General features: G+C 35.3%; 1 protein-coding gene, 3 long non-coding RNA genes and 1 pseudogene across 4 annotated transcripts; 1 reads left to right on the plus strand and 4 right to left on the minus strand.

Moving 5' to 3' along the window:
• Nucleotides 1-3,475: 3,475 nt before the first annotated feature.
• LOC138858963 (uncharacterized) lies at nucleotides 3,476-5,841 on the minus strand. Its single transcript, XR_011398001.1, has 3 exons — nucleotides 5,720-5,841; nucleotides 5,642-5,665; nucleotides 3,476-5,583 (listed from the first exon to the last, which is right to left on the minus strand). It is a non-coding gene; the product is annotated as an uncharacterized lncRNA (long non-coding RNA).
• A 46,310-nt stretch (nucleotides 5,842-52,151) lies between these two features.
• Nucleotides 52,152-214,442, minus strand: LOC138858972 (uncharacterized). The gene is made up of 4 exons (XR_011398010.1): nucleotides 214,308-214,442; nucleotides 213,903-214,156; nucleotides 213,673-213,832; nucleotides 52,152-52,339 (listed from the first exon to the last, which is right to left on the minus strand). It is a non-coding gene; the product is annotated as an uncharacterized lncRNA (long non-coding RNA).
• On the minus strand, nucleotides 58,306-59,654 carry LOC138855843 (uncharacterized; annotated as a pseudogene).
• LOC118680451 (uncharacterized) lies at nucleotides 138,035-141,468 on the plus strand. Its single transcript, XR_011398002.1, has 2 exons — nucleotides 138,035-138,566; nucleotides 138,632-141,468. It is a non-coding gene; the product is annotated as an uncharacterized lncRNA (long non-coding RNA).
• LOC138858878 (uncharacterized) lies at nucleotides 179,264-180,096 on the minus strand. The gene has a single exon (XM_070112907.1). The coding sequence runs from the start codon at nucleotides 180,094-180,096 to the stop codon at nucleotides 179,485-179,487; it is 612 nt and encodes a 203-aa protein (XP_069969008.1). The 3' UTR covers nucleotides 179,264-179,484.
• Nucleotides 214,443-223,913: the final 9,471 nt, after the last annotated feature.

The raw sequence follows: 223,913 nt of genomic DNA on the forward strand, positions 1-223,913 counted from the left end.
AAAAAATTATTAAATTTAATATTAAATATTATGTATTATTATGTTAGTGAATATCTAAGTAATATATAGGTATACAAAAGCACGTAAGCTGTGTGTACAAAAATAAAATAAAATAATATATTGTGGCGAACACGAATACCAGAACAAATCATTCCTGGGCCTCCCGTTAGATGACCTCGACGACAATGAATCTGGAATTTATCACCCAAACGGGGACTAGGTAACCGTTACAACAACAACAACAACCAGAACAAATCAGAATCGACGATAAACTACCAGAAGTAACTCGACAGCGAATTCGTAGTTGCCAGAATGTTCTAGTAGCGAACTTTTGTTAATAATTTACTATGTAAGGGCTGCCGGATTGTGCAGCAGACAGAGTTCTAATTAGAGTGTTGCCGTGTAAAAAGCAATTAATTTATAAGCAATAAGTTGTAAGTTCGAATATCGAGCAATAAGTGTTAAGTTGTTGGAAATAAAAGTAAAGATAAGTGTATAGCCCTTAAATTGGGGCTGTAATTTAACAATCCAGTGATCGAACTCAAGAGGTAGTTACAGGTAGTTGATTTATCGAGAAATCCGTTACAATTGGTGTCAGAAGTGGGATTATCACATAAATTCCCAAGGAGATAATTATTTGAAAATGGCCAAGTTTAACGATCTGAAGATTCCACAACTGAAAAAAGAGCTGGAGCAACGTGGTTTGGCGACAAATAGATTAAAAACTGAATTACAATCACGGTTGAGAGAAGCCATGGAGGCGGAAAACATTATTGTTGAGGAATACGTCTTTAACATGGAATTAGAGGAAGAGACAACAAAGATAGAAGAAAAGGAACAGGCTCAATGCTCGTCAAAGATAGTGGACATTGGGGTTGCAAGTTGAAAGAACATGATTTTTGCAGCAATATCGCAGACGGGGAAAGGGCAGAATGCACTTATGTCTCAGATGTCAACGCAAATATCGACACATATATCGCAGTTAGAATCGCGGTTGTCAACGCAGTTCGCAACGCAAGATGCACGTACACAGTTGAAAGAGCAGGATACACGGATATCGCAGGTGACCTCACAAATAGTAGAAGTGTCGTCACAGATTTCGGAAGAGCGGGATAGAATTAAAACTGAAGTGGATGAATTGAAAGATCGTCTCTGCGAGCTACAATTAAATCGGCCAATTATGCTCCCAGATTTTGCCAAGGAAAAACCTCCATCCTTTGATGTCACTATTCCGTTCCATATTTTTAAGCTTCAATTCAAAAAGACGGCATCTTCAAATAATTGGAACGCTGAAGATAAAGTTACTACATTGTTCGTTGCATTAAAAGGATCAGCTGCGGAGATATTACAGACCACTCCTAACTGCGAGGCAAGTAGTTATGAAACGTTGATGAATACATCTGCTACTGTTCCTGCCTCATGGTTAGGAATTGCGTATACCTCTGGCCATTTGTCAAACATATCTGTTTTCTAATTTACTGATAGGAAATGGACCAGCTACATCCATGGCTACTCGCTCAAACGGCGCACCTGAATTGTACTGCTTCATCTGGCCATGACTCCTGGACCGCGGCCCTTTAGCAGCAATGCACTCGACACAATTGGCGATCCACTCCGTAACTGACTGACGACAACCAACCCAATAAAATCTTTGTTTTAATTTCTCCAAGCAGCCAGACACTAACTTCAAACTATTCCATTGTGCCCAATAAGCCTCGTTGGACGTTTATTCATCTCCAATCCGTGTATTACATATTTCAAATCTGGATTCTCTTGCTGACATTTCCGTAGTTTCTCCGGATCCCAGTTCTGACACTAATTGTAAAGGATTTCTCGATAAATCGGCTACCTGTAACTCACTCTTGAGTTCGATCACTGGACAGTTCTAATTAGAGTGTTGCCGTGTTAAAAGCAATTAAGCTATAAGCAATATGTTGTAATAAGTGTTAAGTTGTTGGCATTAGAAATAAAGATAAGTGTATAGCCATTAAATTGGGACCTTAATTTAACAATCTAGTGATCGAACTCAAAAGTGAGTTACAGGTAGACGATTTATCGAGAAATCCGTTACAATATAAAGAGTATATAAGATAAGATAATAAATAAGGAGTATAATAAATATCAGTACAGTGTGTTTGTAGTTTCAGTTACACTAGATTTCTTGACCACTTTGTTTCTTTAAACTAATTTCACTGTATTAGTTATATAGTGTTTTAACTATGATTATATACAGTGGCGAGCAAACAAATATACATATGTGCACCAGTATACCATAGTACCTATACACCGAACAGGAAAGGAGTCATAGCAAGGACTCAATTACAGTGAAAGAGAACAGTAGGATCCAACTTTTCACACCCGGACGGACAGAATTATACAAGTATTATATATAAGTATTTTATTTATTAAGCTATTTATTAATTATGCCTAGATTAAGTAGAAAATCCATATTACTAAGTCGTCTTCAGAATAGAAGACGTATGAGAGTTCTTCGTGCAAACTCTTTATATAGAGATAGTGAGCAGTCACAAGATACTGTAAGTCACGCTAATCGTAGATTAGATTCCGATATCTTCAGTTATTTTATGTTTTGTAGAAACTTGGAGTTATCCTGGCGAAAGTTTTGATATACCAGGATTTACTCCAATTAACGAGTTGAGGATAGAGAGCATGGAAACAAGCAACAGAAATAAACGGGGTATTATATAATAATATGTATATGCAAAGCATAGTATTGCTAGGTTTATAGAACCAAAGGCTGTAAAGAAAATTTATTCAGACCGCGAAGTTTTAGAAGCGGTTTTCTTTAAATGTTTCAATATTAATATTCTGTTTCTATATAGAAATTCAGCTTTCTCTATCAGACATTTAATTAGAGAACTTCAGAGAGTCTCTACTTCTGAGTTATGCAATCAAAATGTGCTAATTGTTGGAGATTTTAACATTTGTTTAATGTCTACAGGTACTACAAAAAGAAATCTGCTCTAAGAAAAAAACTTTAGTTTCCTGCTTGGTGTAGAATATTCAACTGCCGGTACCTGCCGGTACATAAATTGATTGGGCATTTTCAAACATGGCTATCATGGCAGTATTTGTGTCTCTATTTCGAATTAAATTTTTCAGACTTAGTGCAATAGTTCTTACTTTTTTCTTCAAATATAATCAAAATGGAATGGTATTGACAGTAGTTTTTAATACAATTTTAAGAAAAATATGTAAATAACTAATTAAGAAAATTTAAATTATATGTATAATTTGTTATTATATAAGGCATTATTGTATAAATATATGATAGAAATTAATAATTTATTAAATATATATATAAAAATAGGAAAGATATATAATTTGGATATATGTATAAGAATTTCTATAAAAATTTATGTTTAATATTGTAAATATTATATACAAATTGATATAATAATATCGATATAATAAATAAAAAATTTTATTCATTGTCCAAAAACGATTTCATTTCATACTCCTCAATGCAGTTGTAATGCATTCTATATAAAGTCATTTATAAGCGTGTACAAAAAACACAAGAACGATTTCGCATAATTTAATAAATTTAGTTTACAAATTGCCCTAATTAATTTCACTGTGAATGTAAATAACTGAGGCAACAGTTCCCAGTTCTAATTATTAAAATATATAAAGAAATCTGAGACGAGTATGCCATTTAACTTTGCGTGAGTATAAAATATTCGGTTACATCCAAACTTATCCCTTCCTTACTTGTTTTAATTTGTTTTGATTATATGTTTGTCAAACGTCAACTACAAGTACAAACTGTATTAATCTATATTATTTTAGTTGTGTGAAACGTCGAATAGAAGCCAGTGTTGCCATACTATTCTAAATTTTATAATCTTTTAGTGATTGATTTTGCTTTTAATTTTAAATGTTACTTCAATACCTATTTTGGTCAAACGTAGGGAACTCATGGAAATATTATTTTCTTGTAAAAAAATCTCTATTGATGATAAATTAATTTTTTTTTAAAACGAATTGGAAAGACGAAAAAATGTTCAGGAAGTGCTGAAGAAGAAGAAAAAATTGAACAGCCTGAAATCTGAATTTAAACTTCGTTGGAACATATCACACCGAAAAAAAGATGTTTTTAATTAAATAAGTAAAACGTGGTTGGATTGCTCAATTTTTTTTATAAAAAATTCAAGCCGAAAAGGTGGTCGGCCTGAGAGATCTTTTGCAGAAAACTCACAGCGAACTAAATGAAATGCTACTTAAATGAAATTAAGGAAATCGGGTAAAGTGAAGGCATCAAAACTTTTGATGGAAGCCTCATCTCAGGATTATGTGCTCAAAAATTTCATCAGGTCATTATGATAGTGGTAGATGTCAAGTTGACAAGGAATCAGTACAACATAATAAGATTGGCGGCTCGGGACAAAATTTCTTCCTATAAAGTAATACAGGAAGAAGAAAAGAAAATGTTATCCTTTGAAAGAACACATTAAGGCAACTAATACGGTTGTCTGTACAACTCTATAATCCTTACTGGACCACACAATATGTCGTCTGATTATTGATGAGAGGACTGTGATAGATTCTTTTTATAGTTTAACTTTTATGATTGTATTAAAAGAAACGAAAAATTAAAAAAGTCGCCACCAATCAGTATATGAACGGTTCAGGAAAATCTGACAAAGTCTAATAACTTCGGGTATAAGCACAATATTTTTCTTTTCTCTATTCTGAGTACACGTACCTATTTTAGTAAGAGAAATCGGTATAAAAATTCTAATAAATAAGGTATATATATATACATATTTAACATAGAAATATACAATATTGGCCAGTTATGATTACAGTCAAACCTGATTAAGAGAGGGTTCAAGGGACCATGATTTTTTTTAGCAAATGAGTTAATACAGTTAAATATTATTTCTCTGAATTACAAGAAAACAACATAGTTTCCTGATGAAATTGAAATGAGTCATACATACGAAAATTGTCGCTTATGGAGGTAAATAAAAAAGAGGCTCTCAGTTATAGAGGTCAGAGTGGGAAAACGACTGTCACTTATTAAGGTTTTTGTTTCTCACTCATAGAGGTTTTTGAGAGGTCAAAGTTCTGGACCTGAGAATAATTTTCACATAGAGAGTTTTCTCGTTTACCCAGTTTTCATTTACTCAGGTTTAACTGTATATTTTTTATAATTATATATTATTATAATGCCGATATATAGCCTCAATTATATATAACATCCAGAAGAGTTATTTAATTTACTTATTTGTATTCAGTAAGCTGTCACTACGTCAGACAACAAGGCCAAATGACGATAGTTCACTCACAAGCCATAGAAATGCAGCACTGCATTCATTTCCTTCTCAACCGATTTACGCACAACCTCTAACATTTGGAAAATTTCATAAATATTGTTAGACGATGTACGCACCGGATTCATATCACGATCTTTCAGTACTTTCATTACATTTACGAATTCTTGATCCTCCGAGATGAAACTACTCTGTGTATAAAACTCCTGCTTCATGTTCGCGAAACAATTGATTCTACTCGATTTTCAACTCGCGCAGCGCATTGAGTGTTTTCCTCCGTCCTCTGAAATTATATTTAATAAATTAAAAATTTAGAAACCCCACAAAATTCAAGAACTTACCTTCTTCATAAAGGTCTTTTGAATCTATAAAAAAAACAATAATATTAAATTTAACAAGCACATCAAAAAAGCGCTTACCTCAAATTTTTTTTCAAATAATGACATGTTTATGGAAAGTGGTATATATGTATACATATATGTGCGTCTCATTCTTACTTATGATGCATATTGATACTATTACAACCGAATTTTCCATTTATCTAAAAACAAAAAGTTATATTTGAAGTTTTAGTGGTATAAGAGGTGAAATTTTACAAATGTAGCAATGAATTGGTTACCTCTGTCTTGTAGGGCATATTTTCATAATTTTATTTTTGAATAACCAACTTGAACGTACCATATGTGATATGTAGATGTTTAATATTCATTACTATGCTTTCAATAATATATAATTTCAAATAAGTTCTATCTATTACTCTGTTTGTGTTTTTAAATGTACATTACAAATTAAATTTGCGCTATTACAATTAAATAGATTAAATATTAATACTTAATATTCGCACATTAATATGCATACGTATGTATGCTAATTAAAAAATAATATTTTGAATTTATAAATTGAGTAGTAAATACTAACTGGTAAGTTACAAGTAATTTGAATTTAATTTGAAATTTTAAAGGAAAAAATTCTGACTCCTGTCTGTTAATTTAACTAAATTAACGGGTTGTTAATAAAAAAAACCCATTTGTTTCAACGAACTGACTTGTTAAAATTGTCTGTTCATTTAGTGAATTAAATAATTCAAATTGTAGGTAAATAATTTCAAATAATTTATTTCGTTAAACTATTCGCAAAGAGAAATAAATTATTTACAAACTCAGTGTTAAATTGTAGTTAATTGATAATTTGATTAGAGATACGATTGTTCAAAGTATTTTAATGTAAAAGCAAGGAATCGTTGGAGGACAAAAAGCTTTTAGGTTTGCTTGCGGAGTGAAAGTTTGACAAAATTTACCTAATGTAAATATATTCATTACAATAAAGTAATCGTAAGTTAGAAGAAAGGTTCATTTAAAATCCGAATATCAATATATAACTTTGTGCGTGCAATATGCAGCACATTTAGTAAGTAGGCATCTCAAATCTTTATTCATAATTTTTCTCGAGGTTGTGATAATTTTAATAATTGAAAATTATGAGGAGTACAGCCTCCCTATGTTCAATTAGTGATAGATGAGCCATTTTGATGCACTATCATCTTTATGTTCTTGCTATCTTGTTTCATCGTTGCGTTCAAACCATTTGATGCTGTCAATGAAACTACTTATATCCGTTATGCTTTTTGTCGACAGCAGTTCAAAATTTGATACCCGATGGATTCCATGATTCTATAACTGGTTTGTGATAGAGCTGGGCATTCATAGAGAAAGTGGAAAACTGTTTTTCTATTTCCCTCTTGTATGCAGCTGCGACAAAAATTAAATCTTAAATTCTTCCCGCATTTGGGTATCAACCACTGCCACCACGATACTCCCCGAAGGGCCAATCCGCATGAGGGCGACCCGAGACCATCGGACATCACTTAATGAGCCCTGCACAGTCTGCTCTCTGTACTCCATTTAATTTTATGATACTGTATTGTTTCTCTAAGGCTGGCCACCAAACCAGTGTTCCATATGTGAGGATTAGTCGGGTAGATCCAGATAACTAAATTCAGATTAAGGCCCCAGTTCCTGCTAAGTATTCCCTCCAAGTATGATACGCTATGTAAGCATTTTTTATTCGTTTTTCAATGTTCATTTTCCAGTTCAGTTTGCCAACGATCTCAACCTCTAGATTACCTGTGGGTTACAGAAAAGTGGTTGCACCGCTGACAGAAGGTAGTTGAAATTGATTTATTTTTGTCTTTATCGTGAGTAGCATCAGTTGCTTTTTACGAGTGTTAACACCTAGTCCGTTTTCCAGCCTATAAGTGTAACCTTCGTAGGGCTCTTTTTATAATATCACTGATTGTGGAAGAAAATAGCCTTGATGCCATCAATGATGTCGTCTGCATATGCTACTGCTTTCACTCCTCCTACGTTGAGTTGAAATAGTATTTCGCTCAGGGGCACCCCCGATAAATGCAGGAAAAGGGCACCTCCTTGAGAAGTCCCTCTGCTTGCGTAACTTCTTCACGTCACTGAGTCGTTTATTGCTATAATGATTCTGTTCCGCTGCTCGGCTAGGGAGGAACACCGCTTTGACTCTTTTCTAGTTTCTTGGGATGTAAGATAGTTAGATACTGGGTTTATAGACGTTTTCAAGCCTTAGAACCATATGCTCCTTTAGCTTCTATAGCATTATGGTAATAGACTCATCCCGACCTGATGCTTTAAATGGTAAAAAGTTACTAATAGCGTAGGTAATTTTCTTTTTTCTTCCTATGAGACTGGATTGGTCTGCTATATTTGCAAGTATTTCTGGTTGAACCTCCATTACCGCAGTTTGCTTACTAGTGAGAAGTATGTTTTTATAAGTACTTAAAGCGACTCTCTAGCAGAGGAGGTCTAAGTGCCTACTTCCATCTTTAAATAAGCAATATTGGTACATTCTTTGGACAGTATCTTACTCAACTTGCCGGATTTTTTGCAACAGAAAGACTACCATGAGGCTGCTTTTACTTTCATGACAGTTTTTTGTTTTGCTTCAGATATTCAGATAAGGCTACCAATTTTTGTCCTATAACATTCAGTGAAAGCTTTGATTAGTTGAGTTCTTAGGTTCTTAAGATCACTATTCCACCAAAGAGGATATTTTCTTTTCTTTTTCAGAACAGTTAACGGTGTGGATTGATTGAAAGTGGTGGTTAAAATATTTTCAATAATTTCCACCTCTGCAAATAGCTCTTGCAAATTTCTAATCTGTTTTCGCTTATTATTAGAGAATCAAAACCTCGAAACCGGCCTCTCGCTCTTATATCACGTTCCGACCGACACTTAATCACAAGATTTAGGCTGTTGAGTAGATTATCTCACCAATCTACTTGATTTAGCAAGATTTCGGCATACAAAAATGACACTTGTTAATATCGTCCCCGAGGGGATTTGAATTGAATCTACACGAAATCTCCCTGTGTGACTCTGATTCAGCGCCATCTGTTTGTCAGTAGGGAAATTTAGGCATAACAAAGTGAAAAAAATGTAAACAAACAAATTAATTGAAAGCAATGGATCTGAATTCACTTCCCAAAACATTTGGCACTTAGGATGAAAAAATGCGACATTACAATACATTTTTTCAATAAATATTAACCGATATAAATTGTTTAATGTTAAAAACAGCTTTTGTACAAATCTTCAATGGCAGTGAGGACAGTATAGATTTCTAGATTAGTGAATAGATTTGTACTCCAATCAGAGAACGTATATCATAGAGAAGGTTCAATTGCGGACCAGCGTGTGAATTGTCAAATCCTAACAAGATTTTATTAGTGAGTTTCACCACATCTGGCTCAGAAGGAGAAATTTTAACAGTAGCGAGTGAACAGAGCTGAGCATTTAATGAAAATTATGTTCAGAGACTTGCTTTGATATTACAGCTGCATGTTAGCGGAGAATGTAAATGAATAGAGAATGAGCAAATGTTAGCTGTTCTAAAATGTTAATTACGACGAAGGAACATCGAAAACGCGCAAGTTCGAAAATAAAATTTCACCACAACTATCAGGGTACGAAATGAACTACACCACTCTATAAGAAAAATGTATATACATATATGTATGTATATGCACAGATGTTCTTTGGTATGCGCATAAACAAAAATTTAAATAATAAAAACGAAAGAAATTGACTTCTGACAAGAAAATATAAATAATGAGGGAAATAATATGAAAATAGAATTAAAATATCATTTAATAAAAAAGAGTTATAAAAATAAAAAAAGAGTATATAAAAATATGTGATAGGATATGAACTTAGGCAAAATATTTTACATTGCCATAAAGAAGTGTGCTACACAAGCAGCACCACAGACGATATTCGAGCAATTTTGTCTAAACTGTGAACTCAAACAGCTATTGCTGTTTACTTGCTTCAAATGTTCATATGTCTATATGTGAATATTCTTGAAATTGCCTTCCTTCATTCGCATGTCCAAATATATTTGCATATATGTACACATATGTACATATGTATGTAAGAAATTGAAGAATTTGTCTGGTGTTCCCTTCAGAAAGGAGAATTGGCAACATGACCTCGTAGCGATTTGAAATATTATTTTAATTTTTTTCATACTATGCACTATTTATGGCATTAAATTATAAAATTTATATAAAATTGCCATTCATATGAAATCATTAACTACTTCTATATATTCTAAGCACAGTCCATATAGTACTTTTATATGTTTACTTATTATCATTGTTTCATAGTTTTTCGATTTAGCCCATTTTATCTAAATACGACGTTATGAAAATGCATCTCAATCGGTAATCGCAATATTTCAAAAGAGCATAAGTCAACTTTCAATAGCAAACCACTGCAAAAAGGACAAACGAGACAACATAGCCGACCGTCATTGTCGTAAAATTGTCCCTTGAAACAAATTTTGTCAACTCCGCCACGATGCGCAAAATTCGGCGTCAATATGTATGCCAGCTCATATGTATATATGTATGTATGTTTGTCGACAAAATCGTCATTTGGTTTTTTTCAACAACACAATGTCCGCGCGAACTCGCCGTTATTTCGTTGGCTTGCCACCATGCACATAGGCGTGTCAAGTGAGGGCTCATAATATATTAATATGTTGCTTAATTTGTATTGAAAAATACTGATGCATTTATGAATTATTTTCGTATTATAATATATATTATATATGTATATATATATATATAAATACACATAAATTCATACCTGTAATCGTTTTTAAACTAAATTCGATAAATAAAATATATATCTGAAATAATTATGTGGAGTGCGCCCATGACCCCTTCTTGCTTGTGATCGTTCAACTTGCTTCTCGCAAAAAGCAAAAAGCGTAGACAAAAGTCATTGCTAGTGCGGGGCAAGAAAATGCAAGCATCAGGTACGTGTATTTAAGAATGTATGTGTGATTATCACATTTGTTTAAATACGCATGATAAGGAAATATTCAATCAACCTAAACATATGAACATATTTTCCTGATATATTTTAATTATATATACATATATATATATATATACATATTGACAAAGATTTTTGCGAGCCACGGAAAAGTATTTTAGAATTGTGAAATATTTTAAATCGAAAAAAGCCTTGTTGCCACTTTTGTCATTGATTTCTGTGTTTGCAGGGTTGTTACTTTTCCCTTCTAGAGGGAACATCAGAAAGATGTTCTATTTATGATTTCTAGCTGTTGCCATCGTCTCGAAAAGACGCTTGTGGGCAAACGCATGCTCGGGGAGATGTGTAAGTCGTTTGCTTTTATGAATGAAACGATATATTGATTGTGCGCCAGCGTTCATGAATGAAAATGTTGTTGGTGTGTGATTTACTACAAATTTAGGATTTGTCAATTTGGCTGCCATATTGATTTCTGGTGCTGATGCTATTTGAGACAATTGTTGCTTTTGTACAACAATGTTCGTATTTTGCCTATTGGCTGACGTACTTACATTTGTACGCTTAAATGTAGGTAGATTTGTGTATGCATTACTTTGAGATCAAGGAGTTCACCATTTTCTGTAGCATTTGCTATTATTTAACAGAAATGAGAATTTATAACAACGTTCTCTGGCAAAATACATATCTCCCAACATAAAGAGAAAAATTAAATGAAATGAATAAAAAAACAAATGCTACTTCACATAAGTATGCATGATTATTTTTTGTCATATATACGATTCTTATGATAAAAACTGATAAAATATGATTTTTTTTGCACAAATGAGGCATAGTAAAATGCGAAAGATTATGCAAAAAAAAATATATTTTATTTTTTTAATAATTTTCTAATTTCAATGGTTACAGAATTAATAATATATGTATGTACATATGTACATCAATATGTTATATAATATATCATGTTCACATGTAAAGAAATATGAAAGAAAAATATTTGTAAATTTGTCTACAAACAACATATGTATTGAGACAAGTACACTCATTACTTCATGTGAAATCTCCGTTGACACGGTCAACCAATGATCGAAGCTCACGTTTTTTGCTTTTATGTCAAAAGCGGCCTTTACACGGTCATTCATGTTTGCAAGCATGTGCGGCGTGATGAGAAGAATGAGCGTGTAAACATAATAAATTCGTGTTCGTCATACATGTGCGATGGTTTTTAAAATTTTTTAAAAACATTATGATGTTGTTATGAACATGTTTTATGGTGTGAACGCTTGCATCATGCACGCAGTATATTTTTTCAGTCGTAAGCAAACATTGAAGCGTAATGACGTCACGGATAAACGAAGAACTGTGGAAGGACTTCTTTGAAATTTATCGAAGCGTTCTGGATGGCTGGATTATAAATTTTTAAAAAAATCATATAACATAAAAAAAAACATATAAATAAAAAAAATTATAACAAAGAAACAATTCAAGTCATAATAAAATATCATGGTTTTATGATGAACGTTTTAAATTAAATTAGCAAATAAAATTTAGTTGCACGTTATTCAAAAGAATTTGTGCCGTTCCCTGAAATTTCATTTCGCACTGCTTTTGTTAGCTATTTTCAGCGGGTTTATTTCTGGCATCCCGCCTTTTTTGACATCAGCTGTTCGAAATTCCCTGATTTTAATAATAATTAGAAAAGAGAATATCAGAAAAATCAGCGAAAATGAGAGAGTCTCGCTTCATGTCATCCTTGTCATTTCATCCTTGATGTTGCTTCGTTCACAAATAACAGAGAAATAAAGTATGATTGCATGTTCGACCGTTTAAACGAAAACCAGTTTTTTTGCATCATACCATGTTTGCATACAAAAATGACCGTGTAAAGACCGCTAAAGAGTCAAACATTGTGTGGTTGGCAGAAAATCCGAGATGTGCCGAAAAATAAACGAACGCTCGCCGATTGTCACCGCTCCCAGAGAACGTATATCATAGAGAAGGTTCATGGTTTGCCGATTGGCAAAATGTTCCTCTTGACGCAGGGCAGAGAAAAAATATCATAGAGAAGGTTCAATTGCGGACCAGCGTGTGAATTGTCAAAACATAACAAGATTTTATTAGTGAATTTCACCACATCTGGCTCGGAGAAATTTTAACAGTGGAGAGTGAACAGAATTGAGAATTCAATGAAAATTTGCTCAGAGACTTGCTTTGATATTACAGCTGCATGTTAGCCTTTTGGCTTATATTCTTATACGCTTATATGCAAACATATTTATTAATATGAATATCATTTTGCGAATTTTTATGAATGCATGCAAAACTAATAAAATCTATTAAATTATGGAGTTTCGAAATAATATTTATAGTCAATTTGGGCATTTAATAATTTTATTTAGTTTTAACCTAATATACATTCCCAATAAATATTTTGTATTATAATAATAGAGATTAAATTTATTACAATATAAGTATGTACCTATGTCTGTACATCTTTTATCATATTAATCTTATATAGTCATATGTAGGTACGTATGTATTTGAATGTACGCATTCAGAAATTAAAATCATGATTTTATCAATACACTATATGTGCGCGCATTGATTTATATGTACACGCATATATCTATGTATACATAAAGTTGTCGAACAAATAATGCATAGACAAACCAACATACATACATATGTATATGCGTACACATGTAAATATGTCACCCGCAAAATCTACATACATTGTTCTACAAAAAAACAATCGTCACAAGTCAATATGTCAGCCAAATAGGCGAAGCCCAAATTTATAGTAAATTACACAACAACAACATTTTCATACATGAAAGCAGGCGTACTTTCGACAAGCAACCTCGCTTCATTCATAAAAACAGATACCCTCACATCTCCCCGAGCATGCTTTTGAATACAAGCGTCTTTTCACGACGATGGCAAAAGGTAAAAATCATAAATTGAACAAATTTCTGATATTCCCTCTAGAAGGGAAAAGTGACAACCCCGCAAATTAGAGTATTAAAATATTTTAGAATAAAAGTGACAACATAGTATATTTGTCGATTTACAATTCAAGAAACTTTTTAAAGAAAATATTCAATATTCCTCTGATTTATGTATACAGTAAACCCCGGTTAAGTATCACTCCTCCAATCCCTCTTATCTGCCTATGTCTTGCTGCATCCCACGTTATTTTTTCTTAATTTTTTAAGGAAAAGGGTAATTTTTTTTTTAAATACATAGAAATTATTTTTTTTTGGGACCACTCGCTTAAGTACCACAATCGCTTATGTATTACAAAGGACAAAAAATCTGCATCCTTGGTTTTGGCACTTAACCGGGATTAACTGTATTTGTCAAAAAATGTACGTAAGTACGTATGTAAATATTCGAATTTTTTGTAAACATATCTGACCGTATATATGCACATGACTTGTTGACTTTGATTCCATTTACGCATGCCACGTTGTAGATGAATAGGGGTTGATTTTGCACTTGCCATGTTCGATGTATGTTTGTAAGAATGTGTATGGTTCTGATTTCCCATGAAACAATAATTGTACATATTAACATACATAGTTGCATGTAGCCAAATTAACAATTATAATGGGTACTTTCATATATATATGTTTAAGAACATTTGCGACCGCTTGGTCTTTTCTTATCGGGTTATGTCAAGCAAGAGATGAACAAAATCAAACCCAGAAATCTGACTGAACTGAAGCAGTCCATTAAATACGTATTTGAGGCAATCCCGACTTCAACCCTTTAGCCCGCATTAATTTTCTAATTAGGTGTCGCATATGCGTGGCTGAGCATGGAGGAATAATTAATTGTATAAAATAAAATAAAATTTTCTATACAATACAAAAAATATTAATGTAATGCATTGATTTAAAAGAAACTTATTACGGGTTATTCTTGTAGCTCGATTCGTGAACCGCCCTATATGCAGAATATCTTAAAATTATATATAAATTCGTTTGCGCATTGTAAATATACGAATCTGTTGGCGTGAATTTCTTAACATTGAATTTAGCATTATTTTTCTCATTTAACATTCAAAATACTCAATTCAATCAGCTTATAGTTTGTTTGTGGTGAAATGCTCTAATGTTGGCGAGTAACCCTCCGCCAAGAAGAACATTTTGACAATCGGCACACCATGAACCAGAGAACTTAAAACCAGATAACGTAAAAGAACGAGAAGGTGCAAATTAAATTTTGTATGATGCTCGATTGGTTGGCTGAAAATTTGAGATCAAGGAGTTCACCATTTTCTGTAATATTTTCTGTTATTTAACAGAAATGAGAATTTATAACAGCGTTCTCTGACAAATTACGTAACTCCCAACATAAAGAGAAAAATGAAATGAAATGAATGAGAAAACAAAAAATACAAATGCCACTTTACATATGCATGATTATTTTTTGCCATATAAACGATTTTTATGATGAAAAATTGATAAAATATGTTTTTTTTGCACAAATGCTACATTGATAAAATGTGAAAGATTATGCGAGAAATTAAAATATCATTTCTCTTTTCATAATTTTTTAATTCCATTAAATTATATAATATACTTGTAATCATATATTATCAATTATCAATAAAAACATGTGAGCGCACTGCTCTATATGTAAGTATGTATGTACAAATATGCGCATGACCGCGCAAAATAAGTAATGCATACACAAACCTACCTACATTTAAGCGTACAAATGTAAGTACGTCAGCCAATAGGCAAAATACAAACATTGTTGTACAAAAAAAACAATTTTCTCAAATAGCATTAGCACCAGAAATCAATATGGCAGCCAAATTGACAAATCCTAAATTTGTAGTAAATCACACACCAACAACATTTTCATTTATGAACGCTGGCGCACAATCAATAAGCTGCTTTTATGAATGAAACGACTTACACATCTCCCCGAGCATGCGTTTGCCCACAAGCGTCTTTTCGCGACGATGGCAAAAGCTAGAAATCATAAATTGAACATCTTTCTGATGTTTCCTCTAGAAGGCAAAAGTGACAGCCCTGCAAACACAGAAAACACAGAAATCAATGCCAAAGTGGCAACAAAGCTTTTGTCAATTTCAAATATTTCACAATTCTAAAATATTTTTCCGTGGCTCGCAAAAATCTTTGTCAATATGTATGCATGTTCATATAAAAACACACATACCTACAATGATTTGTGGGCAAAGCTGTTAGACCGGCAAGGGAAGCGATGCCAATCGGCGAGCGTTCGGTTATTTTTCGGCACATCTCGGATTTTCTACCAACAACACAATGTTGTGACACTTTGTCGTCGCGTCAGTCCTTCGACAGATTGACTCTTTGACATAAAAGCGAAGAACGTGAGCTTCGATCATTGGTTGACCGTGTCAACGGAGATTTCACATGAAGTAATGAGTGTTCATAAATACATACATATGTTGTTTGTAGACAAATTTACAAATATTTTTACACATGATATGAAAATGCCGACGGCAAAACACAATTCTGTACTTTTATGACTCCATAATGGTGTCAAGCACTTGAATTATTTTAAGAAATATATCAAAATATGTTTAAATTATTATTAATAACTCACAAGAAAGTAAAAATGAATTAACAAAAAATAATTTCAAAATAATAATAAATAATAGTTCAATAAAAGGGAATATGTTACAAATAGCATATCAATATTCCCAGTTTGGCATACATATACATACATAGGCAATTTCAAGAATATTCACATATAGGCATATGAATATTTGAAGCAAGTAAATAACAATAGCTGTTTGAGTTCACAGATTAGACAAAATTGCTTGAATATCGTCTGTGTTGCTGCTTGTATAGTATACTTATACCTATCAGATATTTTTATATACTATTTTATTATTTTTATAACCATTTTTTATTGAATGATATTTTAATTCTATTTTCATATTATTTCCCTCATTATTAATATTTTCTTGTCCGAAGTCAATTACTTTCGTTTTTATTATTTCAATTTTTGTTTATGCGCATACCAAAGAACATCTGTGCATATGTATGTATATACATTTTGTTTATAGAGTGGTGTACTTCGTTGCGTAAATTGATAGGTGTGGTGACATTTTATTTTCGAACTTGCGCGTTTTCGATGTTCCCTCATCGTAATTAACATTTTAGTACAGCTAACATTTGCTCCTTCTCTATTCATTGACGTTCTCTGCTAGTAGAGCCCTCTCTTATATATGTATATATATACGTCTTTTTTTTGGTATATATGTATAATTAACAGCGCAGTGACAAAAAGAAGCAGTAGTTATGCAAATGCGCGGAAACAAAAAAAAAAACAATAAATGCAATCAAATGAAAACGGGCACGAACTAAAGGCTATATACATATATGTATATAAGTATATACATATTAAAGCATAAAACGGGCGCGAAGTTAAAATAACCAAAAACAACAACACCCACTAGGAACCCTCCGAAACAGTCCAGGAAAGGATTTCGAAGCACCCACAGGACGCCTACATACACACACAAACTGTAGTCCGATTATTTTTTGTATTTTATTTCTTTATATACTTGTGTATATATATCGTATATGCACATTTATTACGGTCAACATTTAATGTTAAGTCCCTTTGAATAACAAAAACCAAAAAAAAAAAACGGTAGCCAAACTTTTATAATTTTAACTTTCAGTAAAAACCGATATACCGCAAATACAATAGTTTGCCATAATATACATATAATATACATATACAATATATAAGTATATATTATATATGTATATGTATATCTTAATATATACATATTTTTGATTGCCTATGAATGTTTACCTTCGTGTATTTTAACACAAAATATCCCGAATTATAAAAAAAGTATATATCATAACATATGTATATATAAAATTCAAGTAATTTACTTGCACAAATATTGATCAAGTAAAGATCAAAGGCACCATATACTTATGTACATATATAGTTAGAAACTCATTATTTGAGCGCATCGAAATACATATGTAAGAATGTATATTTCAACATCTAAACTTATACATTTCACATATATACTGATCATATTGGTACAACAATATACGTACATTACCAATATTTTTTACTCTCATATATACGTACATATTTACTTGATATACCGAGAGTGCACATTTACGAATCGAAGTGCACATACAATTAGTTTGTTTCTAATTACATTTACGCGCTCTTTCTTTACCGAGAAATAACGTCCGCTTACGTACATACTTATATACCAGAACGTACGGGACATATCATTATACCCTACTAGGGTACCACTTAAAGTTAAATAATTTCCAAAAGCGCTTTCGAAAAAATAAAGTTTAAGCGGTTTGGTAAAAAAATTATTAAAATATATACATATATACTTATAAATAAAGAAATAACGATAACAAAAAAAAATTGTGAACAATATTTTACATATTGGTTTCTATACAATTTAATCATATACCTATATTCGAAGTCCAAATTGGCACATATGCGGCAATACCCCTCGTTTCTTGGCAACAAAAAAACAAGTAGGATTGCTTACATACAAGTATGTACAAAGTGCATTGATCTTTTATAATCTCATTTGCACATTCTAATTCGCTTACAGGTATAACCTATAAGGCTTACGAACACAAAAACCCCCGAAAATCAGTATTGTGAAGACTTTTACAAAGCCAAAACTACTACATCAGATAATCGTCGGTACGTCGTACAACTGCCTCTAAAACAACAATTTCCCGACACTATCCCCTTAGGACATGTAAAAAAATACTTTAAACAAGTAAGGAAGGGCTAAGTTCGGATGTAACCGAACATTTTATACTCTCGCAAACTCAAATGGTATATTCGTTTGAGATTTATTTGTGGATTGGCTGATATTTTCGGTAGAAGGTCAACTATAGGCACTGGGGTCCACATATTTAGTACTTAGGGGCTTGAACAGTTTTAGTTCGATTTAGACAATTTTTGGTCACAAAGTGGCATACTTTAAACGTATTATTCACGCAAAGTTTTACCGCGATATAATCACTGTTGCTTGATATACATAGTGGAAAGTGAAAGAATCAGATGGAATTGAAAATGGTGTTATATGGGAAATAAGCGTGGTTGTAGTCCGATTCCGCCCATTTTCGCACTATAACATAGAAATATGAAAATAACGCTATGTACCGTATTTTGTTGAAATTGGTTAAGCAGATCTCAAGATATGGGTTTTCACCTAAAAATGGGCTGTGCCACGCCCACTGTCTAATTTCGAACGCGGTTCCTATAAAGTCATCTCATACCATCCCAGACATAAAATTTAATGTCTCTGGCGTGTTTTATTGCTTGATTTATCGCGCTTTTAGTTTAACAGTACCGTTATATGGTGAGTTGCCACCCAATTTCAACTATTTTCACACCGTCAATAGAAGTGCTAAAAACAATTGCTTCCAGTGAATTTTGTTATTATAGCATTAGCGGTTTAGGAGATATGCACATTAAACCTATTAGAGGCGGGACCACGCCCACTTTAAAATTTTTTTTACTGCAGATGTCCCTCCCTAATGTGCTCCTGTGTACCAAATAACAGTCTTGTATCTTATTGCGGAGCTTAGTTATGGCAATTTATTTGTTTTTGATAAATGGCGTTTTGTGCGCATGGCAGTGGTCCGATTACGCTCATCTGCAATACCAACCGTCTCACGGTACCAAGAAACATGTCTACCAAGTTTCATAAAGATATTTCTATTTTACTCAAGTTACAGCTTGCACGGACGGACGGACAGACAGTCACCCGGATTTCAACTCGTCTCTTCATCCTGATCATTTATATATACATAACCCTATATCTAACTCGATTAGTTTTAGGTGATACAAACAACCGTTAGGTGAACAAAACTATTATACTCTGTAGCAACAGGTTGCGAGAGTATAAAAAAGTGAGCTCAAACCAAAATATGATGGTGTGTTGGAGAAATATCTCCATTTTGACCACATGGAAGAAGTAAGCCCATGCAAAAAAATCATCAACTCTACTATTTCATACTACTCATTTTACTTGTCGCATCATGCAGTAATAAAGCCAGACAATTTTAATAATTAGAAGTAGGAACTGTTCCTGCCTCAGTTATTTACATTCACAGTGAAATTAATTAGAACAATTTGTAAATTGTTCTTGTGTTTTGTTGTATACGCTTATAATTGGTTTTATATAAAATGCAATGCAACTGTATTGAGGAGTATGAAAAGAAATCGTTTTTTGACAATATTTAATTCTTTTCAAACTAATAATTATTTTCAAACTTTTCAAAGAAAAACTTACACACTCACCACCTTTCGCTTTTAGTACAATTATAATTTTATTTATAAATGAAATTACGGGTTTTAATCACTCCCTTAATACCACAATCACTTGCGACGCAGCGCAGAGAAAAAAAAATGTATATAAATGCGTATAGAAATTTAACTTGATTGGATCAGATCCGATGATGTGACACGATTGCAGGTTTTCGACCGAGGACGGGAATCCACGGATGACGGTGTGTTCGCTGCGAGTTCAATACGAAGAAGGGATCAGCCGATTCTAGTGTCCGTGGTTTTGTTGATGGTTGGTGGGGTGATCGTCCGGTGTGTTGTGTATCCTGGGTGGTAGTGTCGAGGTAAGGTGGTGAATGTTGCGAGAGGTGATGTGGTGAATGTTGCGTGTCAGTGATGTGTGAGGTGTGTTGGTGTAAGTTTTCGTGACAACGTAGGCTCATTTAGCCATCCCGGCCCCCCTAGGCGAATATTAGCCTAGCAGACGCTGAAGTTGTTGCAGCGTGTAGACGAAGGTGCTCAGCCCAGTGCCACGGCGGGGACCGAAGCTGACTACGGCGCGTAATTGCGTCGTTGCGTGGGCATCAGGAACGCGGCTCCGAAAGGGATGCCGATCGGCGAGGTCGTGCTGATGCCTGCCTTGGGAGTCGCCTGACTACGCCGTGGCGGTGGGAGGCAGTTAGTCGACCATTGTCGCGCCTCGCGGTACGGTGAAGGAGTCTGTGATGTTGCTCACCGCACATCTGACAAAGCCCCCTTGACTCACATGCGGTTGTTGCATGGGTGTGCGCCAGACAATTCAGGCAGTGTTCATGTGCCTGGGCGATTTGCTGTCATTAGACTGGTGGCATACCGGTGACGGGGATAGTGGCCGCGTGCCACTACGAGGAGCGATTGGAGGGGCTGTGGTAGCCGTAGTTCGGGGTGCAAGATTTGCCCCAGGGCGTGGGACATTAACGGCCGAACGTATTGCTGGCGTTGGTGTTGGTGCATTTCCGTCCATAATAATCTATATGGGAAAAAAGTTATTTAGTTTATAAGTTTGTCGCATGATTGAGTTGGAAATTTGGTTCACGTTAAGAGGCATAAATGGGTCGTTTGTTCGATCGACCTTTTACCGGATGTAGAGCAGTCTAGTTAATGTTCCGCTTTGCGTACGGAGATCGACTACTCTTCTATCGGGTACTAGCACGCAATCTACAAGCTTCGGCGCTTTTTCTGGAGCTTTCCAGCGGTACCTCTTGTGGAGGTCCTTTAGATAATCTTCTTTCCATCGGTGGCTAAAGTTGTGATGGAGAATTTTGATTCTTTCCCATCGGTTTAATAAGGATAGCGACTCCACGAGTGGATTGTGATTGGCCGTGAATTGAGTACGGTTTCAATTCGAATTAATAAGGTCGATAATTGTTCATAATTAAACTTGTAGTTTCCAGCTACTTTTTTGAAGTGGGATTTGAAGCTTTTTACAGCTGATTCCCATAAATGAGGAGCGCTTGGGGGGATAAACTGCCAATTAATGCCTTGGAGTGCGTACTTCTGTACAATCTCAGGTGAGACTTGTTTGATAAAGTCCACAAACTTTTTCTCAGTGGCTCTTTTGGCTCCAATAAACGTTTTGCCGTTGTCACTCATTATTTTTGAGGGAAAACCACGCCGTCCGACGAAGCGAGCGAATGCCGCGAGAAAAGCCTCTGTTGTCAGATTTGTACATAGCTCAAGGTGAACAGCTTTTGTCGTAAAACAAACAAAAACTGCCACATAGCCTTTCATTCAAGTGGGAGACCTTAACATTGAAGCCTTTATCTGGAAAGGCCCAGCAAAATCGACACCTGTTGTTGTGAAGGGCAGAGCAAAGTTGCAGCGTTCAGGTGGCTGCCATTATCTGCGTTCGCATTTTTTGCTTGTACGTTGTGCAAACTTTGCACATGTAAATGCACTTCTTTATTTGAGGCTTAAGACGGGGAATATAAAACTCTTGGCGGACTATTTGTTGCATGAGGCGGTGCTCGGCGTGTAGCATCAGTATGTGGACATAATGAAGATATAATGTGGCAAGCCGTGGTTTTTCTGGTATGATTATGGGGTGTCGTTCGTTGTATGTCAGGCTGGAGTTGACAAGCCGACCATTCGCACGAAGCAAACCCTTTGTGTCCAGAAATGGATTTAATACTAAAAGTGAGCTCTTTTTATCGATTGGCTTCGAATCTTTTAGCAATGATATTTCTCGGCTGAAGTATCGCGCTTGAGTGGATGCGATAAGAGCGCCTTTTGCTTTTTGTAAGTGTAGGTGCGTTAATGTATCGCATTGGGGGTAATATACCCCCAGGTATTCCGTTAACTTTAGTTTTGAGCTGCTCTATAAATTTGATCATGAAAGCAACTACTCTGAGGGCTCGGGGGAACGATGAGAATTGCTCAAGGATGTCAGTATCATCCGATGTTGCATGAAAATAGTCGATTTTTCGACTTTCTGGGGCAATTATATTGGGCATGGGCGCTTGTGGCCAAGAATCGGGAGATTCTGTTAACCAGCGGGGGCCATTCCATCAGAGTGTGTTGGTGGCAAGATGCAGGGGTTTGCACCCTCTTGTACCTAGATCAACAGGATTATCAGCACTGGCCACATGTCGCCAAGTGGCTGATCCTACTAGGTCAAGGATTTGAGACGTTCGATTGGAAATATACGTCTTCCATGCATGTGGTGGTTTTTCTAACCATGCTAATACGATTTCGGAATCGGACCATAGATATAATTTGTATTTTGCCATATTTAAATGCATTCGCACCATGGATACTAGTTTGGCTAGTAGTAGCGCTCCACACAGTTCAAGTCGTGGCAGACTTAGTATTTTTAACGGAGCTACCTTTGCTTTTGCTGCTAGCAAGTGGCTTTGTATCTGTGAGAGATCGTTTAGATTGTTTGTAAACTGGGACCACTTTTCTAAACGAAGTGGTTTTACTTGTTCGTCCCAGTCGGTTCCATCTAGCCATAGTTCTTGTATTACGATTTTGGCTTGTATCATACCCCATCCGGGGTCGAAAAGTTTTGCAACAGAGGATAAAAATTAGCGTTTTGTTATGGCGGATAATGCAGATATCGATTCTGTAGTGTATGAAAATTGGTCAGATATCGCATTCCATTGGATCCCCAGAGTTTTTGTTTTGTTTTCGAATTTAAGGAAATTAGTATCAAACAAATTTTCATTTGGTATATTTTTTAAAATATTAGGGTTGTTTGCCGTTATCTTTTCCAACGAAACCCCTGTGGTTATGAGGGCTTGTACCACTTGTGATAGTGACTCGTATGCTTGTGAAAGAGTGAGACTTCCAGACAAGATATCGTCTACATACGTTTGTGTTTTTAACACCTGGGTTGCCAGAGGAAATTCTGACTTGGTGTTTTCTGCCAATTCGTGCAGTGTTCGAATGGCTAAATATGGAGCACAGTTGACGCCAAAGGTAACTGTTTTCAATTTATAGTCGCGGAGTGGACTATTGGGAGATTTTCGGAAAATAATTCGCTGAAAATCTTGATCGTCTTTATGTACGACTATTTGTCTATACATTTTTTCGACGTCTCCGTTAAATACGTATTTGAATATACGCCAATTTAAAATGAGTAGCATTAAATCTGGTTGGAGCGTGGGTCCCGTAAATAGAATATCATTTAGGGAATTCCCCGAGCTGGTAGATCTTGATGCATTAAAGACGACTCTTACTTTAGTTGTTTTTTTTGTCTGGCTTTACTACTGCGTGATGAGGCAAGTAAAATGAGTAATATTTGCCCTTTACGATTTTTTCGCATGGGCTTACTTCCTCCATGTGGTCTAAATGGAGGTATTCTTCCAACACGCCATCGTATTCTGGCTTAGGCTCACCTTTTTTAAGTAAGTTTTTTTCCATACTTAAAAACTGCTGTATTGCAGAGGTGCGAGAGTGACCTAGGGCGAGTGTGTTAGGAAATTGTGGTTTTAGTGGTAGTCGTACGACGTACCGATCATTATCTGATCTAGTAGTTGTGGCTTTGTAAAAGGCTTCACAATACTGATCTTCAGGGGTTGTGATTGATATGGGCGGGAGTTCTTCTAACTCCCAAAATTTTTTCAATTGTGAATTGAGGTATTCGTTTGAGATTTCCTCAACCTGAGTGGTCATGGTGGTAACTGGTTCCGAGACTAGTCCACTTAGGATCCACCCAAAAATAATATTTTGTTCCAGAAGTGTACTTGAAATTTTCTCAATACCTTCGAGTATTATCTGTGGTATGAGATCGCTGCGTAATAGAAGGTCTATTTGAGCGGGAGTGTTGCAGTTGGAATCTGCTAGCTTTAGGTGTGAAACCTTTTGCCAATGCTTGCTATTTATGTAATAGCTTGGAAGCATATTTGTAAGTTGCGGTAAGACTATAGCTTCTGCTTTTATGTGCTTATACGCTTGGGGGGAAATTAGGGTAATGGGGCAGATTTTATTTGAGTTTTGGACTACTCTTCCGCCAATTCCCGTGATTTCAAAATTGGCTAGTTTTGTTGGCAGTTGTAGCCTATTTTGAGCCCTAGACGCTATGAAAGATCGTTGTGATCCTTGGTCTATTAAGGCCCTAAGTTTAAACAGTTTTCCTCGGTGTTCGATAGAGACGACTGCTGTAGGTAGTAGTACTCTACTTTGATTGTCGCTGTGTAGCGTTTGGGTTTTTAATGCCTTTGAGCAGCATGGTGCTTCTTGGCAATTTTCGGGATTTCGCACTTCGGGATTTGCTGTTGCAACTAAACTCGTGGCTCTTTTCATATTTGCGCTGTTTGGGGATGAGCTGGAAAATGTGCTGTAATGCAGCATTGAGTGATGTCGTTTATGACAATAAACGCAATTAAATTTGATTCGCACTCTTTAAGTGTATGTACATGTGATAGGCAATTTGCACAAAGTCTTTTTGTGCTTAAATAATTGTTTCGATCGGTAATATTAATTTTTTTGAATTTCTCGCAAGATTTAAACTTATGCCCCCCTGTACACAGTTCGCATGACGTTCGTTTGTACTGTTCGGATGTGAACGTTTGATTTCTGAAGAAGCTTCTAATTAAATTGTTGTTGCTACTGGCTTGGGGTCTGTGGAAGCTTCTATTTTGGTCCTGTTGAACGGTTTTCGTTTTGCCCATTTTTTTATCTACCCTTTCTGCGATTTCGTACTGGGTAGTTAGGAAATCTTTCATTTGTTGCCACGTGGGGCATTTTCTTCGTGATGAGAGCGATTGCTCCCATAGAAGTAATGATTTTTCTGGTAATGCGGCAGTGCATATGTTTTCCAGTATAGGGTCCCAGCTGTCTGTGGGAATATTTTGTGTCGATAAAACCGACAAACAATTTGAAACAGTGGATTGAAGTTTGATAAATTCTTCACTTGTTTCCTTTTGAATTTTTGCAAGTTCATTATTATCGATATTTGTTTATCGACCAATATTCTTTTGTTTTCGAATCTTGATTTAAGAGCTTCCCAAGCCAAATTGAAATTATCGTCATTTAGTGCGAACTGTTTTACTATTACGCCTGCTTGACCTTTTGTTTTGTGCGTTTTATAATTTGGGTGGTTCATGTAAACGGCTGTAAACATGTCCCGGAAGGACGGCCATTGTTCATAACCACCATGAAATATTTCTGTGTCACATGCGGGCACCTTGAGATGGATGCCTGAACTTGCCTCTTGACTTTGTACTTGTGGCAGCCCTACTCGCTGATGTGGAGTAGATGCAATTGCTTTTATTAGCAGAATTGTCCTGAATCGGCAAAGATGAGAATCTAGGGCAGTATCTTATTAAACTGTCACTTTCCGAAATGAATTTTGTGTAAGAAATGTCTCTACCCCTTTTTTGTTTTGTCACACCTTGCTTGGAGCGTGTAGCTTCTGCTGGTGTGCATGGACTTTTTTCGTCCGAAATCATTTTTGGTATTTTTAGAGACTGTGTTGTTTTTGAATCTATTGTTAGTGAATAGAGTTTTTCACTTCGAACCAAATTAATATTAATTTCCGTATATACTTGTATGTATAACCGCAAACAAATTTTTTATTTTATTTTTTTTTGATTAGCGTTCTTAATTTCAAATAAATAACTGAAATACCCGGATTTAGTTGTTATAGATACCGGTTCGTATTTATTTTTAATTTTATTTTATTTAACAATTTATTGAAAATTTTTTTATTTATTTTATATATATATAAATATATATATATATAAATATATATATATATTTTTTTTATATCCTTATTTAGGGGTATGTAGGTACACCCTAATGCGTGGACTTGTAGTTATGTATATATGTACTTGTGCAATTGAGAGCTCGTTGAAGAGATCAATGCACTTTGTACCTATGTACGAGTAAGCACGAATTATTTGTGCTGAAAAGTTTTGTACGCAATCCTGCTTGCTTGCTGCAAGGGGTATTGCGGGATATATGCCAAAGTGGAATATAAAATATAAATTTAGTTTGAACCAATATGTATGTATATTGTTCAAAAGTTTTTATTTTTTATATAATATAGTATGATTTTTATTAAATAATCCGCGTTTTATTTACCGAACCGAATTTATGCGAAATGATTGGTTTTCTTATAGTTGTACCCTATGTACATACATAGGGTATATAAGTAAGCGGTTTGTATACTGTATGTAATGCAAATAAGCGAATTATGTATAATCGTAAAAGAGCGCGAAAGAGAAATTGGCAATAGCAGGTAATGACGCAATTTTCCGTAAGCACTGTATGTACGTATGTATGTAAGATTTTAATTGCATGTATAAATGACGCATAGGATATATACATATGTATGTAAAATACGATATGTAATATACGATATTAATATTTAATATTTAATGTTTAAAAAACATATGTATGTATACGTAATTATGCACGCTGTATATAATTTTATATATGTAATTGTTATATATACGAAGAAGTAAATGTAAGTACTCCCTTTTGTACGTATATATCTTTTTTTTCCTTTTCTTTCATTTAACTTCGTTTATTGTATATATGTATGTATATTTATTTTGCCTTTTATGCTTTAAGTTTGACTTTTCCTTTGCTCACATATATTTCGCAATCCTGCTTACTGCTTAATTAATCGTAAGGGGTATTGCCGCAAAAATTTGTAGGTATTGAAATACTTAAATTTGGGTTTTTTTTTGTATATTGTGTTTGAATACACGAAGGTAAGCAGGTAGTCAATTATTTTATATTATATACATATATATCTGTCGTATATATGTATGTGTATGAATGTACTTATATATTACGATAAACGGTTTTTCGTGATTTGAACCCGCAATTTAAACCGGTAAGTTATACCAAATTGCCAACCGTTACCAAGTTATTGAACGGTTTTTTTGGTATTTTATTACAGTTTTTTGTACAAATGTAAACTGCAATTCGCAATAAATATATATGTATGTATGTACATAAATATAAGAAAAAGGAATCGAATGGACTCACTTTGGTTTCCTCCGAAGGCTTTTGGGGAATATATGTATTGCGTGTACTTATATACAATAGTTACGTGTATGTACGTCTATGTGTGCTTCTTTCCAATTCCTTTGTCCTTTCCTTTGGATTTTGTGTGTGCTAGGTGTTGCTTTTTTGTGGTGTTTTTTCTTACTTCGCGCCCGAATGTATATTTGTATGATATTAAATTTGTTGTTAGGATCGCGCCCGGTTTGATTTTGGGATTATTTTCGCGCCCGTTTTGTTTATTGTTGTTATTTGTATGTAAATTAATATGTAGTTTAAGTTTTTATCTAATATTTTCTGTTTTTTGTCACACCACTTTTAAGTCGATATTATTATATATATTTTTTTTTTGTTCACCAAGGGAAACACCTTGTATATATGTATATGTATATAACTTTCTGTAGATATTCTTTTATATGTTTAGTACACTACACAGCACTTTGCATGCTTCTTTTGTTTTAACACTGCACTGCACTGACACTTTAGGTAGGTTTTTTTTTGTTTTTTTTTTGGTTTTTCACTGTTTCGCTGCACTTTGGCTTTTTGCATATACATAGATACACATAATATATAACTTTGGTTTTTTTTTTGTTTTTTGTAAATCGATAGTGCCTTCCTTTTAGACTCGAATGACCATATTTAATTCTTTTCAAAGTAATAATTATTTTCAAACTTTTCAAAGAAAAACTTACACACTCACCACCTTTCGCTTTTGGTACAATTATAATTTTATTTATAAATGAAATTACGGGTTTTAATCACTCCCTTAATACCACAATCACTTGCGACGCAGCGCAGAGAAAAAAAATGTATATAAATGCGTATAGAAATTTAACTTGATTGGATCAGATCCGATGATGTGACACGATTGCAGGTTTTCGACCGAGGACGGGAATCCACGGATGACGGTGTGTTCGCTGCGAGTTCAATACGAAGAAGGGATCAGCCGATTCTAGTGTCCGTGGTTTTGCTGATGGTTGGTGGGGTGATCGTCCGGTGTGTTGTGTATCCTGGGTGGTAGTGTCGTTGTGTGAGGTGTATGTTGCGTGAGGTGAGGTGGTGAATGTTGCGAGAGGTGATGTGGTGAATGTTGCGTGTCAGTGATGTGTGAGGTGTGTTGGTGTAAGTTTTCGGGACAACGTAGGCTCATTTAGCCAGACAATGAATACCATTTTTTATTTATTTTATTGATATTATTATACATGTTTAGCTTAAAAATAATAAATATTAACAACTTTAAAAATTTTATTATTATATTAATTATTATACTAATTGTATATGTATGTATATAAAATAAATATTTAATTTCTATCATATATTTATACAATAATATCTTATATAATAATATATTATACATATAATTTAAATTTTCCCCTTTTTTGTTTTGTCACAACTTGCTTGGAGCGTGTAGCTTCTGCTGGTGTGCATGGACTTTTTTCGTCCGAAATCATTTTTGATATTTTTAGAGACTGTGTTGTTTTTGAATCTTTTGAGTCTGAGCTCATTTAGAAATTGTATGAAATAAATTAAATATTCCTCAGTGTCGACTGATGGATAATTCAGAAAATATCTTCGTATATAGTATAAATGTGTGAACGAAAGCTATTGTTAGTGAATAGAGTTTTTCACTTCGAACCAAATTAATATTAATTTCCGTTCCGATTAGCGTTCTTAATTTCAAATAAATAACTGAAATACCCGGATTTAGTTGTTATAGATACCGGTTCGTATTTATTTTTAATTTTATTTTATTTAACAATTTATTGAAATTTTTTTTATTTATTTTATATATATATAAATATATATATATATTTTTTTTATGTCCTTATTTAGGGGTATGTAGGTACACCCTAATGCGTGGACTTGTAGTTATGTATATATGTACTTGTGCAATTGAGAGCTCGTTGAAGAGATCAATGCACTTTGTACCTATGTACGAGTAAGCACGAATTATTTGTGCTGAAAAGTTTTGTACGCAATCCTGCTTGCTTGCTGCAAGGGGTATTGCGGGATATATGCCAAAGTGGAATATAAAATATAAATTTAGTTTGAACCAATATGTATGTATATTGTTCAAAATTTTTTATTTTTTATATAATATAGTATGATTTTTATTAAATAATCCGCGTTTTATTTACCGAACCGAATTTATGCGAAATGATTGGTTTTCTTATAGTTGTACCCTATGTACATACATAGGGTATATAAGTAAGTGGTTTGTATACTGTATGTAATGCACATAAGCGAATTATGTATAATCGTAAAAGAGCGCGAAAGAGAAATTGGCAATAGCAGGTAATGGCGCAATTTTCCGTAAGCACTGTATGTACGTATGTATGTAAGATTTTAATTGCATGTATAAATGACGCATAGGATATATACATATGTATGTAAAATACGATATGTAATATACGATATTAATATTTAATATTTAATGTTTAAAAAACATATGTATGTATACGTAATTATGCACGCTGTATATAATTTTATATATGTAATTGTTATATATACGTAGAAGTAAATGTAAGTACTCCCTTTTGTACGTATATATTTTTTTTTTCCTTTTTTTTCATTTAACTTCGTTTATTGTATATATGTATGTATATTTATTTTGCCTTTTATGCTTTAAGTTTTACTTTTCCTTTGCTCACATATATTTCGCAATCCTGCTTACTGCTTAATTAATCGTAAGGGGTATTGCCGCAAAAATTTGTAGGTATTGAAATACTTAAATTTGGTTTTTTTTTTTTGTATATTGTGTTTGAATACACGAAGGTAAGCAGGTAGTCAATTATTTTATATTATATACATATATATCTGTCGTATATATGTATGTGTATGAATGTACTAATATATTACAATAAACGGTTTTTCGTTATTTGAACCCGCAATTTAAACCGGTAAGTTATACCAAATTGCCAACCGTTACCAAGTTATTGAACGGTTTTTTTGGTATTTTATTACAGTTTTTTGTACAAATGTAAACTGCAATTCGCAATAAATATATATGTATGTATGTACATAAATATAAGAAAAAGGAATCGAATGGACTCACTTTGGTTTCCTCCGAAGGCTTTTGGGGAATATATGTATTGCGTGTACTTATATACAATAGTTACGTGTATGTACGTCTATGTGTGCTTCTTTCCAATTCCTTTGTCCTTTCCTTTGGATTTTGTGTGTGCTAGGTGTTGCTTTTTTGTGGTGTTTTTTCTTACTTCGCGCCCGAATGTATATTTGTATGATATTAAATTTGTTGTTAGGATCGCGCCCGGTTTGATTTTGGGATTATTTTCGCGCCCGTTTTGTTTATTGTTGTTATTTGTATGTAAATTAATATGTAGTTTAAGTTTTTATCTAATATTTTCTGTTTTTTGTCACACCACTTTTAAGTCGATATTATTATATATATTTTTTTTTTGTTCACCAAGGGAAACACCTTGTATATATGTATATGTATATAACTTTCTGTAGATATTCTTTTATATGTTTAGTACACTACACAGCACTTTGCATGCTTCTTTTGTTTTAACACTGCACTGCACTGACACTTTAGGTAGGTTTGTTTTTGTTTTTTTTTTTGGTTTTTCACTGTTTCGCTGCACTTTGGCTTTTTGCATATACATAGATACACATTATATATAACTTTGGTTTTTTTTTTTTTTTTTGTAAATCGATAGTGCCTTCCTTTTAGGCTCGAATGACCATATTTAATTCTTTTCAAAGTAATAATTATTTTCAAACTTTTCAAAGAAAAACTTACACACTCACCACCTTTCGCTTTTGGTACAATTATAATTTTATTTATAAATGAAATTACGGGTTTTAATCACTCCCTTAATACCACAATCACTTGCGACGCAGCGCAGAGAAAAAAAAATGTATATAAATGCGTATAGAAATTTAACTTGATTGGATCAGATCCGATGATGTGACACGATTGCAGGTTTTCGACCGAGGACGGGAATCCACGGATGACGGTGTGTTCGCTGCGAGTTCAATACGAAGAAGGGATCAGCCGATTCTAGTGTCCAAGGTTTTGCTGATGGTTGGTGGGGTGATCGTCCGGTGTGTTGTGTATCCTGGGTGGTAGTGTCGTTGTGTGAGGTGTATGTTGCGTGAGGTGAGGTGGTGAATGTTGCGAGAGGTGATGTGGTGAATGTTGCGTGTCAGTGATGTGTGAGGTGTGTTGGTGTAAGTTTTCGGGACAACGTAGGCTCATTTAGCCAGACAATGAATACCATTTTTTATTTATTTTATTGATATTATTATACATGTTTAGCTTAAAAATAATAAATATTAACAACTTTAAAAATTGTATTATTATATTAATTATTATACTAATTGTATATGTATGTATATAAAATAAATATTTAATTTCTATCATATATTTATACAATAATATCTTATATAATAAAATATTATACATATAATTTAAATTTTCTTAATTAGATTATTTAAATATTTTTCTTAAAATTTTCTTAAAAACTACTGCCAAATTTCCTATACCATTCTATTTCGTTTGTATTTGATGTGTTCGATTGTAATTCCTTTTGTAGTCCCTGTAGACATTAAACAACTGTTAAAATCTCCAAAAATTATCACATTTTGATTGCATAACTCAGAAGTAAGGACTTCCTGAAGTTCTACAATTAAATGTCTGACAGAGTAAGCTGAATTTCTACCAGAATATTAATATTGAAACATTTAAACATTTGCGGCCTTAATAAATTTTCTTTACAGCCTTTGATTCTACAGAGCTAGCAATAATATGCTTTGCATATATTACAATGCCCCTTTTATTTCTGTTGCTTGTTTCCGTGCTATCTTTCCTCAGTTCGTTAATTGGATTAAATCGTGGTATATGAAAACGTAAACAAGGATAACTTCAAGTTTCTACAAAACATAAAATATCTGAAGATAGCATCCAAAAGTCGCTTTTTATATCACTAATGTGAGCGTGCAAACTCTATACATTATGAAACAAAATTTGATGTCCTGATGTTCGAGAAACCATAAAATTGAAAGTTGTTGTCAGAGCCTTACTTGTGTTTTAAAAACTTTAACTCTTTCCAAAATATTCTCATTTTCACTTATACCAATTCCTTTAACTGAGTCTTTTGCAGTTGAAAGGATAGGTTCAGTTGGTATTCGACTCATCTGAAATTATTTGTCTCTTCATCGGACCAAAATAAATGTATGGCATCATTGGGAACTTCCTCGAAATTAACTACTCGAGTTTCAATGAGTGATATGTCCCCATTTGTCATAGTACCAGATGTCATATGGCTTAATGCAATTACAAAGGCCTGATCCACCCGTTGTCTCATTATTTCTGTTAATTCAAAGTATTTAAATAAATTAAAAATGCATCATTGGGATTAGGAGAGAATATCCACCTATCTCCAACTAGTGAGAGTTGCTTCAAATCACAAAACACTATGATCGGTATACCACCAAAGGGGCTGTCGGTTTTGAAAATTTGTTTTAATCTCGCATCAACAGAGCTAAACATATGACCACTGACCATCGATATTTTATCAATTATGATTAATTCTAAGTCGATAAGTCTGGAATACAATGAATTAACTATGTCTTTGCTAAGTGGTATAAACTCTCTATTCAACTGATTAACAGGTGTAGAGAATATTGAATGAAGGGTCATTCCCCCTATTCCGAATGCTGCTTTACCCGTAGGTGCGCAAAGAAGAACCCTTAAGGAACTTGCCTTGGATCCAGATGTAGAGTTGTAACGATGGTTAAGAGCTTGATATATTGCAGATATCAAACGACTCTTTCCTACACCTGCACCGCCGCTAATGAGTTTCTAAGAGTTCTACCTGATCGGATCTTTGAACATAACGGTCTAAACTACCGGCTACGAATATTTCAGTCGAACCTTAAGTAAGGTTCTGAAGTTCCGCTCTAGGTTTCACTATTCGAACACTCAGGGCGAGAGGTATTAATAAATATTACTGCAATTCTTGCTTCCGAAAGATGGAGCCCAATGCAGCAATATACTGCTTTCAAATATTTTAGTGCCAGATATAAATTTATGACCTATATATTTTAGTTTTTGCTTAACAGTATAATTTCTAGCATTTACCTTTGCTATAGCTTCATTTAAGAGCCTAGACAGGAAATGTTCAAAATCATCATCATTGGAAATATCTTCTGTAGTCATATTTGAATTTAAAACGTTTTGAATTTTGAAAAAGTTTTCCTTGTGTCTTTCTGAATTTTGACTTGTTTCTGTAAGAGGTAACAGTATTTGCGTTGAAGGCATTGGTGGATATGTTGTACCAAAACGACAAAACTGTTGTCCTCTTATTTCTCTAGTACAATACCGACTGTGGTTATGCTTTTGATAAGCCAAATAATTTTCTAAGTGCCTGACCGAACCATATGTAGAAAGGTAATTGTCATTAAAACTAATGACATCAGGGAATGTCTAAAGGTCTTGAAGGTTGATCCTAAGAGCATCTTTAAGCCAATAGATGCCGTGTACACGCGGGGAATCTCGCGGTTGAAACTCCACTCTACAGTAGAAATTTGTAACAAAATGCTCTCCAAAAATGCCGGCATTATCTTTAAAAAACTTAAGAATTTGTCAATAGCTGTAGTCAAAATATCTTAAACAAGTAACCCCGTCTGACCGAGTTAAGAAATATCTTTAAAATCAACAGTTTTAGAGAGGATGACCAAAAGCTCAACCCATTGAGATTTTGAAGACGATAAGGTGATAAAGAAGGTTGAAAGCCCAAATTGGCGAGTCATAGCGATTGCCTTTTTCTTCTCAGCTTCCCAGTGCGCAGGAGAGGATCTAGCTCCTTTCAAAGTCTTGTAACCATCATCGTTGAATAATGTTGAATCAAGTTTTGAACAAAGTTTTCGTTTAATAGATTTTGGGCCGTAACTCGGTTGCGAGCTGAAAACTTTCTAAAGCAAATGGATGTACTATTCTCAATTTGTAGTAGCTCTAATTTTTTGTAATCATAGAACAACTTTGGAATGGTACACGCTCTTCTGTCAAAACGGTAAATTTCAGAACGTATTATTTTGCTATATGTTTTAGAGCATGTACGTTTCTGCGCAGCGTATATTGTTCCAAATGACAACTCTTCTGAATTATTGTCTTGAATTATGTCAATTGGTCTTTGTCCTTCAGCTGGTTCTATGACTAAACGGTTATAGTCCAAGTTTTCTACAGGAATATTGTCCAAAAGAGTTTCTTGACCGCCTGGATTTAGCTCGGACGGTAAAAGACTCATGGGAATATTATTACCTGAGGGACTATCATGAGAAATTTGGGCCGCACGAAAAGAACCAATGGGGAATCCTCTGCAGATGCAACAAACGGAACTTCTTCTTGGTCAATAAATTCTGAAATCCAGTTCTCATTAATATGTATATTGTGCTCACGATACAAAGGGGTATTCACTAAGAATTGCAAAGCTTCCATAATCTTTGCGGGGCGTATGGTATCGCTCATGTAATCACGATTGTATTCCAAAAGCCTTCTAAGCTGTCGCCATTGTGTTTACTATTAATTATGATTTGATTACGAATGCGCTCTAAATTCCTATACTCAGGATTTTTTGCGCGAAGTTCTCTATAATCCCTAGAGTTTCTTCTTTTCTCATCATAACGTACCTCGGGATTTTTTCGAAGAGATCTATGATCTCGAGTATTACTTATTTGCTCTTTAGAGCAAATTTGGGAATCTTGCCGCCTTGTTCTTTGTTGAACAGTACTTACAACTTGCTCAACATATCGTACCTCGGGATCTTCGCGCCGAGATCTATGACCTCGAGTGTTTCTTATTTGCTTTTTAGAACGAATTTGGGGATCTTGCTGCCTTGTTCTATGTTGAATCAGAGAACTTAAAACAACGAGAAGGTGCAGGTTCGACAGCGAACCTTTTGTAAGATTTGATCAAGTAGTTCACCTCACATGCACGAGAAACAAATAACATTTCTCGCTTTTATAACAGCGGTGAATCTGTAAACATACACTCTCTTAACATAACCAAACGGCGAATATTGAAGAGAATATGTGTATGTATATGTATATGTAACTGGGAATATTGATATGCTATTTGTAACATATTCCCTTTTATTGAGTTATTATTTATTATTATTTTTAAATTATTTTTTGTTAATTCATTTTTACTTTCTTGTGAGTTATTAATAATAATTTAAACATATTTTGATATATTTCTTAAAATAATTCAAGTGCTTGACACCATTATGGAGTCATAAAAGTACAGAATTGTGTTTTGCCGTCGGCATTTTCATATCATGTGTAAAAATATTTGTAAATTTGTCTACAAACAACATATGTATGTAGATATGAACACTCATTACTTCATGTGAAATCTCCGTTGACACGGTCAACCAATGATCGAAGCTCACGTTCTTTGCTTTTATGTCAAAGAGTCAATCTGTCGAAGGACTGACGCGACGACAAAGCTCTAACAGCTTTGTCCACAAATCATTGTAGGTATGTATGTTTTTATATGAACATGCATACATATTGACGAAGATTTTTGCGAGCCACTTGCCACTTTTGTCATTGATTTCTGTGTTTTCTGTGTTTGCAGGGTTGTCACTTTTCCCTTCTAGAGGGAACATCAGAAAGATGTTCAATTTATGATTTCTAGCTGTTGCCATCGTCTCGAAAAGACGCTTGTGGGCAAACGCATGCTCGGGGAGATGTGTAAGTCGTTTGCTTTTATGAATGAAACGACTTAAGTAGCTTATTGATTGTGCGCCAGCGTTCATAAATGAAAATGTTGTTGGTGTGTGATTTACTACAAATTTAGGATTTGTCAATTTGGCTGCCATATTGATTTCTGGTGCTGATGCTATTTGAGACAATTGTTGCTTTTGTACAACAATGTTTGTATTTTGCCTATTGGCTGACGTACTTACATTTGTACGCTTAAATGTATGTAGATTTGTGTATGCATTACTTATTTTGCGCGGTCGTACGCATATTTGTACATACATACTTACATATAGAGCAGTGCGCTCACATGTTTTCATTGATAACTGATAATATATTATTACAAGTATATTATATAATATAACATATTGATAAACATATGAACATACATAAATTATTAATTTTGTAACAACTGGAATTAGAAAATTATGAAAATAGTAAAATATCATTTCTTGCATAATCTTTCACATTTTATCAATGTAGCATTTGTGCAAAAAAATCATATTTTATCAATTTTTCATCATAAAAATCGTTTATATGGCAAAAAATAATCATGCATATGTGTAGTGGCATTTGTATTTTTTGTTTTCTCATTCATTTCGCTTCAATTTTCTCTTTATATTGGGAGATACGTAATTTGTCAGAGAACGTTGTTAATAAATCTCATTTCAGTTAAATAACGGCAAATATTACAGAAAATGGTGAACTCCTTGATCTCAATTTTTCAGCCAACCAATCGAGCATCATACAAAATTCAATTTGCACCTTCTCGTTGTTTTAAGTTCTCTGGTTGAACAGTATTTACAACTTGCTCAACATATCGTACCTCGGGATCTTCGCGCCGAGACCTATGACCTCGAGTATTTCTTATTTGCTGTTCATTCGAATTTGGGGATTTAGCGGCCTTGTTCTATGTTGAACAGTATTTAAATTTTGTTCAAAAGACCGTATCTCGAGATTTTCCCACCTGGTTCTAAGTTGATTTGTATTGATACTTTGTTCGGACATACATCAGAATCTAACCTACAATTTGCGTTACTTACAGTATATTGTGACTGGTCACTATCTCTATATAAAGAGTTTGCACGAAGAACTCTCATACGTCTTCTATTCTGAAGACGACTTAGTAATACAGTTTTTCTTTTTAATCTAGCCATAAATAATTATTAATAAATGGCTTAATATATAAAATACTTATAGATAATACTTCTACGCAGTCCGTCCGGTGTGAAAAATTGGATCCTAGGTGCTGCTCTCTTTCACTGTAATTGAGTCCTTACTATGACTCCTTTACTGTTCGGTGTATAGGTACTATGGTATACTGGTGCACATACAAGGTGCGTTCCTAAGTAGACAGGAGTTTTAAAAGAAAGACAGAACAAATGGTTTTATCGGCAAAATCAATTAATTTTATTCAAAATAGTCTCCTTCTGCTTTCATACAGCTTTTTGCACGGTCCAAAAGCATGTCGAACGAGTGTGTTAGCTCGTTGCCCGGTATGGCCGATAGAATGCCGGTGCAAGCCGGGGAATGGATGATTGTTAAAATGTGATTTTTGGTCAAATAATCGGCCACAAGCGTCGATCGATGAGATGGCGCATTATCGTGCAACAAACGCCAACTTCCATCTTCGCGATATTCAGGCCGAATACGGCGCACCAAACACTTCGAAACTCCAAGGTAGAATACCGCATTAACGTTTTGGCCGGGTGGAACAAATTCTTTGTGGACAATACCCTTGGAATCATAAACAAAAAACCAGCATTGTCTTCACTTTATATGAACATGCATACATATTGACGAAGATTTTTGCGATCCACGGAAAAATATTTTAGGATTGTGAAATATTTTAAATCGACAAAAGCTTTGTTGCCACTTTTGTCATTGATTTCTGTGTTTTCTGTGTTTGCAGGGCTGTCACTTTTGCCTTCTAGAGGAAACATCAGAAAGATGTTCAATTTATGATTTCTAGCTTTTGCCATCGTCGCGAAAAGACGCTTGTAGACAAACGCATGCTCGGGGAGATGTGTAAGGCGTATGCTTTTATGAATGAAACGACTTAGCTTATTGCTTGTGCGCCAGCGTTCATGAATGAAAATGTTGTTGGTGTGTGATTTGCTACAACTTTAGGATTTGTCAATTTGGCTGCCATATTGATTTCTGGTGCTGATGCTATTTGAGACAATTGCTGTTTTTGTACAACATTGTTTGTATTTTGCCTATTGGCTGACGTACTTACATTTGTACGCTTAAATGTATGTAGATTTGTGTATGCATTTTTTATTTTGCGCGGTCATACGCATATTTGTACATACATATGTACTTACATATAGAGCAGTGCGCTCACATGTTTTTATTGATAATTGATAATATATTATTACAAGTATATTATATAATATAACATATTGATGTACATATGTACATACATAAATTATTAATTCTGTAACAACTGAAATTAGAAAATTATGAAAATAATAAAATATCATTTCTTGCATAATCTTTCACATTTTATCAATGTAGCATTTGTGCAAAAAAATCATGTATTTATTGTTTTCTCATTCATTTCATTTCATTTCATTTTTCTCTTTATGTTGGGAGATACGTAATTTGTCAGAGAACGCTGTTATAAATTCTCATTTCTGTTAAATAACAGCAAATATTAAAGAAAATTGTCAACTCCTTGATCTCAAATTTTCAGCCAACCTATCGAGCATCATACAAAATTCACTTTGCACCTTCTCGTTCATTTAAGTTCTCTGATTGAACCTTCTCTATAATATACGTTCTCTGGTTGAACCTACATGCATAAACATTTTTTCACCATGTGTTAAATAATATATTTGGATAGATTAATGTTGAATCTCTTATAAATCGAACGTTTGTTTCGTAACCTCTTATAATTCATAATGTAATTTGAAATGCCTTGTCGTTAAATCAACGTTAGGCTTTGTAGACTGCCATGGCGACATTATGTCGCTGTGCATGTTGAGTTTTGTGTTTCTCACACTGTTTTCGCGTAGTTTGCGGTGTTTTTTTTTTTAAGTGTAACATCATTCCGTGAAAATTAGACAAAAACGCATAAGACGTTATCAATCGCGCAAAAGCAAATCATTCTTTCAGTCATTAATAACAAAAAAATTGAAGTGGCAAAACAATTCAATATCCCTCCATCAATCATAGGAAGGGTTTATTCTGCATGCATCCTAAACTAAAACGACAGAAACGTTATGAATCTCCGGATTTAGAAAAGCCTCTACTCTTGTGGTTTACACGAAAGTTCGTCTGTTACTGAACTCGTATGTTTCGAATGGAAGGAAAAACTGAGTGATCTGATAAGGGATTACGAATGTTTTCAATGCAGACGAAACTGGGTTATTCTACAAGTGTTTACCAGAATGCCTCAATAATGAAAAATGCGACAAAACAGTAAGGACAAGTAAGTAAGATAGACAATTGTACGACGCATGATAGTTACCCTCATCTTAGCTCATGAAAATTTAGTTTTTGCCACCCAACATCATGTATATATGTATCTCCTAAACCATTCAAACTAAAATAACCAAATTATCTCAGAACAGTTTAAAAATTGATGAAATCTGATGATAGCCCGCCTACTCCCCATGTAACGGTACTGTTAAAAACTACTTAAATCAATAAGACATTAAATTTTACCCTCGGGATGGCATGAGAGGACTTTATTGGAGCCGGTGGCGGAATTGGACGATATGTGTTGAACCGCCCACTTTTAGATGAAATCACACACCTCGGGACCTGTTCGACCGATTTCAACCAAATTCTATACATAACATTCTTCTGATACCTATGTTACAGTGCGAAAATGGGTGAAATCGGACTACAACCACGCTAACTTCCCATATTACACAATTTTAAATTCCATCTGATTTTTTCACGTTCCAGTATTCAAATCAAACTTCAATAAATGTATCGGAATAAAACTTTGCACGAAAAATTGTCCAAATCGAACCAAAACTGTTTGAGCCCCTAGTTACCGAATATGTGGACCGCAGTACCTATAAATGACTTCTACAGAAGGTATCGGTCAATGTGTGAAATATATAATTGAACTTCGGAGAGGATTCTTTCCTTGTAATAAATGAGAGAACGTGTTTTACTCATAACAGTGTATCTTGTGCCTAAAATGCTAGCTGACTTTACACCACATACCTTAATGAAACCCTGGGAACATTTTATAAGTCTGCGGCATGTTAGCAGTATGTAGTATTGGAAAAAATTGATAAAATCGGGTTAATACTAAACCCAACTACCATATAATACTTATAATGATTTTCGTTATTCTAACCAATTTTATGTCGGTCAGTGAGTATTAATAAAGTATACCTGAGGACAATCAAAATTATTGCAATCAGCTCGCCCCTTTCTCTATCCCCAATATACCCTATAAAATGATTACTGTCTTCCCACCTGTCTTTTAACCGTTTAGGTTAGGCAAAATATGGGACAAGATTTCTTAAAAATTATATGGCTTAGCGCTGAATTAGAATGAGATTGATCTAAACCTCATATTCCTAATATCTTGAATGCCGATCCTCTGGTCGATGAGTTCCACATTAACTCAATATATATTTTTATCGGAATACATTACTTTGATACAATCACAATTTTCTAAATTTGAGATTTTAAATTAGAGAAAATTTTTGTGACTTGAGACGATTTTGAAATTCAGTACGAGTCAGTCACAAAAATCTCTCAATTGAAAACAAACAGATCTAATCAGCTGTTACATTTCGTTATTTTGATGTGTATGTATAAAATTAGAATGAAATTAAAATGTCCATTAATATATTAAATTTTTTATAACGCAGTCAAAAAGCATAATTACCAATAAAAACAAAAATAAAGTGTTGACTTTCAATCACAATAGTTATGACATCGATTTTGTTTTTTAATTTTTACATGCTTGAGTTGCTTACAATATATAAAAACCGACAATCGATCAATATCTATGATGATCTCCATAAGTGAAGTATCAGTATATTCCAAATGGAAAACAAGAATTATTATTAATTTTGTGACCTGCTTACTATCAGGTGACAAATTTGAGGCAGTATTTTGTGACAAAATACTGGAGACTGTATCGTGAATAGTAACTTGTTTCAAATTGAGACTTTTATCATATACCTATGTACATATTTCTCATTTAAAGATGTTTTTAATATAATTTTAGCTGATACGAACTAAAGTATAGCAATAAAATTAAGTCTAAGTTAATCGCCTTCAATATAATTCAAGAAGATACCAAACTTGATTTTAAGTTATTCACAATTTCATTGAATAATGGATGTTTAATCTTTCATTTGTTAATTAGGTGGCAACACTTCAAGCTCTTAAGCTGAATTTTTTGGCTGTGAACTTTTGTGTTTTTATTTTATAAATTCTTCAAGTTTAATTGATTTTTTTTTTACTGATTTAATACAATTTTTAGTGATTTAACTCTGAGTTGCAAGATAAGTATTAAATGTTCCTAAGTTTTGTGCAGTGTTAAAAAGTTTAAACTTTCGAATTTTTGGTGCCGATTCAGCTTTTTGTTTCATTTTGTTTTATTTTATTCTATTTTCTCTCATTATTTATCTCATGTACTTCTTTATTCACAGCTGTGTTGCGCTTTTTTTTATTTGCTTTTTAAAACTGTCTTGGTTTTAAACTTTGATAAAAAAATTGCTATTATTTTTGCGTTGGTTCTTAATTGAATTTATTATTATTAATATTTTATTAACACACTAATTTATTATATACCTATTAAATTTTGTTCTACTTACTCTTTTATTTGATCTTCATTCTTGTTGTTTATTATGTCTTGTAACTTCCCCAATTGTAACATTAAAGGCGAGTCAGATCGCTACGTTTCATGCTGGCTTTGTGATGGGCTTGCCCATATTAAATGTGCTGGACTGACAGGTAGAATCTTAGATTCTATTCTCGACTGTATGCACGCAATGGTTTTACGAAATCGGTCGAGATCTTGTAACCCTCACTGAAAAATTTAGGCACTATGAAAAATTGTTTAAATCTTTTAAGTGCCTGAATGATTCTCACGAATCCTCTAAACCTGCTCCTAAGCGTAAACGTCCTTCCGATGAAGTAACACTTAGTTCTTCTGTACAGAAAAGAACGTCTCCTCCCAATGACCTAATAAATTTCTCTTCTCCTTACCCTCAATGTGATAAGCCGTCAACTTCCAAAGAGCTCAATTCCCCAAAAGCTCTATCTAATAGTAATAAGTGTCTCACAATTCCAATAGGCTCCTCCTATTAACTTAGTAGCATCAGTTAATAATTTGATAGTTATTCCACCTAATAAGTCTATATTTATTTCGAGACTTGCCAAAGATACCTTGGTGATGGACATTAAATCTTACATTTCGTCACGTTTAAAAATTGATGATATCAATATCCGTAAATTTAACATCAATTATGATAGAATTATATCATCGTTTAAAATAGACGTATCTCTTGAAACGTTCAAAAAGATCTTAGATAGTTCATTCTGGCCACCTGGGGCTTTTGTACGCGAATTTAAACCTAAACTTAGAAGTGAAACTGAGGAAAACATTGCTAAATTACCAAAAGCAACCACCGATATAAAAAACTGATTGGTAGAAATTCGCTAAGCATTTATTATCAAAATGTTAGAGGTCTTAATACAAAATTAACCGACTTGTATTTGAACAGTTCCAATTTTAATTTCTATATTATTGGATTTACAGAAACTTGGTTAAAACCTCACATTTTTGATAATGAGATTTTAAACAGCGAATTTCAAATTTTTAGATGTGATCGACTGAACAGAATCGGTGGAGGTGTTCTATTTGCCGTGCATTCCTCTATCCCATCTGAAAATGTTCTTGTTTCAGGGACCGACTCATTTGAATTTAAATGTATTAGAGTCTACGTTAATAGTTGCTTTATTTATTTAACCCTATCTTATATACCACCCCATTCGGACTTATCTGTATACATGCAGCATGCTTCTTTAATAAATAGTGCTACCTCGATGGCAAATAATGCAGATTCAATAATTGTTTGTTATTAAGTTTTTTGGAAAACATGTCCGAGTTGGGTCTGAACCAAATTAATTTGATTCCGAATAAATTTGGTAAATGCTTAGATTTAGTACACGTTGATACCTCTTCAAAGTGTTCCGTTATTCAGAGTAATCCTCTTGTTCTACCAGAGGACTCATATCATCCTGCTTTGGAAATATCTGTCGAAATCTCAGGCAATTTCCGGGATAATAATAATCAAACTTCGTGCTTCTGTACTCGGTTTAACTTTGCAAAAGCTAATTTTAAAAAGTTAAATACAGCACTTTCTACAATAACATGGCCTAATTATAATGGTGAAATTGAATTGAGTGTCTCTCATTTTAATAACATTATTAATAAGTCCGTGGTTTTCGAAAGAGTTATATAAAAACTCGAGCCTTTAAACATTTAAAAAAACTGGTTCACTTGTCGACTATTCTAAATATTCTCTATTGCGTCGACAATATTTTGACCTAAACAAAAAATGTTATAATATTTACTTAAATAAAGTAAAAAAGAATATTGTAAGTAATTAAAAATCGTTTTATGATTTCGTCAACTCCAAACACAGGATTTCCAAATTTCCGTCCGCGATGAAATAAAAATCTATCATTCCAAGTGACAATGATATTATATCCAATATGTTTGCAGAATTTTTCAAGTCAAACTACTGTAATAATTCTTCGAAAACTTTTTCTTATCAGCACGTGCTGTGTTCGAATACTTTAATTAACGCTCCAATTAGTTCTGAAGAAGACGTCCTATTTAATTTAAATAAGTTAAAACCATCTTTTCGTCTCTTAAACACGGTATATTTCCTTCAATATGGAAACAGTCATTCATAATTCCTTTGCATAAAAGTGGATTTAGATCCAACATTGAAAACTATAGAGGTATCGCAAAACTATCAGTTATACCTAAACTTTTTGAAGTTATCATCACTGACCATATAACCTTTTCGATTTCTCCGTTAATTTCCTCATCTCAGCATGGATTTCGTAAAGGGAATTCGACTATAACAAACTTACTTGAATTTGAAAACCATGTATCATTAGGTTTTAGGGAACATAAGCATACGGATGTTATACATAAACTTGATCTGCTGGGCTTTCAGCCAAGATTCCTTCAATGGGTATCTTCCTATATTTATAATAGAACACAACGAGTGATATTTGAGGATACACCTTCAGATACAATTAGTGTTTCTTCAGGTGTTCCGCAAGGTGTTGTTTATTAACGATATCTCTTCAGTAATAGAATTCTCAAAAATTTTATTATACGCTGACGACGTAAAGCTTTTTAAATCATACACTTCAACTGAAGAAAGGTGTCTGTTGCAAACAGACTAAAACAATTTGGTTGCATGGTGTGATAGAAATGATTTGCCATTGAATCTCAATAAATGTAAGATGATGTGCTTTTCCCGTAGATCTGTGCACCACTCTTCTTATGTAATAAAACACCATATTCTAGAGCAAGTTTTTAACTATCTTGATTTGGGAGTTTATATGGACCCTAAGCTTAATTTTAGTCTTCAAATTGATACCATGGTCTTGAAAGCAAAAACTGTCCTCAGTTTTGTTAAACGTTGGTCTAAAGAATTTAGAGATCCGTATATTACTAAAACACTTTATACAACTTTGGTTAGACCTATATTGGAATATTTCTCTGTTGTATGGAACCCTAACTACCAAATCCATTCTGACAAGTTAGAGTCTGTTCAAAAACAATTTTTACTTTTCGCCTTAGAGCATTTCCGATGGGATTCTAGGGTAAGTCTACCTCCATACACTAGTCGTTTAAAACTTATTAATCTAAAATATTCTTAGTGAAAATTTTGAATGGAACAGTTTGCAGTTATTTTCTCCTGTCTGAAATTAAATTTAATATACCGGTTCGCCTTTCGAGGCAGTTTAGACCTTTACTGCTAAAATCCTGAAGATCAAATTTTGAACTAAACAAGCCATTCCGCCGTATATGTCATGATTTTAATTCTCATTCCAGCACATTTGACTTATCTGACTTTTCAAAATTAAAAAGACGTTATTGTTTTCTCTTATTAAATGAAAATGTAACAATTTATTATATTGTAACTTTAAATCTTGGCTGTTGAAATTTTTGTATCTATAGCTGGGCAGTTTTAGATCTCAACACTTAAAAAACTCTCTTGCCTTTTCTGACTCGGCTAATTCCGCACGTATGCGAATTGCGCCCCTCGCGTCGGTTGGGCGGGAGGAGGGTAATCGTTGGGTTATTGCTAATATAAAGTTTTGGCAGCACCTAAAAGAATATTCCGGGCTTTGATTCTTACAAGTTGCATAAGTTAAATATGAATAAAATAAAATATTCATTTACACCCGAACTTAGTCCTTCCTTACTTGTTTTACGTATATAAATACTTGTAGGTAGACGTGATAACTCGGATGCATGAACGACTTTATATTTAAGTTGTGCCGGTGTATATTGTTGTGATAAATTGCCTGTAAAACTTTGCTCTTTATTTATTGAGTTAATTGTTTGAGAAATTATATGTAAATATTTTATCCATCAGCAATTGCTGCCTGTTTTGCACGTATTCAAAGAGAAATATAAACAATTCCACTTGCCTTTCCATTCAGAAGACATTAAAGTCCTGATTTTCATTTAAGCTGATTAAAACAGGGCTCCATATTAATGTTTTCAGCTAATTAAAATTCGATGTGATGAAAGTGAATCAAAGAAGTACGAGGTACTTTCATTGGTTTCTTCATTTTTGCGTATAGGAAATAATCACAGGGAGCCAAATCTGGTGAGTACGATGGTTAAGGCATTATAACGGTTCTGTTTTTGGACAAAATATCACGAATAAGCATTGATGTGTGAGCTGGTGCATTATCGTAATGATGACAAACTTCCCTAGCACACGTTTCATGCCCAAAACATTTGAGAAGATTGAATGGCATGAGCCGATTAATATACCAACATCCTCTGCAACTTCCCTAATAGCGATTCGACGATTTTCAAGAACAATTTATTTCGATGTTTTCTTCGCTTGTTGACGTGGTGGCACCTCCAGGATGTTCATTTTCAACAACATTTCTCCGCCTTTTGTAAAGTGTTTGTACCTCTTATTAACACTTTTTTGAGACAAAGTGGACTCACCGAATACCAAAGTCAACATTTCAAGTGCCTTGGAGCACTTTATTCCATATGTAATATACGTACACATTCTTTGATTCATTTCTTTCAAAAGTCAAAAATCGAAGAGCACACAAGAACGTAACTAACCTTTTCTGTTGTTAAAAACAAACTAACTAATAATGCAAACACATGATAAACATATGTGTCCGATTATAACAAAAACAAAATATCGATAATCGAATGCACAGAGACCGCGAAAAATCAAAATTTTACAAAATTTAAACACTCCTCGTATAAAATACCATAAGTGTACTATAATATGTAACAACTGTTTGTTGATATTAAAACCTTTTCGAAATGAAAACAGTTTTGCGTGGTAGCCCTCAGATTAATTCCATTCAGGACCTTGACTAGAATATTTTACGCTTTACCCATGTAGAATATAACCGACTAAAAAGGAAGCACAAAATGGTAACAGTAAGAATACACTTTTCCAGCTGTTTCTTAATACATGTACAGTCACTGTCAATAAAAGCAAATATTTTTCTTGCTAAAAACAATAATGTTTAAATAAGTTAAGCCTCAGTAAATAAACACACCACTCTACTCCGCAAAAACTGGCGAACCCTATACTGCCAACTACATAATCACTATAGTTGATGGCACCACACTCGCACACAACACACCATTCTCGTACACTATTTCACTCAACAAAAAGGATGGATGACAGGACAACCTTACTCTTTCCGTGCGCTACGGTTATATGATTAAATTCGATCAACACCCTCCACTCATTCGTTTCGTCAACAGGAGCGCCACGTCAATACTCGATACGACGGCGATCCTGCGCGACAAGTTTTTTGTACACTTAATTCGTTTTGATATCAGATATACTTAATACTTATAATCGGATATACTTAATTAAAATTAATTACATTTATATTATAAATACACTCCATATGCGGGCATTTTTATTTTAATTACTTTGGTGAGTTTGAGTGTTGGGAGAAAGGTGTGTTTAACTCAATACAATTGATCTTACATTTTACCTGCGCTGCTGGGGATTGAAAAGATGTGTAGTTGAATGAGAAATCTTCTATCTATATACTCCTCATGTTTTTTATTTTTTTATATGGTTTCGCCTTCCTTGAAGGTAATGTCTTCAACGCGTAACTCGCCTCTCTTGAATGAATTTTTCTTCTCAAAGGTAATGTATTCAACGCGTAACTCGCCTCTCTTGAATGAATTTTCTTCTCAAAGGTAATGTCTTCTACGCGCAGCTCGACTCCTTTCCGTTCAAGTTTGTGCTGATCTTTTTTTAATTTGTTCTTTTGCTTTCTTAGTTTTTGTGTGATATCGATGACCTTAGCACACAAATCTTTTATTTATTTATTAATCACTTTCTTTTGCGTACGTTTTATATTGTATTTACAGTTAACGAGTTTCCACAAAAGCTTTATGCTTCGTATTATTCAAATTCATGTTCATTGGCCGTATTAATTCTGCTTCTGTTTCGTAACATAAACAAAAGAAATATAACAGTTTGGTAACAAAAGTCTATCCTTGCTTCGATTGCCTCCACTGTGCTATTCGGTAGTTCTGTGATCATATTTTCGGACTTTGTATGATTATCATAGATTTTATTCCATATCACGTAAAAGTCGTTGTTAGACACTTCGTTTTTATATTTTGATACTCTCGCAACTTGTTGCTACAGAGTATAATAGTTTTGTTCACCTAACGGTTGTTTGTATCACCTAAAACTAATCGAGTTAGATATAGGGTTATATATAATGATCAGGATGTATATATAAATGATCAGGATGTAGAGACGAGATAAAATCCGGGTGACTGTCTGTCCGACCGTCCGTCCGTGCAAGCTCTAACTTGAGTAAAAATTGAGATATCTTCATGAAACTTGGTACACTTGTTTCTTGGTACCGTAAGTCGGTTGGTATTGCAGATGGGCGTAATCGGACCACTGCCACGCCCACAAAACGCCATTAATCAAAAACAAAGAAATTGCCATAACTAAGCTCCGCAATAAGATACAAGACTGCTATTTGGTACACAGGATCACATTAGGGAGGGCATCTGCAGTTAAAATTTTTTTTAAAGTGGGCGTGGTCCCGCCCCTAATAAGTTTAATATGCATATCTCCTAAACCGCTAAAGCTATAATAACAAAATTCACTGGGAGCAAATGTTTTTAGCACCTCTACCTACGGTGTGAAAATAGTTGAAATCGAGTGACAAGCCCGCCCACTCCCCATATAACGGTACTGTTAAAAAATACTAAAAGCGCGATAAACCAAGCACTAAACACGCCAGAGACATTAAATTTTACCTCTGGTATGGTATGAGATGACTTTGTAGGAACCGCGTTCAAAATTAGTTAGTGGGCGTGTCACCGCCCACTTTTAGGTGAAAACCCATATCTTGGGATCTGCTTAACCGTTTTCAACCAAGAAGAATTCCTGAAGTTCTTAAGGAGCTGCATAACAGTCCAGTGGAGGGCACTTGAGAATCACGACGACCTTGGAAAAGTTAAAGGAGCACAGATTTTATTGGGTTGGTTGTTATCAATCAGTTACGGCCAATTATGCTGAGTGCACTGAAGCTAAAGGATTGGGATTCAAGGATCATGGCCAGATTAAGCAGTACAATCGACGATAAATTGCTAGAATCAACTAGACAGTGAATTCGTAGTTACCAAAATATAATACGCATATTTATACATACATACGGCATACAAGCTGCCTATGCTTATATACCATAACATATTCCTACTAGGTCAATTCGATTGTGATATTTTACAAAATTATTGAAGAAATTTTATATTGTTTCGAGAATAAATAAATGTTGCGGTTTAGTAATATAAAATGTTCTTAATTTTATTTTATAATAAAAAACAAATATAAATAAATCGCGATAAGGCAAAAACAATTTATTTGAGCGGCATACGTACACACATACATATTAAAACATATACAATAGGACTATATACATATTTAAAAGACCGAAAAAGCAAATATCTGGTAATGCCCCTTGTTCTTTGGCAAACAAAAATAAGCAATCTTGCATACAAAAAACGCATTTATCTCTTTAATGAGCTCTCAATTGCACAAGCACATAAATATATACATTCAAGTCCATATATTAGGAAGTACCTATACATATACCAAACATTTGGACAGAATAATAGAAATATAATTGAATTAAAAGTGCAGCTTTTAATAATTGAATTAGGGAAATAAAAATTAAAACCGGGAAATATAATAAAAAAAATATATATAACGCAAGTAAATTATTATTAACAATAAATACACGTTTTTAAAAAATATAATTCGAAATATCAAACTCTTATTTATCGCTGCATTTAAATCTTACCCTGAAAAAGTTTTAATTGATTTGACACATATTTATTTCAAAATTTAACACAAATGATGAATGACGCAAAAAATTAAAATACACCTGCAGAAACTTAATGCGCATGACAAGTTGCTACAAAGCAAATAAAATGTAACGATTTTTCTGCCAGCAAATTCAGTGCTGAGAGTGACAGATATGAAAACTGCTTACACCATTACGAAGAAACAAAAGCCATGATTTCTGATCAATTAAAGCTAATAAAAGCAATTGCACCTACTACACATCCGAGAGTAGAGCCCCACAAATACACAGTCAAGGGGCCAGTTCAGGCAACCATCTCCAGGTGCCCGCATGTGACACAGAATCATTTTATGGAGGTTATGAAGAATGGCCGTCTTTCCGGGACATCTTTACAGCTATATCAACCATCCAAAATTATCAAATGCATAAAAATTTTATCAACGAAAGTATATTGGTTGAGAAACAAATGATGATATTAATAAACTTGTCAAAAATGTATTGCGTTGGCAACTAAGTAAACCTAAAAATTAAACTGAAGCCATCTATGAGTGAAATCCGCAATTACTTAGTTGCCAACCCAATAAAAGGTCACAAGTGGAGAATTTGTCAAACTTCAATCCACTGTTTCCAACTGTATGTCGGTTTTATTGACACAGAATATTCCCACAGACATCTGGGAACGTATACTGTCAATCAACAAATTTTATTTACAGCAGATCGGAAAAAATGAAAGAAGGTTGCTGCGACGGACGTGTGTTGCCGGTTCGAAAATCCAAACTAAAAGAGAGCCTCTGGTGGTAGCATTGTGGTGAGTAGCACCCTGCGTGTATATTTAAGTGTGTGGTGTCTGCGTGGGTGGTGTTTGTTTGTGTGTATTAGTATGTGGTATCTTCATGAGTGGATTGTGTTGGTGTAGTGCATTTGCGTTCAGTGCACTGGGTTGATGGGGGGGCATAGCTCATAAAGCAGAGTTAGAGAGATGCCCAACTCGTCTCTCACTGGAAATTAGAACGCAATTGATAAACGTCAAAACCTACTGAACTCAAGCAACTGTCAAAGTTCAGTAGGTCTGACGTTTAGCAATTGGAAAAAGAGGGACGGCCAGATTAAAATCATACAGAAAAATATGTAAACAGAGTGATTTGTGCTGCTGTTGAAGATCACTAACAAAAATTGGAAAACAATGAAAATGAAAGAAAACGCGAAATTGAAATTTATGTGATAATATCTTTTGTGATGTCATGCTAAGTGGTATTGATTTTCAATTGGAAATTTTTAAAAACATTTATTAATTGAGAGCTAATACATTTATTCTTTTAATTACGTATTGAAAGTTCAAAAATCAATTGTGAATAATTATGCTATGATGTTAGCACTCAACATTGACATTATTACTTCCCGTTTCTTTCGCAAACGCATTTTTAAGGTTTAAATTGAAATATTCTTTATTTTTTTTTATTGAATGTTTCACAAGTTTTTTATTGGTTTAACACTTTTTTGATAAAAATTAATACTACGATTTTAAACTCAGAAAGTTTTGACGGTTGGTAGCGGAGATAGCGATTTCATACATTTACGTTGCGCAAAGAGATCGGAATTATTTCGAATGTGGTGAATTGAAGATCCAATCCCTCTTTTTGTTGATTGTGTGGGGTGTCATCGTGTATGGTGGTAACTTCTGTGCTGACATCGTGTGCAGTGTGGTCGTTTATGTTGTGAGTGCGTGTTGTGTTCCAAGGTGTGGTGTGTTGTGTTAGGGTGTGACATTATTTACCCTGAAGAAGCGATGTAGTTGGAAGGGGAGTTTATAGTCATTTAAACAAATTGTTTAATAAATCACAAAATCACAAAAAAAAAGAGTATAAAAAGTTTCTGCATATGTTTAACGGATACATGTATAATAATATTTAATCTTAACAAATGATGGGTATTTTAATTTAAATTCCCAAAAATTATTATTTGGTCCCATCTGGCTACAATGGAAAATGTTATAAAAAACGCTAATTTTGAGGCGCTCTCACACTGGAAAGAGTTGGGCATCCCATTATCCCTGTCATAAAGCCTTTGACATATAAACATGTTAGCGTATTTGTTAGCTGTAACAAGCACATCTGTTACCTCGATTTTCCTTGATATGTTATTTAATTCGTTGCCCATTTATTACTTCTATTAAATTCATAGGCTATAGTATCGGTAACCGATTTGTTACCATAACCAGTTCCAAATCAATTTTACATAAAACAAAAATTCAACAATTATTTTATTAATTTTTAATTTTTAGGTTACCGATTTTTTATCATAACCAGTTCCTAAAAATCCATTTAAGATAAATATCAAGAATTATTTTGTTAATTTTTTATTTTATTATATAAACCGTTTTTATACAAATACTATTTATCTTTATATGTATCTAAATATTGGACAATTATAATTATAATTATGTGTATAATCTGTAAAAAGCCTAACTTTACATTAGTAAAATATATGTACATTCAGATATAATAATTATGGGCTGCTCACGCTGTATCTTTTGCAGTTTGCTTGTACAATTTGTTCGCCAAAATTTTCCTGCAAAAATAAAAAATTGTTTTAGATTAAAGGCTGCACTTGCTCAGCTTGTGATATACAATATTATTAATCGAAAATTAGGCTTAATGATTACCTTGACTATATGGTTTACTTATTTGGATACGTCAGAACTAGTGATGACAAGCTGTACAATAATAGCATACCTCTTGTGAGGGACTACAACACCGTCATCTAATGAGAACTATTTCATTCTAATTTTATTTCAGTATATTCATTGTTTATATACTATTTTTAAGATCTACCTAAATGTGAGTGTGTGTGTATATAGTATTGTCAAGCATGTGATAATACCCATGTTTGTTTACTGCAAGTTCTTAATCTAAAATATGTTTTGTATTAAATGCATGTGTATTGTATGATGATATGTTCATTTCGTGCTTGTTTATGTTTATATGTTTCGTGTTCAATGATATTTTAACATATTGCCGAGGACAAAGTAATTACTTAAAATTAGGGGACTGTGTGATCATTGTATAAATCTACAACATTGTATAAATCTATTGTAGGCTTATACAATGTGTGTGATAGTTAGGATTACATGTTTTTACTAACACTGAAACTAGAGTAAAAACACGTCAAGTGGACCCCCCATTTTCCACTTGATCATCGAATTTGAATGTGAGTATTTTTCATAAAGTAGTCATCATGAGCAAGTAATCCCCCCGTCAGTTTTTTTAAATTTTAATTTTAACAACATTTTTTTTTTAATTGAAAATTTTTACTACCTTTAGTTAAAAAATAATAACTAGAAAACTATTGGTGACTTTTTAATGAAATTTTCAGGAGTTATAGTTCAAAACTTTTACTTTGAAAAACTATGTATGAATTTAAATAATTTTTTTTTTCAAATTGGTAATTAACTTTTAAGTTAAGAAATGAAAATTTTAATGACTGATCGCGATTAGATTTAGCAAAAAAAAATTTTTATGATGGGCGGTCAGCGCTGCCGGTAGAGCGCTGCAGGTATAGCGGTTCGGCAACGCAATAATTAGAGTGTGTTGCATATTTCATTTGTATGTTGGGATGATGGTCTCACATTTTGCTTGCAGTGAATTAGCATGAATGTGGTAGAACAATATGCATAATACCTACCCGCTTAATAGTTTCAAAGAAATACTTAAGACGGGAATTCCCTAATCCACCAGAATGTATTGAATACCCGCTATTAATATTTCAAGGCCAAATTTTTAACTGGAATGTCCTATTCTTTAAGTATTTAAAATCCATAATTTTTTTACCCCATATTTTTTTCTATTCATTATAAAACATCCAATTAACATTACAATACTTGTTTTAAATAAAATGATATTCGAACTAAATCCTTTGCGGCTAAAAGAAATAAATATGAAAGCATCTTAATATTTTATGTCCCAGTATCTACAAGTATGTGAACAACAAAGGAATATCTCGAGCCATTCATAATTTCGTTGATAATTAATCATGAGCCTTGTTAAGAAATGCTGCAATCCATTTAATTGGATATTAAAATGGATAATTAAAAAATCTGTTGAGGATGGAGAATTTATCGTTTGCCTTGATTTTTCTGAAAATTATACTTTTACTGTTCAAAATGCCATCCAATCTCATCATTGGAATACCAGTCAGGCTACAATTCACCCTTACGTTGTGTACTATAGAGAAAACGAAGAAATGAAACATATAAACTACGTGGTAACTTCGGAAAAAGTTAGTCACGACGCGAGCTCAGTTCACCTTTTTAATTTTAAATTGATAAAATTTCTAAAAAATAAGTTTGGAGCGGATAAAATAAAAAATATTTCCTATTTTTCAGACGGAGCTGCTTCTCAGTACAAAAATAAGTATAATTTTGTGAATTTAATAAATCATAAAAAAGATTTCAACGTGGACGCGGAATGGAATTTTTTTGCTACTTCTCATGGGAAAGGAGCATGTGATGGTTTGGCAGGAAGTTTTAAGAGGCAAGCTTTTCGTGCAAGTCTTCAACGGGAAAGCGATAAGCACATAACCAATGCAACTTCATTATTTGAATGGGGTAAGAATGCAACTAAAAAAATTAACTTTGGTTTTTGCTCTCAAGAAGATCATGACTCCCATGAGAAGATGTTTAAATTACGTTATGACCGATGTGTGACCATAAAAAATTCCCGCCAATATCATCATTACAGAGCTGAATATATGAGAATATCATCATTACACTCGAGTGCAAAGTTTTCGCCAAAGACATTAAAATCATTACCAATAAAGTTAAAAAAAAGAAATAAAGCAATACGTATAAGTTATAAGAATTAATTTAAGAATTATTTAACTTCTTTTTTTTTATTTATGAAAAATTTTTTAATTTATTATCTTTCATTTGTTGAAATAAAAGTAATCATAAAATAACGATATTTTTAATTAAAAAATGAAGTATTATTCCTTATTTATAATTACTAAGTAACTCTAAAGATAAGTCAATGACTAAGATACTCAAAAATATTCAATTTAAAGAAATTATGAATTTTTAATACTTAAAGAATAATGCTAATTCACTGCAAGCAAAATGTGGGACCATCATCCCAACATACAAATGAAATATGCAACACACTCTAAGTGTTGCGTTGCCGAACCGCTATACTTGCAGCGCTATACCGGCAGCGCTATACCGGCAGCGCTGACCGCCCGTCATAAAAATTTTTTTTTGCTTAATCTAATCGCGATCAGTCAAATTTTTTTGCGGATTTCGTTACTTTAATGTTTATTGCAAAATACTAAAAAAAATTTTTTAATTTTTTGAGGGAGAAGTCATTAAAATTTTCATTTCTTAACTTAAAAGTTATTTAACAATTTGAAAAAAAAATTATTTAAATTCATACATATTTTTTCAAAGTAAAAGTTTTGAACTATAACTCCTGAAAATTTCATTAAAAAATCACCAATAGTTTTCTAGTTATTAATTTTTTAACTAAAAGTAGTAAAAATTTTCAATTAAAAAAAAATTGTTGTTAAAATTAAAATTTAAAAAAACTTGCTCATGATGACTACTTTATGAAAAAATACTCACATTCAAATTCGATGATCAAGTGGAAAATGGGGGGTCCACTTGACGTGTTTTTACTCACTAATAAATATTACCTATGCCAAGGATGACATGATATGAAACTCTTTGATTCGAGAGAGAGCTGTCAAAACGCACATTTTTTATAACATTTGTCAATCATGCCAGGGTCAAAAGAAAATGGATTGGGTATTTTAAAAATGTTATATAAGGTCTCAATTTAATGCTATACACTTATCTTTATTTACTATTCCAACCTTAATACTTATTGCTCGCTTTTCGAGTTTACAACTTATTGCTTAATTACTCTTTACACGGCAACACTCTAATTAGAACTGTGTCTGCTGAACAATCCGGCAGCCCTTATATAGTAAATCTTTTACAAAAAAAAAACAATAACACTATAGTTTGGGAGATAATCCTTTCTCCGTTGTGGGCCAACGCCTTGTATAAAACCCTCAGAGTTCATTGCCTTGTCATATTTGGCATTCAATTTATCGCTCATAATTTTGGTTCGCTGTCTCACCATAGCATGTATAGCCCTCATCTCATCTTCTAGGATGCTGTTGAATTCCTTCCTCCGTTGGCGTTAATTCCAAATTTCAAATCAATCGGTAGTCGAAGATCATTACCAAAAATTACCCCTACTGAAGTCTGCCCCGTTGTTTCATGTACAGCAGACCGATAAGCCATCAGGAACAAGGATATATGGGTATCCCAATCTTTTTGATACTTGTCCACAACTTTTCTAACATATTCTTCCAAATCGTTCCACCATGCCATCGGACCGCGGATGTAGCGCAGTTGTACGAGTTTTCCGGATACCCAGTTTCTGGTATATCTCTTGTATTAGAACTGATTTCTCCCTTGGTAGGAATGTAATCATATTGGAACATCATATCTCGATACCCAATTGTTGATGAATACATCCGCTATTGTTCCTGAGTGTTGCTTAGGAATTGCGTACACCTCTGGCCATTTGCTGAAATAGTCCATGATTACCAAAACATATTTGTTTCCTAATTTACTGATAGGAAATAAACTAGCTACATCCATAGCAACGCGTTCAAACGGCGCACCTGAATTGTACTGCTTCATCTGACCATGACTCCTGGACCTCCGCCCTTTAGCAGCAATACACTCGACACACTTGGCGATCCACTCCGTAACTGATTGACGACAACTAACCCAATAAAATATTTGTTTTAATTTCTCCTAGGTTTTTTGATACCCATTGTCCTCCACTTGGACCGTTATGCAGCTCATTGCGAACTTCGGAAATTCTTACTTTCGGAACAATTATCACAGCCCATCTTCGCTTTCCCATATGCGATGCAAAAAGCCAGAAACTAACTTTAAACTATTCTATTGTGCCCAATAAGCCTTTGCGACTAGGATTTACGCATCTATTTCTTCTCGTGAACATTTTTACACATTTAAAATCTGATTCTTCTTTCTGACATTTTCGAATTTCCTTCGGATTCCAGTTGGATGTTATAGTCATTAATCAAACATCTATAATGTCTTCTTTAGTCTTAACATTTAAGCATTGTCTGCATTCCAAATTGCAAGGACGGCGGCACATCGCATCAGCATTTCCATGACTGTTACCCTTGCGATGTTCTATAGAGAAGTCGTAACTTTGGAGTCCCACAATCCACCGTGCCAACTCTCCTTCTGGGTTCCTGAATTGTAGAAGCCATTTTAATGGTGCACTTCACCGAAGCCACTAATTTCCTCCGAGTAACAAAATAATTTCTCTCTGGTTTGCTTATGGTCTGGCTTTAATACGCCACCACTTTCTCATGCCCATCAATGACTTGTGATAGAACGTGAACTGCAAATTCACTAGCATCCGTATTCAAAATAAAACCTGATCATAGGACCGGGTATGCTAACATTGCGGCAGTACTTAACCGTTTCTTCCTGTTCTTAATTCCATTTAAAAACTCTGTTATTTTTCGTGGGTTCATGGAGGCTACTGCTAGGCTGGCAAAATTTGGAACGAATCGTCTGTAATAAGTACACAGTCCAAGGAAACTCCGCAATTCATGTACATTTTTAGGAGTGAGTCTTTTACTGCCTCTTTATTTTCATTAGCTGTGGCCTCTGTAATCACTTTGTGTCCTATGTAGCTTACTTCCTTTTTAAAAAGGGAACATTTTTTTGGACTCAGCTTTAGATCAGCGCTCTTCCAAGTTCTTAAGGTCTCATCGAAGCTTTTACCCAACGTGATGATATCGTCGAGGTATACCAAATAGGGCTTCCAGTGTAATCCTTTTAATACCTGGTCCATTAGTCTCAAGGTAGCAGGTGCGATACATAATCCGAAGGGCATTACGGTAAATTGCCATAGACCATCTCCAACGCAGAAAGCCGTCTTTTCTTTGCCTTCTTCATTTACCTCCACTTGCCAGTAACCACTTTTCAAATCAAGTTTTGAGAACCATTTTGTGCCTATATATATATCTCTGTTACATCATTCAACCTTTTATAGTCCACACAGAATCCCACGTCGCCATCTTTCTTCTTTACAAGTACTACAGGTGAGCTCCATGGACTCTTTGATGGTTCGATTACGCCGCTTTTGCTCATATCACGTCTGGTCTGGCTTGTAACTTTACGTTTTGCTAAAGGATCGCTTCGAGGAGCCTGCCGGATTGGTCTTGCAGCACCTGTGTTAATAAAATGTTTCACAACTTTGGTTCTTCCTGGTTTGGCATCGTCTTTATCAAATATGAATATCTGAGAAGTTGTTTAGCCTTATTTTGATGGTTTGTTCGATACATCGTTTTCGTCCATGGAATCTTTCTCAAGACCTATTTCGCAATTTATCACGGCCTCAATCTCTTGACACTGCCCTAATATAGCTCTTTTGGAGAGTTTGATTGGTAACTTGCACTCATTAAGTACTCTTATTGGAATACGTTTATATTGTCTTGTTATTGCCTATAAGTAAGTTGGGTGTAGATTCTTTTGTGGCTTCAACAATCCACCACTTGTTTGGTCCATAGTCTTCATCTATTTCTGCCCAAATAACTGCTTCTGATTTTGGTGGAATTTGCTGAATCTTTGTTGTTATCATTCGTCTAACGTTTTACTTATTATCGTAACCGAACATACGTGGCACTTCCATATTAGTAAAGGTCAAAATCCTGTCCTTCATGTCAATTGTGATTTCTTGATTCGCTAGAAAGTCTACTCCAATTATGACTTCAGCGACGATGTCTGCCACTATAAAATTGTGTAATACGGCTGCCTTTCCAATTTCGATCAACCAGATCAGATCGAATTATGGTATGTGATATGCCCGTATCCACAGTTAGTATGCGCTTTTTGCCGTCTACACATCCACTAACGGTAACGTTGGAGATTAGAGGGCATTTTTTTGCGGGAGCCAGCCCGTGCCTTTTTGGGCTGGCCCGCTTTTGTTTAAGGATTGGTTGGATTTGACATTTGATAGATCTTCCTCAGCTTTTACGTCCCCCTGAATTATTGGACTGGTTACAGTTGAGTGCAATATGGCCCCTTTTTGCGCAGTTAAAAAATTTAACCACACCATAATTTTTCTTACGTGCTTCCGTAGATTTTTAAATGTTTTATTGCTAAGCAGAGATGCAGTTTCCTGTGTAAGAGCATACGAAACGGTTTCCGCAAAAGTCAATTTTGGACAAGCTAACGCAGCGAAGCGTGAAGTATTATCTCATATTCCATTGACGAATGTCTGAATTTTCATGTCCTCGATGTATTCCACGGATTTATGTGCATAATATAAGTGAGCTAAGCTCTCAATCTCTGTAGAAAACTCCTGCAGGGACTCATTGGCTTTTTTGCGGCGATTTCGCAACTCCATTTGGAAGATCTGCTTTCTGTGCTCACTACCATGCCGTCTTTCTAATGCACCACTCAACGTTTCATAACTACTAGCCTCGCAGTTTGGAATGGTTTGTAATATCTCCGCTGCCGATCCTTTTAATGCAACGAACAATGCAGCTATTTTATCTTCAGCGTTCCAATTATTTGAAGATGCCGTCTTTTCGAATTGAAGCTTAAAAACATGGAATGGAATAGTGCCATCAAAGGATGGAGGTTTTACCTTAGCAGAATCGGCATACTTTGCCGATTTAGTTGTAGCTCGCGGAGACGATCTTTCAATTCATCAACTTCAATTTTAATTTTATCCCGCTCTTCTAAAATCTGTGATGACACTTCTGCTATTTGTGAGGTCACCTGCGATATTTGTGTATCCTGCTCTTTCAACTGTGAGGACACCTGTGCTGATATACATACGTGCATCTTGCGCTGCGAACTGTTTTTCCAACTGTGAGGACATCTGTGCTGATATACGTGCATCGTAAACGATATAACATCTATATTCAATAAGGCAAAACAATTGCAACTCTGATAAAACGGTACATTCCATAATGTCTCTATAGACGTACCGATCCATGGTACCACTAAAATGATGAAGCGACCCCAGACCATAACATAGCTCTCTACTCCACTATGTTTGACTGTTTTTAGACAATAGGAGTTTTTAAGACGTTTGTTTCGTGATCGTCGAACGTTACACACGCCATCACTTCCTACAAAATTAAATTTGGACTCATCACTGAAAAAAACCGCTTTCCACTTACTTATCGGCCATTCTATATGATCTTTAGCGAACTGTAATTGCCTTAGTTGGTTACGTTCGCTAATAAGCGGTTTCTTCGCGGATCGGTAATAGCGTAAATCAGCGTCTTTCAGGCGACGGGCGACCGTTCTTGAGCAGATTGGTAACCCTAACTCCTTTACCAATTGCGGAGCGCTTTTAAATGAAAACTTTTTTACCTCTCTTACAATTGCGCTGTCAGTTTTTTCATCGGTTTTTTTGGTCGGCCTCCACGATGCAATACTGCGACAGTATTGTTGCTAATATATTGTAGCTCAAAATTATTCGTGAGATTGAAGACTTATGAATTTTGTATTGTATAGAAATCTCTTTTTGAGAAGTTCTGTTATTATAATTATCAATAACACGACCGTTGCACCGAATGGCTCCATTTTGTTTGTTACAAAACTCAAGACTTAAAAATTATGCGCAGTAAATGTTTCAAACAAAACAAACTCAATATAGTTAGAAAAAGAAACTAAGTTTGATTTATATATAAATATAATCCTCATAATCTGGGGAAGAGAATGAGAGAGAATTTGGGAAAATGAGAGAGTCTCGTATAATGTCGTCCTTGCCGATGCTGCGGCGAACTGACTGAGTGTCACCCCTCGGCACCAACGCACATGTTCATAATTGAACATACTGCAGGCACTGTTGCCAAAAAATTTTCATGAAAAATCTGTCATGTGAAGTCATATGAAATCTTCATAAATCGAACAAATTTGAGAAAAAAGTCTTATTCTAAAATAAATATCGTTTTAAATTGTTTTGATAAGAAAAATCTTCAAATTTATTTATAAAGTAAAAACTTGTATAACGCTAAGTATAACAAACAAACAGATAACAAATTTAATTTCCAAAAAAACAAGTACAGGCTATATTAAATTTTTTTTCTAAATTGTAGCTTTTAAATGTTTTAATTTTCGTTTTCACTTGAGTCAATATTATGACATTTCGATTTCTTTGAAATAATCTTTCGTGTAAATAATGCCACTTAAAATTTTGGTTTCCAGCCTGTTAAGGATTTTACTTTTATTAACATTTATTTGAGAAAACTCTTTCCACATTCGCTGTTGAAACCAACGTCAATATTTTAAAAAAAGTTTTAAGTGAGGGAAAAATAAAAATTGATATAAATATTTTAAGTTCAAAATAATAGCCCAAAACTTCTCAAGATCAATTTTTTTAAGTAAAATTTACGTCATTCCCTCTTATCAGAATCTATCACTTGAATATTTAAGACTATCACTTGAATACATGTTTGTTTCGCATTCAAACAAATCAAGGGCTCACCGAAATTTAGGGTTGTGCAAAATCAAATAGCTGGCAAAGTGGTGAATTTTTGTAGCAACTACACAGAAAATCTTCAAGTATTGCCAGATATCGCGATAGTGAAGAATTTTTTTGTATGGAATTTTGATTTCATTTTAATATCTTCACTTTTTTTTATAAAAAAATCTTAATTTTGAAGATAAATCTTCACTTCTGGCAACACTGACTTCAGGGCGACAAAGTGACTGTTGAAAAGATGACCACAGCTTGTATTCGTGTCATATTCCATTGTATAAATCTGCAGGTAACCAATCCTAAGATGTTCACTAATACACACGTAAAAATGGCTCCCTTGGTACGGGTTGCCTCAAAAATTATACTACTAGGGTCACACTTTGTACGGGTTGCCTACTTATATTCTACTACAAAAGCTGCCAACTATCATTCTACTACTAAAACGTCCAATTGACTCAAATCTTCTACAGTGTATTCCCGTGTTATGTTTTAAAATTTATAAATTTAGAATGTTTTTATTACATATTCAAATAGTTTTTGATTATGAAAATTCTTAAAGATTAAATTTACATTTAATAAGTATATCGCTGGGGGTGATTTAGAATATTTTGTAAATATTATTTATTAATTGGTACATTGTTTTGCTTATCATTATTCTTGTTCCTGAATTGTACCTCATTTTGTATTCTGTTATTTTTGTTTATGTTAAAATTAATACAAGTAGATTGTTTTCTGTTATATTTGTTCATTAATACAATTGAATTATACCTGATTTTTACATAATTATTTTCGTTTTTGTTTAAATCAAGTTGAAAATTTCAACTCATATTGTTGATGTTATATGGTTACTGTAATTAATATTCCTGAGCCTGTATTAGAATCGGCCTCCTGGGGAACTGAACACCCAACAAAGATCGGTTACGCGCCTATATTGCAATCTCAGAGGTGGTGAGGAAAAGCAATATATATATATAATAACCTTTTTGTTTAAATGAGATAAGCCTCCCCTACACATACACGCCACTCTACTCGGTAAGAACTGGCGCACCCTAGTATAACCCACTACAATACACCACACTCAAACATCACCACACGGCACAACTCAACACACCACAGCATCGCGCCCTTCAGCAAACAAATAGGACGGTCTCCGCAGCAAATACACCTCATTCGAAGTAATAGCGATCCTGCGCGCACCTCTTTCGCTTATCGTCTACGGGCCTGAGCGCCACATCAACTTTCCGTTTTTTAGCATTTCGACTCGCTAGCGATCAGATCTTCGAGCACCCGCCTACATCGACTCCCTTTTTTTTAATAATTTTGCCAACGGTGAGTGAAGTTAAAATTAACTTATTAATTAATTATTGATGGTCCTTCGAGCCATAGTGAACGGCACTATGAATTCAAAAAAAAAAAAATTAACAAACAGTGAAAAAAAGTGCATTTATTGACAAAAACAAAAAAAAAAGTGCAGTGACAAAGTGAACAAAAAAAAATATATATATATATACACATGCTTTTGGTGCAGTGCCCACAACAACAAAAAATAAAAAAAAAATATATATATATACATATGCTTTTGGTGCATAATTAACAGTGCAGTGACCCAAAACACAAAAAAAAAAAACACGGGCGCGAAACCAAAAGACAAAAGCAATAAACGGGCGCGAAACTTAAAAACACAGTATACACAATAACATAAATAAAATCAAAACAAACGGGCGCGAATTTTTAAACAGAAAGCGCGGATAAACAAACAGCACAAGGAGGTAGCCAGCTGGAGCACAGGAATAGGAACAAAACGCAAAAGGCACAAAGGCAACATACACACATACACCCTCCAAAAAATACCCTACAGAATTAAAGTGAGCGTATTTATTTCACTTTTATTTATTTGAGCACATACATATGTTTGTTCGGAAAATACAGTTTATCTTTAAATAAACTTTAAATTATATATGTATCTACATACATATATTGTATATAACATTTTTTGCTTATATACGCTTACCATCGTATATTTAAATATACAAAATTCAACAAAAAAATTAATATATGCATACCTTAGTGCAAAAATATATATGCTTTCATACATATACATTCATATTACGTACATATATTCGTATATACATATTCTTTATACATATAATTGCTAAGAGCTATATATACCATATATTGTATATTTATTTCATATATATTAAAAATTGAAATTTAGAAACTGCAAACTATATGGTACATACGTGACAAATACAAATTTGCACATTAAAATATTTACCTATAGCCAAATGCAGACGGTAAACTACCTGCTCATTATCAATTCTCTGTTCTCGCTTTATTCGTACCGCGAAAATAATACGCATATTCACCATATACATATATACGGCACACAATCTGCCTATGCTTATACATATACCCTATATACATTGGATCAATTCGATATGGAAATTTTATAAAATTATTGAAAAAATTACATATTATTTCAGAAATAAATAGAAAAGAAATAAATTATTAAAAACACAATACAAAAAAAAAAAAATATATTACCAACAAAATACTTACCTACATACATATGTATACATATATTGGTATATACAATTTTATAATATTTTCGAAATCCCCATAGGCAATTATCCGGCAATACCCCTTGTAACAAACAAGCAGGATTGCGTAGAAAAAAAAATACTAAAAGCATATTGATCTCTTCAACGAGGTCTCAATTTCACGAGCACATAAATATATACTAAGAAGTCCGTGTATTAGGGTGTACCTAAATACATCAACATAAGGACATAAAAAATATTATTGAATTAAAAGTGCGATTTTTATCAATTAAATTAAATAAAGCAATATATTCAAAAAGTAAATTCAGTTTACACTGAAAAAATAAATAAAAGGTTATATATTAATAATTCATTGAAACATTATATAAATAACATAACAAAAATGGTTAATGGTTACAAAAGTCAAACTACACCTGTAGGAGCTACACGCCCAAAACAGGTTGCCAAATTCAATTCTGAGAGTGACAGATTAACACGATACTGCACTCGATTTTCATCTTCACCGATTCAAGACATCTCTGAATCGTCATTGGAAATAAAAAAACAAAATATTGACAATTTTTGGACTCGTCTCCAAACGGCTCATGACGCCATAGTAGATTATGACAATTCAGATCTACCACACGATTTTAAATCATCCGCTTACGCACTATACGAAAACTGCTTAGACCAGTACGACGAAACAAAAGCTATGATTTCTGATCAATTAAAGCTAATAAAAGCGATTGCACCTACTCCACATCCGAGAGTAGAGCTGCCACAAATTCTAAGTCAAGAGGCAAGTTCAGGCATCCATCTCGAGGTGCCCGATTATCAAAAGCGCAAAAATTGTATCACCTCCGATACAAAACTAAAGGTCAAGCAGGCGCAATAGTAACACAGTTCGCACTAAATGACGACAATTTTAATTTGGCTTGGGAAGCTCTAACATCTAGATTTGAAAATGAAAGAATATTGGTCGATAAACAAGTAACGACACTAATAAACTTGCCTAAAATTAAAAAAGAAACAAGTGAAGAATTTGTTAAACTACTATCCACTGTTTCAAATTGTTTGTCGGTTCTATCGACACAAAATATTCCCACAGACAGCTGGGACCCAATACTGGTAAATATATGCACCGCCACTTTACCAGAAAAATCGTTACTTTTGTGGGAGGAATCGCTCTCATCTCGAAAGAAATGCCCAACGTGGCAACAAATGAAAGATTTTCTAACTATCCAGTATAAATCGCTGAAAGGGTAGACACAAAAATTATTAAAACCCAAAACTATCAAAACGACCTTAATAGAAGCTTCAATAGACCCCAAGCTAGTAGCAAAAACAAATTAAACAGAAGCTTATACAAAACGCAATCGTTCACATCCGAACAGAACAATCATACGTCATGCGAACTATGCACAAGAGGGCATAAACTACAATCATGCGAGAAGTTTAAAAACTTAAAAGTTGGCGTACGAAATAATTTTGTCAGATCAAAAAGACTTTGTACAAATTGCTTGTCACATGCGCATAAGTATAAAAATTGCAAAAGCAAATTCGATTGCTTATATTGTCACAAAAGACACCACTCAATGCTTCATTACAGCAAATTTCCCATATCACCCCAAAGAAGCGCTTATACAAAAAGAACCACAGGTTTAGTTGTAACAACAACTCCTAAAAACCAAAATCCCGAAAATTGCCAAAAGACACCATGTTGCTCAAAGGCACAAAAAACTCAAACGGTACACAGCGAAATACAAAATAGGGTATTACTACCCACAGCAGTCGTCTCCATCGAACCCCGAGGAGAACTGTTTAAACTTTGGGTCTTAATAGACCAAGGATTCCAACGATCATTCATAGCGTCTAGGGCTCAAAATAGGCTACAACTGCCAACAAAACAAGCCAACTTTGAAATTACAGGAATGGGCGGATAAGAGATTTAAAGCAGAAGCTATAGTCTTACCGCAACTAACAAATATGCTTCCAAGCTATCATATAAATAGCAAGCATTGGCCAAAGGTTTCACATCTAAAGCTAGCAGATCCCAACTGCAATAACCCCGCTCAAATAGATATTCTATTAGGCAGCGATCTCATACCTCAGGTAATACTCGAGGGTGTTGAGAAAATTTCAAGCACACTATAGGCACAAAATACTATTTTCGGTTGGATCCTAAGTGGTCTAGTTACGGAACCAGTTACAACAATGACAACTCAAGTTGAGGAAATCTCAAACGAATACCTCAATTCACAATTGAAAAAATTTTGGGAGTTAGAAGAACTCCCCCTCATATCAATTACCACCCAAAAAGATCAGTATTGTGAAGACTTCCACAAAGCCACAACTACTCGATCAAATAATGGCCGGTACGTCATACGACTCCCACTAAATTCCCAATGTTCCAACACTCCACGAATTGACAGAAAACACCAAGTCAGAGTCCCTTCTGACAAGATCAGGTTTAAAAATACAAATATGTAACTTTTCGACCCCGCAGGATGGCTCTTGCCAATAATGATACAAAAATCCTGCTTCAAAAATCTTGAGTTATGTGGCGCGCTACTACTTGCCAAAATCGCACTTAACATAACATATAACAAAATTGTCCTAAGAAAGACGAAAAATCGACACCTCTCTTACTAGAGTGCCTGATAGTATATATATTTTATAATGTATAAAACTTCCAAAATAAAGTTAAGTTATCACCATATTTACAATGTGATACAGTGACGCACCCGTTTTAGCACCCGGGTAGTTTATGGGAAACACCTTTAAATGTTGCAAATCTCACTTCAAAAAAGTGGGTAAAAATCATAAATCTTACTCTCGCAAGATCCCTCTTAAAATGTTTTCAAAGGAGCACCCATTCTGGCCATATCTGAGCCAGGCGTGGAGTCGCTATCCTTACTAAGTCATAATAAATAAACGGTAAATAACCGCCAATAAAAATAATAAATAAAATTTACTTACATTAAGCGCCCTCGGCTACTCTACCAGCGGCACGCCGAAATACTTCCAACATTTACAGCCAATATGGGTAATACTAGGCAATATATTCGCCTAGGGGGCCCAGGATGTTTAAATGAGATAAGCCTCCCCTACACATACACGCCACTCTACTCGGTAAGAACTGGCGCACCCTAGTATAACCCACTACAATACACCACACTCATACATCACCACACGGGACAACTCAACACACCACAGTATCGCGCCCTTCAGCAAACAAATAGGATGGTCTCCGCAGCAGATACACCTCATTCGAAGTAATAGCGATCCTGCGCGCACTTCTTTCGCTTATCGTCTACGGGCCTGAGCGCCACATCAACTTTCTGTTTTTTAGCATTTCGACTCGCTAGCGATCAGATCTTCAAGCACCCGCCTAAATCGACTCCCTTTTTTTTTAAAAACTTCTCAAGATCAATTTTTTTAAGTAAAATTTACGTCATTCCCTCTTATCAGAATCTATCACTTGATTATTTAAGACTATCACTTGAATACATGTTTGTTTCGCATTCAAACAAATCAAGGGTTCACCGAAATCTAGGGTTGTGCAAAATCAAATAGCTGGCAAAGTGGTGAATTTTTGTAGCAACTACACAGAAAATCTTCAAGTATTGCCAGATATCGCGATAGTGAAGAATTTTTTTGTATGGAATTTTGATTTCATTTTAATATCTTCACTTTTTTTTATAAAAAAATCTTAATTTTGAAGATAAATCTTCACTTCTGGCAACACTGACTTCAGGGCGACAAAGTGACTGTTGAAAAGGTGACCACAGCTTGTATTCGTGTCATATTCCATTGTATAAATCTGCAGGTAACCAATCCAAAGATGTTCACTAATACACACGTAAAAATGGCTCCCTTGGTACGGGTTGCCTCAAAAATTATACTACTAGGGTCACACTTTGTACGGGTTGCCTACTTATATTCTACTACAAAAGCTGCCAACTATCATTCTACTACTAAAACGTCTAATTGACTCAAATCTTCTACAGTGTATTCCCGTGTTATGTTTTAAAATTTATAAATTTAGAATGTTTTTATTACATATTCAAATAGTTTTTGATTATGAAAATTCTTAAAGATTAAATTTACATTTAATAAGTATATCGCTGGGGGTGATTTAGAATATTTTGTAAATATTATTTATTAATTGGTACATTGTTTTGCTTATCATTATTCTTGTTCCTGAATTGTACCTCATTTTGTATTCTGTTATTTTTGTTTATGTTAAAATTAATACAAGTAGATTGTTTTCTGTTATATTTGTTCATTAATACAATTGAATTATACCTGATTTTTACATAATTATTTTCGTTTTTGTTTAAATCAAGTTGAAAATTTCAACTCATATTGTTGATGTTATATGGTTACTGTAATTAATATTCCTGAGCCTGTATTAGAATCGGCCTCCTGGGGAACTGAACACCCAACAAAGATCGGTTACGCGCCTATATTGCAATCTCAGAGGTGGTGAGGAAAAGCAATATATATATATAATAACCTTTTTGTTTAAATGAGATAAGCCTCCCCTACACATACACGCCACTCTACTCGGTAAGAACTGGCGCACCCTAGTATAACCCACTACAATACACCACACTCAAACATCACCACACGGCACAACTCAACACACCACAGCATCGCGCCCTTCAGCAAACAAATAGGACGGTCTCCGCAGCAAATACACCTCATTCGAAGTAATAGCGATCCTGCGCGCACCTCTTTCGCTTATCGTCTACGGGCCTGAGCGCCACATCAACTTTCCGTTTTTTAGCATTTCGACTCGCTAGCGATCAGATCTTCGAGCACCCGCCTACATCGACTCCCTTTTTTTTAATAATTTTGCCAACGGTGAGTGAAGTTAAAATTAACTTATTAATTAATTATTGATGGTCCTTCGAGCCATAGTGAACGGCACTATGAATTCAAAAAAAAAAAAATTAACAAACAGTGAAAAAAAGTGCATTTATTGACAAAAACAAAAAAAAAAGTGCAGTGACAAAGTGAACAAAAAAAAAAATATATATATATACACATGCTTTTGGTGCAGTGCCCACAACAACAAAAAATAAAAAAAAAATATATATATATACATATGCTTTTGGTGCATAATTAACAGTGCAGTGACCCAAAACACAAAAAAAAAAAACACGGGCGCGAAACCAAAAGACAAAAGCAATAAACGGGCGCGAAACTTAAAAACACAGTATACACAATAACATAAATAAAATCAAAACAAACGGGCGCGAATTTTTAAACAGAAAGCGCGGATAAACAAACAGCACAAGGAGGTAGCCAGCTGGAGCACAGGAATAGGAACAAAACGCAAAAGGCACAAAGGCAAAAGCTATGATTTCTGATCAATTAAAGCTAATAAAAGCGATTGCACCTACTCCACATCCGAGAGTAGAGCTGCCACAAATTCTAAGTCAAGAGGCAAGTTCAGGCATCCATCTCGAGGTGCCCGATTATCAAAAGCGCAAAAATTGTATCACCTCCGATACAAAACTAAAGGTCAAGCAGGCGCAATAGTAACACAGTTCGCACTAAATGACGACAATTTTAATTTGGCTTGGGAAGCTCTAACATCTAGATTTGAAAATGAAAGAATATTGGTCGATAAACAAGTAACGACACTAATAAACTTGCCTAAAATTAAAAAAGAAACAAGTGAAGAATTTGTTAAACTACTATCCACTGTTTCAAATTGTTTGTCGGTTCTATCGACACAAAATATTCCCACAGACAGCTGGGACCCAATACTGGTAAATATATGCACCGCCACTTTACCAGAAAAATCGTTACTTTTGTGGGAGGAATCGCTCTCATCTCGAAAGAAATGCCCAACGTGGCAACAAATGAAAGATTTTCTAACTATCCAGTATGAAATCGCTGAAAGGGTAGACACAAAAATTATTAAAACCCAAAACTATCAAAACGACCTTAATAGAAGCTTCAATAGACCCCAAGCTAGTAGCAAAAACAAATTAAACAGAAGCTTATACAAAACGCAATCGTTCACATCCGAACAGAACAATCATACGTCATGCGAACTATGCACAAGAGGGCATAAACTACAATCATGCGAGAAGTTTAAAAACTTAAAAGTTGGCGTACGAAATAATTTTGTCAGATCAAAAAGACTTTGTACAAATTGCTTGTCACATGCGCATAAGTATAAAAATTGCAAAAGCAAATTCGATTGCTTATATTGTCACAAAAGACACCACTCAATGCTTCATTACAGCAAATTTCCCATATCACCCCAAAGAAGCGCTTATACAAAAAGAACCACAGGTTTAGTTGTAACAACAACTCCTAAAAACCAAAATCCCGAAAATTGCCAAAAGACACCATGTTGCTCAAAGGCACAAAAAACTCAAACGCTACACAGCGAAATACAAAATAGGGTATTACTACCCACAGCAGTCATCTCCATCGAACACCGAGGAGAACTGTTTAAACTTTGGGCCTTAATAGACCAAGGATTCCAACGATCATTCATAGCGTCTAGGGCTCAAAATAGGCTACAACTGCCAACAAAACAAGCCAACTTTGAAATTACAGGAATGGGCGGATAAGAGATTTAAAGCAGAAGCTATAGTCTTACCGCAACTAACAAATATGCTTCCAAGCTATCATATAAATAGCAAGCATTGGCCAAAGGTTTCACATCTAAAGCTAGCAGATCCCAACTGCAATAACCCCGCTCAAATAGATATTCTATTAGGCAGCGATCTCATACCTCAGGTAATACTCGAGGGTGTTGAGAAAATTTCAAGCACACTATAGGCACAAAATACTATTTTCGGTTGGATCCTAAGTGGTCTAGTTACGGAACCAGTTACAACAATGACAACTCAAGTTGAGGAAATCTCAAACGAATACCTCAATTCACAATTGAAAAAATTTTGGGGAGTTAGAAGAACTCCCCCTCATATCAATTACCACCCAAAAAGATCAGTATTGTGAAGACTTCCACAAAGCCACAACTACTCGATCAAATAATGGCCGGTACGTCATACGACTCCCACTAAATTCCCAATGTTCCAACACTCCACGAATTGACAGAAAACACCAAGTCAGAGTCCCTTCTGACAAGATCAGGTTTAAAAATACAAATATGTAACTTTTCGACCCCGCAGGATGGCTCTTGCCAATAATGATACAAAAATCCTGCTTCAAAAATCTTGAGTTATGTGGCGCGCTACTACTTGCCAAAATCGCACTTAACATAACATATAACAAAATTGTCCTAAGAAAGACGAAAAATCGACACCTCTCTTACTAGAGTGCCTGATAGTATATATATTTTATAATGTATAAAACTTCCAAAATAAAGTTAAGTTATCACCATATTTACAATGTGATACAGTGACGCACCCGTTTTAGCAGCCGGGTAGTTTATGGGAAACACCTTTAAATGTTGCAAATCTCACTTCAAAAAAGTGGGTAAAAATCATAAATCTTACTCTCGCAAGATCCCTCTTAAAATGTTTTCAAAGGAGCACCCATTCTGGCCATATCTGAGCCAGGCGTGGAGTCGCTATCCTTACTAAGTCATAATAAATAAACGGTAAATAACCGCCAATAAAAATAATAAATACAATTTACTTACATTAAGCGCCCTCGGCTACTCTACCAGCGGCACGCCGAAATACTTCCAACATTTACAGCCAATATGGGTAATACTAGGCAATATATTCGCCTAGGGGGCCCAGGATGTTTAAATGAGATAAGCCTCCCCTACACATACACGCCACTCTACTCGGTAAGAACTGGCGCACCCTAGTATAACCCACTACAATACACCACACTCATACATCACCACACGGGACAACTCAACACACCACAGTATCGCGCCCTTCAGCAAACAAATAGGATGGTCTCCGCAGCAGATACACCTCATTCGAAGTAATAGCGATCCTGCGCGCACTTCTTTCGCTTATCGTCTACGGGCCTGAGCGCCACATCAACTTTCTGTTTTTTAGCATTTCGACTCGCTAGGGATCAGATCTTCAAGCACCCGCCTAAATCGACTCCCTTTTTTTTTAAAAACTTCTCAAGATCAATTTTTTTAAGTAAAATTTACGTCATTCCCTCTTATCAGAATCTATCACTTGATTATTTAAGACTATCACTTGAATACATGTTTGTTTCGCATTCAAACAAATCAAGGGTTCACCGAAATCTAGGGTTGTGCAAAATCAAATAGCTGGCAAAGTGGTGAATTTTTGTAGCAACTACACAGAAAATCTTCAAGTATTGCCAGATATCGCGATAGTGAAGAATTTTTTTGTATGGAATTTTGATTTCATTTTAATATCTTCACTTTTTTTTATAAAAAATCTTAATTTTGAAGATAAATCTTCACTTCTATATATACCATATATTGTATATTTATTTCATATATATTAAAAATTGAAATTTAGAAACTGCAAACTATATGGTACATACGTGACAAATACAAATTTTGCACATTAAAATATTTACCTATAGCCAAGTGCAGACGGTAAACTACCTGCTCATTATCAATTCTCTGTGCTCGCTTTATTCGTACCGCGAAAATAATACGCATATTTACCATATACATATATACGGCACACAATCTGCCTATGCTTATACATATACCCTATATACATTGGGTCAATTCGATATGGAAATTTTATAAAATTATTGAAAAAATTACATATTATTTCAGAAATAAATAGAAAAGAAATAAATTATTAAAAACACAATACAAAAAAAAAAACATATATTACCAACAAAATACTTACCTACATACATATGTATACATATATTGGTATATACAATTTTATAATATTTTCGAAATCCCCATAGGCAATTATCCGGCAATACCCCTTGTAACAAACAAGCAGGATTGCGTAGAAAAAAAAATACTACAAGCATATTGATCTCTTCAACGAGCTCTCAATTTCACGAGCACATAAATATATACTAAGAAGTCCGTGTATTAGGGTGTACCTAAATACATCAACATAAGGACATAAAAAATATTATTGAATTAAAAGTGCGATTTTTATCAATTAAATTAAATAAAGCAATATATTCAAAAAGTAAATTCAGTTTACACTGAAAAAATAAATAAAAGGTTATATATTAATAATTCATTGAAACATTATATAAATAACATAACAAAAATGGTTAATGGTTACAAAAGTCAAACTACACCTGTAGGAGCTACACGTCCAAAACAGGTTGCCAAATTCAATTCTGAGAGTGACAGATTAACACGATACTGCACTTCGACCAAGGATTCCAACGATCATTCATAGCGTCTAGGGCTCAAAATAGGCTACAACTGCCAACAAAACAAGCCAACTTTGAAATTACAGGAATGGGCGGATAAGAGATTTAAAGCAGAAGCTATAGTCTTACCGCAACTAACAAATATGCTTCCAAGCTATCATATAAATAGCAAGCATTGGCCAAAGGTTTCACATCTAAAGCTAGCAGATCCCAACTGCAATAACCCCGCTCAAATAGATATTCTATTAGGCAGCGATCTCATACCTCAGGTAATACTCGAGGGTGTTGAGAAAATTTCAAGCACACTATAGGCACAAAATACTATTTTCGGTTGGATCCTAAGTGGTCTAGTTACGGAACCAGTTACAACAATGACAACTCAAGTTGAGGAAATCTCAAACGAATACCTCAATTCACAATTGAAAAAATTTTGGGGAGTTAGAAGAACTCCCCCTCATATCAATTACCACCCAAAAAGATCAGTATTGTGAAGACTTCCACAAAGCCACAACTACTCGATCAAATAATGGCCGGTACGTCATACGACTCCCACTAAATTCCCAATGTTCCAACACTCCACGAATTGACAGAAAACACCAAGTCAGAGTCCCTTCTGACAAGATCAGGTTTAAAAATACAAATATGTAACTTTTCGACCCCGCAGGATGGCTCTTGCCAATAATGATACAAAAATCCTGCTTCAAAAATCTTGAGTTATGTGGCGCGCTACTACTTGCCAAAATCGCACTTAACATAACATATAACAAAATTGTCCTAAGAAAGACGAAAAATCGACACCTCTCTTACTAGAGTGCCTGATAGTATATATATTTTATAATGTATAAAACTTCCAAAATAAAGTTAAGTTATCACCATATTTACAATGTGATACAGTGACGCACCCGTTTTAGCAGCCGGGTAGTTTATGGGAAACACCTTTAAATGTTGCAAATCTCACTTCAAAAAAGTGGATAAAAATCATAAATCTTACTCTCGCAAGATCCCTCTTAAAATGTTTTCAAAGGAGCACCCATTCTGGCCATATCTGAGCCAGGCGTGGAGTCGCTATCCTTACTAAGTCATAATAAATAAACGGTAAATAACCGCCAATAAAAATAATAAATACAATTTACTTACATTAAGCGCCCTCGGCTACTCTACCAGCGGCACGCCCAAATACTTCCAACATTTACAGCCAATATGGGTAATACTAGGCAATATATTCGCCTAGGGGGCCCAGGATGTTTAAATGAGATAAGCCTCCCCTACACATACACGCCACTCTACTCGGTAAGAACTGGCGCACCCTAGTATAACCCACTACAATACACCACACTCATACATCACCACACGGGACAACTCAACACACCACAGTATCGCGCCCTTCAGCAAACAAATAGGATGGTCTCCGCAGCAGATACACCTCATTCGAAGTAATAGCGATCCTGCGCGCACTTCTTTCGCTTATCGTCTACGGGCCTGAGCGCCACATCAACTTTCTGTTTTTTAGCATTTCGACTCGCTAGGGATCAGATCTTCAAGCACCCGCCTAAATCGACTCCCTTTTTTTTTAAAAACTTCTCAAGATCAATTTTTTTAAGTAAAATTTACGTCATTCCCTCTTATCAGAATCTATCACTTGATTATTTAAGACTATCACTTGAATACATGTTTGTTTCGCATTCAAACAAATCAAGGGTTCACCGAAATCTAGGGTTGTGCAAAATCAAATAGCTGGCAAAGTGGTGAATTTTTGTAGCAACTACACAGAAAATCTTCAAGTATTGCCAGATATCGCGATAGTGAAGAATTTTTTTGTATGGAATTTTGATTTCATTTTAATATCTTCACTTTTTTTTATAAAAAAATCTTAATTTTGAAGATAAATCTTCACTTCTATATATACCATATATTGTATATTTATTTCATATATATTAAAAATTGAAATTTAGAAACTGCAAACTATATGGTACATACGTGACAAATACAAATTTTGCACATTAAAATATTTACCTATAGCCAAGTGCAGACGGTAAACTACCTGCTCATTATCAATTCTCTGTTCTCGCTTTATTCGTACCGCGAAAATAATACGCATATTCACCATATACATATATACGGCACACAATCTGCCTATGCTTATACATATACCCTATATACATTGGGTCAATTCGATATGGAAATTTTATAAAATTATTGAAAAAATTACATATTATTTCAGAAATAAATAGAAAAGAAATAAATTATTAAAAACACAATACAAAAAAAAAAACATATATTACCAACAAAATACTTACCTACATACATATGTATACATATATTGGTATATACAATTTTATAATATTTTCGAAATCCCCATAGGCAATTATCCGGCAATACCCCTTGTAACAAACAAGCAGGATTGCGTAGAAAAAAAAATACTAAAAGCATATTGATCTCTTCAACGAGCTCTCAATTTCACGAGCACATAAATATATACTAAGAAGTCCGTGTATTAGGGTGTACCTAAATACATCAACATAAGGACATAAAAAATATTATTGAATTAAAAGTGCGATTTTTATCAATTAAATTAAATTAAGCAATATATTCAAAAAGTAAATTCAGTTTACACTGAAAAAATAAATAAAAGGTTATATATTAATAATTCATTGAAACATTATATAAATAACATAACAAAAATGGTTAATGGTTACAAAAGTCAAACTACACCTGTAGGAGCTACACGCCCAAAACAGGTTGCCAAATTCAATTCTGAGAGTGACAGATTAACACGATACTGCACTCGATTTTCATCTTCACCGATTCAAGACATCTCTGAATCGTCATTGGAAATAAAAAAACAAAATATTGACAATTTTTGGACTCGTCTCCAAACGGCTCATGACGCCATAGTAGATTATGACAATTCAGATCTACCACACGATTTTAAATCATCCGCTTACGCACTATACGAAAACTGCTTAGACCAGTACGACGAAACAAAAGCTATGATTTCTGATCAATTAAAGCTAATAAAAGCGATTGCACCTACTCCACATCCGAGAGTAGAGCTGCCACAAATTCTAAGTCAAGAGGCAAGTTCAGGCATCCATCTCGAGGTGCCCGATTATCAAAAGCGCAAAAATTGTATCACCTCCGATACAAAACTAAAGGTCAAGCAGGCGCAATAGTAACACAGTTCGCACTAAATGACGACAATTTTAATTTGGCTTGGGAAGCTCTAACATCTAGATTTGAAAATGAAAGAATATTGGTCGATAAACAAGTAACGACACTAATAAACTTGCCTAAAATTAAAAAAGAAACAAGTGAAGAATTTGTTAAACTACTATCCACTGTTTCAAATTGTTTGTCGGTTCTATCGACACAAAATATTCCCACAGACAGCTGGGACCCAATACTGGTAAATATATGCACCGCCACTTTACCAGAAAAATCGTTACTTTTGTGGGAGGAATCGCTCTCATCTCGAAAGAAATGCCCAACGTGGCAACAAATGAAAGATTTTCTAACTATCCAGTATGAAATCGCTGAAAGGGTAGACACAAAAAATATTAAAACCCAAAACTATCAAAACGACCTTAATAGAAGCTTCAATAGACCCCAAGCTAGTAGCAAAAACAAATTAAACAGAAGCTTATACAAAACGCAATCGTTCACATCCGAACAGAACAATCATACGTCATGCGAACTATGCACAAGAGGGCATAAACTACAATCATGCGAGAAGTTTAAAAACTTAAAAGTTGGCGTACGAAATAATTTTGTCAGATCAAAAAGACTTTGTACAAATTGCTTGTCACATGCGCATAAGTATAAAAATTGCAAAAGCAAATTCGATTGCTTATATTGTCACAAAAGACACCACTCAATGCTTCATTACAGCAAATTTCCCATATCACCCCAAAGAAGCGCTTATACAAAAAGAACCACAGGTTTAGTTGTAACAACAACTCCTAAAAACCAAAATCCCGAAAATTGCCAAAAGACACCATGTTGCTCAAAGGCACAAAAAACTCAAACGCTACACAGCGAAATACAAAATAGGGTATTACTACCCACAGCAGTCGTCTCCATCGAACACCGAGGAGAACTGTTTAAACTTTGGGCCTTAATAGACCAAGGATTCCAACGATCATTCATAGCGTCTAGGGCTCAAAATAGGCTACAACTGCCAACAAAACAAGCCAACTTTGAAATTACAGGAATGGGCGGATAAGAGATTTAAAGCAGAAGCTATAGTCTTACCGCAACTAACAAATATGCTTCCAAGCTATCATATAAATAGCAAGCATTGGCCAAAGGTTTCACATCTAAAGCTAGCAGATCCCAACTGCAATAACCCCGCTCAAATAGATATTCTATTAGGCAGCGATCTCATACCTCAGGTAATACTCGAGGGTGTTGAGAAAATTTCAAGCACACTATAGGCACAAAATACAATTTTCGGTTGGATCCTAAGTGGTCTAGTTACGGAACCAGTTACAACAATGACAACTCAAGTTGAGGAAATCTCAAACGAATACCTCAATTCACAATTGAAAAAATTTTGGGGAGTTAGAAGAACTCCCCCTCATATCAATTACCACCCAAAAAGATCAGTATTGTGAAGACTTCCACAAAGCCACAACTACTCGATCAAATAATGGCCGGTACGTCATACGACTCCCACTAAATTCCCAATGTTCCAACACTCCACGAATTGACAGAAAACACCAAGTCAGAGTCCCTTCTGACAAGATCAGGTTTAAAAATACAAATATGTAACTTTTCGACCCCGCAGGATGGCTCTTGCCAATAATGATACAAAAATCCTGCTTCAAAAATCTTGAGTTATGTGGCGCGCTACTACTTGCCAAAATCGCACTTAACATAACATATAACAAAATTGTCCTAAGAAAGACGAAAAATCGACACCTCTCTTACTAGAGTGCCTGATAGTATATATATTTTATAATGTATAAAACTTCCAAAATAAAGTTAAGTTATCACCATATTTACAATGTGATACAGTGACGCACCCGTTTTAGCAGCCGGGTAGTTTATGGGAAACACCTTTAAATGTTGCAAATCTCACTTCAAAAAAGTGGGTAAAAATCATAAATCTTACTCTCGTAAGATCCCTCTTAAAATGTTTTCAAAGGAGCACCCATTCTGGCCATATCTGAGCCAGGCGTGGAGTCGCTATCCTTACTAAGTCATAATAAATAAACGGTAAATAACCGCCAATAAAAATAATAAATAAAATTTACTCACATTAAGCGCCCTCGGCTACTCTACCAGCGGCACGCCGAAATACTTCCAACATTTACAGCCAATATGGGTAATACTAGGCAATATATTCGCCTAGGGGGCCCAGGATGTTTAAATGAGATAAGCCTCCCCTACACATACACGCCACTCTACTCGGTAAGAACTGGCGCACCCTAGTATAACCCACTACAATACACCACACTCATACATCACCACACGGGACAACTCAACACACCACAGTATCGCGCCCTTCAGCAAACAAATAGGATGGTCTCCGCAGCAGATACACCTCATTAGAAGTAATAGCGATCCTGCGCGCACTTCTTTCGCTTATCGTCTACGGGCCTGAGCGCCACATCAACTTTCTGTTTTTTAGCATTTCGACTCGCTAGCGATCAGATCTTCGAGCACCCGCCTAAATCGACTCCCTTTTTTTTTAAAAACTTCTCAAGATCAATTTTTTTAAGTAAAATTTACGTCATTCCCTCTTATCAGAATCTATCACTTGAATATTTAAGACTATCACTGAATACATGTTTGTTTTGCATTCAAACAAATCAAGGGTTCACCGAAATCTAGGGTTGTGCAAAATCAAATAGCTGGCAAAGTGGTGAATTTTTGTAGCAACTACACAGAAAATCTTCAAGTATTGCCAGATATCGCGATAGTGAAGAATTTTTTTGTATGGAATTTTGATTTCATTTTAATATCTTCACTTTTTTTTATAAAAAAATCTTAATTTTGAAGATAAATCTTCACTTCTATATATACCATATATTGTATATTTATTTCATATATATTAAAAATTGAAATTTAGAAACTGCAAACTATATGGTACATACGTGACAAATACAAATTTGCACATTAAAATATTTACCTATAGCCAAGTGCAGACGGTAAACTACCTGCTCATTATCAATTCTCTGTTCTCGCTTTATTCGTACCGCGAAAATAATACGCATATTCACCATATACATATATACGGCACACAATCTGCCTATGCTTATACATATACCCTATATACATTGGGTCAATTCGATATGGAAATTTTATAAAATTATTGAAAAAATTACATATTATTTCAGAAATAAATAGAAAAGAAATAAATTATTAAAAACACAATACAAAAAAAAAAAATATATTACCAACAAAATACTTACCTACATACATATGTATACATATATTGGTATATACAATTTTATAATATTTTCGAAATCCCCATAGGCAATTATCCGGCAATACCCCTTGTAACAAACAAGCAGGATTGCGTAGAAAAAAAATACTAAAAGCATATTGATCTCATCAACGAGCTCTCAATTTCACGAGCACATAAATATATACTAAGAAGTCCGTGTATTAGGGTGTACCTAAATACATCAACATAAGGACATAAAAAATATTATTGAATTAAAAGTGCGATCAATTATCAATTAAATTAAATTAAGCAATATATTCAAAAAGTAAATTCAGTTTACACTGAAAAAATAAATAAAAGGTTATATATTAATAATTCATTGAAACATTATATAAATAACATAACAAAAATGGTTAATGGTTACAAAAGTCAAACTACACCTGTAGGAGCTACACGCCCAAAACAGGTTGCCAAATTCAATTCTGAGAGTGACAGATTAACACGATACTGCACTCGATTTTCATCTTCACCGATTCAAGACATCTCTGAATCGTCATTGGAAATAAAAAAACAAAATATTGACAATTTTTGGACTCGTCTCCAAACGGCTCATGACGCCATAGTAGATTATGACAATTCAGATCTACCACACGATTTTAAATCATCCGCTTGCGCACTATACGAAAACTGCTTAGACCAGTACGACGAAACAAAAGCTATGATTTCTGATCAATTAAAGCTAATAAAAGCGATTGCACCTACTCCACATCCGAGAGTAGAGCTGCCACAAATTCTAAGTCAAGAGGCAAGTTCAGGCATCCATCTCGAGGTGCCCGATTATCAAAAGCGCAAAAATTGTATCACCTCCGATACAAAACTAAAGGTCAAGCAGGCGCAATAGTAACACAGTTCGCACTAAATGACGACAATTTTAATTTGGCTTGGGAAGCTCTAACATCTAGATTTGAAAATGAAAGAATATTGGTCGATAAACAAGTAACGACACTAATAAACTTGCCTAAAATTAAAAAAGAAACAAGTGAAGAATTTGTTAAACTACTATCCACTGTTTCAAATTGTTTGTCGGTTCTATCGACACAAAATATTCCCACAGACAGCTGGGACCCAATACTGGTAAATATATGCACCGCCACTTTACCAGAAAAATCGTTACTTTTGTGGGAGGAATCGCTCTCATCTGGAAAGAAATGCCCAACGTGGCAACAAATGAAAGATTTTCTAACTATCCAGTATGAAATCGCTGAAAGGGTAGACACAAAAATTATTAAAACCCAAAACTATCAAAACGACCTTAATAGAAGCTTCAATAGACCCCAAGCTAGTAGCAAAAACAAATTAAACAGAAGCTTATACAAAACGCAATCGTTCACATCCGAACAGAACAATCATACGTCATGCGAACTATGCACAAGAGGGCATAAACTACAATCATGCGAGAAGTTTAAAAACTTAAAAGTTGGCGTACGAAATAATTTTGTCAGATCAAAAAGACTTTGTACAAATTGCTTGTCACATGCGCATAAGTATAAAAATTGCAAAAGCAAATTCGATTGCTTATATTGTCACAAAAGACACCACTCAATGCTTCATTACAGCAAATTTCCCATATCACCCCAAAGAAGCGCTTATACAAAAAGAACCACAGGTTTAGTTGTAACAACAACTCCTAAAAACCAAAATCCCGAAAATTGCCAAAAGACACCATGTTGCTCAAAGGCACAAAAAACTCAAACGCTAGACAGCGAAATACAAAATAGGGTATTACTACCCACAGCAGTCGTCTCCATCGAACACCGAGGAGAACTGTTTAAACTTTGGGCCTTAATAGACCAAGGATTCCAACGATCATTCATAGCGTCTAGGGCTCAAAATAGGCTACAACTGCCAACAAAACAAGCCAACTTTGAAATTACAGGAATGGGCGGATAAGAGATTTAAAGCAGAAGCTATAGTCTTACCGCAACTAACAAATATGCTTCCAAGCTATCATATAAATAGCAAGCATTGGCCAAAGGTTTCACATCTAAAGCTAGCAGATCCCAACTGCAATAACCCCGCTCAAATAGATATTCTATTAGGCAGCGATCTCATACCTCAGGTAATACTCGAGGGTGTTGAGAAAATTTCAAGCACACTATAGGCACAAAATACTATTTTCGGTTGGATCCTAAGTGGTCTAGTTACGGAACCAGTTACAACAATGACAACTCAAGTTGAGGAAATCTCAAACGAATACCTCAATTCACAATTGAAAAAATTTTGGGGAGTTAGAAGAACTCCCCCTCATATCAATTACCACCCAAAAAGATCAGTATTGTGAAGACTTCCACAAAGCCACAACTACTCGATCAAATAATGGCCGGTACGTCATACGACTCCCACTAAATTCCCAATGCTCCAACACTCCACGAATTGACAGAAAACACCAAGTCAGAGTCCCTTCTGACCAGATCAGGTTTAAAAATACAAATATGTAACTTTTCGACCCCGCAGGATGGCTCTTGCCAATAATGATACAAAAATCCTGCTTCAAAAATCTTGAGTTATGTGGCGCGCTACTACTTGCCAAAATCGCACTTAACATAACATATAACAAAATTGTCCTAAGAAAGACGAAAAATCGACACCTCTCTTACTAGAGTGCCTGATAGTATATATATTTTATAATGTATAAAACTTCCAAAATAAAGTTAAGTTATAACCATATTTACAATGTGATACAGTGACGCACCCGTTTTAGCAGCCGGGTAGTTTATGGGAAACACCTTTAAATGTTGCAAATCTCACTTCAAAAAAGTGGGTAAAAATCATAAATCTTACTCTCGTAAGATCCCTCTTAAAATGTTTTCAAAGGAGCACCCATTCTGGCCATATCTGAGCCAGGCGTGGAGTCGCTATCCTTACTAAGTCATAATAAATAAACGGTAAATAACCGCCAAGAAAAATAATAAATAAAATTTACTTACATTAAGCGCCCTCGGCTACTCTACCAGCGGCACGCCGAAATACTTCCAACATTTACAGCCAATATGGGTAATACTAGGCAATATATTCGCCTAGGGGGCCCAGGATGTTTAAATGAGATAAGCCTCCCCTACACATACACGCCACTCTACTCGGTAAGAACTGGCGCACCCTAGTATAACCCACTACAATACACCACACTCATACATCACCACACGGGACAACTCAACACACCACAGTATCGCGCCCTTCAGCAAACAAATAGGATGGTCTCCGCAGCAGATACACCTCATTAGAAGTAATAGCGATCCTGCGCGCACTTCTTTCGCTTATCGTCTACGGGCCTGAGCGCCACATCAACTTTCTGTTTTTTAGCATTTCGACTCGCTAGCGATCAGATCTTCGAGCACCCGCCTAAATCGACTCCCTTTTTTTTTAAAAACTTCTCAAGATCAATTTTTTTAAGTAAAATTTACGTCATTCCCTCTTATCAGAATCTATCACTTGAATATTTAAGACTATCACTGAATACATGTTTGTTTTGCATTCAAACAAATCAAGGGTTCACCGAAATCTAGGGTTGTGCAAAATCAAATAGCTGGCAAAGTGGTGAATTTTTGTAGCAACTACACAGAAAATCTTCAAGTATTGCCAGATATCGCGATAGTGAAGAATTTTTTTGTATGGAATTTTGATTTCATTTTAATATCTTCACTTTTTTTTATAAAAAAATCTTAATTTTGAAGATAAATCTTCACTTCTATATATACCATATATTGTATATTTATTTCATATATATTAAAAATTGAAATTTAGAAACTGCAAACTATATGGTACATACGTGACAAATACAAATTTGCACATTAAAATATTTACCTATAGCCAAGTGCAGACGGTAAACTACCTGCTCATTATCAATTCTCTGTTCTCGCTTTATTCGTACCGCGAAAATAATACGCATATTCACCATATACATATATACGGCACACAATCTGCCTATGCTTATACATATACCCTATATACATTGGGTCAATTCGATATGGAAATTTTATAAAATTATTGAAAAAATTACATATTATTTCAGAAATAAATAGAAAAGAAATAAATTATTAAAAACACAATACAAAAAAAAAAAATATATTACCAACAAAATACTTACCTACATACATATGTATACATATATTGGTATATACAATTTTATAATATTTTCGAAATCCCCATAGGCAATTATCCGGCAATACCCCTTGTAACAAACAAGCAGGATTGCGTAGAAAAAAAAATACTAAAAGCATATTGATCTCATCAACGAGCTCTCAATTTCACGAGCACATAAATATATACTAAGAAGTCCGTGTATTAGGGTGTACCTAAATACATCAACATAAGGACATAAAAAATATTATTGAATTAAAAGTGCGATTTTTATCAATTAAATTAAATTAAGCAATATATTCAAAAAGTAAATTCAGTTTACACTGAAAAAATAAATAAAAGGTTATATATTAATAATTCATTGAAACATTATATAAATAACATAACAAAAATGGTTAATGGTTACAAAAGTCAAACTACACCTGTAGGAGCTACACGCCCAAAACAGGTTGCCAAATTCAATTCTGAGAGTGACAGATTAACACGATACTGCACTCGATTTTCATCTTCACCGATTCAAGACATCTCTGAATCGTCATTGGAAATAAAAAAACAAAATATTGACAATTTTTGGACTCGTCTCCAAACGGCTCATGACGCCATAGTAGATTATGACAATTCAGATCTACCACACGATTTTAAATCATCCGCTTGCGCACTATACGAAAACTGCTTAGACCAGTACGACGAAACAAAAGCTATGATTTCTGATCAATTAAAGCTAATAAAAGCGATTGCACCTACTCCACATCCGAGAGTAGAGCTGCCACAAATTCTAAGTCAAGAGGCAAGTTCAGGCATCCATCTCGAGGTGCCCGATTATCAAAAGCGCAAAAATTGTATCACCTCCGATACAAAACTAAAGGTCAAGCAGGCGCAATAGTAACACAGTTCGCACTAAATGACGACAATTTTAATTTGGCTTGGGAAGCTCTAAGATCTAGATTTGAAAATGAAAGAATATTGGTCGATAAACAAGTAACGACACTAATAAACTTGCCTAAAATTAAAAAAGAAACAAGTGAAGAATTTGTTAAACTACTATCCACTGTTTCAAATTGTTTGTCGGTTCTATCGACACAAAATATTCCCACAGACAGCTGGGACCCAATACTGGTAAATATATGCACCGCCACTTTACCAGAAAAATCGTTACTTTTGTGGGAGGAATCGCTCTCATCTGGAAAGAAATGCCCAACGTGGCAACAAATGAAAGATTTTCTAACTATCCAGTATGAAATCGCTGAAAGGGTAGACACAAAAATTATTAAAACCCAAAACTATCAAAACGACCTTAATAGAAGCTTCAATAGACCCCAAGCTAGTAGCAAAAACAAATTAAACAGAAGCTTATACAAAACGCAATCGTTCACATCCGAACAGAACAATCATACGTCATGCGAACTATGCACAAGAGGGCATAAACTACAATCATGCGAGAAGTTTAAAAACTTAAAAGTTGGCGTACGAAATAATTTTGTCAGATCAAAAAGACTTTGTACAAATTGCTTGTCACATGCGCATAAGTATAAAAATTGCAAAAGCAAATTCGATTGCTTATATTGTCACAAAAGACACCACTCAATGCTTCATTACAGCAAATTTCCCATATCACCCCAAAGAAGCGCTTATACAAAAAGAACCACAGGTTTAGTTGTAACAACAACTCCTAAAAACCAAAATCCCGAAAATTGCCAAAAGACACCATGTTGCTCAAAGGCACAAAAAACTCAAACGCTAGACAGCGAAATACAAAATAGGGTATTACTACCCACAGCAGTCGTCTCCATCGAACACCGAGGAGAACTGTTTAAACTTTGGGCCTTAATAGACCAAGGATTCCAACGATCATTCATAGCGTCTAGGGCTCAAAATAGGCTACAACTGCCAACAAAACAAGCCAACTTTGAAATTACAGGAATGGGCGGATAAGAGATTTAAAGCAGAAGCTATAGTCTTACCGCAACTAACAAATATGCTTCCAAGCTATCATATAAATAGCAAGCATTGGCCAAAGGTTTCACATCTAAAGCTAGCAGATCCCAACTGCAATAACCCCGCTCAAATAGATATTCTATTAGGCAGCGATCTCATACCTCAGGTAATACTCGAGGGTGTTGAGAAAATTTCAAGCACACTATAGGCACAAAATACTATTTTCGGTTGGATCCTAAGTGGTCTAGTTACGGAACCAGTTACAACAATGACAACTCAAGTTGAGGAAATCTCAAACGAATACCTCAATTCACAATTGAAAAAATTTTGGGAGTTAGAAGAACTCCCCCTCATATCAATTACCACCCAAAAAGATCAGTATTGTGAAGACTTCCACAAAGCCACAACTACTCGATCAAATAATGGCCGGTACGTCATACGACTCCCACTAAATTCCCAATGTTCCAACACTCCACGAATTGACAGAAAACACCAAGTCAGAGTCCCTTCTGACAAGATCAGGTTTAAAAATACAAATATGTAACTTTTCGACCCCGCAGGATGGCTCTTGCCAATAATGATACAAAAATCCTGCTTCAAAAATCTTGAGTTATGTGGCGCGCTACTACTTGCCAAAATCGCACTTAACATAACATATAACAAAATTGACCTAAGAAAGACGAAAAATCGACACCTCTCTTACTAGAGTGCCTGATAGTATATATATTTTATAATGTATAAAACTTCCAAAATAAAGTTAAGTTATCACCATATTTACAATGTGATACAGTGACGCACCCGTTTTAGCAGCCGGGTAGTTTATGGGAAACACCTTTAAATGTTGCAAATCTCACTTCAAAAAAGTGGGTAAAAATCATAAATCTTACTCTCGCAAGATCCCTCTTAAAATGTTTTCAAAGGAGCACCCATTCTGGCCATATCTGAGCCAGGCGTGGAGTCGCTATCCTTACTAAGTCATAATAAATAAACGGTAAATAACCGCCAATAAAAATAATAAATAAAATTTACTTACATTAAGCGCCCTCGGCTACTCTACCAGCGGCACGCCGAAATACTTCCAACATTTACAGCCAATATGGGTAATACTAGGCAATATATTCGCCTAGGGGGCCCAGGATGTTTAAATGAGATAAGCCTCCCCTACACATACACGCCACTCTACTCGGTAAGAACTGGCGCACCCTAGTATAACCCACTACAATACACCACACTCATACATCACCACACGGGACAACTCAACACACCACAGTATCGCGCCCTTCAGCAAACAAATAGGACGGTCTCCGCAGCAGATACACCTCATTAGAAGTAATAGCGATCCTGCGCGCACTTCTTTCGCTTATCGTCTACGGGCCTGAGCGCCACATCAACTTTCTGTTTTTTAGCATTTCGACTCGCTAGCGATCAGATCTTCGAGCACCCGCCTAAATCGACTCCCTTTTTTTTTAAAAACTTCTCAAGATCAATTTTTTTAAGTTAAATTTACGTCATTCCCTCTTATCAGAATCTATCACTTGAATATTTAAGACTATCACTTGAATACATGTTTGTTTCGCATTCAAACAAATCAAGGGTTCACCGAAATCTAGGGTTGTGCAAAATCAAATAGCTGGCAAAGTGGTGAATTTTTGTAGCAACTACACAGAAAATCTTCAAGTATTGCCAGATATCGCGATAGTGAAGAATTTTTTTGTATGGAATTTTGATTTCATTTTAATATCTTCACTTTTTTTTATAAAACAATCTTAATTTTGAAGATAAATCTTCACTTCTGGCAACACTGACTTCAGGGCGACAAAGTGACTGTTGAAAAGGTGACCACAGCTTGTATTCGTGTCATATTCCATTGTATAAATCTGCATGTAACCAATCCTAAGATGTTCACTAATACACACGTAAAAATGGCTCCTTTGGTACGGGTTGCCTCAAAAATTATACTACTAGGGTCACACTTTGTACGGGTTGCCTACTTATATTCTACTACAAAAGCTGCCAACTATCATTCTACTACTAAAACGTCTAATTGACTCAAATCTTCTACAGTGTATTCCCGTGTTATGTTTTAAAATTTATAAATTTAGAATGTTTTTATTACATATTCAAATAGTTTTTGATTATGAAAATTCTTAAAGATTAAATTTACATTTAATAAGTATATCGCTGGGGGTGATTTAGAATATTTTGTAAATATTATTTATTAATTGGTACATTGTTTTGCTTATCATTATTCTTGTTCCTGAATTGTACCTCATTTTGTATTCTGTTATTTTTGTTTATGTTAAAATTAATACAAGTAGATTTTTTTCTGTTATATTTGTATATTAATACAATTGAATTATACCTGATTTTTACATAATTATTTTCGTTTTTGTTTAAATCAAGTTGAAAATTTCAACTCATATTGTTGATGTTATATGGTTACTGTAATTAATATTCCTGAGCCTGTATTAGAATCGGCCTCCTGGGGAACTGAACACCCAACAAAGATCGGTTACGCGCCTATATTGCAATCTCAGAGGTGGTGAGGAAAAGCAATATATATATATAATAACCTTTTTGTTTAAATGAGATAAGCCTCCCCTACACATACACGCCACTCTACTCGGTAAGAACTGGCGCACCCTAGTATAACCCACTACAATACACCACACTCAAACATCACCACACGGCACAACTCAACACACCACAGCATCGCGCCCTTCAGCAAACAAATAGGACGGTCTCCGCAGCAAATACACCTCATTCGAAGTAATAGCGATCCTGCGCGCACCTCTTTCGCTTATCGTCTACGGGCCTGAGCGCCACATCAACTCTCCGTTTTTTAGCATTTCGACTCGCTAGCGATCAGATCTTCGAGCACCCGCCTACATTTTTGTTTATGTTAAAATTAATACAAGTAGATTTTTTTCTGTTATATTTGTTCATTAATACAATTGAATTATACCTGATTTTTACATAATTATTTTCGTTTTTGTTTAAATCAAGTTGAAAATTTCAACTCATATTGTTGATGTTATATGGTTACTGTAATTAATATTCCTGAGCTTGTATTAGAATCGGCCTCCTGGGGAACTGAACACCCAACAAAGATCGGTTACGCGCCTATATTGCAATCTCAGAGGTAGTGAGGAAAAGCAATATATATATATAATAACCTTTTTGTTTAAATGAGATAAGCCTCCCCTACACATACACGCCACTCTACTCGGTAAGAACTGGCGCACCCTAGTATAACCCACTACAATACACCACACTCAAACATCACCACACGGGACAACTCAACACACCACAGCATCGCGCCCTTCAGCAAACAAATAGGACGGTCTCCGCAGCAAATACACCTCATTCGAAGTAATAGCGATCCTGCGCGCACCTCTTTCGCTTATCGTCTACGGGCCTGAGCGCCACATCAACTTTCCGTTTTTTAGCATTTCGACTCGCTAGCGATCAGATCTTCGAGCACCCGCCTACATCGACTCCCTTTTTTTTAATAATTTTGCCAACGGTGAGTGAAGTTAAAATTAACTTATTAATTAATTATTGATGGTCCTTCGAGCCATAGTGAACGGCACTATGAATTAAAAAAAAAAAATTAACAAACAGTGAAAAAAAGGGCATTTATTGACAAAAACAAAAAAAAAAGTGCAGTGACAAAGTGAACAAAAAAAAATATATATATATACACATGCTTTTGGTGCAGTGCCCACAACAACAAAAAAAAAAAAAATATATATATATATATATACATATGCTTTTGGTGCATAATTAACAGTGCAGTGACCCAAAAAACAAAAAAAAAAAAACGGGCGCGAAACCAAAAGACAAAAGCAATAAACGGGCGCGAAACTTAAAAACACAGTATACACAATAACATAAATAAAATCAAAACAAACGGGCGCGAATTTTTAAACAGAAAGCGCGGATAAACAAACAGCACAAGGAGGTAGCCAGCTGGAGCACAGAAATAGGAACAAAACGCAAAAGGCACAAAGGCAACATACACACATACACCCTCCAAAAAATACCCTACAGAATCAAAGTGAGCGTATTTATTTCACTTTTATTTATTTGAGCACATACATATGTTTGTTCGGAAAATACAGTTTATCTTTAAATAAACTTTAAATTATATATGTATCTACATACATATATTGTATATAACATTTTTTGCTTATATACGCTTACCATCGTATATTTAAATATACAAAATTCAACAAAAAAATTAATATATGCATACCTTAGTGCAAAAATATATATGCTTTCATACATATCGTATATACATATTCTTTATACATATAATTGCTAAGAGCTATATATACCATATATTGTATATTTATTTCATATATATTAAAAATTGAAATTTAGAAACTGCAAACTATATGGTACATACGTGACAAATACAAATTTGCACATTAAAATATTTACCTATAGCCAAATGCAGACGGTAAACTACCTGCTCATTATCAATTCTCTGTTCTCGCTTTATTCGTACCGCGAAAATAATACGCATATTCACCATATACATATATACGGCACACAATCTGCCTATGCTTATACATATACCCTATATACATTGGGTCAATTCGATATGGAAATTTTATAAAATTATTGAAAAAATTACATATTATTTCAGAAATAAATAGAAAAGAAATAAATTATTAAAAACACAATACAAAAAAAAAAACATATATTACCAACAAAATACTTACCTACATACATATGTATACATATATTGGTATATACAATTTTATAATATTTTCGAAATCCCCATAGGCAATTATCCGGCAATACCCCTTGTAACAAACAAGCAGGATTGCGTAGAAAAAAAAATACTAAAAGCATATTGATCTCTTCAACGAGCTCTCAATTTCACGAGCACATAAATATATACTAAGAAGTCCGTGTATTAGGGTGTACCTAAATACATCAACATAAGGACATAAAAAATATTATTGAATTAAAAGTGCGATTTTTATCAATTAAATTAAATAAAGCAATATATTCAAAAAGTAAATTCAGTTTACACTGAAAAAATAAATAAAAGGTTATATATTAATAATTCATTGAAACATTATATAAATAACATAACAAAAATGGTTAATGGTTACAAAAGTCAAACTACACCTGTAGGAGCTACACGCCCAAAACAGGTTGCCAAATTCAATTCTGAGAGTGACAGATTAACACGATACTGCACTCGATTTTCATCTTCACCGATTCAAGACATCTCTGAATCGTCATTGGAAATAAAAAAACAAAATATTGACAATTTTTGGACTCGTCTCCAAACGGCTCATGACGCCATAGTAGATTATGACAATTCAGATCTACCACACGATTTTAAATCATCCGCTTACGCACTATACGAAAACTGCTTAGACCAGTACGACGAAACAAAAGCTATGATTTCTGATCAATTAAAGCTAATAAAAGCGATTGCACCTACTCCACATCCGAGAGTAGAGCTGCCACAAATTCTAAGTCAAGGGGCAAGTTCAGGCATCCATCTCGAGGTGCCCGATTATCAAAAGCGCAAAAATTGTATCACCTCCGATACAAAACTAAAGGTCAAGCAGGCGCAATAGTAACACAGTTCGCACTAAATGACGACAATTTTAATTTGGCTTGGGAAGCTCTAACATCTAGATTTGAAAATGAAAGAATATTGGTCGATAAACAAGTAACGACACTAATAAACTTGCCTAAAATTAAAAAAGAAACAAGTGAAGAATTTGTTAAACTACTATCCACTGTTTCAAATTGTTTGTCGGTTCTATCGACACAAAATATTCCCACAGACAGCTGGGACCCAATACTGGTAAATATATGCACCGCCACTTTACCAGAAAAATCGTTACTTTTGTGGGAGGAATCGCTCTCATCTGGAAAGAAATGCCCAACGTGGCAACAAATGAAAGATTTTCTAACTATCCAGTATGAAATCGCTGAAAGGGTAGACACAAAAATTATTAAAACCCAAAACTATCAAAACGACCTTAATAGAAGCTTCAATAGACCCCAAGCTAGTAGCAAAAACAAATTAAACAGAAGCTTATACAAAACGCAATCGTTCACATCCGAACAGAACAATCATACGTCATGCGAACTATGCACAAGAGGGCATAAACTACAATCATGCGAGAAGTTTAAAAACTTAAAAGTTGGCGTACGAAATAATTTTGTCAGATCAAAAAGACTTTGTACAAATTGCTTGTCACATGCGCATAAGTATAAAAATTGCAAAAGCAAATTCGATTGCTTATATTGTCACAAAAGACACCACTCAATGCTTCATTACAGCAAATTTCCCATATCACCCCAAAGAAGCGCTTATACAAAAAGAACCACAGGTTTAGTTGTAACAACAACTCCTAAAAACCAAAATCCCGAAAATTGCCAAAAGACACCATGTTGCTCAAAGGCACAAAAAACTCAAACGCTAGACAGCGAAATACAAAATAGGGTATTACTACCCACAGCAGTCGTCTCCATCGAACACCGAGGAGAACTGTTTAAACTTTGGGCCTTAATAGACCAAGGATTCCAACGATCATTCATAGCGTCTAGGGCTCAAAATAGGCTACAACTGCCAACAAAACAAGCCAACTTTGAAATTACAGGAATGGGCGGATAAGAGATTTAAAGCAGAAGCTATAGTCTTACCGCAACTAACAAATATGCTTCCAAGCTATCATATAAATAGCAAGCATTGGCCAAAGGTTTCACATCTAAAGCTAGCAGATCCCAACTGCAATAACCCCGCTCAAATAGATATTCTATTAGGCAGCGATCTCATACCTCAGGTAATACTCGAGGGTGTTGAGAAAATTTCAAGCACACTATAGGCACAAAATACTATTTTCGGTTGGATCCTAAGTGGTCTAGTTACGGAACCAGTTACAACAATGACAACTCAAGTTGAGGAAATCTCAAACGAATACCTCAATTCACAATTGAAAAAATTTTGGGAGTTAGAAGAACTCCCCCTCATATCAATTACCACCCAAAAAGATCAGTATTGTGAAGACTTCCACAAAGCCACAACTACTCGATCAAATAATGGCCGGTACGTCATACGACTCCCACTAAATTCCCAATGTTCCAACACTCCACGAATTGACAGAAAACACCAAGTCAGAGTCCCTTCTGACAAGATCAGGTTTAAAAATACAAATATGTAACTTTTCGACCCCGCAGGATGGCTCTTGCCAATAATGATACAAAAATCCTGCTTCAAAAATCTTGAGTTATGTGGCGCGCTACTACTTGCCAAAATCGCACTTAACATAACATATAACAAAATTGACCTAAGAAAGACGAAAAATCGACACCTCTCTTACTAGAGTGCCTGATAGTATATATATTTTATAATGTATAAAACTTCCAAAATAAAGTTAAGTTATCACCATATTTACAATGTGATACAGTGACGCACCCGTTTTAGCAGCCGGGTAGTTTATGGGAAACACCTTTAAATGTTGCAAATCTCACTTCAAAAAAGTGGGTAAAAATCATAAATCTTACTCTCGCAAGATCCCTCTTAAAATGTTTTCAAAGGAGCACCCATTCTGGCCATATCTGAGCCAGGCGTGGAGTCGCTATCCTTACTAAGTCATAATAAATAAACGGTAAATAACCGCCAATAAAAATAATAAATAAAATTTACTTACATTAAGCGCCCTCGGCTACTCTACCAGCGGCACGCCGAAATACTTCCAACATTTACAGCCAATATGGGTAATACTAGGCAATATATTCGCCTAGGGGGCCCAGGATGTTTAAATGAGATAAGCCTCCCCTACACATACACGCCACTCTACTCGGTAAGAACTGGCGCACCCTAGTATAACCCACTACAATACACCACACTCATACATCACCACACGGGACAACTCAACACACCACAGTATCGCGCCCTTCAGCAAACAAATAGGACGGTCTCCGCAGCAGATACACCTCATTAGAAGTAATAGCGATCCTGCGCGCACTTCTTTCGCTTATCGTCTACGGGCCTGAGCGCCACATCAACTTTCTGTTTTTTAGCATTTCGACTCGCTAGCGATCAGATCTTCGAGCACCCGCCTAAATCGACTCCCTTTTTTTTTAAAAACTTCTCAAGATCAATTTTTTTAAGTTAAATTTACGTCATTCCCTCTTATCAGAATCTATCACTTGAATATTTAAGACTATCACTTGAATACATGTTTGTTTCGCATTCAAACAAATCAAGGGTTCACCGAAATCTAGGGTTGTGCAAAATCAAATAGCTGGCAAAGTGGTGAATTTTTGTAGCAACTACACAGAAAATCTTCAAGTATTGCCAGATATCGCGATAGTGAAGAATTTTTTTGTATGGAATTTTGATTTCATTTTAATATCTTCACTTTTTTTTATAAAACAATCTTAATTTTGAAGATAAATCTTCACTTCTGGCAACACTGACTTCAGGGCGACAAAGTGACTGTTGAAAAGGTGACCACAGCTTGTATTCGTGTCATATTCCATTGTATAAATCTGCAGGTAACCAATCCTAAGATGTTCACTAATACACACGTAAAAATGGCTCCCTTGGTACGGGTTGCCTCAAAAATTATACTACTAGGGTCACACTTTGTACGGGTTGCCTACTTATATTCTACTACAAAAGCTGCCAACTATCATTCTACTACTAAAACGTCTAATTGACTCAAATCTTCTACAGTGTATTCCCGTGTTATGTTTTAAAATTTATAAATTTAGAATGTTTTTATTACATATTCAAATAGTTTTTGATTATGAAAATTCTTAAAGATTAAATTTACATTTAATAAGTATATCGCTGGGGGTGATTTAGAATATTTTGTAAATATTATTTATTAATTGGTACATTGTTTTGCTTATCATTATTCTTGTTCCTGAATTGTACCTCATTTTGTATTCTGTTATTTTTGTTTATGTTAAAATTAATACAAGTAGATTTTTTTCTGTTATATTTGTTCATTAATACAATTGAATTATACCTGATTTTTACATAATTATTTTCGTTTTTGTTTAAATCAAGTTGAAAATTTCAACTCATATTGTTGATGTTATATGGTTACTGTAATTAATATTCCTGAGCTTGTATTAGAATCGGCCTCCTGGGGAACTGAACACCCAACAAAGATCGGTTACGCGCCTATATTGCAATCTCAGAGGTAGTGAGGAAAAGCAATATATATATATAATAACCTTTTTGTTTAAATGAGATAAGCCTCCCCTACACATACACGCCACTCTACTCGGTAAGAACTGGCGCACCCTAGTATAACCCACTACAATACACCACACTCAAACATCACCACACGGGACAACTCAACACACCACAGCATCGCGCCCTTCAGCAAACAAATAGGACGGTCTCCGCAGCAAATACACCTCATTCGAAGTAATAGCGATCCTGCGCGCACCTCTTTCGCTTATCGTCTACGGGCCTGAGCGCCACATCAACTTTCCGTTTTTTAGCATTTCGACTCGCTAGCGATCAGATCTTCGAGCACCCGCCTACATCGACTCCCTTTTTTTTAATAATTTTGCCAACGGTGAGTGAAGTTAAAATTAACTTATTAATTAATTATTGATGGTCCTTCGAGCCATAGTGAACGGCACTATGAATTAAAAAAAAAAAAATTAACAAACAGTGAAAAAAAGTGCATTTATTGACAAAAACAAAAAAAAAAGTGCAGTGACAAAGTGAACAAAAAAAAAATATATATATACACATGCTTTTGGTGCCGTGCCCACAACAACAAAAAAAAAAAATATATATATATATATATACATATGCTTTTGGTGCATAATTAACAGTGCAGTGACCCAAAAAACAAAAAAAAAAAAAACGGGCGCGAAACCAAAAGACAAAAGCAATAAACGGGCGCGAAACTTAAAAACACAGTATACACAATAACATAAATAAAATCAAACCAAACGGGCGCGAATTTTTAAACAGAAAGCGCGGATAAACAAACAGCACAAGGAGGTAGCCAGCTGGAGCACAGGAATAGGAACAAAACGCAAAAGGCACAAAGGCAACATACACACATACACCCTCCAAAAAATACCCTACAGAATCAAAGTGAGCGTATTTATTTCACTTTTATTTATTTGAGCACATACATATGTTTGTTCGGAAAATACAGTTTATCTTTAAATAAACTTTAAATTATATATGTATCTACATACATATATTGTATATAACATTTTTTGCTTATATACGCTTACCATCGTATATTTAAATATACAAAATTCAACAAAAAAATTAATATATGCATACCTTAGTGCAAAAATATATATGCTTTCATACATATACATTCATATTACGTACATATATTCGTATATACATATTCTTTATACATATAATTGCTAAGAGCTATATATACCATATATTGTATATTTATTTCATATATATTAAAAATTGAAATTTAGAAACTGCAAACTATATGGTACATACGTGACAAATACAAATTTGCACATTAAAATATTTACCTATAGCCAAATGCAGACGGTAAACTACCTGCTCATTATCAATTCTCTGTTCTCGCTTTATTCGTACCGCGAAAATAATACGCATATTCACCATATACATATATACGGCACACAATCTGCCTATGCTTATACATATACCCTATATACATTGGGTCAATTCGATATGGAAATTTTATAAAATTATTGAAAAAATTACATATTATTTCAGAAATAAATAGAAAAGAAATAAATTATTAAAAACACAATACAAAAAAAAAAAACATATATTACCAACAAAATACTTACCTACATACATATGTATACATATATTGGTATATACAATTTTATAATATTTTCGAAATCCCCATAGGCAATTATCCGGCAATACCCCTTGTAACAAACAAGCAGGATTGCGTAGAAAAAAAAATACTAAAAGCATATTGATCTCTTCAACGAGCTCTCAATTTCACGAGCACATAAATATATACTAAGAAGTCCGTGTATTAGGGTGTACCTAAATACATCAACATAAGGACATAAAAAATATTATTGAATTAAAAGTGCGATTTTTATCAATTAAATTAAATAAAGCAATATATTCAAAAAGTAAATTCAGTTTACACTGAAAAAATAAATAAAAGGTTATATATTAATAATTCATTGAAACATTATATAAATAACATAACAAAAATGGTTAATGGTTACAAAAGTCAAACTACACCTGTAGGAGCTACACGCCCAAAACAGGTTGCCAAATTCAATTCTGAGAGTGACAGATTAACACGATACTGCACTCGATTTTCATCTTCACCGATTCAAGACATCTCTGAATCGTCATTGGAAATAAAAAAACAAAATATTGACAATTTTTGGACTCGTCTCCAAACGGCTCATGACGCCATAGTAGATTATGACAATTCAGATCTACCACACGATTTTAAATCATCCGCTTACGCACTATACGAAAACTGCTTAGACCAGTACGACGAAACAAAAGCTATGATTTCTGATCAATTAAAGCTAATAAAAGCGATTGCACCTACTCCACATCCGAGAGTAGAGCTGCCACAAATTCTAAGTCAAGAGGCAAGTTCAGGCATCCATCTCGAGGTGCCCGATTATCAAAAGCGCAAAAATTGTATCACCTCCGATACAAAACTAAAGGTCAAGCAGGCGCAATAGTAACACAGTTCGCACTAAATGACGACAATTTTAATTTGGCTTGGGAAGCTCTAACATCTAGATTTGAAAATGAAAGAATATTGGTCGATAAACAAGTAACGACACTAATAAACTTGCCTAAAATTAAAAAAGAAACAAGTGAAGAATTTGTTAAACTACTATCCACTGTTTCAAATTGTTTGTCGGTTCTATCGACACAAAATATTCCCACAGACAGCTGGGACCCAATACTGGTAAATATATGCACCGCCACTTTACCAGAAAAATCGTTACTTTTGTGGGAGGAATCGCTCTCATCTGGAAAGAAATGCCCAACGTGGCAACAAATGAAAGATTTTCTAACTATCCAGTATGAAATCGCTGAAAGGGTAGACACAAAAATTATTAAAACCCAAAACTATCAAAACGACCTTAATAGAAGCTTCAATAGACCCCAAGCTAGTAGCAAAAACAAATTAAACAGAAGCTTATACAAAACGCAATCGTTCACATCCGAACAGAACAATCATACGTCATGCGAACTATGCACAAGAGGGCATAAACTACAATCATGCGAGAAGTTTAAAAACTTAAAAGTTGGCGTACGAAATAATTTTGTCAGATCAAAAAGACTTTGTACAAATTGCTTGTCACATGCGCATAAGTATAAAAATTGCAAAAGCAAATTCGATTGCTTATATTGTCACAAAAGACACCACTCAATGCTTCATTACAGCAAATTTCCCATATCACCCCAAAGAAGCGCTTATACAAAAAGAACCACAGGTTTAGTTGTAGCAACAACTCCTAAAAACCAAAATCCCGAAAATTGCCAAAAGACACCATGTTGCTCAAACGCACAAAAAACTCAAACGCTACACAGCGAAATACAAAATAGGGTATTACTACCCACAGCAGTCGTCTCCATCGAACACCGAGGAGAACTGTTTAAACTTTGGGCCTTAATAGACCAAGGATTCCAACGATCATTCATAGCGTCTAGGGCTCAAAATAGGCTACAACTGCCAACAAAACAAGCCAACTTTGAAATTACAGGAATGGGCGGATAAGAGATTTAAAGCAGAAGCTATAGTCTTACCGCAACTAACAAATATGCTTCCAAGCTATCATATAAATAGCAAGCATTGGCCAAAGGTTTCACATCTAAAGCTAGCAGATCCCAACTGCAATAACCCCGCTCAAATAGATATTCTATTAGGCAGCGATCTCATACCTCAGGTAATACTCGAGGGTGTTGAGAAAATTTCAAGCACACTATAGGCACAAAATACTATTTTCGGTTGGCAAATCTCACTTCAAAAAAGTGGGTAAAAATCATAAATCTTACTCTCGCAAGATCCCTCTTAAAATGTTTTCAAAGGAGCACCCATTCTGGCCATATCTGAGCCAGGCGTGGAGTCGCTATCCTTACTAAGTCATAATAAATAAACGGTAAATAACCGCCAATAAAAATAATAAATAAAATTTACTTACATTAAGCGCCCTCGGCTACTCTACCAGCAGCACGCCGAAATACTTCCAACATTTACAGCCAATATGGGTAATACTAGGCAATATATTCGCCTAGGGGGCCCAGGATGTTTAAATGAGATAAGCCTCCCCTACACATACACGCCACTCTACTCGGTAAGAACTGGCGCACCCTAGTATAACCCACTACAATACACCACACTCATACATCACCACACGGGACAACTCAACACACCACAGTATCGCGCCCTTCAGCAAACAAATAGGATGGTCTCCGCAGCAGATACACCTCATTCGAAGTAATAGCGATCCTGCGCGCACTTCTTTCGCTTATCGTCTACGGGCCTGAGCGCCACATCAACTTTCTGTTTTTTAGCATTTCGACTCGCTAGCGATCAGATCTTCAAGCACCCGCCTAAATCGACTCCCTTTTTTTTTAAAAACTTCTCAAGATCAATTTTTTTAAGTAAAATTTACGTCATTCCCTCTTATCAGAATCTATCACTTAATTATTTAAGACTATCACTTGAATACATGTTTGTTTCGCATTCAAACAAATCAAGGGTTCACCAAAATCTAGGGTTGTGCAAAATCAAATAGCTGGCAAAGTGGTGAATTTTTGTAGCAACTACACAGAAAATCTTCAAGTATTGTCAGATATCGCGATAGTGAAGAATTTTTTTGTATGGAATTTTGATTTCATTTTAATATCTTCACTTTTTTTTATAAAAAAATCTTAATTTTGAAGATAAATCTTCACTTCTGGCAACACTGACTTCAGGGCGACAAAGTGACTGTTGAAAACGTGACCACAGCTTGTATTCGTGTCATATTCCATTGTATAAATCTGCAGGTAACCAATCCTAAGATGTTCACTAATACACACGTAAAAATGGCTCCCTTGGTACGGGTTGCCTCAAAAATTATACTACTAGGGTCACACTTTGTACGGGCTACCTACTTATATTCTACTACAAAAGTCACACTTGGTACAAGCTGCCAACTATCATTCTACTACTAAAACGTCCAATTGACTCAAATCTTCTACAGTGTATTCCCGTGTTATGTTTTAAAATTTATAAATTTAGAATGTTTTTATAACATATTCAAATAGTTTTTGATTATGAAAATTCTTAAAGATTAAATTTACATTTAATAAGTATATCGCTGGGGGTGATTTAGAATATTTTGTAAATATTATTTATTAATTGGTACATTGTTTTGCTTATCATTATTCTTGTTCCTGAATTGTACCTCATTTTGTATTCTGTTATTTTTGTTTATGTTAAAATTAATACAAGTAGATTGTTTTCTGTTATATTTGTTCATTAATACAATTGAATTATACCTGATTTTTACATAATTATTTTCGTTTTTGTTTAAATCAAGTTGAAAATTTCAACTCATATTTTTGATGTTATATGGTTACTGTAATTAATATTCCTGAGCCTGTATTAGAATCGGCCTCCTGGGGAACCGAACACCCAACAAAGATCGGTTACGCGCTTATATTGCAATCTCAGAGGTGGTGAGGAAAAGAAATAAATATATAATAACCTTTTTGTTTAAATGAGATAAGCCTCCCCTACACATACACGCCACTCTACTCGGTAAGAACTGGCGCACCCTAGTATAACGCACTACAATACACCACACTCAAACATCACAACACGGGACAACTCAACACACCACAGCATCGCGCCCTTCAGCAAACAAATAGGATGGTCTCCGCAGCAGATACACCTCATTCGAAGTAATAGCGATCCTGCGCGCACCTCTTTCGCTTATCGTCTACGGGCCTGAGCGCCACATTAACTTTCCGTTTTTTACCATTTCGACTCGCTAGCGATCAGATCTTCGAGCACCCGCCTAAATCGACTCCCTTTTTTTTAATAATTTTGCCAACGGTGAGTGAAGTTAAAATTAACTTATTAATTAATTATTGATGGTCCTTCGAGCCATAGTGAACGGCACTATGAATTAAAAAAAAAAAAAAATGAACAAACAGTGAAAAAAAAGTGCATTTATTGACAAAAACAAAAAAAAAAGTGCAGTGACAAAGTGAACAAAAAAAAAAATATATATATATACACATGCTTTTGGTGCAGTGCCCACAACAACAAAAAAAAAAAATATATATATATACATATGCTTTTGGTGCATAATTAACAGTGCAGTGACCCAAAAAACAAAAAAACAAAAAACGGGCGCGAAACCAAAAGACAAAAGCAATAAACGGGCGTGAAACTTAAAAACACAGTATATACAATAACATAAATAAAATCAAAACAAACGGGTGCGAATTTTTAAACAGAAAGCGCGGATAAACAAACAGCACAAGGAGGTAGCCAGCTGGAGCACAGGAATAGGAACAAAACGCAAAAGGCACAAAGGCAACATACACACATACACCCTCCAAAAAATACCCTACAGAATCAAAGTGAGCGTATTTATTTCACTTTTATTTATTTGAGCACATACATATGTTTGTTCGGAAAATACAGTTTATCTTTAAATAAACTTTAAATTATATATGTATCTACATACATATATTGTATATAACATTTTTTGCTTATATACGCTTACCATCGTATATTTAAATATACAAAATTCAACAAAAAAATTAATAAATAAATAAAACAAAACATACAAACATATATGCATACCTTAGTGCAAAAATATATATGCTTTCATACATATACATTCATATTACGTACATATATTCGTATATACATATTCTTTATACATATAATTGCTAAGAGCTATATATACCATATATTGTATATTTATTACATATATATTAAAAATTGAAATTTAGAAACTGCAAACTATATGGTACATACGTGACAAATACAAATTTGCACATTAAAATATTTACCTATAGCCAAGTGCAGACGGTAAACTACCTGCTCATTATCAATTCTCTGTTCTCGCTTTATTCGTACCGCGAAAATAATAAAACATATTCACCATATACATATATACGGCACACAATCTGCCTATGCTTATACATATACCCTATATACATTGGGTCAATTCGATATGGAAATTTTATAAAATTATTGAAAAAATTACATATTATTTCAGAAATAAATAGAAAAGAAATAAATTATTAAAAACACAATACAAAAAAAAAAATATATTACCAACAAAATACTTACCTACATACATATGTATACATATATTGGTATATACAATTTTATAATATTTTCAAAATCCTCATAGGCAATTATCCGGCAATACCCCTTGTAACAAACAAGCAGGATTGCGTAGAAAAAAAAAATACTAAAAGCATATTGATCTCTTCAACGAGCTCTCAATTTCACGAGCACATAAATATATACTAAGAAGTCCGTGTATTAGGGTGTACCTAAATACATCAACATAAGGACATAAAAAATATTATTGAATTAAAAGTGCGATTTTTATCAATTAAATTAAATAAAGCAATATATTCAAAAAGTAAATTCAGTTTACACTGAAAAAATAAATAAAAGGTTATATATTAATAATTCATTGAAACATTATATAAATAACATAACAAAAATGGTTAATGGTTACAAAAGTCAAACTACACCTGTAGGAGCTACACGCCCAAAACAGGTTGCCAAATTCAATTCTGAGAGTGACAGATTAACACGATACTGCACTCGATTTTCATCTTCACCGATTCAAGACATCTCTGAATCGTCATTGGAAATAAAAAAACAAAATATTGACAATTTTTGGACTCGTCTCCAAACGGCTCATGACGCCATAGTAGATTATGACAATTCAGATCTACCACACGATTTTAAATCATCCGCTTACGCACTATACGAAAACTGCTTAGACCAGTACGACGAAACAAAAGCTATGATTTCTGATCAATTAAAGCTAATAAAAGCGATTGCACCTACTCCACATCCGAGAGTAGAGCTGCCACAAATTCTAAGTCAAGAGGCAAGTTCAGGCATCCATCTCGAGGTGCCCGATTATCAAAAGCGCAAAAATTGTATCACCTCCGATACAAAACTAAAGGTCAAGCAAGCGCAATAGTAACACAGTTCGCACTAAATGACGACAATTTTAATTTGGCTTGGGAAGCTCTAACATCTAGATTTGAAAATGAAAGAATATTGGTCGATAAACAAGTAACGACACTAATAAACTTGCCTAAAATTAAAAAAGAAACAAGTGAAGAATTTGTTAAACTACTATCCACTGTTTCAAATTGTTTGTCGGTTCTATCGACACAAAATATTCCCACAGACAGCTGGGACCCAATACTGGTAAATATATGCACCGCCACTTTACCAGAAAAATCGTTACTTTTGTGGGAGGAATCGCTCTCATCTCGAAAGAAATGCCCAACGTGGCAACAAATGAAAGATTTTCTAACTATCCAGTATGAAATCGCTGAAAGGGTAGACACAAAAATTATTAAAGCCCAAAACTATCAAAACGACCTTAATAGAAGCTTCAATAGACCCCAAGCTAGTAGCAAAAACAAATTAAACAGAAGCTTATACAAAACGCAATCGTTCACATCCGAACAGAACAATCATACGTCATGCGAACTATGCACAAGAGGGCATAAACTACAATCATGCGAGAAGTTTAAAAACTTAAAAGTTGGCGTACGAAATAATTTTGTCAGATCAAAAAGACTTTGTACAAATTGCTTGTCACATGCGCATAAGTATAAAAATTGCAAAAGCAAATTCGATTGCTTATATTGTCACAAAAGACACCACTCAATGCTTCATTACAGCAAATTTCCCATATCACCCCAAAGAAGCGCTTATACAAAAAGAACCACAGGTTTAGTTGTAACAACAACTCCTAAAAACCAAAATCCCGAAAATTGCCAAAAGACACCATGTTGCTCAAAGGCACAAAAAACTCAAACGCTACACAGCGAAATACAAAATAGGGTATTACTACCCACAGCAGTCGTCTCCATCGAACACCGAGGAGAACTGTTTAAACTTTGGGCCTTAATAGACCAAGGATCCCAACGATCATTCATAGCGTCTAGGGCTCAAAATAGGCTACAACTGCCAACAAAACAAGCCAACTTTGAAATTACAGGAATGGGCGGATAAGAGATTTAAAGCAGAAGCTATAGTCTTACCGCAACTAACAAATATGCTTCCAAGCTATCATATAAATAGCAAGCATTGGCCAAAGGTTTCACATCTAAAGCTAGCAGATCCCAACTGCAATAACCCCGCTCAAATAGATATTCTATTAGGCAGCGATCTCATACCTCAGGTAATACTCGAGGGTGTTGAGAAAATTCCAAGCACACTATAGGCACAAAATACTATTTTCGGTTGGATCCTAAGTGGTCTAGTTACGGAACCAGTTACAACAATGACAACTCAAGTTGAGGAAATCTCAAACGAATACCTCAATTCACAATTTAAAAAATTTTGGGAGTTAGAAGAACTCCCCCTCATATCAATTACCACCCCAAAAGATCAGTATTGTGAAGACTTCCACAAAGCCACAACTACTCGATCAAATAATGGCCGGTACGTCATACGACTCCCACTAAATTCCCAATGTTCCAACACTCCACGAATTGACAGAAAACACCAAGTCAGAGTCGATTCTGACAAGATCAGGTTTAAAAATACAAATATGTAACTTTTCGACCCCGCAGGATGGCTCTTGCCAATAATGATACAAAAATCCTGCTTCAAAAATCTTGAGTTATGTGGCGCGCTACTACTTGCCAAAATCGCACTTAACATAACATATAACAAAATTGACCTAAGAAAGACGAAAAATCGACACCTCTCTTACTAGAGTGCCTGATAGTATATATATTTTATAATGTATAAAACTTCCAAAATAAAGTTAAGTTATCACCATATTTACAATGTGATACAGTGACGCACCCGTTTTAGCAGCCGGGTAGTTTATGGGAAACACCTTTAAATGTTGCAAATCTCACTTCAAAAAAGTGGGTAAAAATCATAAATCTTACTCTCGCAAGATCCCTCTTAAAATGTTTTCAAAGGAGCACCCATTCTGGCCATATCTGAGCCAGGCGTGGAGTCGCTATCCTTACTAAGTCATAATAAATAAACGGTAAATAACCGCCAATAAAAATAATAAATAAAATTTACTTACATTAAGCGCCCTCGGCTACTCTACCAGCGGCACGCCGAAATACTTCCAACATTTACAGCCAATATGGGTAATACTAGGCAATATATTCGCCTAGGGGGCCCAGGATGTTTAAATGAGATAAGCCTCCCCTACACATACACGCCACTCTACTCGGTAAGAACTGGCGCACCCTAGTATAACCCACTACAATACACCACACTCATACATCACCACACGGGACAACTCAACACACCACAGTATCGCGCCCTTCAGCAAACAAATAGGATGGTCTCCGCAGCAGATACACCTCATTCGAAGTAATAGCGATCCTGCGCGCACTTCTTTCGCTTATCGTCTACGGGCCTGAGCGCCACATCAACTTTCTGTTTTTTAGCATTTCGACTCGCTAGCGATCAGATCTTCAAGCACCCGCCTAAATCGACTCCCTTTTTTTTTAAAAACTTCTCAAGATCAATTTTTTTAAGTAAAATTTACGTCATTCCCTCTTATCAGAATCTATCACTTAATTATTTAAGACTATCACTTGAATACATGTTTGTTTCGCATTCAAACAAATCAAGGGTTCACCGAAATCTAGGGTTGTGAAAAATCAAATAGCTGGCAAAGTGGTGAATTTTTGTAGCAACTACACAGAAAATCTTCAAGTATTGCCAGATATCGCGATAGTGAAGAATTTTTTTGTATGGAATTTTGATTTCATTTTAATATCTTCACTTTTTTTTATAAAAAAATCTTAATTTTGAAGATAAATCTTCACTTCTGGCAACACTGACTTCAGGGCGACAAAGTGACTGTTGAAAACGTGACCACAGCTTGTATTCGTGTCATATTCCATTGCATAAATTTGCAGGTAACCAGTCCTAAGATTTTCACTAATACACACGTAAAAATGGCTCCCTTGGTACGGGTTGCCTCAAAAATTATACTACTAGGGTCACACTTTGTACGGGTTGCCTACTTATATTCTACTACAAAAGTCACACTTGGTACAAGCTGCCAACTATCATTCTACTACTAAAACGTCCAATTGACTCAAATCTTCTACAGTGTGTTCCCGTGTTATGTTTTAAAATTTATAAATTTAGAATGTTTTTATTACATATTCAAATAGTTTTCGATTATTAAAATTCTTAAAGATTAAATTCACATTTAATAAGTATATCGCTGGGGGTGATTTAGAATATTTTGTAAATATTATTTATTAATTGGTACATTGTTTTGCTTATCATTATTCTTGTTCCTGAATTGTACCTCATTTTGTATTCTGTTATTTTTGTTTATGTTAAAATTAATACAAGTAGATTGTTTTCTGTTATATTTGTTCATTAATACAATTGAATTATACCTGATTTTTACATAATTATTTTCGTTTTTGTTTAAACCAAGTTGAAAATTTCAACTCATATTATTGATGTTATATGGTTACTGTAATTAATATTCCTGAGCCTGTATTAGATGGATGAATATAGGACTCCTGGGGAACCGAACACCCAACAAAGATCGGTTACGCGCCTATATTGCAATCTCAGATTTGGTGAGGAAAAGCAATAAATATATAATAACCTTTTGTTTCGAAAATATTCTTGAAAGTTTGCATTAATATTCTCAATTACAAATACATGTACACAAACAAGTTGTTTAACTACATTCCTTTTATTTACATCTCTGTGTCTAAAAAGGGCAGACTCATATTGAAGATGTCATATTCGTCAACGTAGTGAGGTCGTAGCTAGTGGCTGCATATTCGTATTTGTGACATTCACATTATAACATGTTGTTGCGTCAAGCATGTATATGTATAATACTCACCATAATCTATTACAATAATTAATGGAAGTTAGAAATGTAATCATATTGCAACGGATTTCTCGATAAATCATCTACCTGTAACTCACTCTTGAGTTCGATCACTGGATTGTTAAATAAAAGTCCCAATTTAATGGCTACACACTTATCTTTATTTCTAATTCCAACAACTTAACACTTATTGCTCGTTATTCGAGCTTACAACTTCTTGCTTATTGCTTAATTGCTCTTATCACGACAACACTCCAACTAGAACTGCGTTTGCTGCACAATCCGGCAGCCCTTATATAGTAAATCTCTAACAAAACATTGCTTCTAGAACATTCTGGCAACTACGAATTCGCTAACTAGCTGCTTCTGGCAGTTTATCGTTGAACCCCTGCGGGCAGGGGATAGAATATGCCCGCGGCAAGGCATGCCTGTCGTAAAAGGCGACTAAAAGCCAATATGCACTATGACTGTTATTATATACCTTGCTCAGTAATATCAGCATAGTATGTGGAGTGATAGTGCTATAATACTCAGCTTGAACTGATATTAGAAACACTTTAAATGAAAAAAGCGAATAAAAAGACATGTGAAGTTCAAGCGACAAATGTCACCAGTCATTTGAGTAATGGGGAGCTCAACTGGCAGTAGTTTAGGCTACGCAGTCTGACCGGAGACTTTCCGGTACCACGGGGAGCAGAAAGCCCTTGGACTTCTGTTCAATCTGCTCATTGGGTTCGGCCCTTTGGGGAGTATCGTGGGGGCTGTGGTTTAAACCTAAATGCTGAAAGAACTGAATTTTCAGTTCGAAAAAAGAAGTTGCACAAGTAACTGGGTGCCGTACCCGAAAACGGAAGAGGTTTTAGGTCGGCCTCGAATCACACCAAGATGGTAGTGTGGACCCAGACACACTGCCACTGGTATCCAAATAAATACTTACAAAAAGCTCGTATTGTTTGGGGCGCTGATCAACGCATTGTATTGATACGTTGTGTTTTTGAACACCGTGAGGTAAGGCCGTCGCCGGCAGGTACTCACGTAAATCTACAACGAAAGTTTATCGTTGATTCGATTTTGTTCTATCATCCGTGTTCGTCACACTGCCCTCCACCTAAGTCTGATCGTCCCGATTAGACATATTTGCAATACCAAACAAAAAGCTTTTATGTCCTCCATCTCGTCTTCTAGGCTGGTGCTGACATCGTTAGCAGTCCTTCTCTTCTTGGAGTTGATTCCATCCGTTTTCCGGATACTCAGTTTCTGGTACATCCCTTGATTTAAAGCTGACTTGAGATTCCATTCTTGATCAGAACGTAACTCCATTGGAACACCGAATCTCGTTACCCACTTGTTGATGAATGCCTCCGCCACTGGTTCAGTCTCTCGGTTAGGAATTGTGTATACTTGTGGCCATTCACTGAAATGGTCCTTGACTACCAAAACATGACTATTTCCTAATTTATGGGTGGGGAATGGACCAACTTCATACACGCCTATTTTCTCAACTGCCGCACGCGAATTGTGCTGTTTCATCTGCCCATGACTCCTGGACCTTGATAATTTAGCTACAATGTTCTCAGCATATTTCGCAATCCTTTCTATAGCTGATTGACAACCAGTCCAATAAAACCTTTGCTTCAAATGCTCCAAGGATTTCATGGCTCTCAAGTGCCCTCCTCTTGGACATTTGTACTGCACGTTAAGAACATCAGGAATTCCAACCCTTGGAACAACCATAAGTACTCGGAAGGGTTGCTTATTTTCGCTTTTCCATACTCGATGCAAGCAGCCATACACTAACTTTAAACTGCTCCGTTCTGCCCAATATGATTTTGTGACTGGCCTTTCTGTAGTTATTTCTCCAATCGTTGTACATTGGTTCAACTCCACCTTATGTAATGCACCTTCCAATTCTGGATCTTCTTGAACAGAGTCATCCGTTTCAGGTTCAATTTTATGCTGATTTTCCACCTGTGATGGTATACACGCTTCCTGCTCTTCCAACTGTAAGGACACTTGTGCTGGTATCCAAGCTTTTTGCTCTTCTAACTGTGAGCAACCTTTTATTGGTTCACACGCTTCCTCCTCTTCCAACTGTGGGAACACCTGCCCTGACATACGCAGTTCCAGCTCTTTCGACTGTGAGGACCCTTGTACTGGTACACACGCTTCCTCCTCTTCCGACTGTGAGAACACTTTTGCTGGTATACAAGGTTCTTGCTCTTCATACTGTGAAGATCCTGGTTCACATGCTTCCTCCTCTTCCAACTGTGAGGATACCTGCGCTGACATATGCACGTCGAGCTCTTTCGGTGCTGACAACTGTGCTGCAAAACCTGCATGTTGCGCTGCGAACAGCTCTTTCAAATGCGTTGACTATCGCGTTTCTTGCTCTTTAAATTGTGTCGACATTTGCGTTGATATTTGAGACATACGTGTATCCTGCTCTTTAATTTGTGTCGATATTTGCGTTGACATTTGCGATATTGCGGCAAAAACCATGTTTATGTCCACAATCTTTGACGAGCATTGAGCCTCTTCCTTTTCTTCTATCTTTGTTGTCTCTTCTTCTAATTCCATGTGAAAGACATATTCCTCAACATTAATGTTTGCCGCCTCCATGGCCTCTCTCAACCGATTATTGCTCGTTATTCGAGCTTACAACTTCTTGCTTATAGCTTAATTGCTCTTATCACGACAACACTCCAACTAGAACTGTGTTTGCTGCACAATCCGGCAGCCCTTATATAGTAAATCTCTAACAAAACATTGCTTCTAGAACATTCTGGCAACTACGAATTCGCTAACTAGCTGCTTCTGGCAGTTTATCGTTGATTCGATTTTGTTCTATCATCCGTGTTCGTCACAATATGATACTTACCCCTTTTTGTACATATTTACATTATCACTTGTTTAAGCCGTTAGCTGAAGTCTAAGCGATTCCAAGAAACGGGATAAAGAATTCTATTGTATAAAAACCGCAATCATTGTATAAGCCTTCAAGTAGCCAAAGAATCAGCTGTTTTCCTATGTGTGTGAAACAGCCGTGATCACCTGATCGAATCTGCCTTATTTTTGACACAGAGATGTAAATGAAAGGCTTGTTTGTGAACATGTATTTGTAATGGAGAATATTAATGAAAACTTTCAAGAATATTTTCGAAACAAAAGATTATTATATATTTATTGCTTTTCCTCACAGCCTCTGAGCTTGCAATATAGGTGCGTTACCGATAATTTTTGGGTGTTCGGTTCCCCATGAGATCTATATTCACCCATATAATATATACAGTTCTAAAACAATCTACTTTTCATAATAATTGTATCTCGAAAAGATATATACATAAAATCAGGTACATGAATCAGGTTCATGAATATTAATTATTTGATTTGAACAAAAAAGAAATAAATATAAAAAATTAGGTACAATTCAGGAACAATAACAATAATCAAAACAATCTACTAAGTAATAAATAATATTCACAAAATATTCTAAATCACCGTTACACAATAATATATTTGATAAAATTGGAAACATTTAATAATATTTCAATACAAAAAATGAAAATTTAAATAATACTATGTAAATTTAATTTTTAGGAATTAAAACAAACCAAAAATATTTGAATATGGAATAAAGACATTCTTAAAGTTATAAATTTTAAAACATAACACGGCAACACACTAGAGCAGATTTCTGTCATTTGGACGTTTTAGTAGAATATTGGTTGGCAACCCGTACAAAGTGTGACTTTAGTAGCAGAATATTGGTTGGCAACCCGTACCAAGTGTGATTTTAGTAGTAGAATTTTCGAGGCAACCCGTACCAAGTGGGATATTTTTGCGTGTGTATTAGTGAAAATCTTAGGATTAGTTACTTGTAGATTTATACAATGACCGCAATCGCGATCGCACGTCTTGTATGTATTTTTTTTTAAAACGCTTGAGATTTTTCAAATGGCATATAACCGTTCACGAGACAATGTTTCTTTTTGTGTTGTAGTAATGGTAGTTTACTAGTAACTATGTGTTCATATTCGTCGCAAAGATATTGTAACGGATTTCTCGATAAATCGTTTACCTTGTAACTCACTATTGAGTTCGATCACTTGATTGTTAAATAAAATACCCAATTTATTGGCTTTAGACTTAACTTTATTTCTGATTTCAAAAACTTAACACTTATTATTCGTTATTCGAGTTTACAACTTATTGCTTATAGCTCTTTACTAAGCATCACTCTAATTAGTACTGTGTTTACTGCAACATCCGGCAGCCTTTATGTACATAGTAAATTGTTAATAAAGCTTCATCACTAGAACGTTCTGGCAACTACGAATTTCGCTATGTGGTTGGTTTTGGCAGTTTATCGTCGATTCTGATTTGTTCGGGCATTCGTGTTCGCCACACTGTCCTCACATAAGTCTGATCGTCCCGAATAGAAATATTTGCGGTACCAAACGCTGCAAGCTATAGCATGTATATTCCACATCTCGTCTTCTAGTATGCTGTTGACTTCCTTAGCATTCCTTCCTTCGTTGGCGTTAATTCCAAACTTCAAATCAATCGGTAGTCGAAAATCATTACCAAAAATTACCCTTGCTGGAGGATATATGAGTATCCCATTCTTTTTAATACTTGTCCACTTTCCTCAAATTCATTTCCAAAGTTCGATTAAATCGTTCTAACATGCCACCGTTCCTGGTACATCTCCTGAATAAGAGCTGATTAAAAATTTCTCCCTTGGTTAGAATGTAAATCTATTGGAACACCATATCGCGATACCCACTTGTTGAATGAAATAAGCCTTTGCGACTGGGCTTTCTACAGCTATTTTTTCTCTCGTTAGTCGTTTATTCATCTCCAATCCATGTATTACACACTTCAAATCTAGATCTTCAGTCCCAGTCTGATGTTATAGTCGGATATCTATACTGTCTTTTTTAGCCTCAGCTTTCGAGAAATTACAGGGGCACCGGGACATGGCAATAGCATTTCCATGACTACTACAGATGTGATGTTCTATACTAAGTCGTAACTTTGGGGTCTCTCAATCCACCGTCACAACTGTTCTTCAGAGTATTAAAATTGTAGAACCCTTTTATATGGTGCATGATCTGTCCTCCCCGAAATCGCTGTCACAAAGGTACTTATGAAAATGTGTGATGCATTTCACCGACGCTATTAACTACCTCCGAGTTACACAATAATCTCTCTCTGGCTTGTTGTCCGGCTGTAATGCGCATCCACTTTCTCTTGTCCATCAATAACTTGTGATATAACGCCTCCTACTGCAAACCCACTAGTAGCCGTATTCAAAACAAACGACGATCCTGGGATCGGGTATGCTTACATTGGTGCAGTACTTTACCGTTTCTTCAGGGTGTGAAAAGACACTTCCTGTTCTTTATTCCACTCAAAGACTATGTTCTTTTTCTTGAGATCATGGAGGAAACTAGCTACACTGGCCTGGTAATCCCAACCACCTGAAACTGCTGTTAAGCAATGCTTCCATAATCATGTCCTCTGTAAAAAGTTAGTTTAAGTACTTTTTTATACAATATGACCCTACTCGTTTTAAAAGATCAGTAAATTTACCAGTACCCCCGGATATTTAGGATATCATTTATTAGAAAAATGTGTTATGAAAATCGTTTACAGCTAAGAAAATCATTCGTATGGTAAAGTTTTTCAAAACTTATTTTTCAAATCTTACCCTTACAGTCAATTATTGATATATCTGCTTATGGATTCTTCCGCAATTGAATTAATTTTTGCCGGTTTTGCTAATGGTCAATAAAAATTGTGTGTATGTATATTATATTATATTAAAAAAGTTTCGTTGTTCGCATTTTATGCTGTAGCAAAGAGCTTAACCGTTCTGTTCAAAAATTTAATGAACGTATTATTTTCAATATCCTGTCGCTTAGTGCTAAGATTTAATATAGTCGACAGTTGAATTATCCCAGATAAATTTAGTGATCTTTTATTTTTACTGTAATTTATATTAATAAAATTGCATGGAAGTATGTGAATCGACAACCGGAAAATAATTATTGTATATAACATCAAGGACGAAAGAGGAAAACTATTGAAAGGTTTGGACAATTTTATGTTTATGTGTTCAAAAAAAAAGTGAAAACAATATTACCATAAAATTAATAAAATATTAATATTGGTTTAAATTATAATCTTCAATTGTTAGCTATGTATATATTTTAAACCGGAAATTTGCGAGATTTTGGTTTTTTTCGTATAAACAAATCAACAGGCTTTCCCTCATTAAAAAGGAAGGAATTAACAATAAAATATTCCTTAGATAATATGTGTATTTTTGTTTTTGAAAATTGGGCGCACAATAAGTTTAATATATGTACATATATATGTGTCTAAGTACGCTACTTACAACCAAACCTAATGGAAATAGTATATACAAATTATCATTACCCTATTACAAACGGATAATAAACCGTACACAATCAAAAATACTATGTACAAGTATGTTCGCGACCCACGCTTCACGCATACAACAATGCAATAAATATTAAAATAATTGACTCACTACAACTGAAGAGAAAACAAGTAAGGAGGGGCTAAATTCGGATATAACCGAACATTTTATACTCTCGCAAAGTCAAAAGGTATACTCGTTTGAGATTTCTTTATATATTTTGCTTGATTTGCATAGTGGAAATGGAAAGAATCAGATGGAATTAAAAAATGGTATTAAATGAGAAATAGGTGTGGTTGTAATCCGATTTCGCCCATTTCCGAACTATTACATAGAAATATGAGAAGAATATAACATTCTTCGATTGAAATGACACGCCCACCGTCTAATTTTGAACGCGATTCCTATTAAGTCATCTCATACCATCCCAGAGATTTACTGTCTCTGGCGTGTTTAGTGCTTGCTTTATCGCGTTTTTAGTAGTTTTTAACAGTACCGTTATATGGGGAGTGGGCGGGGTTGTTACCCCATTTTAACACTGTCGATAGAGGAGCTAAAAGCATTTGTTCTCAGTGAGTTTTGTAACTGTAGCTTTAGCGCTTTAGGAGATATGCACATTAAACCTATTAGGGGCAGCGCCACGCCCACTTAAAAAAATTTTTTTGAACTGCAAATGCTCTTTCCTAATGTGATCCTATGTACCATATAACAATGTTGTATCTTATTGTGGAGCTTAATTATGGCAATTTATTTGTTTTTGAATAATGGCGTTTTGTGGGCGAGGCAGTGGTCTGATTACGCCCATCTGCAATATCAACCGTCTTACGGTACCAAGAAAGATGTGTACCAAGTTTCATAAAGATATGTAAATTGTTACTTATGTTACAGCTTGCACAGACGGACGGATAGACAGTCACCCGGATTTCAACTCGTCTCTTTATCCTAATCATTTATATATACATAATCCTATATCTAACTCGATTCGTTTTAGGTACTTTTAGGTGAACAAAACTATAATATTATACTCTGTAGCAACATGTTGCGAGAGTATAAAAATACAAATACAATTAGCTAATAACTATCAAAAAAAAAAAAAATTAAGCTGAACTTTAAATTTCATTTTTGTCTTGAACCAATTTCCCAATAAATAAATAATGCAATAACAATTGTTTAGAATAATCAATTAACAAATCACCGTTTCGAGGTGAAATGGAGGACATCATATTACAAGCTTTCTCCTAGTGGATGCGATTTTACTCCAATTAAACATTACTCAATCTCGGACTGATCTTTAGACGGACTTTGAAGCTCACATGCATATGGACGACAATCATCTACTCTCAACTTTTAATAAATGATCGACGAGAATTCATGAAATCTCTCAAACCATCAACAGGAGCATTTAGAAGCTCCATATATGGATGAATTCTGAGATGAAATTCAAAAATCCATCTAAAAAGGGTGCCAAAGGCCAAAGAATTTACTAATTTACTGTCGGTGAATTAGCTTCTCTAACAAGTATCGAAAACTTTTTTAGTTCTCATCCTTTCCCCGCGTGAAGACCACACGAATTTTTTAGCCTTTAATTACAGATACATTTTAATAGGTACTATTTACATTACTAAACTTAATTGTGAAAATATCCTCAAGGTATTATACATAGAAGTTAGTGCCCTTGTCGTTATATGTCAAGAAATCCTACCTGCAAATGAATGGCGACTAGGAGGCATCTTGGTTCAGACACCAAACAAGAATAGTCGACATATGTACGACTCAAAAAATAATTACTCGCCCATTAACCAGAGAAGTCCCCTTAACGTGCATTCGCTAAACGTGATTTGAAGCATCCCCCCCATTTTCCGACGAAGAGACTTATGTCGCCTATATCGCTTTAAAGCTAGCCTTTCTCTATTCGAAAAACCAGAGCAACTCACCGTATGCCTCGGCGTACTAATGCATAATATATGCAGCCAAACTCTCAAAACAAACAGATTGGTTACATGTTCGAAATTCTGGAACTTCAACAACCATTTAAAGTTTGACACTGAAGACAAATTCAAGTACAATGTTAATTGCTTGGTCTGTTTACACTCAACTCGAAACTGTTTAAACACAAAAAACCTTGCACGAATAATAACGAATATGAACTTGAACAAAGACAAAGTAGATAGATATAAAAAGCTTTAAGAAATTATAAGTAATACTGACGGATTTAGCCTAAGTTTGGAAGTATATGTGTATACTTATATACTCTAAACGTTCCGGGCAAATAAAGAAATTTGATCATTTATTAGGTCTCCATTAGAAATTATTTCAAACATCGATTAAGATCAAATTATATTATGTTATATTGTACATTAATAACATTCTTTGCCAAAAAATGTTTATTTTTACATTAGTACATTTCCAAATTTTGACAGAAAGATGATACCTTAATGATTTTGATACATGTATGTACAAGTATATAACGCTCGACAGCTTATATGTACAGTGAACCACATGTTCCGGGAGTATAAAAACATAGTACATATATGGTATTCAATTAGTAAAATTTAATGGCTGGTTCATTAGAACAAAAAACGAATGTGAGATAATAGTCAACAAAAAATACGGAAATCATTCTAATAAACCTCAAAGTTTTTAACACCCAGAAGGAAATGTCGGACACCCTATGAAATATATAACCGTCGGTCTGTCCGTTCGTCCGTTCGTCCGTCTGTCTGCATATAAGGAAACAAGTCGCTCAGTTTTCGAGATATACATCTGAAATTCGCACTCATCCACGAAGCTGCACTTTTTTCAGAGCCGTTAATATTAGATCACTATGCAAACTGTACAATCAGTATAAGTCATTATGTGGGAAACTTTTTTATTTGATAAGATATCTGCACGAAATTTGGCATGGATTGTTGTCCAACATAATTTTAGATCGGACCACTATAGTATATAGCTGCCATTCAAACTGATCAATTAAAATCAAGTCGCTGTATCAAAACTTTTTACTTGGGAAGGGTATTATAACTTCGGTGCAACGGGATATAACGTTTTTAAACTCTTGCAATATGTTGCTACAGAGTATAATAGTTTTGTTTATCTAACGGTTGTTAGTATCACATAAAACTAATCGAGGTAGATATAGGGTTTTTATATATATAAATGATCGGGATGACGAGACGAGTTGAAATTCGGGTGCCTGTATGTCTGTCCGTCCGCCTACCCGTGCAAGCTGTAACTTGAGTAAAAATTAAGATAATTTGATGAAACTTGGAACACATATTCCTTGGCGACAAAAGAAGTTTGGTATTGTAGATAGGCGTTATCGAACCACTGCCACGCCTACAAAACGCCAATAATCGAAAACTATAAAGTGTCATAATTAAGCTCCGCATTGATATACAAGAAGTTATTCAGTTATAGAAATACCCTTCTTTGCATACGCAAATGTTTAAAGGTACAAAAGTTGAAATTTTGAAGATTAATAATATCAAAACTTTTTATTTTGAGTCGAAATAAAAAAATAATGTTTATGGCTAAAAATGCTGCGTAAGAATTCAACATGCATTATTGTAAGAAAACGATTGGATTACAATGAAATTAGCCATCTTATTAACTTGTACAAGTATATATTACAGGTCGCATATTCACTTAGTTTCATTACTACATTTTGCTTCGTGTCCATCGTATTTATCAAATCAATCTAATTAACTCAAATGAAATGCTTATGATATACCTACATTCTAACAAAAAGGAGGAAAAAGAAAACCGAATAATCGGAAGTCATTATATTAGGGATATTAGGTTTAGAATAAGGTATGGACCAATTTATTACACATCTTGATTAACAAAAATTAGGTTAATTCTGATGGAAAGTCCAAATAAATGGATCTCACTATGTTGCGTGTATTGAGGCCTTAACTTCGATTGCATCGAAGCTATAATACCCTTCACAAATCCAAACTTAATTTTGATCGGTCATTTTGTATGGCAGCATATAATATATCCAATCTGAGGTTTTTTTTCAGAGATTGTACCGTTGCCTTGCTTTGCAGTTCCTGGTATAACAAGTATGGAAGGACTAGACCATAACCACATTATACAGGGTTTTCCAATAAAAGTGATATGATTGCAAAAAAACACATTAATTGTTAAGGAAATTCAAATGTTTTTATTTAATATGAAGTACAATGGATTCAATTAAGTTCTGAAAATAACATCATTCAAACCGCCCCCACGACTTATTTTGCAGGAACTCCATTCTCGAGTACTTTTTCCACACAATATTGACTTCTAAAGCTTGAAGAGAATCTGGTTTATTTCTAAATACCAATAACTTCAAATAACCCCACAAGAAGTAGTCTAATTTAATCACAACTTCTTGAAGGCCATTCAATGTCACAATTTCTTGAAATTATCGATTCTCTAAACTTTTCTCGCACTTATTCGATTGTTGTACGTGTTGTGTGGCACGTAGCAACCTCTTGTTGGAACCAGATGTTGTCAAGATCCACTTCTTACAATTGCGGCCATAAAAAGTTGGGTATCATCGATTTATACCGCTCTCCATTGACAGTAACGGTATCACCAGTTTCATTTCGAAAGAAGTAGGGACCGATGATTCCACCAAACCAAAAACCACACCAAACTGTCAATTTAGGTGAATGTAATGGTTGTTAATGAATAACTTGTGGATTTTCTTCGCATCAGAATCGACAGTTTTGTTTATTTACCAGACCACTCAGATGAAAAAGAGCTTCATCGGAGAAGATGATTTTCTTAAAAACATCGTTATCGGAGAACGATTATTTTGAAAATAAAATTGAATAATTAGTATTCTTGCGTATATCTTTCCATGATGAAATTGTAAACATTATTAAATACAATGAAAAAAAATTACAGACGTATTAAAAATGACCGGAACGGCACTTAGAAATCATATCATCCCTATTGGAAAACCCGATATTTATTAAAACGTGTCCACTTAAATTCAATAAAATGTGGTGCGGATTGACTAACACACAGAGTTTAAAGTCAGCTGGATAGTCTAACATCTTTATATCTAGTAGTTTCGGGAAGCTCTGGACTAATATCCTTTGGGCATTACTCAAGTATACTCGAAAACACGTTTCTATGCAATTTTATATTCATATATAATTTTATCATATAATTCACCATTTTATTGAAATTATATGGGAGCTGAGATAATTTATGGATGAATTTTACATATTTTCAACATTAATTTATAGTATATCCAATATTATACGTTCACTTAATTTTGCTAAGATATCTTACATATGTCAAATATTTGTAGATATAAGTATATAGGAGTTAGGAGTCGACATCATGACATATTATTACCACAAATCGACGATCTTAGTTTTATCAAAATACCTCACAGATTGAAAGATGTACATATATGAGGCCCTTAAGCATAATATTGGCTGTGAAATTTAAAGCTTCTAATGTATCTAATTAGTCAGAAGAGGTGCCAAAAATATTTGTGCGTTGATGCAGTTGTAATGATTTGTGAGATACGTGCATTCAACTGATGAGAGAGGATGGGGCCAATCCCATTTTTTTTTAAATTTCCAAACCGCAGATGTCATTCTCTACTGTCATTCGATCTACCAATTTACAAGTTTGTAGCTTAGTTATTTAATTTTATAGATTTTACGATTAACGTCATATTGTAAGCGTGGTAGTGGGTCGATTGAATTCATCTACAATACCCACATTCTTTTGGTACTAAACAGGTGGAGAAAGTTTTATTAAGATATCTAAATTTTTATTTAATATATCTATATGAGCAGATTTAGGATTTATCTACAATCAGGAGAGAAAAACTATTATACCAAGTTGCGATAGTTTATAATAACTCTGTTTTTATTAACTAATGTCGAAATTACCATCTGACATGTAATTTACGCTAGTGTAAACAATAAGCAACTAGTTTTGAAAAACTTATGATAACTAGTCAAATAACCAATGCACAGAGCAGGCAAGATAGGCCGATTTCAAGCAGAGGATCGAAGCGGTTTGATTACAGAATTTATACAGAATCGGAATGCAATATTAAATAACATTGCTAAACGATGCGTTGTAAATATAACTGGATATTATCTAACCCTTATACATACATCAAACTTTACTCTCGAAACATTTTGTTTTAATTTTTAAGGAACGATTGTAGGTAAAAATTGCTACAAATAAAGCCAATATTTTAAGTATAAATTGTCTCCTAAGTTTCGCCAAAAATATAATATAAACACTAATCATTCAACAATGAAGCAAAATATTTAATACTCTTGCCAACATACTCGTAAGTACATTTTTTCCCATTGTCACTAAATTTAGTGCACATTTGGTGTAAATTAATAACACAATAAATAAGAAACCTTACTAATATCCGTGCGCTATCGTTACATATCTACCTTCGTAAAAGAATTACATATTTATACAAGAATGAGCAACATTTTTTTTTCAGTGTAACTCGTGCATTAATAACGGCTACTGTAAGAACTCTCCTGAGTTCTTGTATTTACGACTTTCATTTTTGTTGTTTTCATCTTTGCCATTCTTACAAGGGGGTTGGCAAAATCCTCCGCTGAACCCTCCACGAGTGTGCCGACTGGGAATAGATACCACAGGTCCACGACGTGGGCAAGGGCGAGCTGGCAGCAGTTCGCCCCTGTTAGTAGTGAGGTATCTAGCTAAGGTCAGGCTTCCTATCTAGGTGTTCGGTACTCTTCAATAGTGCAGCATCCAGATAAGAGGTCTTACCATGGTAGGAGGTATATAAAGGGCTGGATCAAGGTGTCATGCGACCCGTGCCGAAGATCAACCTGGCTGGGGGCCCTTAAATAGCCCAGTCTCGCACGGAGCTTACGGATACCTGGCGTCCTCCATAATAAGATAGCCTTACTTGCGTAGCGGGGGCTATGCGCAAGCGGACATACTTTCCTCTACACTCGTGGGTCCAAAATTATGAGCCAAAATTTCAAAAACACAAACAACAAAAACAAAAAGGAGTCCGGACCTCCTTCAAAAAGACCGGAGGGAGCGAGTTGTTCCCAGAGAAGAGCAGCGTTTGGCACAAGCTCGACAGCCAAAGCGAGGACAGGAGCGAAGCTTGGTCCTGGAGCAAAGGCAAATGCTAAGGGGGCAGAAGCCAAGACTGGCACCATGAAAGCAGCAGCGCTGGAGGCAGCCCATACTAACCCCTGTAGCCAAGGCTTGGCAGCTAAGCAGGAGAAGGAGGGAGATGCCAAAAGCGATGCTGGCAGCAGTGGGTCAGCCAGAGAGTGGCCTTCCTTTAGGATTGACGACCCTGCAAGAGCAAAGTATGCAGAGAGGCGACGCGCTGCATACCTGCTGAAGAAGGTGGAGCTGCAACCGTCAACCAATGAGGAGCTCCAGGAATCCATTGATTGCGGGAGAGCTGTTCTACCTAACTTCAAGCTAGAAGCACCGGTAGTGGCAGCTAAAAGACAAAGGTCCGCTGAAGAGGATAAGCCGTCAGCTAAGAGACCGAAAACTAAGGGCGTGACGCCCGCAAGATCTTTTGCTGATGTGGCCCGAAACCGCATTGTCATTGGGGTACTGGATGAGGGTGACCTCGAAGGAAAAATCCCCAGATCCCAAGGGCTATTAAGCAATCCAGGGCCACCCCCGTTATGTGCGGACGCCGGATAGTATCAAGGGCAGATAAAGATGATAGCGTGTGACGACGAGAGATCGGTCCAGCTATATAAGGCAGCAATAGCTAAGGTAGGGGAGGTCTACCCCGGAGCCAAATTAGTAGCGGTAGACAGGAAAGATATCCCATCCCGACCGAGGGCAAGGGTATGGATCCCGGCTACACCATCGCAGCCGGACCAAATAATGCAGCTCATAAGAGCCTGCAACCCGAATCGGCCAACTGGTGGATGGAGATTTGTCAAGGCCTTTGTCGACCCCGCAGCGGAATCTGGTGTGAAGACGAAACGAGCCACAATGCAGATTCTGCTGCTTCTAGTGAAAAGTGGCGGAGAAATCAACTACGGATTCACAAAAGTAAAGGTCATGACCTACAAGTCAGAGGCCGATGCAGGAGAAAACTTGGCATCGGAATCGGAGTGCAAAGTCGAGGAAGATCCAGTGGAGTGCTCGAGCGACGCAGAGATCACAGATCAAGGTGAGTGTACTTCGGGGTCTGAGCTTGCGGACAGACTCTCTAAACTTTACACTGAGAGTGAGGTTTTAAGCGACTCTCATGATGATGCAGAGAAGACAATAACTAATGCGTCTTCTCCAAATTAATATACACCACAGCAAACTAGCGTCTCTAGCCCTAGTTAACCGCATGGCAGAAGAACGGCCTGACTTTGTCCTCATTCAGGAGCCATGGGTTAATGGAGGGCGTATTTGCGGTCTGAGGACACCAGGATATATTCTATACGCGAATGGTTGTGTAGGTAAGCCGAGGACATGTATATTGGCTAGCCAAAAGCTTAATGTCTTTTTATTACACAGTTACAGTAGTAACGACACTACAGTGGTAAGCTGGGAGACGGGTAGAAAGAAATACCGGCTGGCATCTTGCTACATGCCGTACGACGAGGTAGCAGTATCATCGCAGCTGTTCAAAGAGCTGATACGAGACATTGAAGCATCCAAATGTTCGATTATACTTGGGTGCGACTCCAATGCGCACCATACACTATGGGGAAGCACGGATATTAATGAAAGGGGTGAGTTGCTCTTTAATTATTTAATAGGAAGTAAGCTTTTGTTATGTAATAAAGGCAGTACGCCTACATTTATAACCAGAAACCGACAGGAAGTATTAGATATAACACTGGTATCGGAAGAACTGGGGGATAAAATAACACATTGGAGGGTATTGGAGGAACACTCCTTCTCAGATCACCGCTTCATTGAGTGTATAATTGAAGAAAATGTAGTTAGGGAAAAGAAATTTAGGAATCATAGGAAAACGAACTGGCATATGCACATGCAGGAGCTAAAAAAGCGTATTCCTATGATTCCACCATTTCAACCGGAAAATAAAGAGGACCTAGATGTCCTCGTTAAACGATTCACAGATTCTTGTCGTCAAGCACTAGAGGTAGCTTTTCCATTAACGTACAGTAGGGGAAGAATTAGACCTTTTTGGTGGTCTCCAATACTTAAAAACATGCAGAAAAATTGCAGGAAGCAATTCAATTTTGCCAAATTATCCCAAGAAGATACAGAGTGGGATAACTATCATAACAACCTTCGGACATACAAAAAGGAGGTAAGAAAAGCAAAAAGAAATTCGTGGAAATCTTTTTGTAATGACATCGAAAATACGGCAGAAGTGTCTCGACTGAGAAAGATAATGACACAGTCGAAACATAGCATCGGATACCTTCAAAAGCCAGATCACAGCTGGACGGTATCCAGTAAAGAGACTCTGGGCCTACTAATGCATACTCACTTCCCAGACAGGTCCGAGAACCTCATAGGGGAGCATATAATGGAGAGTGAAGTAGGCTCAGAGTCCCCTCCGCAAGACAAAGTGTCAGATGGCAATGTTTATTGGGCAATAGGCAGCTTCAAGCCTTATAAAACGCCGGGACCAGACGGTTTTTTCCCGGCTCAGTTACAGCAGTCCATGAGCTACACAATAAACTGGTTAACAACCATGTTTAGAGGGGCGTTAAGGTGATATATATACCAAAGGCTGGCAAAAGCTCACACATTAATCCAAAGGATTTTAGACCAATTAGCCTTAGATCATTTCTATTAAAAACGCTCGAGAGTCTAATAGAAATACATATAAAGGACATAATAAACCCAAGAAAAATGGCAGTTTCGCAGCATGCGTACTCGAAGGGTAGATCCACAGAAACGGCATTAAGCTCAGTGGTAGCAGAGATTGAAAAATCTCTGGAAATAAAAGAGTACACCCTCGTAGCCTTCCTAGACATAGAAGGTGCCTTCAACAACATCCAGTCGAAGGCCATATTGAGCGCGCTTAAAGATCTGGGCATATCTGAGCCTCTCCGGAAATTAATTGAACAGATGCTCTTGGGCAGGTCAATTATTTCACCGCTGGGAGCTTCAACGATGCACAGATCTGTCCGAGGGGGTACACCCCAAGGAGGCGTGTTATCCCCACTTCTCTGGATCCTGACAATGAATAAAATGCTTGTGGATCTAGAAAAGAAGGGGGTACATGTTGTGGCCTACGCTGATGATGTGGCAGTCTCGGTTAGGGGCAAGTTCCCGAACACCCTCGCTAGCCTTATGCAGACAATATTAAACGATATTAATCAATGGGCCGTATCATGCGGACTGAATTTAAATGCTAGCAAGACTATGGTATAGTAGTATGGTGGCTAATTACAGAAAAGAAATATGTGATTAGAAGCATGGAAAGTATACAAAGAGCAGCTAGTATTTGCATCAGTGGAGCTCTCAGAACTACGCCAAGCTAGGCAAACGTGGCAAGAATGGAATATGAGCCGCACATGCCGACTGTTAAAATTCAAGAGGAATGATATAAGAACTCTCGTTGGAGTACTAACAGGCCACTGTCTAATAGGCAGACATGCAAGTAGACTTGGCACGCCATATAACGACTATTGTAGCAGCTGTCAGGAAGTAGAAGAGGAGGAGACCATTAAACATCTTCTATGCGATTGCGCAGCACTATATAGGAAAAGAATCGCAACCATCGGTCGTGGGTTTCTTGATGACGTTTTGGAGGATGCACAGATAAAACTTGTCTCACTGTCGTTCATCAAAAGTACGGGGTGGTTCAGAGAGAAGCCAATAGAGTGAGGGGATCACAGTCCCAGTGGTACCACAATGGGCCTCCTAAAGGCCTAAGTGTGTCGAGCGACAGCCACTTTACCTACCTACCTACCTACCTACAAGGATTACTACCACCATTACTATGATTATCAATGTTATATTAATACAATATTAAATTAATAAAATATTTTTTTATATTTTCAATTTTTTGTATTGCAATATAATTAAATGTTAATTTTGGTGTGTAACTTTGTTACGATTGTATCAACATACTCTGTTTTATTTTTTTTTTTTATATTCCCGTTAAATTTCTATATTACAATTTACAACTTTTTTTATATAATATAATTATTTTTAACGATTTTTCTGTCATCGCAGTTCTGTTTTATTGTATCGTTTCTTATAAATATTGTATCATCGCTTATCTCTTGTATTGTTATTTTGTTATTGTATATAAATTCACAAGTATTTGAAAAAATACAGCTTTTACTTAATTTTAAACTTTAAAATGTTTTATTTTCTTCGTAATCAAAATAGCTTACGCTGATCTTGGTAACGAATTTTCTTGTTCACTAATCTGTAATTTATGTGTATTGGGCAATGGAGAATTTAATTAAATTGTTTGAAAGAAGGTCCTTGGTTTCTGAATTGCGAATATTATTGTTTCATTTTTGTATACACTACTCCTACATTTGCCAATTTTAATTTATAAAATATACGAAATTGGTATATTTCAATTTCTTCCTTAGTTAACATACTTAGATGTACCATATTTTATTTAGCTGCCGCTAGATCCGTTTATGTTTTGATAAATTGTCTCTATACGTAAGAGTTTTCGGTATTTTATTAACTCCGATGGATTTTAATCGCCTCTTACGACAGGCATCACTTACCATGGGCATATTCTTGGAAAACCCCGTACCCACTGGGGAAGAACAAAAATCATGTAATAAAAGAAGAAATTTTTGTATTTAGCTCCATTATATGCTCTTAAATTAAATGCATCATCATCTTTCTCGTTTGGGTTTTCTATATTTGCCAATTTCATTGGTCTTTTTATATTTGCCGGATAAACATTTTACAGTGGATTAATTCGGTAAAATAGTTGATCTCTATGCCGTACTCTTTTATAGTTTCTAATCGGCCCTGTTTCTCTGTTTCCATGTATTCTTCTCTGTATTGATTTTACTTGAATTTTGTTTTTTGCTTTACCATATTTGTTCTATCTTATAATATGGATGGACAAATATTTTCTTTGGCGTCCTTTGGAAAACATTTGATAGTTGAGGGATACCTATCGTTATAGTTGCATATAAAAATTTGCTTTCTCAGTTCTGTTCAATTCCTGATAGTTTTTCCAACAAGGTTGAGGGAAGTCTCTCAATATCTGCATTTCCTGTATGACTATTTGGTTTTTTGGACTTCTATATTTTCGGCATGTAAATATTGTATTAAGTGTTCTGCTCTAAATTCATTATCCATAAAAATGTTCCATAATTATTGTCTTTTTAGCTCTCCAGTTTCTATCTGTTATTCTGTAAGCTGCTTCACATTTAATTGACTTATCAATCGCTGTCACAAATGATTGTTTGTTGAAATGGTATATGTCTATACGAATTATCTAACTTTTAGTGGTTGGAGTTTCAATTAGATAGAATTTTGGTTTTATTGGTTTTCTATCGAATTTGATTTGTTGTCATTTTTGGCAGTTGTTGATTTCCTTCTTAATTTCGGATTATATATTTTATCTTTTATTGTATTACAAGTATAGTTTTCATTTATGCCACTATGTATAGATTCCTTTGTATGGTACAGTGATATATGTTTATGTAATTCCTCTTCTTCTTCTATTTCTGAGGCTCTTTTTGTGCATTTTACAAATTTTAAACTTCTATCTTGAGCAAACATTTCAATGAGTAATTTCTGTATCTTATGATAATCTGCTTCAAGCACTTCTGAAAATATTCCCACTATTCCGCTTCCTTTTGTACATTTTTTTAATGTTTCCTTGTTCTCTTCGACTTCATCCATTGGGTTTACTTCAATTATTTTTCTTCCATAGAAACTTTGCATCTCTGGGCTCTGTGTCAATATAATTTGAATTTTGTATTTATTTACAATTTCTTCTTTTTGGGAAGTGCTCAAGCAGTTCATTTGTTGAATGAATTATTTCTGACAATTCCAGGTTTGATTTATTGTCGTTACCTTCTTTTATTATTGGGGAGTTCTCAATTCGACTCAAAAAATCAGCTACAACATTATTTTTTCCATTTACGTATTCTATTTCAAAGTTGTATTTCTGCAATTTCAGTAACCACCTCAAAATTTCTTTCCTTTATATTTACAAGTATTAACTAGATATCTGTTTGGACAATGACCTGTTATTATTTTAACTTTACTGCCATATATTTATGGTCGGAAATATGTGATTGAAAAAATTACTGCTAAAAACTCTTTGTCCGGGGGTTTTGACTCGTGATTATTTATATATAATATATTGTGGGTCTTTGGCATTTATTTCATTGCCTTTTTTTCAAATATATTATCATGGGATAAGCTATTTTTAAACAATGTTTCATGCATTTTCTATAATATCCTGTTGCTCCTAAAAATCCTCTTAATTGTTTCTTAGTTGCTGGTGTTGGTGGTTTTTGAATTGCTAAAATTTTATCTGGATTAGGCTTGACGCTTTCTTTTGTTAAAATATGTTCTAAAAATTTAGTTTCCTTTTGAAGAAAGTGGCATTTATCTGCCTGTGTTTTTAATTTGATTTATTGTAATTTCAAAAATATTTTTCTCAATGAGTTTATATGCTCATCTAAAGAAGATTTCCTAAAAAATTAGTATGTCGTCTAAATATACGACACATATTTTATTTATGTATTCTCTCAATATGTCGAAAGACATTCGAACGTATTCATATAGTCCGGCCGGAATAACAAAAGCTGTTTTCTCGATGTCCCTTTCTGCTATTAAAATCTGGTGGTAACCTTTTGCTAAATCTATTGTGCCCAATTTATCCAAGATTCCTTTGATATTTGGTAGGGGATACTTATCGTCTACAGTGAATTAATTTAATCTCACTCTCTCCCTCTCTCTCCTTTTTTCAATAATGTTTAAATTTTGTCCTTTCTCATTTGATTTTAAATAATCAAGGTTGGTGGTCTTTACTTCACTTGTATCCAATGAATAAACTTGCTCATGTATCGTTTTCATGTGGAATGGAAGATTCACACCATTTGTCAAAATTATTAATTATTCATTCGACTCTTTGCCTAATTGTCAATTGATTATTTTCTGCATTTGCAGTTATCAAAATGATGCAACAATATTTTTAATTTATTATTTACAACATATAAAATAATTGATTCTTTGTATGATAAATCTAATATTCATTGCTTTTGGCATATATGTATGTTTATATTTTATTGTACAATACTTAAGTTTACTTACTTAAAAGTTTAATATCTATTTTTGTATTATTGGCTGTGTAAGCCTATTTTATATATGTGTTTGTGTGTTACGCTTTAAGCTACGCAACTTCATTGGTACAATCAATTTCTACCGCAAATTTATTAAGCACACAGAATATTTACTCGTGCCATTTAACAAGCTACACGAAGGCCCCAAAGTCAATGGAAAATGTTCAATAAATTGGACCACAAAAACGCATTTTCAAACTGCAAGAAAGCTCTCGCTAACGCAACGCTTTTGACACACCCGGACAACAACGCCGAGTGGGCCATTATTTAAGACGCATCCGAATTCGGAATTGGTGCCGCTCTTCAGCAACGCATTGGCCAACATTGGCAACCACTTGCTTTCTTTAGTCGCAAACTTGTACCATCTGTTCAAAAACGATCAACCTACGATCGTGAACTCAATGCAATTTACGAATCAGTTCAAAATGTTCGACGAAATTTTTGAAGGACGACACATCGCTATCTACACAGATCACAAACCCTTAATGCACGCATTCAAACAGAAGCCCGAACGCGCTTCACCATGGCAGTTTCGACGACTCGATTTTATCGGTGAGTTTACCACCGACATACAGCACATATTCGGTTCAAAGAATATCGATCTGGCACTGAACATAGGCACCCATAAGGGCCTACGTCAACCCTTGCGTAACCTCCCTGCAATGCAAAGATAATCACGGGATCAACACAGCGATTGCACATAGCGAGCGGAGATAGCGGCCCTGAGGGGGGACCTAATCACATAAACATGAACAATTTAACAGAACCAAAACGCATCAATACCACAACGGAACTACAAAACGAACATGAAAACGGAAACAAGCACACGGCTTTTAGGAGAAGCTCAACAATAATGAGGACGCCTCCACTACATACTAGACGCGAAAACAGTATACCTGTAAGCGTCGAGCAAGATACATTGGAAACTACGACACCTTTAGTAAGAAGGGATGATATTGCAGGAAATATATCAGCTTTCTACCAACTTGGCGAACAAATCGGAAACCTCGTAGCCATGCTTGAGGATGAGAAAAGACGATCTATCCACCGAGCCATGAGAGCCACCATCGGACGGATAACCGCATTATACGAAGTAGCTGCCTCTGAACGAGCCAAACCTAAGGAATGTGAACTGAGGGAAAACATGTCACAAACCTCGCCATGGTTCATGATTGCGATGCAGGCCAAGAGAAAACTCGAGAATGACAAGGAAACCTCGAACAGCAAGAGACGACCCAATGTTTTCAAAAAGCCAATAGCACAAACGCTTAACAATCGAACGACCTGCGAAAGTAAAGACATCGCTCCGCCACAAGTTCAAGAGCCTGAATGGGTACTGGTCAGTAACAAAAGTAAGACCAAGAAAAGTAAGGCTGAACCTAAGAATACCGAACCAAAGGCCCCAAAACGGAAGGCCAAGCGCTCTGAAGCTTTGGTTATTGCAAAGACAAGCGACGCATCTTATGCAGATATGTTTAAAAAAATGAAGTCGGACCCCAGATTACAAGACCTCGGCGACAGCCTGAGGAAAGCAAGAAGAACAGTGAAGGGTGAACTGTTGCTTAAAGCTAATCCGAAGGAGTCATCCAGTAAACTTAGAGAGGGCACTTTAGAGGTCCTAAAAGATATGGCAGTAGTCAAAATCCTAGGGCACGCGGTTACACAGATTTGGACGAGGCAACGTTAGTCGAAAAAGCAAAGCAATAAATGAGAAACTGCCCGATGATGACAATACGGCTAATTCTTCTCCCAAAGAGTGACAAACCTAATATGTATACGGCTGGAGAAATACACCGAAGGGGAATGTGGATTGGACCCAATGCAGTTTGGTTTCCGGAAAGGACGAAGCACCATGGATGCCATAGACACTGTCACAAAACTAGCACAAAAGCACTGGAAGGGAGTTGCCATTACCCTCGACATAAAGAACGCCTTCAACTCGGCCAAATGGACGCTAATTATAAGGGCCCTGAAAGAGCTATAGGTCTAGGATTATCTTTGTCGAATTGTTACGAGCTATTTCGAAAACAGAGTTCTGGTTTACGATACCGAACACGGTCCCGAAACATTGAAAGTTACTGGCAGTGTCCCTCAGGAGTCCGTTCTTAGTCCTGTCTTGTGGAACATAATGTATGACGGAGCTCTAAGAGTAGCGGTGCCGGACACACTAAAAATAGTAAGATACGCGGACGATATTGCGGTCGTAGTCGTAGCGAAAACTTTAAGTGAAGCGAATAACAATTGCAGTGAAGCTATAAGCCATGTTAAATACTGGCTAGAGAACGCTGGTTTAAAACTAGCAACACACAAAACTAAGGTGGTGCTAATGAGTAGTCGAAAGAAAGTTGAAACCATTGAGATCAGCATTGATGGGCACACCATAAAATCGAGCCCTCACCTCAAATATTTGGGAGTGATCCTGGACCACAGACTCTAATTCAAACAGCACCTAATCGCCACCCATAACAAAGCGGCGCGGTCTATGTCGGCAATCGCTAGCATAATGCCCAATACGTGGGGCCCCAGACAGCAGGTGAGAAAGCTACTTACATGTGTCAGTAACTCAATAATTTTGTATGCGGCACCAATTTGGCTACCAGCAACCAAATATAGTTCTTATATGAGACGATTGGTCTCAACACACAGACTAGCATAACTAAGAACGTGCTGTGCGCTTAGAACGGTATCAGATGATGCAATAAGTGTTATCTTAGGTAGACTACCCATAAACATTGCAGCTTTGCGTTGTTCATTAGTGCGTGACATTCGACACGTCAAAACATCCAACCAGTATGCTCAAGAACTTGGAAAAATCTACGAGATGCGCCTCGCTCAATGGCAGAAAAGGTGGAATACGTCAAGTAAGGGAAGGTGAACCCACTCCTTGATACCCAATATCTATGAGTGGATTATGCGTGTACACGGCGAGGTGAATTATTACATCACACAGTTTTTATCTTGCTACGGCTGCTTCAGCGCATATCTATATAAATACAAGCACGTTGAAACACCCTCCTGTATATACTGCGAAAATTACATTGAAACGCCAGATCACCTCGTGGTAAAATGTGTCCGTTTCCGAAATGAAAGACGAATACTATCTGAGAAACTAGGGAAACCTCTACCAATACGTTCCACTGATGTTGTGCGTCATATGCTATCCTCCCAAAATGGCGGGGATACAGTATGCGGCATAATATCGTATATTATGCAAAAGACCCGCGAAGATGAAGTAGCTGAAAGACCAGGAGCGCAGTCCCAAGATACTGCATTACAAAACTAAGACGACCCCATAAGGGAATAGAAATCAAGAAGCATTATTGTGTATAATATCTGCCCTGCGAAGGAAAGCCTAACGGTAGTTCCGCAGGGAAACACAGGTCTGAGAGCAAGGGGGGTGATTTAGCACGTATGCGCTGTACAGTTAATATTGTACAGTGAAACGGGCATAATTGATGGTACGGGCCATCAATATCTTTCGAAGATTAACACCCACCTTTGGCGTATCCATTACAAAAAAAAAAAATAAGAAAAAAAAAAAACCCAGCTTATCTATGTAGTGACGACATCGAACACCTACCGTCTGGATACAACTTATGCAACACAGCAACAAGCGACACTAATCCTGGTTCTTCTACTACAATACATAGAACTCAAAACAGAGTGCGCTGCAAAATTTCTTCATAAAACAAAAAATCATGCTATCATTTTCTTTTATTTTTCCCGCAGGGGAGATATGTGGCGACACCCACCTTAAACATACATATCTTTAAACTTATTTAATTCATGCATTCACAGGTTAATATTAAATTCATTTATATTAGTACAACTAAGGGTTAAGTTATCCTATATTCTACTTTACATTATTATCGTAAGAGTTACACTACTGCTATCTCTCTTACATATATAATTTAAACTATCATAATAATGCATTACACATTAAGAGCATCATCACCTGATGCTGGTCACCATTACCTAAATACGAATATAACATATTAAGGGTGCGTTCGAGCTACGTAATAACAGGGAACGTATATTATAGAGAAGGTTCAATTGCGGACAATCGTGTGAATTGTCAAAACCTAACAAGATTTTTATAGTGGACTTCACCACATCTGGCTCGGAAGGAGAAATTTTAACAGTGGCGCGTAAACCGAGCTGAGCATTGTATGAAAATTATGCTCAGAGACTTGCTTTGATATTACAGCTGCATGTTAGCCTTTTGGCTTATATTCTTATACGCTTATATGCAAACATATTTATTGATATGAATATCATTTTGCGAATTTTTATGAATGCATGCAAAACTGATAAGATTAAATTTGGAAGTAATATTTATAGTCAATTTGGGCATTTAATAATTATACTCTCGCAACCTGTTGCTACAGAGTATAATAGTTTTGTTCACCTAACGGTTGTTTGTATCACCTAAAACTAATCGAGTTAGATATAGGGTTATATATATAAATGATCAGGATGAAGAGACGAGTTGAAATCCGGGTGACTGTCTGTCCGTCCAAGCTCTAACTTGAGTAAAAATTGAGATATCTTTATGAAACTTGGTAGACATGTTTCTTGGTACCGTGAGACGGTTGGTATTGCAGATGGGCGTAATTGGACAACTACCACGCCCACAAATGCCATTAATCAAAAACAAATAACTTGCCATAACTAAGCTCCGCAATAAGATACAAGACTGTTATTTGGTACACAGGATCACATTAGGGAGGGGCATCTTTAGTTAAAACTTTTTTTAAAAAGTGGGCGTGGTCCCGCCTCTAATAGGTTTAATGTGCATATCTCCTAAACCGCTTATGCTATAATAACAAAATTCACTGGAAGCAAATGTTTTTAGCACTTCTATTGACGGTGTGAAAATAGTTGAAATCGGGTGGCAACTCCGCCCACTCCCCATATAACGTTACTGTTAAAAACTACTAAAAGCGCGATAAATCAAGCACTAAACACGCCAGAGACATTAAATTTTATCTCTGAGATGGTATAAATTGGCTTTATAGAAACCGCGTTCAAAATTAGACAGTGGGCGTGGCACAGCCCACTTTTAGGTGAAAACCCATATCTTGAGATCTGCTTTACCGATTTCAACCAAATTCGGTGCATAACGTTCTTTTCATGTTTCTATGTCATAGTGCGAAAATGGGCGAAATCGGACTACAACCACGCTTACTTCCCATGTAACACCATTTTCAATTCCATCTGATTCTTTCACTTTCCACTATGCAAATCAGGTAACAATGATTATATCGGGGTAAAACTTTGCGTGAATAATGCAATGAAAGTATGCCACCTTGCGGCCAAAAATTGTCTAAATCGAACCAAAACTGTTCAAACCCCTAAGTACTAACTATGTGGACCCCAGTACCAATAGTTGACCTTCTACCGAAAATATCAGTCAATCCACAAAGAAATCTCAAACGAGTATACCATTTGACTTTGCGAGAGTATAAAATGTTCGGTTACATCCGAACTTAGGCCTTCCTTACTTGTTTTATTTAGTTTTTACCTAATATACATTCCTAACAAATATTTTATATTATAATAATAGAGATTAAATTTATTACAATATATGTATGTCTGTACATCTTTTATAATATTAATCTTATATAGTCATATGTATGTATGTATGTATTTGAATGTACGCACTCAGAAATTCAAATCATGATTTTATCACTTATCAATACACTATATGTGCGCGCATTGATTTAAGTGCCGAACAAATAATGCATACACAAACCAACATACATAGCGAAGCCCAAATTTATAGTAAATTACACAACAACAACATTTTCATTCATGAACGCAACATCGCTTTATTCATAAAAACACATACCCTAACATCCCCCGAGCATGCTTTTGTCTACAAGCGTCTTTTCACGATGATTTCTGATATTCCCTCTAGAAAGGAAAAGTGACAACCCCGCAAATATGAGTATTAAAATATATTAGAATAAAAGTGACAACATAGTATATTTGTCGATTTACAATTCAAGAAACTTTTTAAAGAAAATATTCAATATTCCTCTCATTTATGTATACAGTAAGCCCCGGTGAAGTATCACTCCTCCAATCCCTCTTATCTGCCTGTGTCTTGCTGCATCTCAAATTTTTTTTTTCTTAATTTTTTAAAGAAAACGGTAATTTTTTTTTAAATACATAGAAATCATTTTTTTTGGTACCACTCGCTTATGTATTACAAAGGACAAAAAATCTGCATCCTTGGTTTTGGCACTTAACCGGGATTGACTGTATTTGTCAAAAAATGTACGTAAGTACGTATGTAAATATTCGAATTTTTTGTAAACATATCTGACCGTATATATGCACATGACTTGTTGACTTTGTTTCCATTTACGCATGCCACGTTGTATATGAATAGGGGTTGATTTTGCACTTGCACTTGGTTCTGATTTCTCATGAAACAATGAGTGTACATATTTACATACATAGTTGCATGTGGCCAAATTAACAATTATAATGGGTACTTTCATATATATATGTTTAAGAACATTTGCGACCGCTTGGTCTTTTCTTATCGGGTTATGTCAAGCAAGAGATGAACAAAATCAAACCCAGAAATCTGACTGAACTGAAGCAGTCCATTAAATACGTATTTGAGGCAATCCCGACTTTAACCCTTTAGCCCGCATTAATTTTCTAATTAGGTGTCGCATATGCGTGGCTGAGCATGGAGGAATAATTAATATCTATATATATTAATAGTATGTTCGCACCGACACAAAATTCGTGTTTTCATAGACAAAAGAGGTTTTCACGCGAAAACTTGTGTTTTCATTCATACAAAATCTGTCAAACGAAAACACAGTTTTCGCTGAAAACCCCTTGAAAACTTACATTTCACTCATTATAATCGGTGCCTGTTCTATTTTTTAATCGATATTATTGGAACACATATTTTGCCAGCCCTAAATATCAGTTGACAATTTGTTTACATTCCATAATTAGCCTAAACGTACCCTACAAGAAACTGCTGATGGGTTCACCAAACTCTCACATTTGATATGTCAGTACTGTTAATTTACATTTGCATTTTTAAATTCAGAACCATGCATTGATTGGAAAAAGACGTACGCGGAGCTATTGAGAGGAGGAGATGGCATCAAGTGAAAATTTATTTTCATATTTTATTATATATTTTGTTGCATTCCTTTTTATATTTAAGTAGATTATTATAACTAATTTTGATTAAAAGTTTGAAATTTATTAAAGAAATAAAAATTATATTATCTACTGCGCAAAAGAGTTTTTCACTTCTGATACCGGTTCAGTCATAACAGACAATTTTCAGCTATGACGGATTTATGGTCAGCAATGACTCAGAAAAAGACATGAGAGTGAGCAGTATAGATATATAGTGAATCAATTCCGAATACCCATGTGTTAAAGAGATGTGCAAACTCACACACATACGTTTGCTTACATCAGTTTTTGCACAAGGCTCTTAAGAAAATTATAGAAACTTTGTTCTGCGCGCTGACAAAATTTTTTCAGCTATGACTGTCATATTAACCATCAGATGACCGTCACTGTTCTTGTAGGGTACATAACAAATGTAAACAACTATATGTGTGAACTGTCAATGAAAACTTATCGAAAACACACAATGTCGGTCAGAACGACTTTGGTTCCACAATCCACAAATTGTGTTTTCAAGAGGATTTCAAATCGGTGTGAACATAATATAATTGTATAAAATAAAATTAAATTTTCTATACAATACAAAAAAAAATTAATGTAATGCGTTGATTAAAAAGAAACTTATTACAGGTTATTTTTGTAGCACGATTCGTAAGCCGTCCTGTATATGCAGAACATCTTAAAATTATATATAAATTCGTTTGCGCATTGTAAATATACGAATCAGTTGGCGTACATTTCTTAATATTGAATTTTACATTATTTTTCTTATTTAACATTCAAAATGCTCAATTCTGCTATTTTGCGCTCCGCAGGGGTAAAACTCTGGTGAAATCAGCTTATAATTTGTTTGTGGTGAAATGCTCTAATGTTGGCGAGTAACCCTCCGTCAAGAGAAGCATTTTGACAATCGACACGCTATGAACCTTCTCTATGATACACGTTCTCTGGTAATAATCACAGCAGTACAGAAACTCTGTTGCACATTTGACACTTCGTTGCTAATACTCTGCTGATTTGCTGTTTGTGTTGCCAAAAAAAGATCACCTCCGGAGAAGTTCAGCTCGCGCCCACGGCCGTAATATAATATAAGCAGATTCGGCTTATCCGCTATAAACATATTTGATGGTCCCGTATAGGGATAATGGGCATCTTTCACCAGAAGAGAAAAAGTTTAACACTACCTCAGTTCCACACGAGTATTAATCGAACAGTCGTTCGGCCTTTTAAAGCAGAAATTCAGAATACTCAATCACATCGACGTTTCAACTATAAAGAGTGCTTCGAAAATTGTCATGGCCTGTACTATATTACAAATTTAGGATAGCAAGTTCACCAACGAAGGCTCAATTGAGTGGCGGCTGCCATAAACAGCATTGAATTTTTCGAAATACTCCTAGCTGGTGGCATCACTTCCTGTGGATTTATTCCTCCTTTTTATCCTCTTGAACGAGGCCAACATATTCAAAAACGTCCTTTGATTTGCCTCCTTTGAATCCTTTACTTCGGTATTCACTGCTTTCATAGAGTCTAGGACTCTACCCCAAAGGACCGCTTTTTTCTTTTTGCCGGCTGCAAATTCGGTCTCCATATCGAGCCGGTATCTTATTAGTAACTTTATTATTGAACCCGATCTTTCGCTACAAATAAGTAAACACACAATAAGTTAAAAATTTGTGTATATAAATTGATAAAATATTATATGAAATAAATCACAATTACACTAACCTTTTTTCCATACTGTTCTGCAGACAAAAAAGTGTTGCTGAAATTTTAAGAAATTGTGCGCAAAAATGACAGTAGAACGTGATGCTGTTACAAGTGTTGCCAGAAATTCTCGCAGAACGTGATACTTTGACAAATTTGCAACACTGCTGTCGTGATTGCCATCTCGAACGCACCCTAAATTCTAAGCTAAGCATGTCAGTTGGCTTTTGGCTATCACGTCACCCAGACGTGTACTGAGAAACCAATATACTTGTACCACATATAGGTATAGTATATGTATATACCCAACGGTGGCATCGAATTTCATTATGCTATTGCAATAGCATATTACAATGTATAGTGCATATACAAGTTTCTCTTACGTCCCCTATGCCGTTTTTGGGTGGTCATGCTTATCAATTTCTGAGACTAGTGTGTCGCCATTAAGTTTAGATATGTTAAAGTTTGTCATAGTGCCGTATGATCTGTTTTGTGTGACTGGGTTTTGGGAGTCTATTTCAAAGGGTATGTACTGATGGTCACAGCCAGTGTAAACCTCCATATCCTCCCAGCGCTTTATTATATAATATTTGCTATGCGCTCTGAAGCTAGTGTGATATCTGATGTAGTTTCTTTACAGCCTGGTTCCCTAAATATCGTTCCTGCTCCCGTGTTGAGTACCACAACGCCGAGCTTAGCGGATATGTCAAATATGCGTGTACCTTTGGGGTCATTGTTTCGAATTCCCCATTTAATAGCTTTTGAGTTAAAATCTTCTGCTATTTTAAAGTCTCTTCCATGACATATTTCCCGATCCGAGCACAAATGTTGTCGGATAATCTTAAGTGATGCCTGATACTTGTATTGTATCGACATCGAACAAGTTGCAACGATTTAACGATAACATTCAGTGACACAATGCCATTGCGAATACACCAATCAGCCATTTCGGTAAGTGCCGTTTCAGACAGGGACGCAAAAGAGTCTCATACCAGTTAATTGTGGGCGAGGGGACGACGAGGAAAGACGAAGGGACCGTGCCACTCGTGTTCGGGTGGCACGCTTTGTGTTCTTTTTCGTAACAGCTCGCTGCTACCCTTTTCAGCATTCCTTTTCACTTTCAAATCCTTTGAATGGTTGCAAGAGCGCTCGGTTTCAAATGAATTCGATCGCAAATTTGAGTTCTGTTATCTATTTTTGTATGTAATATGCAAATACGTATGCATAGAATAATAGAAATATTATGACAAATTGTAAATAAGGAGAAAATTAAGATATAGATTATGGAGTAAAGAAATTATGAATTTTTAATACGGAGTAAAGAAATTATGAGTTTTTAATACTTAAAGATTAGGAAATTGCTATTATAAATTTGGCCTTGAAAATATTAGTTGCGGATATTCAATACATTCTTGTGAATTAGGGAATTCCCGTCTTTAGTATTTTTTTGAAACTATTTAGCGGGTAGGTACTTGTACTATGCATATTGTTCTACCATATTCATGGTAATTCATTGCAAGCAAAATGTGTGACCATCATCTCAACATACAAATGAAATACGCAGCACGCAGTGTTGCGCGGTGTTGCGCAGTCGAACCGCACAAATATTTACGAACATTTTATGAAAAGGAATGCAGAAAAACTAGACTCGAGTTGCTGGACTCTTTTTGACCGTGTGAATGCCCAGAGCGACACCAAAAGAAAATTTGAAAAACCTCAGACTCTTTTGCATCCCTGTCTGAAACGGCACTAAGAGTTCAACAAATCGGAGTGCATCTGATTTAATCAACGCAGATATAAATCGTGGAGCGCAGTATGATACAGTCGAATTGCCTAAATGTATTTTTAGAACCAATTGGGTGCAATGTGTACATATAAACATTTGTACAAGTATGTTCTTATCTTAAATCAATAGGTTTTTACAATCGACTATTGAATGGAATGCATGCGTATTGCATGGTAATGCAATTTATGTGATTTTTTTTTATGTATATACATATGTCTTTCGCTTCCTTGGCATTGTCGATGCTAAAAATAAGCATGTTCAAAGATATTTGAACATATTGCCGTAGGAAAGAAATTAATTATTTAGTAGTGGATTGTATGTGTTTGTTATGAATATGAGTATGTACGTTTTGTACTACCTCAGCATATCAATGATAAACATGTTCAAACATATTTGAACACCCGTTGTGTAGAGCGTGTTTATTAACTGTGGCAAACTGGCATCTCTGATCAGCTGACTTTATTTACATTTGCAAATATGGCAAAATTGTAAAGCAAAATAGGTAAAATAAAAATTATGTAATGAAATTGTATTTGAAAATAAAATAATGCAAAATATTTGTTTTAGACCAAATCGAGACTTGTATGCAAATCACCGTACAGAAAATGGAGCAACGGGGAGCAGCAGCAACATATCATTTACGTGCGCAACAATCGTCCAATTGCAGGTTTATTACAAAAGATTTTTAGAAGCATATCAGGAATTTATTGGTCTTTAGTGAGGTTAAAGGCTAGGCAGTTGCAGATGTAGTACGAAGGCACGAGGTTGGTAGAATTCTGGATACCGAAGAAATTTCAATGCCACTACTAGATGTTGATTGTGAAAGCAGCCCTACTCTGAATGTAGTAGATGTGTATGCGTGTGACTCAAATTACTGATCTTTTCGACGCCGGAAACCGTTCAACGGCCACCGCAAATGTAGCTACCACATCTGAAGTTGTAGGCAGTTTTCAGGAAGTCGGTTTGTTACCAGAATCTACGTGCAACACTATAAATCGTCGCAAGACCATTTATTCACGGACAGGTCTTGCCGAAGTGCTTAATATACATACATATACAACAAAAGTTAGAAATAGAAACAAAAATCAAAGATAGATGTGTAGCTTTAAAAGAAAAGGAATTCGATTTACAACACCAACAATTTTTATTTGAAAAATATTTAGTTAAGATCGATTGGTAATTGTGGAACACAATTTTTGTTTTAGAAAAAAAGAAACTGCTTAAGGATAAGATATCTGGGTAGGACATTATACAGTATACATTTGTGCGTTTAATATATTTTGCTTGCCACTTAAATGAGACATTTCTATTTTCGAGTTCAAATTCAACTTGCCATAGAACAAACTTTAACTGTCAAATATTGGGCAAAGTTGCCATATGTGAAAGTTCCCACAAACTGTGAATACAATACATATTTTAATTTTTTATGTGATATTTTTCTCCGCTCATTTCCATTATACATATATGTATGGTATATATGTGTCAATGCACTATATTTGGTTTTTGTACCACAATTTTAGATATATGTAAATATATATAAGTGTTTCCTTGGTTTTGTTTATAACACCACTTTTTGTTTCACTAAAATTTTTTTGCCACCACACTTCTGTTTACGGTATGTACACAGGAAGCAGAAATAATAGGGACAAACTCATTCGCTTATTTCATAGCCCAAAAAACCATTTATTAACATTCATAGGTTTTAATCACTATTTACTATGCAACGAAGATTGATAACAGTACTTCGTGTTTATTGCGTTCTGACAATTCTTTCTAGAACGACCTCGTTAATCTTATTTTATTTCAGTTGCCAAAATATGGGCCGCGAAGTCCTATTTGATAAGAAAATTATGGTGAAACTATACAAGAGACGGATAAGTATTTGGCAAATATCCAATATCCAATATATGAAAAAAGGAAAATATATTTAAAACTTCGAATGACTTGAAAATGGAATTGAATCTCCAGTTACAAGTCGTAGAGCTTGGGACCAACTTCAAAAAGTTAGATTAGTTGAAAGGAGTGCTACAAAGATAGCCTTTTTAAATAAACTCAATATACAGCAAATGCCTAAGTTTGGCAGTACGCACTTAGTTCGCCAAAATTAGAAGAACGAGTTTTGGTCCGATCAAACCAAGATACACCTTTTGAATCTGACGTTAAAAGTTATGTTAGGAGTCGGGAAAGACAATTTAAGCCTAAATACACAATTAAGATAGTTGAGCACGACAGCGGTTCGAAGTTGATTCTCCTCATCTGGATAATGGATAGAAAGTGTGCAGTAGACTATTTAAACATTCTCAGAACGTTGTCTCCGAAATGTAGGACTTGTAATTTCATCCTTAAATTCCATTTTAAGTCATTAGAAGTTTTAAAAGGGGTTTTCTGGGCGTAGCGTATCAACATTTAGATAAAGTGGATTAAAGTTTTGCCTTTGCCTCTAGTTTCGGGTTTTTCACATTTAGCCTTCATGTTTCTGCAGAACTTCATGATATTGGGTATTTCCCTCATTTCTTTTTCTTGAATAGTTCTACCATCATTTTCCGATCATAAGGGTAACAATGTGCTTCGCGTTCAATATTTTATTTTTCTTCCTATTATTTTCAAATTAAAAACCAAGGTTATTTTATATTTATTTTTCATTAATGTATTCATTAAAACTCAACGTTTTACTCTGAATGTAGTAGATGTGTATGCGTGTGACGCAAATTACTGATCTTTTCGACGCCGGAAACCGTTCAACGGCCACCGCAAATGTAGCTACCACATCTGAAGTTGTAGGCAGTTTTCAGGAAGTCGGTTTGTCACCAGAATCTACGTGCAACACTATAAATCGTCGCAAGACCATTTATTCACGGACAGGTCTTGCCAAAGTGCTTAATATACATACATATACAACAAAAGTTAGAAATAGAAACAAAAATTAAAGATAGATGTGTAGCTTTAAAAGAAAAGGAAATCGATTTACAACACCAACAATTTTTATTTGAAAAATATTTAGTTAAGATCGATTGGTAATTGTGGAACACAATTTTTGTTTTAGAAAAAAAGAAACTGCTTAAGGATAAGATATCTGGGTAGGACATTATACAGTATACATTTGTGCGTTTAATATATTTTGCTTGCCACTTAAATGAGACATTTCTATTTTCGAGTTCAAATTCAACTTGCCATAGAACAAACTTTAACTGTCAAATATTGGGCAAAGTTGCCATATGTGAAAGTTCCCACAAACTGTGAATACAATACATATTTTAATTTTTTATGTGATATTTTTCTCCGCTCATTTCCATTATACATATATGTATGGTATATATGTGTCAATGCACTATATTTGGTTTTTGTACCACAATTTTAGATATATGTAAATATATATAAGTGTTTTCTTGGTTTTGTTTATAACACCACTTTTTGTTTCACTAAAATTTTTTTGCCACCACACTTCTGTTTACGGTATGTACACAGAAAGCAGAAATAATAGGGACAAATTCATTCGCTTATTTCAAAGCCCAAAAAACCATTTATTAACATTCATAGGTTTTAATCACTTTTTACTATGCAACGAAGATTGATAACAGTTTTTCGTGTTTATTGCGTTCTGACAATTCTTTCTAGAACGACCTCGTTAATCTTATTTTATTTCAGTTGCCAAAATATGGGCCGCGAAGTCCTATTTGATAAGAAAATTATGGTGAAACTATACAAGAGACGGATAAGTATTTGGCAAATATCCAATATATGAAAAAAGGAAAATATATTTAAAACTTCGAATGACTTGAAAATGGAATTGAATCTCCAGTTACAAGTCGTAGAGCTTGGGACCAACTTCAAAAAGTTAGATTAGTTGAAAGGAGTGCTACAAAGATAGCCTTTTAAAAGCTATGTTAGGAGTCGGGAAAGACAATTTAAGCCTAAATACACAATTAAGATAGTTGAGCACGACAGCGGTTCGAAGTTGATTCTCATCATCTGGATAATGGATAGAAAGTGTGCAGTAGACTATTTAAACATTCTCAGAACGTTGTCTCCGAAATGTAGGACTTGTAATTTCATCCTTAAATTCCATTTTAAGTCATTAGTAGTTTTAAAAGGGGTTTTCTGGGCGTAGCGTATCAACATTTAGATAAAGTGGATTAAAGTTTTGCCTTTGCCTCTAGTCTCGGGTTTTTCACATTTAGCCTTCATGTTTCTGCAGAACTTCATGATATTGGGTATTTCCCTCATTTCTTTTTCTTGAATATTTCTACCACCATTTTCCGATCATAAGGGTAACAATGTGCTTCGCGTTCAATATTTTATTTTTATACTCTCGCAACCTGTTGCTACAGAGTATAATAGTTTTGTTCACCTAACGGTTGTTTGTATCACCTAAAACTAATCGAGTTAGATATAGGGTTATATATATATAAATGATCAGGATGAAGAGACGAGTTGAAATCCGGGTGACTGTCTGTCCGTCCGTCCGTCTGTCCGTCCGTCCGTGCAAGCTCTAACTTGAGTAAAAATTGAGATATCTTTATGAAACTTGGTAGACATGTTTCTTGGTACCGTGAGACGGTTGGTATTGCAGATGGGCGTAATCGGACCACTGCCACGCCCACAAAACGCCATTAATCAAAAACAAATAACTTGCCATAACTAAGCTCCGCAATAAGATACAAGACTGTTATTTGGTACACAGGATCACATTAGGGAGGGACATCTGCAGTTAGAACTTTTTTTTAAAAAGTGGGCGTGGTCCCGCCTCTAATGGGTTTAATGTGCATATCTCCTAAACCGCTAATGCTATAACAACAAAATTCACTAGAAGCAAATGTTTATAGCACTTCTATTGACGGTGTGAAAATAGTTGAAATCGGGTGGCGACTCCGCCCACTCCCCATATAACGGTACTGTTAAAAACTACTAAAAGCGCGAGAAATCAAGCACTAAACACGCCAGAGACATTAAATTTTATCTCTGAGATGGTATAAATTGGCTTTATAGGAACCGCGTTCCCAATTAGACAGTGGGTGTGGCACAGCCCACTTTTAGGTGAAAACCCATATCTTGAGATCTGCTTTACCGATTTCAACCAAATTCGGTGCATAACGTTCTTTTCATGTTTCTATGTCATAGTGCGAAAATGGGCGAAATCGGACTACAATCACGCTTACTTCCCATGTAACACCATTTTCAATTCCATCTGATTCTTTCACTTTCCACTATGCAAATCAGGTAACAATGATTATATCGGGGTAAAACTTTGCGTAAATAATGCAATTAAAGTATGCCACCTTGCGGCCAAAAATTGTCTAAATCGAACCAAAACTGTTCAAACCCCTAAGTACTAAATATGTGGACCCCAGTGCCTATAGTTGACCTTCTACCGAAAATATCAGTCAATCCACAAAGAAATCTCAAACGAGTATACCATTTGACTTTGCGAGAGTATAAAATGTTCGGTTACATCCGAACTTAGCCCTTCCTTACTTGTTCATCCTATTATTTTCAAATTAAAAACCAAGGTTATTATATATTTATTTTTCATTAATGTATTCATTAAAACTCAACGTTTTAATTCGAAGTTAATTTTTAAAAAAATTTACGGTGAGTGCCCCTATTATTTCTGACACCTTAAAACGTGGTTAACTTAAAAAAAATAGTATTTACGTCGACATTCTAGAAATAATTGACAGAAAACGAATTAAACTCAAAGTACTGTTATTACGCATCGTTGCCTAAGGACTACTGTTTTTTTAAATATTTTGTTTGGGCTTTGAAATAAGCGAATGGGTTTATCCCTAATATTTCTGCCACCAGTGTATGTATATATGTAAATTTCATTTTATTTTTTGTATGTATGTCATTTTTGTGTAACCACACTGTTTAAATGAGTTTAAACTCCCTCCTCCAAGTACACCACTCTACTCAGGAAAAACTTGCGCCCCCTAATAATGCCCACCACATACTCACAACACAACATTCCATCTTACATTCGCTTATTAGACCGCAAACTCTACTTTTACACACAGATTCTTTTGTAACCCAAACCGGTTTATTGAGGGCGAGGGGACGACGAGGAAAGACGAAGGGACCGTGCCACTCGTGTTCGGGTGGCACGCTTTGTGTTCTTGTTCCTAACAGCTCGCTGCTACCCTTTTCAGCATTCCTTTTCACTTTCAAATTCTTTGAATGGTTGCAAGAGCGCTCGGATTCAAATGAATTCGTTCACAAATTTGAAATCTGTTTTCTATTTTTTGTATGTAATATGCAAATATGTATGCATAGAATAATAGAAATATTTTGAAAAATTGTAAATAAGGAAAAAATTAAGATATAGATTATGGAGTTAGAAAATTATGAATTTTTAATACTTAAAGATTAGGAAATTCCTGTTATAAATTTGGCCTTGAAAATATTAGTAGCGGATATTCAATACAATCTGGTGGATTAGGGAATTCCCGTCTTAAGTATTTCTTTGAACCTATTAAGCGGGTAGGTATTATGCATATTGTTCTACCATATTCATGGTAATTTATTGCAAGCAAAATGTGTGACCATCATCTCAACATACAAATGAAATATGCAACACGCTCTAAGTCGAACCGCACAAATATTTACGAAATGAGGGTCAAAAGAGTCCCAATGTAAAAGCCGTCTACAGCGATCCTTTTTTCGAAAACATTCGCTTGTCGTCCACGGGGCTGAGCGCCACATCATATCTTTCGCATGCCCACACTCGTTTCGCGCACGTAATTTTTGGATCCTCACCGCCTCCAGTTTTCGGGTCGAACATTTGTAGCGTCATGTTAATATATTAATAAATAATTTAAAGTTTGTAAACTCTCGAACAATCATAAATTAAATGAGGTTGTTAATACTCATTACTCGGACATTTTTATTTACGATCTTTTGTGCAAGTGTATGATTTAAACATGGTCCTTCGAGCCTAAACGAAAGGCACTATAGATTATGTCCAAGATAAAAAAAAAATAATAATAATTAAAACATTGACAGTAAAAGGAAGACTAAATTAAATTTAAAAAAATGCAATGAAAAAAGTCAAAAGTGTGATGATAAAACAAAGAAGTGCAGTGGCAATATACATATATACATACATATCTATATACATGCATACAGAAAACACACATGCAATAATACCAAAAAAAAAACAAAAAAAAAAACAATACAGATACAGAGGCAATAAGTTAAAATTGTTAAAACACCAAAATAGCAAGCAAATCTAAACATATAAATAGACATAAGTAAACAAACATATTTGCATAAATATACAGCATTGCAAAGCATTTTAAACAAACAAAAAACAACACAATCGACCGCGAAACCAAAGGACAAAACTAAAAAAAGGGCGCGGATTTAAAAACACAAAAACAATATACGTATGTACACATAAACAACATTATAAGGAATATCAGCTGGAAACATTGCTGAGATGAGCACAGAAATTTTACCACACGCACAGACATATATACAGACACATTATCCCCAAAAACCCTTAAAGGAAAACATAGTGAGCGTATCAATTTCACATTTTATTTATTATATGTAAATATGTATGCATAAATACAGTTTTACTTAATAAAAAACTGGTAACAGAAAATGCGTTTTAACATCTTAAAAAACGGTTATGAAACTGCCATAATTGGCGAAAACAGTTGGTATAATATATAATATATCTAATTAAAGTAAATATCTCGATTATCATACATAAACTTGATCTGCTAGGCTTTCAGCCAAGATTCCTTCAATGGGAATCTTCCTATATTTATAATAGAACACAACGAGTGATATTTGAGGATACACCTTCAGATACAATAAATGTTTCTTCAGGTGTTCCGCAAGGTAGTCATCTTGGCCCGATTCTGTTCTTCTTGTTTATTAACGATATCTCTTCAGTAATAGAATTCTCAAAAATTTTATTATACGCTGACGACGTAAAGCTATTTAAATCATACACTTCAACTGAGGAAAGGTGTCTGTTGCAAACAGACTTAAACAATTTGGTTGCATGGTGTGATAGAAATGATTTGCCAATGAATCTCAATAAATGTAAGATGATGTGCTTTTCCCGTAAGTCTGTGCACCAATCTTCTTATGTAATAAAACACCATATTCTAGATCAAGTTTTTAACTATGTGTATTTGAAGTTTATATGGACCCTAAGCTCAATTTTAGTCTTCATATTGATACCATGGTGTTGAAAGCAAAAGCTGTTCTCAATTTTGTTAAACGTTGGTCTAAATAATTTAGAGATCCGTATATTACTAAAACACTTTTTACAACTTTGGTTAGATCTATATTGGAATATGGCTCTGTTGTATGTAACTAGCTACCAAATCCATTCTGACAAGTTAGAGTCTGTTCAAAAACAATTTTTACTTTTCGCCTTAGCGCATTTCCGATGGGATTCTAGGGTAGGTCTACCTCCATACACTAGTCGTTTAAAACTTATTAATCTACCTACACTTTTTAGTCGTAGGGAAATGCTTGGCATAATATTCTTAGTGAAAATTTTGAATGGAACAGCCTGCAGTTCTTTTATCCCGTCTGAAATTAAATTTAATATCCCGGTTCGCTTTTCGAGGCAGTTTAGACCTTTACTGCTAAAATCCTGTAGATCTAATTTTGAACTAAACGAGCCATTCCGCCGTATATGTCATGATTTTAATTCTCATTCCAGCACATTTAACTTATCTGACTCACTTTTCAAAATTAAAAAGACTTTATTGTTTTTTTTTAATAAATGAAAATGTAACAATTTATTATATTATCTTAGCTGTTGAAATTTTTGTTTCTGTAGCTGAGCAGTTTTAGATCTCAACACTTAAAAAACTCTCTTGCCTTTTCTGACTCGGCTAATTCCGCACGTATGCGGATTGCGCCCCTCGCGTCGGTTGGGCGGGAGGAGGGTAATCGTTGGGTTATTATTAAAAAAAATAAATCATTGTCGAATGCCGTTACATATATGATTATAAACACACTCTTCCACAAACACAAAAAATGAAAAAAAAAATATTAATTCAAGTATTTACTTGCAAATTTGTCCAGCAATACCCCTTTTGCAGAATAAATCAGTAAGCAGGATTGCTTAAAAGTTAGTAAAAGGCAAAATAAAAAAAAAAATTATAATCTAAAAAAAAACAAGCATACATATATACATATTCGCTTGCCTATTATATTAACATACACAAAAATATATATGCATACACAAAATATGCAAAACTTATAATCAATAAGTGCATCATTGTACATAAATATACGTGCATACGGGAAACTACCTGCACATTATTCACTTCTCTTTCGCGCTTTCTTCTCAGTGCGAACATACATATTTATACATACGCCATAGAATCTATGCCTATGCTTATATACCCTCTATACGTTGGGTTTTTTCGATATGAAAATTTTACAAAATTATTAAAAAAAAAATATTACATATTCTTTCAAAAATAAATAGACGGCCCAATTAACAAATAAATTATTTAAAAAACAAAAAAACCGAATAAATAATTCATTAAAAACCAAAAATACAAACAGCGTGGTTAAACAAAAATGTTTAATTTATATTGTTCAAATTAACGTACGTACGTATTGTATATACAATATACGTAGATACATATTAAAACATATACAATTGTAGTTGTACCAGAGAACTTACATACATATGTACATACATAATTTATTAATTTTGTAACAATTGAAATTAGAAAATTATGAAAATAGTAAAATATCATTTTTTGCATAATCTTTCACATTTTATCAATGTAGCATTTGTGCAAAAAAAGTCATATTTTATCAATTTTTCATTATAAAAATCGTTTATATGGCAAAAAATAATCATGCATATGTGAAGTGGCATTTGTATTTTTTGTTTGAGGTATTTAATTTTTCTCTTTACGTTGGGAGATACGTATTTTGTCAGAGAACGTTGTTATAAATTCTCATTTCTGTTAAATAACAGCAAATATTACAGAAAATGGTGAACTCCTTGATCTCAATTTTTCAGCCAACCAATCGAGCATCATACAAAATTCAATTTGCACCTTTTCGTTGTTTTAAGTTCTCTGGTAGTATAGTGCCCTTACAGTGTGTCAGCTTATGACAAAAGATTGTTCAAATCAAACTAAAACTGTCCAAGCCCCTAGGTACCGAATATATAGAGCCCAGTGCCTATAGCTGACTTTTGACCAAAAATATCGGTCAATGAGAGAGATATATAATTGAAATTGGGAGAGAATCTTTTCCTGATAATAGTATGTCTGATTGTCAAAAATGGGCTGAATCGGATAAATACTTCTCTATTAATTAATAAAATTAAGTTCACATATTTTTTTACAATTGTGCATTTTTGTGACTAAAATAAGTAAAATCAGCCCTATCCCCCTAATCACAGATCTTTTAAACATCCATTTGATTTTACTCTATATATGTTTGTGATGGTATGTGAGATACATACTATAATGAAACTCAGGGAGCATTTTATTCTGTTAATAGTAAGCTGTATCGCTAAAAATAGATAAAAATCGGGTCAATACTACCTCTATTTCTCATATATGTGAATTTAGTCTACGAATTACTCCATCTCCCAAATACTACATATATTGATTTTCGCTATTCTAACAAACCTTATGTCAAACATGTCGTTCATTCTGTATAACTATTTATGAAATTGCTTGAAAATGTGATCTCAAATATCTCATCTGAAGAAGATTTTAATATAATTTAAACTGACGCGAAGTAAAATATAATAATAAAATTAATTTTTCTAACACTTGAAGGTATCTCCCCCGCTTTGATCTTTGAAAGTTGCAAGAGTATAAAATGTTCGGTTGCACCTGAACTTAGCCCTTCCTTACTTGTTTTTTTTTTTTTTATTAAAACCTCGAAAGACTATGCATGCAATTGTACCCAGTGTATTGAGTAGAGGTATGCAGTGTATTAGAGATCACACCAAACTTTGTCAGCACTCACAACAGAGAACGAGAAGGTACAAATTGAATTTTGTATGATGCTCGATTGCACGGCTAACAGAGCTGAAACATTGAGATCAAGGAGTTCACCATTTTCTGTAGTATTTGCTGTTATTTAACAGAAATGAGAATTTATAACAACGTTCTCTGACAAAATTCGTATCTACCAACATAAAGAAAAAATTAAATACTTTGAACATAAAATGCAAATGCCACTTCACATATGCATAATTATTTTTTGCCATATAAACGATTTTTATAATGCAAAATTGATAAAATATGATTTTTTTGCACAAATGCTACATTGATAAAATGTGAAAGATTATGCAAAAAACGATATTTTACTATTTTCATAATTTTCTAATTTCAATTGTTACAAAATTAATAAATTATGTATGTACATCAATATGTTATATTATATAATATAATATAATAATATACCTATTATCACTTGTCAATAAATACATGTGCGCGCACTGCTCTATATGTAAGTATGTACTTATGTACAAATATGCGTATGACATTGCAAAATAAGTAATGCATACACAAATCTATGTACATATATACATATATATACGTACAAATGTAAGTATGTGAGCCAATAGAAAAAATACAAACATTGTTATACAAAAACAACAATTCTCTCAAATAGCATCAGCACCAGAAATCAATATGGCAGCCAAATTGACAAATCCTAAATTTGTAGTAAATCACACAACAACAACATTTTCATTCAAGAACGCTGGCGCACATGCAATAAGCTAAGTCGTTTCATTCATAAAAGCAAACGCCTTACACATCTCCACAAGCATGAGCTTGCCTACAAGCGTCTTTTCGCGACGATGGCAAAAGCTAGAAATCATAAATTGAACCTTTTTATTTTCCCTCTAGAAGGGAAAAGTGACAACCCTGCAAGCCCACAAAACACAGAAAAAAGTGACAAAAGTGGCAACAAAGCTTTTGTCAATTTAAAATATTTCACAATTCCAAAATATTTTTCCGTGACTTGCAAAAATCTGCGTCAATATGTATGCATGCTCATATATAAACATACATATTTACGATGATTTGTGGGCAAAGCTGTTGAGCGGCAAGAGAAGCGGTGACAATCGGCGAGCGTTCGTTTATTTTTCGGCACATCTCGGATTTTCTACCAACAACACAATGTTGTGAAGCTTTGTCGTCGCGTCAGTCCTTCGACAGATTGACTCTTTGACATAAAAGCAAAAAACGTGAGCTTCGATCATTGGTTGACCGTGTCAACGGAGATTTCACATGAAGCAATGAGTGTACATATCTACATACATATGTTGTTTGTAGACAAATTTACAAATATTTTGCTTTCATATTTCTAGATTAGAACATATTTAGAAACCGCGATTAACAACCGCAAAGTAATTTTGTTTAAATAATTTTTTTTACATCGACTGGCGTTGAAGAACTTTTTTGTTCCACAGTAAATTTTATTTTTTTGTTGTCGGTATTACCATCGGCTGGCGTTGTAGAACTTTTTTGTTCACAATTGAATATTATATTTTTATTGCCGGTATAACCAACTGTTGGCTTTTTTTTCACATTATATTTTTCATTATTGTTGCCGGTATTATCATCGGCTGGCGTTGTAGAACTTTTTTGTTCCACATTATATTTTTTATTTTTAATATATTCATTGTGCTGATATAAATTTTCAGCTGGAGCTTTCGGAGTCTCTGCTCCCAAAGTAATTATATCTCCTTTAATGTTTTCATCTTTTAACATGTGTTGCTCAGATTCACCTCCTAAGCTAAATATGTCTTCTTCCTTTTCATTATTTATATATATTCATCAACTTTTTTTGTTTCAAGTTGATCACTGCAATAATTTCCTTCAAAAATTTGTATCCAATTAAAAAGTCTGCCTCTAAATTTTGGATTTCGTAAAAAAAATTGTCTTATACCATATAAAATGATAATAACGTATTATCGAAAATCCATTAATTGTTTTTACTCCTTTATATATGTTTAATTCATTTTTATTTTTGTAAATTCCTGAATTTTTATAGCAACTTGTTGCTCCCGTATCTACAAGTATTTTAAAGTTTGGGAATTAACCCTGTCATGTAGGAAAATATATGGTAGAGTTAGTTTTGATCTAAAAACTGATCCTCTTTAATATTATTTATTCTTTGTGTTTTATTTGGTGGTTGATTACTTAGTTGTGCGATGGCATATGGTCGTTTATCTAGAATTTTTATTCGTGTATTCTGTACATTATTATTTACGTTATAATGTGGCCGGTTTTGGACTCAAGTACTTGGATCCGACATCCATTGGTCTAGGTCTTGGCGGAATGTTTTTTAAAATGTCCTTTGATTGTAGGCTCTTTGAAATTGGGTTTATGAAAACCGTAAATTATTATTAAAATTCCCGTTATTGAAGTTAGTACGTTTCTGTAATGATTCGGATTTTTCCCGAATTTAAAAGCGAAAATTGCTCGCATATTATTTGCTTCTAATTCTTGTGCTTTTGCCAACGCATGTGGCAAATCACTTGGTGATAGTGAGAATAATATAATATATATATTGGCTAAATTTCCATTTAGACCTGTTATAAATATACGCAAAGCATCCCGCCTAGTCCTTGCGGTTAATTCTTTAGTTACGGCACTATCCGATCCGTAAGTCATTATCGTTTTATTAATTAGTAAAGTTATTTTTCATTAACCTTATTATAGTGTTCAATAATTGAATAACTGCAGGAGATGAGGTTTGATAATATGAGCCGGTCACTTGTCCTTGAGCGAAAAAAGAGCAAAATCGATTTGTGCCAAAATGGCATCGAAATTAAGAACCGTTCCGTGATTTGATAATATGTCGTTAGCATCATTTGTAATTTTATTTCTCTGTATAGTTAGTGCAGCAAAATATCTACGGCTGGCCCTTACATATAAACTCATTGCATTACTGGCTGATTCCCTCCAGCTAACATATTTAGTTTGTTTTCCACTAAATTCTGGTAGTGACTTGACCACGTTAAGCTTTGCTGCAGTTATTAGACTAGCAACAAAATTCTCGTTTTCACTATTTAGAGCCATTTACTTTTACTTTCTTCATCTTGTTTGTTTCTACCTTTTAAGATTTTCAAAATTGTATTCCTTTTTTGTTGTCATTTTTTTAAGTTTTTTTAGTTTATTTATTAATATATATATATATATATTTTTTTTTTACCCTTGTTACCTTCGGCTCGATTTGTGGAAACTTTCTGTGTCTTATTTTTAATATATTTCCTATTTTTAATAATTTTTTATTTTTGCCATTATTATTATTGTGGAATTTTCCTGCTCCTTTTTTTAAATATAATTTTTTTTTTTCATCCTTTCTAGGAAAGGAAACTCTTTTTTTCTGGAGTTCAGAATCGCAGAATTGAAGTCATGATATAAACCAGAGGGTTGTGAATCGCGGTTTCTAAATATTTTGTTATATGGCTGGTCGAGCCTCCATTTAGAACATGTTTTTTTTTTTAATTTTAGTACTTGTAAGTTTCATATGTACGTATCAGATTTACAATGCTCACAGTACTTAAGCTTAAAATATTTTATACAACTGAGATTATTGCACAAGATTTTTATTCAGTTTTATAGCTATAAATTTAATATATCTGAAATATATTAAAATATTAACTTACTATTTTACGTCCTTTTCTAAAGAGAGTTTGTTGATTGGTGTTTAATTGCTTCGCTAGTGTTGATTGCTCGCCCGAAGTTTGTATGCCTTTCTTATTTGCTCTGACTCTTCCATTATTAATATTTGATGTTGGGTTTTGTATTATGATTTGTAGATTTTATATTTCATACACATTTTATGGCTGTTGGTTTATATTTGTTGTAGATAGTTGTCTCTAGTTGTTGTATAAAATTTATTTTCTGGTAGAATTTTATTAATTTTAAAGTTTTAGCAAATTCGTCCTGGCATAAGAATAGGTTTTAATTATTCACTCGATACCAGGGGTGTTGGTTTTTACTCTTCTGCTCCCGAGAGGATACTTGTTTTTTGTTAAGTTGTTCGACACGCATCACTGATATTATCCTTTCGGCTAGGGATACTTGTTATTTTCTCCCTTTTTTTGCCGATGATATCACTAACACATGTAACACATGTCCCACGTTGTTAGGCGCCAATTAACTTTCTTGTTTTGGAAAGTATTAAAAAATATATATAAAAACGATAGTTTGAGTGTTCCTGATGGATAATTGAGCTTTTTATTTCAATTTACTCTTATTTTTTTTATACTCTCGCAACTTGTTGCTACAGAATATAATAGTTTTGTTCCCCTAACGGTTGTTTGTATCACCTATAACTTATCGAGTTAGATATAGAGTTATATATATATAAATGATCAGGATGAAGGGACGAGTTGAAGTCCGGGTGACTGTCTGTCCGTCTGTGCAAGCTGTAACTTGAGTAAAAATTTAGACATCTTTATGAAACTTGGTACACATGTTTCTCGATACCGTAAGACGGTTGGTATTACAGATGGGCGTAATCAGACCACTGCCACGCCCACAAAACGCCATTAATCAAAAACAAATAAATTGCCATAACTAAGCTCCGCAATAAGATACAAGACTGTTATTTGATACACAGAATCACATTAAGAAGGGACATCAGTGGTTAAAATTTTGTTTTTGGTTTTGTTGGTCCCGCCTCTAATAGGTTTAAAGTGCATATCTCTTAAACTGCTAAAGCTGTAATAACAAAATTCACTGGAAGAAAATGTTTTTAGCACCTCTACCTACAGTGTGAAAATGGGTGAAATCGGGTGAAACTAACCCCCTTCTCCATACAACGGTACTGTTAAATAATACTAAAAGCGAGATAAACCAAGCACTAAACACGCCAGAGACAATAAATTTTATCTCTGGGATGGTATGAGATGACTGATGGCGTTCAAAATTAGACAGTGGACGTGGCACCGCCCACTTTTAGGTGAAAACCCATATCTAGGGATCTGCTTAACCGATTTCTACCAAATTCGGTACATAACATTATTTTCATATTTCTATGTTATAGTGCGAAAATGGGCGAACGGATTACAACCACGCCTATTTCCCATATAACACCATTTTAAGTTCCATTTGATTCTTTCACTTCCCAGTATGCCAATCAAGCAACAATGATTGTATCGGGGTAAAACTTTGCATGAATAATGCGTTTAAAGTACGCCACCTTGTGACCAAAAATTATCTAAATTGAATCAAAACTGTTCAAGCCCCTAGATACTGAATATGTGGATCCCAGTGTCTATAGTTGACCTTCTACCGAAAATATCGGTCAACATAGAACAAGGCGGCAAGATTCACAAAGAAATCTAAAACGAGTATACCATTTGACTTTGCGAGAGTATAAAATGTTCGGTTACATCCGAACTTAGCTCTTCCTTACTTGTTTCTTATTAGTTTAATTCTTACAATAAAGAGAGTGTCAGTTACAATATTAGCTATTCAGTAATTGGTTTTATTGTTTACATTTTGTGGGTGGTCTTAGATAAAAACGAAAAAGAATATTAGTTACTTAAGGGGTTAGGGGTAATCAGAATTTCCAAACAATCAATTTTTTTTTTAATTTTCGTTAAGTGTATTACCTCGAAAATTTCAAGTTGATCCGAAAATTACTTTTTGAGTTATTCGACAAATAACAAAGAGCGCTCGGGCACTTCAAAGCGCTCAGGAGCTCTAGTGTGAAACTTTAAATGCGACTACCCCAAACCCCTTAAATAAGCAAAGATGCTTATTAAGAGGCTGTGTAATTGCTAAGTGCGAAGATAAAATTTTTGCTTATAATTAGCGTAAAGCTACTGTTTAGAGGCTGCCGTTAACGTACATAGGTATATATGGTATATCATATTGTCCCCAAAACCCCTTGGCGGAAATCAAAGTGGGTAGTATATATTCCTTTTAGTATTGTATATTTTCATTTGCGGTTTAATTATTACATAAATCTGTTTTAATAAAAAAAAAAATAACAAAACAGAGCGGTTACCAAACTGTTTCAATATTTCGGTTTATTTTCCGGTAAAAACCGAAATACCGCTAACAAATAAAACAGTTTGGTAAAAAATATATATCCAAATATATAACGAACTCTTGATTGCCTAACTATTTTCCGTTGTGTTTAAACACACAAAATATCTCAACAACAAAACAATTCACGTATTTACTTGCACCTATTTCCGGCAATACCCCTTATACTTTATCCAGTATAAGCAGGATTGCGTAAAATAAGCAAAGGCAAATCTACAGCAAAAAAAGGAAAAAAAAACGAAAACTTACAAGATAAATTTAAATATACATACTTACATAAAGGCCAATCCAATTTTTGATATACAAGGTGCGCTCCAATGTAAATAATAAAAAAATAAACTCTACTGGCGCCCTCTATATGTCGACTAGCGCGTTAGAATCTGCTATCCTATGTCGACTTCCAGTAAAAATTTCATGACATTGCATCTATTGGAAGTGAAGATATTGCGTTTAAAGTGTCAGTATGTTTTTGTCATCGGTGTGAAAATGAGCTTCGAACAAAGAGCCAACATTAAATATTGTTTTAAAATTGGTAAAACTTTTACCGAAATGTTTCAATTGATGAAACAAGTTTATGGCGATGATTGCCTATCCCGTAGCAGAGTACACGAGTGGTTTCAACGTTTTCAAAGTGGTCGTGAGGACATAAATGAGAAATGAGCCAAAACCCAAAAAATCGCGCCTGGAGAAGTCAAAAGTGAAGACAAGGCTGATTTGTTTTAATGATTTCAAGGGTATTGTCCACAAAGAATTTGTTCCACCCAGCCAACACGTTAATGCGGTATTCTACCTTGGAGTTTTGAAGCGATTGGTGCGCCGTATTTGACGTTTTCAGCCCGAATATCGCTAAGATGGATGTTGGCGTTTGTTGCACGATAATGCGCCGTCTCATCGATCGACACTTGTGGTCGATTATTTGACCAAAAATCACATTTTAACAATCAACCACTCCCTATATTCACGTGGAGGCCATTCAAAAGACTTGCACTGGCACTAGAGTTTACTTTGTTACTTTTGTCCTCTTTACTTTGGAACGCACCTTGTATAACACAAACGCGGAATAGCATCGACAAAAAAATATTGGGTACAAAATTCTTTTTAGTTCTTATACCTTTAGAAAAAAATTAGGCGGCGGCAATTTTTGATCTAATAAAACAAACAAAAAAAATTTGTTTCTGAACAATATACTAAAGTCATTAACAGGCCGCCAGCAAGTTCTGACTTTCTAAGACGAGTTTTCGGATAAATACAATACTACGCTCTTCTGAAAGTTCTACTTTGGATGGATGGCCAGATCTTAGTTTAGAAATGATGACTCCTTTTTATTCAAAGTTGCTATGACTGATAGGACCGATGTCCTTCCAACTGGCTTTTGAAATCTTTCCTTCCTTCCAAAACTTTATTCTTATATTTCTTTTCCGGTTTTATTTTTATATTTCCATTGCTGATTTGTATAAATTATTTCTTCCTGCAAAATAATGAACAATTATTTTACGATAACACGTCTTGTTTAATTGTTGACACTTTTGGAACTAAAACTCAAATCAAATCTAGGCCTTTACGAAATCTAAGACAGCATCAACGTAAAGGTAAGTGGGCGTGGACTGAGCGGTCCTTTCCTAGAATTAGCTGCAGCGTAAAGGTAGCCACGCATGGCCTAAGCGTTGCTCCTTAGAATTTTTCGTTTAGCGACGGAAAAAATGCAAATTAATAAATTCGTAGTTCTATTCTTCCCTTTTAGTTAACACTTGTTCTTGATGTCATGACCTTCAGTGCATGGGCGATAAAGGTGGCCGGAGTCGGTAGTGAGGACGTTTGTATCACAATCTTTTGCTTGTTTTGTTGCCAAGCGTTTAGCCCTAGGCCAATTGAAAGGATATGATCAGCGTTGCTAAAAGTGCAAAGTGATCTTTCTCACCTAACTAATTTATGTATACAATTTGATTTTCCTACATAAATTAACAATTGCGATCTTATTGTTTATTGTTACTTCTATATTACGAAAAGTTAATTTTGATAGTCAGTTTTATTAAAGTTTGGTTGTTTTCTATCATAAGCAGATCCTCGCGATCCATGCCGATCTTATTTACCATTCTGTATAATTGGTCATTTTTACAAATCCATGCAATGGTCTACAACTTAGTGCAAACAGCATATATAAGAACTCTTAATATTGCTTTTAGAGTTAGTTTAGACCCCAATCTGGTGTTCTGCTAGATGAATATCTTTTGCCATTGTCTGTAACATATTAATGGCCTTCGATTATAATTGTCAGTCTTAAAATCCTTTTTTTGTTTTTGCATAACTTTGTCAATATTGTCTTGTCAACTTTGATCGTATTGTTCGGCGTTCGATGCGATATTTTTGTCAAAGAAGAGGATTGTGTAATTATATTCATAAATATGGTTTTAAGAATGTCATGGTTTCAGACAGAATATTTCAACTTGCCCATTGACTGAACTTTTATAGGCCGGTGCTGTAAATATTTGAATGTTAAGCTGATCTCTCAGCATGAAAGTTATCGTTTCGAAATTAAGTGATTTTTCCTTGTCCATCACGACATACTTTGGTACACCAAAATAGAACAATAGCTCCTGTTTTTTTTATATCTGCGATATATTTGGCTTTAATGATTCTACCTTGTGCAAGCTTTGGGGACTTATCCACTGCAGTAAGAACTAATACCGTCTCTGTCGAGTAAATGTCTATGTGTAAGATTCTTACACGCTATTCTGGTATGGAGGTTTCTTTGATATGAGGATTTGTAGGATGTCTGTCATCTTTAACGCTTTTACATACCTGACATTGTTTTATTTTTCATTCCTGGGAAGTATAATTTCTGTGATAATGGAATTTATTTTCTTGTGTATTACAATGGGCTCTGTTGTGGAGTTGTAGAATTTATTCATCTTGCTCTACTTCTGTTATGAGGTCTTGACCAATTAATGAAGTAAACCTGGTCTTAATATTTTTGAAATTATCTGGGTACAGATTTTGAATTAGACCCATGATATCTTCTGGTACACGAATCCCGTTGATGACAGAGGGGTTGACATATTTCTTTAGTAGTATTATTAATTCTGTAGTTGTATAATTGGGTAATTACATGCTTATGGAATGTCGGAAAAGGGAATGCATAATCCGTAAATTGATATCTCAGAATCAATCTTTGATTTTTAAAGGCGTTGATTGGAACTGCGATACTTGGAATTAATTATTCCGATGAACTGTCGGCAATGTTTTGATTCCACTGAGTTCACTTGACTAACTCGTGATAACGCGGCCGATACAACATAATCTTTACCGTTTGGACAATCGTCCATCTTTTCTTTTTTAAGGGAATGTGAATGCAATTGTTTATTGTAATTATTTTTTGTGTTTTTTTGCTTATTTTGGTTTCTGCTTCTAATTATTTTAGGCTTTCACTTCCTAGGATAGCATCAAACGACGTAAGGTTTGGTAGTAAAAAAAATTTTACGTTTAAATACCTGGGTGATTGAAGAATTTAACCACTTAATGGTGTGTAATCCGTACACTTCCATCTATTGTAACTGCTTTAAAGGTTTCTTGCTTTCTGATGGGATTCGAGACAAATTTTGGATAAATATATTTCCTGTTTGAACCTGTATTTATTAGTATGTTGAGTGTTCGACCGCTCCTCGTTTTACACTCGACATATGGTAATGAGGAGTCTGTTATTCTAAATAATTCAACGAGGTAATTTTCTGTAATTTTCGTCTGTTTGATCGACATATTCGTTCAAAGTACTTTCAAAACCCTCTGTGGTCTCATAGTTTACCGCAGCTTGTTCGTATTCAAAGCAAGTTTGTTTATTTTGTGTATGACTTTCTTTTCCGGCTTGTATATTGAATGTCCTTTCACGTTTTTCTATTTTTCCTATAGGAATATGGTCGTTTGCCTGTCTCGAATTGTGGTCTATTCATATAATTTACCATTCTCAAGGGAATACTTTGGTCTGCTTCCATATCGATACTAAATAGTAGACAAATTTGTGTTCCTGCGTAATGTAATACAGCTGCAGTCAGAATTTTGTAGCAATCCCAGTGAAAGACAAGCATTTTTATATTATATGTTGGATACTGTTGTGCATTTCTTTACGTATATTTTTCCAGCTCAAAAATAGATTAGTGCCCAATTTATAATTTTGATTTTATTTAATTTAAGTTTACATTTAATTTCATTACACTCATAATGCTCTATTAATAATGTGCTTAATATTATGCTAGCTGTGGTTTTTATCCCGTCTTGTGCCTATATTCTTATTACCTACGTACATATGTAAGCATGTGCGTATATGCTTATACTATGTTCGCACCGACACAAAATTCGTGTTTTCATAGACAAAAGAGGTTTTAACGCGAAAACTTGTGTTTTCATCCATACAAAATCTGTCAAACGAAAACACAATTTTCGCTGAAAACCCCTTGAAAACTTACATTCCACTCATTATAATCGGTGCCTGCTCTAGTTTAATCGATATTATTAGAAGACATATTTTGCCAGCCCTAAATGTCAGTTGAAAATTTGTTTACATTCCATAATTGGCCTAAACGTACCTTACAAGAAACTGCTGATGGGTTCACCAATACACTCACATTTGATATGTCAGTACTGTTAATTTACATTTGCATTTTTAAACTCAGAACTATGCACTGATTGGAAAAAGACGTACGCGGAGCTATTGAGAGGAGGAGATGGCATCAAGTGAAAATTTATTTTCATATTTTATTATATATTTTGTTGCATTCCTTTTTATATTTAAGTAGATTATTATAACTAATTTTGATTAAAAGTTTGAAATTTATTAAAGAAATAAAAATTATATTATCTACTGCGCAAAAGAGTTTTTCACTTCTGATACCGGTTCAGTCATAACTGACAATTTTCAGCTATGACGGATTTATGGTCAACAATGACTCAGAAAAAGACATGAGAGTGAGCAGTATAGATATATAGTGAATCAAATCCGAATACCCATGTGTTAAAGAGATGTGCAAACTCACACACATACGTTTGTTTACATCAGTTTTTGCACAAGGCTCTTAAGAAAATTATAGAAACTTTGTTCTGCGTTACAGAAAAAACGTCACATGCGGATTTCGTTACTTTAATGTTTATTGCAAAATACTAAAAAAAAAATTTTAATTTTTTGAGGGAGAAGTCATTAAAATTTTCATTTCTTAACTTAAAAGTTAATTAACAATTTGAAAAAAAAAAATTATTTAAATTCATACATATTTTTTCAAAGTAAAAGTTTTGAACTATAACTATAATTTCATTAAAAAATCACCAATAGTTTTCTAGTTATTAATTTTTTAACTAAAAGTAGTAAAAATTTTCAATTAAAAAAAAAATTGTTGTTAAAATTAAAATTTAAAAAAACTGAGCGGGGGATTACTTGCTCATGATGACTACTTTATGAAAAAATACTCACATTCAAATTCGATGATCAAGTGGAAAATGGGGGGTCCACTTGACGTGTTTTTACTCAATTCCACACATTCACTTCCTTTTTTCACATACTTACACTTATATTTGATGCTCTTTATCGAACACCAAAATTCAACACTAATATCATATAAGTATTGAATGTTTTACTCACCAGAGGTGAATATGGTATTACCCAACGGTTGTCAATGTCAATGTCTGCGATATCGATATTTTTAGCGCAAAGAAATATTGTTACATTTATTTTAAGAATAAAATTAGCTTGAGAGTTGCATTGAAAAATTAAAATGATACGTGTAACAGTCACTGCTACGATCGAGACACAAATAAGATCATATAAACAACATGGACAAAAATTCCATAAATAGTGAGACAAAGGAAACCTGTTCCGTTTTCATCCTTACTCCGTAATGTTTGCTGATTCAGAAGTTACAACGAGAGACACCTGGCGGGAATAACTGATTGATTGATAGAACTATACATGGAAATTATTGTATACTACAATTATTATATTCGATTGCCATCTTGTGGATGGAATGCAATAATATAAAAATTGCGGTTACAAATTAGGGCTTGATCATATAAGGGTGAACATTTAGAACTGCATGTATTTTTCAATGCTGAATCATAATAAAATATATAATATATATATAATAATAAAAGTACAACAATATTGTCCAAAAAAGAAACATAAAATAATATTTGGGGTGGACTACCCTTACCATTTAGGGGTATAAAAAATAAAGGTTGGCAGATTCTCAGACCTATAAGATAAGCTCACCAAATTTCAACAACATCGGTACAGCCGTTTTGGAGGACTTTGGAAACAAACAACTTGTCACGACAATTTTATATATTAGATAAAATTTCTTGAAATAAGTTCTCAACTATACCTGAGCAGCGTCAGAAAATTATTCAATCAGCCCCTCCATTTCTCTGCTGCAAATGATTCAAGTATAATTTTCGCTGACGGGAAGTAAAATATAACCATCAAAACAAGTGAATATAATTCCAAATGTGATTCTAATCCATTCACAATTTCGTCGAGCAATGAAGTTGAAGCTTTTCGCTACATTTCTTAATATAAAGTTTTGCCAACTAGTAAATGTATTTCCCCGACTGTGATCCTTGTAAGCTGACAGTCCTTACTTGTTTTTATAACGCTTTTCTAAGCTTCACTTGAATATTTGTATGTATCATGTATGTTTGTAATTTTTTTCAGTGGTACTGAAACTGAATGGTACTGACAAAAGAATCAACAGTTTGAAATAATTTTTATTATAGTGACGGAAGCATGGGATGGTTTGTGCCATTTTTGTATATCGAGTATTCCACACTCGTCTCACAATATTACATGTATTTTTCGGTCAATATTACTGTCAGTTTATATTAAGTATTATTTTTCACTTTTTAGTTTGAAGTGCTTTAAAAACGTGTTTTGTTTTTAGTTTTTTGAAACTAAATTTTTTATTTGTTCATCACAAGGTAATTTGTTTGTAATAATTTCTGAATAATTTTTTTAATTTTACTCACACGATTTTCTGAATAGCTATACCAGAGAACTTAGAAGAACGAGAAGGTGCAGGTTCGACAGCGAACATTTGTAAAATTTTATCAAGGAGTTCACCTCACACGCAGGAGAAACAAATAACATTTCTCGCTTTTATAACAGCGGTGAATCTGTACGCGCATAGCTCTCTTAATATTCCCAAAGGTGAATATTGAAGAGAATATAATATGTATGCCAAACTGGGAAAATTGATATGCCATTTGAAATATATTCCCTTTTATTGAACTATTATTGGCTAAATGAGCCTACATCGTTCCGAAAACGTACACACCAACACACCTAGCACATCAACTAACACAATCTACATCACACATCAGCAACATTCACCACATCACCTCTCGCAACATACAGCCACAACGACACTACCACCCAGGATATCCAACACACCGGCCGATCACCCCACCAACCATCAACAAAACCAAAACCCTGGAAGCGGCTGACCTCTTTTTGCGTATTAAATTCGAAGCAGACACCTCGTCAACGTGAAGATTCCCGTCTATTTTTATACAGATTTTATACACTTTTTGATTGTTCGGTTAAGTGGGTGCAAAATATACTCTAATTTCATTGTTGCGACACGTTATTGAAGAGTGAGTGGTGAGTGCAATAATTCCAAAAGGTTGGAATTTAATTATGGTCCTTCGAGCCCTAGGGGACGGCACTATGGGTGTTTAACAAAAAAAAAAAAAAATAATTATATTTTATGTACATAAAGTGAACAAAACGCAATGTGCAGTGGGACAGTGAAAACAAAAAACATCCAAAGTGCGGTGTAGTATATTAAACACATATATAAAAAGTTATTTATATATATGCACAGTGTTTTCCGAAAAAAAAAAATTTAAAAATAACAAGTAAGGAAGGGCTAAGTTCGGATGTAACCGAACATTTTATACTCTCGCAAAGTCAAATGGTATACTCGTTTGAGATTTCTTTGTGGATTGACTGATATTTTCGGTAGAAGGTCAACTATAGGCACTGGGGTCCACATATTTAGTACTTAGGGGCTTGAACAGTTTTGGTTCGATTTAGAAAATTTTTGGTCACAAGGTGGCATACTTTAAACGTATTATTCACGCAAAGTTTTACGCCGATATAATCATTGTTGCTTGATTTGCATAGTGGAAAGTGAAAGAATCAAGTGGTATTTAAAATGGTGTCATATGGAAAATAGGCGTGGTTGTAATCCGATTTCGCCCATTTTCGCACTATGACATAGAAACATGAAAAGAACGTTATGCACCGAATTTGGTTGAAATCGGTTAAGCAGATCTCAAGATATGGGTTTTCACCTAAAAGTGGGCTGTGCCACGCCCACTGTCTAATTTTGAACGCGGTTCCTATAAAGTCATCCTATACCATCTCAGAGATAAAATTTAATGTCTCTGGCGTGTTTAGTGCTTGATTTATCGCGCTTTTAGTAGTTTTTAACAGTACCGTTATATGGGGAGTGGGCGGAGTTGCCACCCGATTTCAACTATTTTCACACCGTCAATAGAAGTGCTAAAAACATTTGCTTCCAGTGAATTTTGTTATTATAGCATTAGCGGTTTAGGAGATATGCACATTAAACCTATTAGAGGCGGGACCACGCCCACTTAAAAAAAAATTTATATTGCAGATGCTCCTCCCTAATGTGATCCTGTGTACCAAATAACAGTCTTTTATCTTATTGCGGAGTTTAGTTATGGCAATTTCTTTGTTTTTGATTAATGGCGTTTTGAGGGCGTGGCAGTGGTCCGATTACGTCCATCTGCAATACCAACCGTCTCACGCTACCATGAAACATGTCTACCAAGTTTCATAAAGATATCTCAATTTTTACTCAAGTTAGAGCTTGCACGGACGGACGGACAGACGGACAGACAGTCACCCGGATTTCAACTCGTCTCTTCATCCTGATCATTTATATATATATAACCCTATATCTATCTCGATTAATTTTAGGTGATACAAACAACCGTTAGGTGAACAAAACTATTATACTCTGTAGCAACAGGTTGCGAGAGTATAAAAATAAATAAATATATATATCATCATCATTACAGAGCTGAATATATGAGAATATCATCATTACACTCGAGTGCAAAGTTTTCGCCAAAGACATTAAAATCGTTACCAATAAAGTTAAAAAAAAGAAATAAAGCAATACGTATAAGTTATAAGAATTAATTTAAGAATTATTTAACTTCTTTTTTTTTATTTATGAAAAACTATTTAATTTATTATCTTTTATTTGTTGAAATAAAATTAATCATAAAATAACGATATTTTTAATTAAAAAATGAAGTATTATTCCTTATTTATAATTACTAAGTAACTCTAAAGATAAGTCAATGACTAAGATACTCAAAAATATTCAATTTAAAGAAATTATGAATTTTTAATACTTAAAGAATAGGACATTCCAGTTAAAAATTTGGCTTTGAAATATTAATAGCGGGTATTCAATACATTCTGGTGGATTAGGGAATTCCCGTCTTAAGTATTTCTTTGAAACTATTAAGCGGGTAGGTATTATGCATATTGTTCTACCACATTCATGCTAATTCACTGCAAGCAAAATGTGAGACCATCATCCCAACATACAAATGAAATATGCAACACACTCTAAGTGTTGCGTTGCCGAACCGCTATACCTGCAGCGCTATACCGGCAGCGCTGACCGCCCGTCATAAAATTTTTTTTTACTTAATCTAATCGCGATCAGTCAAATTTTTTTGCGGATTTCGTTACTTTAATGTTTATTGCAAAATACTAAAAAAAAAATTTTAATTTTTTGAGGGAGAAGTCATTAAAATTTTCATTTCTTAACTTAAAAGTTAATTAACAATTTGAAAAAAAAAAATTATTTAAATTCATACATATTTTTTCAAAGTAAAAGTTTTGAACTATAACTATAATTTCATTAAAAAATCACCAATAGTTTTCTAGTTATTAATTTTTTAACTAAAAGTAGTAAAAATTTTCAATTAAAAAAAAAAATTGTTGTTAAAATTTAAATTTAAAAAAACTGAGCGGGGGATTACTTGCTCATGATGACTACTTTATGAAAAAATACTCACATTCAAATTCGATGATCAAGTGGAAAATGGGTGGTCCACTTGACGTGTTTTTACTCAATTCCACACATTCACTTCCTTTTTTCACATACTTACACATATATTTGATGCTCTTTATCGAACACCAAAATTCAACACTAATATCATATAAGTATTGAATGTTTTACTCACCAGAGGTGAATATGGTATTACCCAACGATTGTCAATGTCAATGTCTGCGATATCGATATTTTAAGCGCAAAGAAATATTGTTAAATTTATTTTAAGAATAAAATTAGCTTGAGAGTTGCATCGAAAAATTAAAATGATACGTATAACAGTCACTGCTACGTTCGAGACACAAATAAGATCATATAAACAACATAGACAAAAATTCCATAAATAGTGAGACAAAGGAAGCCGGTTCCGTTTTCATCCTTACTCCGTAATGTTTGCTGATTCAGAAGTTACAACGAGAGACACCTGGCGGGGATAACTGATTGATTGATAGAACTATACATGGAAATTATTGTATACTACAATTATTATATTCGATTGCCATCTTGTGGATGGAATGCAATAATATAAAAATTGCGATTTAAAATCAGGGCTTGATCGTATAAGGGTGAAAATTTAGAACTGTATGTATTTTTCAATGCTGAATCATAATAAAATATATAATATATATATAATAAAAAAAGTACAACAATATTGTCCAAAAAAGAAACATAAAATAATATTTGGGGTGGACTACCCTTACCATTTAGGGGTATAAAAAATAAAGGTTGGCAGATTCTCAGACCTATAAGATAAGCTCACCAAATTTCAACAACATCGGTACAGCCGTTTTGGAGGACTTTGGAAACAAACAACTTGTCACGACAATTTTATATATTAGATAAAATTTCTTGAAATAAGTTCTCAACTATACCTGAGCAGCGTCAGAAAATTATTCAATCAGCCCCTCCATTTCTCTGCTGCAAATGATTCAAGTATAATTTTCGCTGACGGGAAGTAAAATATAACCATCAAAACAAGTGAATATAATTCCAAATGTGATTCTAATCCATTCACAATTTCGTCGAGCAATGAAGTTGAAGCTTTTCGCTACATTTCTTAATATAAAGTTTTGCCAACTAGTAAATGTATTTCCCCGACTGTGATCCTTGTAAGCTGACAGTCCTTACTTGTTTTTATAACGCTTTTCTAAGCTTCACTTGAATATTTGTATGTATCATGTATGTTTGTAATTTTTTTCAGTGGTACTGAAACTGAATGGTACTGACAAAAGAATCAACAGTTTGAAATAATTTTTATTATAGTGACGGAAGCATGGGATGGTTTGTGCCATTTTTGTATATCGAGTATTCCACACTCGTCTCACAATATTACATGTATTTTTCGGTCAATATTACTGTCAGTTTATATTAAGTATTATTTTTCACTTTTTAGTTTGAAGTGCTTTAAAAACGTGTTTTGTTTTTAGTTTTTTGAAACTAAATTTTTTATTTGTTCATCACAAGGTAATTTGTTTGTAATAATTTCTGAATAATTTTTTTAATTTTACTCACACGATTTTCTGAATAGCTATACCAGAGAACTTAGAAGAACGAGAAGGTGCAGGTTCGACAGCGAACATTTGTAAAATTTTATCAAGGAGTTCACCTCACACGCAGGAGAAACAAATAACATTTCTCGCTTTTATAACAGCGGTGAATCTGTACGCGCATAGCTCTCTTAATATTCCCAAAGGTGAATATTGAAGAGAATATAATATGTATGCCAAACTGGGAAAATTGATATGCCATTTGAAATATATTCCCTTTTATTGAACTATTATTGGCTAAATGAGCCTACATCGTTCCGAAAACGTACACACCAACACACCTAGCACATCAACTAACACAATCTACATCACACATCAGCAACATTCACCACATCACCTCTCGCAACATACAGCCACAACGACACTACCACCCAGGATATCCAACACACCGGCCGATCACCCCACCAACCATCAACAAAACCAAAACCCTGGAAGCGGCTGACCTCTTTTTGCGTATCAAATTCGAAGCAGACACCACGTCAACGTGAAGATTCACGTCTATTTTTATACAGATTTTATACACTTTTTGATTGTTCGGTTAAGTGGGTGCAAAATATACTATAATTTCATTTTTTATTTCATTGTTGCGACACGTTATTGAAGAGTGAGTGGTGAGTGCAATAATTCCAAAAGGTTGGAATTTAATTATGGTCCTTCGAGCTCTAGGGGACGGCACTATGGGTGTTTAACAAAAAAACAAAAAAAATATATATATTGTATGTACATAAAGTGAACAAAACGCAAAGTGCAGTGGGACAGTGAAAACAAAAAACATCCAAAGTGCGGTGTAGTATATTAAACACATATATAACAAGTAAGGAAGGGCTAAGTTCGGATGTAACCGAACATTTTATACTCTCGCAAAGTCAAATGGTATACTCGTTTGAGATTTATTTGTGGATTGACTGATATTTTCGGTAGAAGGTCAACTATAGGCACTGGGGTCCACATATTTAGTACTTAGGGGTTTGAACAGTTTTGGTTCGATTTAGACAATTTTATGCCGCAAGGTGGCATACTTTAATTGCATTATTCACGCAAAGTTTTACCCCGATATAATCATTGTTACCTGATTTGCATAGTGGAAAGTGAAAGAATCAAATGGAATTGAAAATGGTGTTACATGGGAAGTAAGCGTGGTTGTAGTCCGATTTCGCCCATTTTCGCACTATGGCATAGAAACATGAAAAGAACGTTATGCACCGAATTTGGTTGAAATCAGTTGAGCAGATCTCAAGATATGGGTTTTCACCTAAAAGTGGGCTGCGCCACGCCCACTGACTAATTTTGAACGCGGTTCCTATAAAACCAATTTATACCATCTCAGAGATAAAATTTAATGTCTCTGGCGTGTTTAGTGCTTGATTTATCGCGCTTTTAGTAGTTTTTAACAGTACCGTTATATGGGGAGTGGGCGGAGTTGCCACCCGATTTCAACTATTTTCACATCGTCAATAGAAGTGCTAAAAACATTTTCTTCTAGTGAATTTTGTTATTATAGCATTAGCGGTTTAGGAGATATGCACATTAAACCTATTAGAGACAGGACCACGCCCACTTTTTAAAAGAAAGTTTTTGCTGCAGATGCCCCTCCCTAATGTGATCCTGTGTACCAAAAACCAGTCTTGTATCTTATTGCGGAGCTTAGTTATGGCAAGTTATTTGTTTTTGATTAATGGCGTTTTGTGGGCGTGGCAGTGGTCCGATTACGCCCATCTGCAATACCAACCGTCTCACGGTACCAAGAAACATGTCTACCAAGTTTCATAAAGATATCTCAATTTTTACTCAAGTTAGAGCTTGCACGGACGGACGGACGGACGGACAGACAGTCACCCGGATTTCAACTCGTCTCTTCATCCTGATCATTTATATATACATAACCCTATATCTAACTCGATTAGTTTTAGGTGATACAAACAACCGTTAGGTGAACAAAACTATTATACTCTGTAGCAACAGGTTGCGAGAGTATAAAAGTAAGGAAGGGATAAGTTCGGATGTAACCGAACATTTTATACTCTCGCAAAGTTAAATGGTATATTCGTTTGAGACTTCTTTATATATTTTAATAATTAGAAGTAGGAACTGTTGCCTTAGTTATTTACTTTTCACTCACAGTGAAAATAATTAGAGCAATTTGTAAACTAAATTTACTCAAATTATGAGAAATCGTTCTTGTGCTTTTTGTATAAGCTTATAATTGATTTTATATAGAATGCATTACAACTGTATTGAGAAGTATGAAAAGAAATCGGTTTTGAACAATGAATAACATTTTATATTTATTATATCGATATTATTATACATGTTTAGCTTAAAAATAATAAATATTAACAACTTTAAAAATGATATAATATTATTATATTAATTTGTATATAATATTTACAATATTAAACATAAATTTTTGTAGAGATTCGTACTCATATATCCAAATTATATTTCTTTTTTCCTTATACTATTTAATTTCTATCATATATTTATACAATAATGTCATATATAATAACAAATTATATATATAATTTAAATTTTCTTAATTAGAATTTTTACATATTTTTCTTAAAATTGTTTTAAAAACTACTGTCAAAATTCCTATACCATTCCAATTCGATTATATTTGGAAAAAAAAATGAAGAACTATTGCACTAAGTCTAAAACTTTAGTTCGAAATAGAGACACAAATACTGTCATGATAGCTGTGTACTGTCTCAAAAGTAATTGCATTTACAAGGGAAGGATCCATGTTTGAAAATGCCCAATTAATTTGTGTACCGGCAGGTGTAGTTGAATATTCTGCACCAAGCAGGGAACTAAAGTTTTTTTCTTGAAGCAGATTTTTTATTGCAGTCCCTGTAGACATTAAACAAATGTTAAAATCTCCAACAATTAGCATGATTGCCTAACTCAGAAGTAAGGACTTCCTGAAGTTCTACAATTAATTGTCTGACAGAGAAAGCTGAATTTCTATATAGAACCAGAATATTAATATTGAAACATTTAAACAAAACCGCTTCTAAAACTTTGCGGCCTGAATAAATTTTCTTTACAGCCTTTGATTTTATAGAGCAAGCAATACTATGCTTTGCATATATTATTATTTATTTCTGTTGGTTGTTTCCGTGCTATCTATCCTCAGCTCGTTAATTGGAGTAAATCCTGGTATATCAAAATTTTCGCAAGGATAACTCCAAGTTTCTACAAAACATAAAATATCTGAAGATAGCATCAAACAGTCGCTTTTTATATCATTAATGTGAGCGTGAAGACTCTGAACATTATGGAATAAAATTTGATGTCCTGATGTTCGGGAAATCATAAAATTGAAACTTGTTGTCAAAGCTTTATTTGTGTTCAATTCCCTCAGTTCCCTAAATACGGGATCCGATTCAGAAAATTTGTTAGGAGGAATAAAATTTCCTATGATGAATAGACCTTCTGCAGAAGTAGCTCGACTACAAGCGACATATATTGAAGCTCTAGGCATTCTGGGTCGAGTATGAACTACAACTTTATTATATGTGGCACCCTGACTTTAATGAATAGTTATTCCCTCAGCCGGAACAACTGGAAACTGATTTCTTTCAATTGAAATTTGTTCATTTCTTTTATATTGAAAAGATTTTAGAACTTTTTCAATTGGTGTCCAAGAACTTTCTAGAGGATGAGGCTTTTTTGATCGTGCTATCAAACCAACAGAAGGTTCCAAAAATTTAATCCACAGAATTGTTGGAAAAGAACAATGGAAATCAATTTGCATAAGTTGTCCAGCTGCCCCATTAACCAAGCCATCACACGTGTTTATGTTCACTGTAATCATATATTTGGCGGAGGTTTTTAGTGTCAATTCATAGGGCAGTCCCTGCGTTTCAGAAGTTTTGAAAAGTTTAACTCTTTCCAAAATATTATCACTTTCATTTATACCAATTCCTTTAACTGAGTCTTTTGCAGTTGAAAGGAAAGCTTCTGTTGGGATTCGACTGAGCTTAAGGGCATTGAAATTATTTGTCTCTTCATTGGACCAAAATAAATGTATGGCATCATCGGGAACTTCTTCGAAATTAACTACTCGAGTTTCAATGAGTGATATGTCCTAATTTGTCATAGTACCAGATGCCATATGATTTAATGCAATTGCAAAGGCCTGATCCTCCCGTTGTGTTATTATCTCTGTTAATTCAAAGTGTTTAAATAACTCCCACAAAGGGGAACCAACTAAAGTGCTGTATGCATCATTGGGATTAGGAGAGAATATCCACCTATCTCCAACAGGTGAGAGTTGCTTCAAATCACCAAACACTATGATCGGTATACCACCGAAGGGGCTGTCTGTTTTGAAAATTTGTTTTAATCTCGCATCAGCAGAGCTAAACATACGAGCACCTACCATCGATATTTCATCAATTATGATTAATTTTAAATCGATAAGTCTGGAATACAATGAATTCACTGTGTCATTGCTAAGTGGCCTCAACTCTTTATTCAACTGATTAACAGGTAAAGAGAATATTGAATGAAGGGTCATTCCACCTATTCCGAATGCTGCTTTACCCGTAGGTGCGCAAAGAAGAACTTTTAAGGAACTTGGATTGGATCCAGGTGTAGAATTGTAACGATGGTTAAGAGCTTGATATATTGCAGATATCAAACGACTTTTTCCTACACCTGCACCGCCGCCAATGAACTCATAAAATGGGAGATTTCTTTTTAGGTGGTGCATTAAATGTGTCAAATAGGTTCTTTGCTTAGTATTTAGACTTTGAACTAAAGAAAATAATTCCTCAACTGGAATTAAAGGGGGTAGTTTAATAGGTCTAATATTGCAATCAGATTCAGTGCCATTATCTGTTGAATCTTCGCCATGCAAGTCTAGCAAATTTATATTTGGGTTTATTTCTGGAAGTGCCAACACTCGGAACTCATTTTCCACGATAGGTAGTTCATTTTGAGCACCTTCGTCCAAGTCTATTTCATTATAAAGACTTTCTAGAACATTTTCAAGTTCTCTTTGCTCAAAAACATCATATTTTCTTTGATTTTCCTCAAGTATAATACGATGTGTTATGCAAGTCTGCTCATTATCGTTTTCAATGAGATCTTGCTGTTCATTCCGCCAAGGATAGTAAAGCATTAACATTTCGCGGAAATACTCAACTCTGGCCAAATCTGGGTTAAACCTTCTATACCGAATAATACAAGGTTTGGTACGTTTTTTCACAAAACCGCTACCGTCTTTAAAAGGCATGACAACCCCGCTTTCTGGTAAATTATCGTCTTCCCTCTCTTCTTCTTCATGATCACTATCTTGTGCTCTTCTACTAGATTTAAAATATTTATACCTAGATGCAATTTCAGATAAACAAAGAGTTTCTAACTGATCGGATCTTTGAACATAACGGTCTAAAATACCGGCTACGAATATTTCAGTCGAACCTGAAGGAAGGTTCTGAAGTTCCGCTCTAGGTTTTACCATTCGAACACGTTCCTCAGGTCGAGAGGTATTTATAAATATTTCTGCATTACTTGCTTCCGAAAGATGGAGCCCAATGCAGCAATATACTGCTTCTTGTGCAGATATTTCTGTGCCTGATATAAATTTGTGACCTATATGTTTAAGTTTTTGCTTAATAGTATAATTTCCAGCATTTACCTCTGATATAGCTTCATTTAAGAGCCTAGAAATTCCCCTGTTAGACTTGTTAATATAATTAATTATATATGAACAGCAAGCATATGCATCCAGTATATATTGGACATCCATATTTGCTCTATGGAGTTCCAAAATCAGAGGATTATAAGCGTTTATAAAACGATCCTGTAATTTTCTTTTTAGAAAAATTTTGGGTTTTGTTAAACTTGACCTAAGGGCTAACAAATAGTCATCAAAAGACATATTATTCTACTATCAGACAGGAAGTGTTCAAAATCGTTTAAATTAGAAATGTCTTCTGTAGTCATATTTGAATTTAAAACGTTTTGAATTTTGAAAAAGTTTTCCTTGTGTCTTTCTGAATTTTGACTTGTTTCTGTAAGAGGTAACAGTATTTGCGTTGAAGGCATTGGTGGATATGGAATACCAAAACGACAAAACTGTTGTCCTCTTATTTCCCTAGTACAAGACCGGCTGTGGTTATGCTTTTGATAACCCAAATAATTTTCTAAGTGGCTGATCGAACCATCGGTAGAAATATAATTGTCAATAAAACTAATGACATCAGGGAATGTCTGAGGATCTTGAAGGTTGATCCTGGGAGCATTATTAAGCCAATACATGCCATGTACATGCGGGGAACCTCTCTGTTGAAACTCCACTCTCCAGTAGAAATTTGTAACAAAATGCTCTCCAAAAATGCCGGCGTTATCTTTAAAAAGCTTAAGAATTTGTCGATAGCGGTAGTCAAAATATCTAGCACAAGTAACCGCGTCTGACCGAATTAAGCGATATCTATCTTGGGTTGTTAAACTGTTGGCTTCCTCTTCCGAAATATCTTTAGAATCAACAGTTTTAGAGAGGATGACCAAACGCTGAACCCACTGAGATTCTGCAGCCGATAAAGTGATAAAGAAGGTTGGAAGCCCAAATTGGCGAATCATAGAGATTGCCTTTTTCTTCTCAGCTTCCCAGTGCGCAGGTGAGGATCTAACGCCTTTCAAAACCTTGTAACCATCATCGTGTTGAATCAAGTTTTGAACAAAGTTTTCGTTTAATAGATTTTGGGACGTAACTCGGTTGCGACCTGAAAACTTTCTAAGGCAATTATCTTGAATTATGTCAATTGGTCTTTGTCCTTCACCTGGCGCTATAACTAAACGGTTATAGTCTAAGTTTTCTACAGGAATATTGTCCAAAAGAGTTTCTTGACCGCCTGGATTTAGCTCTGAAGGTAAAAAACCCGTGGGAATATTATTACCTGAGGGATTATCATAGGAAGTTTGTCCCGCATGAAAAGATTGAACCAATCGGGAATCCTCTGCAGATGCAACAAACGGAACTTCTTCTTGGTTATTAAATTCTGAAATCCAGTTTTCATTAATATGTATATTGTGCTCACGATACAGAGGGGTATTCACTAAGAACTGCAAAGCTTCCATAATCTTTGCGGGGCGTATGGTATCGATCATGTAATCATGATTGTATTCCAAACGCCTTCTTAAGTGAATTTGTATAACATGAGCCTCATCAAAGGACCTTGGTAGAGATGTCACAATATTGTTAACAGAAATTGGTATATTAACAACAGCACCTTTGAGCAAACTAAGTTTAATTTGCGAACTTGGTGTGAAAACCATAAGCCGCCGCAGCAAATACATATTTCAGTAGGGCCCTTACTTATATTTTGGAAATAAATGTTTTTGAAATCTGTTAAATTGCCACTATTATCAGTTTCTATAACATTATTTTCTCTCGTTAATCGGATTCGTTGGGACTGCCTTTGGTTTTCAATTTGTCTATTGAGTGGGTTATCTCTACGAAGGCGAACTTGACCTTGTCTAAGACGTCTCTGATTCAAAATTTCTTCCCTCATACCCCTCCTACTAAGCTGTCGACGTTGTGTTTCTCTATCACGCTCCTCTCTCCTTATTTCAGGATTTCTTCTTGCATGTTCCATTTGCATTTGATCACGAATGCGCTCTAAATTCCTATACTCAGGATTTCTTGCGCGAAGTTCTCTATGATCCCTAGTGTTCCTACTTTGTTCATCATAACGTACCTCAGGATTTTCCCGACGAGATCTATGACCTCGAGTATTTCTTATTTGCTCTTCAGAGCGAATTTGGGGATCTTGCCGCCTTGTTCTATGTTGAACAGTATTTGTAACTTGCTCAACAGATCGAACCTCGGGGTCTTCACCCCGAAACCTATGACCTCGAGTATTTCTTATTTGCTCTTCAGAGCGAATTTGTGGATCTTGTCGCCTTGTTCTATGTTGAACAGTATTTGCAACTTGCTCAACAGATCGAACCTCGGGGTCTTCACGCCGAAACCTATGACATCGAGTATTTCTTATTTGCTCTTCAGAGCGAATTTGGGGATCTTGCCGCCTTGTTCTATGTTGAACAGTATTTGTAACTTGCTCAACAGATCGAACCTCGGGGTCTTCACGCCGAGAGCTATGACCTCGAGTATTTCTTATTTGCTCTTCAGAGCGAATTTGGGGATCTTGCCGCCTTGTTCTATGTTGAACAGTATTTGCAATTTGCTCAACAGATCGATCCTCGGGGTCTTCACGCCGAGACGTATGACCTCGAGTATTTCGTATTTGCTCTTCAGAGCGAATTTGCGGATTTTCCCGCCTGGTTCTATGTTGATTTGTATTGATTATTTGTTCGGACAGACGTACATCGGAATCTAATCTACGATTAGCGTGACTTACAGTATTTTGTGACTGCTCACTATCTCTATATAAAGAGTTCGCACGAAGAACTCTCATACGTCTTCTATTCTGAAGACGACTTAGTAATATAGATTTTCTACTTAATCTAGGCATAATTAATTAATAATAAATGGATTAATATATAAAATACTTATGGATAATACTTATATAATTCAGTCCGTCCGGGTGTTAAAAGTTGGATCCTAGGTGCTGCTCTCTTTCACTGTTTCCTTGTAAGTCCTTGCTATGCTATTGCTCGTCACTGTACACTGTACTGTATAATACACTAAAATTAGTTTGAATTAAGCACTGTGCTTGTAAAGACATCTAGTGAAACTGAAACTACAAACACAGTGTACTGATATTTATTATACTCTTGCAACATGTTGGTACAGGTTACGTACTTTTGTATACCTATATATTATTTAGCTATTCACTAACATAATAATACATAATATTTAGTTATATTTATATTTTAGAAATTAGTAGTTTATTTCATTGTATTGAAATTAAGTTCTCGGAAAATCCCTCCGTAAATTACTTTTGTTAAACGCTTTCTAAAACAGGGGGATCTATGGTACCTATTTTGAGGGGTCTACCCATGAAGGCTAAATTAACAATAACTTACATAAATTTAATTATGGTATACACATATGTAGAACAGGTATGTAGATTTTCTTCTTTCTGTCTTAATATCTAAACCTTTCATAAGCTGCCAACGGCGCTAGGTAAAAATGTAATTTTCTTGAGTTTACAGTTCACTTCATGACCTTCATATTAAAATGTGTCGCTTTTGATACTACATTACTAATATTTATTTCATGCAATTTTTTGTAGAAAGATTTTTTTGCTCTATACAAAGTCCAGCACTCTAAGAAACTTTTTTAGCATTGTTGTCTGGTATATTTTATAATAAGTTCAACATGATGGCTGAGAAAATATACCTAACCACTGATTATCACCAAATATTAGAAGAAATATATGTATATAGAAATCTATATCTATCACTTTAGGTGATGCAAACAACTCTTTGGTGAACAAAACTATACTCTGTTGCAACATGTTGCGAAAGTATAAAAATGTTGCGAATTCAACATTCATTACTCGATTATTATTTGGTATCTTATTAACTTATGTTATTGATCATAGATTTATTTTGTGTCAATACTATTTTTTTCTCCGAAATGTTAACTTTTATAAAAAGAAGCTATTTAACTCAAACATGGTATATGTGATATAAACTGAACCAAATGGGTTAGATTTAATATGTGGGGTATATGAGGTTACTGTTGTAACAGAGGAGCGGAAATCAGTATATTAGGGTTATAAGGTTTAAACAAAGTCTAGACTAATTTCATTCATATGCAGCGATATACATTATTTTTAAGAAAAACTGTCCATTTAATTTCATTAAATTATCAAATTGACGAAAAAAATTATACCATAAGTAGTACATGTGAGCTGGGAAAATCAAAGACCAGAAAATTCCTCCAAACCGTATATTAATAAATGTTGATTAAACATCCATTATTAAATGATATCGTGATTAAATTACAATCAAATTTGGTATCTTCTTGACTTATATTAAAGGCCATAAACTTAGTCTCAGTTTTATTGCTTGAAGTGAGATATACATAAGTATGAATGTGATATTAACTCCACCAAAGTGGCTAAATTTTATATTATAAGCTTAGGTTAGCAAACGTCAACCAGAGAATCGGAATTCATTATATGAAGGTGTGAGGTTTAGACTTAGTATATACTAATTTTATTCTAATTCATCGTCAAACCACATAATTTTTAAGAAATCTTTTTCACTTAATTTCGTTAAAATATCACGTTGATCAACCGGAACGGTGTAAAGTCAGGTGGAAAGACGGAAATCATATATACCTATATTGGGGATAGAGAAATATATTAATTTTGACATTGCTCAGCTATACTCGAGAACATATTTTAAAGCAATTTTATATATAATAAAAAATATTAATACTCACTGACCGACATATTCGGCATAAAACTGGTTAGAATAACGAAAAGCATTATAAGTAGTATATGGAATTTGAGAGCAGTATTAACCCGATTTTATTAATTTTTTCCAATACCACATACTACTAACATGCCACAGACTAATAAAATGCTCCCACTGTTTCATTAAGGTACCTCACATACCATCACCAATCAAATGGAGTAAAGTCAGACGAATGTTCGAAAATCCTGATATTAGTTACATGGGGGCTAAGGAAAATTTTCACCCGATTTGATCTTGTTATGAGTAAAACACGCTCTCTCATTTTCATTAGGATAACTCACATATGCGGTATAAAGTCACGCGGAAGTTCAAAAATATTTATATTAGATATATGAGGGCTACAAGAACTATTGATCCGATTCAACCCATTTTTGAAACAAAGACAAACTATTATCGATAATTTCATTTATTTATTCTATTATATGAATTTCAATTATATATCTTACACAATGGCCGATATTTACGGTAAAAAGTCAACTATAGGTACTGGGGTCCACATATTCAGTACCTAGGGGCTTGAACAGTTTTGGTTCGATTTAGAGAATTTTTGGTCACAAGGTGGCATACTTTAAACGTATTATTCACGCAAAGTTTTACGCCGATATAATCATTGTTGCTTGATTTGCATAGTGGAAAGTGAAAGAATCAAGTGGTATTTAAAATGGTGTCATATGGAAAATAGGCGTGGTTGTAATCCGATTTCGCCCATTTTCGCACTATAACATAGAAACATGAAAAGAACGTTACGCACCGAATTTGGTTGAAATCGGTTAAGCAGATCTCAAAATATGGGTTTTCACCTAAAAGTGGGCTGTGCCACGCCCACTGTCTAATTTTGAACGCGGTTCCTATAAAGTCATCTTATACCATCTCAAAGATAAAATTTAATGTCTCTGGCGTGTTTAGTGCTTGATTTATCGCGCTTTTAGTAGTTTTTAACAGTACCGTTATATGGGGAGTGGACGGAGTTGCCACCCGATTTCAACTATTTTCACACCGTCAATAGAAGTGCTAAAAACATTTGCTTCTAGTGAATTTTGTTATTATAGCATTAGCGGTTTAGGAGATATGCACATTAAACCTATTAGAGGCGGGACCACGCCCACTTTTTAAAAAAAAGTTTTAACTGCATATGCCCCTCCCTAATGTGATCCTGTGTACCAAATAACAGTCTTGTATCTTATTGCGGAGCTTAGTTATGGCAATTTATTTATTTTTGATTAATGGCGTTTTGTGGGCGTGGCAGTGGTCCGATTACGCCCATCTGCAATACCAACCGTCTCACGGTACCAAAAAACATGTCTACCAAGTTTCATAAAGATATCTCAATTTTTACTCAAGTTAGAGCTTGCACGGACGGACGGACGGACGGACAGACAGACAGTCACCCGGATTTCAACTCGTCTCTTCATCCTGATCATTTATATATATATAACCCTATATCTAACTCGATTAGTTTTAGGTGATACAAACAACCGTTAGGTGAACAAAACTATTATACTCTGTAGCAACAGGTTGCGAGAGTATAAAAAGTTATTTATATATATGCACAGTGTTTTCCGAAAAAAAAATTAAAAAATAAAAATAAACAAATATATATATATATATATATTACATATATATCAAAAAATAAAAACCCCCTTATGTTATACTTTATCTCATATACAAATATACATTCGGGCGCATAGTAACATAAAACACCACAAAAAAGCAACACAACAAAATCCAAAGGAAAGGACAGGAATTGGAAGAAACACTGAAGCACACGTATACGTACATACACGTAATTATACACTCGCAAATACAGATATACCCCAAAAGCCCTTGGAGGAAATCAAAGTGAGTTCATTCGATTCCTTTTCTTATATTTATGCACATACATTCTGTTTAAACTATATCACACGGATACCACTCACCAATTTCTTTTATCTATCCGGTTTTAGTAAGGAACACGCTTTTTATGAGCTTTCAACTTAAATAAAATTTTAATTTATTTTTTTCTAAGTTCACAACTTTTTTTTAAGAACTAGTATGCGCTTTTAAAAACGGCCGGTAGCGGAGATGGCGACGTTAACACGACGTAGCGAAAAAAGGCATTGTGGTAGCAGGTCGTCTTCCTTTTGACTCCTTCGGTGTGGTGTGTAGGGTGTCTTCATGTGTGGGGTGATCGTGGTGATGGGTTGGTGTGGAATGTGTGTCTTCATGTGTGGGGTGATCGTGGTGGTGGGTTGGTGTGGAATGTGTGTGGGATGACATGTCGAATTAGTCATTTAACCATCCCGGCCCACCTAGGCAAATATTTAGCCTAGCAAATTCTGCAGTTGTTGCAACGTTGCTACAACACTGCTGAGGCCAGTGGGGCGGCGGGATGATGCTCTGGGCCGTCGGCGCCGTGCAGGTGTTTCGTTCCTTCCATTTCTTGGACGATACTGTGGAGCGGCAGCTGGGCGTTGATGTTGTATCGGGTGGCTGGGCGGCGGTCGCCTGACAGCGCCGTGACTGCGTGGTGCGGGTGGTTGCCGAACATCGCGCCTGGAGGTGCGGTGAAGGAACGTATGGTGTAGCCTTCCGCACAATTGACATGAACACTCCGAGTCACACTCTTGCGTCGTATGGGTGAGACTCAGGCAATTGAGGCAGTGTCCATGCGCCTGGGCTACCCGCTGACGTTGACAGGGTTGCATGGATTTGAAGATGCTACAGTGCTGTAGCCGGTGTGAGCGGCGACACAGCGGACATCGGGTGCGGTGCGGCTCCGGTGGCACCAATGGCGGTGGTTGTGCTGTGTTCCGCGCGACAGCTGTGACAGTTGTTGCAGCGGTGGCTCGAGGCGCCGGAATCGGCCCAGTGCGTGGCACGTTGATAGCCGATCGAACGGTTGGCGTTGGATTTGTCGGCATTTCCACGTTCATATTAATCTGTATGAAAAGCTTAGATTTAGTATATGTTTGTGGCATATAATTGAATATGGGCAATTGTGCCACGTGATGTGGCACGCGTGGGTCGGCATATTGATCGACCATTTCTGTTTGGTTTGGAATTGTTGTTAACGTTTTTTATTTTTATTTATTTGCGGGTTTATTGATTCGATTTATTTGAATTTAATACCATTTTAGTTTCGGTAGTACGGTCGGTGGGTAGGAAGCATAGTTTTACGAGCGGTCTGGTTAGCGTTCCCGATTGCGTGCGGAGATCTACTATTCGGATATGACCGTCGGACCCGGAATGAAGCTCTTCTATGCGGCCAAGCCGCCATTCTGTGGGGGGGAGACAATCATCATGGATTAGGACGCAATCTCCAAGCTTTGGCGCTTTTTCTGGAGTTTTCCAGCGGTACCTCTTGTGGAGGTCCTTTAAATATTCTTCTTTCCATCGACGGCTAAAGTCATGATGGAGAATTTTGATTCTTTCCCATCAATTTAATAAGGATAGCGACTCCACGCCTGGCTCAGGTATGGCCAGAATGGATGTTCCTTTGAGAAAATGCCCTGGAGTTAGGGCTGTCAAATTTGAGGGATCTTGCGAGAGTGTCGTTAGTGGTCGTGAATTGAGAACGGCTTCGATACGGATTAGTAATGTTGTAAATTCTTCGTAATTGAATTTGTAATTTCCAGCTACTTTTTTGAAGTGGGATTTGAAGCTTTTTACAGCTGATTCCCATAAACCACCCATATGAGGAGCGCTTGGGGGGATGAATTGCCAATTAATGCCTTGGGGCGCGTACTTTTGTACAATCTCAGGTGAGACTTGTTTGATAAAGTCCACAAATTGTTTTTCGGTGGCTCTTTGAGCGCCGATAAATGTTTTACCATTATCGCTCATGATCTTCGATGGAAAGCCGCGTCGACCGACGAAGCGAGCAAATGCCGCAAGGAAAGCCTCCTTTGTCAGATTAGTACAAAGCTCAAGGTGTACTGCTTTTGTCGTAAAACAGACAAAAACAGCCACATAGCCTTTCATCAGAGTGGGAGACCTTAACATGGACGCCTTTATTTGAAAAGGCCCAGCAAAATCGACACCGATGGAGAAAGGCAGAGCGAAGTTGCAGCGTTCCGGGGGAAGTGCTGCCATAATCTGTGTTCTCATCTTTTGCTTGTGCGTGGTACAGATTTTGCACAAGAAAATGCACTTCTTGATTTGGGGCTTAAGTCGGGGAATGTAAAATTCCTGGCGGACCATATGCTGCATGAGACGATGTTCGGCATGAAGCATTAATATGTGGATATAATTGATGAGTAGTGTGGCAAGTCGACACTTCTCTGGAACAATTATGGGATGGCGTTCGTTATACGTTAGGCTTGAATTGGCAAGCCGACCATTCACACGAAGAAGACCTTTCGTGTCGAGGAATGGGTTTAGAACTAAGAGGGGACTTCTCTTGTCAATAGGTTTTGATTCTCTCAAAAGTGATATATCGCGGCTGAAGTAGCGCGCTTGCGTGGATGCGATAAGAGCGACCTTTGCTTTTTGTAAGTCTAGGTGCGTCACTGTATCGCATTGGGAGTGTAATGAAGTTACTCCCTTAAGTTTAGTTTTGAGTCGCTCTATGAACTTGAGCATGTAAGCGATTACCCTGAGTGCTCGTGGGAACGATGAAAATCGTTCGAGAATGTCAGTATCATCCACTGTTGTGTGAAAGGAGTCGATTTTTCGACTTTCTGGGGCAATTATATTGCGCATGGGCGATTGTGGCCAAGAATCGGGAGATTCTGTTAACCATCGGGGGCCATTCCACCAGAGGGTGGTGGTGGCAAGATGCAGGGGTTTGCATCCTCTTGTACCTAGATCAGCAGGATTGTCAGCACTGGCTACATGTCGCCACGTGGCTGATCCTACTAGGTCAAGGATTTGAGACGTTCGATTGGAAATATACGTCTTCCATGCATGTGGTGGTTTTTCTAACCAGGCGAGTACGATTTCAGAATCGGACCACAGATATAGTTTGTATTTTGCCATGTTTAAATGCATTCGCACCATGGATACTAGTTTGGCTAGTAGTAGCGCTCCACACAGTTCAAGTCGTGGCAGACTTATTGTTTTTATATATAATATATATATAGTTGCGCAATATGCCTTTTCAGAAGCGTCACAGAAGCCGTGTAGTTCGACTTTGTGCTCTGGGGCATAATTTACCCAACGTGGGATTTGTATCTGTGAGATATCATGTAGATTGCTCGCAAACTGGGACCACTTTTCTAAACGAAGTGGTTTTACTTGTTCGTCCCAGTCGGTTCCATCTAACCATAATTCTTGTATTAGGATTTTGGCTTGTATCATAATTGGCGAAAGCCATCCTGCGGGGTCGAAAAGTTTTGCCACCGAGGATAAAATTTGTCGTTTTGTTATAACGGATAATGCTGATATTGACTCTGTAGTGTATGAAAACTGGTCAGATATCGCATTCCATTGGATCCCCAGAGTTTTTGTTGTACTTTCCTTTTCGAATTTAAGGAAATTAGTATCTAACAAATTTTCATGAGGTATGTCCTTTAAGATATTAGGGTGGTTCGCCGTTAACTTTTTTAACGGAAACCCTGCGGTATTTAGGGCTTGTATCACTTGTGATAGTGACTCGTATGCTTGTGGAAGACTGTGACTTCCAGACAAGATATCGTCTATATACGTTTGTGTTTTTAACACCTGGGTTGCCAGAGGAAATTCTGACTTGGTGATTTCTGCCAATTCGTGCAGTGTTCGAATGGCTAGATATGGAGCACAGTTGACGCCAAAGGTAACTGTTTTTAATTTATGGTCGCGGAGTGGACTATTGGGAGATTTTCGGAAAATAATTCGCTGAAAATCTTGATCGCCTTTATGTACGGCTATTTGTCTATACATTTTTTCGACGTCTCCGTTAAATACGTATTTGAATATACGCCAATTTAAAATTAGTAGCATTAAATCTGGTTGGAGCGTGGGTCCCGTAAATAGGATATCATTTAGGGAATTCCCCGAGCTGGTGGATCTTGATGCATTAAAGACAACTCTTACTTTAGTTGTTTTTTTGTCTGGCTTTACTAATGCGTGATGAGGCAAGTAAAATGAGTAATATTTGCCCTTTACGATTTTTTCGCATGGGCTTACTTCCTCCATGTGGTCTAAATGGAGGTATTCTTCCAACACGCCATCGTATTCTGGCTTAGGCTCACCTTTTTTAAGTAAGTTTTTTTCCATACTTAAAACCTGCTGTATAGCAGAGGTGCGAGAGTGACCTAAGGCGATGGTGTTGGGAAATTGTTGTTTTAGTGGTAGTCGTACGACATACCGACCATTATCTGATCTAGTAGTTGTGGCTTTGTAAAAGTTTTCACAATACTGATCTTCAGGGGATATGATTGATATGGGGGGGAGGTCTTCTAACTCCCAAAATTTTTTCAATTGTGAATTGAGGTATTCGTTTGAGATTTCCTCAACCTGAGTAGTCATGGTGGTAACTGGTTCCGAAACTAGTCCACTTAGGATCCACTCAAAAATAGTATTTTGTGCCAGAAGTGTATTTGAAATTTTCTCAATACCTTCGAGTATAATCTGTGGTATGAGATCGCTTCCTAATAGAAGGTCTATTTGAGCGGGAGTGTTGCAGTTGGGATCTGCTAGCTTTAGGTGTGAAACCTTTTGCCAATGCTTGCTATTTATGTGATAGCTTGGAAGCATATTTGTAAGTTGCGGTAAGACTATAGCTTCTGCTTGTATGTGCTTATCCGCTTGGGGGGAAATTAGGGTAATGGGGCAGATTTTATTAGAGTTTTGAACTACTCTTCCGCCCATTCCTGTAATTTCAAAGTTGGCTTGTTTTGTTGGCAGTTGTAGCCTATTTTGAGCCCTAGACGCTATGAAAGATCGTTGTGATCCTTGGTCTATTAAGGCTCTAAGTTTAAACAGCTCTCCTCGATGTTCGATGGAGACGACTGCTGTTGGTAGTAGTACTCTACTTTGATTTTCGCTGTGTAGCGTTTGGGTTTTTAATGCCTTTGAGCAGCATGGTGCTTCTTGGTAATTATCGGGATTTCGCACTTCGGGATTTGCTGTTGCAACTAAACCCGTGGCTCTTTTTGTATTTGCGTTGTTTGGGGGTGAGCTGGAAAATGTGCTGTAATGCAGCATTGAATGATGGCGCTTATGACAATAAACGCAATTAAATTTGCTTTCGCACTCTTTAAGTGTATGTGCATGTGATAGGCAATTTGTACAAAGTCTTTTCGTTTTTATAAAATTGTTTCGATCGAAAATATTCATCTTTTTGAATCTCTCGCAAGATTTGAGCTTATGCCCCACACAGTTCGCACGACGTTTGTTTGTACTGTTCGGATGTGAACGTTTGATTTCTGAAGAAGCTTCTATTTAAATTGTTGTTGCTACTGGCTTGTGGCCTGTGGAAGCTTCTATTTAGGTCGTGTTGAACAGTTTTCGTTCTGACCATTTTTTTATCTGCCCTTTCTGCGATTTCGTACTGGGTAGTTAGGAAATCTTTCATTTGTTGCCACGTGGGGCATTTTCTTCGTGATTAGAGCTCCCATAGAAGTTATGATTTTTCTGGTAATGCGGCAGTGCATATGTTTACCAGTATAGGGTCCCAGCTGTCTGTGGGAATATTTTATGTCGATAAAACCGACAAACAATTTGAAACAGTGGATTGAAGTTTGATAAATTCTTCACTTGTTTCCTTCTGAATTTTTTGCAAGTTCATTAATATCGATATTTGTTTATCGACCAATATATTTCGTTTTCGAATCTTGATTTAAAAGCTTCCCACGCTAAATTGAAATTATCGTCATTTAGTGCGAACTGTTTTACTATTACGCCTGCTTGACCTTTTGTTTTGTATCGAAGGTGATACAATTTTTGAGCATTTGTTAATTTTGGATGGTTTATGTAAACGGCAGTAAACATGTCTCGGAAGGACGGCCATTGTTCATAACCACCATGAAAGATTTCTGTGTCACATGCGGGCACCTTGAGATGGATGCCCGAACTTGCCTCTTGGCATTGGACTTGTGGCAGCTCTACTCTTGGCTGTGGAGTAGGTGCAATTGCTTTGATTAATTTTAATTGGTCAGAAATCATTGCTTTTGTTTCTTCGAACTGGTCTAAGCAGTTTTCGTATTTGGCGTAAGCAGAAGATTTGAAATTTTGCGGTAGATCTGAGTCGTCAGATTCTACGATTTCGTCATATGCAGCTTGGAGACGTGTCCAAAAATTGTCAAGATTGTCTTTTTTAATTTCTAATACCGATTCAGAATTGTCCTGAATCGGCGAAGATGAAAATCGAGTGCAGTATCGTATTAGACTGTCACTCTCTGAGATAAATTTGGTGTATGAGTATCGTATTAGACTGTCACTCTCTGAGATAAATTTGGTGTATGAAATATCTTTTATCTTTTTTTTGTTTTGTAGCACCTTGCTTTGAGCGTGTAGCTTCTGCAGGTGTACATGGACTCTTTTCGTCCGAAATCATTTTTGGTACTTTTAGATGTTGAATTGCTTTAGATTCCTTAGAATCTGCGTTCATTTAAAAAGATGAAAGTAAAATTAAAAATTTAATTTTTTTTTAGATATATTTATATATTTTTTCTCTCAGTGTACACTGATGATATTAGATAAATAACGAGATTATCTTTTAGATAAATAGGATTTTTTTTTTTTGTTGTATCCGGACTTCGCCAATAACAAACGCGTATTTCGTTTTTCTTAATATAGGGTTTTAGTTAGTTCCGCTTTTTTTTTCTCTCTGTATTTTATAATTTATTGTTACGTACTCGTTTGTATGTATTTTAATTGTGTATATTACCGCTTTTAAAAATGAGGTTATTAACCTTTGTACATAAGCGTGCACGTTATGTGCGTATTTATGTGCATATGTAATATGCTTAAAAGTTTTGTTTGCAATCCTGCTTGTTGGTGTTTTAACAAGAACAAGGGGTATTGCCGGAAAAGTGCCGATACGGTCTTTGAATATATGTACAACTGTGTGTGTACTAATTATGCGCTATTCCCACCAAGTATAAATTTGTCTTTGTTTTTTGTTGTAATAAATTTTAATTCTGTCTAAAAATTTAATAATTCCTACTTATGTACCGCAACGCTTAGTGTTAGGAAATTTTGTTATTATTACGTTTAAGTCTGTTATTATTAGCAATAATTTTAACGAAAATAATTTTAAATATTGTACCCAATGTGTGTAGGGTATACAGACATAGGCAAATTTTAAGCCGTGTGTTTGTATGTATATGCTTGTTAGGTTGGCTATAGGAATGACGCGGGAAAAGAAAATAAATAATGTGCAGGTACACACTTTTTAGTTCGTATCGTTCGTGTATATATTTTAAGAATTATTCTCTTCGTAACTTTGTTAGTTACGTATATAAACGTATATTAAATGAAATATATATAGTATATATTTGTAAGTACTTGGCAAGTAATCGTGCATATATGTATGTATGTTTTTCTCTCTTTTTTTTCGTTTGAATTTTATTTATTTTTCCAATTTGCCTTGCTTACTTATTTTTCGCAATCCTGCTTATGATTTATTAAACATAAGGGGTATTGCCGGAAAAAGTGGTCAAGTAAGTACTTGAAAATTTTTATTTTTATTGTTTGTGTTTATTAAATTTGTGTGTTTGGATACACAAAGGTAAGCATGTATAGGCTTTGGTTTCTTTAAAATAAATATGTTTTATATATACATATATATGTTTTATGTATAATATATATATATATATTGTATATATATATTGTACGTTAAAACAGTTTGGCCGTAACCGCTATATTTGAATATAACCCGATTTTATTAATTTTAACATACATATATGCCAATAAATTATAAATAAGTAAAAGGAATCGATACGACTCACTTTGTACCGCCTCAAGGGTATTTTGGGGGTTTTAGATGTGTGTATGTGTGCCAATGCCGAAAAGTCTGTTTCTCTCTCCACTGTCCGAGCTTGCTGTTGTTGTCCTTTGTCCCGCAGGTATGTTCCTTAGTTTGTTGTAGAAGATTTGTGTGTTTTTATTTTTTATTTCGCGCCCGGTTACTATATAATTATGTTGGTATGTATTATATATTATGTTTAGTAATCGCGCCCGTTTAATTTGTGTTATTGTATATAGGTTTCGCGCCCATTTTTTATATGTTTTATGTTTGTTCACAAACAGTATGTGAAAGGTTTGTTGCACTTCTTTATGTATTTTATTATATATATTATTTTGTGTTTTTATATCTTATCTTTTTATCTATTTTCCCGCACAATTTGTATATATGTATTTATTTTTACGGCACTGAATGTATATATATGTATATTTTTGTCTTCGGTACTTTTTTTTTTTATTTTATTTTATATATTTTTTTGTATATATAAGATGTATATTCACTTGTACCGCGCTTGCTTGTTTCACTGTACACTGTTTTTTGCTTTAGGTATATGTATTTTATATGTAAGTAAGATCTCCGCCCTTTATTTAATATAATTATTTATTATTATTATTTTATTTATTTTTTTCTAATAGTGCCTTTCCTTAAGGCTCGAAGGACCAATGTTTAAACTATATCACACGGATACCACTCACCAATTTCTTTTATCTATCCGGTTTTAGTAAGGAACACGCTTTTTATGAGCTTTCAATTTAAATTAAATTTTAGTTTATTTTTTTCTAAGTTCACAACTTTTTTTTAAGAACTAGTATGCGCTTTTAAAAACAGCCGGTAGCGGAGATGGCGACGTTAACACGATGTAGCGAAAAAAGGCATTGTGGTAGCTCGTCGCCTTTTAACTCCTTCGGTGTGGTGTGTAGGGTGTCTTCATGTGTGGGGTGATCGTGGTGATGGGTTGGTGTGAAATGTGTGTCTTCATGTGTGGGGTGATCGTGGTGGTGGGTTGGTGTGGAATGTGTGTGGGATGACATGTCGAATTAGTCATTTAACCACATTCATTGCGAATTACAGATTATATTTTGTACAAAAAACTGTAATATAACACCAAAAAACCGTTCAATATCTTGGTAACGGGTGCCAATTTGGTCTAACTTACCGGTTTAAATTGCGGGTTCAAATAACGAAAACCCGTTTATTGTAATATATAAGTACATTCATACACATACATATATACGACAGATATATATGTATATAATATAAAATAATTGACTACCTGCTTACCTTCGTGTATTCAAACACAATATACAAAAAAAAACCCAAATTTAAGTATTTCAATACCTACAAATTTTTGCGGCAATACCCCTTACGATTAATTAAGCAGTAAGCAGGATTGCGAAATATATGTGAGCAAAGGAAAAGTCAAACTTAAAGCATAAAAGGCAAAATAAATATACATACATATATACAATAAACGAAGTTAAATGAAAAAAAAGGAAAAAAAATATATATATACGTACAAAAGGGAGTACTTACATTTACTTCTACGTATATATAACAATTACATATATAAAATTATATACAGCGTGCATAATTACGTATACATACATATGTTTTTTAAACATTAAATATTAAATATTAATATCGTATATCAAATATCGTATTTTACATACATATGTATATATCCTATACATCATTTATACATGCAATTAAAATCTTACATACATACGTACATACAGTGCTTACGGAAAATTGCGCCATTACCTGCTATTGCCAATTTCTCTTTCGCGCTCTTTTACGATTATACATAATTTGGTTTTTTACATTACATACAGTATACAATCCGCTTATACTTATATACCCTATATATGTACATAGGGTTCAACTATAAGAAAACCAATCGGAACATTTCGCGTAAATACGGTTCGGTAAATAAAACGCGGATTATCTAATAAAAATCATACTATATTATATAAATAATAAAAAATTTTGAACAATATACATACATATTGGTTCAAACTAAATTTATATTTTATATTCCACTTTGGCATATATCCCGCAATACCCCTTGCAGCAAGCAAGCAGGATTGCGTACAAAACTTTTCAGCACAAATAATTCGTGCTTACTCGTACATAGGTACAAAGTGCATTGATCTCTTCAACGAGCTCTCAATTGCACAAGTACATATATACATAACTACAAGTCCACGCATTAGGGTGTAACTACATACCCCTAAGTAAGGACATAAAAAAAAAAATATATATATTTATATATATATAAAATAAATAAAAAAATTGTCAATAAATTGTTAAATAAAATAAAATTAAAAATAAATACGAACCGGTATCTATAACAACTAAATCCGGGTATTTCAGTTATTTATTTGAAATTAAGAACGCTAATAAAAAAAAAAAATTAAATTTTTTTTGCGGTTATACATACAAGTATATACCGAAATTAATATTAATTTGGTTCGAAGTGAAAAACTCTATTCACTAACAATAGCTTTCGTTCACACATTTATACTATATACGAAGATATTTTCTGAATTAGCCATCAGTCGACACTGAGGAATATTTAATTTATTTCATACAATTTCTAAATGAGCTCAGACTCAAAAGATTCAAAAACAACACAGTCTCTAAAAATACCAAAAATGATTTCGGACGAAAAAAGTCCACGCACACCAGCAGAAGTTACACGCTCCAAGCAAGGTGTGACAAAACAAAAAAGGGGTAGAGACATTTCTTACACAAAATTCATTTCGGAAAGTGACAGTTTAATAAGATACTGCACTAGATTCTCATCTTCGCCGATTCAGGACAATTCTGAATCGGTATTAGAAATCAAAAAAGACAATCTTGACAATTTTTGGTCACGTCTCCAAGCTGCATATGACGCAATTGTAGAATCTGACGACTTAGATCTACCAGAAAATTTCAAATCTTCGGCTTACGCCAAATACGAAAACTGCTTAGACCAGTTCGAAGAAACTAAAGCAATGATTTCCGATCAACTTAAGCTAATAAAAGCAATTGCACCTGCTCCACATCAGCGAGTAGAGCTGCCACAAGTACAAAGTCAAGAGGCAAGTTCAGGCATCCATCTCAAGGTGCCCGCATGTGACACAGAAATATTTCATGGTGGTTATGAACAATGGCCGTCCTTCCGGGACATGTTTACAGCCGTTTACATGAACCACCCAAAATTATAAAGCGCACAAAAATTGTATCACCTCCGATACAAAACAAAAGGTCAAGCAGGCGTAATAGTAAAACAGTTCGCACTAAACGACGATAATTTCAATTTGGCTTGGGAAGCTCTTAAATCAAGATTCGAAAACGAAAGAATATTGGTCGATAAACAAATATCGATATTAATGAACTTGCCAAAAATTCAAAAGGAAACAAGTGTAGAATTTCTCAAACTTCAATCCACTGTTTCAAATTGTTTGTCGGTTTTATCGACACAAAATATTCCCACAGACAGCTGGGACCCTATACTGGAACACATATGCACTGCCGCATTACCAGAAAAATCATTACTTCTATGGGAGCAATCGCTCTAATCACGAAGAAAATGCCCCACGTGGCAACAAATGAAAGATTTCCTAACTACCCAGTACGAAATCGCAGAAAGGGTAGATAAAAAAATGGGCAAAACGAAAACCGTTCAACAGGACCAAAAAAAAAGCTTCCACAGACCCCAAGCCAGTAGCAACAACAGTTTAAATAGAAGCTTCTTCAGAAATCAAACGTTCACATCCGAACAGTACAAACAAACGTCATGCGAACTGTGTTACAGAAATTCAAAAAAATGAATATTACCGATCGAAACAATTATGTAAGAACAAAAAGACTTTGTACAAATTGCCTATCACATGTACATACACTTAAAGAGTGCGAATCAAATTTAATTGCGTTTATTGTCATAAACGACATCACTCAAAGCTGCATTGCAGCACATTCTCCAGCTCATCCCCAAACAGCGCAAATATGAAAAGAGCCACGAGTTTAGTTGCAACAGCAAATCCCGAAGTGCGAAATCTCGAAAATTGCCAAGAAGCACCATGCTGCTCAAAGGCATTAAAAACCCAAACGCTACATAGCGACAATCAAAGTAGAGTACTACTACCCACAGCAGTCGTCTCCATCGAACACCGAGGAGAACTGTTTAAACTTAGGGCCTTAATAGACCAAGGATCACAACGATCTTTCATAGCGTCTAGGGCTCAAAATAGGCTACAACTGCCAACAAAACTAGCCAATTTTGAAATCACGGGAATGGGCGGAAGAGTAGTCCAAAACTCAAATAAAATCTGCCCCATTACCCTAATTTCCCCCCAAGCGGATAAGCACATAAAAGCAGAAGCTGTAGTCTTACCGCAACTTACAAATATGCTTCCAAGCTATCACACAAATAGCAAGCATTGGCAAAAGGTTTTACACCTAAAGCTAGCAGATCCCAACTGCAACACTCCCGCTCAAATAGACCTTCTATTAGGCAGCGATCTCATACCACAGATAATACTCGAAGGTATTGAGAAAATTTCAAATACACTCCTGGCACAAAATACTATTTTTGGGTGGATCCTAAGTGGACTAGTCTCGGAACCAGTTACCACCATGACCACTCAGGTTGAGAAAATCTCAAACGAATACCTCAATTCACAATTGAAAATATTTTGGGAGTTAGAAGAACTCCCGCCCATATCAATCACAACCCCTGGAGATCAGCATTGTGAAGACTTTTACAAAGCCACAACTACTAGATCAGATAATGGTCGGTACGTCGTACGACTACCACTAAAACAACAATTTCCTAACACACTCGCCCTGGGTCACTCTCGCACCTCTGCAATACAGCAGTTTTTAAGTATGGAAAAAAACTTACTTAAAAAAGGTGAGCTTAAGCCAAAATACGATGGCGTGTTAGAAGAATACCTCCATTAAGATCACATGGAGGAAGTAAGCCCATGCGAAAAAATCATAAATGGCAAATATTACTCATTTTACTTGCCTCATCACGCAGTAGTAAAGCCAGACAAAAAAACAAGTAAAGTAAGAGTCGTCTTTAATGCATCAAGATCTATTAGCTCGGGGAATTCCCTAAATGATATTCTATTTACGGGACCCACGCTCCAACCAGATTTAATGCTACTCATTTTAAATTAGCGTATATTCAAATACGTATTTAACGGAGACGTCGAAAAAATGTATAGACAAATAGTCGTACATAAAGACGATCAAGATTTTCAGCGAATTATTTTCCGAAAATCTCCCAATAGTCCACTCCGCGACTATAAATTGAAAACAGTTACCTTTGGCGTCAACTGTGCTCCATATTTAGCCATTCGAACACTGCACGAATTGGCAGAAAACACCAAGTCAGAATTTCCTCTGGCAACCCAGGTGTTAAAAACACAAACGTATGTAGACGATATCTTGTCTGGAAGTCACAGTCTTCCACAAGCATACGAGTCACTATCACAAGTGGTACAAGCCCTAAAAACCGCAGGGTTTCCGTTAAAAAAGATAACGGCGAACCACCCTAATATCTTAAAGGACATACCTAAAGAAAATCTGTTGGATATTAATTTCCTTAAATTCGAAAAGGAAAGTACAACAAAAACTCTGGGAATCCAATGGAATGCGATATCTGACCAGTTTTCATACACTACAGAGTCAATATCTGAATTATCCGCCATAATGAAGCGACAAATTCTATCCTCTGTGGCGAAACTTTTCGACCCCGCATAATGACTTTCGCCAGTAATGATACAAGCCAAAATCCTAATACAAGAATTATGGTTAGATGAAACCGACTGGGACGAACAAGTAAAACCACTTAGTTTAGAAAAGTGGTCCCAGTTTGCGAGCAATCTAAATGATATCTCACAGATACAAATCCCACGTTGGGTAAATTATGCCCCAGAGCACAAAGCCGAACTACACGGCTTCTGTAATGCTTCTGAAAAGGCATATTGCGCAACTATATATGTTCGCACACAAAGCGACACTGCGACCACAAGCCACTTATTAGTAGCAAAAGCAAAAGTGGCTCCTTTAAAAACAATAAGTCTACCACGACTTGAACTATGTGGAGCGCTATTACTAGCCAAACTAGTGTCCATCGTACAAACGCATGGCACAATATAAATTATATCTATGGTCCGATTCCGAAATTGTATCAGCATGGTTAGAAAAACCACCACATGCATGGAAGACGTATAATTCCAATCGAACGTCTCAAATCCTTGACCTAGTAGGATCAGCCACTTGGCGACATGTAGCCAGTGCTGATAATCCTGCTGATCTAGGTATAAGAGGGTGCAAACCCCTGCATCTTGCCACCACCACCCACTGGTGGAATGGCCCCCGCTGGTTAACAGAATCTCACGATTCTTGGCCTCAAGCGCCCATGCGCAATATAACTGCCCCAGAAAGTCGAAAAATCGACTATTTTCATGCAACATCGGATGATACTGACATCCTTGAGCGATTCTCATCGTTCCCCCGAGCCCTCAGAGTAGTTGCCTACATGATCAAATTTATAGAGCAGCTCAAAACTAAAGTTAACGGATCACCTCCAATATACCCCCAATGCGATACATTAACGCACCTACACTTACAAAAGGCAAAAGGCGCTCTTATCGCATCTACTCAAGCGCGCTACTTCAGCCGAGAAATATCATTGCTAAAAGATTCGAAGCCGATGGATAAAAAGAGCTCACTTTTAGTACTAAATCCATTTCTGGACACAAAGGGTCTGCTTCGTGCGAATGGTCGGCTTGTCAACTCCAGCCTGACATACAACGAACGACATCCCATAATCATACCAGAAAAAGCACGGCTTTCCACATTATATCTGCATTATGTCCACATACTGATGCTACACGCCGAGCACCGCCTCATGCAACAAATAGTCCGCCAAGAGTTTTATATTCCCCGTCTTAAGCCTCAAATAAAGAAGTGCATTTACATGTGCAAAGTTTATAGCAGAACTTTAATGAAAGGCTATGTGGCAGTTTTTGTTTGTTTTACGACAAAAGCTGTTCACCTTGAGCTATGTACAAATCTGACGACAGAGGCTTTTCTCGCGGCATTCGCTCGCTTCGTCGGACGGCGTGGTTTTCCCTCAAAAATAATGAGTGACAACGGCAAAACATTTATTGGAGCCAAAAGAGCCACTGAGAAACAGTTTGTGGAATTTATGAAACAAGTCTCACCTGAGATTGTACAGAAGTACGCACCCCAAGGCATTAATTGGCAGTTTATCCTCCCAAGCGCTCCTCATATGGGTGGTTTATAGGAATCAGCTGTAAAAAGCTTCAAGTCCCACTTCAAAAAAGTAGCTGGAAACTACAAGTTTAATTATGAAGAATCACGACCTTATTAATTCGAATTGAAGCCGTACTCAATTCACGGCCAATCACAATCCTCTCGCAAGATCCCTCCGATTTCACCGCCCTAACTCCTGGGTATTTTCTCAAAGGAGCACCCATTCTGGCCATACCTGAGCCAGACGTGGAGTCGCTATCCTTAATAAACCGATGGGAGAGAATCAAAATGCTCCATCACAATTTTAGCCGCCGATGGAGAGAAGATTATTTAAGGGACCTCTACAAGAGGTACCGCTGGAAGGCTCCAGAAAAAGCGCCGAAGCTTGGAGATTGCGTGCTAGTATACGATGATTGTCTTCCCCCTACCGAATGGCGGCGTGGCCGCATAGAAAACCTTTACCATGGTTCCGACGGTCACATCCGAGTAGTCGATCTCCGTACGCAAACCGGAACACTAACTAGACCGTTCGTAAAGCTATGCTTTTTACCCACAGCCGATAGTACCGAACAACCGTAAATAATAACCCGATAAGAACCAAAAACCGCCGGCAAAAGATCGATCGAACTAACGACCCATTATGCCACTTAACGTGGCCCAAATTTCCAACTCAATCATGAGACAAACTTATAATCTAAATAACTTTTTTCTCAAAAAAATCATTATGGACGGAAATGCACCAACACCAAGGCCAGCAATACGTTCGGCCGTTAATGTGCCACGCCCTGGGGCAAATCCTGTACCCCGAACTACGGCTACCACAGCCCCTCCAATCGCTCTTCGTAGTAGCACGCGGCAACTAACCCCATCAACGTCGTTGTCTGCGGAGCAATACCGCCTCCGATGCCCGCTATGTCGTCGCCCACACCGGTTGCAACATTGCGGCATATTTAAAGGTATGCCACCAGTCCAACGACAGCAAATCGCCCAGGCATATGGCCACTGTCTGAATTGTCTGGCGCACACCCATGCAACAACCGCATGTGAGTCAAGGGGCCTTTGTCAGATGTGCGGTGAGCAACATCACACACTCCTTCACCGTACCGCGAGATGCGACAGTGGTCGACTAACTGCCTCCCACCGCCGCGGCGTAGTCAGGCGACTCCCCAGACACGCATTCCTGGCGCCCACGTAACGAAGCAATTACGCGCCGTATAGTACTAGTGTTACGTGTCGCATCATGTCATGCTATACGGCGCTGAAAACGTGTTTATACGCACTAAAAGTTTGTCTTTGACAGTTTTTCGATTGATTTACTCAGTTCGTTGTGAGCGCTCGTCCAAGATGGACACCAACAAAGAGAAAATTCGCTATATTTTACAATTTTTCTTCGATCAAAGCGAAAAAGCAGCCAAAGCAGCTGAAAACATTAGTTTAGTTTATGGGCCCGATACTGTGAACGAACGTGTAGCACAAAAGTGATTTTCTAGGTTCCGTTCCGGTAATTTCGATGTCAAAGATGCACCACGCGTCGGGAGGCCTGTCGTCGAAAACTGCGATCAAATCATGGAAATAGTTGAAACAGACCGTCACGTGAGCATTTATTTAATTACTGAGGAAGTAAAGATAAGCCAGAAAACCGTTTGGAACCATTTGCATAACCTTGGATTCAAAAAGGAGCTCGATGTTTGGGGGTCACACGAACTAACGCAAAAAACATGATGGACCGAGTTTTCATCTGCAAATCGCTTCTGGATCGAAACAAAATCGACCTGTTTCTGAAGCGGATTGTGGCTGACGATAAAAAATGGGTCTGGACTTATGACAACATCTAGCGCAAACGGTCGTGGTCGAAGCTCGGGGAAGCGGCCCAAATATTGGCCAAGACCTGATTGACGGCCAGGAAGGTTTTGCTGTGTGTTTGGTTGGATGGGCAAGGAATCATCTACTGCGAGCTGCTCCCCTATGGCCAAACGCTCAATTCGGCCCTCTATGGCCAACAACTGGACCGCTTGAAGGCAGCTCTCATCCAGAAGGGGCCATCTATGATCAACAGAGGCCGAATTGTGTTCCATCAGGACAACGCCAGGCCACACACGTCTTTGGTGACTCGCCAGAAGCTCCTGGAGCTCGGATGGGAGGTTCTAATGCACCCACCTTATAGTCCGGACTTGGCACCAAGTGATTACCATCTTTTCCTGTCCATGGCGAACGCGCTTAATGGTGAGAAGTTGGCCTCAAGAGAGGCCTGTGAAAATTGGCTGTCCGAGTTTTTTGGCAATAGGGACGCAGTCTTCTACGAGAGGGGTATAATGAAGTTGGCATCTCGTTGGCAAAAAGTTTACAAACAAAACAGCGCATATTTGAATTAAATCGGACAAATGTACACAAAGTTATCATCTTTTGAAAAATCAATAAAAAACCAAACGAACTTTTTACTTTACCTAATATTTCTTCAAATAATTTATGTACTTGACACCATTATGGAGTCATAAAAGTACAGAACTGTGTTTTGCCGTCGGCATTTCCATATCATGTGTACATGTAAAGAAATATGAAAGAAAAATATTTGTAAATTTGTCTACAAACAACATATGTATGTAGATATGTACACTCATTACTTTATGTGAAATCTCCGTTGACGCGGTCAACCAATGATCGAAGCTCAGGTTTTTTTCTTTTATGTCAAAGAGTCAATCTGTCGAAGGACTGACCCGAAAGCGACAAAGCGTCACAACATTGTGTTGTTGTAAAAAATCAGAGATGCCCGAAAAAATAAACGAATGCTCGCCGATTTTCATCGCTTCCCTTGCCGCTCTAACAGCTTTGCCTACAAATCATTGTAAATATGTATGTTTATATATGAACATGCATACATATTGACTAATTTTTGCGAGTCACGGAAAAATATTTTAGAATTGTAAAATATTTTAAATCGACAAAAGCTTTGTTGCCACTTTTGTCACTTTTTTCTGTGTTTTGTGGGCTTGCAGGGTTGTCACTGTTCCCTTCTAGAGGGAATATAAAAAATTTGTTCAATTTATGATTTCTAGCTTTTGCCATCGTAGCTAAAATGTTGTTGTTGTGTGATTTACTAAAAATTGAGGATTTGTCAATTTGGCTGCCATATTTTCTTGTATTGTTTCGGCATTGTCGAAGAGAAACATGTTGAAGGATATTTGAACACATTGCTGAGGACAAAAAGTAATTGTTTAAATGATTAGACTGTGCATGTTCTTATAATAATTATAATTAATAAAAAAATAAAACGATACCGTCATATTGTTCCGCCTCAAGGGGTTTGTATGTATGATGTTTGGGTTTTTTTTTGATTCAGCTGCCTTCTCTCCTTAAGGCCAGCTGATCTTATGTCTGTTGTTATTTTTGTTTGTTTGTAGGTGTATTGTTGTTGTTTTATCGCGCCCGCTTATTATACTCTCGCAACATGTTGCTACAGACTATAATAGTTTTGTTCACCTAACGGTTGTTTGTATCACCTAAAACTAATCGAGTTAGATATAGGGTTATGTATATATAAATGATCAGGATGAAGAGACTAGTTGAAATCCGGGTGACTGTCTGTCCGTCCGTCCGACCTTGCAAGTTGTAACTTGAGTAAAAATTGAGATATCTTTATGAAACTTGGTACACATGTTTCTTGGTACAGTAAGATGGTTGGTATTGCAGATGGGCGTAATCGGACCACTGCCACGCCCACAAAACGCCATTAATCAAAAACAAATAAATTGTCATAACTAAGCTCCGCAATAAGATAAAAGACTGTTATTTGGTACACGAGATCACCTTAGGGAGGGCATCTGCAGTTAAAATTTTTTTTTTTAGTTGGGCGTGGTCCCGCCCCTAATAGGTTTAATGTGCATATCTCCTAAACTACTAAAGCTATAATAACAAAATTCGCTGGAAGCAAATGTTTTTAGCGCCTCTACCTACGGTGGGAAAATGGGTGAAATCGGGACAACCCTGCCCACTTCCCATGTAACAGTACTGTTAAAAACTACTAAAAGCGCGATAAATCAAGCACTAAACATGGTTTTGTACATAACATTATTTTTATATTTCTATGTTATGGTGCGAAAATGGGCGAAATCGGATTACAACCACGACTATTTTCCATATGACACCATTTTCAATTCCACTTGATTCTTTTACTTTCCACTATGCAAATCAAGCAACAATGATAATATCGGCGTAAAACATTGCGTGAATAATACGTTTAAAGTATGCCATAAAAATAAAAATTGCTTCAAAATATGTTCTCGAGTATAGCTGATCAATGTCAAAATTAATATATAATATTTCTCTATCCCCAATATATATATGATTTCCGTCTTTCCACCTGACTTTACACCGTTCCGGTTGATCAACGTGATATTTTAACGAAATTAAGTGGAAAAGATTTCTTAAAAATTATGTGGTTTGACGCTGAATTAGAATGAAATTAGTATATACTAAGTCCAAACCTCACACCTTCATATAATGAATTCCGATTCTCTGGTTGACGTTTGCCACCTAAGCTAATGATATAAAATTTAGCCACTTTGGTAAAGTTAATATCACATTCATACTTATGTATATCTCACTTCAAGCAATATAACTGAGACTAAGTTTATGGCCTTTAATATAAGTCAAGAAGATACCAAATTTGATTGTAATTTAATCACGATATCATTTAATGTACTACTTATGGTATAATTTTTTTCGCCAATTTGATAATTTAATGAAATTAAATGGACAGTTTTTCTTAAAAATAATGTATATCGCTGCATATGAATGAAATTGGTCTAGACTTTGTTTAGACCTTATAACCCTAATATACTAATTTCCGCTCCTCTGTTACAACAGCAACCTCATATACCCCACATATTAAATCTAACCCATTTGGTTCAGTTTATATCACATATACCATGTTTGAGTTAAATAGCTTCTTTTTATAAAAGTTAACATTTCGGAGAAAAAAATAGTATCACAAAATAAATCTATGATCAATAACATAAGTTAATAAGATACCAAATAATAATCGAGTAATGAATGTTGAATTCGCAACATTTTTATACTTTCGCAACATGTTGCAACAGAGTATAGTTTTGTTCACCAAAGAGTTGTTTGCATCACCTAAAGTGATAGATATAAATTTCTATATACATATATTTCTTCTAATACTTGGTGATAATCAGTGGTTAGGTATATTTTCTCAGCCATCATGTTGAACTTATTATAAAATATACCAGACAACAATGCTAAAAAAGTTTCTTAGAGTGTTGGACTTTGTATAGAGCAAAAAAATCTTTCTAGAAAAACTGCATGAAATAAATATTAGTAATGTAGTATCAAAAGGGCAAAAGACCCTTTTTATGTGGTTACATATAAACTGCGACCATCGGTTTACATGCTACTGTTTATTATTTCAGTTTTGCGACACATTTTAATATGAAGGTCATGAGGTGAACTGTAAACTCAAGAAAATTACATTTTTACCTAGCGCCGTTGGCAGTTTCATAAGCTTTAGATATTAAGACAGAAAGAAGAAAATCTACATACCTGCTCTACATATGTGTATACCATACTTAATTATATGTAAGTTATTGTTACTTTAGCCTTCATGGGTAGACCCTTCAAAATAGGTACCATAGATCCCCCTGTTTTAGAAAGCGTTTAACAAAAGTAATTTACGGAGGGATTTTCCGAGAACTTAATTTCAATACAATTAAATAAACTACTAATTTCTAAAATATAAATATAACTAAATATTATGTATTATTATGTTAGTGAATAGCTAAGTAATATATAGGTATACAAAAGTACGTAAGCTGTACCAACATGTTGCAAGAGTATAATAAATATCAGTACACTGTGTTTGTAGTTTCAGTTTCACTAGATGTCTTTACAATCAAAGTGCTTTATTCAAACTAATTTTAGTGTATTACACAGTACAGTGTATAGTGACGAGCAATAGCATAGCAAGGACTTACAAGGAATTACAGTGAAAGAGAGCAGCACCTAGGATCCAACTTTTAACACCCGGACGGGCTGAATTATATAAGTATTATCCATAAGTATTTTATATATTAATCCATTTAGTATTAATTAATTATGCCTAGATTAAGTAGAAAATCTATATTACTAAGTCGTCTTCAGAATAGAAGACGTATGAGAGTTCTTCGTGCGAACTCTTTATATAGAGATAGTGAGCAGTCACTGTCCGAACAAATTATCAATACAAATCAACATAGAACCAGGCGGGAAAATCCGCAAATTCGCTCTGAAGAGCAAATACGAAATACTCGAGGTCATAGGTCTCGGCGTGAAGACTCCGAGGTTCGATCTGTTGAGCAAATTGCAAATACTGTTCAACATGGAACAAGGCGGCAAGATCCCCAAATTCGCTCTGAAGAGCAAATAAGAAATACTCCAGGTCATAGATCTCGTCGAGAAAATCCTGAGGTACGTTATGATGAACAAAGTAGGAACACTAGGGATCATAGAGAACTTCGCGCAAGAAATCCTGAGTATAGGAATTTAGAGCGCATTCGTGATCAAATGCAAAGAGAACATGCAAGACGAAATCCTGAAATAAGGAGAGAGGAGCTTGATAGAGAAACACAACGTCGACAGCTTAGTAGGAGGGGCATGAGGGAAGAAATTTTGAATCAGAGACGTCTTAGACAAGGGCAAGTTCGCCTTCGTAGAGATAACCCACTCAATAGACAAATTGAAAACCAAAGGCAGTCCCAACGAATCCGATTAACGAGAGAAAATAATGTTATAGAAACTGATAATAGTGGCAATTTAACAGATTTCAAAAACATTTATTTCCAAAATATAAATAAGGGCCCTACTGAAATATGTATTTGCTGCGGCGGCTTATGGTTTTCACACGAAGTTCGCAAATTAAATTTCGAAACTATTGCGCAATGTCACCCGAATGCTGCATCCGCCTCTTTTTAATGCAAAAATTTCCTTCAGAAGATGGAAATTACAATTTTTGTGCTACTTGCAAAAATGCGATTGTTAAAAAGAACGTTCCAAAAATATGTTTAGCTAACGGTCTAGACTTTCCTGAAATACTGGATTGTTTGAAAGGTTTAACCCCAATTGAAGAAGGTGCTGTTGTTAATATACCAATTTCTGTTAACAATATTGTGACATTTCTACCAAGGTCCTTTGATGAGGCTCATGTTATACAAATTCACTTAAGAAGGCGTTTGGAATACAATCATGATTACATGATCGATACCATATGCCCCGCAAAGATTATGGAAGCTTTGCAGTTCTTAGTGAATACCCCTCCGTATCGTGAGCACAATATACATATTAATGGAAACTGGATTTCAGAATTTAATAACCAAGAAGAAGTTCCGTTTGTTGCATCTGCAGAGGATTCCCGATTGGTTCAATCTTTTCATGCGGCACAAACTTCTCATGATAATCCCTCAGGTAATAATATTCCCACGGGTATTTTACCTTCAGAGCTAAATCCAGGCGGTCAAGAAACTCTTTTGGACAATATTCCTGTAGAAAACTTAGACTGTAACCGTTTAGTTATAGCGCCAGGTGAAGGACAAAGACCAATTAACATAATTCAAGATAATAATTTAGAAGAGTTGTCATTTGGAACAATATACGTTGGGCAGAAGCGTACATGCTCTGAAACGTATAGCAAGATAATACGTTCTGAAATTCGCCGTTTTGACAGAAGAGCGTGTACCATTCCAAAGTTGTTCTATGATTACAAAAAATTAGAACTGCTACAAATTAAGAATAGTACATCCATTTGCCTTAGAAAGTTTTCAGGTCGCCACCGAGTTACGGCCCAAAATCTATTAAACAAAAACTTTGTTCAAAACTTGATTCAACACGATGATGGTTACAAGGTTTTGAAAGGCGTTAGATCCTCACCTGCGAACTGGGAAGCTGAGAAGAAAAAGGCAATCGCTATGATTCGCCAATTTGGGCTTCAACCTTTATCACTTTAGCGACTGCAGAACCTCAGTGGGTTGAGCTTTTGGTCATCCTCTCTAAAACTGTTGATTCTAAAGATATTTCGGAAGAGGAAGCCAACAGTTTAACAACCCAAGATAGATATCGCTTAATTCGGTCAGACGCGGTTACTTGTGCTGGATATTTTGACTACCGCTATCGACAAATTCTTAAGCTTTTTAAAGATAACGCCGGCATTTTTGGAGAGCATTTTGTCAGAGAGGTTCCATGCATGTACATGGCATGTATTGGCTTAATAATGCTCCCAGGATCAATCTTCAAGATCCTCAGACATTCCCTGATGTCATTAGTTTTATTGCCAATTATAATTCTACCGATGGTTCGATCAGCCACTTAGAAAATTATTTGGCTTATCAAAAGCATAACCACAGTCGGTCTTGTACTTGGGAAATAAGAGGACAACAGTTTTGTCGTTTTGATATACCATATTCACCAATGCCTTCAACGCAAATACTGTTACCTCTTACAGAAACAAGTCAAAATTCAGAAATACACAAGGAAAACTTTTTCAAAGTTCAAAATCTTTTAAATTCAAATATGACTACAGAAGACATTTCTAATTTAAACGATTTTGAACACTTCCTGTCTGATAGTAGAATAAATATGTCTTTTGATGACTATTTGTTAGCCCTTGGTCAAGTTTAACAAAACCCAAAATTTTTCTAAAAAGAAAATTACAGGATCGTTTTATAAACGCTTATAATCCTCTGATTTTGGAACTCCATAGAGCAAATATGGATGTCCAATATATACTGGATGCATATGCTTGCTGTTCATATATAATTAATTATATTAACAAGTCTAACAGGGGATATCAGAGGTAAATGCTGGAAATTATACTATTAAGCAAAAACTTAAACATATAGGTCACAAATTTATATCAGGCACAGAAATATCTGCACAAAAAGCAGTATATTGCTGCATTGGGCTCCATCTTTCGGAAGCAAGTAATGCCGAAATATTTATAAATACCTCTCGACTTGAGGAACGTGTTCGAATGGTAAAACCTAGAGCGGAACTTCAGAACCTTCCTTCAGGTTCGACTGAAATATTCGTAGCCGGTATTTTAGACCGTTATGTTTAAATATCCGATCAGTTAGAAACTCTTTGTTTAGCTGATTTTGCATCTAGGTATAAATATTTTAAATCTAGTAGAAGAGCACAAGATAGTGATCATGAAGAAGAAGAGAGGGAAGACGATAATTTACCAGAAAGTAGGGTTGTCATGCCTCTTAAAGACGGTAGTGGTTTTGTAAAAAAACGTACCTTGTATTATTCGGTATAGAAGGTTTAACCCAGATTTGGCCAGAGTTGAGTATTTCCGCGAAATAATAATGCTTCACTTTCCTTGGCGGAATGAACAGCAATATCTCATTGAAAACGATAATGAGCAGACTTGCATAACACATCGTATTATAATTGAGGAAAATCAAAGAAATTATGATGTTTTTGAGCAAAGAGAACTTGAAAATGTTCTAGAAAGTCTTTATAATGAAATAGACTTGGGCGAAGGTGCTCAAAATGAACTACCTATCGTGGAAAATGAGTTCAGAGTGTTGGCACTTTCAAAAATAAACCCAAATATAAATTTGCTGGACTTGCATGGCGAAATTTCAACAGATAATGGCACTGAATCTGATTGCAATATTAGACTTATTAAACTACCCCCTTTAATTCCAGTTGAGGAATTATTTTCTTTAGTTCAAAGTCTAAATACTAAGCAAAGAACCTATTTGACACATTTAATGCACCACCTAAAAACAAATCTCCCATTTTATGAGTTCATTGGCGGCGGTGCAGGTGCAGGAAAGAGTCGTTTGATATCTGCAATATATCAAGCTCTTAACCATCGTTACAATTCTATACCTGGATCCAATCCAAGTTCCTTAAAAGTTCTTCCTTGCGCACCTACGGGTGAAGCAGCATTTGGAATAGGTGGAATGGCCCTTCATTCAATATTCTCCTTACCTGTTAATGAGTTGAATAAAGAGATTAGGCCACTTAGCAATGACACAGTTAATTCATTGTATTCCAGACTTATCGATCGTTTAGCTCTGTTGATGCGAGATTAAAACAAATTTTCAAAACAGACAACCCCTTCAGTGGTATACCGATCATAGTGTTTGGTGATTTGAAGCAACTCTCACCTGTTGGAGATAGGTGTATATTCTCTCCTAATCCCAATGATGCATACAGCACTTTAGTTGGTTCTTCTTTGTGGGAGTTATTTAAATACTTTGAGAATCAGGTCTTTGCAATTGCATTAAACCATATGGCATCTGGTTCTATGACAAATTAGGACATATCACTCATTGAAACTCGAGTAGTTAATTTCGAAGAAGTTCCCGATGATGCCATACATTTATTTTAGTCCAATGAAGAGACAAATAATTTCAATGCCCTCAAGCTCAGTCGAATCCCACCTGAAGTTATCCTTTCAACTGCCAACGACTCGGTTAAAGGAAGTGATAGAAGTGAAAATTAAAATATTTTGGAAAGAGTTAAACTTTCCAAAATTTCTGAAACGCAAAGGCTGCCCTATTTGACACTAACTCAGCCAAATATGTGATTACAGGGAACGCACAGTTAATGGAGCAGCTGGACAACTTATGCAAAATGATTTCCAATGTTCTTTTCCAACAATTCTGTGAATTAAATTTTTGGAACCTTCTGTTGGTTTGATAGTACGATCAAAAAAGCCTCATCCTCTAGAAAGTTCTTGGACACCAATTGAAAAAGTTCTAAAATCTTTTCAATATAAAAGAAATGAACAAATTTCAGTTGAAAGAAATCAGTTTCCAGTTGTTCCGGCTGAGGGAATAACTATTCATAAAAGTCAGGGTGCCACATATAATAAAGTTGTAGTTCATACTCGACCCAGACCTAGAGCTTCAATATATGTCGCTTGTAGTCGAGCTACTTCTGCAGAAGGTCTATTCATCATAGGAAATTTTATTCCTCCTAACAAATTTTCTGAATCGGATCCCGTATTTAGGGAACTGAGGGAATTGAACACAAATAAAGCTTTGACAACAAGTTTCAATTTTATGATTTCCCGAACATCAGGACATCAAATTTTATTCCATAATGTTCAGAGTCTTCACGCTCACATTAATGATATAAAAAGCGACTGTTTGATGCTATCTTCAGATATTTTATGTTTTGTAGAAACTTGGAGTTATCCTTGCGAAAGTTTTGATATACCAGGATTTACTCCAGTTAACGAGCTGAGGATAGATAGCACGGAAACAACCAACAGAAATAAACGGGGCATTATAATATATGCAAAGCATAGTATTGCTTGCTTTATAGAATCAAAGGCTGTAAAGAAAATTTATTCAGGCCGCAAAGTTTTAGAAGCGGTTTTGTTTATATGTTACAATATTAATATTCTGGTTCTATATAGAAATTCAGCTTTCTCTGTCAGACAATTAATTGTAGAACTTCAGGAAGTCCTTACCTTTGAGTTAGGCAATCATGCTAATTGTTGGAGATTTTAACATTTGTTTAATGTCTACAGGGACTGCAATAAGAAATCTGCTCCAAGAAAAAAACTTTAGTTCCCTGCTTGGTGCAGACTATTCAACTACACCTGCCGGTACACAAATTGATTGGGCATTTTCAAACATGGATCCTTCCCGTGTAAATGCAATTACTTTTGAGACAGTACACAGCTATCATGACAGTATTTGTGTCTCTATTTCGAACTAAAGTTTTCAGACTTAGTGCAATAGTTCTTAATTTTTTTTTCCAAATATAATCGAATTGGAATGGTATAGGAATTTTGACAGTAGTTTTTAAGACAACTTTAAGTAAAATATGTAAATAATCTAATTAAGAAAATTCAAATTATATATATAATTTGTTATTATATATGAAATTATTGTATAAATATATGATAGAAATTAAATAGTATAAGGAAAAAAGAAATATAATTTGGATATATGTGTAAGAATCTCTACAAAAATTTATGTTTAATATTGTAAATATTATATACAAATTAATATAATAATATTATATCATTTTTAAAGTGGTTAATATTTATTATTTTTAAGCTAAACATGTATAATAATATCGATATAATAAATAAAAAATGTTATTCATTGTTCAAAAACGATTTCTTTTCATACTTCTCAATACAGTTGTAATGCATTCTATATAAAATCAATTATAAGCGTATACAAAAAGCACAAGAACGATTTCTCATAATTTGAGTAAATTTAGTTTACAAATTGCTCTAATTATTTTTACTGTGAGTGAAAAGTAAATAACTAAGGCAACAGATCCTACTTCTAATTATTAAAATATATAAAGAAGTCTCAAACGAATATACCATTTAACTTTGCGAGAGTATAAAATGTTCGGTTACATCCGAACTTAGCCCTTCCTTACTTGTTTCTCTTTATTATTATACTCTCGCAACCTGTTGCTACAGAGTATATTAGTTTTGTTCACCTAATGGTTATTTGTATCACCTAAAACTAATCGAGTTAGATATAGGGTTATGTATATATAAATGATCAGGATGTAGAGACGAGTTGAAATCCCGTTGACTTTCTGTCCGACCGTCCGTCCGTGCAAGCTCTAACTTGAGTAAAAATTGAGATATCTTTATGAAACTTGGTACCGTAAGACGGTTGGTATTGCAGATGGGCGTGATCGGACCACTGCCACGCCCACAAAACGCCATTACTCAAAAACAAATAAATTGCCATAACTAAGCTCCACAACAAGATACAAGACTCTTATTTGGTATACAGGATCACAATAGGGAGGGGCATCTGTAGTTAAAACTTTTTTTAAGTGGGCGTGGTCCCGCCCCTAATAGGTTTAATGTGCATATCTCCTAAACCGCTAATGCTATAATAACAAAATTCACTGGAAGCAAATGTTTTTAGCACCTAAAGTGGGAAAATGGGTGAATCGGGTTTAAATTCCATTTGATTCTTTGACTTTTCAGTATGCAAATCAAGCAACAATGATTGTATCGGGGTAAGACTTTGCGTGAATAATGCGTTTAAAGTATGACACCTTGCGACCAAAAATTCTCTAAACTGTTCAAGACCCCAGGTACTGAATATGTGAACCCGAGTGCCTATAATTGACTTTCTACCGAAAATATCAGTCAATCCACAAAGAAATCTCAAACGAGTATACCATTTGACTTTGCGAGAGTACAAAATGTTCGGTTACATCCGAACTTAGCCCTTCGTTACTTGTATATAATTTTTAGTTTCGCGCCGGTGTTTTTTTTTGGTTTCGCGCCCGTTTGTGTTTGTATTTAAGTATTTTTTGTTTTTGAAGCGCATTTAATATGTTTTGCTGTTTCACTTCTGCATTTTTATGTCATGTTTATACATATGTACGAACATGTGTTCGGTCACTCAACTGAACTAATTAATTTATTCATATGTATGTATATATATGTGCATATATACATATATGTATATACATATATGTATGTATATATTTGTGTATATATACATATCTATTTTTTCTCTATATGATATGTTATCGTATGTACACCTCCACTGGGCTGCCGACTGGGAATAGATACCACAGTTTCACGACGTAGGCAGTAGTAGTGAGGTATCTAGCTAAGGTCAGGCTTCTATCTGGGTCCAAAATATGAACCAACTAAACAATAATAAAAACAAAAAAGAGTTCGGACTTCCTGTAAAATGGGCGGAGGGAGCGAGTTGTTGAGAAAGGGCTCGAAGAATCCATTGATTGCGCAAATGCTGTCTTGCCTAGCTTTATACTGGAAGCGCCGGCAGTGGTAATTAAGGAACCAATGTCAGCTGAAGAGGAAGATCCCGAAGGGAAAATCCCCAGAGCCCAATGGAAGTGGATGCAAGCCGCACTGACAAATGTGGCGTTGGAAGTTCTACTAAGTAATCCAAGTCCACCCCCGTCATGTACGGATGCCGAATGGTACCTGGACCAGATCAAGTGCGTATTTGCAGTCTGAGAACACTGGAGTATAATTTATATATGGCAAGCTGCGTAAGTAAGGCTAAGACATGTGTATTGGCGCGTAAAAAGCTTAATGTCTTTTTATTACAAAGTTATAGCAATAGCGACACAACAGCAGTAAGCTGGGAGACGGGCATAAATAAATACCGGCTGGCGTCTTGTTATATGTCGTATGAGGAAGCAACAGTACAATCGCAGCTGATTAAAGAGCTGGTATGGGACCACGAAGCATCCAAGTGCTCGATTTTACTTGGGTGTGACTTTAATGCACACCACACAATATGGGGCAGCACGGACATCAACGAAAGGGGTGCGTTGCTCTTTAATTATTTACTGGGAAATAAGCTTTTGTTATGTAACAAGGGCAGTACGCCAACATTTACAACCAGAAACTGACCGGATGTATTAGATATAACACTTATGTTGGAAGAACTGGTATATCAAATGACACACTGAAGAATACTGGAGGAACACTCCTTCTCAGATCACCGCTACATTGAATGTATAATTAAAGAGAACGTAGACAGGGTAGAGATATAGTAAAACGAAATGACAGATGCACCTGCAGGAGCTAAAAAGCGTATTCCTATGATTCCGCCATTTCAAACAGAGAACAAAGATAACCTCGACATCCTCCAAGAATTGGGCCCCCCTGGTGGTGTCCCTTACTTAAGAACATGCAGAAAGATTGCAGGAATCATTCAATTTAGTCAAATTCTCTCAAAGAGAAGAAGAGTGGGATAACTACTATAACCTTCTAAGCTCATATAAAAAGGAGGTAAGGAAGGCAAAAAGAAATTCACGGAAATATCTTTGTAATGACATCGAGAGCACGGCAGAAGCATACCGAATTCCCCCCTATAGACATGGTGTTAGGTAGCAATGTTTATTGGGCGGTAGGTAGCATCAAGACTTCTAAAACGCCGGGACCAGATGGGTTATTCCCGGCTCAGTTACAGCAGACCTAAAGCTACATAATAAGCTGGTTAACAACCATGCTTAAAGGGGCACTGCGATTAAACTATATTCCCTCTGTATGGGGGAAAGTCAAGGTGATTTATATATAAGAGAGTGGTAGCAGAGATTGAAAATTCTCTAGAGATGAAACGCACCCTTGTAGTATTCTTAGACATAGAAGGGGCTTTCAATAACATCCTGCCGAAGGCCATATTTAGTGCGCTTTAAAATTTGGGCATCTCTGAGCCTCTCCGGAAATTAATTGAACAGATGCTCTTGGGATGATCTGGAAAAGAAGGGCGTACGTGTTTGGGCCTACGCTGACAATGTGGCAGTTTCGGTTAAAAACAAGTTCCCGAATAACCTCGATAGCTTTATGCAGACAATATTAATCGATGGGCCATATGACTGAACCTAAATGCCAGCAAGACAGAAATAGTATTGTTCTCTAAGAAACACAGTACTCCAGAAATCACGCCGCCATTACCAAATGGTAAAATAATGGTGGGGCCTAGATGGGGACTGACGGTGGGGGTAGCTCATTGCCCCTACACAGCAATTGTAGGACCGATTATGACGTACGGTATATTGGTAAGGTGGTCAATAGCGGAAAAGAAATACGCGATTAGAAGTATGAAAAGCATACAAAGACAGTTTTACCCCGATATAATCATTGTTGCTTGATTTGCATAGTGGAAACTGACAAAATCAGATGGAATTTAAAATGATATTATATGGGAAATAGGCGTGGTTGTAATCCGATTTTGCCCATTTTCATACTATAACATAGAAATATGAGAAGAATATTATGTACCGAATTTTGTTGAAATCGGTTAAGCAGACCCCAAGATATGGGTTTTCACCAAAAAGTAGGCGGTGCCACGCCCACTATCTAATTTTGAACGTGGTTTCTATAAAATCATCTTATACTATCCCAGAGATAAAATTTTATGTCTCTGGCTTGCTTACTGCTTGATTTATCGCGCTTTTAGTAGTTTTTACCAGTACCGTTATATGGGGAGTGGGCGTGGTTGTCACCCGATTTCACCCTTTTTTACACCGCCGATAGAGATGCTAAACACATTTGTTCCCAGTGAATTTTGTTATTATAGCTTTAGTGGTATAGGAGATATGCACATTAAACTTATTAGGGGCGGGACCACGCCCACTTAAAAAAAATTTAAACTGCAGATGCCCCTCCCTAATGTGATCCTGTATATCAAATAAGAGTCTTGTATCTTGTTGTGGAGCTTAGTTATGGCAATTTATTAGTTTTTGATTAATGGCGTTTTGTGGGCGCGGCTGTGGTCCGATCAGAGGACTTAGAAGACCGAGAAGGTGCAAATTGAATTTTGTATGATGATCGATTGGACGGCTAACAGAGCTGAAAAATTGAGATCGAGGCGTTCACCATTTTCTGTAGTATTTAACAGAAATGAGAATTTATAACAACGTTATCTGACAAAATACATACGTATCTTCCAACACTAAGAGAAAAATTAAATGAATTAGAAAACAAAAAATACAAATGCCACTTCACATATGCATGATTATTTTTTGTCATATAAACGACTTTTATGATAAAAATTGATAAAATATGATTTTTTTGCAAAAATGCAGCATGATAAAATGCGAAAGATTATGCAAAAAATATATATTTTACTTTTTCTAATTTCAATTGTTACAAAATTAACAATTTATGTGTGTATATACTTGGGTACATCAATATGGAGTTCATTTCCGTTCTCTGGTATTTACACATTGAGAAATAGAATCTTTGATATTATCACTTATCAATAAATACATGTGCGCGCACTGCTCTATATGTAAGTATGTATGTACAAATATGCGTATGACATTGCAAAATAAGTGATGCATACGCAAATCTACATACATATAAGTGTAAAAATGTAAGTATGTCAGCCGATAGTAAAAATACAAACATTGTTATACAAAAACAACAATTGTCTCAAATAGCATGAGCAGCGTTAAAAATCGATATGGCAGTTTTTAGTAAATCACACAACAACAACATTTTTATTCATGAATGCTGGCGCACACAGCTTATTGCATTAAGTCGTTTTATTCATAAAAGCAAACGCCTTACACATCTCTCCAAACATGCTATTGCCTACAAGCGTCTTTTCGCGACGATGGCAAAAGCTAGAAATCATAAATTGATCAACTTTTTGAAGTTCCCTCTAGAAGGGAAAAGTGATAACCGTGCAAGGCCACAAAACACAGAAAAAAGTGACAAAAGTGGCAACAAAGCTTTTGTCGATTTAAAATACTTTACAATTCTAAAATATTTTTCCGTGACTCGCAAAAATCTGCGTCAATATGTTCATATTTAAACATATGTACATATTTGCAAAGATTTGTTGGCAAAGCTGTTAGCAGAGAATGTTAATGAATAGAGAAGGCGCAAATGTTAAGAAGTACTAATTTTAACTTTTCACAATAGGGAACATCGAAAAATACAATTTCGACTTTTCTGAAATACACCACGCAATGATCGAAACGGAAAAAATGCTATAAATAGACACAAAGAATATTCTTAAATGAATTATGCGCATGCTGAATTACATTTGCATATTACCAAAAAATAGTAATTTTTGTTGTTTAAAATATTCCTTCAAATTATATAAGAGGATTATTGGTTAAAGCCCCAGAATTTACAACAAAATAAATAATTAATAGATAAATTTACAACAAAATAAATAATTAATAGATAAATTATTCAACACATATTTGTGTTGCATGAACAATATCTAATATGCAAAGGATAACAATAAAGCAATGGCTAAGCGGCCGCGATTCCACTTTTGCGGTGGCTCAGGTCGTAAGCGTGAAGGAGTTAATCCACTCCGAGTACAAACGCTTATGTTCGAACCTGTCAATCATAAATCTTAATTCTTATTCTTATTTTGATTTTATTTTATTATTTGACATTTTAACTGATCTCAATTCAATTGCTTTAATAGCATATTTACTTCCTGGGATAATTATAATATTTCAGGAAAATATGTTCATATGTTTAGGTTTAATGAATATTCCCTTATTATGCCTAATTACACAAATGTGATAATCACACATACATTCTTAAATACACGTACGCTGATGCTTGCTCCTACACTTTTTGCTTTTTGTGAGAAGCAAGTTGAACGATCGCAGGCAAGGAGGGGTCAGGGGCGCACTGCCAAATAATTATTTCAGATATTTTTTTATTAATCGAATTTATTTTAATAACGAGTATAAATTTATGTGTATCTATATTTTGAAGTCTACTATTTTTATATTACGAAAAAAAGTCATTAATGCATCAGTATTTTTCAATACAAATTAAGCAACATAACAATTACTTTGGTTTGGTGAAACGGCTCTGTGTATGGGGTGCAAGCCAACGAAATAACGGCGAGTTCGCGCGGACATATACATATAGAAGTAGTTAAAGATTTCATATGAATGGCAATTTTATATAAATTTTACAAGTAAGGAAGGGCTAAGTTAGGATTTAACCGAACATTTTATACTCTCGTAAAGTCAAATAGTATACTCGTTTTAGATTTCTTTGTGGATCTTGCCGCCTTGTTCTATGTTGACCGATATTTTTAGTAAAAAGTCAGCTATAGGCACTAGGGTCAACAAATTCAGTACCTAGGGGTTTTTGAACAGTTGTGGTTCGATTTCTTCTTCATCAAATTTTGGCAAAGCCATTAAACAATTAAGTTGTGTAAGATATTTATAATACAAATTATGTTTTTATGTAGAAAGCTGATCTCATTTATCTCTCCATTTACCTCGATTTGTATATATTGAACATATTAATGATTTGATACAACAAATATTATTTTGATCAAAATTCGTAAAATTAATCTATAAGAATTTTAGTAATCGAAAATAATTTAAAAAGGTACCAAAAATATACTTAAAGTACATAACACGGCAATAAACTATAGCAGATTTAAGCCCTTTTTGAGGAATTTTGACGTATTATTTTAGTAATAGAATATTTTTAGGCAACCCGTAAAAAAATGCCTAGTTTTTGCGTATGTATTATTGAAAAATTTAGGGTTGGTTACTTGTAGGTTTATACTAATATACGTATAAACCTACAAGTAACCAACCCTAAATTTTTCAATAAATCATATAATAGAATATTTTTAGTATACGTATATTATATCATATTATATTTATATATTTATACAATGATTCTATTTCGATTAGTTTTGCTTGTAGCAACCGTTAGGTGAATAAAACTATTAAACTCTGTGTAAAATGTTGTGAGTGTATGATGACACTATTTATATTATATATTAGAGTAAGCTGAAAATATCCCTTAAATGAAATACATTATTATACTGATTGAATACATATTACGGAATCTCACTTGATTTAGTTCACCGATTAATGTGGAAATCGTATCTTTCTCTGAAGGCTTTTGATCAGTTCGTTTGGTAAAAAGTTATCTAGTAGTTTCTTTAATAGTTTATATTCTCCATTTTCGAACTGATAAGGTGGTGCTTTTGGACCGAAATAGCGTTTACTGTCTGTACATATTATATATAAAAAGTGTATGTCACATGTGATTTTATTGTATGGAATTTTGCATCTATTTACCTCTCCGCCTATTATTAACAAAACTTGAGGCCGGCGGCTGTAGCTTAAGCCATAATATATGTATATCAATAAGCAGCGTTGTGCCCAATTTGTACATTTTTTTAATCAAAGATGAAACTGAATTGGGAGATAACCACCAAGCTGTTCTAGAACGAATTTAATATTTAAAGAATTCGTTGTTTGCCGCAAGCAACTGCTAAAGAGTCGTCTAAGTTTTCGGGCAGGCAGTTCTGTAGTACTGTGCTGAAGAAGATCTTAAGCAAAACAAATAACTAATAAATATTTGTCACACATTTTGAGAACTTAAAAATAAATATGCGCGAAAAATCCGAAATTAAATTAATATTCGTTATAAATCAATTTTCATTCCACATTAAATTAGTTGTGTGGATAGGCTAATTTTACCTCGTAATCGCATGTTGTTAATTGAAATATTGTCACGTTGTTTTAGTGAAATATCTTGCACTCACACAGACAATGTGTGGTGAGTCAACCAAAAACACGTAATTTATTATATTGGATATATGAATAAAAACGTAATGAAACGATTTCATCTATTTTTGACATCAAACTGTATGACTGTATCGTATCATCTCTAAGTTTGTTGAGATATCTAATTCATTAACCCATGTCTATCTAAACCTGAAGGATGTGTGAAAATATTTGTACCAGATCAGATTATTATCACTAAGATATGTTCCAAACTGACCGGTACTTTATTTACGTCAGATGATAAAAGGCTTTCACTTTTGGGTTTATTTTCACTTCAAGTTATTTTGTGGCCAGCTCAAAATTTTGTATGGTACCATATAGGATGCTGATAATTGTAGCCTGACAGAGTTGTTGGGGTTAAAAACAAGTTCGCAAGATTTGAAGTCGTCATGGACTAAAAGCTTTTGCTTTGTAGTCCAGATTTATTTACAGCTCACAATCGTGCGTGCAGCCTTTAGAAAGTATGTTCAAATTTCGATGTCCAATACGTTTTGTTGAGACTTCACAATCAACTTTTTTAGAGCTGAGAAGTAGCACGTAATATTTAAATCTAAGCAAACAATTTAGATTTGCTTGATCAAAACATTTAGATTTGCTTGGAACTAGTTGTCTTTTTCTTGGTCCTCGCCGAGGGAAGCGTAATCAGTTATGGATATCGTAAATGGATGTTATGGATATCGTGCCGGATATCAGTCGTGACTTGTAATATATAATATCCAACTGTATAACCTGCATTATGTAGTTGTCGTTTATATGCGAGTTATATTGATTTATATAAATGTGACAGTCGTGAACTTCCCACATGTAACGAAACGGAAAATGGCAATATATGGGGCGGAAAAGTCATTTAAAAAAAAAATGTCGAATGGTAGAGTTTTCCGTATCCCTTCTTGAAATCAACCTGCTCCAATTGAAAAGTCTGACGCATCTAGCAACCAAAAAAGCGCTATCTCAGGTGGTGAATGAGATAGAGATAGCTACTTACGATCAAAAAAGAAAGGTCTAGTAAAACTGGGAGAGTAATTTTTGTAACCTTTTTTTAGGTGAATTTTTCACCAGTAAAAGACAGTAATCACTTGGTAGCAGGTTCGGACTATAAGATGAAGGCATAAGAATCTCCCAGCCAAGATCCCAGAGTATGTAATACTAATCACTATATTCATCATGTTCGTGGGAAGGAACATACCAAGGTGGGAATTTCATTCAACGTTAAAGCAAAACTATATTGTGATCAAACAGTTTACGCTGATTTCATTTCCTTTTGGCATTAATGCGAAATGTGCTTGAGAATTCTTATTATACCATATATGGACACCAAGTGATTATTGACCTAATTTAAGCCTTTCTTAGCTCCAGCGCATATCCTCAAAAGGGAGAGATGAATTCTAAATTTCATTAAGATATCTTGCAGATTGTGCAAAGGTTTCCTCCGATATATACATTTGTGCTTGGTTTGTACATATGTATGTAGTATGGTATGTGCTTCCGCTATACGAGTAACTTGGTTATACATATGTACATGGTTAGGGACTGCATCGTTTGAATTAGCAGTTCGATGTCTGGTCATAATAACAGGATTCTAGATCATCGAATCCGATATAACGACACTGCACTCTAAAGCAAGTCCTGAAAATTAATCAGATTTTCGTACATTCTAAAGAAGAAATACTTATTTAATAAGTTGTCGCACTTGTGAGCGTGTTTAACATACGATTTCACCCATTTTCATATTGTATGAGGAGTCGCAAAATGACTTATCAGTTTGGTTGATGTTGCTGTAGTGTAGTTACACAAAAACAACAATTCTCTCAAATAGCATGAGCAGCGTCAGAAATCAATATGGCAGCCAAATTGACAAATCCTAAATTTGTAGTAAATCACACAACAACAACATTTTCATTCATGAACGCTGGCGCACATGCAATAAGCTAAGTCGTTTCAAACGCCTTACACATATCCCCGAGTATGCGTTTGCCCACAATTGTCTTTTCGCGACGATGGCAAAAGCTAGAAATCATAAATTGAACAACTTTTTTATGTTCCCTCTAAAAGGGAACAGTGACAACCCTGCAAGCCCACAAAATACAGAAAAAAGTCACAAAAGTGGCAACAAAGCTTTTGTCGATTTAAAATATTTTACAATTCTAAAATATTTTTCCGTGACTCGCAAAAATCAGTCAATATGTATGCATGTTCATATATAAACATACATATTTACAATGATTTGTAGGCAAAGCTGTTAGAGCGGCAATGGAAGCGGTGAAAATCGGCGAGCATTCGTTTATTTTTTCGGGCATCTCGGATTTTTTACCAAAAACACGATGTTGTGACGCTTTGTCGTCGGGTCAGTCCTTTGACAGATTGACTCTTTGACTTAAAAGCAAAAAACGTGAGCTTCGATCATTGGTTGACCGTGTCAACGGAGATTTCACATGAAGTAATGAGTGTACATATTTACATATGTACATATGGTGTTGGTAGACAAATTAATAAATATTTTTCTTCCATATTTCTTTACATGTACACATGATATGAAAATGCCGACGGCAAAACACAATTCTGTTTTTTATGACTCCATAATGGTGTCAAGTACATGAATTATTTTAAGAAATATATCAAAATTCTTTATTAGTAATAATTTAAAAGTATTTTGATATATTTCTCATAATGAAGTAAAAGTTAATTAACATAAAATAATTTAAAAAAATTATAAATAATAGTTCAATAAAAGGGAATATATATCAAATGGCATATCAATTTTCCCAGTTTGGCATACATATTATATTCTCTTCAATATTCACCTTTGGGAATATTAAGAGAGCTATGCGCGTACAGATTCACCGCTGTTATAAAAGCGAGAAATATTATTTGTATCTCCTGCGTGTGAGGTGAACTCCTTGATAAAATTTTACAAATGTTCGCTGTCGAACCTGCACCTTCTCGTTCATAGAAGATGTTTAATGGTCTCCTCCTCTTCTACTTCCTGACAGCTTCTACAATAGTCGTTATATGGCGTGCCAAGTCTACTTGCATGTCTGGCTTTTAGACAGTGGCCTGTTAGTACTCCTACTAGAGTTCTTATATCATTCCTCTTGAATTTTAACAGTCGGCATTGTCAGCTCATATTCCATTCTTGCCACGTTTGCCTGCTAGTTGAGCAAGTCAAGGACTGATTCTACTGAGACTGAGCTATGTTAATGACATGTTTGTCGATTAAGTATCTACAAGTAGCCAGAGGCATGTCTTGCAGCCAGAGGCATGTCTTCCTTACCATATTACTGTGTCCTCGGACCCATTGCAGGTTTAACGTAAAATAGGATGTCAGAGCCGCTAGAAGATCCTGGCATTCTTTCAGTGTCTTAGACGAAATCCTATGAGACATCAGAGACTTCAAAGCCGCCTGGCTGTCTGTATATATAAATATATTTCTTGTGATCACACTTCTTGTCAGTACAAGAAGGCTTTCTTTAATTGCGATGACCTCCGCTTGGAAGACACTGTAGTGGTCTAGAAGCCGAAAGGCGATTTTGGTATCTAGCTTAGCTGAGAAGACACCGCCGCCTGCTCTGTTATCTAGTTTGTAACCATGCGTATCCCTGCTTCCTTGTTTACTACGCCCCTTTCCCACTTCTTTCTGTAGGATTTCGAAAATCCGTGGTTATGGGAAGAAACGGGAACTTTCTAAGTATCATAGAAAGCCCCTTGTTATCGGCGACTAGTAGAGAGGATTCCCTCAGTCTCAGAGCTGACTTCGCTGCCATTTTCTTGCAAAACAGGTCTGTTGACAGTAAGCGTAAAATTACGTTTAGTGTCTGGCTTGGCGGTGTTCTGAGAGCTCCAGTGATGCAAATCCTGGCTGCTCTTTATATAATTTCCATACTTCTAATCGCGTATTTCTTTTCTGTAATTGGCCATCATACCAATAAATCGTAAGTCATAATCGGCCTTATAATTGCTGTGTATAGCCAGTGAGCTACCCGAGACGTCAGTTGCTATCTGGGCCCTACCATTATTTTAGACGTGTAAAGCGCTTTAGCTGCTTTCTTTACCCTAGCTCCCAAGTTTTGTTTCCAAGAAAGCTTCCTGTCCAAAATTAGTCCCAAATAGGCTTGCTCTATCTCCTATCGTTAGTCTGGTACCATTTAAAGATTGAAGCATTTATTTCTGAAGTACTGTGTTTCTTAGTGAACAATACTAGTTCGGTCTTGCTATCATTTAAATGCAGTCCGCATGATACGGCCCATCGATTAATATAAATTTAATATCGTCTGCATAATAAGGGTAGCGAGGGTATTCGGGAACTTGCCTCTAACTGAAACTGTCTCATCGTCAGCGTAGACCACAACGTGTACCCCCTTCTTTTCCGGATCCACCACCATTTTAGTCATTGTCAAGATCCAGAGAAGTGGGGATAACACTCCTCCTTCGGGTGTACCCGTTCCGCCGGGAATATCCCATCTGGTCCCGGCGATTTATAAGGCTTGAATCTGCCTATCGCCCAATAATCATTACAATTTGACGCTATGTCTAACTTGACTTGACTCTACAGTGTATGCTTCCTTATGTGATTGTCGGAACTGTCTAGGAAGTGAGTATCCATTAGCAGGCCTAGAGTCTTTCTGTGGTCTGGCTTCTGAAGGTATACAATGCTATGTTTCGACTGTGTCATTATTTTTCTAAGTCGAGACGCTTCTGCCGTAAGGAGGTTGTAATAGTTATCCCACTCTTCTTCTCTTTGGGATAATTTGGCAAAATTGAATTGCTTCCTGCAATTTTTCTTAATTTTCTTAAGTATGGGAGACCACCAGGAGGCCTAATTTTTCCCCTACTGCTCGTTATTGGACAAGCCGCCCCTAGTGCTTGACGGCAAGAATCTGTAAACTGTTTAACGAGGATGTCTAGATTCTCTTTGTTCTTTGGTTGAAATGGTTTTCCTATGATTCATAAATTTCTCTTTCCTAACTACATTCTCTTTAATTATACACTCAATTTAGCGGTGTACCTCCAGTTCTCTCCAATGTGTCATTTTATCCACCAGTTCTTCCGACACAAGTGTTATGTCGAATACTTCCTGTCGGTTTCTGATTAAAAATGTTACCTTTATTGCACAATAAAAGCTTATTTCCGGTATTTATTTCAGCCCGTCTCCCAGCTTACTGCTGTAGTGTCGTTATTACTATAAGTGTGTAATAAAAAGACGTTAAGCTTTTTACTAGCCAATATACATGCCCTAGCCTTACCTACGCAGCCTGCCATGTATAAATTATACCCCGGTGTCCTCAGATCGCAAATACGCCCTCCATTAACCCATGACACCTGAATGAGGACGAAGTCAGGTCGTTCTTCTGCCATGCGGTTAACTAGGGCTAGAGAAGCTAGGTTGCTGTGGTGTAGATTAATTTGGAGAGGACGCATTAATTAGTGTCTTCTCTGCGTCTTTTTGAGAGTCGCTCAAAAGCTTACTCTCAATGTAAAGTTTAGAGATTCTGTCTGCAAGCTCAGACCCCGAAGTACACTCACCATGCTTAGTGTTCTCCTTCGATGGTGTAGCCGGAATCCATACCCTGGCTCTCGGTCGGGATGGGATATCTTTTTTGTCATCCTCATCCTCTTCCAGCACCCCAATAATGCGGTTCCTGGCCACATCAGCAGCCGTCTTAGCTGATGGCTTAGCCTCTTCAGCTGACCTTTGTCTCTTAGCTGCCACTGCCGGCGCTTCTAGCTCTCGCGCAATCAATGGAGCTCTTTTGTGATCCCCTCATTGGGTCTTCTATTTTAACGGTAAGCCATTCTAATACTGACGCACTACTGGCAGCATCTTTTTTGGCATCTCCCACCATCTCTTGCTTATCAGCCAAGCCTTGGCTACAGGGGTTGGTATGGGCTGCCTCTGGTGCTGTTGCTTTCTTGGAACCAGCTTTGGTTTCTGCTCCTTTATAGCTTGCCTTTGCTCCAGGACCAAGCTTTGCTCCTGTCCTCGCCTTGGCTGTTGTCGAGCTCGTGGCAAACACTGCGCTCCTCTGGGAACAACTTGCTCCCTCGTGTCTTTTTAAAGGAGGTCCGGACTCCTTTCTGCTTTTATTGTTTATATGTAATTGGCTCATAACTTGGACCCGGGAGTGCTTGGGATAGTTAATAGATAGATAGATAAAGCTATCTTATTACGGAGGGCGCTAGTTATCCGTAAGCTCCGTGCGACCTTGGGCTATTTAAGGGCCCCCAGCCAGGAATGTTGTTGTTGTTGTAGCGGCAGGATTCCAGGCAGGGATCCCCGGCACGGGTCGCATGACACCTTGTTCCAGCCCTTTAAACACCTATCATAGTAAGACCTCCTATCTGGATGCTGTACTATTGAAGAGTAACGAACACCCAGCTAGGAAGCCTGACCTTAGCTAGATACCTCACTACTACAACGAACTGCTGCCAGCTTCTCCTGCTTACGTCGCGAGACTGTGGTATCTATTCCCTGTCGGCACCCTCGTAGAGGGTTCAGCGGAGGATTTTCGCAAACCCGGTACAATGTAATATCCGAAGAAATTGTTTAAATCGGATCACTATAGTATACAGTTGCTATACAAACTGAACGATCGGAATCAAGTGCTTGTATGGAAAACTTTTTCATTTGACAAGGTATCTTCACGTAATTCGGCATGGATTATTATTTAAGGCAATAATGCAAATAGCTACCATATTAACTGAACGATCGGAGTAAAGGGCTTGCATGGAAAACTTCTTTATTTGACGAGGTATCTTCACGAAATTAAGCATGAGTTATTGCTCAAGGCAAAAATGTAATATCCGAAGAAATTGTTTAGATCAGATTACTATAGGATATAGCTGATATACAAACTGAACGGTCGGAATCAAATGCTTGTATGGAAAACGTTTTTATCTAACGTAGAAGAAATATTTGAGATCAGATCACTATATCATACAAATTAAACGATCGGAATCAAGTTCTGTGAAGGGTATAATAGCTTCGGTGCAACCGAAGTTAACGTTTTTTCTTGTTTTATTTTATTTTTCTTCGTTTGCAAAATATATTAGTATGGTAATACTGGTTATTTGACATTTTCAACAAGAACGAACAAAAGGTATTGTCAAAATAATGCATAATCCATAAATACATTCATATAAGCCTTAAAACAATTTTGTTTTATTTTATTGGAAAAATTTCATAATATTTTATTTTTCTAGGTTTTGGATTCTTGTATTTGGGGTATAATCTGTTTTCATTTCTTTCAGTTTATTTACAAAAGATGTCGATAAGGTAACACTGGTTGCTTGACATTTTTCAACCCTTTTGTTATTGTCAAAACTAATAGAATTGAACAGTGATTTAAATATTGAATTAAAGCTATTTTGGAACTATATAATGTAAAATAAATGTGTACAAACGAATTAGTAAAGTGTTAGTGAATATAAAAGTGTCGAAAAAATACGTACTTTAAATAGTTGAAATCTTCAAGTTAAAGCAAATATCTCAAAAACTTTTCCCCAGCTATATCTCTATATATTCTTGATCTGGAAGACCTTCGCTATCCGCCCATACCTACTTTATCCCCGAAATCCTGCTACGGTACTGTAAAGCCGACTCTGTTTAATTATTGGATGCATGTAATTTTTAACTGAATGCAAATATACAGTTGGCGACAAAAATCTACGTACGACCTATATATTAGGTCAAGTAAAAATTTAGTTCGGTTTTTATCTAAGAGATGGCGTTATTGCCCATAGTACTAGTGTTACGTGTCGCATCATGTCATACTATACGGCGCTCAAAAAGGGTTTATTTGCGCTAAAAGTTTGTCTTTGACAGTTTTTCGATTGATTTAGTCAGTTCGTTGTGAGCGTTCGTCAAAGATGGACACCAACAAAGAGAAATTTCGCTAAATTTTACAATTTTTCTTCGATTAAAGCGGCTGAAAACATTAATTTAGTTTATGGGCCCGATACTGTAAACGAACGTGTAGCACAAAAGTCATTTGCTAGGTTCCGCTCCGGTAATTTGCATGTCAAAGATGCACCACGCGTCGGGAGGCCTGTCGTCGAAAATTGCGATAAAATCATGGAAATAGTGGAAACAGACCGTCACGTGAGCACTTATTTAATTGCTGAGGAACTAAAGATAAGCCAGAAAACCGTTTGGAACCATTTGCATAACTTTGGATTCAAAAAGGAGCTCGATGTTTGGGGTTACACGAACTAACGCAAAAAACATGATGGACCGAATTTCCATCTGCAAATCGCTGCAGAATCGCAACAAAATCGACCCGTTTCTGAAGCGGATTGTGACTGGCGATGAAAAATGGGTCACTTATGACAACATCTAGCGCAAACGGTCGTGGTCAAAGCTCGGGGAAGCGGTTCAGATGGTGGCCAAGACCTGATTTACGGCCAGGAAGGTTTTGCTGTGTGTTTGGTGGGATGGGCAAGGAATCATCTACTGCGAGCTGCTCCCCTATGGCCAAACGCTCAATTCGGCCCTCTACTGCCAACAACTGGACCGCTTGAAGGCAGCACTCATCCAGAAGAGGCCATCTTTGATCAACAGAGGCCGAATTGTGTTCCATCAGGACAACGCCAGGCCACACACGTCTCTGGTGACTCGCCAGAAGCTCCTGGAGCTCGGATGCACCTTTAGATTATGTTTGGAAGTGTCTTAAATAAACCATGGGCCGCAATATTCAATATTTCTTTCAAAAACATGCCTAAAACCATAAAACAACATTAAGGGTCCAAATAGCCCCAATCCCATGGCTATTTGAGACATCTAAATAAAAAACTATAGGAAACTTTCTAGTTAAGATTCTTGTATAAAATTGTGCCAAATATCCCCACTTTATGCTTATTCAATCAAAAAATTTGAACAAAAAAAAAACGATATTACGAGTTTGATCATCGAAATTCGCCTGAATTTGCGATAATAAATTTACTTTTCACTTTATATAAAAATTTTACGCGTACTCCCCGAACATGCGTTTGCCTACAAGCCTCTTTTCGCGACGATGGCAAAAGCTTAAAATCATAAATAACCAAACCACAACCCCGAAAACCCGCAAACACAGAAAAAGTTTACAAATATGGCCATATAGTTCTTGTCGATTTAAAATAGTTTTCCATTTACTTACTTATGTTGCATGTAGACAGATATACAAACATTACGCGTGTTTATTTTCCTTACGGAATTTCTTGATTCGGTCGCCGCGCTCAAATCCTGCGATACAAGCTATGCAGTGGCTTAATAATAACGTTACTGATATTATGGCTCCGAATATTGAATAATTTATTTTCACTAATTAAATTTTTATTAATTTCCACATTTTTATTTGCCATTAAAAAAATTGTATCTTAAATGTTATTATTTTTGAATCACCCTGCTGTCTCTTCAATTGATTTGTTCCGCTTGAGATATGCGAAATACGATACGCCTAAAAGTATGCAAACGCTGAGTGCATAAGCATCACTTCCGTTACGGAATTTGTTGATTTAGTCAGAGCAGAGAATGTTAATGAATAG

The sequence above is a fragment of the Bactrocera oleae genome, chromosome 2 (assembly GCF_042242935.1).
Source record: "Bactrocera oleae isolate idBacOlea1 chromosome 2, idBacOlea1, whole genome shotgun sequence".
Taxonomy (NCBI): Eukaryota; Metazoa; Arthropoda; class Insecta; order Diptera; family Tephritidae; genus Bactrocera; species Bactrocera oleae.

Bases quoted from the DNA above. Each gene is read 5' to 3' on its own strand.
- LOC138858878 (XM_070112907.1), bottom strand. From the start codon at position 180,096: ATGAACGTGGAAATGCCGACAAATCCAACGCCAACCGTTCGATCGGCT.